The 288,358-nt window shown below is 45.9% G+C and overlaps 1 protein-coding gene across 3 annotated transcripts; it reads right to left on the reverse strand.

Annotated features, from left to right (window-relative positions):
- Nucleotides 1–34,228: 34,228 nt before the first annotated feature.
- Nucleotides 34,229–224,911, reverse strand: LZTS3 (leucine zipper tumor suppressor family member 3). Of its 3 annotated transcripts, XM_085642683.1 has the most exons (9): nt 224,787–224,911; nt 175,718–175,843; nt 65,421–65,519; nt 65,224–65,327; nt 65,014–65,101; nt 64,865–64,929; nt 48,721–49,209; nt 46,337–47,167; nt 34,237–37,597 (listed from the first exon to the last, which is right to left on the reverse strand). In XM_085642683.1, exons 7-9 carry the CDS (start codon nt 49,168–49,170, stop codon nt 36,893–36,895), a joined length of 1,986 nt encoding a protein of 661 aa, XP_085498809.1. In that variant the 5' UTR covers nt 49,171–49,209; nt 64,865–64,929; nt 65,014–65,101; nt 65,224–65,327; nt 65,421–65,519; nt 175,718–175,843; nt 224,787–224,911; the 3' UTR covers nt 34,237–36,892. The 3 variants fall into 3 exon arrangements, with proteins under 3 accessions (XP_085498808.1, XP_085498809.1, XP_085498810.1); XM_085642682.1 differs by lacking the exons at nt 64,865–64,929; nt 65,014–65,101; nt 65,224–65,327; nt 65,421–65,519 and having other exon boundaries at nt 34,229–37,597; XM_085642684.1 differs by lacking the exons at nt 64,865–64,929; nt 65,014–65,101; nt 65,224–65,327; ... (1 more) ...; nt 175,718–175,843; nt 224,787–224,911 and adding an exon at nt 53,852–53,964.
- Nucleotides 224,912–288,358: the final 63,447 nt, after the last annotated feature.

The following is a 288,358-nucleotide window of genomic DNA, read 5'->3' on the forward strand; positions in this document are numbered from 1 at the left end:
GAAAGGTACCTGAGACCCCCCTTCCACTCAAAGGGAACCTGAGCCACTTTGCAGTGGCTCTCTGTGTTGTCAGCGGGTAAAATGCTTTGGGGAACCACCTGCTCTTCAAACACCAGCCAACAACTGACAGCTGTCACACTGGCTCCGGTGTCTCTCAGAGCCTCCATCCTATGGCCATTGATGGTCACCCACTGCCTTCATTTCTTAGTGTTCTCAGGCAGTTGAGTCCTAGGAACCACCTCAGTATCTCCTAAAGAGACTAGGGACATCTCTGCGCGACCCCACCCACCTTGGGCACCCAACTCTTCCCCCAGGGCTACACTAGCCACCTGCCGGGGTGGTGCACCAGTGGGTGCAGTGGTAACTGTTTTGGTACACTTAGGATCTCCCCTGAAGTGGCCCTCCTGACCACAGCTATAACAGACTTTGGGACCCTTCTGCACAGTGTTAGCTGGCTGGGCCCATGGCCTTTTCTCAGTGGGAGGCTGGGAACCTTTCCCTTGGTTCCCTTGGGGATTACTTTGGGGCCCTTTCTGGAACTCCTTCTGATTACCCTTGTCCCCCCACTCTTCTGCTGGGGACCCTGCCCAGCCTTGGCAGAGTCTCCCACATGGCCCTTGTGGACCCTGGTACTGACCCAGCGGTCCGCCTCCTTAGCAAGCTTCCTGGGCTCAGTCAGCAAACTGTCAATCCAGTGTTGGCGTAGCTCTGGAAAACAATTACTGGACAAGTGCTCCCATGCAATAGAGCGCCTTAAAATCATTTATTTTGCTACCCTTCACCCAACCATCCAGGGCTCTGCAAAAGAAAGTCACATACTCCACCCAGGTACTAGACTCCAGCTTCCTGCAGTTTCTAAATGTCTGCCTATATAGCTCTGGGGTCAACCAATACCTTGTCATTAAGGCTTCCTTCATGAGGGCATAGGACGTCTGATCCTCCTTGGGCAGGTCATTGACAAAGCGGCTCCACAACCCCGCTCCCCAGTCTTTCTAAGGGACTCTATGGGCCATCATGGCCACCTCATAAGCCTTAAATCACTGCCAAATGTCTTCATGCTTCATGAACTCCTTGATGACATCCTTGGGAACATATACTCTACTTTCTACAGGCACTGACGGTGGGCTGCCACCAGAGGGACTGATCTCTAAACTTTTGGCTTTCAGATCCAACTCCCTCAACCCTCTTTCATGCTTTAAAAGCATCTTTTTCTCCTCTCGGGCTAATTTCTCTCTCTGAAATGCCAACTCCTTATCTTCCTTCCCCAGGTTGAGCTATGTGAGCTCCAATTCATGCACCCTAGTTCTCTCCCTGTCCTCCAGCTCTTCTGGAGACAGGCCCTTTGAAGATACACTGCTGCCTGCCCTGGAAGGTGCTTTCCCCCAGCCAGGCCCAATGGCCCCCCAAGCTGCCCATCCACATTCTCTACCTCCATTAGAGGCGCTTCAGGATGCTCAGTGGCATTCCTAGATTCCAACCAGGCCCTCGGTGCCTTTTGGTATTTCTCTTTCTTGGCGAGGCCTCTCCTGGGGATTTCGAATTGCTTAAAAACAGCTTTAAGGTGTGGCACAGTGTAGGTACCAATCCTCTCTTCTTCAAAGTCTAAATCCATAGATGCATCGGATGCTGGCTTACTCATGGTAAGTATTGGCAGTTATCAAAAATTAGTCCCAGAAAAATTCTACTAAATGTATGTGGTCGCGTTATGGTCTGCACTCACTAGTAGTGTACACCAATCACTGTATATGAGTCACAAATGCAAGTCCAAATCCTCACCGCTCACCACCAAAGTTAGAAATGGGGGTCTCTAGTTGGCAGAGGTAGGTACCTTTGTCCAAATAGGGAACCTTGCTTCTAGTCAGGGAAAGGGAGATACACTCCTGAATAACTCCTGCTCACCCCCTGGTAGCTTGGCACGAGCAGTCAGGCTTATCTCAGAGGCAGTGTGTAAAGCATTTGTGAACACATACAGTAACACAGTGAAAACACTACAAATGAACACCACACCAGGTTAGAAAAATAAGTAATCTTTACTAGACGTAACACAAGACCAAACGACAAAAACCCACAATACTGTAATGAAAATATGACTTTAAAATGGTAGAAATAGCTTAGTTCAATGTAGATGGTAAATGCGACACTTTACTCTCAAAGTACCTTGGATGCGTCACGCAATACAAACAAAAGGGTCTCAGGGAAGGTGATGCGTTGGTTCCTTGCTTCGGGGGAGGTGATGCGTTGGTTCCTTACTGCAGCGCAGGAGAGGTGATGCGTCGGTTCCTTACCGGAGAGGTGATGCATCGGTTTCTTACTGTGATCCGGTGCGATGCAACAAGATTTCGCCTCGATGCAAAGATCCGGTGCAATGCGACAAAATGGCATCTTTAAAGTGATGCGACAATGGGGATGCGATGTGTGCATGCCCGACAGCCGTGCGGCGAAATCGATGATCTTTGGAGACGCGACAGGCCCTGCGACACGCTTCTCCGGTGATGCGACGGCGACCTCTGCGGCGGCGGCACGCTTCTCCAGTGATGCAACACACTTCGTCGGTGATGCGATGGCGAACAGCTGTGACGTCGGCACGCTTTTTTGGCGATGCAATGGCAACTGCGGCGACACGCTTCTCCTCGTTGCATCGCGCTCCCAGCGACACGCAGTCTCTCAAAGGGCACAACAGCAGGCACCTCACTGCAGGTCAGGAAACCCAGCAAGGAAATGCAAGGGGAGCTGGTGGTGAAGTCTTTGTGTCCCTGAGACTTCAGACAGGACGCAAGCTCTGAATGCAGAGAGTGTCTGTACCTAGTCCAAACCAGTTCTGGGTGCATCCTGCCAGTGCACAACTTCTTCCTTTGTCAGTGTGGGCCAGGGTCATCAGACACACCACAAGAGGTGGAGCCAGCATTGTGGAAGGCAGGCATAGCCCTAATCAGGCCCAGGTGCTACTCCTCCCACCACTCCCAATGCAGATAGGTCTATTCAGCCTAGTGCTGACTCGCCCAATCTCCTGGAGCCACCCCAGCCCCTGTCACTCACAAACCAGACATACAAAACACAACCTAGCAGAGGCAGGCTGGATGGTTAGGCAAGAAAATACCTACTTTCTAAAAGTGGTATTTTCAAACACAGAAGTTAAAACCAACTTCACTAAAAGATGTATTTTTTCATTCTGAATTCAGGCATTCTAAATACGTTGTTCTACCAAGGTCCCCTGTCAGTTAGGATTATAAGATGTTATAATCAAACTGCTTATTCTGGCCTATGGGAACAGGTAGCCGTGCAATAGTGAAAAACGAAATTGGCTGTAATTCATTATCAGGACATGTCACACACATCAGGGCATGTCCTACCTTTTACATACAATGCACACTACCCTTGTGTCTATCTTAGGGGTGACTAATATGTAGAAAGGGGAAGGTTTAGGGGCTGGCAAGTGGGTGCACTTGCCAAGTCGACATGACAGTCCCAGACTGCACACAGGCTCTGCAATGGCAGGCCTGAGCCACATTTTACAAGCTGCTTCTGTGGGTAGCACAATCAGTGCTGCAAGCCCACCACCAGCATTTGATTTACAGGCCCTGGGCACACATGGTGCACTGTTTAAGGGTCTGACAAGTACATCAAATAACCAATCATGGAATCACTGATCCATTACATCATTTTACAATAGGGAGCACTTGCACTTTGGCACTGATCAGCAGTGGCAAAGTGCCCAAAGCATCTAGACCAACAAAAACAGATGAGGCAACATCAAAAAGTGGAAGGGAGACTCACGTCAATGGTGCCAAGTCTAACAATTGGCATATCTAATTTAGTTATAAATCCCTAGTAAAGTGCACTACCTGTGCCCAGGGCCTGTAAATACGTTACTAGTGGGCCCACAGCTCTGCTTGTGCCCTCTAACTATTTCTCAGGACTGTCATTGTAAGGCCTCTGTGTAGTTTACACTGCTATTTTGACCTGGCAAAATAAGCCTTTTGCCAGGCCCAAACCGTCCCTTTTTATGCATATAAGTCACCCCTAAGGTAGGACCTAGACATCCCAGAGGCAGGGTGCAGTGTATTTAAAAGGCAGGCCATGTACTTTAAAGTTTTACATATCCTCGTAGTGAAAACCTCTCAAATTCATTTTTCACTACTGCAAGGTGTATCTCTCCCATAGGATAACATTGGATTACCTTATTACATTTTATAAGTGTATTTACCGATTTGCGAGGACATAGACTTTTCAATGTTGTTGTCTCTGGAATTAAAATTTTAAATCCAAACTTATGGTGAAGTTGGATTTAGTATTGCAATTCTGAAAATGGCACTTTGAGAAAGCCGGCATTTTCTTACTTTAGACAATTGGTGAATGTTGCCTGACTCTGATACAGGGGAGGGTGACAGCTGGGCTTTGTGTATTCCCCTAGACAGTCAGACACAATGAGAGCTTAGGTGTGACATCCTGGCAGGACGGGTGAGAGAAGCTTGACCCAGCCTCACACCTGAATAGGCTGTGTCCTGTTCCCACACAAAGAGGTTCATACCCCCCTTTAGTGAGTCTGGAGCCACGACAGCAAGGGAGGGCCTCTGTGCACTTCAAATGTCTGTCTTTGAAATCTCCCCCACTCCAGCAGCTCAAGTGGGTATAAGTACTGGCCATCTGACCCCATCACTTCAGTATACTTCTTGACCTGTGACTACTCTGCCAGGAAGAAGAACTGCTGTGCTGCTGAAGGACAGCAACTCTGCTGGACGGCTGTTTGCTGGACTCCTGCCTTGCTGTGTTGCCCTGTTGCTCTCTCTGCCTGGGTGAGAAGGACTGGACCTGCATCACTTGTATTCAGAGTTACTCCTAGGCTAGCTGACTGGCCTCCTGATCTGAAGCCTGAGGGAAATAAAGGACTTCCAACAATCCTGCTCCTATACTTAGACTCTGCAATCTGTGAGTCGGCCCTGCCAAGTAGTGCCACCCCTGTGCTGGACCCTTGGAAGTGGGCCTAAGGTGTTTGCTCTAGTGAAACGATGCATCCTCTGTATGCTTTGCAGTTTGCAAGCGTCTCGGCAAGTGTAGCTGTAATATAAAATACAAATATGTGACCTACATGTTATAAACTGATTTGCAGAAGACAAATTAGCTCTCAGTGGTATTATATGACGAAGCGAACCTGTGACTAAATCGCACAAAGACCTCTCCAGCAAGTGCATCACTCTCCTGGTTCAGCCGCCGCCATTTTAACCCCAATTAATGTGATGTCGGGGTATTTTTATTTTTTTTTACAATTCCAGCACATCCTAAAAGTCAGAATAAATCTATAAAAGGTCCAGTTATTTTTGTGTATCCAGTAGCACTAGATAAAACGTAAGCCGACAAAGTGAAGTTCAGTAATAATTGCCAAATGTAATAATAATAATAATCCACATTTGTAAAGCGCGAACAATCACCCGTAAGGGTCTCTAGGCACTGGGGGCCCTTGGAAAGATTAAGCAAGCTATTGCCCAGAGTCACATGGTGCTGGGCTAATCTGCCGCCGGCACCGGGGATCGAACCGTGATCCCCAGATTCCGGAGTCAGTCGCCCTGGCCGTGGCGCCACACCCCTTCCCTCTAAATCTGAGATACCAAAGACATTGTTTTTATGTACCTATCAAAGAAAGAATCTTGGCTCAAAATTATAGTTCATCTTTTCAGCACTTGTTAAGTGCCAAGACGAGTCTATATTGCGTTGATGGAATTAGCATCAAGGCTCAAAAAGGCGTGCTGGCAGCCCTGTAACTGGGGTGTTTTTGTTGGGTCCATCTGTAACTGAAAATAAGAGGCCTTCCTCAACCCCTGCAGGTTGTTGTTGTTCTGAAGGTAGCGTACACAGAGTGCCGGTGCTGGTGAAAGGTGTCCAGGAGGTGTGGGGAACTTACACGGGAGAAGTTAGCATATTTTACTGAGGCCAGCCAGGATCAACCTCAGTAAAAAATAGCTGCGCCCCTTCTTTTCACCAGTAACAGGGGATGAATTGGGATTGGCGCCTCATGGACCTATGAGCCAGGTAAACTGCAATATTAAGAACCTGCCCCTGCCAAAAAAGTGTGCATGAGGCGATAAAACGAACAGAATATTGACGTGTGAGTTTGCCGGCCTAGGTTTAATATAGTTTGCTAAAGATTAAATCAGCGTAGGGAGAGACACAGGGAGACATAAATATGTTGGAATTTTTGTATTTGAAATACTTAAAACATATATACAGCGGTGGTGTAGGGCGCAACAAGGAATAAAGTGATACAGTAAGTTTTGCAAAATTAGGACATCCAGACAATCAATGGTAAGTAAATTACAAAGAACAATGAATTGGATGTCCATAGCTTGTTGCGCCCTACACCACCGCTGTATATACCACTTCACGTGTCACTTCTCACGACCACTTGTGCAGAGTATCCTATCAGTTACATTTCCAGTAATGTAACGCAGTGCTTTCTGTCCATGTGTTTGCACATATGATGTTTAATATGCCCAACATGTTTTAAGTATTTCAAATACAAAAATTCCAACATATTTATGTCTCCCTGTGTCTCTCCCTACGCTGATTTAATCTTTAGCGAACTCAATTTTTGCTTACTGTATTTGTTCCCCAAAATGAAATCCACATTGAAACATTGTCGTTTGATATAATGCACTGCCCCAGTCTCACTGAGGTTTACGGGCTCCCTCCTGTGGTCTGATATTGTTTAGGTTTAATTAAGCCCAACATTGACGTCTATTTATTGTCCTACAATTCCGCTCACCTTCTTGATATTGGATTTGGAAGCAGGGTGGAAATCCTTCTTGCACATGAAGTTAGCGAACGTCTTCCCCATGGCTGCGGCGGGAGGAAAGGTGGCTCTGCTTTTTTAAGTCACATATGCACGAGGTATACTAAAGTTAAGTGTGGTCCTGACAGCAGAGTTCAGCAAGAGGCAATCTTCCGGCAACATCCGAGCAAGTTATCGGCATAGAGAAAAGACTAGTCAAAAGACAGAAGACAGAGAAAAGGGAGAAGAGACGATAACCAACAGGATATGGTGGCGGCCAAATGAAAGTTGAAACATATTTCAATAGTATACTAACATGTAACGGAACCACTAAATCTATATTTCGAAAGAATAGAAAACCTTCAATCATAGTCTGATTTTAATGACGTTTCATCTATATTATTTTATATGTTTTCCAATAACTTAAAATATATTTTTAACATGCATTCAAAATAATGCCATTTGTCTTTATATAAAGCTTCAGCGATGCAACAAACCGCTGGACTAAATAAACGCAATTCCATAACGAGGGCTAAGTTATTGTGTTAAATGAGCGAAGATTCCCTTTCGGTAAAGGATTCTCAGGACCACTAGAAAGACTTCGATAGATAGCTCTGGCGTCACCTAGTGACTCTATTGGGGGTAATAATCCTATTAACTGTACAACAAATACAGCTTGTTAGCTCTCCGCCTCCGTCTGGAGGACATGGCTTTATCCTCACTCCCCGGCAGGTTTGGTACGTCCGTCCCCACGTGATACCTGATCCTGCCCTAAGTCATTACGTTTAAGGGAAAGTAGCTGCTGTCTTTTTTATGCACCAGGGGACAGTGGCTGACGTTGCAGACTCCTGGCTGGGCTTGGTAAGTAGCCCCTGCTTGGGGTGTGTTGAGCAGTATGTCTTTGATGGTAGGCTACTGTCCCTCAGGGTGAGAAGGGGAGGAGTATATATGCTGCCCGAGGTCACATGAAGATACCTCCAAGCACACACACAGGCGTTTCTCACACACCTCATAAGAGTAGGGTGTCCTCTGGTTTACTTCATTTAAATAGATGAGCGGAGCCCGGACGGGCGCTGTGAAGTTAGCGCTATAAGGTATGAGCTGGACTTCAGGAATGGGCACCGTCTTGCTCTCTTCAACCTGTTAACAAGTGGATGCTTGCATGTTTTTGCTGTCAGTTCCCCCGGGGCACAAACAGGCATCCACTTCTGTCAGGACAGCTGATCGCAGCAAAAAGACAGAAGTGGATGCCTGCTTGTGCCCCGGGGGGACTGACAGCAAAAATAAATGCAAAGCACACGCGAAGCCGCATTTTCGTTGCTATGTCAACGAGAGCTTCGCAAGATGGCGTTGGACTGTCCACAGTCCGAGGGACACGCGCATGCTGTCTGCTATGGACAAATGGCAAGAGCAGGCATGTTTGTCCATGCAGACGCGTGCACGCAAGCCCTTCGCAGAATCGATTCCAAAAGGTACTCGCAATAGCGAGAGCAGCACATGCGCTGCTTTCGCTAGGCGAGACCTAACAAGCACACTTGCAAGTCTAATGCAATCTCAAGCTGAAATAGCTTATTTTAGTAGTTTTATTGTTTGCTAGGAGCGGAACACACAATCTTTCCAGCTGCGGAATAGTTCACTCAGATTCAGCTATTGACACATGAAACCATTATATATTTATTTTTGTGAAATCTCCATATACAGGCGTCTTCTGCAGAAAACACGACCTCCGGACGAAACATTAGAGCAGAACGTGCAGCATACTTTGGCTCACTGATCGTAGCGTTTGTTTTTATTGTTTAGCATTCTTTATTATTTTTCAAATCCAGCACGACATCTGTCACCGTTTCATGTGTAGAAATATTCACAGCCGTAAAGTCGTTCAAGAGATGAAGGGTCGTAAAGTGAAAGCAGGCAAATATATATTATCCACCCTGCCAGCAAGCAGTAGACAGATCAGAGTTGAATTAATACAATTTTATTGTATCAATTAACAAAAATTGTTACAAAGGAGGTCAAGCAAAATGTCTCCAACTCCTACTTTCTTCAATTGTAGTTGATACATGTTTGATAGATCTGATATATGTCACTAAAGCATAAAAAATATATCTAAAAGCACAGCACTTAAGAAGTGCAAAACAAATAAAATCGGTATAAGAACAGATGTTAAACCCATAAATCAGTTCTAGTCCGTGACTAAGGCTTTGACTAAATTTTCTTTCGTCTTGTGTGCACATTTCGCTGATCTGTCCAGTTCCATTGGGATCTCCAGGTTAAAAAAGGTTTCAGTGCAAATACATATGCGATGTTTTAAGGGCAGTGGTTTCAGTAAAGTATGGCGTGCGTGACTGTGCCTAAAAGTTCTTTCACCTTGTGTGAAAATTTCATAAATCTGGCCAGTTCCATTGGGATCTCCAAATTAAAAAGAAATTTCATGGCATCCATGCAAGTGTGCGTTCCATATTTAGGTTTCAGTAAAGTGCGACGTGCATGGGTCAAGCTATGACATGTGCAAACCAGAGGAACCATGGATTACGCATACTGGTGACAAAGTCTACAAGTGGAGACCGTCTCTAAAGCTTTCCCGCGTGTGTTTATATCTTTTATTGGCGATACCATAAGTCTCACTGTTAAGATTTGCTTTAACCCCTTCCATGCTCATGACGGAACGGTTCCGTCATGAGCGTCGGTTGAGCTGTGCTCATGACGGAACCGTTCCGTCATGAGCCCGCCCGCGCAAGAAACGGTCAGCACCGCGGCGGAATTTGCGCCGCATGGAAGGGGCTAGAATTGACTTGTTTAGGGCGGGGTCAACATATGGCTGCCTTAGTCGATATTCGTAGGAGCGTGCTAATATCCCGATGTTACTGCTCGAGAGCTCCAGTTCCTTCATGTCATCTTCCTTGGATTGTAGTCTGACTTGTTTCTTTAATATAGATTTTAAAGTACCAGGCTGATGAATAAAATCCTGCCATTTCGTCATATCAAGGTGCAGTTCAGTGCAGGCAGTTTGCAGGCCTGTACTCCACGAGTTGTTTCCTTTCGTAAAAGTTACTTTTAGAATTGCGTTCATTGTGTGCGGAGGGGCCACACAGATCCCTCGATAAAACCGAATGATAGATGCTCAATGCTCATGACTTTGTTTCTTTAGCCCGAATTCTAATCGCACCAGGGCATTCCAGGCGTGGGCTGGAATCTGGAAGATCTGCTTGAATGCTCAACAGTTGACGTGTTCCATGATATTGATAAATGCTGCGGGGAATGCTAATTGGCCGTATGTAACTACGGGGAGAAGCTTGGCCCTTATGACCTTTCTAATGGGTCTGGTTGATGGGCTGCTTAGATTAGAATTAAATTTACATAGGGCATACGTCACTGCCTTGGCCTTTATTTCGATAGATGCAGTGTGTGCTGTAGGCTTCCCCTTGCTCATGAGCCATACCCCCAAGTAGTTATATTTGGTTGCTGTTGCTATTTTCAAGTTGCCCAATTTCCTTTGTTGTGTTAGTTTGTTCGCATACTTCCCAAATATTACTACCTTCGTCTTCCCTGCATTTGCTCTTAAATCATTATTGTCATTATAGATGCTTAGTGCTTCCAATGATCTTGCATGCCTGTTTTGGTATGGTCCAGTAGCACCATGTCGTCTGCGTACTGCATTAAAAATAGTCTGGTTGGACCAATTTTAGGGGGTAGAAAATTGGCATTAGATGTTGTTTTGCCCAAGTCCGCTGTGTATAAATTGAAAAGCAGAGGTGCCAATAAGCAGCCTTGTTTTAGCCCTCGTCTGTTTGGATCTTTTTGGTGGCCGAATTCGTTGCGAGTTTCACCCGTACCCAAGTTCCAATATAGAGACTAATTATTGCTTTTAGCAGCATCACCGGTATTCCCCAGTTTTGTAGTTTCCGCCAAAGCCGACTCCGATTAACGCCATCAAATGCCGCGGAGTAATCCACGAACCATGTAAAAAGTGGTGGCTGGTTTTTCTGAGTGGACTGTTCTACCTGGTAAGCGAGGGCTAAGATGTTGTCCACTGTTGATGCTCCTGGCCTGAAGCCGGATTGGTAGGCTGGTAGGATTTCATTATCGTTAACCCAATCCTGCAGGTCTTGCAAGAGGAGGCTTGCGTATCCTTTTGCCTCGATGTACAAGAGGTCAATCGGCCTATAATTCGGTGGGTCCCCAGTGTCGACCTTTTTGTGAATGGGTTGCAGCAGAGAACCTTTCCAGGTCTCCAGAATCGTTGAATTGTCCAGGCAATACTGATAGAGCGGCGTAAGTATGGTTCCCCAGAAGTCACAATTTTCTTTAAATAGATGTCTTGGTAAGCCGTTGGGGCCCGGTGCCCCGTCCTTTCTGATGTTTTTTAGAATTGTTGTCACATGATTCCCTGCGACCAGAGGTTCATATGTTGCCTCAATGCTTGGAGGAAAGGTATTGTGCAGATCAGTAGTGATGGAAAGGCATTGGTGGTGCAGTGGAGTCTGATTTGAAGCACAACAGTACAATGTAGTCACATAGGTGATCCATGTGTGGCTGGCGACCACGTTGCGCCGATCGTGCCCATGCCCTGAGAGCCTGTTGAAATATGACCAAAATTCTGCCTGTTTGCTTGGAGTCAACAGGTTGAAAATATACAGCCACTGGGAATCTTGCTGTTGTCTTTTGAAGTCCCATACATTTTTCTTATGTGTTTTCCTTGCTAAGAGTTGATTTTGGAGTGTTTTGTCTTTTCCCTCTCGCTTGTGGATGCAGGTGGCTGTTCCAAAGGCCCGTTTACTTTGTTCCACCTTTCCGCACCAGGGATGAAGTTGGCAACAAGCCCTTTCTCCAGAGGCTCGATGGTGTTTTGTTTGTTTGCCTATCAAAAGGTGGTACACCTCCGTCGCCAGTTTGATCCAATTCTCAGAAACATTGCCTGCTGTGAAGTTTGGGCAAATCTAGGCCAGTTGCTTTTCCACTTGCGTAGGTCTGATGTGTCTATTTTATTCCATTTTAGTCTCCTCAATAGGGCATGTAATTCCTCCCCATTGGTTTGACCCAAATGGGCGATGGGCGGAAGACAGGCCTTTTGTAGTGTAATGACTATGGCCAAGGGGAGATGGTCCCTAGTCTGGAGCAAAGGTTTTTGAGATTCTGACACTTGTCCGTACAAGCGATTGCACATGAAGACATAATCGTGGATTTGTTTTTCCCCTACAGTTCTTTATTCGAGGCTACCTTGGGCGGATGAGGTGTTTGTATTGATTTTAATCTGTAAGCTTTTAGAAAAGTATTCATTAGCGTTCCAGCCCTGTCCTTAGGCGATGCTTCATCTGGTGCAGTCCCTAGGTTTTGGGTGTTAAAGTCCCCAGTCATTATGATCCCTCAGTTTGGGTGACTGATTAATAGCTCTTCAAGTGTGTCCACTGGAGCCCTCATCTTGCTGTATCTAGGTTGAAATAGACGTTCAGGAGTACTATCTCTGTTGGCCAGCCTTTCGATTTCAGGCCTTGCAGAAGAATGGCTTGTACCATGTTCGTGATTAATAGAGATTTGGCTTTTATGTTGATGCTCATTTGTGCGTATATCGATAGGCCCCCAGAAGGTCTTCCGAATATGTTGTACTTTTTTGCCAGCTGCTGAAATTCAGTAAAGCCTGGTATGAATGCTGGGGCAAGCAACCAAGTTTCTTGTAGGCATAGCAGGTCCCCAGACGGTAGGAATTCAAATTCTTCTGTATTTTGTAATGTGGTTTTTAGCCCGTAAACATTTCATGAGATTACTTTCACAGTGTTATTTATTCCGCTGCTGGGGCTGCGGTTTCTTTTTGTGCAAGGAACAATTTAATCTTGGCGGTGTTCGGGTTATTGCTATTCCCTCTTTGGTGTTTCTATATTGATCCATTTTTTCTCTTTCTGTGATTGTGCGCCTTGTTTGAGTAGAGTTGGGCGAAAGGTATATTCTTAAATTAGGAAATACTGGGGTATGAGTAACGTGCTTTGTCCCTTTTAGGATGTATTTTTGCAGACTCTGTATCTGTTTGGTATTGGCTCCAATTTTTAGCATAAATGGGTATCTCTCCTGTTTAGGGATGTGTACCATGATCCCCCAGTTCGCGAATTGATCTTTCTGTCATAATTGTGTGGGGTATGTTTTCATTTTTCCATTTTAATATTGATGACTCTCTTATTGTGTTGCTACCCAATACCTTAAATTGTACTTGGATGAGGTCTGCGGTCGTGATGGAGGAGAGCTCTGGAATGTGTTGGAAGATTTGTAAGATGTTGGACCTGTTTAATATGTCGTAGCTTCCCCGTGATGAATATTCAGGTGTAAAAATTGTGATGTTATTCTCCGCCTCCCTATGCCCTTGTGCCCTTTGGTTGGCAGCGGGAGAGTATGTGGCCGGGCTTTGTGTGTTTATTGTGGTTGCTCCGATGTCTTTATGGGCAACTTTGATCCCCCAGGGCTCATTGTTGTTCAGTAATGGGTGGACTGTCATATCTCTATCCGAGTTGTAGGACTGAACTTCCAGCTTGTGGCTTTCTTGCTCCTGCTCCGCAGGGAGGCTACCTGTAACGTCTGTTTGTGATGGCACTTCAGGCACTTGCCGGGGCTGCTCTCCTCAATGAGCGGAATTGTGGTTGATTTGAGTGATGGTTTATTGTTTGGCTGGCCGTTTCCTGGCCTAACACTAGATCTTTCCTTTTGAAAAATCGGGCAGAGTTTCTGTGGCTCTTGTGTCAGAACCTTCTTTGAGTACATTTTTTGACTCCGAGTGCCATCTAGTTCTCTCAGGCCCAGCTGTAATTCCTTTGCCCGACTGCATTGTTTGATGTTTTTAGTCCGTTTTTTCAAGCATTTCTTTGCTCTCCTGGAGAGTGTTTTGATGGGTTCTATGGTGTGATAAATTGCCCCACTGATGTCACTATGCAGGGTCCCACCCGTTACAGTTTCCTCATACTTAGATGTGCTTTGGAACATCACTGATGCGAGCTGCGAAGATGATGGAGGTGTGTCTGTGCACAAAATTGGTTTGCTGACTTGAGTTTTAGTCTGCATGGAGATCCTTTCTGCTGGGCATGTGTTACCCGTGAAGTGATTTACACCCCTCGTTGCGGTTTGTGATGGCACGTTGAGGGTGCTTGTGACGCCCGCTGAGTCTTTGGTTCCATTTCGTTTTGCATCTTTTAAAGTTCTTTCAGGTGTTCTTTGGTAAGGCTGAACTATGGTGTCATGTTGTCTTTGCTTAAGTTCTGTAATAATGGATGTTAAAACTTCTGGTAGTGAACTAAGCTTCTCCACAATTGGGAGACACGAGCACCTGGCGGTTGGCAACGACTTCAGCATTTCTAGGTTTCCTGCTAAAGTGTCAATTTTGGCTTCGATATTGATCATCGCTATTGTGATTGCTTGCATTGTGTCTATTTGAATTTCCAATTTTTGTGTTTGCCAGCTAAGCGCATTGATGGCTGTTGTTAATGTAGAGTTAATTGAAGATAACAGAGAATTTTGGTTATGGCATCCGTTCTGAGGTGTGCACTTTGTTTCAGCAGTGGAGTGCAGGAGATTCTGCTCATCCGAGAGGCTATTCTCTCTCCCTTCCTCTCCCATCAAGGGTGAGCTTTGGTTAAAGGTGAAGACTTTAATTGCTGATCGACTCTGTAACTGGGACGGGGACAGGGACAGATCGTGCTGGTTGTTGCTGCCCTCTGCCTGCAAGATTGTTGGGTTCTCCCTGTACATATGTTGGTTGTCTTTCTTTAATGGCTCCAGAGCTGAGGATATTTCTAGAACTTCCAGAGTTCTCAGACCTGATGTGTCTTGCCTCTTTCCCTGGGATTCCAAATACTCCAATGCTGATGAGATTTCAAGAACTTCTAGGTCTCCTTGCCCTGGTGCATCTTGCTCTTTTTCTTGGGGTAGAATCAAGCCTGGTCCATCTTGCCTCCTCTCCTGGGGGTCTGGGTGCTCGGACGATGTTCAGATTTCGAAAACTTCTGAGTCTCCCTGCCCTAGGCCATCTTTCTTCTTGTCCTAGGGTTGGTTCAAGACTGCACCGATGTTCCTGGGGAGGGGGGGGGGCTGTGACTTGTCAGCCGGTTTCTCAATGCCCCAGCTTCTCATTTCCTGGTTCGGAGACTGGCTCTGGCTCGAGCCCTTTTTGGCTTGTTGCGTTGAGTGCATTAGTACCATGCTGTAGGGCTCACTCTTTCCCAGCGTTTCTTGTCCAGCTGTTGTTTTCATAAAATATTTGCAGATTGTCATGCTGTTTGATTTAAGGTTTGAATTTGAGTTTGTATATGATTGCGTCATGGGGGTGGACTCCAGCTGCACTTGACCCCTCGTTGAAGGCTTTGTTCTACTGCCGGTGCCTGTATTTGCACATTTTGGTATTAGGGTTACTCTTTGTCATTTGCCTCACTTGCTGTGAACAAGCTGGTTTGTGATTCAGTTTGTGAATGCCTTTCACAGCTCTATCCTCGAGTTTGTAGGGAAATTTGTATTTTAATTTATAAGTCAGTTTCCTATTCTGTGCCCAGGGTTTGTGCGCTGTATGACCGGTAGTGCTTCCTTCAGGGATTCTGTTCTCCCTGTTTTCCCTGTTATCCGAGGTGTTGTTTGATGTCATTAGGGTTAAATGAAGGATTGATTAAGGGGGGCAGGTAGACAAGTGAGGCCTGTATCGTTTTTTAACGCAGCCGGACCTGGTCCACAGCCCGCAGGGGGCTTGCTTGTAGAACCCTTCACTATGAATCCTGGAAGGAGTCGATGAGTCAATGAGGGGTGGTGGGGGGTGATTGGAGATAAAGGGTAGTAGGGTTTGCTAGGCGCTGCGGGAGGGACTCCACCTGAGAGGTTCCTCAGGTGTACATTGGCAGAGCCCCCTCCGCACCTAGACTACCCACACCCACGCTCTCGCTCACTCACTCACCGGGTGCCTTTGATGCCTTTGGTGCCCTAGGCGTCCTGACAGGGCTAGGCTATGGCGCTGCGAGACAGGGGCTGTAGGTAGCTGTAGGTAGCTGTAGACGATTGGCGCCTGCGACCTCCGGATTCTGCAGGTCCGCTCTGCACTGCTCTTCGCGCAATAATCAGTCCACGCCAGGTAAGTTAGCGTAAAAGGCCATTTATTAGGACAGGGTTGGACAATCATAACCAAACATAACACAAACCCCCCAACAATCCCCAACAACATAACTTCTCATTTTCCATACTCTCCCAGACTCCAATTACTCCATCCCCACTTCACACAGCACCTCCTCACTTATCCCATTCGCTTCCTCACTTCTCTTCCAAACTCCTCCATCATCTCCATTCGTCGTACACTGGTCTGACGCACCCCCACCTTTCACCAGTATCCCCCTCCCCGGAAGGGTGAGTATGCCCGTCATGGACTCCTCCCCCCTCCCCAATCCGCTCCGCACTCTCCCAACCCGTCCTAAACTGGCACGCTGATAAAACTTAACATCCCGAAATCGAGTCCCACGACTGTAGGGTGGGCGGGTGGCCAAAGCTCGACTAACTGGTCCACCCTGAGGCGCTGGGGAAAGGAAGAGGAAGGACTTCCTCTCCTAGCCCCCTTTAACCTCTTCCACTGACCCCACCCCTTATCCCACCCCTTCCTCCCCTGTCCTTCCTTTGCGCGAAATCCCCGGGGGAAGACTAGTCTGCTGACCTTTCTTCCCCCGGGGGCCGCATCGCGCAATAATCAGTCCACGCCAGGTAAGTTAGCGTAAAAGGCCATTTATTAGGACAGGGTTGGACAATCATAACCAAACATAACACAAACCCCCCAACAATCCCCAACAACATAACTTCTCATTTTCCATACTCTCCCAGACTCCAATTACTCCATCCCCACTTCACACAGCACCTCCTCACTTATCCCATTCGCTTCCTCACTTCTCTTCCAAACTCCTCCATCATCTCCATTCGTCGTACACTGGTCTGACGCACCCCCACCTTTCACCAATATCCCCCTCCCTGGAAGGGTGAGTATGCCCGTCATGGACTCCTCCCCCCTCCCCAATCCGCCAACCAGGGAACCCCCGGAGGGCGGTTACCTGCCCCACACCTCACCAGTGCACCTTTCGCCCTCACTCTCTCCGACACCAGATAGACTCATTCCACAAACCACTGATGAAATCCCTCAGCTCCATCATATAGTACGCGTTGCCTATGTGCAAAAGGTGCACTCCATCGTCCCTAAAAAGCAGGGGCTCTTCGAGCCGCAGTCCGGTGTGCGCCAGCACTTTGATCCCAATGTTCTCACAAAACACCCGCATTGCCCTATTCAGCTTCCTCCGGGCTCGTTCCACTGCTGCGGGCTTCAATGCCCCCCTCCAAATCCGTCGAGGAATGAACTCAGTCCACACAATACAGGCGCCAGCCAGATTGCGTTTCATCGCCTCCAAGTCCCGTTGCATCAAATAAAGCAGTGACACCCCCGATTGCCTCACCAGATCATTCTCCCCCAAATGGATGACGAGCAAATCCGGATAGCCTCTCTGTGAAACTTTCTTTGTCAGCCAGGGCAATAGCTCTCCCCAGCGCATCCCACTCCTGCCCCACCAAAATACCTCGTGACTGCTGCTTCTCAGGCCCAGGTTACGACCGTACACCTGCCTGTCGGAATACTTGGATGCCCAATGCACAAATGAATGTCCAACGATCCAGGTAACCGTCTTGGCTCCCGGACCCCCAACACAACCTATAAAGAAAAAAGGAAATTAGAACACGAAATAGAACAGACACGCTCCAACAGCCAACGCGCCCCTACGCCCTACTTCCTGACGTACCGCTCGCAACAGCGCGACCTCCATCTACCAATCCGCCTGATCTTGTCCCAGGACCACCCCAGCCGCGCCGCCGCCGTCGCCGCGCCGATCCGGAAGGAGTGCGTCCGAAACCCAGCCGGGTCCCTACCTAGGCGCCTCAATGCCATGCGCAAAACCGCCAGCAGCTGGAAAGCCGTGACCCTCTTCCCGGAGGCGTGACAGAAAATCTCACCCACACTCTGTCCGACCTGCCCACAAAAACTTGCCCCATTCTCGCACAGGGCAAACTCCCACCCCCCCCCCCCCCCCCGACTCGCACAACCACACCCATGTTCCTCTTCCAGCCTGGTCAGTTTTTGACCGTCCCAGCCAGATCCCCAGGCGCGTCCCATCCAAACGAACATCCTCAAACCTCATCCCCGCCGCCCTCCTACCCCCCAACAACTCCGAAACCCGGAAAGCCCAAAAGAACATCCAAGTCATGCATAACCGGAACAACGCTAACTCAGCCATGTCGTAACAACAAAAACTAAATTCCGCCAAGATGTCCACCAGCAACTCAAAGGTAATCGCCTCACGCACAGTCACACACCCCCGCCCCCCCAAGCTCCCTGCCCCAGCCCTTCAGCATCCTACTCAGCAACTCACTCCTGGCTGGATCAAAACCCAAATAAACCATCCCATAGAAAGAAATCCCCGCCAATTTCCCTGCAATCGTCACCGGCGACAAACCCCTGTCTATGCACTGCAACACATACCTCATCACACCCTCCTCACACTCCCCTTGAGACATACGCCAAGCATCCTTTGACCATCCCAGAAAAACACCCAGTTCCACCCAAGCCAAACGGTACGCCCGCCTTGTGGACTCTGCAACAGACTTCTCCACCAAATTCACCACCCTCACTCCCCCCAGCTCCAGATACCCTCCGGCACCTTGGTCTTGACAACCTCTGCTCCGGGCGCCAACCTTCGGAAACGCTGCCACTGCGAACGAGACATTGCATCCGCAATGTCATTGCTAGCGCCCGGCACATGCTTCGCGCGAAACAGCACATTGAAACGCAAGCACAGCAGCATGAAACTTCGCAGCAAGCGCAGCACCCGCAGGTCCCTTGCCCTCTGATGATTCACCAGGTCAACCACCGTTCGGTTATCCACATGGAACAGCACCGATCTGTTCTGGAATTCCTGTCCCCACACCCGCAGCGCCACCACCAGCGGAAAGAACTCCAAAAACGCAATACTCCTGCCCTGCGACAACCAGTGCGCCGGCCACTGCTCCGCACACCACCTCCCGTCCCAGAAAACTCCAAAGCCGCGAGCCCCAGCCGCATCCGAAAAGATCTGCACCTGCCACATCATGTTGTCATCCGCAAAATCCAAGGAGACCCCATTGAAGTCGCTCAAGAACCCCTGCCAGACCCGCAGATCCGCCCGGACACCCATGGAAATCCGCACCCTGTGGTGGGGCAGCACAGCCCCCGACATGGCCAACCCCAGGCGCCTGCAAAACGTCCTGCCAGCCTGCACCACGCGACACGCAAAATTCAGCAAACCCAACAACCGCTGGACGGATCTCAAATCAATCTTCTGCTGCAACACCACCTGGCCCAAAAAATCCTGCATTTCCTCCGCCTTCTGCTGGGGCAGGCGCGCCACCCACTTTACCGAGTCCAATTCGATCCCCAAGAAAGCCAGACAACTGCTTGGCCCAGCCGTCTTCTCCGGCGCCAAAAGAACCCCAAACTCCCCCGCCATCCGCTGAAACTGCCTCAAAGCCTCCCCGCACTCTCCCGACTGTCCGCGCCCGACGAACAAGAAATCATACAAGTAGTGGGACACCAGCCGGTGCCCCGCCCTGTCAGTGAAGGCCCATTGCAGGAAAGAACTGAAAGTCTCAAACAACGCACAGGATACCGCACAACCCATGGGCAAAACCTTATCCACAAAGATCGCCCCCCCAAACTGCATCCCCAGCAAAGGAGAGTCCGCCGGGTGAATGGGCAGGAGGCGAAACGCCGACTTGATGTCACACTTAGCCAGTTCCGCCCCCCGCCCACACCCCCTCACCAGCTCAATCGCATCATCCACCGACGCATACAGCACCCGGGAGTCCTCTTCCGCGATAAAATCATTCACCGACAACCCCTCGGGCCACGACAAGTGGTGAATCAAGCGAAATTCCCCTGGTTCCTTTTTTGGCACCACCCCCAAGGGGGATATGATGAGCTCAGGCAACGGCAACGTGTCAAACGGGCCGGCGATCCTCCCTTCCAGAACCTCCTTCCGCAACTTCGCCGCAACCACCCCGGCAAATCCTTCGCCGACCTCAAATTCTCTGCCCATCTGCACTCCCGCGGTCCCTGGTACCCCACCCGAAACCCCTCAGTGAACCCCCAGTACAGCTTCAATGCCGCCTCCCGATCAGGATAGCGGGAGAGCCAAGGACCCATGGCCTCCACACTAACCGGCGTAGGAGCCCTTTGGCCCAGCCTGTCCCCTGCCCTTGGTAATCCGCCACTGTTCGGAGGGAGTGGCCAGTGTAAAACATTGTGTGACCGGGTGCCGCCCTCCACACTTAGAACACTCGTGTTTGAACTTGCATGGGTGGCGGGTGCAGAAACCCTTGTTAAAGTTCCAACAGGCCCCTGTGGTGGCTCCCCCGCTCTTGGACGGCTGTCCTGTTGCGCCTGCAGCGGCAGCCTGCCCTCCTGCACCCCCAGCTCCACTGGGTCCTCCTCCCGCCCCCGTCGAGGCGGGACGGGACTGAAAAGGCCGATATGACACTGGAAGCCCGCTAGCCGTATGCGTGGACGCGGAGGATTGCGTCGAAGACATCCACTGTACCCACAACTCCTGGTCTACCTCACCCCAGGGCTTGTCAGGATTAACGCTGATCCGAGCCCGAAACTCCTCATCGTAACTGAGCCACGCAAAACCCCCAAAGTGCATCTGCGCCTTGCGGATGATATCCATATATTTGAACAACGCAATCGCCCTATCCTGATGTTTCTCACAATAGATGCTTGCGTAAATCAAAAAGGCCGACGTCCAATTCTCCATATTCACCGGCACCCGCGGCCGTCTCGTCAACTCCCACTCCTCTTCCTTAGACCCCTCCTTAGCCTGGATTTCCCGGTGCAACAGTTTGAACACATCCACATACTCATGCTTCCAGATCCTCGCCCTCGTTTTTTCAGACAAATGCGACCCCAAAGGCATCGCCAGGCCCATATAAGGCAACTTCTTCTTATGCTTCTCCCCCCTTCATCTCTCCCCTCTTTCTCCCCCTCCTTGTCAGTCTGAACACCGGCCCCCACGAGCCGTTTCTCGTCCCCCTCCAGGGCCGCCGCCTTAGCCGGAACCGTCAGCTTTGCCGCATCTCCCTCCACCCTCACTGACCCATCCCCCACCCCCACAGACCTGCAGGACTTCTGACGCCCCAACCTGTCCCCCCGTCCCACACCCCCCACCATGCCCGCGCACTTCTCCTCCCACCGGCGCTCCGTCTCCTCAATCAATCTACGCTGCTCCCAGATGCGCTCCTCCAACGACATCCCCTCCCACCGGTCCTCCCACCGGACCTCACCCCTGCCCGCCACCTTCGTCCTGCGGCCGCGCCCCGCACCCCCAGAGGTGCCTGGCGCCTCACGTCCCCCCCCGGACACACCCGCCGCCTTAGCCGGGCCCTTGCCCTTGCCCCCCCGCCCCCCAACCTTCCCCTTGCCCCCACCCAGGTCATCCGGAGGCTGGTCCCCACACCCCCCTCCCTCCCCCCCAGCCGACTCACTGCCAGATAGGTACAGGGAGAACTCCTCCCCCACCGGCTCCTCAAACTCCCCCTCCTGCTCACTGTCTTCGCTGTACTCCACCAGGACCGCCCCACTCCCCTGCCCAGTCGCCACTGTCCCCCCTCGGTCCCTCGGTCCCCCTGCCAAGGACACCCCCGGGGTACCCCCCGCCCCTCCCATGCCAACGCCCACGCCCCCCCCGCTCCCCCCTCACGCCCGCCCACCGCCCCCAGCGCAGGGAGGCTCAGACGCCGGTCCCCATGCTTGTCCCCAGAGCCTGCCTTCCTGGCCCCCCCCGCGCCACTGCCGCATGTTTCTTGGGAGGGGGTTCCTCCAGACATGCTGCCACTGCCGCCGCCACCCCCGCGGATGCCGCTCGCGGTGCCCTGGCCATGCCCACCCATGCCTGCTCTAAAACCCCCGGCCTCAGAAGGTCAGCCCTCCCCGCGCATCCAAGGAGCTGCAGCGCTGCGCGCACCGCAGCATCATCCGGTACCTGTCCCCCTCCTACCTCCATTGCCGCTCGACCGCCTCCGCTGACGCACGCTCCGCCTCCGCCGACACCCAAGCCGCTCCCAGGCCGCCACTCGTCGCCTGACAAGGCCGCCTCACGTCCGCTGCTCCGCTCCCGCAGACCCGATGCAATCCGCCAACGCTTACGACGATCGAGCCCCCCGCGCACGGGTCAACCAGGCTCAATAAATGCCCGCAACGCCACCACGGTCCCCCAAAAAGGCCCGCAAACAACTCCCAAAAAAACCCCACCTCCCAAAGCTCGACTAACTGGTCCACCCTGAGGCGCTTGGGAAAGGAAGAGGAAGGACTTCCTCTCCCAGGCCCCTTTAACCTCTTCCACTGACCCCACCCCTTATCCCACCCCTTCCTCCCCTGTCCTTCCTTTGCGCGAAATCCCCGGGGGAAGACTAGTCCGCTGACCGGGAGCAGTGCGGGAGCAGTAGTGTGCAAAGGTGGGGCTGAAAGGGTCCAGAGGCAAGAGGATGAAGCGTAAGGGGGGATCACTGGGGGGCCGCAAACCGCACTCAGACTGTCTGAGCCGTTTCTGCGAACCCCCTAGGGCCCACTCTCTCTCAGCAGCCTGCTGCAGCCACGGAACTTGCCAGGGTCCCCTTGTCTTTAGGATTTTAATGCCGGGCTGTCGGGTTGTGATCCGAGAGCAGAGGATTGGGAGTGGGGGGGCAGGCAAGCCCCCTCCGCGCTCGAAGGTCGCTGGCTGTCTCGGTTTTGAGACTCGGGTAGGAACCCGGCAGTTTCAACTCCTCTGCCTCGGCGCTCTGCTCTCGCTCCGGCTCTGGCATTCCGGTGATTTCGGTATGTGAAGTCCAGTGAAGACAGAACCTACCTAGCAGAAAACCTGCTCTCAAGATCAGAGATTTTAATCAGTGGTAGGACTAGGAGGGAGCTGAAATGTATTGCAGGACTACTTCCCAGCTATGTCAACAAATCTAGGGAAAGGCAACCCAGTCTCAAATGCAGCTGCATTCCTGTATCCTGGGCCAAGTCATATAAATACACTTTTCCACCACAAACTGCTTTCCTATCATCAGGAAGGAAAACAACACCTGAAGAGTTATAATTATGAGTATATGCGTTTTGGTTCTTTTTCCAAATAGAATGTGTGTGGATTTTGAGTCAGAAAGTTTCCAAATAGAGGTTATGCTCTTCTTGGGTTCTGAACTGCTCAATGCACTGTACACAATAACAAACAAGCATTAGCAATGCCATAGGTCTCGCATTGCTAAATGTTTGAGCTATTGCCATTGCTAATAATAATGCAACATAATAGCTTAAACTTTCAGTAATGCGAGACCTATTGCATTGTAAATGCTTGTGTACTTTGCCTGCGCCTCCCACTGCTCCACCCTGTGTCTTTCCTGGCTCATCGGGTGCTCTAGCCCACCCAGAAGTGCTGCCCATTCCACCTTGCCCACATGCATCCCCCTGCCAGTAATAGAACGGTGACAGTTTATTAGCACATACGTCAGATCTTTGAATTATAGTGCTTCCTACCTTATCTCTTCTATTGCCATGCACTGCAGCTAGGACAGAAATGCATCATTTGTCGCTGTTGCCTAACAAATATTGTACATTTTACAGTCCCAAAGAATAGAAAGTGCTTTGCTCATGAAGCCATCGTCCGGGTGTGAAAGTGTTTTTTTTTTGTGGGATCACGTCACATTGCGTGGGCGTGGTCACAGCCGCAGAGACCCACACCGTATTGGTCATACCGCGGGGCAGGACCCTTGAGGACTGTTTGACTACAGAGCTACCCCATACTATGTAAGGTTCCACGAGGAGTCTAGCCTCTCCCAAAACGGGATGGAGTGATCAAACGAAACCTAAGGTTGTGACAAATAAAGGAGCAGCTATCTGCCCTTTTCATACATAGTATAGGGAAATTTCCATCTTACTATCTTTCCAGGGGGGACAATGTTATCGCCCTGAAGAAAGTCCAGCACCATTTTTTGGTCAACAATTGGACTGAAACATGTTGGCCTTAGGGTCCTAGGACCATAATATCCCAATGACCCTATCATTTTCTATTTTAATATCCCTGACAGATCCAAGATTGAAGGGAAACTGGGATCTGTCTGTGGATTTTTAATCTTTATCCCCCTGGCTAAACTTTTCTTCAAGAGCTCCCTGAAACACGGTCGAGCCCACCCTGACTTATAGGTGTCGGGGTGTCCCGATGATGAAGCATGACACCACTAGGGTGTGTGAGGGAATATAAAATAAAAGAATTTGCCTCCTTTGCCACTTCAGAGTGGTTTAAAATCTCCAGCTTCATATAGGGATATTCCACCACTGGTTATTCAGTATCTATTGGTAGCGATAACCGAATTACACGGTTAGGACATCAGGGGAGTACTTTTTTGTGGATCAGTGTTGTAACACGGGAGGGTGTACTCCTCCTCCAGAGTTCCTCTCGGCCCTTCAAGTAGTGAAAGTATCCTCTTTCACTATATTTGTGAATCACAACGCGCAGCCTACATAGCACGCAATAATGATTCTGCTGTAAATGCACTTGGCGAACACTCTTGCTTCGCTGTAATGTCCTCCCGGGTGTTAGCTAGTGTTATCTTTCACTTATTGGACAGGTAAAAAGGCTAGGAAGGCACCTAAACACCCAGCAAGCAATTGTGTCTTAGATCGTATAGACACACTCATAGAGGAATGTGAGGATATACTAGTGAGGGGCCCAAATTTGCATGCAATGGATAAATCCCCGAATAGTATAGTGCACTCCTCTAGGGATAGGCCTAACAACTACCCTGTGATCCCCAACATGTTTCAAAAGCCCAAAAAGATTCCAACGGAGAGCATGGAAAAGAGTCAAATAAGTTCTGGCAAGGAGTCAATTCCCATTGCAATTGCCCCTAATCCCCAGGAAACTGGTAGCACCCAGGCTTTAATGATTGATCCCTTAGTTACCTGCACCAATAGATACACCATACTGCCTAACCTACAGGGAGAGGGAAGGGCACAGGGTATTGAAGCGTCAGTAGACAAAGGTGTAGAGCAGGCTGCTGATCCGGTTAGGAATAACACTCCAGACACACAAGGTTATCTGGGTAGTTCATTCACTTCAGTCTGAGTTAGGGTCTTTGAAGTGCGTGGTGGAGAATCTAACATCTATGCTTAAGCATCTGACATAAGGAAAATCTTTTAGTACTCAATGTTTAACCTGTAGAGCTAGCATTCCATGCAACCCACCACTAGTCCAGGTAAAACTACCAACCCTTCGAGCAAAGGAGATTGTAAGTAACGCGACCCCATTATGTAATGAAGTGGTCAAGCAGAACATTCCCTCTACAGAGATCCCTATTGGAAGCAATGGAAGTAATGCTCCGCCCAATATTAGACCCATCATTGGCTCTCTGTTTAATAACACAGCAAGTAAGCAGCCCCAGCCGGGTAGGATCATACATACTGGTCCACCCTTATCTAGGCAGCGTGCTAATCATGGTGAGAGGGGGGACTGTGAAATCACCAATTCACCTAAAACTCATAGAATTTTTATGGTGAATGTGCCGAAATTGGGACAAAATTTAAGAGAAAGAGCAGAATCATTGACCAATAAGGTCATACACTGGATTCGGCACATCAGGGGATGTCGTTCCGTAATTAGGGACGACATTGTGAAAGCGGGTAGGCTCACCTCTCTCACAAACCCTCTGGATTGTATTGAATTGACCTTCCGGAGTGAAGTCTTAGTGGAAAACTTACTGGCACTCGAATACAGAACCTGTTCCCCTGACCACTCATCTATGCAGTTTAGGCAGTCACTGCCAGCCAGCAAAACTAACAACTATCGCGAGCGACAGGCATCTAGAATAGGTAGTTCCACTCTTGAATGCAATGATTGACTCACTGCCGTGTTAACACCCCGTATTGGTAGTGGTGAAGAACTGTCATCATCTAGGGAAAATGATCCAATGATCCGGTCCTGTAGAGCTCATAACTGGCGGACAAAGTCTGTTCAAAATCCAACTTTACAGTTACCTGAATTTGCGGGATCAATAGGGTCCAGTAATCCCCTCGCTGAAAATCACATAGATTCAATATCTAGCATGCAAAATTTTAAAAGAGACACCCTGTTATCATGGAATATTGCAGGAATTGGCTCCAAATTAGTATCTCCAGACTGTTTAGCTTTTATTGACCTCTTTGATATTTGTTGTTTCCAAGAAACGTGGCTGCATAAAATCGGGTAGGTTTTTTAAATAACCATGTGCCGGCAGTAAAAGGGGCAAAAGGCCGTCCTTCTGGTGGTTTGACCATATGGGTCAGACAATCATTAGGCATTAGTATTAAGGAACTCCCCTCTAATAGCAACAATAAGACTGAACTTGGGTCTGCTGGGTAAAGTTGATATTTTCAAGATTTATGTGAGGGGGTAGGTCTCAAGTTTTAGCGGCTTTAGATGATCTCCTCGATTCCTACTCCCAAGGAAATAACTAAAATAAATATAATAGTTATAGCAGGTGATTTTAATACAACGTTTGAGCAACTTGCCAGTGAGGAATGGCTCCTCACTGAAGAGGAAGACGCTTCGTGGGGAATTCCGAAGCTGGAACTTGCTCCCATAAAGAAATGGACAGAGTCTGTGATACAGATAAACTCTGTCTGTCTAGAAAAGGGGCTCAGGGCACTAAACGGCAGGACTTCCCAAGACAAGCTAGGGTCCAACACATTCAATAATGGATCCAATAAGAGTAGGATAGATTACATACTTGTGAGCTTGAAACTCTGGCATACCATCGAGGATATGGAAGTGAGAGATCGACTTGAAAGTGACCACAATCCTCTGTGTGTTGCTTTAAAATGGTGGCAGTCTGAACAAGCACCTTGTAGTGAGGTCGAATTATATTCCCATGACGTTATCCCCACGAATAATATGAGGCGACTTAAGTGGGCAAGCATAGTTGAAAATTGTGGGTCCTTGGAACAAATCGCAAAGGAAGCTGACCATGCCCTAACAGTATATGTCTAAATAGGGTTGGAGAGTGTTACAAAGTCCCATGACAGTCTTTTCTTAAATTTAAGAATGCACTTTATTAAACCTCACAAGGCAAGGAAAGTACTACACCAGAAATACTGCCGCTGGTATACCAAAGATTGCCGGCAGGCAAGAGCTCTCCTTGGGAGTGCTATTAAAGGCGGCGATCCAGCCGCAGTACGTGCAGCCAGACAGGCATACAAAAATTCTATGGTCAGAGCAAAATGTTCTTGGGATCAAAAAAGGTGGCAGGATCTTAAGGAGGCCAGTAATAAGAGAGACAGCAAACATTTTTGGAATATCATTAAGTGGGACAGAGATAGTACTCCGGAATCTCCAACCAATCATGTCTCGCAGGAAGAGTGGGTCAAACACTTTGAACCGCAATATGCATGCAGCCCACTAGGGTTAACTGAGGGTGGGCCAAGCTATGTATTTTATGTAGATGAGGCCTTTAGGATCAAAGATGTTGAGAATGCCCTTGGTGCCGTTGTTGGAGGGAGAGCACCTGGCCCAGATGGCATCCCTGCTGATGTGTTCCTCCATGATAAAGCTAGATGGGGAAAGTACATTATGCTGTTGACTAATGCAATCGCGCGTGGAGCCCCAATACCAGACTCCTGGAAAGGAGCGGAAATAATCCCCGTGTATAAAAAAGGTGATAAATCATTGCCGGGGAACTACCGCCCTATCAGCCTGATCGACTCATTACAAAAAAAATTGGGGAGATTAATCCTTAACAAAATCCAAGACTGGGCTGATGAGTATAGTACATTGTTACCTTTGCAAGCCGGCTTCCATGCATACACAAGCACCATCGACCAGGTGTTCCGTTTTGTCCTTTTAAACTGGAAGGTGGTGGTTCTGGACCTAAAATCGGCTTTCGATCTTGTCCCCCGCTCTAAGCTATGGGTGACCCTACAAGAATTAGGACTGCCCATTCAACTTTTGACACTTTTAAAGAGATTGCACGAGGGTAATTATGCAAAAATACGCTGGGGCTCCCAGGGCCAAGTGACTGATTCTTTTCTCGTGGAGCGAGGGGTGAGCCAGGGATGTGTCATGGCCCGACTCTGTTTACTGTGTTTATTTATGGGATATTTGATTGCATGACTCGCGTGAACTCAGATGCTCCGATTTTAGCAGGGGTTAAAATAACGATTTTAATGTTCGCGGACAACACATTGATAATTTCGAAGACCCAGAGTGGCCTCCAATGAGCATTGACAGTATTTGAGGAATTTTGCTCTGCTCGTGGTTTCGAAGTCAATGTGTCCAAAACGACAGAGTTTTTAAAGGTGGCATTTTAAAGAATAACCATCCCCTGGAGCAAGTAAGGGAGTTTACATACCTAGGGGTGAACATACAGAATGATCTAAAGTGGAACCAACAGATTGATTTGGCCACACTGAAACATCGGCAATTGTCGGGGGCCCTACGTCCTGAGCATAATAGGTCGCTCACGAAACCCATAAAACCAGTGCTTCAAGTATATCACGCAAAGGTGGTCAGCTCCGCACTATATGGTGTAGAACTATGGGGGCTAGAGAACTTGTCTAGACTTAGCGTGTCTGAAAATATGTTTCTCCAGGGGACTACCAACCTCCCACAAAGTACACCATTGTGCCCGTTGTTCTATGACCTTGGGAGGAACCCACTTCTTGACAGTGCTAAGCTACGAACAGTGTTGTATTGGCGTAGATTGTGGACAGCACCGGAACTGGCACCATATGCTGAGGGTTTCATGGATATCATAAAAGCTGACATCTTCCACAAATTTAGTTGGCTGCGTGGCGTTAAAGATATCCTAGCTAAAATTGGAATGTCAGTGCTCTGGGATGAACCCACTACAGCCTGCTTTCCAACGAAGAAGGTTTTAAAAGAAAAGCACTGGGAGGTGGTCACACTTAATGCCCTTAATGTCAGCAATGCATTGTCATTAACAGGATCATTCTTGGAATCCAAACTCACTCCGTTTTAGGAACCATACTGGGACACTGTTACTAAACCAATAGACAGGAAGCTCTATTTTCAACTGAGAGCAGGCACGTTGCCCCTAAGGTCTTTTACATCAAGGTGGAAGAAAGGACATGAAAGCAAGTGTCCTAGTTGCTTGACCAGCGATGAATCAGTTGCGCATATGTTATTCGCCTGCCCAGCTTATGAAACCCACCGCAGGGTATGGTTGAGGCCCATATGTAAACTTATGGGGACAAGAAGCAGTTTGGCAGCTGAAAGAATCCTACGTACGAATACCTCATCTCCTATATTTTTGGCAGTTGCCAAATATTTGGGGTGGATGTGCATAATCAGCTTGAAATCTAATTGTACTTAAAATGTGTTGCACATTTGTGATAAAATATTTCTCTGGTTTCATGTTTTTAGATAACCGTATCCATCCCAATAACACAGTGATTCTTAGTACTATGAATTCATATTCATAGTGTTTTTTATGTACTAGATGTGTATTTGCCTCTTAGCCGAACAAGCTTATTATTTATAATTGTGTATTGTAAATATTATATATGTTTTTATGTGCTTTTATGACAATTTGTCGAATAAAGCTTGTTTGGATTGGATTGGATAATTGTTTACTCGTTTGTAATGATCCTATTTACATTGTGGTGTTCTGTCCTGGCCACTGTAGCTTTGCAAAATCCTAATATACATTCTCTGCACATAGAGTAAGTATCTGCATGTGTGACGGGTTTATATCTTAAACTGTTCCACAGCAACCATGCTTATGTACTGATAAAATTCCTATTTCACATTCGAGCCTGTTTCCAACCTCGTGGACGGTACTCAACTTTCCTCCACACAGCACAACTGCAAATAGAACCTTTTCACCCCGAAGGATGCTCAGGGAATCCTGGAATGGTTTTGTTGTTCTGCCTGGGTTTATTTACTTTGTACTACAGATATTATGCATTTGGAGAAGCAATTTACGCAGTTCTCCAGAAAGAGCTTCAGGCCTCGCAAGGGGTATGAACAGTAGCGGCCCGTGGTGGGAGTGCTGCTGGGCGCTGACGTGGGGCGGGGGGGTAGTAACCTACGGATTATGGCTGATTAGAGGTAAGTAAGCATATAAATAAATAAAATGAATTTTGTTGCGCATGCTGCATCACCAAATGCGATGCAGCGCACACAACAAACTTTGTTTTATTTATTTATATGTTTACTTACCTCTAATCAGCCATAATCCGTAGTTTACTACCCCCCCACCCTGCCCCTCCCCCGCCCCACGTCAGCGCCCAGCAGCACTCCCACCACGGGCCGCTACTGGGTATGAAAAGTGCTATATAAACAACAATACAATAAAATAATATGTGCAGCTGCTCCTTTCCCTCTTCTCATGTTGTATTTAAATGTCAGCAGTGGCATGGGGAGGGTATGGTGTGTCCTTTATTGGGTAGAGAGCCACATTTACGGTGTATTGGGCCACAGATAGTTAGTTATTTGACAACACCGCGCTTGAGACAGTCTGCCACAAGGTGACACTGTCTGTCCGATTGGGAGATGAGCACAACAACAGTTGATTATTAATTCTTTTTAGGTCAGCGAGACATTTAGTAGTTGAGTTTTCAAAGTGCTACTGGCTGGCCTAGCGCTAGCGTTCACGTGAGCGTGCACGCGCGCAGCCGGCCGCCAACTGTCTTTCACACTCGCGATCGCGTTCACTTTCGCAAAAGTAAAGAAATAGAAAAAAACATCTATTTCTTTACTTTTGCTATAATCGCGGCACCCGCGCTTTACTTTGAACATCAAAAGTAAAGCGCGGGTGCCGCGATTATAGCAAAAGTAAAGAAATAGAAATAAACATCTATTTCTTTACTTTTGCTATAATCGCGGCACCCGCGCTTTACTTTGAACATAAAAATAAAGCGCGTGTGCCGCGAATATAGCAAAAGTAAAGAAATAGAAAAAAACATCTATTTCTTTACTTTTGCTATAATCGCGGCACCCGCGCTTTACTTTTGATGTTCAAAGTAAAGCGCCGGTGCCGCGATGCTTGTGCTTTTATACCAGGCAAATCAGTCACAAGCACCCTCAGATTGTAGAAATGGGATGTGTGTAGTTATCCATACGCCATGGCAGTGTGACTGCAGCACTGCTACCTTCAAAGCCAACAGGAGACATCCTTATAAGGCATTCGTCTATTGAACTAACCTACCAGCACCATAAACTCATACTTACCCTTCAGGTTGCTCACTTTTGGGGTTGGAGCTGAATTGGGAGTCCTAATGTTAATTTTTAAGTACACTCACGCTTCACAGCAATCGGTCAATCTGGCACCTTACAAATCAAAAATAAGATACTTAGTAAGGCCCTTCACTCTTCTCTCCTCATTTCACCTTCTCGTGTCCTTGCTTAATTATTGGACCCATCCAAGCTTAAACGGTTGTGTCCCTCGAAATAACACTTCTCTGTGTCCTATAGAAGAGATACAGGCAGATACTACTTTACGCAACCATGCTACCCTCACCAGCAGTGGCTTACCAGCGCAGCCATGATGTCCAGCACAGAACCAGACTGTGTCCTTTGGATGTTTCGGTGCCCATCCATGACCACCTGCAGTGTGTGAGGCAAAAACAACGGTGCGACTTAGCTGTGTAAACGCCGAGTAACCTATTTTTTGTAATCTACTGCATTTTAAAAAACATTTTGAAAACCTCATTTGGTTTAAAGCTTCAAACGGAGTTTAATGGGTAAATGCTGTTCTGTGGCATTAAGAGAAACCTTTAGTTTAATTGCAAGTAACATTAACCATTTGGTGCTGCGTGCACCACATATTGAATTGTCATTGGTCTCTGAAAAAAGTTACTTTCAGAATTAAAGGTTCCTATAATAAACCTCTGATGGATTAGACTATGGGACTAGGTATTACACACTGATTTTAAAAGTAGACAGCTAACCCCATTGAGCTTGCTCAGTTCGGAAAAAGGAGCCCTAACATGGCAAAACATCATTTTTCCTAAGACTCCAAAAATCGTTGTACCGGTTCCATGGCCAGCACTTCCAAATGGCACATTAAGACAGTAGTTTTAAGCACAACATAACGACGGCATGAAATTATTGCAAAAGGGAAGAACAATGACAGTAGGCCTGGCTTATGATTGAAAGTGCCCTTTGAAGTCATTGATGGGTCTAGGAACTCAATAATTATTCTTATATGCACTCTGCCACTCATCTTCATACTCGTGCATCCATTCATCCATTTACTGACTCGTTCTTGCATTCGCCCTCTGACACAATTTCAGTAAAACACACAACGTTAACAACGTGTGCAAGATAAAATACAAGTAGAACAAGCATTGGCATAGCCAATAGGTTTCGCTTTTGGGACTGTACAAGTGTTGAGCCATGCAACAGTTGATGTTGATGTGACCTGTAGACTGCACATATTCTCAGCTTTGAAAATGTAACTCACTCAGCTGTGTTACCAGCCACCGTATGCGTGTTTCACTCACAGAGCCACCTTACCGGCCGATAACGAGGCTTATCTCACTGACCTACCTTATCCACTGAGTATCAAAGGTGAACGGTAGGATCCCTTTAAACAGTGATATGTTGGGTGAAAGGCCAGAAGGGCTGGGGATCAGTTCTACATCTGGGAAAGTGATCGCCCTTTATATGTTAAATGGCACAAAAACCCCAGTATCTTCCATCCCACCCATCTGTCCCTAACACTTGATCAACATAATCAACATGTCGAAAGAGGCTAGTCAATTTCACCACCTGGCCATTATACCGTAGGCATACCGACATGTGACTTGCTAAGAAACGGCTCTGTGTACAGGCTTAACAAATGACGCGATGCACAAAATGCATCTTAAATGGAACTAGGTTACAAGCTTGAGCCTCCTAAGAGAAAGCTTTCCAAATTATGGGCACATGTTCTTTTATATTCAGGTTTAGTGGTTTCCTGTTGATTTCAGACTTTTTCTGCCTTGATATTTTTTAGGGGTTGCTATCACATCCCTCTGTTTTATTGCCTTGTGCTACTTTCTTAAAGGAACTATTCCAGGCATGTTGTAGGACTGTCTTTTAGAAGAAGGAAGATAGACTCATCCTACTGTTTAATTTGGTATGCGGTACTTTTCACATAAGTAACACCTTGGCACCATATGAGAATCACTTGTGTCCTACTCAAGTGTTTGCTACCATTTAAATCGTGGCAAGGATGAATCTGCTTATCTTTGTTGCAGCTGGTGATGACATCATTTATTGCATGCCTTATGGAGAATCGTTTTTCCCCTACATTTTGATTGCCCAGAGTACTGTTAAATAATGACCTAGCCTCCATTTAACTGCAAAAACAGAGGGCCTGGTTCACAAAGGTAAACTTAGATCTGAAGTCTAAGTTTAGACCTGAAATTTAAGTTCAGACTTCAGGTTTAAACTTGGACTTCAGGTCTAAGATTAGACTTCAGGTTTAAACTTGGACTTCAGGTCTAAGATTCGACTTCAGGTTTAAACTTGGACTTCAGGTCTAAGATTAGACTTCAGGTTTAAACTTGGACTTCAGGTCTAAGATTCGACTTCAGGTTTAAACTTGGACTTCAGGTCTAAGATTCGACTTCAGGTTTAAACTTGGACTTCAGGTTTAAACTTGGACTTCAGGTCTAAGATTAGACTTCGGGTTTAAACTTGGACTTCATGTCTAAGATTAGACTTCAGGTTTAAACTTGGACTTCAGGTCTGAGGTTAGACTTCAGGTTTAAACTTGGACTTCAGGTCTGAGGTTAGACTTCAGGTTTAAACTTGGACTTCAGGTCTAAGATTAGACTTCAGGTTTAAACTTGGACTTCAGGTCTAAGATTAGACTTCAGGTTTAAACTTGGACTTCAGGTCTAAGTTTTCCATGTAATACTGTTTTTAGGTCTCGCCTGACCCAGCGCATGCGCTGGTCTGGCGAGACCTATTGAGAGGGCTCCAAAAAGTGCTACCAGGCCAGCCTAGAGCTACGTGCATGTGCGCGCGCACCGTGCTTTACCGAGATTACTTTCACTTTCGCGGCCGCCCGGCGGCTTTGATGTTTGATCGCGATCACTTTCGGGGCCGCAAGGCCGTGTGGCATAGCCAATAGGTCTCGCTTTTGGGACCTTATAAGTATTTAGTTATGCAACTGTTGCATGGCTAAACACTTATAAGGTCCCAAAGGCGAGACCTATTAGCTATGCCAATGCTTGTTACAAATTCTCACAACTTTAACAGATTAAACCCTGTACAAAAAAAGAACATTAACCCTATTCATTTGGCTCTGCCTGTTATTCAAGTTAAAAACACGCATCCACACTCTTCATATACAATGAAATAAAAACACATGCAGTGTTTTGGTGGGGCTAATGCAAGCTTGAGAAGGATGGGACAAATCTGGGCCACACATAGCCTGTGTTCTTAAAGTTTTATTTTTACATTATAGATTTATGTCAAAATATTCTGATAATCAGAGTCTCTGAAAAGCAATGCTCCGGTGACCCCTTAAAGATTTTTTAAATGGCATCAATAGAGAACACAAATTGTGAAAGTACTGTCTGCACCAACTGCAGACTGTGACAACTGACTTCATACAAGACACATATTCTTTTAATAATATATACAGAACTTTACTGTTATTTACATCCAAGTACACTTGAATCTGTAGAACTTAGCAGCATAAATAATATATTTCTGTTTCTAGGAAGGTAGATTAGCACTACATAAATGTTAAATTATCTCTGATTTTTTTCCCCTATAATGCATCATGTTCTTTTGGGATAAGTAACAATTTTGATGTTCTTCATACACTAGATAACCTGAAATTAGACAAAGATGGGAAAGTGGCAATGTGCATCTCTGTGAGTATAGTCACACACAATTCCATGTGTCTGTAAATCACACCTGCAAAAAATTCAATAAGTTCTTAACTCAGACACATTGACAACAAGAGAAGGTTTCCAAGCAGCAAAATACACAATCGTAAAAAAGTAACATCTGTTAATAGGCCAGCCTTTCAATGAACACACCTTATCCAACACACAGTTCTAAAATTTTAAATGATATCCTGGATTAGTAATTTGAGTAAAGCACAAGAAGACCCCCACAACCTTCCATTTTTCTTATTGCAGCCCCTCCGAGTAAGCTAACAAGCATCTCTGTGGAATCAAGCCCTGAAAAACAGACCAAAGACTATAGCAAAGGTCAGAACTTGCTGTGGTGGCCAATACTGCATGGCCAGTTACATAACACTCCCCCTTTGGTGCCGATGAAAGCTTCTTTTCAATACACAGTAGTTGCCATTGCTATAAGAATTTCAGATGATCTCCTGAATTAAAAATTTCTGCATACGTGCCACTTTTTATCCAACACTGCTCACTCTTACTCTTTTTGTGGCTGAATGAACACTCTAGCTGATCCTTTTGGCAATATGAGAACATCAGGATAAATGAACAACTGTCTAAGCAGAGCAGCCATTTTAACTTAGGAATTTGACAAGTAAAGTGCTGTATCCATATTCCAGTCTCTAGATTTTAGATCCACTTGCCATTACAATTGTTAAATATTTGGGTTCTATGAAAATATTTGAATTTATAAGCACATTTTGCAAACCTTTATATTTGCTTGAAATATTTTCAAATTTGTCTGAGAAATCTGTAGAGAAAATGGATCTATGTACGTGCATCTACTTTGAATTAATTCTCCTAGTTGTCATTAACATTATGTATTTAAGTACACCACAGCATGCAGTTTACCCATTAGGATGGTTCCATCCCTTTCCCTAAAATCTAGCCCCACCACCATGACTTGCATAGCTGCTGTCTGGGTAAGCAAATGTATCTGCTTTTTCGAACACAGAGTTTTCACGTGGGCAAACCCGCGCTTTTGTACTGCATATGCTGTGGACTCCAGGGCATGACCACAGGGGCTTTTTCACTGAGAAAGAAATTGTTAACTGTTAATAGCAATGACAACTACTGCAAATACAATACATGTATCATACATAGTCAAACTCCTGTTATGCTTACATACGAGACCTGATTCATAAAGGTAAACTTACATTTTGGTGTAAGTTTACTATTTTTCTGGTATTCACAAACTACAAGTTTAATTGTACTAGTAGGAATCTTATGAGTGTGGAGATTCTGCACATAAAAAGATATACCTCCACAGTTGTAAAATTACTGTTAGTAAAATGAGACTCGTACTTTGTGGACACCAAAAAAGAAATAGTAAATCTACACAAAAGTGTAAGTTTACCTTTGTAAATCAGGCCCACTTTTTCTTAATTCGATGAGATTTTATGCATTGTGTTCAACAACTCACATAAGTGGATGATTCAATTGTCAACCTAAAAATCAAGGAATTCATTGAGCAGTTTAACAGTCAGCAATGAGACCACTTTGCACGTGTGCTTGTGGCTCACATGGAATAGTAAAATACAGTACTTACACTTTAACACATGTTCAGCAAGCAGCATGTTCTGTGCCATACAAATAACACAGCAGTCCAGATGTTCAAGAGTAACATAGGTTTGTAGATTCATGCTTCATTTCAGTAACAAAACATAATTGTTTAGCTTCTTCTCTCGCTACTCATCCTCTGAGCAAGTTTTATTCATTTCTTTATTTAGTAAACAAAACACACATTTGGGATTATATCATTGCGTATGACAATCGCCTGTCTCTCGAATCCAAGACGCTGATGTATACACAATGTATATTCCAAGTCAGCTGTCACATCAATGCCCCATCTAATTAGCCAATATGGCTAAATGCCAAATATACCAATATTTACTTAATCTTTCTGTAGATCCCAATAAAAAGGATATTTAACAGTCACATCGGATTTAAAGTGCTGATGGGCCATAATCAGCGGAACTAGAAAAAAGACGTACCTGCGATATAACATAGTGTACATCAATTATATCACAGTTAAATAACCAACAAAGTAAGGGTCTGGGGTGCAAGCAGGTTCAGACCTCCGGCAATAACAGCATATTATGCTTAGGAAGAGCACTGGCTAAAGTAGTTAGCACATGCACAGTAATAAATACATTTCCTGAATCAAGTCCTTGTTATATCTCAGTTGATTCTATTCGCTCTAGCCTCGATGGAGTCCAGGATTTCTTGTCCTCAGATTGTGGCGACGACGCCTTGGTCGCCATTTCATTCATCTTATGCTCCAGAACCTGGTTCTTCTGGTACATCTCCACATAGTTCAGCTGTAGCTGCTTCTGGTACTGTATAACTTTCTCTTTCTCCTCCTGCCAGGTGCGGCGCTCCTCCTCAAAGTCCACAATTTGTTGATCTCTCTGCTGGCGCTCCATCTTGAGCTCAACCTGGAGCCGCTCAAAGTCTTGCTTTAGCACACCAACACTGTCCTCATTATGACGTTTCATTTTCGCCTCGTCACTTTCACAGGATAGAGTGTCTCTCAACTTTTCAGTGAGCTCGGCGCTGTATTGGCCATGGCCCAAACTAGAAAGAGCCTGTTTCAGTCCGGAGAGTTCAAGTTCGCACTGGTTCAACTGATCGTGCATGTGCTGCGCCTCATTCGTTTTCCTTTGCAGCTCAGTCTCGCAGATCTCCAAACTGACACTTTTGGTGCTGCATGTGTCCTTCAGTGATGCTATCTGTTCTTCTTTCTCCCGTAGGAAGGCTTTGGCCTCTTTTAGTTGTGACCTCAAACCAACTATGTCATTCAGTTTCTGAGTGACATCTGCCTGGGAGTCCTTCAGCTGCTGCTTGAGTAAGGAGATCTCACCAGCCTTTTGGCAAACCTAAATCAAAAAAGAAAAAACAACATTAACAGATAGGCCTTTTTACAAGAATAATTACCTTTCAATGACATTAAAGCATATTGAAGAGATTTGTCAATTCTAGATGAAGATGTGAAGAAGCCTTCCTTTCTCATACAAGTACTACAAAATGTTATTCACAAACCTGCGAGTGTTACTCTCCACCTCTCCTATGTAACAAAAACCAAAATAAAATTACTTGAGTTTCAATTAAATCTATATTTAATTAAATAAAAAACACATTTCTGAAGTTTAAATTAAAACACAAACCCTCCCCTAAAGTCAAAAAAATGATTTGTCTACACTGTCGGTGTAGGCTCCTTTGCTGTTCTCGTCTTCAGCATCTCCTCTGGCCTATCTATGTGAGCAGCAAGAAGTGCAACATGGTCCAGAAGAGGGCTTACAATGGATCATCATTTAAAACCTGTTATTCCCTTGCTAAAAAGGAACCACCAGAAGAAATCGACGCCCATTCTTAGAGAGCAAAATGATCAACCTCAACACTGGCCTGGGGAGTTCCTGTGGCAGAGGTTTGTTGCGTGGTGACATGGGCTTCCCTTCACACATTTGCAAAGCATTATTGCTTGCATTCAGAAGTGAGAAGGGATGGCCATTTCACTTGTTTTGTGCTGCAGGATTTCCAAGGCTAACCACTCCTTTAGGCCCACCACCTGGAAGAGGGTACTACTGTGGTATCTATTCAAAAGGTGAGGAATCTGGAGGTAGGAGTAGCTACCAGAAGGTAAAGTTACTTGCCTACAGTAATCATCCTTGTGTGGTGGATACTCAATCTAACTGCAGATTCCTCACCGATCCAGCACGCTAACCTGGTCTAAAGGCTGGTCATACACTTTTGAAACTAATAACTGTATATTCTAGGTTGATCTTATGCTGTTCTCGTCTCTTTCACCAAAGGTATAGAAAAAATGGATGGGGAACTGATGTCAGGGAGCCAGAGTTGTTCGACATTGATCTAGTGAGGTCTCATCCATGCTGCCACCGATGCTGAGCGAGAGCTAGTGCAATCTAAAAGTACAGGACAGGTATTGCAAAGTTTCCAGATCCAGGCTAGCATCTGGGAATGCTGAAAAGGGAAGGAATCTGCAGAAAGAGCATTAACAGAGGTAAGTAACTTCTTCTTTGAGACACATAGGGTATTAAGGTGTTAGCCTAGGCGGGGACGTGATTGCTTGTTGTTAGGTGAACTTTATATTACTAATGTGAATTTGCAGCTTATGAAATTGTCACAATTGAAAACTATTCAAACAACAGAATGTATTTATATTGAATGTAGTTAACTATAGTAATAAATACATAATATTTCAGAATAATCTTTGCATATGTTACATAGATTCTAATTGTATTAAAGTTCTTGGAAGACAGAGTTTCACCAGACTGTAGAGAGTCGGAAAGACAGAAATTGTTAAAATGCGACCCAAATGCAATATTAGGAATTAGTATTGGAGTCAGAACCATAAGATCACTAAAGACTTCCTCCTGTCTAGTTATCAATGATTCTGCAGTGCAGACTGAGTCCAGCTTTCAGACCAAGCAGAGTAATGTTATTCAGTGTGCATAATAAATAAGCGGACGCATGCGCGAGCGGCATCAGAGCCACCCGCGCGCCGACACAGCACCAATCATCCCGTGTCCTGTAATTATTTACGCGGCCTGAAGTGCGCATGAAAGCGGCCCGCCTCGTGGGCTGATTGCATCGAGTTCAGGGGTAAATACCACAGAGGGGACACACGAAAGAGGAGTGCACCAAAGAACACAACTGATGAAAGAAGAGTCCAAGCCCAACATTTTCATGCAGGGGGAAGGCCTAACAGAAACACACAGTACTCCCAGCTTTGGAGCCAGCCAATTAGCAGCAAATATGACCTTAAACCACCAATGAGACCCCTGAGCTGTGCCCAATCAGAAACTGTGTCGATTCTCATGCTTGCCGATGCCGAGATACTACGTTTTATAAACGAGCAGAGGGCGGGGTCTATTTAGTGTCCAAAGAAATATCGGAGGAGCCAATGAATAGTACCGGGTGACGGCCATAACATTCATGTGCACCTAGGCACGACTGGTGTTCCTACACTAGTGTTCGACCCACGGTGCTGTGGTAGGATAGGAAAAAATATTCACTGACCATGAAATAAAAATGTCTGGTATCAAAATAAAATCATCCCTGCTTCAACAACAAACATAAAAAAAAATGAAACTCACTACTCCAAACAGCCTTTCCTGCGAAAGAGGCATTTCTCGCAGCTACTTTGCAGGTACTCGATAATTTTTCAGTGAATGTTTAATCCCCACACTTGCTTCCCTCCTTCTGGGGTGAGACTTCATTAGGAATGTTGATTTTGTATTGTAAACTCACTCGATTTAACAACTTAATTTTCAATCAATCAACTGTAGAGCGCAGCTCATCACCCGCGAGGGTATCAAAGCGCTTTTTAAATTTTAATTTCTATAATTTATAAACGATCCGCGGTGCTGCTACTGGAAGGAGCTTTTCTATTTCCTGATTTGGAAATGCATCTACTGTTATTGAGCTCCCAGTAACTGCTGCTTCACGATACTTGAGCGCCACCGTGTGGAGTTTTAGGGGACTAAGCTAGACATAAATATGAGGCGATAAAGCAAGAAAACAAGCATTGTCAATGCTTTTGGATTTGCCAGAGTTTGTTTTGTCATTATTTTTGCACTTTGTTTTTGGGAAGCCAGGCCCTCGTCAATCAAAAAAATGGGTAAAAGCTTAAATACTTTGACTCGCAAAAAGCACACATTGCCCTAGTAGTTCCTGGCACTTATGTGAGACACTTTCTATGGCCGTGCTCCTTGTGAAAGGGCAGAATGCCATCGGTCCAAGTGAAGTTAGCCAATCACTCAAATTAGCTGAACGGCTGACCCATGCTTTATGCCATAGTGGGTAGAAGTAAAATGTGAATTACACAATAAAAGACTAATCGATGAAGAGAGCTGGTTGAACGTATCTACAGTAAGTATATTATACATATAATTTGAGCAAAATGATAAGGTCCTGGCTAACTCCAGACCTAAAATCAAAAATAACAGTTGCCAAAATGGTCTTTTTGTTCTTATTTTTAAGTATGACTAGATTACAATACATTACACGTTATGCCTAAAATGCAATATAAAACCTCTGTTACTGCTGATGTCAGGAACCAGAACCCTATTATAAATCTAAATCCCTACAGCGTTTCACATACATCTAGGTTATTCACATTAAAGCTGTTTCTTGATGCAGTTTGAAACTATTTATTATGCGTTTCATGTACGAGAAAGGTGAAAAATAGCTTGGCTTCTGGGACATCGACATATGATCTCGTAAACCTGCATTTCCCTAAAAAGAACTTGTCTTTGGTTTAAGTCTAACTTGAAAGCATACCTGACTGCATGACCTGTTTAACCAATTCTTTAAAATACATAGGGCCATATGTACGTAGCCTAATACCGGTCGGTAACGGCCGATTTTCGGTAATTATACCGTTACCGACCGGTATTTAGGCTGTTGACATGTAGGGGGCTCATTTCTGTATTCGGTAATTTACCGAATCGGTAAAATTACCGAATCGGTAATTTTACCGATTCGGTAAATACCGAATACAGAAATGAGATGTAGGGGGAGTGTGTGGTGGGTGTGGGGATTCGTTATTTACCACCAACTGTAAGTTGGTGGTAAATGACAAATGACTCAGTAAATGCATTTTTTAGCCCTTAGATGTGTGCAATGTGGCAGACACACATGCCCTCAGGGCATGTATGTGTGCCACATGTGCACACATGCAGAAATCAGGGGTGCAACAGGGTGTCAATGTGACACCCTGCCACCCTTAATTGAGCTCCCCCATTACCGATTCGGTATTTACCGATTCGGTAATGGTAACTGGCTTCCCATTGATTCCTATGGGCCTCCTGGCCCATAGGAATCAATGAGATACAGGTTGCCATTACCGAATCGGTAAATACCGACTCTAAAATACCGACACTTACCGAATCGGTATTTTTTTTACCCACATTACATTTACCGATTCATAAATACCGAATCGGTAACATTCGGTATTTATGAAGTGGTAAATGTAATTTACCTACATAAGGCCCATAGAGTGGACTTTAGCTCCACCTTGAGGAATCTTTCTCTTTCGCCTCATGCTAGAGGCTGTTAGGGGTATAATTTTTTTTCTTTTACGATATGCTTAAACTGGAATAATCAAGTGACTATTTTACATCCAAAAAGCACATCCAATCATCACTCTGTTTCTTACATTCAACTCTTTATCTCGTTTATGCAGTGTATACAGAAATCAGACCTTTTTCGCTACTTTTTCCATAGCACTGGCAAATGGATAAGTTTGGCTTTAACATGCCAAACAACATTTGCACCTTCAACACTGCAAACAGCCTTTGCAACGCATCATTTACCACGCAATGCCTTTACCACACATTGCCTTTACCGTGCAAGTCTTTACAGCGCATATACCTTTACCATACATGCCTTTGCAACATAACTGTACGTATATATCAGGTAAGTGAAACCATTTATTAAATATATATATACATATAGGCTTGTAACGATATTTTTTTCTGATGGAATAAATTTCACGTCCTGATTTTGAAGCCCCATAGAGTGCCAAACAGCCCGGTGATGCCGGTGCCTGCGACAGCCTCCGTTAAAATTCACAGGACAATCTAGATTCCCACCCATATAATACAGTGAAAAGGGAAGGCGGCAGAGCAATGCAGCACACTGATTTATTCGTATTGGAAGAGGCAACACATTCGGCTTTACAGAATCCTTGGCCAAGTTACATGAACACGCTCGGCTTCACATAGAAATAAGCATAATTTTCATAGAGTTGTAAAATATACTAATACATCACTGTGTACTGGGTAGCAAGGGTGTTTTTAGAGTTTAGGCGTGGATAGGGAAATTGGGTGATAAGGATGTTTTTAGGGTTATGGGGTGGGTAAGGTTATTGGGGGGTAAAGTTGTTTTAGGGGTGGATAGGGGTATAGGGTAGTAAGGGTATTTTTAGGGTTTAGGGGTGGGTAGGGATATTGGGGTGTTTTTATTGTAAAGGCATGTTTGGTAAAGACTTGCATGGTAAAGGCAATGCATGGTAAAGGCATCGCATGGTAAAGGAATGCATGATAAAGGCTTGCTTGGCAATGACACACATCTGTTCAACACATGCAAACTGAATTTGTGCATGTATGTGTTTGCATGCATTACAACTTTAAAGCCAGAACAATTCACTTTACCAGTGCATGTTATACTTAACACCTGGTGAGTATCTGAATTGTCCATTGTACCACAGTACCTGGGGCTACATAAATACCAACACGTTTAGGTTTTAAACACGCCTGTTTCCTTGCCATACCTATTCGAAGCCACCCCTCCAAAGAATGGAACTGACGGGGCTAATATAATTGGGTTACTACTCAATAATATACCAATACGTGACACTGGCCACTGTCAACATTAAGAGCTCTTCGCACATCACTCCATCTCTTGTCTGGGAAATTATGTGCTCTTACAAGGCCATAAATGTGAATGTGAGTGGGTCTTACACAGAGAGCTGCTGGCCCGGTGCAGGCTGAGTGTGTTAGTAATGGACGGTCAACAGCGGGTTGCTCATCAAACATTCCCAAGTAGCACTGGAAGGTAGTGAAAAAAACACATACCAGGCAGCACCTCGTCAGGGGTTTATTACAACCAGGCTTGTCAGAAGTTAGTGCGCGGCCTGGGACAAAAACTGGAGGCTTCTTGCCTTTTGGGCAGGGGTGCAAGCAGCACCTGTCTCTAAGCGTTAAAAAACACATGCACTTGAGAGAAAGAGAAAAGTGGCGTCCGGCGCCATCTAGTGGTCTGGCAACACAAGCTGCTTTGTCAGTAATTGAATATGGCAGCATGCTTGCAATTGAAATTCTAATTTAAAAATATGTTGCTGCGGTTAGCGTGTCCTGGAAACCCGGGTCTTGGGCCATAATGCCACCAGCGCCTGCCCCCATTATTTGTGATGGCCCTGAATGTAATCTCTCTGCCCCACACTAATATACAGTTAGGTATTGACCCAGTCGTGAGTCTCACATCGGTGATATATTGGAACCTGAAATAGAGAAGCAGGGTGGATGGTAAACAATGCCAAAGGAGGCACGTAGGGCGCCAGCCCTGACGCCCTCTGTACACTGATACATTTGGTACTACACTGACACGAAAAATGAAACCCGGGCCAGGGAAGGCGCAGCTGGACCCGTTAGGGGTCCGGGGCAAACGCTGCCCGGAGGCGGGAAGCCCTCCCCCTCCCGACGCGAAGCCCACAAAACAGGGGGTGACCAGGGTCGGTCGCCCCAAAGTAGCCCAATCAGAGGGCGAGGTGGCAAGCAGCTGGGGGCGTTAAGAAGGGGCGCTGGCTTGGAGTCAGCACGCAACCTCTCCACTGCAGGAGGAAGACGGTAGCAAGGTGAAGCCTGGAACCGCGGACACAAAGGCCCGGCAAAAGGGACAACTCGCAAAATTGACTGTCTGGGAGCATGCAACGAAAATTAATGTACAAGGACAATGAAGATAGACAATTACATGGACGTTTATGAATGACCAAGTGAAATTGCAAAATGTACAACCATGTTATATTTGAATAAACTGTGGCCTTTCAAGGCACCAAATCACGTTGTCAGTGGAATAATTAGAAGGTGAAAGGGACGCAGTTATGTGGGCAAGGAGGGGAGAGGATGGACTCGCCCCTGGGAGGGGTTTGTAACAAGTTACTGCTAATCAGGAAGGCTGTGGGAAGAAAAGCGCAAATTATATTGTCATAGATCAAATTTTATATACACAAGCAGACGAAGTTAGTGGAGCCACAAAGAAATGCATGACAGCACCATACATCATATACATGTTTATTTTGTCTTCATTAACCATTCTGTTCTGGAAAATCCCTGTCAGAACTGGGCGTGTGTGAATATTTCAAGTAAGCTCAGAATTACCAGATTTTTAGGGTGACTCGGATGTATTCAGATTTTTGTTGTTGTCGATTCTAAGTATTTGCTCAGAATATTTATATCTTCATTCTTTAACCCCTTCCATGCTCATGACGGAACGGTTCCGTCATGAGCATCGGTTGAGCTGTGCTCATGACGGAACCGTTCCGTCATGGCCCCGCCCGCGCTCGAACCCTTCAGCACCGCGGGGGAATCCGCGCAGCGCTGAAGGGGTTAAAGCCAGGAGGAGCTCGCAGGCACCTTTACATGGCAGCATATAGGGCCACATTTACAAAAAATGGGCGTAGGGCAGCACAGCAAGTTTATTTTTGTTGTGCTGCAAGTTTATTTTTGCTGTGCTGCCCTACGCCAATTTGAAAGGGCAGGACTGCACCGTATATATGAGATTCGGTGCATTCCTGTCCTGTCAGCCAGCGCCAGTGCACAATTTGGTGCCCAGTGCCAACGCAGGAACCCTTGCACCATGGTTCAAGGGTGTCTGCATTGTTGGCAGGATTGTTTTTGTGCAGGAAGGGGCACCTCCGGAGAGGTGTTTTCCTCGTGCTATGTGTGCTGCAGGATGCAGCACACATGTAAAGAGGAAAAAAGAGGAGAAATGAAAACATCTCTCCTCATTACGCGTGCTCTGGGGAGACGTAAGGTTTTGGCCCTGACCCTAGTTTAGATGATTTTGTAGATCTGGGGCAGCATCAAAATCCATGGGTGTTGTGTAGGAGCACCCACCGCAACGCCCATGGAACGCCTCTGTGACGCAGAGTAAGGCAACGCAGAGCTTTGTGTTGCCTTGCCTTATTCCATATCTATGAGGCCATTCAAAGCCACGCAGCGTGGCTTTGCATCGCCTCATAGATATGATTGAAAGGGCCTGCACCACCGAAGCGTCAAAAACAGTGATGCTCCAGCGGCGCAGGCCTTTTGTAAATAAGTACTGTAGTTTGTGAACACCAAACCTCTGCGGGCTCACGGACAGCCAGCTAAACCTGCTCTAGCTAGAAGTTCCAAGATACAATGTTTATTATTTTTAAAGCACATTTTGGCCTACCCCTCACCTGTGCTAGGAGGTCCGTCATCTGTTAATATAATGCTTAATGCTACATTTATGGTGAAGCAGAATCATAGTCAAGAATTCAAATCCCTGTTGCAGAATATGCAACTGTGTAATTAACTTTAAAGCAAACTACATATCACCTATATTATTCCTTCAACTAACTGTACTGTGCATACATCTGCTCCTTAAAATAATGTAAAAGTTGATTTGTGGTCTTACCTCGGGGATCTGCAGTTCTGATGTTAATTATACCAGGTAGCCCTAAACATTTGCTTATCTTTTGCTTTTGGTGTATCTGACTAGTGGCTGACTTCACAGCCTTGTAATTGTCCTTGAGTTGCAAATAATAGTCAGACATCCATTTGTAAAACTAATTCACCTATGATAACCTAATCTAAAGCCCTTAAGCATTTCTTCTATTATAACCTCTTAACTCATTAACCAGCCAGACCATTTTTGCACTGCTTACTAAGTGCAAAGGCAAATTTACCATTTGTTTATTTAATCTTTATTTTTGCTGAGTGGTGCCTTTATAATACCCGCGTTTATTGGGTGCCATTGTTATCCAGAGTATGGATTGAACCGTCTATGTTTTTAGAATCCCTCAATCAAAATTTCAACCTACCCTTGCAGAAAGTCAATTTCTGACTTACCTCCCACTTGGTTTCTTCTATCTTTGGCAGAAACTCTGACTGCTCTTTTTTGAACACCACACATTTCTTCTCAAGTTCTTCTCGCTGCTGAAGAAGCTGACCAACATCCTCTTGCAGCTTTTTCTTTTCCTGTTGTAGCTTAAAAATCTGCAGCTGCAACGCCTGTTGCGCCCGCTGCGCTTTCTTGGATACCTGTTGCAGTTTGTTTGCATAATTTTGTCGGAGGTCCTCCATTTCCCGTTCCCAGATCTTTTGCTTCTCTTCAAACACTTGGAAAATGGCCGCCTCGCTCTTGTCAAGGTTCCTTTTCATCTGGAGGACCTCTTGCTCCTTCTCCCAGAGCCTGTCCTCCAGGTCTTGGATGATGTCATCACTCGATGGCGAATGAAAGGGCATGGTTTCATTGAGATGGTTCAGCCGGGTGAAGGATGAAGCACTCTTGCTAGATGCTCGCCCACTATCTGAGGTAGATATACCATTGTATCCCACAATGTTCTTGTCTCCGTACGCCGTCCCAATGCGATTTATATGGCTGGTTGATGCACTCAAAGGGGCAACATGCTGGCTGTAGCCTGACCCGTAGGTGGGCAGGCTTGTTAGCGAGTTACGGCCAGAATCGGAAAGACCACCCACTTGGCTTGTAGTCCTGTTGTGGTTGGCCTTCTCAAGCCCACCTTTCACTGCTGATGGGCTATTGCTGTTGGCGTGGTTCCCGCCCTTTCTAGTTTCAGACGAGCTATTGTTTTGTGGTGGGCACAGATTCTGCATCGAATGGAAGTTTTTAGGAACTACAGGTTTAAATGCTGAAGGCCGAACTACGGGCTCGTTGCTCTGTAAAAAAAAAACCAAAGAGTCATGTACAATGACAAAGCGCAGATGAATTCACAACATGGTGTCTTGGCGCAGAATGTGAAAGGTTCACCGGAAACCACATTTAAACTGCAAGCCCTATGAAAACATACTGTTTCACGCCTTCATAGCACAGCAGGTAAAAGCAAAAGTAAAAATTTGCAAAGGTTCCTTTAACTTTCAAATTGCCCCTGAGCCTGCTTCCACAGATGCCCAGGTCAAACCATGGTGGTATTCTGTTTTTTAATATATACTCTTTCAGACCTGTACAGTCTATAATATGTTGCTTTTGAGAGCTGCATCCATAAATAAGCATTGACAAAATTAGAGAAACAGAGAAAAAGGGAGAAATAGAGTGAAATAGAGAAGAAGACAAGAAAGAAAAAGACCGAACGAAAGAGAAACTAAAGAAAGAGATGGAAATAAAAGAAAGGCAGGAAAGAAAGAGAAAGGAAAGAAAAAGGAAAGGAAGAAAGAAAAAAGAAAAGAAAGAAAAAGATATGAAAAAGGAAGGCCAGAAAGAAAAAGACAAGAAAGAGAAAGGGCAAGAATGAAAAAGAAAGAAACAAACAAGCAAAGAAAGAAGGCAAGAAAGAAAGGAAGATGAAGATCTGAAAGAAATAGGAAGACAAGAAAGAAAGATAAAGGAGAGAAAGAAAGGTAGCATTGGCAGGAGACAGGAACTGCTAAATCTGGAATGTGCCCTGTGCTCTAATCTGGTAGAATGTGTCCTGCTGTCTCATCAGGCTCTACAAACAAAGTCAACACTACAGTGATAATACAGAAAAGAAAAAAACACTGGCACTGAAGTAAAATACGTATGTGTGGATGTACACCTAGTGAAAGGGCTGAATGCAGTCACTCAAAGAGAGGCTAACCAGGGGATGAAGTAGGCTGTCCCACTGCTCCATGCTGTTTGCTGTGGTGGGCAGAAGCAAAATGTGAATGACACAAGAACAGACCAATGAATGAAGAGATGTAGCTGAAAGCCCCTAATTGTAAGCATATTTTACATATTTTTTTAGTAAAATGAAAAGGTCTTGGCTAACGCCAGACCTAAAAAGTTACAACTGAAACTTAACAGTGCTTCAACTAACTAAAATAATTAAATATTAATGAGAGGAAAATCACTATTTCGCTCCGCCCTTCTACCTTAAACAGTGCTGTAGCAGGATTGTTGAGAAGGTCCCAAGGGAACTTACTGTAGATTTCTCGTTTGTAGTTTGAGACATTTTTCCTACATGCATTGAAAACGACTGCATCATGTTGAAAGTAAATTTCTAAAGAACAGTGACTGACCCAATCTCTTAAAATTGAAAGTAACAGTAAAATCTGTTAAAAACACGAAGCTGGAACTACTGTGAGCTTTAAGCATTCCTGTTGAGGAGATTAGAGCACAACCTTCTAAAAGCAATGATCTGCTTTGTAAACAAAACTGGCTGTGAGCTCTTTACACAGAGTTCACATGAACCATGGAAAAAGTAAACACCATGTCTAAGAACACCACACACTGCAACATTCCTTCAGCGAGTTACCTGTTCCAACTTCCCGGAGACTGGTAATATCTTAGGTGGGTTGCTACCGTCTCTGTACTGGGGTGGGGCAGGCATGTTTTTCTCATTGTTTGCCGTCACATTTCCACTCAAGTCTGCCTTAGATTTTTCTGTTTTGTACGAGTCCCCATTTATATACATGGAGTTGGAGTTCTTCTCGGATTTGTAGGACTTCTCTTCGCCAGGGTACCGATTTGAGTTCTCCCGAGAGGCGTACCCGTTTCGCGACACCTCGGATTGTCTCAGGCTGTTCTGAGTCCTGGTGCCCACACTTTTCATAGCAAACTCTTGTTCGTTGGCGACTCCACTGCCAACGCTTCCCATGGTGTTCTGGGAGGTGGAGTCCGATGAACGGCTGGAGAACGAGTGGAAGGACTCCTGGCTCTGGTATCGCGAGTCGCTAAGAACAAACCGGTTGTCTAGTTTGGCCATGGCAATGCAAGGTTAACGATGAGGCATGGGTCACTGGTACTGAAAAGAGAATAAATGGAGGTTAGACACTGTCTCTGAGATATTTGGGCACTGCACTGAAAGACACTAGAAACTAGGTGGCACAATATAAGAGTGAAATAATAAATAAAACTTATGACACAAGAATTGATTTTCCAGAGCAAAGACAACTTATAATTTTTTTTAAATCCATGACTTGTGGGCATATTTACTAGAAACTGGCAGAGTGCAGTGTCACGCCAAAATTGGTAAGGCTGCGCTCCGTCAGTTTTTAAAATGCAGGGATGCGCCATATTTACAAGAATGCGGCGCACCCCTGCGTTTACCCTAGCGCTGGCACTATATAAGCTGCCTAGCACCAGCGCAGGCACCCTTGCGCCATGAGGCAAGGGTGCCTGCGCTATAGGGTTTTAGGGGTTTATGTGCGCATAGGGGTTTATGTGCAGTAAGGTGCCGCCTTACAGGCAATTTGCTGTTTCTATGTGTGCCGCAGAACGCAGCCCACATGGAAAGAGCAAAATACGAGGAGAAATGAAACATTTGTCTCCGTATCCCCAGCTTAAGACCAGGTATTCCGTGGCGATATTTTTGGCGCTCCCCCATACCTTGTAAATATGGGCAGCGTCAAAAAGCAATGGGTGTTGCGGCGGAATGCCCACAGCAACACCCATTGCATGCCCCTTTCACACGAAGTGCTGCGTGAATAGGGGCATTATTTACAAGGTGGCGGTAGGCCAAGTAAGTGGCTTACCACCGCCTTATAAATAAGACAAAGGACTTAACGCCACCAGAACGTCTGTAAAAGCGATATTGTAATGACGTTAAGTCCTTCTAAATATGCCCCTACATTTTTTACAAAACATTTTGAGGGAATTATAATCATTCAGCTGGACCCACTATAACTGTTAAAATATTTTATTTAAAAAAATAGATTGAGCTTGGGGTCATCAGTAAAGTATGTTAGATAAATTACCGCCAACCAAACATAACTTGGATATTGCAGCCTATCATGGTCGCCCTATAGTTAAAGAGGTCCTGGAACTTTGACCTTATTTGTCAAAAGGTGATGGTCTTTAGGGGTAGGGGGGATCATATATTTTATATAGTACATGGTTCCCTTCCATCAGAAATAAAACAACTGGTACCATGACCGCGATTGAAAGAAAACGCTGTGATATTGTGAGCATTGTCGTGCTGGGCTAGATTTTTAACAACTAACTGATTGCACAATTTCCAGAAATCATGATTAGCCAGGAACTGGGCTTCTTGGCGCTTGTGCTGGAAAGCACCTACTTTATTGGCTAATGGTGGCAGTCAAATAGGAAGAAGGTTGTGTTATGATGTGTAATATAATCAATAATTGTACTACAGCGGCTTGTCATTGTGTTATAGCAGAGTAATGAAGTATTAATTTAGTGACACAACAAAGATCGAGTTGTTACTTGGTAGAAGGTCTGGCATGTTAATGACCAGTGTGTAATCAACAATACAGCCAACTGTGTATAAAGAAGCCCAAAGCAGTGCCTGGAAGAGGCAGGGAACACCAAAGGTACTCGTGATACCCTAAACTTCACAATGATCCTTTAGCGCAATGCTGGCATTTGTGAAATGCAGGAATTTACATTGTCTGCCCTCGGCACATTTCTGCTGTTATTTTGATGGACACGAAAAACTATTTTTGCTACCTAGGAAGACTGCATTCTGTGAAACTATTGATCGAATTGAAACCACATTTGTGTACACTCATTGGAAGATGGGTGCACATTTCTGTCGAAATGGAAAGTGCAAATTTTGATAGCTTTTCTTTTTGGCCTAACAATTCCACTGAAATCACAGATGATGTTTCCACTGAAATTCTATAGAAATGCCTGTGAAAATTCCAGTGGAGTTTTCCTTGTAACTTTGTACACACTTCCTCAGTGTCAGTATTGTGCATAGATTTATAATCATAACGTTCTGACAAAATATCCATGGAAATATATGAAGAACTCTCTTGAGGTCCACAGTGGACATCAATTTCCCTGATTTAGAAAGGCTTGTTGTATAACATTTCCCCATAATTTCCAGTGCGATATCTATACATTCTTGTACAATAACTATAACTTCCCATATTTTATTCTCACCCTTTTCCCATTAAAAAATAACTTATGCACTAAACCCCCTTTCTCATTTTTGAAATCTTTGCCTGAATTGCTGGCCCTATAAGCTTTCGGTGGCTCACCGTTCCTGTGGAAGCTTTACCTGGCTCACTTGTCTTGTGGAAGCTTTCCTGACTCACAGGTCCTTTGGAAGCTTTCTCCAGTGCATTCATCCAGTGGAAGCTCTCCCAGGCTCTTTCACTCTATCCCGTGAAAGTTTTTCTCAGTTCATTAATCCTGTGAAAGCTTCTCTTGGCTCATAAGCCCTGTGGAAGGTTTGCATCAGCTCATTGGTTTTGAGGAATTTTCTCCAGCTCCCTGCTCCTATTAAAACTGCCTGTAGCTCACTGTGTCCTGTGGAATTTACCCACAGCTTACTTGTCGAATGGATGCTTTCACCAGCTCACTGGAGATAAAGTACCTTTCCTCGGTCCACTGGTCCTGTGAGATCTTTCCTCAGCTCACTGGTCCTGTGGGACCTTTCTTTCCCCGGTCACTGGTCCTGTGGGACCTTTCTTTCCCCAGCTCACTGGTCCTGTGGGACCTTTCTTTCCCCGGCTCACTGGGATTAATGAACCTTTCCTCGGTTCATTGGTCCTGTGTGATCTTTCTTACCCTGGCTCACTGGTCCTATGGGTCCTTTCTTTCCCCAGCTCTATGGTCCTGTGGTATATTTCTTTCCCTGGCTCACTGGTCCTATGGGTCCTTTCTTTCACTGGCTCACTGGTCCTGTGGGACCTTCCTTTCCCCGGCTCACTGGTCCTGTGAGATCTTTCTTTCCCCGGCTCACTGGTCCTGTGGGACCTTTCTTTCCCCAGCTCTATGGTCCTGTGGGACCCTTCTTTCCCCAGCTCTATGGTCCTGTGGGACCCTACTTTCCCCAGCTCTATGGTCCTGTGGGACCTTTCTTTCCCCGGCTCACTGGCCCAGTGGAACCTTTGCCCAGCTCACTAGTCCTGTAGAAGCTTTCCTCAACTCACTGGTCATGTGCAAGGTTGATGCCCAAAACAGCACTGGAAGCTCTGTTTCATAAGACCAGACGCCCTCATATCCAGAGCGCCACCATGAATACGGCTGAGGAATGGTCCTTGTGTTATGGAGCAATGTAATCTGGAATACCCAGGTGTTCTTATCAATTAGAAAGTTTGGGAAGCCAAATAACCAAAGGAATATTCAGCTTATGATTTGTGGTGAGTTCATTCATGTGTGAGCGGCTGAGGTGTGCGCGCAGTAGAGTTCTCGAGTTGCATGTGTGCACTGTCACCCGCATTATACTGAATACTCTAACCTCAAAGCTGTGCATTACAGGAACTAATTACAAAAATAACGCACCTGCTCCACACCCCCATGCACTTTTTCAACTAATACAAAACTGCTCGTAGAAAAAAAAACACTACTGCCAATGTCAAGCTGAAGGGCAGCCACCAAACAAGACACGCTGTGCACGATAAGAAGGTGTTCGGCTCTTTAAAAAGCCCGGAATTCAGGAGCCACGTCAGGCGCGCAACACCCATTGGACTCAAAGGGCTTCAGCCCCCCCTTCCCCGTCGCCTGTGGCAGCCCGGGATGAGACAGCTTCCCGGTGCACACATAGCCGCACCCGAGCACTTCACAGGTCTTTAAAAGACCATTTGCATGTTAATGAGGCCTTGCTGTTGTTTCACCCCTCCTAAGAACCCCTGCAGCCCCACTCTGCCTATTGCTTAAAGTTCAGCCCCCCCCGAAATTTTTTCTCAGCCCCCCCCCCCGAAATTTGGCTCTAGTTGCGCCTCTGAGCCACGTCCTTCGTGATGGAAACGTCACAGCTTGACATGGTGAAGTTAAAAGTTATAAAAGTTTTTTGTCACGGGGATAAAAGTAAATGGAAGTTCCAAGTGCTGTTCATAAAATAATACAGAACTTTACTAAAGGGGGGCGGGGGGGCTCATCAGAACATGCTGTGATGAGTGCAGTTTGGACATGGCGTGTGACAAGTGACATGAAACTCTTCTGTACTAAGACAGCAAGATAAGTGGCCCGGAAGAGAGCGCGCACTTGAGGCGTCGAAACCCGTGTCAGGAAGTAGGAAAGAATGATGTTTCAGGGGTGTTGGTGTGTTGGAATGGCAGCCTGAGGAGGCGGTGGCGGCAGCTCACAGGAATGCACTGATAACTAAGCTGCAGAGGGGTGAAAGGCAGGATGACGCATGCGCAGTGAGATACAAGTGGATGCACACTGGAGCCCTGTAAGCTCACCCACTGCCTGATAATCACCGACAAATCAATGCCATTTTTATCCAAACCTAGAAGCAGAGTGGTGGCTTCACACATGCCTGCCGTGGGCTGTGGACGCCTCCTCTCTGTCTTTTGTATCCACCGACGTGAACTCGGACGAGACTGCGCCCGCAGCAAACACACGAGCCATCGCTCTGTGTGGAAGAGGCCGCTTTCATGAGACGGGCGCAAATCACGCAGTCCAAACCCTGGCATCTAGCCATCCAAACGATCTAACCAGCTCCCTCCTCCCCTAAATAGCCCCTCACATACCCAATGTCAAACGCGAACTCTCCGGTCTCTCCTCACTCCGGGTTTCGCCCGGCCAAACCTCCTGCGTGTCCTTCAAACATTTCCTTCCTCTTTCGTTTCCACATGACCCCCCTACTCGAACACCCCCCCGCCCCTCCCCCGTCGGGTTTCTCAACTGGGTCCTAACCTGCCCAGTTTCCTTGGAAATAACTTTCAAACTGTTCAAATACCCGCCAAAGTTCAACGGGGACGCTACACAGCATAAACAAAATATGCGAAACGCACCCCCTCCCCCAAGCCCCCCCTGTCGCGCAGACGTAAAGTACAAGTCGTGATGGACAGACTGGTTCACTTTTTCCTCATACTCTCTCCATTTGCTCGACCTTTCTTTGGGTATACGTTAGTTGCTCAGATCGGTGTGAAAACCACAACCCTACACATTTCGAATTCCTCAACATACTTCTCTGTGGGCATTGACCTGGATACTGTTCTGAGAAGGCCTGGGCACACCTACTTCCCTCATCCAAGTCAAAATTTGCTCCTACATAAGGTATAAAGATATTGGGGCATATCATCAAGGCCAGGCGATAAAATGATTGCCGCTTTAGCGCCCGTTTTCGGACGGAAAGCGGTGATAATTTTCTCGCCTTATCAGCAAGGTCACGCTATCGCGGGAATCCTTGCCTTTTCGCCCTTTCCCCCAACGGCCATCTTCGCATATCTAATGAGATGCAAAGTGGGCGTTCCACCCCAAGATAACGGGAGAAATGTCGCTAAGCGACATTTCTCCTATTATCTAGCCACACGCTAACCTGCAGAGCGACAAGAAAAGTAGCGATAACCTCGGTTATCGCTACTTTCCTTACACCTGCTTTTCAACTGACTTAGCCATGATATCCTATGGAAGGTGGATATCATGGCTAAGTCTGCTTTGCCCTATCAGCAAGCTTTCGCCAAACGTGTGCGATTATCGCTGGATTTCCAGCGATAATCGCACATTTGGCAGCTTGCTCGCTAAATTTTATCGCTTTGGAGATAAGCATTGCTGATAGCACGCTATCCCAGCGATAAAATTCAGCATTGGCCGGTGATAATTATCCTCGCGTTAAGAGCGCTGAGCAATAATTATCACCTGGCCTTGATGGTATGTCCCGTAGAGTGGCATAGAATGGAGTAGTGTTGTGGAGTAGAGTAAAGTGCAATGGCATAAAAGTGGAGCAGAGAGGAGTGGTGTACAGTAGAGTTGAGAGACAGAGTAGAGTGGAGTGACGAACAGTATAGTAGATTGGAGTGGCATTGAGCGGAGTACTGCAGTAGAGCGTAGTGGAGTACAGTGGAGTGGCGTAGAGTGTTGTAGAGTGGAGTGGTATAGAGTGCAGTAGAGTGCCGTGGAGTAGAGTGCTGAAAAGTAGAGTTGAGTAGAGTGCCCTAGAGTGGAGTGGAGCAGAGTGGAGTAGAGGGGAGTGGCGTAGACTGGAATGGATTACAGTGGAGTAGCATAAAGTGGAGTGGAGTGTCACTGTAGAGAGAAAAACACACCAATTTAGAAACAAAGAGTAACATTTAAAAGACGAAAATGGCACCAAAATGACACAAATCTAATCAGTATAAATGGAGATACACAGTTTTAAAGATTTAGGTACAAAATTTGTGCCAAAAGGCACAAAGTGCCAACTGATGGTTTCTGGTCGTGCTGGACCGGGACGAAATTACAAGCACGGATGCATGTGTAGAAAGGGCACACATCTAATTTTGGCCTGCTGAGGATTGCACTTTATGTCCTGCGCTGCGTTGATTTGCGGGGTTTCACATCACTTTGCGTCGGATTTGGTGAAACTTTCAGTTAGGCTGGTACAGCACCTTCAACACCATTTTTCAGGGGTCCAAGACTGGTTGAGAACTACTTGGAGGGTCAGGAATTACTCAGGCTGGATCCAAGTGTAGGTCCAAGATGGTTGGAGCCTTTTCTGTCCCTGAGGGTCTGATCAGGAGGCCAGCGAGCTAGCCCTCTGAGCCCCTCTGGTAGTCCAGGGTACAAGCAGAAAAGCAGGTCTCAAGCAGCAGGGCAGCCCTCTGAGGGCAAAAGCAAAAAAGAACAATTGATTGCTGGAATGATGAACAATGTCAAACACTCAACCCCAGGCTCACCCCTCATCAGCCAGGATAGCTTGACTCCGGTGGCATGATGTTTCCAGTCCGGAGAAGGCCTGGCAGTTCGGGCTGGATTGTTCCCATGGGGAGCAGGGTCAAAGACTGATTTGTACATGGTTGGGTCCAATCTGGAATGGTGGAGTGAGCACAAAAAAAACCCAATGGATTTAGGCTCAAATCTCTGTATTGAGGGTGATTGTTTGACATTGTTCAGCATTCCGTACATCAATTGGTTTTTTTTGCCTCTGTGGGCAAAAGGCAGGCTTCAGACAGCAGGGCAGTTCTCTTGGTGCTGCAGGCCAGTCATGTGAAGCACACATCAGGCCACAGACAGCAGGGCAGTCCTCTACAAGGTCCTTCCACAGGTCCAGAAGTAAACTGAAGAGTTAGTCTGGGAGTCCTATTTTTATACCTGGTGCCTCCTTAGAAGGGGCAGAAACCTTTGGAGTTTACCCATACAGAAGTGTCTGGAATTTCCTGCCTCCCTGCTCTGGTCCCAATCTTTCTGGAGGCCCAATAGGTGAGTGTGATGTGCTTTGTGTGTGAGCTGAAGCAAAGGCTTTGAAGTGCAAGGGGGCTGTGCACAGCTCCGCCGGATGGATCATCCTGCCAAGACCCAGACTCTCTATTGTGTGGCAGTCTGGGGGGAAAACACAAAGCCTGACTGCCAACTACATCTAGTCATGTGACCTAGGAAACTGGCTGCAGGCAGCAAATGGTTAGGACAAGAACACGCCAACTTTCTAAAAGTGGTATTTTTTGTAGAATTATTACTTAAAATCCTACTTTAACAATAAAGAGGACTTTAAATTACACTTTCTTAGACACCAACCATGACACTGCTACCTGCTCCCAAACAAACGTTATCCCTTATTAAATGTAGCCAGATAATCCAACGTTATGCTATGGAAGACGGAGGCCTCATAGTAGTGAAAATAAATTGTGAGTTTTTCACTTCCAGGACAAACTTCCAGTAAAGTACATGTCCAACATTTCAAATACAATGCACCCTGCCATATGAGCAGTTTAGGGCTTATCTTAGGGGTGACTTACATGTTATAAAAATGCGAGTTTTCGGCCTGGCAAGGGGGTTATTTGGCCAAGACAAATTGGCTGCAATGGCAGGACTGGGACATGTTTTAAGTGGGTGGGACAATAAGTGCTGTTGGCCCACTAGTAGCATGCATGTTTAACAGGCCTGGGTATAAGGTATACAATTTTACTAGGGACTTATAAGCAAATTAAATACGATAAGCAAGTGTATGTCAATGTTACCATGTTTTAGGGAGTGACCACTGGTTAACAGTGGTAAAGTGCACAGTCATACAGCCAACACAAACAAATTCAGCAAAACAGGAGGAGTGAAGGCAAAAGGTTTGGGGGAAATACACCGCCAAGGATGTTTGGTCTAACAACTAAGATCTGTGTTGGTCATTCAGAGCTTCTGCACTCTACTGCAGGAGTGGTTGTTCAAATTCTGAACTTTGTTGAGACATTTCAGACTTAATCTTTTAATAAACGTTTCTCTTCTTTGGAGAACAGTGCGACAAGGACTCATGGTGGATGCTTATTTGGATGGGACGTGGTCACATACTGCTAAATGCCCCCACTGGTAAAGGAGCGCTATAACAACTTCTTCTAAAAATGTCTTTTTGTGCTTAGCTTCATCAGGTGCTTGTGTTTTTAGACAAGAATATTATACAAGTACTTAACAGATGTGATTAATGGAGTGATCCACTGAACCTCTGGAAGTTACTGAAAGTTTTTCTTGCAGCCAAGTTCTGTCGTGCCTGAGTAGCGCAGGTAACGAAGTAATGGAGAAAATGGGGTCCTGAATGGTTTTATTTCCAATTAATTATCATGGAAACCGTTTGTTGCAAAGTCATCCTGTGCCCTGGGCATCCACAACTTTTTTGCTGACTGATACTGGTGGTAATTGACTCTGACTGACCCTGGGCTCTGCCTCACCAGTGTCATGCTAAATACACACTTAGAATACAGTGAAAATACCTGCATACACTGGGTACATTATGGGTTAGGGTACCCCTATGATTGGCATGGCTCCCCTAAAAGGTCCTAGTACATAATAGGGCAGGGGGATTGAAACTATCTGTAATTCCCTAGTATATAATAGGGCATGGCAGTTTAGAGGCTAGCAGCCTTTTCTGCATTTGCATGTGTGCACTGCTGAAGCCTGAGGTCAGTTTTAAATCAACCCTGTATTGCAGGAGTGCTTTTAAAATGCACATTGTGCCCAAACTCGACTTTGGTGTTTGGGGCACTTACAAGTTCAATCAATCAATCAATAGTTCTTTATTCGGATGTTAAAAACACCATAAAAGCACATATGCACAATACAATCTCATTCCTTATCCATTTTAAAAAACAATTAAATCAATCAGAAAGAACATTTGATGAAGATGATACAAAATAAAACAATCGTGTCACCTGACGGGTGCACTACTTCTGGGCGGACACTATTTAGACTTGACCTTTGGTTAATCTTAGTCTCCAAGACACTTTGAGGAAGTTCAGAATGCAACACAGAGTCAGTGGGTCAGCTGCCCTTTGTAAGAACAGTATTGCTGAGTGTGCCTGGGTCAGTTTTGCCCTTTTCAAGATGTCAATTAAAAAACCTCGCCTGGGGGTGGAGTAATAAGAGCAAAATAATACAAAATGAAGGGTGTCCTGCGGAGACTGATTGTCGCAGCCGCAGGCACCCTTCTGCTCAATCGGGACTGAATACCCTTGTGGGTCCGCCAATAAATAGGGTAAAAGATTGAGCCTAAAACGGGTTATTAAAAATCTGTCTTGGGCGTTATGCAATAAACAAAGATAGGGTTCCATGCCCACTGTGGTCTCAGTGTGAGTATACAAGTTCACTGACCTTTTGGACCCTTCCTCCATAAGTCTAGTTGTATTCCTATGGTCCATAAACAGGCTTTTTACCATTGGTTTATCCTGGGCTCTAATCTCTGAAGGGTTAGTGAAAAGTTCTGTGTGGCCCAGCTTCTCTAGAGTGTCCCTGACATATTTGAACCAGGGTATCTTCATACATGTCTCTCTACCTAGACAGTCGCTCAGAATTAATCTGCTTAACTTAGCTTCTGTGTTTAACCAAATGTTGAGCCACGCCAGGATCGGCCTGAGCTTGGCCGTGTCTTCAATGTATGGCCTCCCTAGTTCTCTATGGGCAATAATAGCTGGGGTGCTCTGCGGGATTTTAAGTAAAGACCGCAATATTTTATTTTCCTCCCGCTGTAGTTGTGTAATGTTTGCAAAGCCCCATACTTCAGCTCCATACAGGGCTTTAGAACAGCAGATGGAATTGTACATGTGCAGTACTTGTTCAGGGGACCATCTACCTAGTCTACGCCCATAGTTCATCACTGCGCCATTTGAGGATATCAGTTTTCCACATCTTTCCTCTACCAGGGATACAAATTTTAATCTCTCGTCAAACAGTATCCCTAGGTAGGAGAAAAATTGTACTCTTTCCAATTTATGAGACCCAATTCTATGTGTGAATGTGGGCCATGACTTTTTCCCTGCCCTCATCACAAAAGATTTGCCCAGATTAACAGAGAGGTCCAAACATCCCATGAACTTCACAAAGCCGTCAATTAAAACCTGTAGACTTTTCGGGGTGCGGGCTAACAATACCGCATCATCGGCGTAAAGTAAGACTGGGATCTGGCGCGTTCCAATTTTCGGGCAATCAGTGTTTAAAGCAACCAGGGTCTGCTCAAGTTTATTAATGTAGAGGGAAAATAAAAAGGGCGCAAGAATGCACCCTTGTCTTACCCCGCTTGAACACCCAAAAGCTTCCGTGAGGCCCCCAGCATTGTTGTAGCGTACCCTAGCTGTGGTATCTCTGTGCAACTCCCTGAGAATGATGATCAATCCCTGGTCAATGCCAAGTTGGGTCATCATTTGCCACAATTTCTCCCTGTTTACATGATCAAAGGCGGCCGCCAAGTCCATGAATCCTAAATAAATGGCTTCATTACTTGTTATGGTGTATTTGGCGACTAGCATATATAAATTAAGACATTGATCACTAGTAGATCTCCCGGATCTAAAGCCATATTGGATGTCCGAGATTATATTGTTCTCCTCTGTCCATTCGATTAGTCGGTTAAGGATTACCCTTCCCAAGATCTTGGCAGAGACATCAATCAGAGAAATGGGCCGGTAGCACTGTGGGTTATCCCTATTACCCTTCTTAAAGATGGTAATAATAATAGCCATTGACCATGACCTTGGCAGACCGAACATAATTGCTGCATTTATTACCCTGGTCATTAGGGGAGCCCACAACTCCACATTACTAATGAACAAGTCGGGGGGAACCCCGTCGGGGCCAGGTGCTTTGTTTTTAGATAGACCCTCTATTCCTATGGTGATTTCTGCTAAGGTGAACTCTACCCTCTGGGTTTGTGATGTGATATCTTCCACGGGGGCAAGAGCCGTCTTTTCATGATTGTACAGGCTCTTGAAATGTGCGACCCACTGCTCCGGTAGGATATTTGCGCTAATTTCTGGTGTATGGCTTTCATGAAAGCAGGGTTTATTAATAATACTCCAGAATTTAGAAAGATCCCTGGATTCGGCCGCTTCCCTTAGGTCAGCCCACACTTCCCCCTGCAGAGCTAATTTCCTTCTTTTAGTGACAGCCTTGTATTTTGCTCTACACTTAGTAACCCTATCTTTGTTCCTGGGCTTTTGTTTTAAACAGCTTTTTAGCTCTCTAAGTGCCCGAGAGCAATCACTGTCGAACCATTTTGGTTGAATTATGGTTCTTTTAACGGATCGTGTAGTTAAAAGTTTATCCACCAGGCTTGCGATCTTCCCAAAGGCACACAATAATTGGGGACCCTCAGTTGCTAGATCAAGACAATCTTCGATAGGTTGTTTCCCTTTCTCTATCAGATCTCTATAAAATGCTGCGCCCTCAATCTTGGCCCACCTAATCCGCCTTCCTTGATCTGTTGCCCTCTCAAAAACCCCATCCATAGTGCCTATCTTGGCTACTACCTGGTACTGTAATTTCAATGTTAGGGGGTTATGATCACTGAATGGGTTCCACTCTATTCCAACCGCTATAACCGAGCGCTTGAGGGATCTAGATACCAAAAAATAATCAATAATTGACGAACACCCTCTACCTTTAAAGGTCGGGGGGAGGGAGCCATCACTTCCCATGGCCATCATATCCAGGGTATGTTCCATGTTGTGGCTATTCAAGAGGTTACTCAATTCTCTGCCTACTGTCGTGTGGGCAAAGTGAGGCCCCTTAACCAACGGGCAGCGCGACCATTCAGAGTTTGTGGGGAACAAGGAGGAGCATAGATGGATATTTAAATCGCCCATAATTATATAGTGTGGGTAAATTACTCCATTTACTTGTGTGTAGTTCTTGCTCAATAGGGTGTCCAGTGTTCTCACGAGGTCCTCCTCCTCTTTAGCTTCACCCGGGTTATATATATTGAGCAGTAACAGACCTAAACCCTGCCCCTCGAACCTTACGACCTGTATATTTCGCGATGGGCTTAATATGTTCGTCCACTTGCCTTTTATCCTTAGATCCACGTATAGGGATAAGCCCCCCATGGCCCTCCCCGAACTTGATTTCAGGGCTGGGATAAAAAAACATTTAAAGCCCTGTATGTGGTAATCGCCTCTCATACCACTCGATAATTTACAAATAAAAGAGGCAGGCGCCGGAGACTGGAAGGCAGGAAACAAAGTTTTATTCCGTCGGAGCAGAACACATCAGATCAGACAGCAAGGTATCGTCACGAGGTGCTCTAACTGCATCTCTGAGACCTGGTCTCTTATACACTGGTTTATTGCTTTATTACACATAGTATATTCTTGAGATTCCCTTGATGTGCGGGGAAATATCCCCTGAAGCCCCGGCTCAGATCCGATCCCACACATGGTTAGCTCAAATAATGGCAGATTTCCAATCAGTAGAGGTTCCCACCCTACCCGCAGTGGGAGATGGCTATCGCGCAGCAGGGAATTCCGCTAATTCCCGGGGGTGTGTGCAACCGGCCGGGTCTCAGGGGGTAGGGGCTTTGATTCTACTGTAATCCCTTTGATGTGGGGTGTTTCCCTTACAGTAGGGGCAATAAACTGCATCCGCAGGGCTAGGCGATGGCCTGGGACCAGTTCAGACAATGGGGCGCAGAGGAAGGGGGTTATCAAAGGAGAGGCATGACCATGTATGGGTTGTCGGTCGGAAGTGGTTCCGTAGCAGGGTCGCGCAGAAGGAGAGGTTTTATGGCCTGTATGAGAGAGCGGGGGTGGCCAGCGCGCGGGGGATGCTTGCAGCGCCAGGGGAAAGCGCTGGCGGTCGAGAGTGAGCGGGGAGAGAGTGGGGTGCCTAAAATGGCGGCCGTGCGTTCGCTTGTGCGTGGTGCTGGGGAGGGGCAAGATGGCGCAGATAATGTTCAGTTTGCGAGCTAAATTTCCACAGTCCTCCCTTTTAACATATCTCGCCAGCTTGTCCGGCCAATATTCGCCTTTGTTAGCCTTTCAGTTACAGTATCGTCAATGTTCGTCACACATTTAAAGATACAGAGTCTTTAGGGTAGGCAGGAGTAATCTGACACATTTGTACATTGTCTCATACAGTTTGATGAAGTAGGCGAGGAGGAAGTACATTCAAAGTTGCAGTATAGTCGTGTACATGGCTGGTGTTGTATGAATGTTACTATACAAAGTTACATTTTCTTAACTTCTCAGTGTACAGTCGGAAGTGATTGATGCAACATCATGAAAACTTGATAAGAAGATAGTTAATATAATAAGGTGGTTGGGAGAGGATTTTCAACTTTGACATGGGTTCTTCTTTCCAGTGTCCTTGTTTTATAAAGAGCTATCACTGGTAAGCTCTCATTGTGGTTCTTCTTTCGTTGGCACTGTTGAGCACCGGCGGTGGAACTAAGGTCCAGCTCAAATCCGATTTCTTCACGTGGCAGGGTGTGACCACTCACTGTTCTTTGATCACAGTCCTGTTCCTTAACACAGTTCACCACAGGTACTTTTGAGACAGGGTGCCGGCCTTGTGTTCCTCGGTAGTAGGTCAAAGTCATAGTCCAAATGAAAGAGGAAGAGAGAATGGGGTGGCATGGGGTCGGATCAAAAATGCGGACCAAAGGGGGGCAGAATCTTTTCAGCACTGGGCCCATCAATCGGGCCCGACGGGTTGAGATTTCAGGCACGCTGGTCAGTGAGCAGGGGCCTCGATGTAGCCCTTCGCGCTCATCGTTCTGATAATGGTGTCTCGTCTCACACCCTTGTTGCTTCGTCGCTTCCCCCTTGGTCGATGTCATAGATGCTTTATGATCCGCAGCCAGACTGTGCGTCACGTCCGACCCCTCTCTTCCGATGGCTGCAGGTTATCCTTGAATAGGTTATAAGAAACGAAAAGTCTTAGAGATCTTGGCAGGGAAGACATTTACATACTTCATTCTCTCTCCCAACCACTGAGTAGTTGCGGAAATGCTCTTATCTGTTACTACATGATTGGTGCCTGTTAATTCTGATGTTAATGTGCGTGTTACTAATCTATTAATTACTGCTGTTGTGCAGGGTTCTGTGGGTGTCCTTGTCCATCGTCTGGCCTTCTAGGTGTCGGTTTCTGCGCCTTATAATGCAAGGTTTGGTAATACCCGTAAGTGCGAGGTGCTATGGTCATGCGTTCACGAGTATCCTTTTCATACAGTAGGTGACCCTTTATCAGTTTAAAACAGGGGCCATCAGCTGTTTTGTTCGGGATACTCTGAGACGGCTAGTATAGGGCTGGAGTTATCTTTGGGAGCAAATATAACTTCCTAGGCAATTAACATGTTTTGTATATTGCTATTTAAAACGTGTCCAAGTAGTATAGCCAAAAACAGTATTTTTAAAAAGTATCACATAAATGTTTATTATTAATATGATTCTCACAGAATCACGAACAAAATCAATAAAAAAACAATTCAAAAATGCATTTATACATAGTATAGACATTCAATGTGTTCAACAACAATTAAAAGTAGAGACAAATCTGTGGCCATATGATCATCTTCTACGCGCGTTTCGGCGAAAAAGTACGCCTTCGTCAGGAAATGCCACAATTCCTGTTGGTTGGAGAAAATGTATTTAAAAAAAGATATTACATGACTAATTTTTTGTTTTTGTATCTTTTACATAAAATTGGCTATAAACTATACACGGACACTTCACATACAGCGAGAATCTGTTATTCTCACCCAAGGATAGAGAGAACAATGATATTAACAATTAAAATAATTGTACGTAAAGAATAATAATGAATATCTTTCTGAGATGTAAATGATGGAACGTCTAGCGAAGGAAAAGGAAAAAGGGGGGGGGGGGAAGAGAAGAAAAAAAGAAAAAAGGAGGTTGGGAAAAGGTTGTGAGATAAAGAAACAGAAGAAAGGAGCAAAATGAAAAAAAGGAAAAAAAGGAAGGAAAGAAAGGGGAGAAAGAAAGAGTTAGAACAGAAGAAGAGACAAGCAGAAAGAAAGAAAGCTAGAAGAAGAGAAGGAAAGAACGAAAGTTAAAGAACAAAAGGGAAGAAAGAAGAAAAATAAGAAAAGAGAGGAAGAAGAAAAAGAAAGGAGAAACAAGAAATAAAGGAAAGTCCAATTGATAAAGAAGGAAGACAAACGAAAAAAGAAGAAAGAAAAAGAGGAAGGACAGAAAAAACAGAAAAAAAAAAAAAAGAAAAAAAGGGGGGATGTGGAACTGGTTAATGAAGTGAGAGTGTGATGACTGATGTCAAATTAGTTAGTTATTGATGAACGTCATTTAACATAAGTACTAGCTCTACTCATGAGCCGTGGATGGATAAATAACAATGCTTACTTCAAGATGTAGTCTAGCGTGTAGATAGCAGGTGAAGGATTTATCTGGAGGTAGTGTTTGACGGTCTGAAATGACCAAGAGACAGGATATAAGGAACTCAGTAATGATGTCCGTTAAAAGCTGTGTCATTAGGAGGAGTCTTCCAGTACCTGATAATTGATGTAAAGCCTCTAACCATGGGATTTCACAGAAAATGAAAAGAGCGTTGCCGGGTGTTACAGGTGGTGGTCATGAAGCCTGTAAAAATAATAACATGCTGTTGTAGCGGTATAGAAGGAACTCTGTTGGCAACATCTAAAAGAGGGTTTTTCTTATTAATGATATATGGATGTGCTTTGTATTTAATATAGTAGAATTACCTGTTCTATCTGCTAGAATGGAATATCACATATGTCGGTCAAAAGGACTTGAATGAACGGAGTGTTCATTCATGGGTTCAAGATATATTCCTGATGCAGCAAAACTATGGAGCAAAAAATCCAAAAAATGTCATTAGAAATAATGCGTTCTTATGATGATCGGGCATTGTGAGAGTTGTAGCTGTTTCTTTATTTACCTGTTTTATCCCTGTGTGAACCTGGTGAAGGATTGCCGCAGATGATAATAAGAGTGGAGCCGTATGGATGACGGGCGTCTGATATTAGGGACAAATGTCCTGAAATGAAAGGGACAGGGGAGGGAAAAGGAAAGGGGGGGGGAGGAAAAGGGTAGAATGTAAAATGAGTATATATATGGGGAAGTGTGTATAACGATGGTTAAGTTAAGTTGGTGTTAAATATTGCGGTTTGACAATGACCACGTTGAAGCAAGGGATCATTATGTGCCAACTGCAAATGGGGGAGGTCAGGTAAAAAATGAAGGCTGCGGGATGGATGTACGCAGCTAGTAGATCGTATCAGCGAGTGCGGGGAATGATTACATACCCGTTGCAAAGGCTGAAGTCAGGTGAAAAATCAAGGCTGGGGGATGGATGTTATAGGCTAATATATTTTATCAGCGAATGCATATGGCATGTAAATAATTCAACAGGTTTCGAGAAATAAACGGATTGTTCGTTAAACTACAAAGCGCTGGAAAAGGTCTTTACCTGGTCTGCGGCGTGATGAGGTGCCGATTCCTTCTTTGTGGACGTTTGCTCAGCTGAGGATGATGCCGATAAGCGAGGATGGCGGGATTCGCGTTCGTTTAAATAGTGAAGGTAGGAGAATCTGATAGGACGTTGCTAACTAGGAGTGCTACGTGGGTCGTGAGTGGGTGGGGGAATAACTTGTTATCTTTGGGAGAACAGGGTGCTTTAGACATTCTATTTCGGGCTAATTGGTCAGGGGTAATTCTGGGTGGTGGAGATGGTGTCCTTTAAGAACAAAAACCACTGACATATAGTCCCCGTGTTGTGGGTCAGATTGGGAGACATCAGTCGTCTTACCTGTCCTTTCCTTCTCAGCCGATTAGGCTTAATGTTTGTAAAAAGGAGAGGTAGTAACGTGGTAAAGTATGGTCGTTTTTGTTTCTGTCAATTTGTTCGAACACCACTGTGTTCAGGCCAATTATACACTTACCAAAGGGGTGTATGTCGTTAATTTATTCAAGAAGAAAAGAGGGCAAGAGAGAGCCTTTTGCGAGGGAGGGGGAGAGAGAGAGAGAGAGAGAGAGAGAGAGAGAGAGAGAGAGAGAGAGAGAGAGAGAGAGAGAGAGAGAGAGAGAGAGAGAGAGAGAGACGTGTGCATCAAGTAGGCTATTTTGGCATACATACGACACAAAACGAGAGAGAGAGAGAGATGGGTAAGATAATAGGCCACTTGGTGCACACACAACATGGAGTAGCATGGGTCTGTTCCATGTAAGAAAACACAAGCGGGGAAAAGACATAAATTCGGTGATCACGTACACACAAATGCCGGATAGGGTGTGACAGTACATGCATCAAGACGGAGACTCAGGGCTGCGTCGAGCACGGGGACCTCTCCTTTCCTGTCCTCTATTCCTATGCATGCTGCGTACCTTCAGTATTTTGTAGTTCATCTTATGGGTTGTCTGACCCTTTATTCTCCTCCCTTTGATCGGTGGACGCACACTTCAATCATACAATGACGCTCTCTTCAAGTGATCCGAACATGAAATGCATACACATTCATATCGTATAATCGTAGTACACACGCACAATCGTATCATACAGTTTTTCATGTTCCCAATGGTGGTCTGTAATTTTACACACTATCTCACAACGTTTGTCTATGTTTTCCCTGATATTGAACTTGGTGCGGTCCATGTCCACTCCACTCTCCAGTCGGAACTTCGTCGTGACCTATAGAGGGGAAATAAGAGGGGAGGGGAGGTGCAGTATTCAAAATACCCCAGCGCGCGCAGACACGAAAGGTTCTACTTACCATGTACCAGGCTAGCCGCAGGGGTGGGTAATACCACGGACCCATTATTCTTTAGTTCGAGGCAAAGATGCTCTAGTTCATTCATCTCCTAAATTCGCGTTCCCTGGTCGTGCATGTATTTCTCAATTGGTCGTGTATTATGGTGCAGGATACCATACCTTGCATGCGACATATACCTTAAGTTATAGTTCATTATTGATTTGACAATTCTTGGAAAAAGGGCAGGCGTGATGGGTACAAATTCCGTTAAACAAAAAGATTTTTAGGCAAATTGTGTCTGTATTATCTGTATGCTTTCGCTTTAGGAGTAACAATCATTTATTCAAAAGAAAAACCTTCAACAACCTAGATGATTAGTCATGACACTGATTTCGTAATTCCTTTTTAAGAAGCCCTTTATTTAAAACAATGTCAGTATGGAAATACGGGCCTACAGCCGCCATAGACCGGCCACGGTGTGAGAGGCGTCGAGCAACATGAGCAACACTAGATTAACATAAAAATCGGTTCCCCCCTTTCCCCCACCATCATGTGTGAAAGCATCGCATACATATATATATATATATGTCTTTTTAACACAAATGTCACGTGGCTGGAACGCCACAAGGAGTTATAGGCCACTCCTACATCAGCGCCATCTTGGGGCGGGGTCGGGCCAGTGCACAGTCTAAGTCTTTCCATGAATTAGCAGTTGAACCAGAATTCCTTTCGGTAGTTCGAGAACTTTCGTTAGCGTCAACTTTGCGTCAGCATGGCGTCACTGCAACCTTGTAGCAAAGCCACGGTTTGTTCTTAGGGCGGGGCAGCAGGCGGGTTCTTCCGCCGACGCTTTACTTTCTCACTGCACCAAGCGGAGGCAAGGCGGCTGCCGCCCGGGGGCAAAAGAGCAATGGCGGTGGTTTTGTCCTTACCGGAAGTCCGCAGGAGTCGAATGTCAAATGACTCCAACCAATTCTGCAAGGCTGAGGGGAGCGTTCTGTCAAGGGTGGGGCCCATGCCCTAGCAAACAAGCTTTCGAGTCCAGAATTGTCTCACGGTGGGCCAGGCCTGGAACCGGAGGGGTCAACCGCCGGAGTTAAATGGCAGCAGTAGCAGCAGCTCTTCGGTACAGTCACCGGAGAGGAGCCAGCAGCAGTAACAGCGGCAGTTCGGATGGTACTGCCACCGGAGTGGTTCCAGTAGCAGCGACAACAGCAGTTCGGATGGTATCACCATCGGAGTGGGTCCCCGATTACCTTGCTGCGGGGGCCCACTCCTCACATCGGGTGCTAGCGGCAGTCCTGGTGAACCCGGTGCTTGGGTGGTTGCCTGGCGGCCGCGTGCAGGGGTGCCGGCTCAGCCGAACGGCGAATGAAGTGGCAGGGCGCAACTCAGCTGGCTGACGTGTGAAAGATGCGGTTGGGGTGCCCTCATCTGCTGGCGAGCCTCCACCTGGGGAGGTGGGGGAGGCCCGTCCGCGTCGCCTCCCCCCGCCAGGGCACCCTCCGTTATTGAAGGAAGAAGTGACTGGGAAGATCCGCACAGCGTGCCAGGGTGAAATTCAGCAGGCCGATGAAAAAGATGGCTGGGGCAGCTTAGCTGGCCGGCGAGTAAAAGACGGTTGGGGTGCCTGGCAAGCCTCCACCTGGGGAGGTGGGGGAGGTCCGTCCGCGGCGCCTCCCCCCGCCAGGGCATCAGCCCTTATTGAAGAAAGAAGAAGAGAAAGCGGAAAGGCCCGCACAGCGTGGCGGGCTCCGCCTTGGTGTTGCCAGAACTTCGGCGCTTCGTATAGCCTCCGGCCTATTCGCACAATCGCTCGCCACTGATGTCAATGGATTTTTGCATGGCTTTTATAGCCCAAAGTCAACTAAGAGGGACCGCCCAAAACAGGCCAATGTTGCAATTTCGAGGAAGGAGAGGCGAGGACGGTGTCACGTGGACGTTAAGGCTTTGGGATGGAGGTTGCAGCAGACTGTCATGTAAATAGTTGTTTTAAAACGTGTTTTATCCTGTTCATTTTGCCGGAATGTTGTTATACTTGTAATTTATTAAAAATGTTTGACCATACTATTTTGCTGGAGCGTTGTACGTATCAGCGATCTGGTTAGCGTATTCGGAAAAAATGGCGTTTGCTCGATTGCACGTGATCCTAATCAAGTGTGGTGGCGTTGATGGTGGGTATCAACAAACTTCCGGTTGTGTCTATTGGGGTCCCTATTTTTGTTCAGTTCCAAAAGGACCGGGCACTGGGATTTCCAGTGTCCGAACCCTCTACAGAACGCACATTGATTTCCATCTAAGTCTCTCCGTCCGTTGTAGGGTGTAGGTGTATGGTCTCTAGGGGGTAGTTTTCTAGGGGCGGTTGGTTGGTAATTCTCTTTTGGGGGTTCCCTTCCTATGGTCACCCCTTGTAACTGTGCTATCATCACCCTCTCCTTTAATTCCTTTTTCTTCTTCTCTGACGCCCTATCGTTCTCGTTCTTCTGGTTTTCGTAGTATTGGGCCATCTGGAGAATCGCTGCGGGTTTGGAGGCTGCCCAACTGCTCTCGCTGGTCTGTAGCTTCTGGGAAACTTCTTGAGACAGACCCTTTACATAATTCTGGACAAAGAGGTGGTGTCCGGTTGCGGTGGTCATGTCTTGGCCACTGTAATCGGAAAACACAGTCTCGAATCGGGAGAAGTATTCAGACACATCCTCCTGGGGTTTCTGGCGGCAAGCCGTCACTATCGGCCAGTCTACCTTTCTTTCTGGGATTAGAGTCTTCAGCTTTTGTACAATCTTGTCTGGGAGCTCTAAGATGGCTTTCGGGGGTTTCTGTCCAGGTTCTCGCTGTTTGTCTATGGTATCGAGTTGTACCCAGCTATATCCGAACGGCTCGGCGTGGTCAACTTTCCGGATTTGTTTCCACACATCAGCCGGCAGGCATAGCCCAAAGAACAAGTCGATATCTGCCAACGTCATTATCGTTGAGCCTAAGGCTGTACCCAATTCAGTGTAGAAGGCGGTCGGGTTCTTTCTCAAGTCGGGTAGAGTCTTTCTAAAGGTCAAAATATCTTGCCGGTCCCACGGCTGGTAGACCCAGTTATATACAACCCTTCCCTTCGCATCTTGGTGGTTGATGTCGTCGTGTGTTCCCTGACCCCGTGGGGGGACCCAGTAGGGGGCAGCTTCTTTAATGGGCATCATGGCATCGGCCCTTCCTCCCTGGGGCTTAGTTGCTATGGGGGTTTCTGTTTTGGTGGTCTGTCCATGTTCTTTAAGGTGTCGGTAGACCTCGAGTGTACGAGTGAAGAGGTTCGTTACATCGCCCTCTCCTTCTTCCCCAATGTCTACCTTCCTATATAGGGCCGCTAAGCCTTCGGGACCTTTATCGTGGTATCTGTCCTCATATGCATTCAGGGCGTGATAACAGAGCCGTACGACGAAGTGTCGTCTGCGGCTGTCGGCATACGAGCTATACACGTCTGTTATATACTCCTCACTTTCTGTTCGCTCCACCAGCGTCCCTACTATCCTATCGATTCCTGCTCGTTCATCCTTAGGTAATCGATTCATTCTGGTGGACTCTTTCTTTCCTATCTCATGGTCGTCTAGCGTTGTAGTCGGCGTTGGGTTCGGCACAAGAGGCTCAGCCGGCGCGGAGGCCGTGAGGGCCGAGGCCCCTGTACTGCTTTCGCTCGTGTTCGGGGGTTGTGGGTGTTGCACTATTGATTGGGAGGGTGCATACGGAGGGGGGCATGTAAATGATCGGGGGACCTAACAGTAACTCGTCATTCGTTCGCTGCTTGGAGGACAACTCAGGGTAGAGCAAAGAAGGGGTCCTAACAGCGTACTGGCCTGAGGTTTCGGGCTCCTGTCTTAGTTTAGTTTCCCTTCTCTCCTTTATGTCTTCTTCTAACTTTCTAGCGGCAAGGTGAGCTGCCTTTCGTAATTCCTTTTCTGCTTTTACTTCTTCCCTCTTTTTCCGTTGCGTCGCTTCTTTGCGCCACATGCCAATACTGTCAAGCATAGTAGGCGTCGTCTTATTGCTACGCAGAGCTACTTCTAGCGCTTCTATCTTGCGGTCGTCGAAGGATCCCATCAGTGGCCACTGACTTTCGGGGTCCTTCTTGGTATATTTATGCCACAGCTTGCTATAAGCTACGGCGACTAGTCCATATTTAGTGAACATGTCCTTATTAGGGGTGCCTTCCAGTGGAGCCGGGTGGTTCACCTCTAATAAGCGGTCCGGGCAGAACCAACTACCAATCAGTGGGGAGAAGATAGGCATGACGGGTTTCAACGGGGACAAAAGTCAGCACTACCTATCTTTTCACTGCTTGCAAAGACTAGACAGAATATCTCTATTCCTCGTTATTTGTAAGCAGAGAATACCTCCAAAGAACCAATATCGAACAACTAGTGTTCGGACAATCAATCAATCAATCAGTGGGGAGATAAAGATAGGCACGACGGGTTTCAACGGGGACAAAAGTCTGCGTTACCTACCCTTCACTATTTGCAAAGACTAGACAGAATATTCCTATTCTACGTTATTTGCAAACAGAGAATATCTCAAAAAGCACTATTCTTCAAAACAATCAATGTTCGGACAATCAATCAATGGGGAGATAAAGATAGGCACGACGGGTTTCAACGGGGACAAAAGTCTGCGTTACCTACCCTTCACTATCTGCAAAGGGAGAGAGAGAGAGAGTATTTCTACTCCTCCCCGTTTGTAGACAACGAATATCTCAAAGAGAACAATCAATGAGCAATACTAGTATTCAAACAATCAATCAATTATTTCGCACTTTTGTCGTATTTCACGACCTTACCCGGACCGCGTGGACAGTTTCTCGTCTTCCGCCTCCAGCGCCCGATCGTCCTCTATTCTCCGTATTTGCCGCGGCACTCCTGATGGTTCCCAGTCAGGACCGTAGATCACTCGAGAGAGGTCTGCTCGGAACCAGTGAAGTTCGGATGATCGGCTGCCAGACGAGGGTCTATTGGGCAGGAGCTCTCCCGATCGTTGCAGTCGTTCACTCTGTCGTCGGGACCTCTCCCACTGGATCCACGTGTCGCTGATGGGCCCCACGTTTGGGACGCCAATTGTTAAATGGTAGCGGCAGTTTCAGTCGATAATCTTTCAAGTATTTGCCCGGCGGTAATCGCCTCTCATACCACTCGATAATTTACCAATAAAAGAGGCAGGCGCCGGAGACTGGAAGGCGGGAAACAAAGTTTTATTCCGTCGGAGCAGAACACATCAGATCAGACAGCAAGGTATCGTCACGAGGTGCTCTAACTGCATCTCTGAGACCTGGTCTCTTATACACTGGTTTATTGCTTTATTACACATAGTATATTCTTGAGATTCCCTTGATGTGCGGGGAAATATCCCCTGAAGCCCCGGCTCAGATCCGATCCCACACATGGTTACAGTAGAGGTTCCCACCCTACCCGCAGTGGGAGATGGCTATCGCGCAGCAGGGAATTCCGCTAATTCCCGGGGGTGTGTGCAACCGGCCGGGTCTCAGGGGGTAGGGGCTTTGATTCTACTGTAATCCCTTTGATGTGGGGTGTTTCCCTTACAGTAGGGGCAATAAACTGCATCCGCAGGGCTAGGCGATGGCCTGGGACCAGTTCAGACAATGGGGCGCAGAGGAAGGGGGTTATCAAAGGAGAGGCATGACCATGTATGGGTTGTCGGTCGGAAGTGGTTCCGTAGCAGGGTCGCGCAGAAGGAGAGGTTTTATGGCCTGTATGAGAGAGCGGGGGTGGCCAGCGCGCGGGGGATGCTTGCAGCGCCAGGGGAAAGCGCTGGCGGTCGAGAGTGAGCGGGGAGAGAGTGGGGTGCCTAAAATGGCGGCCGTGCGTTCGCTTGTGCGTGGTGCTGGGGAGGGGCAAGATGGCGCAGATAATGTTCAGTTTGCGAGCTAAATTTCCACACTACGTGTTCCAGGGGTGGAGGGTCCTGTAGATATAGACAGGGTCCTTATAAAAGATTTATAAGCCATGGTGTCTGAGAAATTGCCCAGTTCATTTTTCCCATTGCAGATCCCCAGCCTCATAGGTTAATATGGCAAGAAGTTATTAAATCATAACTAATATTAGGGAGGTCATACAAATATAATTCAAGGACTTCCTGGAATGGTATTGATACATCCAACAATATGCTACAATGTACAGCCAAGAAGTTTTAAGACCTTCTTGTCTCTAAGCCAAAAATCAGCCTTCCAGTGATCTGCCCTGATTGGTCAGAGTTCAGTGGATTAGTCAGGCTACTTTGATGAGGTGATAAGTAGCCCCTGGGGTTAGAGAGCCATTCTGGGAGGGCAGGGTTCTGCTACATATGAATGCCAGAGCAGGGGAGGGGTTGTAAAAAATAATCTCCAACAGAAGAAGGAGACGGACAGGAGAGGCCAGTTTAATTTACACCCCTACTCTTTGAACCCAGCCAGATGGCAGGATTAAGGAAGGAATGAGCAGATGTGAGGTAAGGAGAAGGGAGACTTGGAGATGAACCATCCATCCTGAAGGTAGGCTTAGCCAGCTCTTGTCTCTTTGATGGAAAATCAGCCATGTTGAATTTTGGAGAAATTATGCTCTCTGGGAGACTGTGGTGCAACACTTTGGAGGATATGATTATACCCTCAGGTGAAGCCCTGCACCTCACTGGACTGGAGTGCCCTCCTGCTTGACCCAGAGAACATGGAATACATATCTGAGAGGTGCAGAGCCTCTCAGATCTGCTGCTTGAAACTAAAGTAAGAAGAAGGGTCCATGCAGAGATTTAGATTTGCCCCAACCAGGTCCTGCACTCTGAAGACTGCGCCTGCTGCACAATTTAGAACTACAGCCCTGTGGACTACCTTGCTTCAAAAGCACTAAAGAGGGAACTTCTTGCAAGCTACAGATTAACTGAGATCACCTGGACCATCACCACCAAGAACTCCCAGCCTGAAGTACTAGCAGTGGATTTGTAAGGGTTGTGACCGAGTGGATTGTGGGAACTGAAGTCCCAAACTTTCAAGGACGATCTTGGAGCTTCCAGATCCTTAGAAAACGTTTTGGACACTTTGGGGCCCTCTGAGGAACACCAGGAAGACATTCCAGAAGTTTGGACAACTTTGGTGCAACTTTGCAAAAAAGTTCCAGAAGTGGACCAACTCGACCTGGCCAACAAAGCAGATGACCTTCAACCGCGAGCCAGTCTGTAGTCCAGGTTTGTCCCGCTAGAAAAGCTCCGGAGGTTCAACTTCCAGAGTTTGACCAGGAGTTGGCTGAAACCCAAGTCGGAGAACCCTTACAGAAGCCGGCCTGGTGAAGAGCAGTGAGGGACCCCTTAAGAAAAAGCTCTGTAAAAGTAGGAGAGGTGACCGGAACCAACCGCGAGAGCCAAGTCGTCCATCTTCAACCGTGAGCAGGCCTGGATCCCTTGTTAGTCCTGCTGGGATGCTTCGGAGGTCTGACTTCCACAAGTTTGACCTGGAGCTCATTGCAAGGCAAGTAGGTGAACTTTCACCGATTCCAGACTGGCTGAGAGTTTCGAGGGACCCTGTGAAGAAAAGCTCCGAAAAGTTTCTAAGACAGAAGGTAAACTTTGGCCGAGACGTACTGCGAGGGGTAGCCAGGCAGGGCTCCTTCCCAGTCGGCCTGAAACTTTGCATTTGTACCTTTCTTGGGTGATCAGATGTCCCAATAGGCGCTATTGGTTTCTATGTGCTATATAGTGCTAAATCTTTAAAGATTTATATCTCCTCTTCCCTACATATTTGCTGTTTTGGTGTCATTTTAAAGATAAAAATATTCACGTTGTTTATAAATTAGTGTTGGATTTTTATTGTGAGATTTGTCTTCAATGTTTACTGAACTGGTGTTTTTAAATGCTTTACATACCTGTCTGTGAAGTTAAGCCTACCTGCTCACAGCCAAGCTACCAAGGGTTGAGCATGGGAATAATGTTTTGAGACCTATTCTGATCCCTAAACGGTGTTAGTGGCCTTACTGCCAGGGGCAGATATATATTTGCCACTACTAATAATCCCTTTTCCAACACTGTTGGACACTGATCCTTCAGCTGAGAGAAAGGTTAATGTGACCATACAGTCTATCAGAGTCAGTCCATGGGTGACATTGCCTCCCCCTGCAGACCTCTTACACCTCTTATGTTATCTTATGTGAACTGTGTCTTGTATAATCTTGTGATTACAAAAGGACCAGTGGTGCTAAGAGGAAGAACCTAACACAATAGGAGCAATTCCGCAATTAGTGTTGGTAAATAACAGTCTTAAAAAAAAGATTTTCATGAAGCTTGAGGACCTGTAATACAACAGTTCCAAAGAGAGGTTGCCACTACAAAGAAAGCAGTACTTCTTAAGAACTCTCCTTTGTTATGCTATAGTAGTGACGACAGTGGGAAGGGGGATCGTGGGGACCGCAGGGGTGCACTCTCAATCAGATTCTGAGTATGGAAGACTGGGTCAAGCAACATACGGCAAAAGGGGCAGCACAGAAGGGCTTAAAACTGGACCCTACAACTGGCCCGCCCTCAGTGACACAAATTAAGAATAGGTAAGATGGAACACTGATCAAACACAAAATCATGCAAACCACTGCAAGTCTTTGAAATATGTTAATTAATTATTAAGGAAGGCAAAGACAGCTGCTGTGCGCATAGTCAGATGTGGACTTAACCATTTCAGGATTCTAGCGTGTCTTGCTCGAATGAGAAGGAAGGTAAAAACTACGGGGCATATCAGCAACAACCGGCGATAATTATCGCTAAGCGCATTTAGCGCTAGGATAATTATCGCCGGCTAACGTGGATTTTTATCGCTGAGATAGCGTGCTATTAGCAACGCTTATCTCAAAAGCGATAAAGATCCTATCGCTAACTGCCAAACGTGAGATTATCGCTGGAAACCCAGCGATAATCTCATGAAGATTGGCGTTAGCTTGATGATAGGGCCTCACATACATAGCCATGATATCCACCTTCCATAGGATATCATGGCTAAGTCAGTCCTGGAGCAGGCGTAAGGAAAATAGCGATAACAGGGGTTATATCGCTACTTTTCTTGCCGCTATGCTTCATAGCGTGGGGCTTGATGACAGGAGAAATGTCGCTTAGCGACATTTCTCCAGTCATGTCAGGTCAGGAACGCCCACTTTGCATCTCATTAGAGATGCAAAGCTGGGCGTTAAGAATCTGGGCGCTAATGCAAGGTTTCACCCGATAGCATGACCTTGCTGATTAGGTGATAAAATGATTGCCGCTTTTCGCCGGAAAACGGACGCAAAAGCGGCGATAATTTTATATCGCCTCGTTGCTGATATGCCCCTGAATCTTGGCATCTTCACCTATTGAATTCACTGCAGAAATCTGCAGCACTGTGATGAATATGTACCTTCTCATCCATGATTACTGGATTGGACATGGCCTCACACTGGTTAGCGAAATTGAAATAGGCCAATCACTTAGACACCCTCTGAAGAGCATGATCTGTGTTTTAGATACAGGTGTATACAAGGCTCAGAACATATTACCGTGCCGGAGAAAGCTTTGTTGTCGTACTATCTCGTCGACCGTGACCAGCATATCACTGTCCAGCCATAATTGCTCTAATAACTTAGATATTGGCCTTTTGAACCTAATGATCGTACAGAAATTCCTAATACATTTGATTCGGTGAAGATATCTCCAAATGGAATTATGATATAGAGAATATCATTTCTCTTACAACTTCCTCCAATCACGAAGCCATCTTTGACCCTGTTATACAGTGCCCTGAAGAAGTACTGTATTAGGACGAAACGCGTCGGCTGTGTTGTGTTTCAATGTCCAATTTTACATGAATATGGAATAAAGAGACAAAATCAAGGAACTTTCATCTGTTTACTGATTGGAGTTGGACTTTATAACTGTTCCAATTGACTTGTTTGCTGTAGTGTGGTGCACCTGTGCTTTTGTTTTAAATGCTCAGAACATATTGTTTTGGGTCAAGGGCAATAAGTTTTAATGTTTATGTTGTCCTTGGGACAAGTAGGCCCAACCCCCTGCAGCACAAACCCTTTGGCTGCCGGATTACATCAATACTTTTTTGATCAGGAAAGGGCATTGTCTGCAGTTAAGGAAATAGTTGTCTCCACATGTTAATGCTCTTTGAACTTGTATTTATGGTTAATTAATACAAAGCCTTTATTATTAGGGTGAGCGCTTTTTAGGAAATGGTGTAAGAATGCACTACTGACAGTGGTTGCAGTATAGAAATGCGTACACACGTTTGCAAAGTTTAACAATATGAGGCTGAGGATATGTACATTGCTTCAAGGATGCTCTCTAATTAGATGCAAATGTATGCAAAACTTGAAAACAAGATTGTTGATTCTTTGCTTTCAAAATGAAATGTTCATAAAATAAATGCAACTGGGAAAAAACGTTTTTCTAAACTACTGTGAATTTTTTGTTGCAATTTCTTTGAAGCATCATTTAGTGAAATGTGTTTGCTATATGCAAGTATTTCCCAAAAATATTCATAAAGAAAAATCAGTGTAACCCGTTTGTACACCAATATATAGGAAACATGTGTGTCAGTGAGCTGTAGGTGGTGTCAGTACAATCTCCTTACACCACTTTCCTTCCTGGCAAGTTGGTGTTGAGAACGTGTAATCCCTTTGTGACAAAGGTTGTATTGCCCTTCCAGCTAAGTCACCCTACCTGTCTTTTTATCCCCGCCACATCCATTGGAGGGGATGAGAGGCTCCACCAGCTTGAACGGACCAGATAAAGAGACCTCCATTTTTATATAGAGTGCATAGAGGAATACCTCATGGACGACCATCTCTTTGTGGACTTTGTTGGTACCATGAACGGGAATGCGGTGCAGATATGGATCGTATCCTATGCATAAAGACATGCTATGCCATGGCCATGAGGAACCCCACTGAGGGCCTACCTCAAAGGTGTTAGTGTGGTGGGTTCCTGTTCTGGACAGACATCTGTCAGGCTGTGACACTGGCGTCTGTGCATACTCTCACCAAGCGCCACTGCTGCAACAGTGACATCTGCAGCGAAGGCTGTTTTGCCTGCTTGATTCTGCAGGTCTTTTTGGTGTGAACTCACTCCTCAGACCCTCCACCGTGTGCGAGGTACTGCTTGGGGATTTGCCGTTAGAAGTACTTAACTTCTGTAATGCTTTTTCTGATGCTAGCACAAGTAATCATTTGATCTGGACCCAGTCTGGCACCTGCGACAATTCTAAAGGTGATAACAATGAGGTTAGGTAAATTATCCCCCAGAAAGAGCATTACTGAATGTAAGTAAGTTCAGCTTCCGTTCCAAACGAAGCTGCTCAGTTCTCATAACTTCCACCAAGCATGGTAAAAATTTGAGAGCTGGAGTATTCAACGTGAAAATGTCAATTAGCTACTGGCACGTTCCAGAATATTCAAAAGGCACCAATTAGGAGATGAGATTAGGGTACGTGACAGAAAGGAGAGTGAAGAACCCTTCTGAGTTTGTCATAGACTAAATAACTTACCAAAACATTGGAATAAAGTGGCTTGGAAAGGAAAAGAACTCATGGTTTTCTCCTACAACTAAAATATGGCAAAGCATCCTTCATCAATCTACTGGGCTTCTTGATGTTACTCAGATTAGCTCGCTCAGCATGCCCTTCTTCATGTATGACAACAACGTCCAGATCACTATCTCACTAGGTGGGGGTCTTTCATTAGCTGAGCTTTTGCAACATTGAATGAGTCCAGTTTGGGAGGGAAGGGGTGGTGTTCGTCTTAAAGTCAACTCAGATAAAACTGAGACTCTTGTGGTTGATCACTGGTCTGGTCTGACTGCTCCTGGCCGACATGAGATAGGACCCTGTCTCCCACCCTTCCCACCACCCGAAAGAACTTAACTCCCTTTCTCTGGGTTCATATTAAGGACAGAATGGGTCATGGTCACATTTGTGCCTTCTTGCGGTGAAGGGGGAGTCTGTCTGTTCTTGCACCCACGCTAGAAACCCCCTCCCTCAGAGTCTTTGCATCATCTTTACTCCGACAACTTTTCCCAAAGCCCTGATGGCCCAACTCTACATCAGCCTACTACTGCATGGACCTCCCGTCTTAACTTCACCCTAGTGCCAGGAAATCTCTATACTTTACAAGAACATCACTAACATTCGCCCACATCAGCAAAAGGTTAGAAACACACCAACGATGGTCTGAACAACAGGATGGGGCATAAGTCTCTGACTGCGTAAGTTAACCACCATACATAACGACACACACCAAACCCCGTCAAAATGAAGAAAGGGATTCCAATACAGTTTTACTTAGAACATTAAGTGAAATTCTGTACAATCTAGGTAAAGCGACTCCCATGCAGGTGCCTATGGAGAAGGACTGAACAAAGATGCCTTAGTGTGTCCCAAATCCCAGTACAGATAACAACATAAGCGCTAAATCTCAGGAGTGTTATGCAGGCAGGTGGGCATCCAGCTGAGGGCCATTCCTGCCTGCAGCATCATGTGATCCTGACTGCCAGGTGCGGTATATGTGGGATATGTTTATCAATTTCAGAATCACATCCTCGCAGTTGCATTTCTGTAGTACTGCGCGTGCAGATTCCAAGAACACCCCGTCTTTAGTTGTCTGCACTTGGGGACAAAGAGAACCACTGAATGCCTGCAGTGCTGACAGCTGGTATGTTTACTTAGCTGTGGAGGTGAGAGTTTGTTTGAGAGCTTAGACAAGAGTTTGTGCATGGTGGAGTCCAGATGAAGCCCTTGCAGCTGTGAGGCTACTTTCTAAGAGCTCATTGGCTGCAGACACTGATTTCCTTTCGAATGTGTTTGCTTTTTGGTTAGTAAAAATGAGTTAAGTTAGGATGCAAACCTAGCCACCTGACTCGCCTAATGTACAGCCCGCATTTCCCCGGTGCTCGCACAATGCCATAAAGCAAAATAAACTTTAAAACACACACAATCCTCCTTTGAAAAGGCTTTTCTTCAAGAAAGACCCTGAAAAGAGGACTCTTTCCTTTCACACATCAATGTTTTGAACAGTAGCCAATCTGCTAAAAAATGCCCATTTGTTGTAGGTGTGACTCCTTTAATGATTGTTAGATAGTGTACGTCACAGGTTTCACATTTTGTTTCTGTAAAGTTATATTGAAGAATGAACTAAAACAAGCGTGGGCAAAGCCACTGAGTCTGTATTTAATGTGCTAACATATGGAAACTGCATTAATGCATGCCTGTATTTGAGTGTGTTCGCTTATAAAAGCCAGGCTTATTAACTTTGGCAAAGCTTTTGTGTGAAAATAGAGGACGAGAAACGGTGGATAAGAGACGGATAGAGTAAGCATCAGGGAAATTGGAAGAGAGGAAAAAACAACGGTAAATAAATAGAAAGTGAATAGGAAAGCCGTAGAGGAGAAAAACAATGAGCAAAACACACAAAGAAAATATGCACACTAGTCCGACTAAAACATTAAAAAAGTCTGTTGAAGAAAGAAAACAAAAAAAGGATTGATGCCTGGATGCAAATGCATGTATAGCATAAATAATTTCCTGTGTAATGACTCAGTGTGCAATGCAAGCACTCTATAGAAGAGGGAATGATCCACCCAACGGCCAGGAGCATGATGACCAATGCAAATACTTCTCTGGTTAGAGTCAAAGCCCACTCTATGTATATTTTAGATAACTGGTAACATTAGGTCATGCGTATAGCTGTGTTGTCCAGCCGGACCTAAAAAGAAGGGATGAGATGTTCCTGAACCTTGAGCCATAAAATGGTTTCATTCCCGAGGCTGAGGAAGACCACTGAAATAAAATGGACCAAGTTATCAAGATTTTGGTGACTGTAAATGCAACTTAAATGCTCAAAAACTGATCAGCGGGCAGAAAAGCGCTGATCCTAAATCATCGAGTCAGGATCAGCAGACTTTTGTTGGCTGCACATAAGAGTTTTTTCTCCAAACGATGTTTTCTGTTGGATTAATGACTGACAGGGAAAAGAATGGGTGCGCTGTAACAAAGTAGCAAGACGGTGGGGACCCATTACTGTTCTACATGCCCTTTAACATGACCAGAAACTTACTCCTACAAAGAACAGGATTCTGTACCCCAGGGTACAAGAAGGATGTAGTGCATGGGATTTCTTATGGGGATGGGGAGAAAAACAATTAAATGAAAAATGCACTAATGCACACGCTCACCAGGGGGTAAAAACCGAGGGGTGAAGTCTCGCTGGAGTACCACGTCTGGAAGGCGCCTATGAGGTGATGCGATTCTCCAAATCGCGGAAGTCTATGGTGCATAAATATATGTATTTTTTTGTCAACCAAGCCCATAAGGTTTACCGCACGCTTCATGAACCAGCATTACCCTCTCAATGTATGGGGGTTACAAATGTAGAGGATTAAAGGGGCTCACAGAACTGAGCAGGAGCGTCATCCACAGGGTGGACCATCCATAAAATACTGTAGTCTGTGCTTTTGACACGGGGATGGAGTGTTTGTCGCCCAGATAGAACACGCTGTGCAGACATTCTTCCTGAAGACCGGTGTGCTTGGAAAACACAGCTGGCAGAACATGAATGTTTCTGAACCATGCAGGCACCCGCCGTGCCAAAGCCACCTTTCTAAATGCCAGGCCAAAAAGGCAATGGCATTCCAGAGAGTCACAATGGTGAGAACTGGCAGCAGAGCCCTGAAGCACATCAAAGACTCTGCCCTCTCTGGAAAGGAATCAAGCAAAACATGCCTGTGGGGTGGGGTTTGTTGAAATGGTTGGATACACTCCAGAAAAGGGAAACTCCCACCGTCCAATTAGGAACGCAGCACATTAGGGCCTGAAATATCAAGGACTAGCAATCTCAAACAGAGCAGAAACAGGGAAGCCAGGTATTGACAAAGCCAATCATTCTGGCTTTTGTAAGAGGGAAAGGGTCTTGCCAAGCTTCACTATCGCATAGCACAGATACAGAATGGACAGCAGCAGTGCAAGGTTCCCTAGCACTATAAACAAGACCAAGACAGGTGGAAGCAGCATCAGTGCAGGGCATCACACACGCCCAGTGCATGATCACACACACGCACACACAAACCCTCCCCCAGTTACAACGTGTGGCAGTAGTGCAAGCGTCCTTTACATACCCAAAACTGTAATGCCAAAACCACGTAAGTGCATGCTTCCTCTCACACACACAATAGGCATACCATGTGTAGCATTCGTAGCATGTGTAACATGTGTACCATCAGGGCAAGCCTCTCTCACCTCTACACAACAGCAGCAGTAAACTCACTAGCAGTGCAAGCAGCTCTTGGAGTGAGTGAGGGTGTGCATTTGTTTTTGTGGTGGTGCTGCATGTGAGAAGGTCTCATGGGATGTGATCGTGTGATGTAGTAGTAGGTGCAACGGTGTGTTTTCAGATGTTGTTGTGATGGTTTGCACTCCAGGCTATTTAAATGGTATAATGTGTCACCCAGTTGTTTTTGAAGCTTGGATGCCTGTATAAAGGATTCAATTACACCTTTCTTCAGAGATCTTTATTGAATGAACAAAATGTAGTCCCTGGCATCACAAGAGGATTGCGCAGGTCAAGAGAGTAATTTGCATGTTTTTTTTTAAAAAAAACCACAGATTGTGGTAGTGCTCAAACAAATCAACACATTTTGCAGGTCTGTTAAAACTTTCTTTAGAATGGCTACACAGCAGTCGTTCATTTTTTATTCTTAGCTTTATTTTGTAGTAAAATACTGATCATTATTCAATGAAGTCATCTTCCTTCATTGATACTCAGAATAGGTCGATCTTCACTCAGATAATCCCCTGACATCAAGTTGTTTGTCTTCCAGCAGAGCTCCTTAGAGCAATATGACGTCATTGAGTGCGGCTGGCTTTGAATGCTGCACAACAATTCGAAGGGCAGCATGCCAGAGTACCAGGTTCAGCAAGGATGCCACACCTCCTGCACAGCATTGCCTCCTAAAGTCCAAACCCAAGTACCAGATACAGAAAGTGAGCAACACCTCGGTGCAGACCACTGCCCCCTTGAAACAAACAGACCACTGCCCCCTTGAAACAAATACCCAAGTATCAGTTCCAGCAACAGAGCAGCGCCTTGGTGCAGACCACTGCCCCTTGAAACAAACAGACCACTGCCCCCTTGAAACAAATACCCAAGTATCAGTTCCAGCAACAGAGCAGCGCCTCGGTGCAGACCACTGCCCCCTTGAAACAAACAGACCACTGCCCTCTTGAAACAAATACCCAAGTATCAGTTCCAGCAACAGAGCAGCGCCTCGGTGCAGACCACTTCCCCCTTGAAACAAACAGACCACTGCCCTCTTGAAGCAAATACCCAAGTATCAGTTCCAGCAACAGAGCAGCGCCTTGGTGCAGACCACTGCCCTCTTGAAACACACAGACCACTGCCCTCTTGAAACAAACAGACCACTGCCCTCTTGAAACAAACACCCAAGTATCAGTTCCAGCAACAGAGCAGCGCCTTGGTGCAGACCACTGCCCTCTTGAAACACACAGACCACTGCCCTCTTGAAACAAACAGACCCCTGCCCTCTTGAAACAAACAGACCACTGCCCTCTTGAAACAAATACCCAAGTATCAGTTCCAGCAACAGAGCAGCGCCTTGGTGCAGACCACTGCCCTCTTGAAACACACAGACCACTGCCCTCTTGAAACAAACAGACCACTGCCCTCTTGAAACAAACAGACCACTGCCCTCTTGAAACAAATACCCAAGTATCAGTTCCAGCAACAGAGCAGCGCCTCGGTGCAGACCACTGCCCCTTGAAACAAACAGACCACTGCCCTCTTGAAACAAACAGACCACTGCCCTCTTGAAACAAATACCCAAGTATCAGTTCCAGCAACAGAGCAGCGCCTCGGTGCAGACCACTGCCCCTTGAAACAAACAGACCACTGCCCTCTTGAAACAAACAGACCACTGCCCTCTTGAAACAAACACCCAAGTATCAGTTCCAGCAACAGAGCAGCGCCTCGGTGCAGACCACTGCCCCCTTGAAACAAACAGACCACTGCCCTCTTGAAACAAATACCCAAGTATCAGTTCCAGCAACAGAGCAGCGCCTTGGTGCAGACCACTGCCCCTTGAAACAAACAGACCACTGCCCTCTTGAAACAAACACCCAAGTATCAGTTCCAGCAACAGAGCAGCGCCTTGGTGCAGACCACTGCCCCTTGAAACAAACAGACCACTGCCCTCTTGAAACAAACACCCAAGTATCAGTTCCAGCAACAGAGCAGCGCCTTGGTGCAGACCACTGCCCCTGCAACCAATACCCAAGTACCAGTTCCAACAAAGGAGCAACATCCTGGTGCAGACCCATGCTCCAAGAAACCCGTTTCCAAGTATCCGTTCAAGCATGGTTGAGATATGGATTAAAACAGGGCTGTAAGTGGGTTGAAGAAACTGGGGGGTATCTCAAAGGGGTGTGTCCAATGTAATTACGGGCGTTGCTTAAAAACACGTACGCTAAAAATCTGTGCTTAGCATAGTGTGTTGCCCGCCTGGTATTTTGCTGCTTTTGTCATTGCCTCCAAGTATATAATACAACAATTAACATTACACCGACAAAAAGCCAGGACTATTGCCTTTGTCAATGGTTGTTAGTTGCATAAGATAAATAGGCAACAACTATGGCTTCATTGTATAGAATATTGAAAATGCCTAGGTTGATGTGGGAGAGATTGTGGCGCAATGTCTAAACCAGGTTGGAGACTCGGTGTGGGCTCAACATCCCGTGATTCAAAAAATGAATGTGTCCTTAGCTGGTGCTCATGTAAAGAGCTGCAATACCTTTGGGTCGAGTTCGTGCTATAAAAACTGCAACAACAAAAAAGTTCTGAAATGAAAAGACTGTAAAAAGCACTATAACGAGTGTGTTTCAAGTTACATCAAAAGCAGTGATGGGTGGCCCTGCTGCAGAGTGTAGATTTTGTTTTTCACCCTGAGGGTAAGGGCAGCGATGGAGAGCCCACTAGGGACCCGTCATCATCTGCTTTTTAGTGCTGTCGGGGCTGAGCACTGGCAAGACCCGGCACATTTAAAGTCATGGATAAAAATGACATAAGCACCGGAGAAACGCTTACACAGAGAAGACTTGGGGGCGGTTTACAAAGATGTCATGCAGTGCATAGCTGTATTGAACTGCGCGCTAGGGAGAGAGCACGAAAACATTATGTCTACCCAGACATGGCACTGTCCTGCTCTCTCCACAGAGCATGGCACACAACCAGGCGGCTTAGCACCACACACATCCCTTTGCACCATAGTGCATAGGTGTCTGAATCATGCCTAGTATAGGTCTTGTGCCCAAATGCAAGGGAGACTTCCTGAGATCGAGACTGCAGAAAAATAATTTACCTACCCTACTGATGGCCGTGGACTTCAAGCTTTTGCAATACTGTGGTATGGGTGAAGGTGCCAACAATAGGAATCCAGAAGAATCAATGCCATGCACCTTCATGCCAAACGCTGCAAAGACTGTGGTAACTACTGATCCTACTCTGTGGCCAGGACAGAGTCTTGAGCATGGAGAGGGGTTTTTTTTTGGACACATGCCTGTTGTTGAATGTTGACTGTCTCCTGGAGGAGTTGTGCCCGGTGAGGCAATTTACAAATGTGGCAAGTTAAGGATAGGGCTTCAGGTAATCTCCAAGGGACGGCTTATGGTTTCTTTGGGAAGATAATGGCAAGAGAATTTTACATTGTTAGGACCTTCACCGATGGTTACCTAGGAGTTCAGATACGCTACTTCAGAGCTACTTGTGTTCAATGAATATCATCCCGGGCTACTGTTAATACCATTGAGCATATCAGACACCCTATGCGACCACCCTATGCAAGATTAGCAGCAGTGATAACCTCAGTGCCACAGACAGGGTTGCCACCAGTAATCTAAACACACATTGGTAAATTCATTAGGTTTTGTCTTATGTGATTAATCATTTTTTTTTGTGTGTGCAAGTTTTAGCTTGGTGAGTTGTGCAATATAAGTTAAAGAAACCACGTAAAAGTGTTATGACTCCTTTTTTGGTGAAAGGTGATCTATTATACAGTAACTGGTGGTAATATAAAGCACTCCTGTACTTTCAGGTGATGTTGGCGCTATATAAAGACACTCCAAACATAAATTAAATAAAAAACATGAAACACACTGACCAACATTGATATTCATAATTAAGACACCAAAACCAGTTCCAAAATGTAGCCAGAAATACCAGCTCCTTCACTGCCTTTTAGTTTTAGCAGGGCTTCAGAATATTTGAGGCATGTGCAGTATTTGTTACCCAATGACTTTAGTATTCTTATCATCAACCTCAGAAGGATGAATGGCTGAGTAGACCCAAGCCTAGACTCAAACTCATGCTTGTACCAGTCTTCCTATATGTACTAAACAACTTCTTCATGGAAGTGCAGTAGATGGCTAAACAGACACATTGCAGAGACTAGTTCCAGTTAGAACCACTCTCAAAAGAACTTAGATTTTTTTTGGAGCACAGTTCAAATAAATTTGGCACTTGCCAGCTAGAAAACCCAACAAGTAACGGAGGACATGTCATGTCAGGCAACAACATCCATGAGTAAAAGGCTAGGCCCAGTGACTCCTACCGAGGTTGACGAAGCTCATGACCATGTCAGCATCGTTGAGGAAGTTGGCGTTGTGAAGGCATGCCAAACAGCGGCCCCAGAGCACCTGCCTAGCTGAGGCTGCAGAAAAGATGTTGGGGGCGGGAGGAGCTGAGGAGAGCTCACTGAGAAGAACGGTGATGGACCAGGAGGGGCTGGGAGCATTGGCCGAGGGTGCGGGGTGAGCCGGAGGGAGAGGGGATGAAGGGAAGGAGCCACTGGGAGGTCAAGCAAGACAGACAGGCCAGGAGGTGGGAGGGTACAGAACTGGAAACATAAGGACGCCACCAGCACAGCACGCCCTGTTTTTTAATTGCGGTATGGAAACCTGGGCATCGAAGCTAAGGAAAGTTTAGCAGACAAAGTAAAGACACAATTAAGTAATGAAGTGCATGCTGCCATGAAAATGATTATTCAAATGCATCGGCAAAAGTAGTTCCAGCCATCAAAACCGATGAGAAGCAGATGAGAATGAGTAATTAGGCCGCAGGATACTGATAAAAGAAAGACACATGGAACAACAGGAAATAGAACGCCTACAACCAATGAAAAGGAGAACAAGCATTTACAATGCAATGGTCTCGGCAACATTATAGGTAGAGCTATTGGTATTGCTCATTATTTTTTTATCATTTTTGTATCCCTAAATAAATGGCATTGTCATTTCTATTGGCATTAGCTTTTTTTTGCATATGTGATACCTATTGCATTAGCAGAGAGAGAGTGAGGTAGTGAGATAGAGAGAGAGTGAGGTATTGAAATAAAGAGTGAGGTAGTGAGAGAGAGTGAGGTAGATAGAGAGTGAGGTAGTGAGATAGAGAGAGTGAGGTAGTGAAAGAGTGAGGGAGAGGGATGTTGTGAGGTAGTGATATATAAGCATAGAGTGATGTTGTGATGTAGTGAGATAGAGGTAGTGAGTGCGAGAGACTGAAAGTGAGTTAGTGAGATAGAAAGAGTGAGTTAGTGAGATAGAGAGTGATTGAGGTAGTGTGTGCGAGAGAGTGAAGTTGTGAGGTTGTGAGCTAGAGAGTGAGGTAGTGATGTTTTGAGAGAGAGAAGTTGTGAGACAGGACTGTGAGGTGGGAGAGACTTGGGTGGATTCCTTAACAGAGAATGAGGCAGGGCAGTGAGTGAGAACAACCCTAAGAAAGACCTCTCCCCTGTCTGCGATAGTGGCAGGGGACATCCTTGGAGGGTGTGGTTCTTAACTAAAAGTGAGGTAGGGCAGTGATGTGGGAGACAGCCTCAAGGTAGATTCCTTTGCAGAGAAATAGACAAGAAAACAACACATGGAAGGACGCATTCCTTATTTGAGGTAGGAGAAATCACAGGAGGGTTTAGTCGTAACTCGAAGTGAGGCAGGGCAGTGAGTGAAGCAGATGCAATCAAAAAGGGTAGATGCTTTGATGCACAGTGAGGTAGGGCAGAGAGGTAGGAGTAATTCTGGGCTGGTATATCTCTTAACTGTGAAAGCAGCAGGACAGTGAGGTAAGAGAATTCCTGGAAGGCTGCATGAAAGATGTAACTGATAGTGAAAGAGAAGAGATTCTCACGTCTTTCGGTGGAGGAGATCTCGGACAAACAGAGTCCAAAGCCAGAGATGAAACGCCATTGATTAGAATGCGCCTTTTTAAATCTCCCTCACTGACACCCACAGCAGTGGTGAGGAGGAGGCGCCATGCGCGACAACACACACCGCACCTCTGCTACCACCCATAAACCGCTCCCGCACAACCTGCAACAGGGCTCCCCATCAGTCCGCTCACCGGCAGCAAACACCACAATCTCACACCGCCAGGAACAAAAAATATCCAGTGAGATGGTTGCCAAAACTGTGTTTACCACAGAATGGCATCTTCCGAAGTGTTATTTTGCTGCAATTAAAACAATTTTTTTCAAATACAAAAATAGTTTGACTACAAAGATTATACAATAAAGTAATCGTTCTCTGATTCGTGTACAACGGTCATCTCCTTGACAGTGGTTTGTTTGCATGTCCCATTAACCATAGCGGCGTGTCGTATTAAACGCTTCAACCCACCCAACTAAAACGTTTTGGAGAAAAAACACACAAAAAATGCTCCATTACATTTACATTCAACTGCTGCTGGGTAAAATAGCTCAGCAGATAAGATACAGTCAATGCTTAAGAGGTTTTTTACACAGCTCTAGTATTAAATATACAATCAGGTTGCGAACTATAATATTTACCCAGAACCTTTCATTTCCCACCACCACCAATAACTCCAAAGCGAGGGTTTCAAACGTCGGCGAGCAAAGATTAGAATAAAAATCGACCAAGCCACTGTTTGCCTTATAAAGAGGTCCCTGTATGAAATGTTACCACTGGAGACCAAGGATGAACATGACAAGAGGGGAGGCGTCAGACTTGTCAATCTGTCCCTGCCTTGGGAATTCTGATCTGCCTGCCCCATCACATCCCAGATGGGGCCCCCGAAAATGGGTCTAGAAGGGACAGGGAATCAGGCCTATCAAGCAAGTAACATATTTTCATCATTCACGTCACTTGAGTGACCCGTCAAGTAATCCAAAGAGGTAGAAACTAGTCGCACAATCGTTCGTAAGAACAATTACACCCTCTCCGCTTGACTACAAAGAGAACCTATTTCTTTACATCGTGAGACAAGATACATCGGTATGTTCGGTTTCCAAAAATCAACAGAGTGAGAGAAAACTCATGTACAGCATCTTCCAATACCCAAAGATCCCGCTCAGGTTCCCCGCTTGTTGCAGGTTTCGTTTTAGCGCTTGGTGGTACGCAGAGATTTCACAGCTCCGATTAGAGGACGCACCAGACGGGGTATGCCGCGTTGTCAGCCACAAATATCGTAGCATACAGTAACACCCAACCAACTAGGCCACCCGGCCACAGAACATAAGTGGGTGTTCGCAAACTCGAACAGAAACGGCCTCGTGGAGGCGAGGAGCGCTGCCAGAACCATTGTAGAAATCTAAGAATAACCGAAAACTCCACACCCAAGAACACCTCGGCTAAGTAAAATAAAGGGCACAGAAATCTCTGCAGAGCTGCGGAACGAGCCCTGCCCGCCCCGCCGGCCCTGCTATTGTCTACTCGGAAGCAGAACAGGTGAGGCAGGAGAGAGACGGAAAAGCAGGTCCGGATCCAGGTGGACCCGCCCTTGACGGTCCTGGCGCTCCAAAACACGGCCGTGCTCTGGCCACTCACCAGAGATTTAATGCGCTTCCACAAGGCCGCCGTCATCGGGAGCTGCTCGAAGGGGGTCGCCTCCCTTCACGTGGCTGCTGTCCGCGTTGGTTCCACACTCACTGATCGCTCACCGAACAAAGTTACTTTCCTTTCCTCGGGCTAGAAGGCGGGCCAGCCCCTCCCTGTGACAGGGAGGTAGGCAGGGAGGGCTCGTGTTTCAAAACTTCCTGTGGTTAACATTTTTCTTAGCTAAAATTACGTTTTGGGGAGACCCAGACAGCCTTATGAGGCGTTTTAAATCATGTTTGTCAGCTATATTTCTAGATTTGAAAATCCTTTCAAACCTTATGGTCAGAGCTGCTGACGCCGGGACACCACCGCCTTTCTCCGAGGCAGAGCAGAAATGCCTCGGAGAAACGCAGTGTCCTTTTCGGATTCGGGGGCGTGTTTTGCTGTTATCTCCTCTTGCCATTGGCTGGAGGAGATAATTAGACTTTCTGCAAAAAACACGCCCCCCGATCCGAAAAGGACGGAGCCTAATCGGAGTGACTGACCTCTTCTCCAATGGCTGGCCAGCATTCAAGAGGCCAGCCAATGGAGAACAGGGGAGAAGAGGGGCGGGTTCAAGCACCTCTTCTCCAAGTCATTAAATCTCGCGAGCGAGACTGCGCAAGCGCAGCCTTCGCTAGCCGAGACCTAAAAAGTGACATGCACACGGACCAATAAGAAAGGATTACTGTAAAAATTATCGCTCAAATATCGTTTTTACATATATTTTACATGTATCATTTTTCTCTAGGCATCAGCTTATGAGTTCTGAAAATACACACATTTTCATCCCGAATAAACTCTTTTCAATTTTGGTATACATATATTAATTCAACTTAGCAAACGCTTCTAATTTAGTAGAGTAGGCTAGCTGGAGAGCTACCAGTATATCACGAGCTACTCATTGGAGAACCCTGCACTAGAGAGCAGTACCAGAGAAAAAACAGGTTTTGAAAATATCTGCAGGGCAAACAACTTCTGATGACCCAGAAGCCTTATTTTAATGGCCAGAAGACCAAAGTGTTCTGGGTCAGAGGGTAAACAGAGGTTTTATTTACATGACGTGTTATCCACCTCAACCTCATGCAGGGAAAAGAGTGACTTTTAATTTAACTCTCTTTGTAGAGAAACTACATAGTCGTGTCCTTCGAATGACCTCCATCATCAGAGGTTTCTCTCCTTTGTCTCTTACTGGCATTTCTTTCTGTTATTTTTGATTATAATAACAATGTAGGCCACCCTACATAGAAATCATTTATTTAGAAATTAATTTATATAAGAGCATCTCTACCAAGGTACATATGCTTGCTTTAAGAAATCAATAAGTCAATCAACCCTCCTGTTGTTATTGATCAGTTTAGTTCATTCTTTCATAGGCGCTTTCAGAATGGCAAACCTATCCTGGTGACAGTAGATTGGCCCTGAATTATTTTCCAAAGGCATCACTGCCCTGTGTTTTAAAACGCCTTTTTAAGAGATTTTTCATAAACTACTTTTTTCATTTTCACTTTCAAATATGTATTGTTATAAAGCTAAAAACGGCATGAAAACAAGTAATAATGCACATTTTTATCCATACTTGGAAAATATCTTTTTAAATTGTTTTACCTCGGTGAAACCTAGTCTCTTTTGGGAAAAATGGACTCAGAATGTCTTCCAAATGCACAATTCAGCATCTGTTGTGTGGTATTTGGGAGGCATCGCCTCCAAACATCACCACTGTAATACCTAACACCCCTGTTGTTTTCTAACTCATGCGTCAGGCGGAATTATGATGATAGCAGGATGCAGAGGTGTTCTCTACCCAGTAGGAAGTCATCAACCAACTTGACGCATATCTTGGCAGCATTTAAATGTCACATTACCTCACCTGTCTAAAAACAATTACACCGAAAAAAAATCAAACTGTAATTGGATAAAACCTTACAACAGTTGTGATTATAATATGGAAAATATGGTTGTGAAATGCACAAAAAATATATATATGAATTAATAAATACATAAATAACAAGCATTGACAAAGCCATTATTTCTGGCCTTGGAAAATGTGCATTATTTATTTGTATTTATTTACAAACACGATAGACGCGAAAACAATGACAAAAATATAAATCTAAAGGAGTGACACACCAAAATAAACGTTTCCGCCCTGGGAGTTAAGTTCACTTCGTTACAAACAGCTGTGAACATGTTACCAGGAAAACTACCATCACTCACAGAGCAAGACAGCCAATGGATGAAGTGAGCTGACCCACTGGCCCATGCTGTATGCTGTGGTGGGCAGAAGCAAAATATGACTGGCACTTGGAAAGGCCAATGGAAGAAGAGGGCTGACCCAAAGTCACTGTGTATGTGTATAAAGGGACTTTGGGTAAACCCTCTTACAATATATGTATGCATTTTGGTATGAAATTGTTTGGAAAACATGAGGTTTACTAGACAGCTAAAGCTATCTGTAGGCCATAACCAAAAAAAAATGAAACAATGCCATAACCAAGATTAACACTCAACTTAAAACCAGTCGCGGCTCGCATGACTCGTGGTGGGGTGGGCAGGTGGGGGGGTCTTGCGGGTGTTCGTGTGGGAAGGGAGGGATTAATTTAAAAATAAATAAAAACTTACCTCACCGGGTCCCAATGCTGGCCGGGTGGGTCCCACGTTTTCCTGTTGCTTCAGGAGAAAAGGAAGCAGGAATCTTCCCTTACCTCAACCAATCACAACACTGCAACGGCAGCGTTGTAATTGGTCTGGACGGCACCCAGCCGGGCGTCTGTAGGGAGGCCATTTCCTCTATGTAGGTTGCATGCAGCCTACATGGAGAAAATGTAGAGTGCGCATGACTGGTTTGGTCGGCCCCATGATCTCCTATTTCATACGAACTTCTCAATCACTGGTACACCATTAATATGTGCAAATAAATGTCCTGGTCAAGCTGCCAGTGCCGGGACTGAAAAGTCTCCTGGTGTGCTCCTGTCGTCCCCAAATTTCTCAATAACCCTATTATTGATTCACACATATTAGTGGTGTACCAGTGATTGAGAAGTTCACATGAAATAGATCATCGTATTTGGTGCCACAGCTCCAGTGGCCATACCCAGACGGGTTTAAACAAAATGACAATAGGGAAGGTCCGTCCTTATCCCTACACACACATTTTTTTAATCTTGTGAAGTCAACAGAAAAAGACTTGCTAAATGTGAACACCCTTATCGCCAGTATATCGAAACATTTAAAGCCCAGATCCTCGGGGTGTCGGGCACCTGCTTCGGCATCCTTAGGATGCTGCGGAGGTTCCTTCCCCTGCTGTCTGAGGAGCATAGGAAACTGACAGTGCAGGCTCTGATCGGGTCCAGGTTGGATTATTCTAACATTCTTTACCTGGGCCTGCCAGAGTATTTGCTGCAGCGGCTCCAAGTGGTGCAGAACGCTGCTGCCAGAGCAATCTTTGGATTAAATAGACGGGCCAGTGCATCTGGCTTGTTGAGAACCTTGCATTGGCTCCCTATCCGGAAGCGGATCGCCTTCAAGGCTCTGACTCTGGCCTACAAAGCTCTCCACGCGGTGGGAGCTAAGTATCTTCAAAAGAGACTGGTCTTCTATCAGCCGACCCGGTCTTTGAGGTCGGAATCTTTGTTTTTGGCGGTTGTTCCGCGCGTGAAGAGAGCTCGCCTGGGTGGCCGCTCTTTTGGACTGCTGGCGCCACAGTTGTGGAACTCTCTGCCGCTCACTCTGCGGGGAGCTACCAGCCTATTAGCTTTTAGAAAAAGCCTTAAAACCTGGCTGTTTACTCAGTAGTTTGTTTTTCTTGCATGTATTTGTCTGGCATTCTGTTTTTTCTTTTAATGGTGTTATGTTATTGTGTTGCAGCCTTCCTTTTCCAAAAAAAAGCGCCGGGACACTCTTTTTGAGTAGCCGTGCGCTATACAAAAGAATAAATAACATAACATAACATAACATAACTGTGTGGCTAATGTGAGAAGGAAGACTCCACAGGGGAGGAGACAGATCCCCCCAATATTTTGTCCAATTATCTTTCTCGATGAATGTGTTGGGAGACACTAAACTGTATTTGTAAGCCTGAAGAAGGTGGTGGATCAAACCATACCACCGAAACGCATCGCTTTGTGTTGAAAACGCACCCAAGAAGTACTGGTTCCATCAGGAGAAAAGAATTTCACAAAATGTTGAACCAGGTCTATTAATTTCTGTTTCCTGTACTTGGTGTGCGTACTTGACTCATCGGGTTTTTATGCCATTATTGCTTGTTATATTCTCCCATGTTTTCTGAATGAGATGTTTTTCACTTATATGAATATTTGATGTGAATTGTTGATGAATATGTTTTTAAATCTTCTTTATATATTATGGATCCAAATAGGATCCTGCTCATAAAGCATTTTATATTATTTTTTCGGTTTCTATTCAACTGTTGGTGATTAGGTTTTGTGGGTATGAAAGTAGTGCGTATTTGTATGCTCAAAAGAAACCCAAAGGGATCTTGTTTTTGACAAAGCATTACACATATCTACAGCAGGAGCATTTTTGCCCATTTATACTGAGTAAAAGGTTTGAAAGATTTTTACTGTTATGAATTTGCTAAATGATGTCACATTATGTAAGATTTAAAAAGGGATTGATTTTAAGAAACTCTTTTATGTTAATGAGATAAAATGTTTCAAATTTCCTCCAGATGAAGGACAGGGGGTTTATACCTCGAAAAGCACAGAAGATAAATTGTTTGATTTTATGTCTTAGCAATTGAAAAAACAATAATAAATAATATGCTAAGATACAGCAAATTGTTTAAATGAATTTGATGAAATACGGATGAACTGAGGGTACTAATTACTATTCTAGAGCTTGGCGTGCCCCACGTGGAAGGATTTAGTGTTGGGGATGTTTTTACCGAGACCATTTGTCATACCCTTAGCCCTGCAACTACCTTCTATACGCTGCTCAACAGCTAGGGTAACAAATAGGTATTGAAACTACAGAAAGTGAAGCCATTACAGATCCGTCTACTCTGTTCTTGTTTCCTCCCTGCCTTCATGACCAATGAATCCAGGTGTAGCAATGGGAAGTTGTAGGTGTAGAGAGCTGACTCCTAGAGGAAATAATGTTGTCAAGATTTCAAGCAGAGCCTGCCTTATGTGGTCCATCTCCATGAGCACTTAATATGTAAAGTACATAAAAAGAGAAGCACCTCAAATGCATATTCACTTTTGTAGGCTGAGTTTCTGTTACTAAACAATACTTCTTGGTCACGGGCATCCTTCACTAGGTCATGTTTTCTCATTATTCTTTATGAGAGGAACAAAACAGTCTTTCAGAACTGCTCATTTTCTTAATTATTTTTCTTCCTTGTAGAGCTTAAAAATGCATAATGTACTATGTGTTCCTGTGGTGATGATGATGACTGAAGGGAAGAAGCAGCCAGTTCAGCATGTTCCTCCTTTTTACTCAAAATGTTCCTTTATTAAACGTGTCATTGTTAAAAGTTAGGTTAGGTTCTTACTGTGAGAGGCCCCAGGTCACTTCCAGGTAAAAAAGAATGAAAATGTCCCCTTAAGATCACAACAGGCTCTGCATGAGCTCCTACAGAATCTTGAAAGTAGAGTCCCAGCTCAAAGCCAGTAGCAACTTCCGTCTTCAAAGACTCGGGCAAGCATGTTGCCTTTCTCAAGAAAAGGATGCTCCCAAATATATTGACCTTCTAGTCAAACACCGGGGCAGGCTGTCATCCCTACAGGTTCTTCATTGTCTACAGATGGAGGGTTCAAGGCACAATTCTCCATTCTGGAAACAGATCTAACCTGCATATTAGACAGCCTCACATGTAATGGTACCAGATAGGTCCAGGCCATGAGACACCAATGGCAATCCAGTTTCTTATTCAAATTTGTTTAATTTTTCGAATTTGGGTGAAGGAGGACCACAACTCCAAGGTAATACATGTCCACTACCATAACACGGTGCGCCTTATGACACGGGGTCAGTAGTCGAAGTATATACACTGTGATCTTAGGTACAATGGAGTACAATGAAGGCATAGTCAAAGAGTGTAGTGAAGGGGTCAGAGAAGTGGCTGAAAAGAAGAAAATATTCTGTAACTTTTTTGTTGGCCTTCCACCTCCAGGTAACTTCATATAATATGAAATGCACACACCTTTTATGAAAAATAAATGCAACTTAAAATCGGTGGGAAATGCATTTTTCTGGTAGGACAGCTTGGTTGGTTAATGCAATCACTTCATGTGTCTGTGGGTATAACCGGATGCTCACTGATTTAAATCGAGGTTGGGGCACTAGGGAAACAATGACGTGTGATAAACAAAAGACAGGTTACACTCAGGGGCATATTCTGAAGAACGTGTGATAATGATCGCAAAATTAGCTTAACGCAACTTTGCCGTGGGAAAACGACGCTGTGTTAATGTAGTATTCTCAACCCTGCGGCACCATGCGATAGTCCCATGATAACGCGTCAAATGACCACGGTAAAATCAACGCGACGCTGCAAAACTGCGAAACACGAACGCGAAAAAAGTTGCAATGAGGCCAATCGCGATACAAAAATCTGCGATAACCAGCGAAAGGCCTGCAATTCCCACGCGTCATGCGGGAAAATGCACTATAAAAGCAGAAAAAGAAAAACACACCAAAAACAAAATAAACTGCGTAGCAACACAAATGCACCTGGGCCAAGTGCCCAGGTCAACGTGAACCCCACAAGCCCCACAGACCACCAGCAAGGAACCTCGGGGCCGGGGAAGGCCAAGGAGAAGAGGAAGAGGAAGACGCGGTTCAGTCCGCATGACAACCGGATCGCCGTCACGGAGGTGACAGAACATCAACAACTGTCCGTCACCTCCACCTTGTCATTGGCAACACAGACGCAAAAATGGCATTCCATCGTGAATGCAGTCGGAGTGTCGAGGAGGCCAAGATGCGCTGGCATGAGGAGCTGGAGCAAATGGAGGCCCCAGTCATGAATGTGGAGACGGTGCAAGGAGTCTGGAGTCTGGACACTGCTCGACATGACCTGACACAACATCAACAGGGTGAGTTACGAACAGGGACTGTGGGTACGGGGGGTGACGGGCACAATGGCACACATGCACAACAACGTGTAGCACACCGCACACCCACAATGACCCTAGGTCATGTCCCTGATCCCCGTGGCACACTGCAGCACACACACATAGCAATGACAGCACATCCACATGGACGACAATGTGGTACACAGTACAACACTTACACTGCAGAACAGAGGACACAACTGGGTCCGCTTGTGCGTAGAAAATGGCCAATCACATCTGACATAGCAGGAAACTGTGAGATGAAAATGTACGTGTAGAACCTCACCTACGTCATGTAGTCCAAATGTCCACTGTCCCACATCAAATAGTCCGCTCCTCCCAAACAGTCACAATGTACATAGTCATTCAGTCTGTATGTAGACTTGAACAATGCGTCAACATACATGCCAACACAATGTCAACAAGCATCTCCCCTTCACATTGCAGAGGGACAAACAACACCTCCAGCAGAGCAGACCAGACAACTCTACAGTGATGCTGAAGAGGACCTCCACACTTTCGACACCGATGCCCTACAACAGTTCATGGACATCTTAGGCAATCGACCTCCAGGAGCAGGGCAGCCCAGCTGCATCGAGGATACCCCACCCCCTGCACAGACCACACAGCTGGACGCACCCACCACCACGGTTGGCTCCCAGCAGCCCACCGAAGTACACATCGCATTCCAAGGCCAGGTGTCAGACTGCCAGAAGAGGGTGGCTGAATAGGTGCAGGTGGGTTTCTACCTCATGGAATCCGAACTAGATCACATACGTGGGTGTCAAAGTCCCATCAGGGACCACCTACACCCCCCAACGGAGTACTCCCCAACGGAGACCCACACTGCGACAGAGACACATGCCTTTGTACATTTTCAGTACTGAACCACACCCAGAGCCACGGGATAATCATCCACACCCCCATGCTGGACTGGCATACACCGGCCCAGTTCACTCCTCTCACGTATTGAGTGAGGGACGGCAAAGCTACATGTGCAAGGTCTCACCCACTGCCTGCGGTGACATGGCTGCGTCCGCTGTACATGGCACAATGTAATGTTGTAGGGCCCGGGGCCCTAATGCATACATCATGAGCACACAGAAACACTCAGATAGTTTGTGGAACTGGCTACGGGCACGTGCACTCAACACCTTTGTTGCCAGGGTCACATGTACAGTGACGCCTGTGCTGGATGTGAGTGGGGTGGGTGTAAGCCAGCCCTCATGGAGTTGTTGGTGCTGGCAACAACTTGAACAGTGATCACAATTAAAGCGGAAACAGAAAACACCAGCATAACAGAAACAACTGTGAAGCATCATGGCGGTAGCCGGAGAAAGCACAGTGTTCACCCAATATGCAACCAGAATGGCCCATGAGTTGTGGTGTACTGAGTTCGTAGCACCTGAAGAGCTGAGCAGGGAATCAAGCTGATGATGGCACCCACAACAGGTGTGAGCAACTCTGATAATCTGGAAGTAAGACACTTCCGACTCTGGCACCTTTTTTTTGGAGTTGGTCCTGGCAGTGGTGGCGTGTGCATCCTGTGGTGATGCGGCGTCCGGGCAGGTCAGGACTCAGTTTGATGTGTGAGCCCAGGTGGACCGCAGTTGAGGCGGAGGCAGCGGACAGCGCAGGGCCACAGACACATGGCCTTGATAACCCCCAGTTCATCGTCCCAGAGGCCATTCAATATGCTATCAGACAGGGTCCATGACTTGAGCTGCACAGAGTTAGTGGCCCGGATGCACTGCGACCGGCACAGGCACACCGCCACGGGATGGTGATTTGTGATGCAGTGAGATAGGGCCACTCGAGCTGAGCGGGGTCCTCGTCAATGTCGAAGGTGAATGTAGCGGAGGGTTGCGGGGGACAGTGGAAGGTGTCCTCTAGGGCATGATGCAGAGGGCAGAAGCCGGCCGGAAGCGGCAAATGGAGGAGTGGAATGCTACAGCCTCGTTTTTGCCACAAAGTCAGTATCACCGACATGATGATGAAGACAACCCCCAGTACATAGACTCAGTTACCCCCAAAGTTCAACCAGAAAGTGTCCATGGATGTCGGGGAACAGACTTAGTGGCACCGGAGCTGAAAGGGGATGCAGTCTGCGATGAGGCCGGTACAATGATATCAAGTCTGCCATAAATAAATCAAGACTGAGTTCCCAATGTGTGAACAACTCGATCGCAGTGTAGGCCCGAGGCAGCGGTCAGCAGGGGCCCACAGCCAAGTGTTGTTGGCTCGCGATGCACAGAGTTAGTGACACCAGAACAGTTGTTGGCAGTGTTCAATCACCTCCGTAACGATGATCCTTTTTTCCTCCGGACCCAAACGCGTCTTCCTCTTACACCTCTCCTTGCGTGCAATGATATGAACTCCGCCATACACAAATCAAGACTCAATTCACATGTGTGACCTACTTGACCGCTGTGTAGGCCGAAGGCATAGTCATCAAGGGCCCACAGACACATGTGGTTGGGATGCTATGCACAGACTTGGTGTCACCTCATTGAAGGGAGTATAGGGATTTAAACTCTGCATTGATATGTGTACTTGGCCATTGTATAATCAAGACTCAGTTCCAAATGTGTGACCTACTTGACCGTAGTGTAGGCCGGAGGCAGCGGTAGAGTACGTCAACGATAAAGGAGTACAGTGGGCCTGTGTCGCGGAGGCCGTGATGGTCTGAGGAGGCTGCCAAGGTCATGGGCCTCGGGCTTGGAGCTTGCGCCGGCACGTGGTGGGCCCTCTTTGACACACGCCAATGTCGGCAGGTGAGCAGTGAGACCTGGCTGCGCAGGGGCGGCCAAGACGGGTTTGGGGACCAGCAGGTGCACAGGATCACAGGCAACACTGCTCACGGCAACGGCCTCGTGGCGGGGTGGGAGGCACCGCCCTGGCAGACACGTTGGGCATTCCGGAAGAGAACCACGCCCAGAGCTGCTTGCTTTTTATTCACACCCTTACGCTGGTCTGGCATATGCCGGGCCAGCCCACTCCGCACACGCTTACAGGGGGGACGTCACAGCTACATTTCGAGATCTTCCCCAGTGGCTGGGGTGACATGGTTGCATCCACTGTCCACTAAACTCCAAACACCAGCAGTGCATGTAGACATGGATATGTCTGTGGTCTGCATACTGCAGTCTGTCCAGCACATCTCCGCCACACTTGGCATTGTGTACATTCTCATTCATGGGTCACTTGTCTCCTTCGCACATGCCTGGTTCCCACCTCTCCCCACATTCCGCTATTGTGTGGCTAAGGTGCCATGCTGTTGAAGGCTCATGTACATGGCTAGCCCATGTTGCGACAGTAAGTTGTGCTGTCGTGTCTGGTGGGTGGGCATGTTGTTTGGCAAGTTGTATGTGATTTTGTAACGTGTGCATTGCCAGAGTTGTGAGTTGCAAGATAGTGGAGTTGAGTTGTGTGGTGTGTTCATTTGGTACTTACCAACGAGCAGTGCCTTCCCATAGGTACCATCCTGGAAGCGCTGGTTGATGATGGACTGTCGGAAGATGAAGGAATCATGCACACCGCCTGGGAAATTGGCGACGACATTGGTGAAGAGTCCCCGGTGGTCCACTATTGCCTGCACATTGATGGAAAACGTGTGCTTTCTGTTGCGGTAATTGTGCGCAGTGTCGGCAGGGGGCACAAGTTGGACATGTGTGCTGTCGATTGCTCCCAACACGTGCGGGAATCCGGCTATGGCGAGTAGTCTTTGCTTGGTCTCCAGCTGTTCCTGCGCATTGTGGGGTACATATAGGAACTGGGGTATCAAGCTGATGATGGCATCCAGGACAGGTGTGAGGGATTTGGATGGGGATGGCTGTGAGACTCCTCTGACTCTGGCGGTTGTTGGCTGGGAGGTACCAGAGGCCAACAGGTGCAGCACAGCCAGCGGCTTTGTCTGAGGTGGGATGTTGGTTGTCCGCTGTGTTGGTACCGTCAGCCTGTGGGCAATGATGGTCAGGATGCAGAGTATGGTTGTCCTTTTGAGCCTGTAGTGGGCAATGAAATTGTCTGGTGTTAGGTCTGTGAGGCTGGTGCGTTTCCTGAAGGTCTGCTGTCTTTGTATGCGCTGCCTCTGTGGTGGTCCGGGGGAGGCGGGGCAGGGAAGGTCTGGGGGGGGATGGGCAGTCCTGGGGGGAAGGCAAGGGGTGTTGTGGCCCTGTTGGGGCTCTGAGCTGCAGGGTCAGTGGCTCCATGGCATCTGTTGGTCTTCAGGTGTGGCTGTGGGCTGGGCTCCTTTTACTGGTGCAGGTTGTCGTCCGACTTTGCACCAGGTCAGAGCAGGTGTTAATTTCCTACTGCTAACGCACCTTATCGAATGTTTTATGGTCTTATCGCTGATCTGGCTAGTCGTTGAGAATGTTGAGGTGTGGTGTTGTTGCGGTTTTTTTTATCGGGAAAGCCTACTCTGCATCTCATTAGCGATATTTGCCGGGGTCATCTGTGGCGATGTTTTTTGCGGATGCTATCTCAGGTAAACTGGTGGTATCGGCTGTTAGCACCAGCTTGTGAATGGGGTGATTCATTTATCGCACTTTGGCTGCGATAAAGTGCTGATAACTCGACGATAGATCCTTGAGAATATGCCCCTCAGTGTAAATAGGTTATCACAGAATGGGCAAAAAGATTTTGCTTAAATGTTCACAGTGCTAATTCCTGATTTCATCAATGAAAGACTAAACTGGCTCCCAAGCCTTTAGATTTGTCGATTAACCAATTACATACATTTACATTTTTTTCCAGATAGTAGGCACCTTGAAGAGAAGGCTTGTTTCTTATTTAGCTGCCTCACCTTTCCCTCACATCAATGTAGAGGAGTCCCTTCTTCTCCAATTTCAACCAGCGGAAATTCAACCATCCGGAGCTATTTTAAAAAAACATTAAAAGTCTGGGAACAGTTTTGATCAAATTAATAAAGCTTGGGAAAATCATTCCCCATTCCCCTATTGTTAGAAATGGGGATCTCTTATTGGACAATGGTTTCTCCTTGGCAAAGGTTCCTTTTGAATCCCAGAAGTAATCTAAAAGTCTGGGGTCTGGGCCCCACTTTTTTTTAGCACAAAATCCTTTATTCTCTGGTGTCAGAGAAGCTCTTTGCCCAGCCACAACCAGTTCTGTCCTCTCTGGTGCAGATTCCTGGCAGGAGGTAGAGACAGCATTGTCAAAGGCAGACCAGGCCCATTCAGGTGTAAATGAAATCTCCTCCCCCTACTCTGAATGCAGCCCAGGTCTATTCAGCCCAGCCCTGACTCATCCAGGAAAGGCAGGACAGACATCACCTTCCTTCCCGCACCACCCGGTGGCCGTCTGAGAGACTGCACATCCCCAGCCCCTATCATTCAAAAGCCAGAAAGTCAATCCACAAACCAGCAGAGGCACACTAGATGGCTAAGCAAGAAAATACCCACTTTCTAAAAGTGATATTTTCAAAAACACAATATAAAAATCATCTTTACTAAAATATGCATTTTTATATTCTGAGTTCAGGCATCTGAGTTCAGGCATACTAAACTCCATCTTTCCATCTTGTCCCAATGGGAAGTTATATTTATATGATGCTATAAATAAACTCCCATTCTATCCTATGGGACAGATAGCCTATCAGGACATGCCACACATATCGGGGCACTCCCTCCCAGGAACTCTGCGACAAGCTCAGCTCCTACTTCCATCTGAAGGTCAAGGCTCTCTACGGCAACTTCAGCAAACCAACGACTAACACCACCCCCCTACCCACCGCCGCCGACAAACCTACCATCACGTCCTGGGAACCCCCCACCGTCAAACTCATGACCGCGACCATGAAGAAAACACACTCTGGAGCCCCAACAGACCCCTGCCCAGCGCACATATTCCACAGGGCCGCCGCAGCCATCGCACCCGAACTGGAACGAACTATCAACTCCTCCCTGAGGCCAGGCATCTGCCCAGACGACTGGAAACGGGCAGAGGTAAAACCCCTCCTCAAGAAACCAACGGCCGACCCTATGAACCTGAAAAACTACCGGCCCATCTCTCTCCTCCCCTTTGCGGCCAAAGTCACCGAGAGAATCGTAAACACCCAGCTGACCGCCTTCATAGAAGAGAACTCCATCCTGGACGCCTCTCAGTCTGGATTCCGCAGCAACCACAGCACCGAGACCACCCTCCTCGCCGCCACCGACGACATCTGCATGCTACTGGATCAGGGACACACCGCGGACCTCATCCTTCTAGACCTCTTCGCAGCATTCGACACCATCTCACATCGCACGCTCGCTGCCAGACTTCACGACGCGGGAATACAAGGAGCCGCCCTTGACTGGATCCCGTCCTTCCTTTCCAACATAACACAGAGGATCCGACTCACACCCTTCCTCTCCAAACCCATGTAAATCAGCTGCGGAGAACCCAGGGATCATCTCTCAGCCCTACGCTCTGGAACATCTACATGGACCCCCTCGCCGCCATCGTCAGACAGCATGGACTCAACATCATATCCTATGCCGATGACACCCAACTCATCCACTCGCTCACGAAGAATCCCGAAGACACCAGACTCTGCTTCCAGGAAGGAATGAAGAACGTGGCCGCCTGGATGAAGGACAGCTGCCTGAAGCTTAACTCAGAGAAAACCGAGATCCTCATCCTCGAACCCTGCACAACCGCCTGAGACAACACCTGGTGGCCCCCAGCCCTCGGCAGCCCACCCATCCCTACAGATCATGCCCGGAACCTCTGCATCATCCTTGACTCCTCCCTCTCCATGAACCGCCAGATCAACGCCGTCGCCTCCACCAGTTTCAACTGCCTTCGCATCCTCCTTAAGACCTTCAAATGGATCCCCCAGACTGCAGAAGGACCATCACCCACGCACTCATAACCAGCAGGCTGGACTACGGCAGCGCCCTCTAAACCGGAACCAACAAAACTCTTCTACACAAACTACAAACCATCCAGAACGCCGCAGCCAGACTCGTCCTCGGGACACCGCGCCATGAGCACATGACTCACACCTACGAGGCTTCCACTGGCTCCCTGTCGAGAAGAGGGTCACCTTCAAACTCCTCACCCACGCCTACAAATCCCTCAACAATATCGGACCCGACTACCTCAACGAGAGACTATCCTTCCACGTACCCCAGAGGAACCTCCGCTGTGCTGACCTCGCCATGGCAGAGGTTCCCCGCATCCACAGAAAGAGAACCGGCGGAAGAGCTTTCTCCTACATTGCAGCGAAAGCCTGGAACGATCTCCCTGTGACCATCAGACGCTCCCCCACCCTGCACACGTTCAGGAAGGACCTCAGAACCTGGCTCTTCGACTGACCCGGAGCCATAAAACCAACAAAAACAGGTCAGAAACAGAAGGCAAACAGGCAAGAAGTCTGGGGATAAACCCTCTGGACAAGCCAGGTCTAACACCTACCCACTTCGATCTCTGCATGGAGTAAACCTTACTCACAAGGTGGTATAGTCAGCATCTGTAGGGCTTAAAGGTGAGTTTCCAATCTCTCGGAGCGATGTATGTGAATTAAAATAAAAATAAAAACTGAGAAACCACAATGGTGGAAACCAAATCATGGGAAACCAGTTTTAAAGAAAGATAATTTTAAGGTAATACAAATAAATCGAAAACTAAAAAAAACATTTTAAAGGAAAGATAATTTTTGGGAAAAATCTGAAATAATATTAAACTTGGGTAGAGTTTAGGACTAGTGAGGGGTTTTTCAACCCAGGGATGGGTAATGGATAGGGGTGATCATGGGATTTTAGGAGTCAGAAATGGGTGGTGTTTAGGACATAGAAAGGGGTTTTTAGGGTTCAGGAATGGATGGAGTTTGGGGCTGGAGAGGGTTTTTTAGGGTACAGAGATTAGTTGAATTTATGGGTGTGAGGTGTTCTGAGGGTTCCGGGATGGGTGGAGAGTGGAGGGTGTTGAGGGAGATTTTAGGATTCATGGATGGGTGGAGTTTAGTGTTGGTGAGGACTTTCAAGGTTCAGTGATAGGTAGACATTAGGGGTGGTGAATAGTTTTTAGGGTTTAGGATTGGGTGGAGGTTAGGGTGGTGAGGGGTTTTAAGGATTAAGAGATGGGTGAAGTTTAGATTTAGAAAGAGTTTTTAGAGTTCAAGGATAGGTAGAGCTTAGAAGTGAGGAGGGTTTTAGGGGTCATCATGGTTGGGTGGTGTTTAAGGGCGGTGAGGGTTTTCTAGGGTTCAGGGATGGGTGGAGTTTGGGTGTGGTGAAAGACTTTAGAGGTGGTGAGGGGTCAACATATTAAACGCATCCAAAGTAATTAATTGACAATATAAAAGATATTTATCTGAAATAATGTCCCCTAAAGTAAAGAACTGAAATAAATACCTCCTGACACAACTGTTTCTGAAAGTAACATCTGTAAACATTGTATTTACACCTTGAAAAATAAAGAATGCAAAAGCCAATTATAACTAAAAGGCATTCTATAAATTGGTTTCTATGAAATGGTAAATGCCGTTCATTCTGAAAATTTCCATTAAACAGTTTAGGTTAAATGGTTTCCCAGTACTGTTATTCTATGAAATTGTTTTTCTATGAAATCACATACAACTCCTCAGAGACCTCTCATATTTCCCAGCAAGACATGCACTAATTAGTTTTATAAGTAACCTAATTGCAAATTACCATAAGGTTATGGTAAGCATGTTCCCATCTCTTCTACAAGCTCCAAGATAGATCAGAGTGCTGTTTCGACAGCTGGCTTTTCAGGGTGGTGGCAAAAGGAAAAGTATAGCTTGAAGGCATAAAAACTGAACATCTCCTTTGGATTAACTAAGGATGTTTTTAAAACCAGCTCACCAGGTGCTTGATTATGTGCACTATCCCACTCTGCACAATGGTGCCTTCTTAAGTCTGTGCAATGGGTGCAGACTAGGACAGTGTGCTATACCATAAAAAATGTTCTGTTGTGAGTGCTTGTGCGAACCCGCACCTGCGGTGGCAACAGCACATTATTGGAAGATGGACTGGCTGTATGAAGCCGCCATTCAGCTTTTCACTGTGCAGATCACTGTTCTTGTCGCATGAGCTAGACCCAACCACACAAGTGAGGTACTCTTTTTATCGGGATAACCGTGGGAATGCTAGATGGTAGGAATTGTGTGAGTCTGTGCAGATTCCAGCAGTTTCCCTCACAGAAATGTGAGAAAAAAATCACATTTTCGCCAAAGTTTGAGGTTTGCAGAACATTCTGGGTACAAAATTGTAGCAGAGTGGGATCCATGCAAGTAACACCTCCCTGGAGTCCCGGGGTGTCTAGTTTTCAGAAATGTCTGGGTTTACCTGGGTGGTGTCCGAGCCTTGACCCGAATAATGCAGCCAATCATCATGGCAAGAGAGGAAACTTGGATTTATCCCCATTGTGCCAGCCGTATGTCAAAACTACGCCTAAAATAATCTAAATTTCCTCTCACTTGCCCTGGTGATAGTGATGCTAGTGTTGGGACTTTAGGGTTGGAGGGTAGGCCCTACATCAGGGACTCCCACCCACACCCCAATATATATATGTATAGTAGGCTTTCTGCCATTCTGAGGCAGTTTAGTGGTACCCCCCCCCAATATGACTGTAGGGCCCAGTTAGGATTTGGGGGCACAGCCCCATGCCTAGGGGAAGGATAAAGACTTTGACTCGCTCTGGGATGGCGGCACAGCCCGATGCCTGTGGGGGCCACTCCCATTTATACTTTTTTCTGACCATCTTTTCCAGGCATTTTTACCTGCCTGGGGGCAGATTAAAGAAAAACTCCTTCAATCTTCCCCCGAGGAGGGGTTGAAAGACTGTGGGGTATATTCTGGTGTGGGGCACAGCCGATGCCTGGACGGGCCAACCCCTACTTTTATTCTCTGACCATTTTTTTCCCTTGTGTCTACTGGACTTTCTGCACCCCTTGGATGATTGTTTGGGAGTAAACACTCCCCATCTGCCCCTAAAGGGCAGGAGAAATGTTGTACCTGGGGGTAAACTGGAGCATAGATATATACCTAGGTGGGCCGCTTCCACAAAACAGTAAATGTTTGCTGGGTGGGGCCAAGATAGATTGTTATGCCTGAGAAGTGGGGGTGCAGAGGGCCATGCTCAGGAGAGCTGCTCCCACTCAAACAGTATCCCTGCTGTCCAGTGGGGTGCCTCCCTGCTTGGCGACCATGTGCCCATTGCCCTCTCCAAGCAGGAATCCACTGGAGAGAGAAAGTCCTGGAAAAGGAACCCAAAGCTGCTTCTCCCATATTGATTGGTGCATGGGGCCGGAGCTATGCCCACCGGCACTGATCTAAAGTGAAACAGACCACAGTAATCACACTCATTTTACCATCACAGTCACACTCTGGAAACATAAACTTACTCCATGCACTCTGTGGTGACTGGAAGGAATTGACTGTGTAATGTGAATGTGTAATATGGGCTGTGATGAGGGAAGGTAGACGGGGGAATCAGTTGGCGTGTGGGTCTCGAAATGAGGGCATGGCTGGTAGCCTGTGCCATTTCTGTAGCGGTATCTTAAATAATTCTTCCCCTGTACTTTATATTCATTGTCTCTTCCTCCATTCGCCCATGTCTCGACACTCCTGTTAAATGCAGGAGTAAATGGCTCACAAAAGTGGTAAAGAGTAGACCACACAACCACAATAATAGAAGGTCCTGCAGGAAGAAAAGTGTTTTCCATGTTGAGAACAAGATACCTGGACCAATGCACATCCAATCACAAGTAACTCGTGCAGGAACTTCCCCTTGTTGAAAACTCGTGAGAATGGAAAGGGGGGGCTTTTGGCCCCCCCGCCTGCATGGCTGTGCGGCGACCTCCCCCCGGACTACTCGGTGGTGGGGCGCGTCACTGAGGGGGCGCGCCCTACCGCCGATTGGCTGCCTGTATGACCCGGATGTCGTTAATCGACATCCGGGTCGGAAGGGAGGGGGGCGGGCCACTGGGGGGGGGATAAAGCGGTGGGGAGCGCCCAGGTGACCCCCTTGTTCCCTGGACGCTCCCCCACATAGGACGTGCCCCGGCGCTCGGGGCGGATAACTTTTCTCTTTCTTTTCTTTCCTTCCAGGTTGGCCGGATCGCTTAGGGGAGGACTCGTCGGCGCTGCCTATCGAAGGAAGCTGCTTCGTGCCTTCGCTGCGGAGTCGTGCGATTAAGACATAATCGCGGTGAGGGAGCCTCCCGAGGATCGGGCGGCTCGGATTGCACGACAGAGGTACTGCGAGGGAGCGGGGGGGGGCGCGGATTTGCCGCCCATTCGCGACTGGTGCTACTTTATGTTGCTGGCATCAATCCGGGGTCATTTTTCTTCGTTTTTCCCGCCGGGGAAGTGAACGGACATCAGGCTGGGTCTGTTGCAGTGTACGGCGTCCAGTGTAGGATCGCGGGTTTAATACTGAGGTAACAGATTTAAATTTTTAATGTGTTAGCTGCGCATTTAACGCAACCAACGTTATCAAAACACTCACTACTGTTGAGGATATGTAAATCGGTTCTAGAGGCCAAAGTAGAAAGAATTGTTGTATTCATTATTAATAAACAGATCGTTAGTTGCTGAGGTAGGGGCAACAGCTGAGGTCAGTGGACTGGGCAGTTACAGGAAGTGGGGGCTGCTTGTTTCTTATGAGGAGTTCCAAGGGGGATACAGGGAAAGCACAGGGTGTCGGCTTGACTGCTGGAACTGTAGGGGTGGGGCTGTGCTCGAAACTGCTCAAAGGGTGGGAATAATTAGGGCGCCTGCATTGGCCTGGGGGCTGGTACACGTTCTTTTGTTGGTAGGATAGGGGCAACAGCCAAGGCCAGTGGACGGGGCAGTGACAGAACGTTAGAACTTGTACATACGTGTGTACCGTTGCATAACTCCTGGGATTTAATACATTTTCTATTTCAGGTGTTATTACTGCGTCCCTGCCATTTATTGTGGTAAGCCCAGATTGGTGGTCAGCAGTGGTGGTCGCAGGTCACTTCAACTCCGGCTGGGAGTGCGCAGGATTGGAACGGTAAGAGGAGAGCGGGGGGCTTGCATTACATTGCTTCTGGTAGCCGCCGGGTGGGTCTACGTTAGAGTTTACTCACCCCTGACAAACCGGATAAGCCGGGGCGTTGCGGTTACGGTTGCATGGTGCTTACAGCCCCCTGTAGATCCTCCATCTAGTGAAGGTAATAAGCGTACTGACGCCTGTATTAGGGTATTAGTGTAGGGCGGTGCACCCAAGTCATGGCGGGGCCAGTGGGTAGTGAAGGTGGGTCCAGGATGGAGGCCATGTTGCAGGCCATGATGCAGGAGATGAATAGCATCAATAAGAGATTGAGTAAAGTGGATGAATTGGAAGCCCGCTTGAATGAAAGGTTTACTGACCCCCCAGCGTCTGCAGGCAGGCCCGCGCGGCAGCGGAAGGCACCCTTGTCCAGGGGGGATTTTGTTAGCCCGCCCAAGTCATCCAAGGCTAAGAAGCGAAGGCGCAGTGCCCCAGCCCCAGTGGTACCGGTTTCAATCACACCCGTGGTTTCTGATTCAGTACCCTTGGTACCTGTCCCGGCACCCGTTACATTGGCTCCTGCCATGCCGCCGCCGCCACCTCCTGGGGGGCCTACCCCCCCGCCCGTGCTACCGATCCCAGTGCCGGGTCTGCCGGTACCGGTCTCTCCATCGCCTATCATGCCAGCCCCACCGGTTATGCCTCCCGGGGGGCCCATAGTCCCACCAGATAGCCCAGACTCGGTCCCGCCTGAATTGGCATCTCAGATAGCGGCTTTATTACCTTGGCTAAAAAAGGGGGGGGTTTTACCAGCGTCATCAAACCATGCAGCTGAAGCAGCACAGTTGGTAGAAAAGATTAAAGCAGCAGCGGCAGCGGATAGAGCTGCGGTTCCCCCTTCTTCTTCACTTACAGGTTCCAGCCCCGCCCAACCGACGGCAGATGGTGGTCAACCGGTCGCGGCGCAGGAAAAGGGTAAGGAGGTGGCACTGCCCCTCTTGGGCGATGGGTCATTGCCCTCTAGGAGTGAGAATTTGGCACAACATGTGTCCCAGGCAACGAAGGAATGCATTTGGGCGGGGAAATATGTTTACATTTTTTCATTACTACTGGATCACAGGGAGATGGACCAGGCAAAGACACTAAAGGAGTGGATGCTTCCAAGTGAGTGGAGGGCACAGTGTGCTAGGTTTAGGGTTGAAGAATCTTTGCTCAATTGGGTTAGGGCTTTCGCAGTGTTCACGACCATCATGGCCGAGCGGCCTCCTAATGTGCAGGCGTCATTGGCTTGCTACCAGAGTAGAATCGTGGGGTGGAGCGAGCAGTACCCGGGGGATGCCTGGAAGGAGTATGATGTCAATTTCAGGAAAGCTAGGGAATTTGACGCGTCATTGGCATGGGATAAGGTGGACTCTGTGTCATGGCATAGGCAGTTCTCTGGGAGCTCTGCCCCACTACAGTCTGCCACTGCGGGCAGGGGGTACTTCACCAGACCTCAGCACCCCTTTCGGGCGGCTCAGGGGAGTGAGGTCCCGGGTAGGGGTAGGGGGGGGGGGGGGTTTGAGAGAAAAGGGGTGTGTTGGGACTTTAATAAGCGTATCTGCACGAGGGCCCCGGGCACCTGTAAATTCAGACATGCATGTTCGATCTGCGGTCACCCCTCCCACCCCGAGTCAACTTGCAGGTCCAAGCAGGGCAACCACAGCCAGAGGGGGAGGGGGAAGCCAGTGTAGGGCCGATATTCGGGATATCGTGACCCCTATAGATGTTTTGGCAATGATCCCTTGGTTGAATAGGTACCCGATTCACACAGCGGCCACTCTACTGCAAGAAGGTTTTTCTCAAGGTTTTAGGATCCCGGCAGGGGGCTACACAGGTAGCACACATTGCAGGAACCAGCTGTCGGTGCAGCATAACCCCGCAGTGGTGGCTGCTAAGATTAGCAAGGAACTGGCCCTGGGTAGAATAGCTGGCCCTTTCCAGGAGGTGCCTGTCCCCGATTTTGTGTGTTCTCCACTAGGGGTGGTACCCAAAAAAGAGAAAGGGGAGTTCAGATTGATCCACAACCTGTCGGCTCCGAGAGGTGCGTCACTGAATGATGCGATTGATGAGGGAATTTGTAGCGTCAAGTATGCATCATTTGACCAGGCAGTGGATTTATTGCGGGCACTGGGGCCAGGGGCATTGATGGCAAAATCTGACATAGAATCTGCCTTCCGCCTCCTCCCAGTTCATCCTCTGGACCATCATCTTTTAGGTTTCACTTTCGATGGCAAGTTTTATATGGACAAATGTATGCCCATGGGCTGTTCTATCTCATGTGCGTACTTTGAGGCGTTTAGCTCATTTTTGGAATGGGTCATGAGGGAGGTGACAAGGCATCGGCAGGTGATGCATTATCTGGACGATTTCCTTTTCTTGGGTGCGGCGGGATCTCAGGAGTGTGCTTGGGCGTTGCAGGAATTTTGCGCGCTCATGCGGGCTTTTGGTGTCCCGCTAGCCCCGGGGAAGACGGTGGGCCCGTCCACCTGTTTGGAATTCCTCGGTATCGAAATTGATTCCGTGGAGGGATGCTTCAGGTTACCCAGGGCTAAGGTAGCAAGCTTCAGGGCAGCCCTACGGCAATGCCTACGCAAAGACAAGGTTACATTGCAACAGCTACAGGAGGTGGTGGGGCAATTGAATTTTGCGCTTCGGGTTATCCCAATGGCACGCCCTTTTTCACGCTCTATTGCCCAAGCAATGAGAGGATTACGGGAGAAACACCACCACACGAGGTTGTCATCTGAGGTTCGCCAGGATATGCTCATTTGGATGGCATTTCTGGAGGATTTTAATGGCAGAGTAGTGTGGCCGGGTCCTCCCTCCACATCGGCGGAATTGGGCCTATGGACGGACGCTGCTGGGAGTACCGGCTTCGGCGCCATTTTGGGTACCAGGTGGGTCGCCCAGCGGTGGCCAGCGGAATGGAGGACACAGGGTCTGACTACCAATATTGGCTTTCTGGAGCTTTTTCCGATATGGGTAGCGTTGATGGTCTGGCCGGAACACTTGCGTAACCAATCCGTGGTGTTCTGGTCGGATAACATGACGGTGGTGGAATGCATAAATCAGCAGGGGGCACGCTGTCCATTCATACTCCGCTTACTGAAGGAGATTGTGTTGCAATGCTTAAAATGGAATGTGGTTTTCAGAGCCAAGCATGTCCCTGGCGTCCTCAATAATGCAGCTGACTCCCTTTCTCGCTTTAAAATGCAGGTTTTCAGGGAACACCTTCCGGCGGCAGATCCCCAGCCGGCGCAATTCCCGGCAGTACTTTGGCAGATTGGTGCCCCAGATTACAGGACCTCGTGGTCGCTAGCTTAGCCCCCAGGACCAAGACAGCTTACGAAGGGGCGTTTTTGTCTTACCGGGCTTTCTTGGGGCGGGAATGGGAGGCTAGGTGGGCACAGGAGGACAGCTTTGCAGCTTACCTAGAATCAATGCTCAAGGAAGGGCGCTCAGTTGCGACTGCGAACAGACATAGGGCGGCAATCTCCTTCTTTGCGCAGAGTAGGGGTATGCGAGATCCCACTAACACCTTTCTGGTGCGCAAGGCGTTGAGGGGTTGGCGCCGTGTACAGGGTTACCGGGGCGATAGGAGAAGGCCCATCGGATTGGCACGGCTGACGGCCTTATTGGGGGCACTGCACACTGTTTGTAGCTCCCAGTGGGAGGTTATCTTGTTCAAGGCGGCATTTTCCCTGGCCTTTTATGGGGCTTTGAGGGTTGGGGAGTTAGTGGCTGGGTCAAAAACTGATAGAGTGGGGGGACTGCAGTGGGCCGGGGTTGAGATCAAGGAAGACGTTATGCGAATAACAATTCAGAAATCAAAAACCGATCAGGACTCTCGGGGTCACACCATAGTGCTCCATCGGGCGCGGGCCAACCCGTGCTGCCCGGTTTCTCACGTGGAGGCTTTCTGTAGGCAGCGGGAGTGCACGGCGGGGGACACACTGCTGTGTCACGCTGATGGTACACCATTGACTAGGTACCAGTTTAGGCGAGTCTTGGAGCTAACGGTCAGTCTGGCAGGGTTCGATCCAAAGGAATTCGGCACCCATTCATTTAGGATTGGGGCAGCAACCGAGGCAGTGGCGAGGGGTCTCTCAGTGGAGAGTGTGAAGACACTGGGAAGGTGGTCGTCTGAACGTTACAAGAGTTATGTACGAATTGACATGTTGTGACATGATGGTGCTCACGCCCTGTATGTTTCTTTTGTTTACAGTTTCTCAAACCTGTCACGCAGGGGAGGAACTCGTCACCGGGCGACAACGATCGACATCGGCACAGCACGGAGGACACAAGAAACTGGTGACTTGGATTGTGGGGCATTCTTATGTTAGGCGCGTGGAACATGTTTTTCTTTCAGGAGACCGTAGGACGAGCGCAGCGCAAAAGGGGTTGGATATATCATTTTTCGGGAGGGGGGGTTTATGCCTTAGCCAGTTTCGGAGTTTCTTCCAGGGAATCTTAGCTCAGCAGCGGCCCCCCCCGTCAGTGGTGATACTTCACCTGGGGGAGAATGATTTGGCAAAATTGGGGAGGCGTGTGCTCATTGAGGAGATCATTTCCACTGCGGGGTGGGTGGCCAGGGCTTGCCCGGGTTCCACAGTAGTTTGGTCGCAACTTATCCCTCGGTGGCAGTGGCGAGGGGGGGTCTCGGTCAGGGCGTTGAATCACTCGGTACGGAGGGTCAACACACAGTTGGACAAATTATTTCAGACCCCCCAGTTGCAGACGATTCCACATGGGTGTATCTGGGGCGAGCATTTTTACTTGAGGGACGGGGTGCACTTGACGGAGGCAGCTAATGTCCTGTGGTCTAATAATGTCTGGGCCTGGTTGGAGGGGTTTTTAAAAAAAATAGGCGCGCTCCTGGTTTAGGTCTGGGTAGAGGGGGAGGCCAGATCGTCGGTTAACAATGCTGGCCCGTGGCGGTAAGGTCATGACCGGTGAGCAACTATTTGAAGGTCTGAGGGGGCGGGCATCATCCTACGGAGGTGCCCGCCCAGGGGGAGGGGCCATTGGCCCCTCCTAGAACTTCAGGGGCAAGGTAACTGGTGCTTCAAAGGGGCGCGGGTTGGGGAGTCACGCTTTCCTTAGGCTGGTAGCCACCCCGCGCGCGCATACTCATGACGTCACCGGATGGCGCAGAATAAGGGCCCTCCTTTAGTGGGTAAATGAAGTTCACGGCGTGGACCGGGTAATTACCGGGCCCGGCTGCGCATGCGCACACCTGTAGGGGAGGCGCAGCTAGTAGGACCTGACACCGGTTAGCGACCTTGCCATATGGCCCAGAAATGTTAGTATACAAAATGCAGAGGAGGATGTTAGATTCGGTTAGGAAACTATCTGTATTAGAGTCTTTGTTAAGGATAGACACTCACACCTGTTGACAATTATGTATCTAATGTCCTGCTGAATTTTGTATAACCGTTTATCATGCAAATTTGAAATTTATTGTTTTTGTACTTAATAAATATGGCCGGGGGGTTTCGCGACCCCCCGCCTTCCAAAGATACCACGTCTGGGTGCTGTGTCCGGGGGTGGTGTGGTCATTGGGGGAGGGCGGTAGCCAGTCACTGACCATGTGGAAAGGGGGGGCTTTTGGCCCCCCCGCCTGCATGGCTGTGCGGCGACCTCCCCCCGGACTACTCGGTGGTGGGGCGCGTCTCTGAGGGGGCGCGCCCTACCGCCGATTGGCTGCCTGTATGACCCGGATGTCGTTAATCGACATCCGGGTCGGAAGGGAGGGGGGCGGGCCACTGGGGGGGGGATAAAGCGGTGGGGAGCGCCCAGGTGACCCCCTTGTTCCCTGGACGCTCCCCCACATAGGACGTGCCCCGGCGCTCGGGGCGGATAACTTTTCCCCACCCACCATCCCTGGAGTACGTGGTTGATGTGTTGCTAGCCCAATTAGCGGGCATTGGGCGCGGGAAATTGTCATGAGATGTTAGTTTCTGATGAGGTTTTTCTGTTAGGACTTTTTCTCCCATTGTAGTGATCAATATGGTATTGTGCAGTTATGTTCTTGACGATGCTTTTTTGTAGGCCTTTTTCTCCCAAGGTAGCGAATGATATTGGATTATGTGTAACTGTTGCAGTCGTGTTAGGTCTTTTCTTTCCCTTGTAGCTTTTTGATGTTATACATGACCTGTGATTTTAGTCAGTGTAGTTGTCCTTTAGAATTTTCTCCCTTAGGTCGTCGTATTTATTAGGTATGATGGGCATGCGGTAAGGTCATGACCGGTGAGCAACTATTTGAAGGTCTGAGGGGGCGGGCATCATCCTACGGAGGTGCCCGCCCAGGGGGAGGGGCCATTGGCCCCTCCTAGAACTTCAGGGGCAAGGTAACTGGTGCTTCAAAGGGGCGCGGGTTGGGGAGTCACGCTTTCCTTAGGCTGGTAGCCACCCCGCGCGCGCATACTCATGACGTCACCGGATGGCGCAGAGTAAGGGCCCTCCTTTAGTGGGTAAATGAAGTTCACGGCGTGGACCGGGTAATTACCGGGCCCGGCTGCGCATGCGCACACCTGTAGGGGAGGCGCAGCTAGTAGGACCTGACACCGGTTAGCGACCTTGCCATATGGCCCAGAAATGTTAGTATACAAAATGCAGAGGAGGATGTTAGATTCGGTTAGGAAACTATCTGTATTAGAGTCTTTGTTAAGGATAGACACTCACACCTGTTGACAATTATGTATCTAATGTCCTGCTGAATTTTGTATAACCGTTTATCATGCAAATTTGAAATTTATTGTTTTTGTACTTAATAAATACGGCCGGGGGGTTTCGCGACCCCCCGCCTTCCAAAGATACCACGTCTGGGTGCTGTGTCCGGGGGTGGTGTGGTCATTGGGGGAGGGCGGTAGCCAGTCACTGACCATGCATATCCGGTGCCGGGATGACGTCTACCAATCTACAACTGTGTTTCCAGGAGCAGAACTCGGATCCTTTGTGAATTCCCACAAGGTCAGTTATCCTTTCCAGGTGGAGGAGGAAACCCATGGGAGTAGATTTCTATTTTGCTACGGTGGTTTTTTTAGTATCTGGTCCCGAGAGTTTTCATATAAGTAACAACAAAAAACGTAATCCGACCATCTCTACTGTGGGTCGACCATGCCAGGGGGAAGGCAGGCACACCGACTGTGATGATATTAAATAATGCATGTTGCGTTCTCAGGTCTATGAACCCACCCAGCCCGGGGTGCATGCAGACTGCAGTGGCACCCATGGGACGCGCACCGAGCAGCCCGCACAGGTAAACACCGGTCGCACGTGAGGGAAGAAAGGCCCCATTGTGTGAGGCGGCCCTGTGGGCAGGTGCACCTGCTTGTTTGAGCTTGTGCAACGCTTCAATGCAGCACTCACACACACAGGCACTGCTATCCCAGGCGCCCCCACGCCCTCAACCAATGCCGCATCTCTTCCAAGAATAACAGCAATGCCACATAATGTGCAGTGCTTAGAACCCTGCTCCGGTGTGACCGTCGGCTAGCAGTGTGCACTGCGGCTTCAGCAAACCCTTCGCAGCACAAACTGGAACCAAAATGTATACTTTCTTCAAAGTTAAAGCCTGCCACTGCAGCAGGTCACAGTACTGTGAGACATTAGAGAAGAGCGCGCGTGCTTCGTTTCTTATATTCTTCAGAAAACAAATATCATATGCAGGCAGAAATGAGACGCTTGTGATACTAGGATTACGGTAAAGGAGCTGGAAAGGAAACACAGTGCAAGGTTTACTATCCTGTCCCTGCAGGTTTCAATGCAGAGCTTGGGAGTGGCGAAAATAACGTGTGCATGCACAAAAGCAACTACAGATAAATGCAAGACGTACAAATGCGCTACCTGGTGCTCAGCGATGGAGGCCTAACGCACTGATCACGCCCCACAGTCAGTGTTGTGGATAACCACCACTGCTCCACCTCCTACCAAAGACAACATGAGAATCATGCTCTGCAGGCGAGCCTGAAACAGGATCCCACCCCCAAAGGTGATGTGAACCCCAAGTCCAGCTTGAACCCCAGGCACACGGCGGCTATAACTGCATTGTCTAATTCGAGCCATGCAGGACATTCGAAGGTGTCAGGAGAGCAGTCACTTATTTCAATCTGCACAGTATATCCAAGTGCAACTCAGTGCATCTGCCATCTTACTGTCACCCATCCCCCCACTGAGGCACTGCCACAAGTAGTTTAATTGGAGCACCCTTCCAAATCACAGACACAACACCCAAACTCTTCGCTTCAGGCCACTCTACACCCCACACTATGTATACCAGACACAACCAATGCGCTTCAGGCCACTCTACACCCCACCCTATGTATACCAGACACAACCAATGCGCTTCAGGTCACTCTACACCCCACCCTATGTATACCAGACACAACCAATGCGCTTCAGGCCACTCTACACCCCACACTATGTATACCAGACACAACCAATGCGCTTCAGGCCACTCTACACCCCACACTATGTATACCAGGCACAACCAATGCGCTTCAGGCCACTCTACACCCCACCCTATGCATACCAGACACAACCAATGCGCTTCAGGCCACTCTACACCCCACCCTATGTATACCAGGCACAACCAATGCGCTTCAGGCCACTCTACACCCCACCCTATGCATACCAGGCACAACCAATGCGCTTCAGGCCACTCTACACCCCACCCTATGTATACCAGGCACAACCAATGCGCTTCAGGCCACTCTACACCCCACCCTATGCATACCAGACACAACCAATGCGCTTCAAGCCACTCTACACCCCACCCTATGCATACCAGACACAACCAATGCGCTTCAAGCCACTCTACACCCCACCCTATGCATACCAGACACAACCAATGCGCTTCAGGCCACTCTACACCCCACCCTATGTATACCAGACACAACCAATGCGCTTCAGGCCACTCTACACCCCACCCTATATATACCAGACACAACCAAAGCGCTTCAGGCCACTCTACACCCCACACTATGTATACCAGACACAACCAATGCGCTTCAGGCCACTCTACATCCCACACTATGTATACCAGACACAACCAATGCGCTTCAGGCCACTCTACACCCCACACTATGTATACCAGACACAACCAATGCGCTTCAAGCCACTCTACACCCCACCCTATGTATACCAGACACAACCAATGCGCTTCAGGCCACTCTACACCCCACACTATGTATACCAGACACAACCAAAGCGCTTCAGGCCACTCTACACCCCACACTATGTATACCAGACACAACCAATGCGCTTCAGGCCACTCTACATCCCACACTATGTATACCAGACACAACCAAAGCGCTTCAGGCCACTCTACACCCCACCCTATGTATACCAGACACAACCAATGCGCTTCAGGCCACTCTACATCCCACACTATGTATACCAGACACAACCAATGCGCTTCAGGCCACTCTACACCCCACCCTATGTATACCAGACACAACCAAAGCGCTTCAGGCCACTCTACACCCCACACTATGTATACCAGACACAACCAATGCGCTTCAGGCCACTCTACATCCCACACTATGTATACCAGACACAACCAATGCGCTTCAGGCCACTCTACACCCCACCCTATGTATACCAGACACAACCAAAGCGCTTCAGGCCACTCTACACCCCACCCTATGTATACCAGACACAACCAAAGCGCTTCAGGCCACTCTACACCCCACACAACCAATGCGCTTCAGGCCACTCTACACCCCACCCTATGTATACCAGACACAACCAATGTGCTTCAGGCCACTCTACACCCCACCCTATGTATACCAGACACAACCAATGCGCTTCAGGCCACTCTACACCCCACACTATGTATACCAGGCACAACCAATGCGCTTCAGGCCACTCTACACCCCACCCTATGTATACCAGACACAACCAAAGCGCTTCAGGCCACTCTACACCCCACCCTATTGTGGAAATTTAGCTCGCGAACTGAACATTATCTGCGCCATCTTGTCTCTCCCCAGCGCGACACACTGGAAAGTGCACGACAGCCATTTTAGGCACCCTGGTCTCTCCCTGCTCATTGCCGATCGCCAGCGCGTCCCCCTGGCGCTGCGAGCATTCCCCCGCGCGCCGGCCACCCCCGCTCTCTCATACACGGGCCATAAACCCTCTCCTTCTGCGCGACCCTGCCATGGAACCACATCCCACGCCTGACCGACATCCCATACATGGTCATGCATCTCTTTGATAACCCCCTTCCTCTGCGCCCAATTGTCCGAACCGATCCCAGGCCATCACCTAGCCCTGCGGATGCAGTTTATTGCCCCTACTGTAAGGGAAACACCCCACATCAAAGGGATTACAGTAGATCAAGGCCCCCCACCCCCTGAGACCCGACCGGTCGCACACACCCCCGGGAATTGGCGGAATGTCCAGCTGTGTGATAGCCATCTCCTACTGTGGGTGGGGTGGGGACTTCCACTGTAGACATGTGTGGGAACGAGCTTGAAGTGGGGATTCTGAGGATGTTCTTTCATGTATCAAAGCGATCTCAAGAATGTGCCATGTATGATAAACCTGCAATAAAGTCATAAACCTGTGTATAAGAGGCCAGGCCTCAGAGATGCAGAGAGAGCACCTTGTGACGATACCTCGCTGTCTGATCTGATGTGTTCCACTCCGACGGAATAAAACTTTGTTTCCTGCCTTCCAGTCTCCGGCGCCTGCCTCTTGGTTTAGCATCGAATGGTATAAGAGGCGATTACCGCCGGGCAATACTTGAAAGGTTATCGACTACGACTGCCGCTACCATTTAACAATTGGCGTCCCAAGCGTGGGGCCCATCAGCGACACGTGGATCCAGTGGGAGAGGTCCCGACGACAGAGTGAACGACTGCAACGATCGGTAGAGCTCCTGCCCGATAGACCCTCGTCTGGCAGCCGATCATCCGAACTTCACTGGTTCCGAGCAGACCTCTCTCGAGTGATCAACGGTCCTGACTGGGAACCATCAGGAGTGCCGCGGCAAATACGGAGAGTAGAGGACCTTCGGGCGCTGGAGACGGAAGACGAGAATCTGTCCACGCGGTCCGGGTAAGGTCGTGAAACACGACAAATTGCGAAAACGATCGATTGATTGATTGAAAATACTAGTATTGCTTATTGATTGTTCTCTTTGAGATATTCGCTGTCTACAAACGGGGAGGAGTAGAAATACTCTCTCTCTCCCTTTGCAGATAGTGAAGGGTAGGTAACGCAGACTTTTGTCCCCATTGTAACCCGTCGTGCCTATCTTTATCTCCCCACTGATTGATTGTCCGAACATTGATTGTTTTGAAGAATAGTGCTCTTTGAGATATTCTCTGTTTGCAAATAACGTAGAATAGAAATATTCTGTCTAGTCTTTGCAAATAGTGAAGGGTAGGTAACGCAGACTTTTGTCCCCATTGTAACCCGTCGTGCCTATCTTTATCTCCCCATTGATTGATTGATTGTCCGAACACTAGTTGTTCGATATTGGTTCTTTGGAGGTATTCTCTGCTTACAAATAACGAGGAATAGAGATATTCTATCTGGTCTTTGCAAGCAGTGAAAAGATAGGTAGTGCTGACTTTTGTCCCCGTTGTAACCCGTCATGCCTATCTTCTCCCCACTGATTGGTAGTTGGTTCTGCCCGGACCGCTTATTAGAGGTGGACCACCCGGCTCCACTGGAGGGCACCCCTAATAAGGACATGTTCACTAAATATGGACTAGTCGCCGTAGCTTATAGCAAGCTATGGCATAAATATACAAAGAAGGACCCCGAGAGTCAGTGGCCACTGATGGGATCCTTCGACGACCATAAAATAGAAATGCTAGAAATAGCTCTGCGTGGTAATAAAACGACGCCTACTATGCTTGACAGTATCGGCATGTGGCGCAAAGAAGCAACACAACGGAAAAAGAGGGAAGAAGTAAAAGCAGAAAAGGAATTACGAAAGGCAGCTCACCTTGCCGCTAGAAAGTTAGAGGAAGAAATAAAGGAGAGAAGGGAAGCTAAACTAAGACAAGAGCCTGAAACATCAGGCCAGTACCCTGTTAGGACCCCCTCTATGCTCTGCCCTGAGTTGTCTTCTAAGCAACGAACAAATGACGAATTGCTATTAGGTCCCCCGATCATTTACATGCCCCCTCCATACGCACCCTCCCAACCGGTAGTGCAACACCCACAACCCCCAAACACAAGCGAAAGCAGTACCGGGGCCTCGGTCCTCACGGCCTCCGCGCCGGCCGAGCCTCGTGTACTGAACACAACGTTGGCGATAACGTTGGATGACCCTGAGATGAGAAAGAAAGATTCCACCAGAATGAATCGACTAACAAAGGATGAACGAGCAGGAATCGACAAGATAGTAAGGAGACTGGTGGAGCGAAAGGAAAGTGAGGAGTATATAACAGACGTTTATAACTCGTATGCCGACAACCGTAGACGACACTTTGTCGTACGACTTTGTTATCACGCCCTGAATACATATGAGGATAGGTACCACGATAAAGGCCCCGAAGGCTTAGCGGCCCTATATAGGAAGGTAGACATTGGGGAAGAAGGAGAGGGCGATGTGACGGACCTCTTCACTCGTACACTCGAGGTCTACCGGCACCTTAAAGAGCACAGACAGACAACCAAAGCAGAAACCCCCATAGCGACTAAGCCCCAGCCAGGAAGGGCTGATACCATGATGCCCATCAAAGAGGCCGCCCCCTACTGGGTCCCCCCACGAGGTCAGGGAACACATGACGACATCAACCACCAAGATGCGAAGGGAAGGGTTGTATATAATTGGGTCTACCAGCCATGGGACCGACAAGACATTTTGACCTTTAGAAAAACCCTACCCGACTTGAGAAAGAACCCGACTGCCTTCTACACTGAACTAGGTACAGCCTTAGGTTCAACAATAATGACCTTAGCAGATATCGACTTGTTCTTCGGGTTATGTCTGCCGGCTGATGTGTGGAAGCAAATCCGGAAAGTTGACCACGCTGAGCCGTTCGGATATACTTGGGTACAACTTGATACCATAGACAAACAGCGAGAACCGGGACAGAAACCCCCGAAAGCCATATTGGAGCTCCCAGACAAGATTGTACAGAAGTTGAAGACCCTAATCCCAGAAAGAAAGGTAGACTGGTCGATAGTGACGGCTTGTCGCCAGAAACCCCAGGAGGATGTGTCTGAATACTTCTCTCGATTCAAGACCGTGTTTTCCGATTATAGTGGCCAGGACATGACCACTGCAACCGGACATCACCTCTTTGTCCAGAATTATGTGAAGGGTCTGTCACAAGAAGTCTCCCAGAAGCTACAGACCAGCGAGAGTAGTTGGGCAGCCTCCAAACCCGCAGCGATCCTCCAGATGGCCCAATACTACGAAAACCAAAAGAATGAGAACGATAGGGCGTCCGAGAGGAAGAAAAAGGAACTGAAGGAGAGGGTAATGATAGCACAGTTGCAAGGGGTGACCATAGGAAGGGAGCCCCCAAAAGGGAATTACCAACCCACCGCCTCTAGAAAGCTACCCCCTAGAGACCATACACCTGCACCCTACAACGGACGGAGAGATTTAGATGGGAACCAATGTGCGTTCTGTAGAGGGTTCGGACACTGGAAATCCCAGTGCCCGGTCCTTCTGGAAATGAACAAAAATAGGGACCCCAGAGACATAGCATATGACCCCACAAATAGAGGACAGGGACGAGGGTACGCGAACGACACCATCAACGACAGGCCAGGCAGACCAAACACCTTTGATCGCCCCCGACAAAACCAGTGTCAGCAGTCCGTCTACGAAAGCACCCATGACTTCACATAGGACCGCCAGGGGCAAGGGAGGGATCCAGTCGAACTCCGTGTTGACCAGCAAGGTCCTTACGTCACTGCTAAGGTCTTGGGCACAAAGTCTCCATTCCTGGTAGATACTGGGGCGACACGTAGTGCGTTATCTAAACGACTGATTCCTAGGGCACCCTTGTCTGGCTCACACGTAACCTCAATAGGCTTCGATGGAACGCCCTCCACTAACCCCTTATCAGCACCAATCTCCTTTGACTTAGAAGAGAACGCCACTGACACGACCTTTCTGCTCTCCTCCAACACCCCCGAAGCTATTATGGGACTCGATTTGCTAAAACACTTCCGAGCTACCATCAGATGTTCCCCAGACGGAGTTCGAGTCATCCTGCACGATAACCCAGATCTGTTCAGACCTTGTCACACACGACGTATGCTCTCTATAACTGATGCTGACCTGTCCCTACTCGACATGTTACCCTCACATCTATGGGCTAAAACCGACTCAGATGTAGGGCGCATGGTGATCGACCCAGTACACATAACCGTCCGACCGGACGCAGTGCTACCAAAGCTTCCACAGTATCGAATATCGCCCGAAGGTGAGAAGGCATTGGTGGAAATCATCCAGTCCCTAGTCAATGCAGGAGTAGTAGAAGAAGTAGTCAGTAATGTTTGCAACAGCCCTATCCTGCCCATTGTAAAGAAGCAAGGCGAGGGAGATGAGAAAGCATACCGCTTCATTGTTGACTTACGAGAAGTTAACAAAGTAGTCATACCTCAGTACCCCGTGGTCTCAGACATCACCACCATCCTCACCCTAATTCCGTCCACTGCCACCACCTTTACTGTTATTGATCTCAAGAACGCATTCTTCTCCATCCCCATCCACCCAGACAGCCGCTACCTGTTCGGCTTCACTTTAAAAGCCCGGTCGTACAGATTCTGTAGGGCACCCCAAGGCTACACTGAGAGTCCCAGCATTTATAGCCAAGCCCTCAAGAGACAACTAGATGCAGTCCAATTACCCGATGGAGTGGTGTTAATACAGTACGTCGACGACATTCTTTTGGCGGCCGACACCACCCCACTTGCTGTCACAGCCACCATTCACCTCCTCCACTTCCTCGCGGAGAACGGTCACAAGGTCTCCAGGAAGAAGTTACAGTTCTGCCAACCCCAAGTGACATACCTATGCCACCTCCTATCCAAGGACGGGAGGAAACTTACCCCTGACCGAATTCAGACCATCCTAGAAACGCCTGTTCCCAAAACTCAGAAGCAAGTGCGGTCTCTAGTAGGCCTCACCTCCTTTTGTCGACAGTGGTTGCCAAACTTCAGCCTTATTGTAAAACCTCTGCTCTCCCTGTTGGCTAAAGATGTCCCCTTCCCCCTCCCCTGGACACCCGAATGCCAATCCTCCTTCAAAGAATTACGAGACGCCCTCTGCTCGGCCCCAGTCCTAGGAACCCCAGACTACACTAAACCTTTCTCCCTCTTCACCCACGAAAGGGAGGGATGCGCATTGTCTGTCCTAACCCAGTCCATAGGTCCTAAACAACGCCCTTGTGCCTACTTCTCTGCCACTCTTGACCCTGTAGCCAGAGCTTTGCCCGCCTGCCTTCGAGCAGTAGCCGCTGCTGCTGTCTCTATCCGGCAAAGTGAGGGGATCGTGCTCTCGAACCCCCTCACTGTATTGGTACCCCATGCGGTTGACACCCTCCTGAACCAGACCAAGACTCAACACCTGACTAGCGCACGACTGACTGGCTATGAACTGACTCTGCTTGCACCCCACATCACATTGAAACGATGCACCACTCTGAATCCAGCCACTCTACTACCTCTCCCTGACACTGACCCCAATGCGCCCCCTATACATGACTGCGTGACTCTCACCGACGAACAGACCAAGAGTAGGGTTGACCTTCGAGATACTGCCTTCCCGGACCCTGACGGAGAACTATGGGTGGATGGCTCATGCATCAAGCTCCCCGATGGCACCACTTCAGCTGCCTATGCAGTCACCACAGCCCGAACAGTTGTTGAGACAGCCCGCATCACACAGCGATCCGCACAGGCGGCTGAACTGATTGCTCTCACACGAGCATGCATCCTGGCAGCAGGGACAACCACAAACATTTACACAGACAGCCAATACGCCTTCGGGGTAGTTCACCACTTTGGGCTCCTTTGGAAGGAGAGGGGATTCTTGACTTCCCATGGCACACCCATCCTGCATGGAGATCTAGTCTCTGCCCTGACCGAAGCAGTCCTCCTCCCCACACGGCTGGCTGTGATCAAATGCCAGGCACACAGGAAAGTGACAGACATTATAGGACAAGGAAATGCACTAGCTGACATTACTGCCCGAACCACAGTTGAGAATAGGTCCACGACACGTATGTACGTAACCAAGTCACAAACTGAGAAATGGAAGGATGCTAGGGAAACGATTAGTGACATCCAATTAGCTAGCTCACCACACGAATTAACTGAATGGGCACGGGTGGGATTGAGGGACGACGACGGTTGCTGGCGAACTAAAGACTCGAACAAATGGTTGCTACCTGACTCATACTTGATCCCCATGCTGACCATGGCACACTCCCCCGCACACATAGGGTCTGCTCCCATGATCGAACTCATCTCCAAAGTCTGGCACAACGACAAAATCTCAGACTCAGCCAAACGTCTGGTCCAACAATGCCTGGTCTGCCTCCAACACAACCCTGGGAAAGGAACTGCTGTACCCCGGGGAGGGTTTGGGGTTCCCAATCACCCCTTTGAAGTCCTACAAATGGACTACGTCCAGTTAGAAAGGTGCCAAGGTTTGAAGTACGTACTTGTCGTTGTGTGCGCCTTCAGCAAGTGGGTGGAAGCCTACCCAACCCGCGACAACACCGCTATGACTACCGCAAAAGTACTACTGAAAGAATTCTTCCCCCGGTATGGCCTTTGTCGAATTTTGTGGAGCGACAACGGCCCCCACTTTGTGGCCGAGGTTATCCAACTCATCTTAAAGGGGCTGGGTGTAAAACAGAAGTTCCATGCGGTCTTCCATCCCCAATCTGCAGGCTTGGTTGAGCGACATAATGCAACATTGAAGCTTAAGATAGCAAAAATAGTTGCCACCACAGGACTGAAATGGCCAGACGCTCTCCCGCTAGCATTGCTATCAATGCGTTCCACCCCCACCAAACACCACTTAACCCCCTACGAGGTCGTCTTCGGGCGGCCCATGAACCTTTGGACTGCACCGAAACCAACATCCATCCACGACGTCCCGGACGTCCTCATGTCTGACTATTTGTACAACCTAACTAAAACGTTGTCTGTTATCCATCAGCAGGTGCTGCAAGCCATTCCCGACGTTTCCAGGGGCCCCGGGCACGACATCCAACCGGGTGACTTTGTCTTAGTGCGTAACTTCCAGCGCACCAAGAGTCTGGAGCCCCGGTGGACGGGCCCTCTGCAAGTCCTGATCACCACCCGAACAGCTCTTCGAGTGGAGGGGAAGCGCAATTGGCTGCATGCACACCACTGCAAGAAGGTATCATCGACCCTGACGACCACGGACAACATCACCGCCCAAGAGGAACTTCTGGACAAAGACCGACCATCCCTGAGCCACTGCCCGGATACAGAGACACTAGAATTAACGAAATATCCCGATCCCACTGTGCCATCCAAAGAAGGGTATAACCTACGACGAAAGGAGGGAACTTCGGCTAAGCAGACCACAAACTAAGTTGAAATCTCAGAGCGGTTGCCTAGCCACCTCAAAGGCCACCAGGAGAGAAACTAAACAAAGTCTGTGGTTCTGCCCGCTACAGAGTCCCTTGAAGGTGATGGAAGCATCCGACATGAAGATGATGGAAGCAACCGGACGCCCAAAGATCCACTACAAAATCCCAAAGACTGACAAAATGCACAGCTCAAAGACTATTGCACTTTTCATTACCCTTCTCTTTTGCCTTCTCCTCATGGTCACCTTCTGGATCATGGAGGAGAGCGCACCTGCCCATAAGACATTGCTGACCACAGTTCCACCTACCACCATGAAAGAACACCATCTGATCTCACTTTCACCCCAACTCCGAGAAAGGCGTAAGGAGTTCTGGAATAACTCTTTTGTGCAGTTGCTCCACCAACACAATCTTGCCTCCAATGCCACTAATTGCTGGATCTGTGGATTGCTACCACATGCCACTGGACACTCTATCCCTTTCATCCCTTCACCTTTTTCGGTCCATGGTTCCTGCCTCGCCTGGCTAATCCTCCTGCAGGAAAGCTACAAGGACAATGCCACTTCCGGCAAAACTGTGTCACACTTCTACCATGGGTTCTGGCTGAACAAAACTGGAAAAACTTCTGCCCCCTTCTGTCCTCTGAGATCAAACACTTCCTTTCACATGGACATCCCTGCCAAAGAACGAGTTGAAATGCAGGTGTTTAACAACCCAGCCAGACCCACCTTCTCTTACCTCCGGAAACGAACGGCCGCCACCCTAACAGTGGCCCTATCCGTCATCAACATCACTGGACTCGTGTGCCTCAAAGGTCTGGGGGCGCAGCTGGTGGGCCACAGCTCCTGCCTCATCACCCGAACATTGGACTCAGTTGATCCACCCTCCTTTGTTGCCTCCCCAAATATGTACTTCGTCTGTGGTACTAAGGCCTACACCTGGCTTCCGAAAGGTTGGAGAGGCACCTGCTACATCGCTTTTGTCCTTCCTCCGACATATGTGGCACCAGCAAACCATCACCGACAGAAACGTGCCAAAGACATTGTGCAAGCCGACTCCACCGGAGCACAGTTCATGGACGCAGTAAAAGGACTTGTTCCACTCTGGGGTCCAATGGCAAACAGCCGTGCCATCCGCCACTTAACTCAGGCAGTCGAAACGGCGATGAACATTACGGCTGGCATCCTCGCCAACAACACCGCCGAGCTTCAGGCCGTCCGCCTGGTGGCTCTTCAGAACCGCCTCGTTCTAGATGTGGTTCTGGCTGATCGTGGAGGAGCATGCCGCATCATTGGGTCCAGCTGTTGTACCTACGTACCGGATAACTCACCCTCAGTCTACAAAGCAATTGAACACCTCCACAGACTTTCCGCAGAGGTTCATCAGGAGCAAGAAGAATGGTCACTGGGAAGTTGGTTTTGGGACACTATTAGAAGTTGGGGATGGAGGCTGTTTTCATTTCTCCTAATACCAATGGTGATACTATGTGGATGTTGCTTGGGGATTCAGTGTCTGCCACCTTTATGTTCGCTTTTTATGAACTGCATCTGCCCTAAGACTTTGAACTTTGAAGCGGAGCGAATGAAAGCTTTGTATGAGGTGAAAGTTCGTAGTATTATGGGGATAGATCCGAACTAAACAAGCTGGCGAGATATGTTAAAGGGAGGACTGTGGAAATTTAGCTCGCGAACTGAACATTATCTGCGCCATCTTGTCTCTCCCCAGCGCTACACACTGGAAAGCGCACGACAGCCATTTTAGGCACCCTGGTCTCTCCCTGCTCATTGCCGATCGCCAGCGCGTCCCCCTGGCGCTGCGAGCATTCCCCCGCGCGCCGGCCACCCCCGCTCTCTCATACACGGGCCATAAACCCTCTCCTTCTGCGCGACCCTGCCATGGAACCACATCCCACGCCTGACCGACATCCCATACATGGTCATGCATCTCTTTGATAACCCCCTTCCTCTGCGCCCAATTGTCCGAACCGATCCCAGGCCATCACCTAGCCCTGCGGATGCAGTTTATTGCCCCTACTGTAAGGGAAACACCCCACATCAAAGGGATTACAGTAGATCAAGGCCCCCCACCCCCTGAGACCCGACCGGTCGCACACACCCCCGGGAATTGGCGGAATATCCAGCTGTGTGATAGCCATCTCCTACTGTGGGTGGGGTGGGGACTTCCACTGTAGACATGTGTGGGAACGAGCTTGAAGTGGGGATTCTGAGGATGTTCTTTCATGTATCAAAGCGATCTCAAGAATGTGCCATGTATGATAAACCTGCAATAAAGTCATAAACCTGTGTATAAGAGGCCAGGCCTCAGAGATGCAGAGAGAGCACCTCGTGACGATACCTCGCTGTCTGATCTGATGTGTTCCACTCCGACGGAATAAAACTTTGTTTCCTGCCTTCCAGTCTCCGGCGCCTGCCTCTTTGTTGGTTTAGCATCGAATGGTATAAGAGGCGATTACCGCCGGGCAATACTTGAAAGGTTATCGACTACGACTGCCGCTACCATTTAACAATATGTATACCAGACACAACCAATGCGCTTCAGGCCACTCTACACCCCACCCTATATATACCAGACACAACCAAAGCGCTTCAGGCCACTCTACACCCCACACTATGTATACCAGACACAACCAATGCGCTTCAGGCCACTCTACACCCCACCCTATGTATACCAGACACAACCAAAGCGCTTCAGGCCACTCTACACCCCACACTATGTATACCAGACACAACCAATGCGCTTCAGGCCACTCTACATCCCACACTATGTATACCAGACACAACCAAAGCGCTTCAGGCCACTCTACACCCCACCCTATGTATACCAGACACAACCAATGCGCTTCAGGCCACTCTACATCCCACACTATGTATACCAGACACAACCAATGCGCTTCAGGCCACTCTACATCCCACACTATGTATACCAGACACAACCAAAGCGCTTCAGGCCACTCTACACCCCACCCTATGTATACCAGACACAACCAATGCGCTTCAGGCCACTCTACACCCCACACTATGTATACCAGACACAACCAATGCGCTTCAGGCCACTCTACACCCCACCCTATGTATACCAGACACAACCAAAGCGCTTCAGGCCATCGTGAGCAGTAAGCGGCACTATACAAATGTAATACAAACACATACACATCATTTTGGAAGGGGCCCAAAGTCATCCAACTACCAGCCCAGTAACACTGTTTCTAGTGACAATGAGTTCATTTAGTCCGGTGAGTAAATGTGAAAACGGCCGCCAATAATTTGCGTCTCTTGTGACACCTGTCGCCATTAGCAGCATCCTGCAAATTGTATTTGCACATTTTTGGCACAAGAACTCACCACTGAGATTGCATGTGGTCTTAAATGTTTGTAAATTTGTAAGATTGTATCTGGTCTTTAATGTTTGAACAGAACCATGGGCAAAATAGGTGCAAAAAAAGGCTGGTTCACCATCGTCATTACTGACTACCTAAACCATAATCAGATGCAAAAACACACCAGATTCCCAACTCTAATGGTGCTTGCACCAGAGTATTCTGGCACCTGTTATTACATCGTTGGCCTCATCTTATCAATGTTTTACATTTTATTCACAAGTTTTAGTTTTTAGGATTAGCTATGAGGCAGACATTGCATTACCAGCCGTGGCGATAGCCTGGAACACTCAAGTTCCCAGTGCTAGATAATCTAGTCCAAGCTTCTTTCATTGCACACTAGGATTTATGGTCCTGTTTAACCGATTATAAAACCAGGCCAACACCTCCAAGAAGGGCGACTCACACAAGGAACTGGGAAACTTGAGAGCTCCAACAGCCTCCATATGTAAACCATCACGGTGCAGACCACGCCGCTTCTCTTTGGACACAACTGGCCTGGTCCATCTGTAAACCATCACGGTGCAGACCACGCCGCTTCTCTTTGAACACAACTGGCCTGGTCTTGCCTGGTCCATCTGTAAACCATCACGGTGCAGACCACACCACTTCTCTTTGAACACAACTGGCCTGGACTGGTCCATCTGTAAACCATCACGGTGCAGACCACGCCGCTTCTCTTTGAACACAACTGGCCTGGACTGGTCCATTTGTAAACAATCACGGTGCAGACCATGCTGCTTCTCTTTGAACACAACTGGCCTGAACTGGTCCATTTGTAAACCATCACGGTGCAGACCACGCCACTTCTCTTTGAACACATCTGGCCTGGCCTTGCCTGGTCCATTAGTAAACCATCACGGTGCAGACCACGCTGCTTCTCTTTGAACACAACTGGCCTGAACTGGTCCATTTGTAAACCATCACGGTGCAGACCACGCCGCTTCTCTTTGAACACAACTGACCTGGCCTGGTCCATTTGTAAACCATCAAGGTGCAGACCGCGCCGCTTCTCTTTGAACACAAGTGGCCTGGACTGGTCCATCTGTAAACCATCACGGTGCAGACCATGCCACTCGTCTTTAAACACAACTGGCCGATACTGATATTTTGCGACGTAGAGTTGTTCTAATAATGGCAGCACCCCGGTATCCGAGGAGAGCTTTCTCCCATTCTTCCTACTGCTGCTCATCAAGCTCAGAAAACTGAATTCTTATTCTACTTGGTTTGCAAGTTTGGTTTACAGGCTGTTGTACTGGTAGTACGGATGTTGTTTCTACAGAACGTGTCGGAAGGAACCCTCGGTGATAAAAATAATCTAAGGAGCCTTACACGTTCCCCTCCAACTAGCCTTTTGGCACATATATACATACACTTAACATTACTACAGTTCTGCATTGAACACAAGAAAGATGATTCACCAAATGTGCTAGATGTGTAATATATGGACATGAATGGTCGCCAATTCAGGCCCCTACTTGGGCGGTGTCCTCGCATTGTGGAGAATGCTCATCAGCGGGATTTGGGAACCTATCAAGTCTGCTGTGGTTTTCTTTTAACACAAACATCCTACTGCATTTTGTGCTGAGCCTCATCCCTTTACAAAGTATCCTGTTCTCATGTTAACACACAGAGGCTGGACATCAACAAGGGATGGACGCCACCGGCTACTTCTGACCACCGCAGACATTCAACGGCAATGGGTGGTTTCTCGCGAGCTCCACTTCACACCTGTGGAGGTGAGAACATTAGTTACAGGGTCAGACTGGTGGGTGGCCACTCTGACAAGCGGGAGCTTTCAGTTTGAGGGGCAGTCAGGCGGCTGTTCACTGTGAGAGGTGGGGGGCCTCAAATGACAGGGTCAAACTGGTGGATGAGCCCTGTGGAGGGCTGGTCCTCAGTTACAGGGCACCTTGAGTGGCTGGCCAGTCTTGGAGGTGGGAGCCCCCCAGACATTCACCACTCTTCAGAAATGGAGCTCTTGGTTGCATAGTCAGTCTAGGGCCTACCCACTCTGAGAGCATGGAGCCCTCAGTTATAGGGTCAGTCTGTGGGCTTGCCACGCTCACTCGCTCACAGAGGTGGGAGCCCTCAGTTACAGGGTCAGTGTGGGGGCTCACCGTGCTCAAAGGCTTCAGCCATGAGTAACAGAGTGAGGCTAGTGGCTCGCTCACAGAGGTGGGAGCCCTCAGTTACAGGATCAGTCTGTGGGCTTGCCGCGCTCAAAGGCTTCAGCCATGTGTAACAGAGTGAGGCTGGTGGCTCGCTCACAGAGGTGGGAGCCCTCAGTTACAGGGTCAGTTTGTGGGCTTGCCCCGCTCAAAGGCTTCAGCCATGAGTAACAGAGTGAGGCTGGTGGCTCGCTCACAGAGGTGGGAGCCCTGAGTTACAGGGTCAGTGTGGGGGCTCACCGTGCTCAAAGGCTTTAGCCATGAGTAACAGAGTGAGGCTGGTGGCTCGCTGGCAGTGGTGGGAACCCTCAGTTACAGAGTCAGTGTGGGGGCTCCCCGTGCTCAAAGGCTTCAGCCATGTGTAACAGAGTGAGGCTGGTGGCTCGCTCACAGAGGTGGGAGCCCTCAGTTATAGGGTCAGTCTGTGGGCTTGCCCCGCTCAAAGGCTTCAGCCATGAGTAACAGAGTGAGGCTGGTGTGCTCGCTCACAGAGGTCGGAGCCCTGAGTTACAGGGTCAGTGTGGGGGCTCACCGTACTCAAAGGCTTCAGCCATTACTAACAGAGTGAGGCTGGTGGCTCGCTCACAGAGGTGGGAGCCCTGAGTTACAGGGTCAGTGTGGGGGCTCACCGTGCTCAAAGGCTTTAGCCATGAGTAACAGAGTGAGGCTGGTGGCTCGCTGGCAGTGGTGGGAACCCTCAGTTACAGAGTCAGTGTGGGGGCTCCCCGTGCTCAAAGGCTTCAGCCATGTGTAACAGAGTGAGGCTGGTGGCTCGCTCACAGAGGTGGGAGCCCTCAGTTATAGGGTCAGTCTGTGGGCTTGCCCCGCTCAAAGGCTTCAGCCATGAGTAACAGAGTGAGGCTGGTGTGCTCGCTCACAGAGATGGGAGCCCTGAGTTACAGGGTCAGTGTGGGGGCTCACCGTACTCAAAGGCTTCAGCCATTACTAACAGAGTGAGGCTGGTGGCTCGCTCACAGAGGTGGGAGCCCTCAGTTATAGGGTCAGTCTGTGGGCTCGCCCAGGAGCGTAGGTGCGGGGGGGGTTGTTACACCCAATAATAAATATATTCTGTCTTAAGTAGTTGTGTGCAGGTGCTTTAAGCCGAGTATAGTGAGGTGTTTGTCGGGTTTCACTTGGGAACACACCCACTCTCGTCACTGTTTTAAAGATCTTAAAAAATGGTTATTTGACAAAATATTGAGTTTAAGTACCCCTTACAACCTGCACTACCCTCCCTTCCTACTGCTCCTCAGCCCCCCTCCTGCCCTGCTCCTCATAGTACGCACTTTAGGGTGCACCTCTTCCTCTGTCTTAGCGCTCCCATCTTTTACAGACCCCAACACTTTAAGGCCTCTGCCGGCGACGGCACTCAATCACCCTCCCCTGGTCTCTGTCGAAAACACCCGATTCTCTGAACACCCCCCCTCCTCCCCCCGGGCCGACGAGATAGAGAGTTGGCATGTGGGGGACCGTGAGTCATTCAAAAACTTTCCGAGAAATTCGAGAAATGTAAATACAAAACGCTGTTAGAGTGCAAAGTGCCAGGCTTCAACACAGCAGGGCACACGATCAGCTCGTCTGTGTGCAAAGCTTATGTCTGCTCTGTGTATGGAAAAGTAAAAGAATTCCGACCATATATTCTGCAGGAAGCGAAAATAACATTTTTTTTTTAAAATGTTGTTAGCTTTTTAATGCAACTCTCCGTGTCCTCCTTCCCCACCGGGTCAATTTTTTATTTTATTTTATTCTTAACGACCATATTTTGGCCTCTAAAGAAATGCGTTGGCATGTGCCCATCTAATCGACATACCCCTTCCGTCTACCGTCTGGAATAATTGCGCTTTTCATTCCGAATGACGTCACTGTTAAGCCTCACAAAGGTGACATGGAAACCTGACACCCCCTCGGAATGGACGTGGAAACGCGCCTAGAAGCTGTCTAGCACAAAACCCATGTAGATGAGTGCGTGGCTAATTAAGAATCAAACATTTTGACCGGGCAGATAATTTCAGCAGCCACACTATGAACTAAAGCCGGCAATGTGAGAAGATTTCGGGGGTGCTAGAAGTGAACCCTCATGTACCTGCGCACGGCTCATCCTCCCAGGCTGCCCCGCGTCCGCGCCCACTACTCTGCTGCAGTCCCGGCAGTGAGGGAAGGGAGCGGATGTTTCCACCTCAGGCGGGCAGAGGTGGGTCTGGAGCGGTGCTTCAGCCTCACGCGCAGCGTGCCCTCCCGGCACAGCACGCCGTGGGAGGCTGGCCTTGTGCCAGCCGGCGCACCCCCCCCCCCCCCAGCCCACGAGTGAATGCCATCCCCTAGGCCGCGCTCCTGCACGCTGCCGCCTGGCGCTCACGTTTCACCACTGACACTGCAGCGCATGATAGCAAGAGACACGAGCGTTTCCTCAATTGTGCTCTAGGCACGCAGTATTAGGACTAAAGTTACTACAGACTGGTTGGAAAGCATGCCACTAACTCCCTGTTCTAGAGCTGCCTTAAGTGGCATATTCACAAGCGGTTGCGCCACGGCGCCACAGTAACTTATTCGCAATGCCCTGCTCCATATTTGCAAGGTGCTAGCCACTTTACGAGGCTAAACCATGCCTTGTCAATATCGTAGCCTTTCATGCAGTTTTCTACACCAAAGGGGCGTGCAATGGGGGTTGCTTCTGCATGAATAGCACCCATTGCTTTTTGACGCTGCCCCAGATTTACAACAAATGGTAAATCAGAGGCAGCGCCAAAAACTAACGCCAATGACAGGATGGCATTAGAATGGCGCAACAAGGAGAAACTCGTTTTTTTTGTTGGTCTTTCCACGTATGCTGCATTATGCAGCACCCACAGAAGCAAAGCACAGTTACAGATTGTTTATGTGCAGGAAGGTGTTCCTTCCTGCACATAAACAAAGCACCCTTGCACCATGGTACAATGGTGCCTGCGCTGTTGCTAGGCAACTTTTTTAGCGCTAGGGGAAAACATAGGGGTGCGGTGTATTTTTATAAATATGGCACATCCATGCGTTTTTTAAATGACGCAGCGCAGCTGAATTGCTTGCGGCGCTGCATCATTTCTTTGTACATATGCCCCTTAGTTTCTTGGGCTCAACAGAGGCGGACAGCCACTCAATTAATAGGGCGAGCCGAGCCAGTGGTCTGGCCTGGTTTAAAGAGCAGGAGCCGAGCCAGTGGTCTGCCTTGGTTTAAAGAGCAGGAGCCGAGCCAGCGAATAAGTTGTCATGTACATCGTGCAATAAACGCCCAGTGGAAATATTAAATTCAAAGAAGTGTATGTCTTTAATACGGGGGATCATTCCACTCGAGTATGTTTGATTATATCACTGCGTCATCTCTTAGATGTGATGGTTCCTAAAAATGAACTAAGAAACATTCCTGAATCTCCGCGCCCCGACAGAGAGGCGATGGGTTAACCAAGGCATGAGTCAGTTGTCATGTGCCCTTTGTATGTGGTCTATGTGTGCTCTCTGTGTCTGGCTTGTTATAAATGTAGCAACATTATTGGGCCTGATGCACAGTTCTCGGCCACAAACGAGGGATGTGCGGGTTGCACTGGGACTGCCTTCCAAATGGGAATGCAATTTGCAATCTGACCCATGTGCTAATAGACTGCACTGCAAATTATATATTTTCAGAGAGACTTAAAAGGACTTGCCTAATGAATATTATTAATTAGGCAGGTCGCAATGCGTGAATGCGTGATTCTCGGTGATTGGCTGCAAATGTGGGCATAGTGGCCTGCAAGGGACAGCAGACCGCTCTCCTTGCATTGCGGATGGTAAACATTTTTTTTAAGAAATCCATACCCATTTCAGGGACATTTACTGCTTTAAGAAAAAAAGTCTCCTTTTTGTGTACATATTGGTGCAGAGCAAGCAGTGGTCCCCTCCAGAGCTTGTTCCCCAGGACATTGCTGACATGATTCCCCTGTTGGGGGATTTAGGGTGGGGCCGGTAACTGATCCATGGTTTGTGACCGCAACTATGATCACACCTCAGTCATACAATCCATTTCGAATCTCAAACAGGAGTGAGCGGGGGAGGGGTTCGCCTCTCCTTTCCGATCTGTGATTCCTAATGGATCACAACAGCTCTTTACAAGCAGGAGAGAACGTTCCAACCTGCAAAAGAGCTGTGGTGCATTTGTAAAAGGTATTCTGTGGTCAAAAAGACTTTGTTTTTGTGAATTTGAGACTTGGCAACTGCTAAATATATTTGTACAAGAGGCCCAAAGTCTATTGAAGCATAGACAAGAGAGGTGCTTGTACAGCAGGTGCTCTGGACTGAATTATTTGAAGGTGCTTTCAAACGTCAATATCACAGAAAAGAAGCGCAGTGAGGTTATGCAAGGTGCTTGGATCACAATATTTGTTCAGGCAGGAAACCCGGGACTGAACTCAGCTTTTCTGGTTAAATACTCTGCAATTCAGACACTGGATGGATATCTCCTCCTTTCCACTGATTAACACTAGGGGTGGGCGGAATTTGCAAAATCCACTTTCGCAAATTATCGCGCAGTTGTTAAAAATTATCGCAAACATGCGGAAATATCGTGAAGATGCGGAAGTTTTTTTCCCGCATGTTCGCGAGATTTTCTGCATGGTTGCGGCTCGCCAACTTACCCATGTGGTTGCTCGCGGGCGCGGCCATCTTGTTTTCAGTTGTCTCGCGGTGCATGATTGCGAGAAGAAAGACGTGATCGCGCGACGCATGACGTCACTGCGGGCGCAAACTGTCGCGAGACAGCGCAAATGGCTAAAAACAATACAACATCTCATGGAGAACGCGACCGGATCAAGAAAACTTGTCGGCGAACGCAGGGATTCAGGTAAGGCGATCGCGCGCGCGCGAGAATGTATTATTTTACAGCGCAAGCAAGAAACAAATTATCGCCAAGCTGCGGAATGCGGAAATTTTGACATTTTTGCGCTCTCTGCGGAACGCGAAAATGTCAAATTATCGCAATTTACGCGAACGGAACGAAATTTTCGCCCAGGCCTAATTAACACCCAAATGCAGTTTTGTGTTTAATTTTTGAGGAGCTTCGCCAGTGCACTGTGTGAAATAATCACACCTTAATTTAAGCTGACCCATCAGTCTTTCTAAACATAAGTACAAAGTTAAGGGAAGGCAGGAACCTCAGTGGTGGCCGACAGACGACTTATTCGCGGGGGTGGTAGTGGTAGTCGACAGACACAACTTGCTCATGTCCGCTGCCCTCAAAAACAGTGCCCGCGCTATGCCACTGAGGAACCTGTATTTTGATGCTGACTTGATGGCTCCCATAGACTTTACAAAGAGAATGAGTGCAGCCTGAATGAGTGCCGTGTGCAGGAGCTGAAGGCAGTTACTTGAATCATTAGCAAAGCAACAAGCTCTCTAAGAGATCCCGAGCGAGAGGTCTTCACCTGGTCCAACGTGAATTGCTGAGTTCTCTACGGCCAGACTTCAACAAAGAGCTCACACTTTGCTTTTTTTGGTATGCGGTGAAAGCACGGGTTCGATATCGGGTCAGTGCAGATGGGCTAATCTTACAACGCCACTTTCCGAGCACTTTAACACCACTTTACGGTGGGCACAGGCTCGGCTCGTCTTCTGCTGGAGGGTTCTAAAGGGCCAGAGCGAGGCGTATGGCTCGAGCCTTCAGTGGCGCGCCCGCCTCTAGAAGTGGGTGCTTTACTTTGGAATACAATTAGTGGGTCTTTCCCCTGATCTCAAACATGTATTGTGGGTCTCATGGGAGAATTCTAGTGCTACAGCAGGACAGTAACCTTTAAAATTTTTTTTAAAAACAGGCGTTTTTAACACCCACATGTGACATTGCACTAAGTGCTTTGTGGGTAACCTCCTTTCAGAGAAAGTGGTGCATGTCAAAGCAGACACGCCCATCTAGCGCGGTCCATTTCTCTCCTTTCTTTAGTGCCCAGAAGGACTATTCACTTTCTAACTTTCCTCTATCCATGTCCCTGCTCTACCTGCCATTTGTGAATAGTAGAATTTTTCAAATTAAAAAGATAAAGTGTTTTAGATGATTGTTGGGTTAAAAACATGTTGTTTAGCACCAGGAGTTCCAAGTAGGGGCAACAGACAAGAGCAAGGTTCAACTAGTCTATGATGTCGTTTACAAGTTACAACCCTGACTTCCGAATCTCCAAGGTATTGGCATCTCCCCCCCTTCACACCCTGATTCCAAAGATACGCTATGTAATCGGAAGAGGAGTCATAGGGAGCCATGTACAACCAGCTCATACGTACCATCTGTCACCTCTATTAATCATATCACTCATTCTAAAAATGTAAAATGTCTTGGTGCACAGCCACCCTCAGCAACACATTTACCCTTTCCAAACCTGGCCTTGCTGCTATGGCTGGCTCCTCATTGAGAATCATGGCTTGCTGGCTTCAAATGTTCAGAGGCCAGATTCCTGCTCTGCTGCTGCCATGGAGCCTCAGGGGTGCCAGCAGAGGAAACAAGGTAAGTAAAAAAAATGTCCTTTCTCAGTGCACGTGTGTATGTGAGTGCTTATATGAGTGTTTGAGAGTGAATGAGACTGAGTGAAAGTTTGTGTGTGAGCGTTGTTTGACAGTGTTGATGAGAGCGAAAGTTAGTGACGAATCTCAGTTTGAGAGGGTGAATGAATAAGTGCGAGTGAGTCAGGGGGAGTGACCAAAGGAATGTGATTGCATTAGAAGGAGTGAGTGATTGGAGATTGTGAGAGGGAGTGGAAGTGAGTCTGGGGTGTAGCTATCAATGGTGCTATAATAGTAATCAAACTGGAGGGAGAAGGAAGATCTGCTGATCCACTCAGCTTCCTTGTCATAAGTATCTAGTAAATCAAAAGGGAGTGGATCACTAGTCCCAGAGAACCAGGGTGTGCAAGGACAGTAAAGGTACTGTTTTAAAAAACCCTCAATCACGTTATGAACGTTTCGGATGTTAGCGGTATATTTTCGTTCTCCGCTTCGTTATTAGTAACGTGACAGCATCATCATTGGGTTTGTTGTTATGCTTTCTCCACCTGGAGATCGTACCACTGGTTGTTTTGGTAGTGATCGTAAATAAAAAATGAGAGTGAGTTTGGTGAAGTGTTCAGTGGTGAGAAAATGAAGATAATTAAAAACCAACAGGGCTAGTAAAAAATCTTTAATTGTACTAGATGTTGGGGAGTTTAGTCAGTGTGCACTCAAGGGTGAGTTAAGACCCTGTGCATTCTAAGGTGCCATTAAAAAGGTCGACATGTTTCAGCCCTTGTTGTGCCCCGAAGGGTCACGTGGGCTTTCTTCAGGACCTAGGAGGTGAAACAAAGACCTGAATATTCACAGGATCTTTAGGGTGAAATGATTTATGGGTTAATTATTCCCAAAGGTAACTATGCAATTTGAGCCTGTAATAGTAGTTCCAAAAAGTAAGGTGGGGAAGGAAAGAAAAACAGACCTTGTTAGAGTAATTATTGGTGAGGATAAAAACAGATTGTCTTAACACATTTGTCAAAAACAGACAGCCAACAATACAACACTGGTTCCTTTAAGTCTATAAGGTTGTCTGCAGCAACTGGAAAATGGCAATTTTTAGAGTCAGGACACTAAATGTGTCCCGTATTTCGTATGGCAAAATTCGTCCCTCCTTCAGCAACTCGTAAGAGAATCCACATTCCATCTTGTCATATAAGGTGTACAGAGCGCTCATATGTGATTATATCAATAATGCAACTGAATGTATAAAGAGACTCATTATTGGATCAGGATGACAGTATTGACAGCCTTTGTTGTCCTAAACTCGCAAGCGCGTGTTAAAAAAGAGTCTACTTGAGGAAGTGCAAAGGCGCGTAATCATGGCAGTAGTTCTGTGTTCGTTAAAGACTGCGCTTAGGTATTCACAGATGTCTTAGCAGCGCTCATATATTTACGATTAGCTCAGAAGCGGTTAGTTTACATGGAAAATAGGAGGAGCAGCATAAAGTTTACGTTCTCATGGCAGCCTTTATATTTTTACGCAGAGTAGTTGAAGCTTACGTATGGTTTTTAGAAACTTACAGCAGCTTATAAATTAGATTAAGGAGTAGCGCTGCCTGATGTTGCATAGTGCGAATATATATATCAGGGATATACTGGTGAAAATATTAATAGCTGGTGCTCAAAATGGAGGCGGCGCGTGTGATTTAAAAGGGCTTCCGTACCTGTTTCCCGTTACTGTGGGTAACAGCGGGTGTGGAGTAGGGCGGTCGCTCGCGCTCTACAAGGATAATAGAGAAGAAACAAAGGAATTTGAACTGTCAAACTTTGACCAAGTAATACATTACGGTTCTGTTGTGAGGTTGAGTCCACCATCTCGCTAACCTCTTCGGCGCTGGACGCGGCTTCTGTGCTGGCTCTGCCCTAGTCGACCCGGTACTGCCGGTAGGACCTCAGAGCTCGCGTTATATCTGATATGGAGCGCGTAGAAATAGTCGAAAGACTACTAAGAGATGGGCCATGTAGAATTAGGAAACTGAACGGTATGGAGTGGTGATTACCGATTCTATGTAGATAAAAGAGCGGAGTTGATGACATTGATGCAAATTATTCAGAAATGTACACAAAGGTGGTTAAAAAAGGAAATGGTGTTATTGGAGAGACTCTTTATAGAGAAAGCGCTATGATCACGCCTGATGGTCACCTTTAAATCATTGTCAGCAGTGTGTGTCCTAAAACGGAATGACATATGCTCGATCAGGTACATCAACCCTTAAGCTTTTAAGAGGTTGATATATGTTTGGCCAGATTCTAAATTTTGGCAATGAAGTTTTGGAAGACAGGGGGTCAGAACATCATTTTCTCAATACACTCAACCATGGTATATTGTCATTCAAACCATGGGTATTCGTTGAAAGTCGATGGACCCATCTTTGTTCTTTTTCGAACAATACTTTCTCTGCTTGGTTGTTCTTGTTAGTAAGGGTTTCTAGGATTACCCAACGTAGGTCGTTGACAGTATGTCCTTGTTCCAGGAAGTGATTACTCATCTTCGTAGTGCTTCTCTTGCACTTGACGTTGCTGCGATGTTCGCAGAGTCGCTGTTTTACCTTCCTGCAGGTCATTCCAATGTAGCGCAAGCCGCATGGGCACGTGATCATGTAGATAGCGTGGGTGGTATTGCAGTTAGTGTGCGCTCTTATGGTCCAGTTTAGATTGGGTGATAACTGTAAATTTTTGGTTGCTGTTGTCAAGTGGCAAACTGAGCATGACCCGCATGGGAAGTGTCCTGTGACCGGCGTGTTGTGCCAGAGGCCTTGTTGTGTCTTCGTGGCTGGTTTTTCCAAAGGTCTTGTGTGTACGAGTATGTCTTTTAGGTTCCTTGTTCTTTTATTTGAGAATCTGGGTTTTGGCCATTTCAAGTTTCCCGAAGTCAGAGTTCGCCAGTTCTTGTTGACGATTTTCTTGATCTCGTTTGTCACAGTACTATAAGTGCTAACACATGTCAGCTGATCCAAGGTGGATTCTTTTACTGTGGTGTCTAGGAGGATCTCTCTTGGCTGGTTCCTGGCCCTTTTCTGGCATTTATTGATAATGTGTATGGGATAGTCTCTGGTTTGTAGTTTTTCACTTAGTTCCATTGCCTGGCTCTTGTAGTCTCTGATGTTGCTGCAATTTCTTCTGAGTCGTAGGAACTGTCCATACGGGAGGTTTTCCCTCAATGGACGTGGGTGAAAGCTGTTATATGATAACAGGCTGTTTTTAGCTGTGGGTTTGAAGTAGGTCTTAGTTTGTAATTTGTCCCCTTCGTTGAAGATGGTGACATCTAGGAAGTCAAGTTTGCTGGGATCTGCTGTGTATGTAAATTTCAAGCAGTCATCCCTGGTATTGAGCCATTGGTGGAATTCGTACAGATCTTCATTATTTCCTTCCCATATCAGAAGGACGTCATCTATATATCGCTTCCAGAACACGATTTGACTCAGGAAGGGATTGGAGGGGTCATGGATGTATGTGGTTTCAAAGTTGCTGACATAGAGCCCCGCTACACTCGGCGCAAAGGTACTGCCCATTGAAGTACCATGGCGCTGTTTATACATGATTTTATTGTATTCAAAATGGTTTTCTGTAAGTGCTAACCTACAGCACTCAAGTACGAAATGTCTCGGTGTCTTGTGTTCCCATTGTTGGCTGAAGAGAAGTGTCTCTAAGGTCTCCAGGGTTTTCTGTTGCGGGAGGCTCGTATACAAACTTTCGATGTCAAGTCCCACTAGTAACATTCTGTTCTGTGAGTATTGTAGATTCTGTAAGTGGTTGAGTAGATCTTTCGTGTCTTTCAAATAAGTGGGAGTTTTTTGTACCAATGGTCGCAAGTAGTGGTCAGCAAATTGTGACAACGGTTCTAAAATAGAACCGATTCCAGAGACAATCGGACGTCCGGGTGGCGGGCGTCGTTCTTTGTGGATTTTGGGTAAAGAATAGAAGTAAGGCATTCTTGGTGTCTTGGTTATCAGAAATTCTGCTTCAGTCTTGGAGACCCAGTTGTTGGTTTCTGCTTCATCGACCATGATGGCAATGGTGTTCTGTAAGCGTTGGGTTGGGTCTGTCCTGATGACTTCGTAGAATTTTTCGTCAGAGAGTAATTCGATGCACTGTTGATGATAGCCTTCTTTACTGAGAAGCACAATGCCACCTCCCTTATCCGCTGGTTTGATTATTAGCTCTTCGTCTTGTCGTAATGTATCTAGTGCTCTTTGTTCAGCATTAGATATATTCATGAAAGGTCTTCTGGTTTGGTCTTTAAGATCACCCACTTCTTTCATTATGGCCTGTTCAAAGGCTAGTACTTCTACTGGAACTTGGTGGTTAAGTGGGCAGAAGTTGGATTTACGGCGGAGTGTCGTATCGCCGTCCTTTGTTGTTTCTTCTTTTCCATTGAAGAAGGCTTTCAGCTTGATCTTCCTGCAGAATTCAGCCATTTCACACTGGAGTCTAAAGATGTCTACGGGTGGTGTGGGTACGTAACTAAGACCTTTGTTAAGAACATCCTCTTGTTCTTTGGTAAGTCTTACGTTGGTGAGGTTGAAAATCAGGTTGTTGTGCTTGTTCCCGCTTTTGCGCCCGTCATGCTCCTCGTGTGGACTTGGTGTTGCTGGTCTGACCAGGTGACCCCTTTGCGTCTTGTCCTGTGGGTTGTCTGGCCTCTCCCTAAAAAAGGCGGTCTATGCGTGTAGTTGGATCCCATGTCAGGCATTACTGGAGGGCCCATAGGTGGAGGACCTGGATAGAAAGGGTTTGCCCAGGCTGGAAGGTTGGGGTTGAAAGGTGTAAAGGGCATTTGAGGTGTCTGTGTGCCAAAGTAGGGATTGAACCAGGTGTTTGGTCTTCTTCTGTTTTGGCGTCTGTATTGACCTCTGTTCCTCCTCGGTGTGTAGGATTCTTCTCCACTCCAGTCAGAGCCATTATTCGTTGAACCTGTGCTCGAAATACTTGAGTTGTCAAAAGTGTCATCCGGGATCTTGTAATCATCTGCACTGTAAGGGTGCATCTTTTCCATAGAGAATTTTTTCAGATCCTTCCCTAATTTTTGGATCTTGTTCTGTGTAATGTAGTCCTTTGTTTCATTCATTTCTTTATTGATTTCTTCTAACCTTTTTTTATATACAGTTAGCTGCACCGTGCTCTTGATTTTCGTTTCTAGTATTTGTATTTTGATCGTCAGTTCTTCTGTGAGGCGTGTGGCGGTTTTTATTATAAGAACTAGGTAGTCTCGGGTGCACTTCCAAGAGATGGAAGACCAATCTTTTCGAAAGACTAGGTCTTGAAGGAAGATACGTGGGGCATTGTTTACCCAAAGTCCTCTTGGTGCTGCATTGGCGCGTAGATACTCTGTCATGATTACGCCATGGATGGCTGTGCGCACTTGTTCTTTCTTTGTTTCTGATAGCTCATCCCAGTCTGTAGTCTGGGCTAGGGTCTGTGTGATATCTCTGTCATGCAGTAGCGAAGGAAGGGACAGAATCGCATTAATTTCTTCCGTGGAGTAGCTCAAGCCTAGATTCTCGGACATGATGGCTTACCACAGGCAATGTCTTGGGGGAAGGACGGAAAGAAGGGGGGGGGAAACTCCCACAGCTGCACGCTGCTAAGTATTATAGTAATCAAACTGGAGGGAGAAGGAAGATCTGCTGATCCACTCAGCTTCCTTGTCATAAGTATCTAGTAAATCAAAAGGGAGTGGATCACTAGTCCCAGAGAACCAGGGTGTGCAAGGACAGTAAAGGTACTGTTTTAAAAAACCCTCAATCACGTTATGAACGTTTCAGATGTTAGCGGTATATTTTCGTTCTCCGCTTCGTTATTAGTAACGTGACAGCATCATCATTGGGTTTGTTGTTATGCTTTCTCCACCTGGAGATCGTACTGTGGAAATATGGATTTTTCTGATCAGTTATGTCCCCTATCTTGGACCCCAACGGTTCCATGTATGAATCACAAGTACATGTATGTCCCCTCCAGTTCCAGTTATGAAGACGCAAACACATGTGCGTCCACCGTCAACATGTCCTCTGTCAGATCCGCCATGAATAGGCCGGATATTCTATTCCTAAGTATGAAAGGCCACCGATTTTATATGGCTCAGTTACTCCATTTTTCAGTCCAGGCAAGTAGGCCCTGATTCTGTCATCGAACTCTTCTTGCCTTCTGCCTCTGAAAGCTCCAGTTTGAGCCTGCATCTGTAACCATGAACTTTGTCTCATTCTCTGCGCGGCTCACGAAGCCTGACATCAGCCCGCTGCCTGCCAAAAAACTGTATTTCACCTTCGAGTTATCTGCTTCGTTCCCTGCCCGATGCATTCCTGTCTAGCAGTTTAAGTAAACATTCTTCCAGCTACCGAGCAAAGGCCCGGCTTCTCTGTCTTTATGAAAGTAATTCATAGCCCTATTGCTAAGGAAGATTTCCGCCCTCGCATCTAGTGTAGACACTTAGACGCTTGTACACGTACTAACAGTCAGTATAGTCAGTATAGAATAAGATTCTACTCGAAGAGACCTCTCTTTTGGATAACATAGTTCTTTAAACATAGGATGTTAGATATGATTTGGGATTAGGTTGACTTGACCCCCCAGACTTCTTGTCTCCACATGTAGAGCTAAATGTCAAGTCCCCTTCACCCCCTAGTTGCACGTCAATCACACGTCATACTGCTGCGCGCGCAACTATGCCAAGTATAATCTTATAGATCCACCTATATATGACATCATAACCAATTATGTTTCTGTTTTACTCCTCATTACGCCCATTTTTGGTTACGCAGGTGAATCGTCATTTTCCTTATCAATTGTTACGCCTACCGCATTCGCTTCATTGTAATGTATGTTCTATAAAAGTCATTTCTTGTCAATAATGTATGTACTTCACTTCCTGAACCTCCGTGGTGATGGAACTTGGAGCAACCGATTATAATCGATTATTGGAATAAAGCCCATTCCGAACCTCTAATGCCACGGATTCTGCCTCTTATTTACTGAGCTATTTTATTATGTTTCCGTATCAAATTAAGTCCCGGTAATTAAATTATTTACCACATGAATGGCGCCCGAACAGGGACACTTTCTCATCTCACGCGCCGGCGGTGAGTTGCAGGCCCGGTCTCCTGCCACAGCTGGACGGACAATTACGCGTACCAGCAGGATTTCCTGTATCTCCCTCCGGTCAAGCGGGGGCGACTGAGGCTGCGATCAACACCCAGACGAGGCGGTGAGAAGTGCGAAGTATCCCGACCAGAGCCTAGCTGAGAGAGCAAGATCCGAGGTATACAGAGGCCCACCAGTTCCCGAAGTCCCGAGTCGAGTCCAGTTTCCGCAGTGTTCGAGTCGAGTCCAGTCCGGTTCAAGTTCAAGTTCAGTTTCCGAGGCCTTCCGTTTCCGAAGCTACCCGGTGAGTACCATTACTGGGGAGGCTTTCTGACGTGCACATAGGTTGTGCCGGTCAAGACGGGTTTGGGTACACAAATCCGGTCTGCACTGTTTCAGCAGTGTATCTGTACTGTTTAGCAGTATATCTAGTATATCAAGTATATAAATTCAGAATAATTCAGTTAATGTCGAGTATTATGTTTAGTGATTAAGTTTTCCTTAGACCGTCATTGTTATTGATTGTTCAGGTAAATGTTAAATGTTAAATGTTTCAGGTACGTTCTGCATATTGTGGTATGAATGACTGTTCATTATCGTGTTTACTGTATTAAGTCTGTTCAAAATCAAGTATCAGGTCAGTTGGTCAAAATCAAGTATAAGGTCAGTTCTCAATATGCCGCTCTTTTCGAAACTAAGACAGATCACAACAAGAAAAGGGGTACTCGAAGAAGCCGTTCCTATTCCTCCTAGGGACACTCCAGGGTACTTCATGTATCATAAACATGGCTTAGACGCTATATTATTTCTTGATTTATGGGTAGACTACACCAAGGAATTACCAGAAAGTCAGAGGTGGCCCACAGCGGGAACCTGGGATGCAGAGTGCATCATGAAAGTAGAGGAAGAGTTATGGAAAAGGAAAGTCAGACAGTCACAGAAAGACGCCGTTGAGTTATGGCGTAAAGAATCTCATAGACGTACAGAAAAAGCCCTCCGACAGGAAGAGAGAAATAGAGAGAATTCAAATAAAGTACGAGAAAACCTATTAATTGAAGAAGGTACAAGAGTAAAATCAGAACAAGTAGACAGACAAAGAAATGCCCTTATGAATGGTATGTATCCCCTTCTGGCCGAAGGATTACCTAAGGCTACTCCGGAGATACCGAAAGACTTGCCACCCCCATTATTCCCAATAAAGGTACATGCTAAGGGGCATCCTAGAACCGCAGAAGATGTTTTTCTTTCTTCATATTTAGATGACGCAGCTCCCGAGTATGCTAATTCCGCCCCACATAGACCGCCTGCCAGGGAGGTTCAACGCCAAGATCCAGTACCCGTATCTCTACAGCAACAAGTCCTGACACAAGTTCCGGCAAGCACATCTGTTTCTACATCTGTTCCTATAACCACTTCTATAGCTGTGTCCACACCTATAGTTGCTGTATCGCGTTCAACGAATCCTTTCACGCCCGATACCCCAGATAGGGCTACGGGAGGTGCTACCAACATTTTCTCTACGCCACCCAGAATAAATAAACTTACCTTTCAGGAGTCAGCACATTCACGTACCCCCAAACTCATAAACGCCCGTACGCTTAAGGAACTTCTTGTAGATTGTAGATATGACCCTGTGCCCGGCAAAGAGGACGAAATGATCATGGCATCATTACGTATCAGAAGAGCCGCGGTGTATTTAGGGAAGTTACCAGGAATGACTACGCATCTAGACAATATATATCATTTTGTTCAAACAGGGCGAGATTCTGAATGTATTAACAGAGCTATGGAATACCAGAAAGTGGAGATACAGGGGGAACTGTTACGTTTCCTCATAAATTGTGTGATCAGAAATCAAGACCGACCAGGGGTAGACCCGGAAGCAATGCAAATTCTTACCAGATGGAGTCAGAATATATCAGAAGGAAGACATGATAAGCAAAATTGTATAATAGCAATGTGCCGAAAGATCCGTAAAGAAATAGAACGCCTGCACGAAGAAAGATTAACGGTAGACCAGTTCGAACTAAACGAAGAAGAAGGATCAGGACTGCCCACAGGACAGTCAGACACCATAGCCTATGTAGGAAGAGGAAGATCTTGTAATAGTAATAGATGTCTTATTGACCCGATACGTCCGATATGTCCAGATAATAACAGGAATTTCCCAACACCCATAGTTCATATAAGGTCTAACGAGCATTCATTCCAAGCCGCTGACAAATTACTCCGAGAACGAAGGGGTTATCATTTCCTCGATTCTATGGATGAACAAGAATTAGCCAGGTCAGCCGTTCATTGGGTTGACAGTCCCGGAAAGTATGGTGATGATACAGTAGCACACACGTTTTTGAATCTCACCCCAGATGAACAGCGTTTAGCTGGGATTTATATGATTCAACAACTCCTTATACTATATCAGAGTCAACATTCGGACCCTGGTCCCTTACCTGATATATTGACTGAATTACTCATGAATAGATGGAGAGGTTCAGGTACTAAATTAATTAAAGAAATACTAGAATCAAGAAAGCAGTATATTCTTTCTGTATGTCCAGAACACGTCTCACTACCCATTAAGGAAAGAACCACGTATTACATGGACAGACAGAATCCTTTACGAGAAGTACACCCAATAAAGGGCGAGGACAATGAGTTTAAACGCGTATTTGTATACACGCCCATATCGAAAATAGAATTGTTAGAAATGAAGAAAGTGGTACCCAGTCATGACAAAGACCCAGCGGGTTTTCACCGAGAAATTAAAGACATGTTACTCATGGGAGAGTATACCTATCCCGACATTATGACAATACTGAAGGTATTGATGCCTGCTGGCATTTACGAAAAACTCAGGGAAAAAGAGTGGGAGGTAGGAGACCAAAAGATAGAATGGTCAGCATTAGAAGCAGAAGAAAGGGCCCGAACTGCAGGAGCAGGACTTGGGGATAAAACTAAAGCACTACCAGGTTTACTAGTACAGGTACTGCCACGTTTATTAACTACGAAAAAGGAAGATTGGGGTACTATTTCAGCCTGTAAACAGAAGCAAGATGAAGACACTAGTGATTACTATGCCCGATTTGAAAAATGTTTTGGTATAAATAGTGGCATAAAAGCAAGTAGCGAATCATACCCACATCTGTTTGTGACAAAATTAGTGGAAAATGCCTTGCCTCAAGTAAAGAACAGAGTATTAAAATTCGAGAGTACCTGGCAAAGTAACACCCCATCACAAATGTTACAAATGTTACAGTACCATCACAATAGAATTAGGGAGGAACAAGAACATGAACACAGACGCATGAAAGACACGAAAATGAAAATGCTAGTTTCTCAGACAGTTCCAGCTGAAGGACATAAAAAGGGTATGACACATTCCGGTGATTCAACAGGACCTGTAAAAGGGACATGCAATTATTGTAAAAAGCCAGGTCATTACGTACACGATTGTCCAGTTTTGAAACATAATATCGCCATAGGTAATACAAAAGAAAGACCACGGCCACCCAGACAGGATCAGAATGAACAAGGAGCTCCGCAGCATGCACAGTCCATGCCGGCTCCACCACAGTCTATACAGTTTGTGCCAGCTGCACCAGCGCTGCCTGTTGCTGCCACCCAAACCACGACACGACAACTGTACCAGACCGCACAGTATGACTATCCTGATTATCAACGATACGCATGAACTAGCCTAGAGAGGGAAGTTGACTTACCCCTTATCGAGGTCCCTGTAGACCAAGAAGGACCTTATGTACATAGTAAATTATTAGGCCAAGATAGAAAATTTTTACTCGATACAGGGGCAAGTCGAACAACTATAAAACGTAGTGAAGTTCCAGGGGCACCCCTCTCAGGCTCACAGAATATTTCCCTTGGTTTTTCAGGAAAACCTATTGTTAATGAAGTGTCACAACCTCTGCCACTTACGATAGGACCTTTGACCCGAACTACAGATTTATTGCTTACTAAATCATGTCCAGAAAACTTGTTAGGAATAAAAACACTGAAAGCTCTAGGAGCTATAATATGTTGTTCTCCGGAAGGAGTAAGATTGTTTTTGCGTGATTTTAAAGGTCACTATGTATCTAGAGACATGGATCCCCGACTGCAGATTTTACCTACACATCTATGGGCACAAGGCCCTACTGATGTTGGTTGCATGAATATTACACCATATCGAGTCACATTAAAGGCAGGAGTGGTGCTACCACGAATGCGACAATACAAGTTACCACCAGATGCTGTAGTGGCTTTGCTGCAAATCATTGACGAGCTCATTGCCCAAGGAGTAGTTGTGGAAACAGACTCCAATGTATGTAATTCACCGATAATTCCGATTCTTAAACGAACAGATCCGAAGGTCCCGCCAGTATATCGATTGGTTATTGATCTGCGCGAATTAAACAAGTGCATTGTGCCACAATTCCCTGTGGTCCCAGATATCTCGTCATTACTGACAGCCATTGATTCCGAAGCAACATTCTTTACTGTAATTGATCTCAAGAATGCTTTTTTCAGCGTCCCAATAGATCCGGAAAGCCAATATTTGTTCGGATTTAGTTTAAATGGACGTAGCTTTAAATTCTCACGCGCACCTCAAGGATTTACAGAAAGTCCCAGCATCTATAGCCAAGCACTGAAACGAGAACTTGACAATATCCACATGCCAGTTAACACTGCCTTGCTTCAATATGTCGATGATCTGCTGATCACCGCGAGAAGCGAACCCGAATGTGAGAAAGCATCACTGACAGTTTTACAATTTCTAGCCGAAAAGGGGCACAAGGTGTCCCCTTCTAAGCTGCAATTCTGTGTCCAGCGAGTTGTTTATCTTGGACACTCGCTGTCCAAGGAGGGAAGGCAGCTTACACCCGACCGCATTCAGTTAATAGCTAACATGCCAATACCCAAGACACAAAAGGAAGTACGAGCTTTCATAGGTCTCACTTCATACTGTAGGCAGTGGATCCCTCAGTATGCATTTCTAGCAAAATCACTCATTCAGTTGACAACACAGGAGGCAGACACATCGACTGTTCTCCCTTGGACTCAGGAACATACACAAGCTTTTGAAAGCTTAAAGAAAGCTTTATGTCAAGCACCTGTTTTAGCAACGCCATGTTACAGAAAACAGTTTACACTCTTTGTTACAGAACGCGAAGGTACTGCCTTGTCAGTACTCATACAGGAACAAGCAGGGGCACACAAACCATGTGCTTATTTTTCTAGTACATTAGATCCCGTAGCTCAGGCTTTGCCTGCATGCCTAAAATCAGTAGCAGCGACAGCTTTAGCAATCAGACAAAGCGATGCCATAGTGTTAGGACATCCTTTGACAGTTCAAGTGCCACACGCAGTAGAGGTTCTTGTAAATAGAACGCAAACACAACACTTGACTATAGCGCGACTTACAGGGTACGAACTTACATTGTTCCAGCCACATATAGAAATCAGACGCTGTAACACATTGAATCCTGCCACACTTTTGCCAGTAATCGGAACAGACCCACTAGCTCATGACTGTATTGAAGTTATTACAATCACGACGAAACCCAGACAAGACTTGACAGATGTTCCATTGTCAGATCCAGACCTGACGTTGTATGTAGATGGTTCATGTATGAGAACAAGTACAGGAGAATTAGTGGCCGCTTATGCAGTCACAACAGATACTGAAATCATTGAAACAAATCGCATAAATACCTTGTCAGCTCAAGCCGCAGAGCTCATCGCTCTGACACAAGCCTGTATTCAAGCCACAAATAAAAAAGTCAACATATACACTGATTCACGTTATGCATTCGGAGTTGTACATGACTTCGGCGTGCTGTGGCGAGAGAGAGGTTATTTAACTTCCCACGGTGCCCACATTCAGCACGGACCCCTCATTCATGCCTTATTAGATGCGATACATTTACCCACGGCAATATCAATTATGAAATGTAAAGCTCATACGAAAGTTACTGATATCATTTCTCAAGGCAATGATCTAGCCGACAGAACAGCTAAACAGACTGCTCAAACACAAACATCCGACATGACAAAGACAATAGTCCCGACGCCGACGCATTGTATGACAGTTAAAGATCCTACTCTTGACGTAATTGATATACAGACACATGCTACACCAGACGAAATAAAGAAGGAGGGATTCAAACGGATCAAGGATGGATGATGAAGGAAAAATCTGTGTGGTTCCTTCCTGAATCAATGGTCCAAGTTATAATTAACAGTATACATAGTCCAGCGCATCTAGGAGAAAAAGCTATGCTAGACAGCATTCAACACATTTGGTTCAATAAACATTTACGAGCAGCAGCCAAACAAAAAGTCCGTACCTGTATGATCTGTTGCCAGTTCAACCCAGGAAAAAGCGTTCCCGTAGAACAGGGTGGATTTCAGCCTCCTGATCACCCTTTTGAAGTCCTCCAGATGGATTATATCCAGATGGAACGATGTCGAGGATTCAAATATGTTCTCGTAGTTGTGTGTGCTCTTTCCCGGTGGACAGAGGCATACCCGGTTTCAGATTACACTGCCCCGACTACTGCCAAACAGTTGGTTCGAGAATTCTTCCCACGATACGGTTTACCACGTGTTGTCTACTCAGATAACGGCCAGCCGTTCTCATCCGAATTAATGAAACACGTTTCACTTTTGTTAGGTTATCAGTGGAGATTCCACTGTGTCCGACACCCCGAGGCAGCAGGTCTCGTAGAAAGACATAATCAGATCCTGAAAATCAGATTGTCCAAAATATGCAGAGAAAAAGGCGTCGACTGGGTAGTAGCATTACCAGTTGCACTCTTTTACATGAGAATGGTAGCACACTCTCGAACAGGGCTATCCCCGTATGAAGTGATCTTTGGCAGACCACCAAATATGTGGGGGACGCCCATACCACGCAAAATAACTGATATTGACTGTAATATGCTGACAGATTACTTGGCTTCCTTGATGTCTGCACTACAATCTTGTCGTTCACAGGTAGCTGCAGCTTTTCCTGACAACACTGAGGTGAAACCACATGACGTAGTCCCGGGGGACTTGGTCCTCGTAAGGAACTTTGACCGAAAGACTCAGCTGGAACCTAGGTGGAGGTCACCTCAGCTGGTGCTGCTAACCACAAGAACAGCCGTGAAGATCGAGGGCAGAAAGGGATGGATTCATTCAAGTCATATCAAGAAATTTCATGGACTACCAGCCGATGTGAATACCACACCTCGTGTGACTTCACCCATTGACTCAAAACCTCCTTTTGTTGAAAAAAGTAGTTCTGAACTTTATAAACTAAAGCTTAGGTCCAACCAGTCGAGCAATTTGATTGTTTAAGTCCTCTCCAAGGTGAAGCGGTTGAATTGTCTCTGACATATATCCCTTGGACCTAAATAGAGAAAGCACCCGGAAAATGTTGAAACGACAGGCGTACTGTAAATCACTGCGTAGCCATTGCATAATGACGTTATTAATTTTGTTTTTCTTGAGTCTTTTAATAATTACTGCAAGTTTATTGTTGCACATATATTATCCTATTTCTAGACATGTTTACAATGTTACTGCTGAACATTCTTTTAGTGAATTACCTCCGCTTGAGTTGTCTTATAGATTTGCGCTGCGCAATAACACGTTTATCAGTATGTTACATCATTTCCATCAGGTTAGCAATGCTACAAATTGTTGGATATGTGGCCGACTCCCTCCCTATCAGAATTATAAAGGAATTTTACCTCTCTTTCCATACCCGTTCACACACAACGGCTCCTGTGGAGCATGGTTTAGTTTAATTAATTCTCTCGATTCGAATTCTGCAGTTTATCAAGATAACTGGGTATGGGGAAATTTGAACTTAGTTTTGCTTGAGGTCTGCTACCCTAACAAGGAGGGACTTCCCCAGAGAACAGGAACTGATCTAGAAAATGAAGTGTATGGATTAGGTAATTTTACGCTTAATCTTATGATCCTAAATGTCGAATCCGAAGCTACTCCAATTTTGCCCGCTATGTCAATATTCCCAGTAAAGGGTGAACTGTGTGTAAGGAAAAATGGTTCCATACATATGGGCCATAGTAAATGCACCACTGTAGTAGAATTTAGTGATCAAGGCAAGTCCACATTTAGAGCTTCCCGCCATTCCTATTTCATATGTGGTCAGACGGCATATGTACGTTTGCCTCTAGATTGGGATGGTACTTGCTATATTGGATTCCTTTTGCCACCTGTTTTTTCTAGCTCCACCTGATTATCACAGAAACACTCATTTAGTACATAATAGAGTAAGGAGAGACCTCCCGATAGTCGATTACACTGAAACAGCATGGGAAAAATACACAGATTTCAATAAAGGTCTCTTTCCTTATATAGGTACTGTTACTAATAGTAAACTGATACGTAGATTAACTAGAACCCTTGAAGCAGTAGTAAATGAAACTATTTCCGCTTTAGGCAATTTAACAGAAGAGCAGTCTGCTATGCGGATTGTTGTGCTTCAAAATCGTCTTGTCCTTGACGTCATCCTGGCGGATAGGGGCGGAGCTTGTAGGGTCATCGGATCAAGCTGTTGCATTTTCATACCAGAAAATTCGCCATCTGTATATAAAGCCATAACCCGCCTTCATAAGATTGTAAGCCAGATACACCAGAACCCAGGCACTTGGACTTGGTCCGGTTGGTTTTGGAGTGTATTATCTACCTTTGGATGGAAGGTCCTATCTTTCCTAGGTATTGGCCTTCTCATACTATTCAGTTGCTGTCTATGTCTACAATGTGGACCAGCGATCTGTGGTCTGTGTGCCACATCGTGTATTCCACCACCAAGATTTCATTCATCACGGAAGAAGAAAGAAGAACAAATGATGCTATATGAACAAATCAATGAATTGATGAAGATTGATATCTCTTAACGGGCAAGTAGGGGACAAGGAGGGAATGTGGAAATATGGATTTTTCTGATCAGTTATGTCCCCTATCTTGGACCCCAACGGTTCCATGTATGAATCACAAGTACATGTATGTCCCCTCCAGTTCCAGTTATGAAGACGCAAACACATGTGCGTCCACCGTCAACATGTCCTCTGTCAGATCCGCCATGAATAGGCCGGATATTCTATTCCTAAGTATGAAAGGCCACCGATTTTATATGGCTCAGTTACTCCATTTTTCAGTCCAGGCAAGTAGGCCCTGATTCTGTCATCGAACTCTTCTTGCCTTCTGCCTCTGAAAGCTCCAGTTTGAGCCTGCATCTGTAACCATGAACTTTGTCTCATTCTCTGCGCGGCTCACGAAGCCTGACATCAGCCCGCTGCCTGCCAAAAAACTGTATTTCACCTTCGAGTTATCTGCTTCGTTCCCTGCCCGATGCATTCCTGTCTAGCAGTTTAAGTAAACATTCCTCCAGCTACCGAGCAAAGGCCCGGCTTCTCTGTCTTTATGAAAGTAATTCATAGCCCTATTGCTAAGGAAGATTTCCGCCCTCGCATCTAGTGTAGACACTTAGACGCTTGTACACGTACTAACAGTCAGTATAGTCAGTATAGAATAAGATTCTACTCGAAGAGACCTCTCTTTTGGATAACATAGTTCTTTAAACATAGGATGTTAGATATGATTTGGGATTAGGTTGACTTGACCCCCCAGACTTCTTGTCTCCACATGTAGAGCTAAATGTCAAGTCCCCTTCACCCCCTAGTTGCACGTCAATCACACGTCATACTGCTGCGCGCGCAACTATGCCAAGTATAATCTTATAGATCCACCTATATATGACATCATAACCAATTATGTTTCTGTTTTACTCCTCATTACGCCCATTTTTGGTTACGCAGGTGAATCGTCATTTTCCTTATCAATTGTTACGCCTACCGCATTCGCTTCATTGTAATGTATGTTCTATAAAAGTCATTTCTTGTCAATAATGTATGTACTTCACTTCCTGAACCTCCGTGGTGATGGAACTTGGAGCAACCGATTATAATCGATTATTGGAATAAAGCCCATTCCGAACCTCTAATGCCACGGATTCTGCCTCTTATTTACTGAGCTATTTTATTATGTTTCCGTATCAAATTAAGTCCCGGTAATTAAATTATTTACCACAGTACCACTGGTTGTTTTGGTAGTGATCGTAAATAAAAAATGAGAGTGAGTTTGGTGAAGTGTTCAGTGGTGAGAAAATGAAGATAATTAAAAACCAACAGGGCTAGTAAAAAATCTTTAATTGTACTAGATGTTGGGGAGTTTAGTCAGTGTGCACTCAAGGGTGAGTTAAGACCCTGTGCATTCTAAGGTGCCATTAAAAAGGTCGACATGTTTCAGCCCTTGTTGTGCCCCGAAGGGTCACGTGGGCTTTCTTCAGGACCTAGGAGGTGAAACAAAGACCTGAATATTCACAGGATCTTTAGGGTGAAATGATTTATGGGTTAATTATTCCCAAAGGTAACTATGCAATTTGAGCCTGTAATAGTAGTTCCAAAAAGTAAGGTGGGGAAGGAAAGAAAAACAGACCTTGTTAGAGTAATTATTGGTGAGGATAAAAACAGATTGTCTTAACACATTTGTCAAAAACAGACAGCCAACAATACAACACTGGTTCCTTTAAGTCTATAAGGTTGTCTGCAGCAACTGGAAAATGGCAATTTTTAGAGTCAGGACACTAAATGTGTCCCGTATTTCGTATGGCAAAATTCGTCCCTCCTTCAGCAACTCGTAAGAGAATCCACATTCCATCTTGTCATATAAGGTGTACAGAGCGCTCATATGTGATTATATCAATAATGCAACTGAATGTATAAAGAGACTCATTATTGGATCAGGATGACAGTATTGACAGCCTTTGTTGTCCTAAACTCGCAAGCGCGTGTTAAAAAAGAGTCTACTTGAGGAAGTGCAAAGGCGCGTAATCATGGCAGTAGTTCTGTGTTCGTTAAAGACTGCGCTTAGGTATTCACAGATGTCTTAGCAGCGCTCATATATTTACGATTAGCTCAGAAGCGGTTAGTTTACATGGAAAATAGGAGGAGCAGCATAAAGTTTACGTTCTCATGGCAGCCTTTATATTTTTACGCAGAGTAGTTGAAGCTTACGTATGGTTTTTAGAAACTTACAGCAGCTTATAAATTAGATTAAGGAGTAGCGCTGCCTGATGTTGCATAGTGCGAATATATATATCAGGGATATACTGGTGAAAATATTAATAGCTGGTGCTCAAAATGGAGGCGGCGCGTGTGATTTAAAAGGGCTTCCGTACCTGTTTCCCGTTACTGTGGGTAACAGCGGGTGTGGAGTAGGGCGGTCGCTCGCGCTCTACAAGGATAATAGAGAAGAAACAAAGGAATTTGAACTGTCAAACTTTGACCAAGTAATACATTACGGTTCTGTTGTGAGGTTGAGTCCACCATCTCGCTAACCTCTTCGGCGCTGGACGCGGCTTCTGTGCTGGCTCTGCCCTAGTCGACCCGGTACTGCCGGTAGGACCTCAGAGCTCGCGTTATATCTGATATGGAGCGCGTAGAAATAGTCGAAAGACTACTAAGAGATGGGCCATGTAGAATTAGGAAACTGAACGGTATGGAGTGGTGATTACCGATTCTATGTAGATAAAGCGGAGTTGATGACATTGATGCAAATTATTCAGAAATGTACACAAAGGTGGTTAAACAAGGAAATGGTGTTATTGGAGAGACTCTTTATAGAGAAAGCGCTATGATCATGCCTGATGGTCACCTTTAAATCATTGTCAGCAGTGTGTGTCCTAAAACGGAATGACATATGCTCGATCAGGTACATCAACCCTTAAGCTTTTAAGAGGTTGATATATGTTTGGCCAGATTCTAAATTTTGGCAATGAAGTTTTGGAAGACAGGGGGTCAGAACATCATTTTCTCAATACACTCAACCATGGTATATTGTCATTCAAACCATGGGTATTCGTTGAAAGTCGATGGACCCATCTTTGTTCTTTTTCGAACAATACTTTCTCTGCTTGGTTGTTCTTGTTAGTAAGGGTTTCTAGGATTACCCAACGTAGGTCGTTGACAGTATGTCCTTGTTCCAGGAAGTGATTACTCATCTTCGTAGTGCTTCTCTTGCACTTGACGTTGCTGCGATGTTCGCAGAGTCGCTGTTTTACCTTCCTGCAGGTCATTCCAATGTAGCGCAAGTCAGTCAGTAAGCAGTGGCGGCTGGTGATCTTTGAAAGTGGTGAGGGATAATACCTGCCAGGAGTTCCTCCCATTTTTTATCTCCAAAATTTGCTTTGAGTGTTCCCCAAATGTCATGAATTACCTTCATTATGCCAAAGCCAGTTTTTTCTTATGGGTAGCCCTTTATCACAAGACTTTCATACAATATTCCAGTGCTAGAATTTTTCCATTGATACTGTCCATATACGATGATGGCCCGTATGTCAGAAATTACTTCCAATATTCCAGGGCCAGCAATTTATCATGAGTTGCTTCCCCCAACTCGCTACCTTAGCCCCAAAATGTCACGGCTGGCCTCCCTCAGGCAACTAATTACCTCCAGTGTGCTAGTAATAGTATTTTGCTATAGGTGTCTCCTTATGTTCACTATTCCAGTATTTCTGGGCCTGCATTATGCCTTGAGTGCCTTCCCTTAAGCCAAGAATTACCTACAATGTCCCAGCTCCAGCTTTTTGTCACAGGTGCCCCCATGACAAGAATTTAGTATGCAAGTGCCTGAATTTTTCCACAGGGTGCCCTATGCCAAGAATTACTTCTAGTGTGTCAGGCCATGCATTTCCCCATGAGTGCCCATCCTTCTGCCAAGAACATTTTTGAATATTCTAGTTGTAGCTTGTTACGTGGGATGCCCAGAATTATATTGAGTATGTCATGGCCAGTGGGACAATTATAAAACATGCACTCTCTCCCTTTCACTCATACTCACTCCCTCTCACATTCACCCTAACTCACACATTCTCACTCATACACACTCCCTCTCACATTCACTATAACTCACACTTTCTCACTTACTCATTCTCACTCACTGTTACTCACACAAAACGCACTCCTACTCACTGGTTCGCACTCACACAAACACTGACAAACACTCACCCTTTCACACTCACTGACATGGGTTTCAGGGTGCAGCCCTGCTTCATGTGAGGCCCCAAATTCTGCCCTTGCCTCTCCCTACACTGCGCATTATTTAATTTAGCAGTGTTTGTGAAAGCTCAGCTTTTGTTTTTTCCTGAAAACTACCAGTGTGCAGGTCAGCCCTCTCGGCCTCGTCTCCAGGCTCGTTTCTCCTCCTAGATGCTTTTCTAGCTTCCTTGCGGACATGATATGGAATTCACCATTGGTACCAGATCTTATTCTTGTCCCCAATTCCTGTCTTGTCTACCTCCTCCCATCCCTGCTTCAAAGAGGGTGAAGACTAGGATTTTTGCCACTATCGGCAAATTGACTTTTTGCAATATTACAGGCACAGGGGCAAATATGTTGCTTTTATGATCAAACTAGCACTGCTGCAGCAAGTAGCCCGCAGCTGTATTTAGGATTGACCTTATGATGCTCGTTTTTGCTATCAGTAACTCCCGAGCCCGCACCGTGTTTGGACGAAATGTTAAGGAAAAAATATTGTGTGGGTAAAATATTGTGTCAAGAATATCGAGGACAAAAATATTGTGAAGGGAAAGCAAAGTTTTACTATAGCTAATACGACATATACTTACCTATATATATATCAGTAAATCGCCAGCACAAGAAGAAATTAATTCTTTCATTAAAGATTTGGAACCCAGATTAACGAAGTATGAAGACGGCATCAAAGCAAGAAAACGCTGGAAGTTTATCCGCGACAGGAACGACTATGCACAAGGTCGTATCCTTACTTTCAGCAGAAAATATGATGCCATACGCAAAGATTACAGGAAAATCGAAGCCATAAGGGCTCAAGAATCAGAAACTTCTGGATCTCGCTCAGCTGCGTCTTCTGACGATGATGACAGAAACATTTCATCGGATTTAAACAGAGGACCCTTCACATCACTTCAGGAATACCATTTTTTACAATTAAGTCTCAGTGCTTCCAAACAACCAACAAGGGGAAGAGGAAAACGAGGAGGCAAAGAACAAGGCCAAAAGGAAGGAGCAGGCGAGGGGGCAAAGGCCAACGACAATTCAACGCCACATTGGAGAGGCATCAGGCGTTCCAAGAGAAACAAATGATGGGTGAGCAATCAAATCTCTCTATTATTAATCTTTCCTCCCACACTATCACTCCTGAAGAAAGATCGGTCCTAGAACAGGGTCTATCCTTCTGTCCAACTTCTAATTTTGATTTTGCTAAAACACGTATTGATCTCTTCCTCTTCTCACGTAAACTAAAATTGCTAAAATTACATACTTGCAAAACAACTAGAGACCAATCTAAAACCAAAGTATCCACGAGTATTCCCACTAACCTAGATGAGATCTTATCTGTGGGTGACATCGAGACATTGGCTATTATGAGAGAATTCCAATTGGATGTACGAAATTGGGATTCAGATCGTGATTTATTGATCAGCATGGACATGGAGGTCAATAGAAAATCCAGGAATGATTTTAAACCAAGATCAAAATTTAATTCCATCACATTGCATGATGGTATTGATACTTTCCAAGAGGCAGTGCTGTATGACTTAATGATTCTGTGCAAAAAGAAAGAAACAATTCTGCCAAAAATTTATCGCAAGCACAAAAAACAGGCTTGCAATCTTTGAAAAAAGCTACCAATTTTGTGATAAAACCATCTGACAAAGGGGGCAATGTGGTCCTTTGGGATATCAATAAATATAGAACAGAGGCCAAGCGACAATTAGAACACTCAGGATGTTACCTGAGATCCAGCCAGGCCAGATATAACAATACGATACAAAAATATCATGAAATGTTACATAACTGGCATGAGAAGGACATGCTCAGTAAAAATGAATATTTGTTCTTTCTAACACGCAAACCTGCTACACCGGTCTTTTATATGCTTTCAAAGGCGCATAAACATCCAACTGATCCCCCTGGTAGGCCGATTATCTCAGCCAACCAAAGCCTCTTGGAAAATACTTCCATTTACCGGGATTACTTTCTATGCCCCTATGTTCTTAACCTTCCATCATATTGCAGAGACACCATGGATTTCCTGTCTAAAATATAGGAGATACCATGGAAAGAAACCTACATATTGGCAACGATTGACGTCATTTCCTTGTACACTTGTATAGAACATGATTTGGGTATACAAGCCTGTAAATACTTTCTGAGAGACAGAGCAATTAATATGTATGATCACACTACTATCTTGATGCATATGTTACATTTTTGTTTACATAACAATTGTTTCTTATTTGAGGAGGACTGGTATGGACAGTATACCGGTACTGCCATGGGAAATAGCTTTGCGCCGAGCTACGTCTGTTTATTTATGGGGTGGTGGGAGGCAGAACACCTATGGCATCAAAATAACATACAGTATACGAATAATTTGGTTATGTGGACTAGGTATATTGATGATATTTTTCTAATTTGGGATGGGCCACAAAATACCTTGTATCGTCATCATCCCACAAATCTCAAAAACAGTATCCCATATGGAGAACTGTTAAGAGCAAAACAAAACTGTAGTTCAGTTGCTTCCTATGAGAAGGAAGCCAAGAACATGAAAAGTCGTTTTAAAAACAGGGGCTACACATCTAAAAATATCAAGATAGCCTCAGATAAGGTAGATGGCAGAAATAGAAATAGTCTACTTATCCCAAAAGAAAAAAGAGATGACAAACATGAGGTAAGATTAATTACTACCTACAATCATGCTTCGAGTGAGTTACATCGTATCATACGCAAACATTGGCACATAGTCAGGAAAGATTTAATAATTGGAAAATTGGTCAGCCCATCACCACATGTTACATATAGGAAATGCCAGTCATTAAAAGACATATTAGTCCATAGTCATCTGGATATGAAAACTAAGGTGAAGGGGACATGGCTGCGCGAGCTACCAGGCTTTCACAAATGCGGGCGTTGTAAAGCATGTAATAATAGTACAAATGTAAAAAAATTCCAACTACCAAATGGCAAAATGGGTAAAATCAACGTCTTCACCAATTGTAATACCGACTTTGTTGTGTATGTGTTAATCTGTATCTGTGGCTTACGTTATGTAGGGAGTACGATCTTCCCAGTGAAGAAACGTATACTGGAGCACTTGCGCGCTATTAAGAATAAAGACTTGTCCTACGCCATTGCTAAACACTGCGATCTGATACATCCCAATATTCTTGACATCAGCTCTAAAATTTCTTATTTTGGCATTGACAGGGTGCAAGCGTCAACCAGAGGGGGAGATCGGGAACGTCACTTGCGACGCCTGGAATCTGAATATATAATAAAGCTACAGAGCAAGACCCCAGGTGGCCTGAATCATGAGGAAGGCCTCCACGTTCATTTAGGTTGATATAATGAGACTTTAATTCACCTTGCCATTGTCCTTCCACCTCTGCCACGCGCTCTTTAGGCGTCTGCGAATCGCTGTGTGGCCCCTGCCGGCCGCCTCGGCTATTGATGTTAATCTTTTGTTTGTTAAAGAATACCAGGAATTGATTTAATTCATAATTTTTCCCATTAAGATTATCAAGGTTATTGATAAAATAGTGAACCTTAGGCACTGGCCATTTTTCACTTATGTTCATTGTATTATGATGTCAAAAATGATTAATTTCAATTATATTCTATTCGGGAATTTCATTAATTAATTCAATATGAATTTCGTAAAAACAGTTCCAATGTTAACCCAGGGACAACAGTGATTATACGAACTGTTCACTTGTTGTTACATTTTTCTGTATTTTGAGTAAAGTTGTTGCAGTCTGTCTTCTAAAAACTAGGATGCACAGCAGCACTAAGCACCAATGTATATACTTATTTTATGTTTACTGTTATGCAACAGGAACTGCTTGTAATAATGAAACAACTTCCTGGTTCATTGTAATGACTCACTGACGAAGACCGTGGTGTCGAAACGCGTCTGAGTCACCAATTACTAAATTTCGCTAAAGAAAACTTGTGTGCGACTGTTTTTTCTCGCGCCAGGAAATTGCGCGAAAAATAAGCTGTTTAATATATATATACATATACATATACATATATATCCTTGTCTGAAACGCGTCTGCCTAGCGTTTCAGAGACCTTCTGCTTGCCTACGTAAATAAAGCTGTATTTTGCACCTCCGGAGCTGGTCACACTCTTTCATTTGTGGTGAAGAGATTGGTGTGATGTATCGCCAGTAAAGCAGGCACTGGCATTGTGAATGCCCTCTCGTTTTGGAGCTACGTATCTTACCTGCATCTTTGGTGTTTGCATGAACTGCAATTGCGTCGCCCATCCGGTGCTGGATTCCCACATGGAGATGAGAGGCACATGGGGAGAGAGGAGGCAGAATCGTTCTGCCTGAGAAGGAGGACAAAGGGCTGCTTTCACCTGCTGCGGGACAGCAGGAACGGCCTGGAATCACTGTTGGCAGCACTGGCTGTTTTTGATGACTCCATATTGTACGAGCTCAATCAGTGAACTACAGCGCCCAGCATGCAGCTGTGCAGCAGGAGTAGTGCGAGGTGCCTTACACCTGTGAGGCGAAGGAGGGGCGAGTGGTCACGTGACAAGGAGTGGCCAATGCTTTAAACATCAAGTAACGGACCCCCGTGAACAAAGAGGACACATCTGAGACGGGCACTGAAGAAAGACAATCTATGTCTGAAACGCGCCTGCCTAGCGTTTCAGAGACCTTCTGCTTGCCTACGTAAATAAAGCTGTCATTTTGCACCTCCGGAGCTGGTCACACTCTTTCATTTGTGGTGAAGAGATTGGTGTGATATATATATATATATATATATATATATATATATATACAAATTCACTGAAAAAACCATAGGTTTCACACAAGTTATAGTTAGCTGTACATTTCACTCGTAAAAAACCAATGAAAGTCCCCCGTTATAGTTAGTGCAGGCAACTATAACTCACGCGACCGCAATCCTCTGCTGATGACATATGTGTCTTTATGAAAAAAAAATATTTGTAATATATGTATAGCTAAAATTTAATGGAAGAAGACATGGGCAAATAAGTGTCTAAATACAGTATTAGCATCAGCAGAGGATTGCGGTCGCGTGAGTTATAGTTGCCTGCACTAACTATAACGGGGGAATTTCATTGGTTTTTTACGAGTGAAATGTACAGCTAACTATAACTTGTGTGAAACCTATGGTTTTTTCAGTGAATTTGCAAGGTTTTTTAAATGCTAATTCCTAACTATAACGTGTGTGAAACCTATGGTTTTTTCAGTGAATTTGTACGGTTTTTTAAATGCTAAGTTACTTTACGCCATTCGTGGCGTGCGCGCCCAGTTAACGCAGTTCGTTCCGTGCGTGCACGGTGCGCTTCGCGCACCGCGCGCCCACTTTACGCAGTTAGTGCCGTGCACGCACGGTGGTCACGCGGTGCGCTGTGCGCACCGCGTGCCCACGTTACGCGGGATGGGCCATGTACGCACGATGCGCACATGGGGGACATATTATGTGCTTCGTTGTGAAAGGTATTTATTTTTAGTTTCCGTGTACCGCCAGTAGGTAATATATATATATATTCGAGAACTCCTGTCTGCCACTCAATCTGGCAGAACCACCAGGCACGGACCTCAGACACCCCAAATGAACTTGTAGAATCCCACGCAAAGTTAGTGGATGAAGCAGTGAGATTTTATTTAATAAAAAGTCCACACAAAATTAAACAGGCATAATGCCTGCCATGACGCGTTTCGCTCCTAGAAGGGAGCTTGATCACTTGATATATATATATATATATATATATATATATATATATATATATATATTTAAACCAGTCCTGTGCTGCAGGCATACGAAGACAGGCGCTGACACCGTGGGATAATCAATCAAAGAAATATTTATTTCCAAAGGATGCCCTGACGCGTTTCGACGGATAAAACCGTCTTCTTCACTACATCAGGTCCCTCTATAGTGTCTATTTAAATACAAAAAGCAAGGCACCGTCCTCCATGGTTGTCACAGCAACACAATTCATAGACATAGAAAGGGTTTTTTCAGTTAAGTCTGTGTTGAATAGCGACATTAATGCAACAGTGAAAAAAATTTATAACAAAAGAACACTATGGTTTCAATTAGATAAGAAACAGTTGATACATTGTGGCATAATCACACCAAAACCTGCAAAAGCTAAATTGTTACACTAGTGTGTATACGTATATACGATTAAAGTTGTAACATACAGTTATGAAAATAATTACATTGCTGCAGGTTGACAATTAAATAGTTCGTCAAATAATATAAAATGCCATATTTGTAACATGTTCATAAATTGAGCCCAAGTGGGCCGACGTACAGAGTGTTCCAAAAAGATAGGAAGAAAAAATTAGCATTGTGGGTGCCTTGAAGATAAAAGAAGGTTATAACAGAAAGAAAGAACCAATGTGTCGGATCGGAGTACAGGAGCGAGATGTATACACAGCTGGTGGACATTCATAGTGATTATTCTAAAGATGTACATTTAACGCTTCGTCAGCGTTCATACCATTGGGGATCCTACTGTCCAGAAGTATGATATACCTGGATTCTAATCGTCTCAGACGTAATTGTCTGTTCCCTCCCCTTATGTTTTTAGGAATGCTGTCAATGACAAAATAGGATAGGTCATCTATTTTGCCATCGTGCTGTGAATTAATATGCCTCGCTACCGGATATGACTGGTCATCATTAGTGATGGCCCTTAGATGTTGCAATATCCGGATATGTACAGGATGTATGGTACTTCCTACATATGTTTTGTTGCAGGTACAGCGAAGAACATATACAGCAAAATCCGTTTTGCAAGAAAAACTGCCCCAAATTTCAAAAGGGGTTTTTCTGAAAGGAAGAGAGATAGATCTAGTGTTCACACCGTGTTTACAGGCTTTACATTTAGAACATTTCTGAAAGCCTCTCTGTGGTTTAAGCCACGTACCTCCCTTAGTGAGTGTGGGTGCATTGGTGACCAGTTCCTGTTGCATACTTTTAGCTCTTCTAAAAGTCAATTGGGGAAAGTTTAGGCACGTGGGGCCTATTGTAGGGTCATCACGAACTAGAGGCCAGTGTCTGTAAAGAATCTTTCGCAGATTCATGTGATAGGTGTTGTAACCAGTAATAAGTCGAGGGGTATCCTCAGCTATCTTGTGTGTGGGTTTTTCGCTGTCCTTGAAGATCAAATCTTCCCTTTTGAATTTGTCACACTTGTGTTTTGCTGAACTTAATATTGTGGTGCTGTAGCCCCTGTTTTTTAGGCGTTGGAACAGACTGTCTGTAGAATTCTTAAGGCTGTCTGGGGTACTACAGTTACGTTTCATCCTTAGGCATTCAGCGTAAGGGATGCTGTTGATAAGATTGCGTGGGTGGAAACTACTGGCATGAAGGATGGCATTGCCAGAGGTGGGTTTCCTGAATGTTCTTGATTGTATATGGTGATTTTCTATATACAATTCCAAGTCTAAAAAACAGATGGACTCCTTACTGGTGGCACTGGTAAACTTCAGGTTTAATGAGTTCTCATTAATGACAGACACAAAGTCAATGGCGCTCTGTTCGGTACCTTTCCATAAAATAAAAATGTCATCTATATATCTTTTGTATAGAATGACATTATTCGTGAAGATAGTTTCATGCCTTTTCCTGAGTACCTGCTCCTCCCACCAGCCCATATGCAAATTAGCATAGCTGGGGGCGAAGCAGGTACCCATGGCAGTTCCCTGTACTTGTTTGTATAGAAGCCTGTCGAAAATGAATATATTGTTGTCCAGACACCACTCAGCCATATGTAAAAGCATGAGTGTATGGTGGTGTAACCCTATGGGTCTGGTGCCTAAATAATGATTGAGTGCATTCAGGCCGTCTTTGTGTCTGATACTCGTGTACAAACTTTGTACATCGAGAGTCATAAGTATATAGTCATCATGCCAGGCTAGGTCGTAAATTTTTGCTAGGAAATCGCCCGTATCTTGAATATAGGCAGGAAGTTCTCTAACAAAAGGTTGCAAAAAATGGTCTATAAATCTGCTGGTGTTTTCGAATAGGCTGCCAATTGCAGATATAATCGGCCTGCCTGGGGGGGTCTGAGGATCCTTATGAATCTTGGGAAGGAGGTATAGTTGGGGCGTGACGGGATAATCATTTTAAAAAAAATCAAATTCCACTTTCGAAATGAGACCGCTACATCTCCAATCATACAAACACTTATGGTATTTCTCTTTTACACTAATTATACCTGTAGTACTAATACGAGTATAACATTCTTTATCAAGTAATTGAGATAATGCCTCCTTGTTGTACATTTCTATGGGCCAGAGAACCACGTTTCCCCCTTTATCGGAACAACGTACGACAATATCAGTTCTGTCTTTAATTTTCTTCATGACATTAGCGTATTCAATCCTGAAGTTGTGTTTCTTTTTGATAAAATCACTGCTGCTCATTAAAGCCAAATCTTTTAAATCTTTGATTACCCTCTCGGCAAAAATATCAATGCCATCCTTAGGCATGAGTGGCGTGAATACAGACTTGGGTTTAAAAGGTGTCGGAGCAGATTCGAAAATGTTTAAGTCAGAGCTGATTGCCACCTGTGTTGTGGTGATGGGGCAAGTTTCACGATCGGATGCCAGTTCTGTGATGTCTTTCAGAATAGTCATATCGGCTACATTCAGTCCTTCAGAACGTGAAGTGAAGGATGTCCCATTTAATACTTCAGTAGTGGTGTTAGAGCTGGTGAAGAAATATTTACGTAATTTTAATGACCGTGTAAAGTTGTATAGATCAATCCTGGTTTGTGTGTAATCAAAATTAGTGTCAGTACAAAATGATAAGCCAAGGGAAAGAATACTTTCTTCTTCTTTTGTTAGTGCCATATTAGTAAGATTGATGACTGTGCTACGATTGTCGCTATTCATGTCTATCTGCGTCTGTTCCTCCTGAATGACGGTTTGCTTGTTCTTTGCGGAGCGCTTGCCCCATCTCCTGTCTTTCCTTCGTCTCCTTTTTGGCTTTGCGTTCTCGGTATTTGATCTTGGCGCATAGGTCTTGGTCGTAGACTCATTATGCGCTCCATACGTAAAAAACCAAATTCCTCTACAGGTGTTGGCGCGTTACCGGTATTGGAGATGTTGCTCATAGCTTCAGTGTCCGACTCTAGTTCTGAGCTCAGTTCAGATTCACTGGGAACCACTGGTCTTGTTGTGCTAGTGCTGGCTGATGACATTTGTTGACGGCGAATATTATCAAACTTTCTCGAGAAAGTATAAATCCTTCCCTGCAGATAGTCATTTCTGTCGCGTTGAAACTTCACGGCTTTGCGCTCTTTAATGACTTGTTCATGTTTCATTACTCTTACTTTGATTTCTTCAAGATTTTTGTTGACTTCCTCCTGGTCCAATTTCTTCAGTTCATATATATATATATAGTTATCTTCAAAGCATGTAGTTGTGGAGTTAAGAATAGTAAATCTATATTATTTGCATTCTCAATATTTTCCGCCACAATATTCTGTCCGCGCAATATTTGTGTCATTGATATTCCATCAGACATCCTCCCACACACAAGCAGAGCGGAAACTTGGTGAGTGTCAGTTCCACTGATTTTTTGCAAAAACGGAAATATTGGCAAAAGGCGGGCCATCAAGTTTGCCAAAAGTACTTCTCATGCACCGGTGAGAGCAGCTTTCTCAAAATGATTCCCTGCATGGAGCTCTAAATGTGGCGAGCCATCCTGCATCATGGGTGTAGTCGATGGCCTCCGCGGAGGTCTTGCCGCTGTTGTTTTTTTGTGTTTTTAGTTGCTAGCTGTTTGTAAAGAGACTTCCACCTCGACATTTTTTTCATTGTGAATAACACTAATAGCTAGCTAGGTAAAGCTGAACATTATAACAATGTAAAATAACGAAATAAAATAATGTTTAGATTTCTTGTAACTATGGGCTTCCCTTAGGAAGGAACGCCTCCATAGATGAGGGCAGAGCCTCTGCAATAATTTGTGATAAAGCAACGACACACAGGGATTATTCACATGACTCAGGCAACATGGGTCCTGCCATTCCTGCGATTCTACTCAGACCGGACCTCAAACAGGATCCGCGGGATACCTTATACTGACTGCTCAAGCGGTAGCATCGCCAAGGGAAAGTGAGTAAGACGCGCTGGCGGCGTAATATCAGATCATATAACAGAGTATCCTCAGGGTACCCTCAAGACGATAACTCACACTGAACACAATTAACAGCAGCAGGTCAACTCCACCTACCCTGAACTATCCATGATATCTCTTCCAAGGAAGGAGGATTTATTTTGATGTGTAGTTATACAATAAGATATGTTCTAACTACAATGGCCTGGTAATCTGAGGGGCCGTTCCAAACTTTTGTTTCAGGCGCAAATCGGACTTGTGTCTATAAATGCAGAATGTACGTATGTATCAAGTATGCAAGATTCTGAAGCGGATGTAGATGACGAGCTACACATGTGCGATCCACAGGTGCAAGTGCAAGCTCTGCATGTGTCCTTTATGCTCACAAATCTCCTACCTCATGGGATGTGGACAAGCAAGGACAGGCAGCATACAGTTTGTAAAGAGCCATAAAATGGAAACTGTTTGGGGTTTGCTGCATTTACCTGAGCACCAGATGGATTTGCCCACAAATGAACGCGGTGCAAGGCTGGCAGAAATCGCAGTATTTGGCACCGATTCATGCAGAGTTTGCAAGATACATGTAGGAAGGTTTGTCATGTCAGGGAAGAGTAATACTTTCTAAGGAGAGAAATAAGCAAATAAATAAATACATAAGAATCCTTCTATGTTTCGGGTTGTTAAACGAACATGGCACTATGGAGTTGTCTGTAACACTTATACTAAACCAGGGCTTTGGGGAGCTCTGCAGGGTTGATCAGCTGGGGCATAGAGGCAGCAAGAGATTGCACATTATTCCAATTAAATGTGAGCTCTTAATCCCTTAGACTTTTGTTGATTTTGAAGGGGGTTGGACCACTTCTGGGTCCTCTGATAGTTCTCTGGATGGATTTAGACTCAATTAGAGTGATGTACAAGAAGGCATTTTCCTTAATCTCAGAGGCGGCGCCAGGTCTGGTGAGATGGTGGTACCCTGGTAGGAGTAGAAAGGCCAGACAGATTCTTGAACATAAGTGAGAGGCACAGTATGGCTGGAGTGCACTGTTCACTCTGGATGCCCTCTTCTGTTAAGACTAGAGTCTGTAATATGGTTCAAGAGAGACTTTGGAGAGTTTGAAGTGGATGGTTTTGCACTTCACACATGCTGTTTTGGAAACACAGAGGGAACCTCTGGGGAGCTAGTCTAATGAAATACGGTCACACCGTCTTGTACCTAACCGCAAGCGAAGCTAATACATGTTGTACAGTTCTAACTAAGACAAGGCAGCTTCTCAAGAGGCTCATTAATAAGATATATTCAGAGATTGCTTGCTATTTGTTGAGATCAAATAGTCTCCAAATTGTTCCAATATCTGTATGAATTGAAAAAATCCTCTGAATCAAAATTTGTCAGAGCTGTCAATGTATTCAGCAGCAATAGTTAGCGAAAAGGTGTTTCACATGGGCTGACAGTATGCCTAGTTACTTTTTCAAGGTGATAAGTCTTTTTAATGACCCATCTCTATTGAGTGATCATGTACGTCTACAGTTTATCTCTGGTAATAGATTAATATTGATAATGGTAAAGGAACAGGATAGGACTGCCCGTACCCCAGGACTGCCATACGCCTTAGAATTGAGTAACGCGGGGTTTAGAATTACCTGGTGAATGCAATGAAGCTAGGGCTGTGGTCATCATCAAACTGGCACCTCTTACACCAAAGAGACAAAAAAACAGTTTTATACAACAAGTGGTCTTAATGAGGAAAGACAACCTCTCAGAACAGCTGATTGCACTGGCGTCAAAACCCCCCAACGTGGCTCTTGAAACCGGGCAGAGTGAACTTAAAGTAAATTTACTCAACTCAAAACTGTCCCAGAGGTTGCAAAATAAATCAAGAACCCTGCCTTCCCACTTCAGAACAGCACAAATGAAGGCTGTGGAAAGTTCTCCAGTTGGCTCTCCCTCATGTGATCCAATAATGCCACTGATCATAATACCACATTCTTCAAATTGGTTATTTTTATAGTACTTATTTTGGTGGCTTTGAGTTTCTTCAGCCAATGTTTCTAGTTTGCATAAGGCTTTCTTATTTATTGTGATGCATTGTGTGATCTGGTTCGAAGTGTGTGCTTTTTATTGAGTCAGACCTAGAGGGTTTGAAAAATAGCCGCCCACCCAGAATCACCAATAGAATACCTCTTCACTCCTATAAAAACATGAGATATATCATTGTTTGTCATTAAAGAGGCCATGGCGGTCCTTGTAAGGAAAATGTTCAAATGCCCCTGACACACAGGGAGAAAACTCCCAGGAAGTAAGGGAAATGTATCTGCAGTAACAACCCCCAGCTTTGGGGATTAGTTCCTTCAATGCCAGAGTGCAGAGCGGGCGGCTCCAACATGGCGCCCGCCTCTCATTCAAGAGCAGATGCACTTTCATTATATTAATCCCTGCCAGCAGATGGTGATCTGTAAATACTGCAGGTTGTCCTTCACCAAGGGAACAGAGGCCAAAGTTTCCACTGGTCCATCAGACTGGCATGCACTTGCCATGTCCTAAATGAGCTAAAGAGAGAGAATTCCAACAGCAGATTTAGATGTAATGAAATCCACTTGAAAATACCCAATTCTTGTATTTTTTCTGCCTTGGACAAACAGACAACTTAGTCAACACCTTTAATCTGTGAAATGCATACTTCATGGAACGGAAATTCAGAGATCAAAAGTGGCAAGCTATTTAAGAACCTGCTTAAAAACAGGAGTCCTATGCACATCTCCCTGGAAGCTTAAATTTGAAATCCACTGTGGAGGTAATGTTTGCTTTACATTTCTGTCTTGCGACAGGGAAGGGTCCTATAATGCTGAAACGGCAAAGGGGTGTTGGCGCCTTCTCGCCCTCCTACTGAATCTTAGTGAAAACAAGGGAAATTAACCGAAACTCGTAGTTAAAGTAGTTACCACTCCATTAACAAGCCTTCATGTAGAGGATGTTTAGATGCTTCAACCCTGAACAGCCACATACATATTGTACACATCTCCCATAGGTTTTCAATGTTTACATGTGGTGCACAATCCTCGGCCCTCATTCCACAGGCTGAGGAAAATCCAAACCGGTAGAGCCAAAGAGTGCTCAAAATGTGCACTTTTTCCAGCACAAATATCACCAGATAATAAGTTGCAGAATCTGTGCACGGTAAGACAGCACGGTTCTGAGTTGTGTAGCTCGAAACAAGGAAAATGTGGGGAATTATCATTGTATCCCTTATTGTGAGATGCAGATGGGGAGGTAATACCGCACACGGTGGCATCAGTACTCGGGTGGTATTATCCCCTCACATAACAAACAACCTGTAATGAGTCATGCAGACATGCTCAAGCTGGCTAAGACATAATTCTATGGCGCACACTCAAGTGAGGTCGAGCCAGTGTGTAGAATGTTGTACAGTGATTTATAAATATGTGAGGTCATCATTACAAATAAATAACTTAAGATTATGCACATTGAACATCTGTAAAGACGTTTGTTGAACTTTGTGGAACTATATGAGAGATAAACTATCAAAGTCCAAACTACTCGATTCGATGAGTACACCTGCAGCAAGGCGGAGCGTAGGAAAAGAGACCGCTGCCATCCCTATGACAATACACAACGCTTTAACTACTCTCTACTATTCTTATGAAGAATGACTCCCATCCTTCGATAGAAGAATGAGAAGAGTGCACGAGAATTCCCCGGAACGACCACAGCCCATTCTCATTACTGGAAAACAAGTGGTCCAAGCCGAAGCCCATACAGCGAGACCTGGGAAGCTTGCGCCTAGATGTTCCAAGCTTCTCTCAGACAGGTGAATCCCTCATCAAGGGAGCAGAGCTGCAGAATCATCATGATTATCCTTGAGGATATCAGAGCTCATGAACCGGGCAAATGCATCTTCTGGACTGGGATGTTAGGTCATCGATCCTCAGATGCGTGTCACACGGGTCATTTCCTGTTTAAATTATTGATCCTGGGATACCCGACAACCATTTCAAGGTTTGTGCATGTGGTTTATGGCTCCATTACATGTACAAGACTTAGAGCACAGCCAATGGAAGCCCTTGTGCCGCAGAACAAGCATGAAGCAGGCGGTGCAAATTTCCAAACAAAGCCCTGCCTAGCCTTCAAGCCAACTTTGATGGACCCTCTCCAAAGAGCGATAGAGACTTCACCTTTTGGCCAGACCTCACCAGCACAGCATTGCCTGAGCATCTTGGCACTCAACTAAGGTGACCAGTGAAGGTAGTGACTGCTTCAAGGTCCCTGGATGAACAGATGAGTAAGTTGTGTTGGTAGTTCTCAACTCATTAAATATCACAAAACTTGCTCAACCGTTTAAACAACAGTAGCACCTATACACAGGTGGCGGAACATGCATCGCACCTGTGGTTACACACAGAGGTCAGAGGGCGTGGGTGAAGGCAGAGGCACGGGAGACCTTCTTCAGATACGTTGGGTCTCTCTCTGTTGGGCTGTCACCATGAGCCTTGTGCTAACAGCTATGAGCGACCCGACTGGTAATCTCCCAGAAACCCCAACCACACACGTGCAGCACACGCTGCAACAAAGGCAACAAGACACTCAAATATATTGAACTAGGTCAAACAACATCAAAAATGGTACTAGGTTAAAACTCTTGAAAATACACCGCGACGCAAGATTCAGGCGCCTTCCAAGCTGACTGCTGCGGTCCCTCTACAGCACAACCATAGTGCAAAAACAAGGAAGAGCAGCTGGAGAAGGAAAAAAAGATGCAGAAGAAACAGGAGTCTCATTACAGGACACACTTACTCTACCTTACCCCTAAAAACACGCACGCACACGCAATACTGCCCCCACCTTCCTCGCCATCCTACTAACACAGTAACCAAGAGCAGGCATTTGCCCCATTGGCATGACAAGATATTCAAAAAGTAGGTATACAATTTTGTTTTAGAAAGCTTGTCATAAGAAGCCCACTTAATTTAAATTCTGTGAAGGATTAAAAGGGGTCTGCGGATTAATATAATTTCCTGTTGAATTTGAATCCTGCTGTTTGAATACTGCCCCACTATATTCTCCAGGCTTTTGCCATGGATCTGTCTATACAATATGGTTATTGTGTGCTTAGGAGGTAATGTTGCTATTGCTTATTTACACAACTCTCATTAAATGAATTAATATTAAAACCATGATAAGTTCTCCTAATAGTCCTGTCCATGCTCTTGGCATCAGCCAGGTCATACCAGGAGACACATATTATCAGCATGCCTTGTTCTTTTCAGAGAGTACATCTAAGTAAGGATGTTTTCATAACACTCAAGAAACTAGGTTGAATACATCGCAGACTCTCCACCTGTGGGGAATGTAAAGAAATATCTATTTCATTGTGAGGTGTTATCAACACAAAACACTTAAGTTAACCATGGCTTTTTTAGGTCCTTAGTCCCGTTGGTTGCAACTCAGCTGCCTCTAGCGCCGGGACACCCCTATTTGGGGTAGCCGTGCGCTCTATAAATCGTATTAATAATAATAATTAATAATAATAACTATTTAAAAAAATGCCTTTCGGTACAGTGAATAAAATTCACATCACACTGTATGACAGAACTAGAATCCTCCCCCACTTCCCATACATACGTGATCTTTTTGTGCACGTCTCTACAGCGCGGATAAAGTCCTAATAGACGGCCAAAATAGCTGTAGTTTCGTATTGTAAAAAGACCGCTGCTCCTGCAAGGCGATGTACCTCCATGATGTAAAGTCAATTCTGCATGACCTGTCAGTTTGGGCAGCAGTGGGATCAGATAGGCTTGCATCTCTACCAATCCCAAAGCAGAAGGCTTCCAAGGGTAGCACAATATTCACATGATGATGCTGCCAGCCCCTCTGGTGTCAAACCTCAACACCAGGGCTCAGAACTACTGCAGCACTGAAATACAGGACACATGGGTTCTTTATTCATATTCTATTCCCAAGCACAGCATTATGTGCACTGCTATTTAATCTGCCTCTAGCAGCACTGCAGGCAGCAACTGCTGGCACAACTGCATGAAAATGTCCCAGAAGTTGGCACATTTGCTGACATGACAAGATGTCAATCAGCAGTGGCAACCACATAGCAGCTCAAACAAATACATACAATATACACCGAAACTTGAATGAACTGGGCCTTCTGCATCTTTTATAAAACTGATGTATTTTTCATTAGTTATTTTTGCACCCTTATTTATGATGGCTACTGATTTCTCACATGAACAAAACTAGCAAAGGTATTTGCAAAGAATCCTATTGGGTAGTCACATGACAGTCTATTAAAGTTCCTTTAAAGAATTAGTCTGTTTCACTAAGACAGTTGTTAGACATTGTATCATCAGAGACAAGACTAGGAGGTGTGCCTTTTAGAATGGTAGCCAAGAGGAGGGTAGCATAAAATCCCCTGAAATGACTACAAATCGTCTACATCTAGACCCAGGCATAGCTCAAGTGGCCCTACAATCTTACCTGTTCGAAGCAGACGGTGCACTCCACGAAGAGCGCGATGGCCCCAGCGGCACACTCTTCGTAAGATGGCTCCTGAGATGTAGGGCGCCGTACTCTACTAGACTCTCAGCAACTACCACCTGCACCCTGAAAGCAAACAAAAGTATTGTGAGAGAGGAAATGGGATCAGAAAAGTGATTTAATGCAATACCACAATTCATTATTTTGGCAACTGTACAACATGATATGATGCTGAACAGAAGGACTAATACAGAAAACAAAACCCGGTGGGTGATAATTACAATTCATCATTTGAAAGAGCTGCTGAGCGCAGATGATGATAGTGACAAAAACAGCCACATGTGGACCCCTGAAATTTCAGACTGTAAGCTAGTGTAAACACTGACACAGGGATTTGGGAAAGTGAAAGCAATTCGCAGATTTTGGCAAATACACATGGTTTTAGTATTCTGAAGACGATTCTATAAGAGGTGGAAATCTCACTAGAGCCTGATGGTACAATAATAGATTTTATACCTGAAAGCCCTTTTCGAAAATGAGAAACTAAACTAAAACTAAATTGTCATGGAGGGGCAACATGATAGTGTATGGTTAGTGTACAAGGATAATGGCGTGGGTGCCCATTTCTCTCTCTCTCTCTTTGCATCTTTGCGTCAGATGTCCAGCCTTTAGGATGGCTTCCTTGTCCCACAGCTGGACCTCACAAAAGGTTGTCCAATGGAATGGAGAGATAAACTACACAGATCTGGTTGACTTCAGAATTTCATCGGTGACCTTTTCTACAGAAACTGCCCTCTCCCATGTGTCCAACTTTACAGCTTCTTGCCATCACAATCCCCTCCCCTTTCATACTTCCTGATCTTTCTACTGTATTTGGCTCAGTTGATCACCCAACTCCATTAGTCCACAAGTAAGCAGTTAGTGTGCTCGGCGAGAGCTGCAGTTGCTACCTTTGCACCTCCCGCTACCCTTTACCCTGCTGCTGTGTTTTTATGCATTGTGTATTTTTATCACTCAGTGGTTTTAAACAGCCTTTATTAGCGTCTTTTACCCAAACTCAGGGATCTTTCAAAACTGCTCTTTTCGCTTACCGTTCTTTCCTCTCTCCTCGCTCCCCGGTCCACCGCAGCAGATAGTCTGCTGATTGTGTGGAGGGAGTTTCTTTTCCTGGTAGGAGGGCTTCCTGACTATCACTCACTTCCGGTGTGCCAGTACTTGCCACCATCTTGGAGGTGAGACGCTCTAGTCTCCCTCCCTCGAGTCTGGTTCCTGACTATTTGCAGGGCTAATGGCGCAGACGCGCAGCGGATGCGCACAGCGGGCGCGCCGGCGGTGCCCCAAAGGCAAGCCTGTCTGTGCCCGTCCGCGTCCATTTGGGCCACAGTTATGCTGCCCAAAATGCTGCTGCCTGCATACGTGGCTGGGACAGAGATGAGCTCCTAGCATTTAGACCCTCCACCTGCCCAGGCCAGGCGCCTGCGTTACTTAGAGACATAGATGGACCTTTTCATTGCCCCATCTGCAACTTTTCCCTTAATCCGGGCCGTGCTTCTCGGGTGGTTAAGGAGTCGCTTCCGACCCCTCCAAAGTCTACTATGCCCCCTGGCTTAAACGCCTGCCTCATTAATTGTAGGTCGCCTTGAAACATGTGTTCCTTCTCCCCATACTGATGAAACCCAATGCTGACCCTGAAGTCGCCAGTAATTTCAGGCCCATCTCTCTTCTCTCAGCCCCCGCAATAATCTTAGAGAAATTAGCGCATCAGCAGCTGGCTGCCTTCATTGAATCCAACGGGCTATTGCGTGACTCCCAGTCTGGCTTTCGCCCCGGCTACAGCACTGAATTGGCTCTGATTGAGATGGCTGATTCTATGCGCTGGGTGGTGGATGGGGGCTCTGCGACCATGCTGGTACGCCTCGACCTGTCAGCAGCGTTTGACACGGTGTCAACTCCATCTTGCTTGATCGCCATAAGCAAATTGGCATCCGTGGGACTGCACTGGACTCGCTTCTTACCTTCATGGCCGAGACCAACAAGTGTTTCTCCACCCTTTTACCTCTGCTACAAAACAACTAAGGTGGGGGGTGCCTCAGGGCTCGGCCCTAAGCCCAAAACTCTTTAATATCTATCTGCCACCACTGTCGGAGCTCATTGCTAATATGGGGATCAAGGTGATATAATATACGGATGACATCCAACTGATGTTCTCCTTCAGTGAGGTGTCGTCATCAGTCTTTGACTCCTTCAGAGCCTGTCTAAAAAGCATTCCGGCTGGATGAGCAAAACATTTTTCAAAGCTCAATGCCGATAAGATGGAGGTTCTGTTTTTTAATCAAGCAGTTCCTCCCCCGGCTGCTATGTGGTGGCGGCAGAAGTGGGAACTGCTCCTGTACCTAAGGACTCAGTCAAGAATCTGGGAGTCAGATGGGATAATGACTTATCCCTTTCTTCCCATGTCCAGCACGTACCTGCGGCCTGCTTTGGCAAGATGAAAACTATTCGAAAATTCATCGACTTCTTGCCAGAGATAGCCCGTAAAACTGTAGTGCATGCGTTAATCACCTCGCATCTTGACTACGCTAACGGACTCTATCTGGGTCTGCCTAGCGGCTTTGCCTGTAGGCTGCAGATAGTGCAAAACGCGGCCGCTAGACTGGTCTGCAAGGTTCCCCTCCATTAGCACATTTCCCCCCACCTCAGACAACTCTATTGGCTCCCGGTGGCCAAGAGAGTTAAATTCAAGGCCCTTATGTTTGCTTTCCGGGCCTACCAGGGCAGAGGCCCCAACTTTCTGAGGAAGAGACTCTGCCCTTACCAGCAGGGCAGATCGCTGAGGTCCAACCATAAACGCTACCTCACCATCCCCCGCTTTGCTAAAGCGAGAATGGGGGGCAGAACGTTCGAGGTGGGAACCTCCAAATGCTGGAATGACCTTCCTCTTCAACTATGTATTATGCACTCTGAACAGGAGTTTAGAAAGGCCTTGAAGACCTGGCTGTTCAGGCGTAGAGACTAGATCCATGCCGGCACTGCTCTTGTTGTTATCCGCCCTAGCGCCAGGACACCTCAGTCGAGGTAGCTGTGCGCTCTACAAATGTCTTTATTATTATTATTATTAGCAACACTAACCACACTTGGGGGCATATGTATCAACATCACCATTTGCGATTCTCAAATAGCGATTTTTAAAGAATCGCTATTTGAGAATTGCAAAACGGGATGTAGTTAAAAAATCACAAAACTTTTGCGATTACTTAAAATTCCTTAATTGCGATTAGCAAATTGCGAAATCGCAATTAAGGAATACCTTCCCATTCATTTCTATGGGCCAGGAGACCCATAGGAATGAATGGGAAGTAATTCTGAAATTGCGATTCGCAATTTGCTAATCGCAATTTGAGAATAATTTCAAAGGTGCAAGGGTGTCATGATGACACCCTGATGCACCCCTGAAATGAGCATGTGTGTGCATATGGCGCACATACATGCCCTAAGGGCATGTATGCGCGCCACGTGGCACTTTGTAAAATTCAAAAAAGTGCATTTTTAATAGAAATCGCAAATTACCACCAACTAGAAGTTGGTGGTAATTTGCGATTTCTTAAGGATATTTCGCAATGCTTTGGTGCGTGTTACATATCATTTAAGAAATCGCAATTTGCGATTTCTTAAATGCTTACGCAAAATTAAGAAATTGCTAAATTAGCGATTCCTTAATTTTGCGATGAGATTTTGCCTCATACATCCGGTTTTGCGAATTTTTAATCGCAAACGCTGTTTTTTGCGAATCGCAGCGTTTGCGATTAAAAATTCGGTTGATACATATGCCCCCAGGTCTCATAGGCTTAGCACTGAGGTGTTTTCATCCAATATCTTTTACCACTCATTCTGCAGCCTCTCGCTGCTCCTCGCTCTCCATCCACTGATGTCTATGAGTAAAAGTCTCACTTGGCTCTATCTCCCGCTACCCCTACCTCCCTTCAATATATCTTCCCTCAGCTTTGTCAGAATTTCCTTTGTCTTATTATTATCATTTCTATTTTGATGGTACACCCATCATTCTCTCCTGTCCCACATCCCAGTGTCACACAACTATCCATCAATGGATGGCCATCATATCATTGATGCTGAACTTATTAAAAACAGAAATATTCTACTTTTCAGTCACTTAGGCACCAGCTTTACTCTCCTAGCCTATCCTCTTCATTCCAATTCCCTACCTCCCAGGCCATCAGGCAGAAATCTTAGAGTACAATTCAACCATTCAATGAACGTGGAAACACTCAGAACTAAATCTGCCACAGCAGCTGGGGACATTGACACATTGCCTTCTGCACAACCAAGAAACTGATCTCCTCACTTGCATTAAGCAAACTTGACTATTGTGAAAGTCTTGTGGTGGGTTTTCCACTGGACTCTTTTACCCCATTAGCTGATGTCATAAAGTTTGCCACTATGCCACTGTATAATCGCCTAAAACCCATGCCTACCCCTACCATGCATCACCTAGTTTGCTGGCTGTTGGCTAGAAATGAAGCTTTCAGCAAGTTATTAATCCTGGTGTCCAAAGTCATAAATACCTCCTCCTGGGCCTTCCTACCTTCTATCCTAAGCGGGTATGCCCCTACTTGTAATATATGCTCAGTCAACCATAACCTCCTGGTCGCTCCCAAACCACTATGAGTGGCTTCAAAATGTCTGTCCTTTTACTGGCAGCACTGCCCACTCTTGGCTGAAACGTGAGCTAAATATCTCTACTCACATTCTTCAAGAACACTCTCAAGGAACAACTCAAGCAACAAGAAACTTAATGATTAACCACACTATAACCATAATTCCAGGCCAAATCTGGCACTGCACATCTGAATACATGTGATGTTTGTTTACTGTATTGTTATGCTTGTTAAACACCCACCACCCACCCGTTCCATAACATGCTCTATATGTTTCCATAGCAACTGAAACTGCTTAGGCACAGTGTAACTGCTACTAACTCAAGCATTTCTTAAGATGATCTTCCTCAAAGTGAATGCAGGAAAGTACAGTGAACAGAAACAATGCAGTTCAGAAAGCGTCAGGCAAGCGGCGTGCACCAGTGACTGCAAGGGACTGGTCAACTATACAAGATGCTATAAAAATACACCAGTTTGAATCATTCAGCACTCTCTGCCTTCTATTTAAATGTAACCACTTCCTTGGCAAAAGGAGCAACAAGGTTTTTGGTTTTTGCCAATAAAGAATTCCTGATGCTCACTCCCTTTACTCTTTCAGGCGTTCCTACATTCCCCATTGCAGAGTGAGCTGGGAGCAGGGTTAACGTTCATTTAATTTAAAAAAAGAGATGGTGTGAGGTTCAACATTCTGGATGACATAGAAGATTATTCTCTGCCATGCAAAACAGAGAAAGGTTTGGTCACTGGCCATAGGAAAAGTACACGTGCTTCAAGCTGCAGAGAAGAAAGTTCCAGTCTTGCTCGTGTGGAAAACAAAAGATACATTATGTGATTGTGATGAGGCCTTTCATGGAGCTATAACGCGCCTGAGCACACTCGTCTTTACACATTACATAACGTGTAATTACAATGTGTAAAGCACGCATTCACTGTGGGGAATCTAGGAGCCGGATTATAGATGCGTGTCACTTATTTTATCGACCACGGAAGGATGAAAGCTAGAGTGGACTCACTGGTGCCAAAGACAGATTCCTGCAGTGGGTGCATTAGTCCACTGAACCATGAGACCTTTCTGAGTGCCCAGACCTAGTCAAAGGATGAGGATTGCATCACTAGGACAAATGAGAACTTTGAAAAGCAAAACTGACCTATTTAGCTGACATCTGTGAAATGTACATTGTTTATGTATTTATTTATTTATTTTGTTGAAGGTTTTATATAGCGCGAACATGACCCTTGCGGGTATCAGAGCGCTTTACAAGAGAGGTAGTTAAACAAAGGAGACAATGTACAAGAGAAACATAGTATTTCGAAATAAAGTCTTATGTTCCAGCTGGTTGTTCTAAGAGTCCGCATCAATATTTAAGTAAATTTCGACATGAGAAGGGATTTGACTTCTTTTTTGAAGTCGACAGTTGAGGGGTTAAGTCTGGTTTCTGGGGGTAGTGCATTCCAAATCCTTGGAGCAATACCAGAGAAAGCGCGGTTCTATGTTTTCTTCTTGGCAAATCTTTGAGGCTTTAGAAGAAGGTTGCTGGCTCTCCTGGATGATCTGTTTCCACACGAAAGCTCCAGTTTCTGGGCCAGATAACTCGGTGTGTTGTGATGGATGGCTTTATGCGTCATGCAGGCAATTTTTGACTGAATTCTTGCTTCGAAGGGTAGCCAATTGAGCGCTTTGAAGTCAGGGGAGATGTGGCTATTTCTTTTGGAGCGTGTGATGAGCCTGGCCGCTGAGTTGAGTGATGCTCTTAGGGGGGCAGTTGTAGATCTAGGGAGTCCACAGAGAGTTGTACTACCATATTCTAGTCTGGAAATTACTAGTGCTTGGACTGCCAGCTTGAAGCCGTTTACTGGGAGGAAGGGTTTTAATTTTCTCAGAGTGCTCATCTGAAAGTTTGCTCCTTTTGCTGCGGCACTGATGTGTTTTTGCATGTTTAAGTTACTGACCAGAGTTACTCCCAGAGACTTTGCTGAATCTATTATAAGAGGTTGGCAGTTGAACGCTGTAAGCTGTTTAAGCCATTCGTGTATGTTGGATGTTTGATTAGGTGGGCTGATTAGTAAGAATTCCGTTTTCAGGACGTTTATTTTGAGGTGGTTTTCAGTCAACCATGACTGAGTATTTTGTAAAGTTAGATTGAGAGATTTGATGTCTGCTGGAGAATTTATCACGTGGTTGAGTAGATGCTCGTAGGATTATCCTAAAGTAGTAAAACCGATCACCCTCCCTCTTCTATTTTGCACTCCATCTTGACATATCGTAGTGATATGACCGGGGTTATACGGCGGTACAACGCAGGTAATTACTTTGCATGCCTTTGCCACGCATTTTTTAGCACGCACGTTTTTACCGCGAATATGCATTTACAACGCATGCCAATACCACGCATTGTTTTAGATTTAAAAACAATGTATTTGTGGGGGCAGAGCCCCCCCCAACTCACCTTAAATGTGTGGTATTGGCAAGCATTGTAAATGCATATTCGTGGTAAAAATATGCGTGCTTAAAAATGCTTGGTAAAGGCACAACGAGGTTTACACCTCCTTGTAAAGGCTGTTTCCCATGACCGGCAGCCACTCACTACTGCGCCGCATCTGTACTCACGCAAAGATCTCAGAGGTCCTGAAAACATCTGCGCATCTGTATGCAACTGCAGTGTAATGTTTGCATTATCCAAATAAATGGTATCATCATGCTCAACTCAACAAGCTGGTAATTAATCTTGATTACAAAGATGTCGTTGTGGTCGTGAGGCCGCTGAGCTAGCGAACTCCGCTTTTTATAATAATCTTGGGAGTACAAAAAGGTATACACTGTTGAATATCTCTAATCGTATTATAGAACTGTGCATTACAAAATGATCACATATATCATTGAAAAGTAAAAACAATTTATTCAAAATCTAACATCATTAAAAATATTTTTTTATATTAAAAACCAGTAACATACAGGCGTAACGGTAGTACACAGCATTAAAATATTGCATATAGTATCATTTTATTAAATTGTACAAACCATGTACTTCCTTTATCTGGTATATTGTACAAACCAAAAACAGCAATTAAACTAAGTGTAACAGAGATTTGTAACATTGTATGACACTCTGTGGTCAAATAGTATTCTAAAGGGGAGTTTGCTAATTGTGTTGTATTGTAGTGTCAAAAATATCAAGTGGAGAGTGAATCACTAGTCCTGAAAAACCAGGGTATGCAGTCCCAGTACTGTGTACTGTTAAGAAACCCTCATTCACGTTTTTGTAGGTGGATAGAAGCGGTATATTTCAATTCTTCGCTTAGTTGTTAACAACGTGACAGCATCATCATTGGGTTAATAAAATGCTTCCTCCGCCCGGAGGTCGTCCCACTGGTTATTTCAGTAGTGATCACAGAAAAAAGGGGGTGTAAGTGTTAAGTGAAGTGACGTATAGTGAGATATTTAAAAATCTCGTAAAAGAGGGGGAGGAGCCTAGCGCTTGACCAAGATGGCCGCGTGAGCTCTGAGCTCCCGAGACCCTCGCGCCCTCCGTCGACTATCCTGTCTCTAATCCTGTCGGTATGCATGGCATCGTGTGGATGACCTGTCAGGGAGGCGATTGATGCTACCCGCGGTCGGATCGCCCACCGGGAACCGGACTTATGCCTGGCGGAAGATTGCGGCCTATCTCCGAGGGATGCCAGGGGCTAGAGTTGGCAGGATGCCCGACTTCTAGTTGAACAACAACGGCCAGGCGAGGTGTGAACTGTCGGACGGAGGTCCCCGTCCTTTCACTTTCGCTTTCTCTCCCTTTGTCAGCCCTGCCCCTGGAGAGCTCTTGGTGGCTTTATTACCCTATGGACGCTCTGCAGGCTACTCTGGTGGCCCACTGCAGAACTGATCACTCCTGATTCCTTTCATTGAGAGGGACCCGTCTTACCTGAACCGACCTGCTTGGTATCAACCATGTCGGGCAAAGCAGAGGTGGATCGGCTGAAGGCTAAGTCTACCAGGCGGGGAGCCTATACCCAAGTCAATAGTATGGACCGCTATGCTCTGCAGAAGGGATCACCGAGTGGGTCGAGCCAGTCGCCGGATACCCAGAAGGCGGCCTCGCCTTTGGCCCCGGAGCTCTCACTACAGGATGTCATGGGCGCGCTCGAAGGGATGCAGACTTCGATTGGGAGACAGTTTGATGCCCTGGCGCATAAGGTGGATGCCATCTTGGTGGATGTTAACCTGATCCGTGCGGACTTGGGCAAAACGAATGAACGGGTTAGGACCCTGGACCTCAAGACCACGGGCCTCACCGATGATGTCACGGAACTGCAGATCGAGGTTCGTAAGCTGAGGACCGAGAGTGATCTCGCCGCCCGCCGGCTGGAGGACTTTGAGAGCCGGGCCAGGCGCAACAACGTGCGCGTCATAGGGGTCCCGGAGTCCTCGGATGAGGCTTCGGTTGACCTGCTTGTCGAGGACTTGGTGCTTAATCATCTGCAGCCTAAGGGTCTTGGAAAGTTCTTTGCGGTTGAAAGGGCCCATAGAGTGCCGGGTGGGAGGCCCAAGGTGGGTGCCCCACCGAGGCCGATCGTCGCTCGGCTCTTTCATTTTCGAGATTGGGACGCTATCCTGCAAGCATCGAGGGTGACGGGCCCGGTCCCCTTCCAGAACACGTCGGTGAATTTCTATCCGGACTTCACCCAGCAGGTGCAGAGGCAGAGACAGGGCTTTCTGGGGGTGAAGAGGCGGCTCCGGGAGAGGGATCTGAAGTATGCCATGCTCTTCCCTGCCAGATTACGTGTGGTGCACGAAGATCGGACATTCTTCTTTGACTCTCCTGGTATGGCCGATGAATGGCTGGACGCTTTGCCCCGGCGACGGACGGGGGAGGACATTGCCGAGGATGGGGACAGTGGCCGGGATGGGAAGGGCTGATTTTTCGGAGCCGGTCTGACTCGATTTGGCTATACTTGAAGACTTGAATAGAGTGCAGTCAATGCGGAGGGCTGCGGGAGGACGAGGGGTGCTCTTTTCCTCCCTTAGGGTACTTTTTGTAGATTTTGGGTTTTGTAGGGCGACAGGCACACTGCAAGTTGGGGGGGCTTTGTAAGCTGCAGCAGGGGTGCAGGGTGGGGGGGGGTTTCTGGGATTTTGGGTCTGTTGTTGGGGGGTTTATTTCTGCAAGGCATGGTGATTCTTTCCAGGACTGTTCCATGGTGGCTCTTCGGGTGTGGGGTGGGCCTCTTTACGTTTGAGGATGGGGGGTAGGGGTTTAAGTGTTATAAGCTGGAATGTTAATGGTTTGGGGGATCGCATTAAGCGTGGGATTGTTTTGCAATTCTTGAAACGGTCAATGCCGGATGTTGCCCTGCTGCAGGAGACGCATCTTATAGGTAATACGTGCTATGCTCTGAATAGGAAGGGTTATAAATTCATAGCACATTCGGGATTCTCCTCTGGGTCCAGGGGTGTGGGCATCCTAGTCAGAGCCTCGCTACCATTTGAGGTGGACTCCACCATTGTTGATGATAGGGGGAGGTTTGTGGCGGTGGCGGGGCGGTGGGAAGGAAGAACTTTGGTTTTAGTTTCGGTTTATGTCCCGCCGGCCCTGCAGGCCTCCACGTTCACAGATCTGGGTAGGGCCCTGCTGGATCTCCCGGGGGGTATGCTTGTGGTGGGAGGTGATTTCAACGCTGTTGGCTCTGGCCTGCTGGATAGATACCCGCCCAGAGACACAGGGGGGGCTCAAAAGTGGCTTCCAGACTTCCTAGACACGCTTGGCCTGATAGACTGCTGGAGGCTCCGGCACCCCACACAGAGCCAATACACGTTCCACTCCGGGGCACATGGTAGTCTTTCCAGGATTGATTACCTACTCACTCTGGCTGCGCATGCCTCATTGGTCTCCGAGGCGAGGCACATGGCGCGTGGTATATCTGACCATTCGCCAGTGTGGATCCGGCTGGATCTAGGTCGGGAGGGAGGAGGAAGGGTGGCCCCTATCAACCCGTGGTATTTCCGAGACCCCAAGATGCGCAGCGCGCTGGTAAAGAAAGTAAAAAAAATTTTCAAGGGCAATCAGGGATCCGTGGACTCGGCAGTGTCGCTGTGGGAAGCATTTAAGACCGTGCTCCGAGGGGAAGCCCTCTCCCTAGTAGTAGCTGCCAAGCGGCGGAGAGATGGCGAGGTTCTGCAGGTTGAGGAGGAGATCGCGGCTCTGGAGGGAGCGCTGGAGGAGGAGGTTACAGAGTCCTCACTGCATGAGCTTTGCTTGAAGCAAGCTGAGTATAAGGACCTGGTGACGAACGCCGCTAAGACCCTCAGTAGGGAACAGCAGGGCCGTTTGTATGATGTTGGTGACAAGGCAGGGAAACTCCTGGCTTGGCTGGACAAAAAAGAACGGGTCAATAGAGTTGTGCCAGAGTTGACGGGAGAGAGGGGAGAGGCGATTGTGGAACCTGAGAGGATTGTAAAGTGTTTCTCTGACTATTTCTGTAGGGTTTATGCCTCAGTGTCGGATAGGCCGCCCGAGGACTCGTGTGACCTCCTCCGTGATATCGAGTTGCCCTGTCTCTCTGATATAGATAGGGACGATCTAGATGGTGACATAACGGTTGACGAGGTGGCGGGGGCTATCCGCGCGTTAAACTCGGGCAAGGCCTCGGGACCGAACGGCTTGCCGGTCGACCTGTACAAGCTATTTCCAGATAGGGTCGCCCCTCACCTGCGCGCCATGTTTGTGGAGGCGCGGGGGAGTGGGACCCTCCCGTTGGACCAGCGACTGGCGACGATCGTGGTTATACACAAAGAGGGCAAACCCCGAGATAAGTGCGCCTCATATAGGCCTATCTCACTTCTTAACGCAGAGCCGAAAATTCTGGCTAAAATCCTAGCGACCCGATTGATTAGGGTACTCGGTGACTTGGTCCACCCGGATCAATCCGGCTTCATCCCGCACCGAAACACAGCGTTAAATCTTCGGCGCCTTCATGGTGTAATCGCCAGGGCGGGCACGCTGCGTGAACCAGCTATTGTGGCGTCTCTTGACGCCACGATGGCCTTTGACACGGTGGAATGGGCATATTTGTGGGCCGTGCTGACCAAGTTCGGCTTTGGCCACGGTTTTGTGAGCTGGGTGAGGTTGCTGTATGAGGGACCACTTGCGAGTGTGGTGGTGAATGGTCGGGCGTCGACTCCGTTTCAGCTTGGGAGGGGTACTCGGCAGGGTTGTCCCCTGTCGCCTTTGTTGTTCGCCCTCGCCCTTGAGCCGCTGGCTGCGTGGATACGTTGGCACCCGGATATACGGGGCCTTAGATGGTCGCCTGAACACGAGGACCGTATTTCGCTCTATGCCGATGATATCCTGCTGTATCTTGCCTCACCCAAGAAATCACTTATAGTGGTCTGTGACGTACTCACATCTTTTGGTAGGAACTCGGGTCTTGTTATCAACTGGAGCAAATCGTATTTGTATGTTCTTAGTGGCGAGGTTCCACCGATCCCTAGAACATGTTCGATACAGGTCGCTCAGCAGGGCTTCGTGTATTTGGGGATTTTTATCTCCATGGACTCTGCTGTGCGATATGAGAAGAACCTGCTCCCCCCCTGGCACGCCTGAGGCGGGATGTTGAAGGCTGGCGGAGGCTGCCGCTCTTCCTCGTTGGGCGTGCGGCCCTGTTCAAAATGATGTCTCTTCCCCGCTTCCTCTACGCACTGCAGAATACTTTGGACTGGGTTCCGGCCAAATACTTTCGGGAGGTCGAAGGCCTCCAACGAACGTTGCTTTGGGATGGGCGGCCGCGAATAGCTATTGCAAAGTTGACGCTTCCATGGTACGACGGGGGCATTGCGCTCCCAGACATCCGACGGTACTATTGGGCCACCCAGCTGAGCGCGATTAATCATGGGTTTTATGGCCCTGCCCTCAGCCCTGGGTATGCCATGGACAGGTGGTTGCTGCGTGGTGGTAACTACTACAGGGCGTTGTACTCGCGGTCCCTAGACTCGTCCCTCACGGGGCCCACTGGTGTGGCAGTGCGTGTGTGGAAGATGGCAACTGACTCACTGGGCTGGAAGGATAGGCTCACCCTCGCTACCCCGCTGTTTGAATCGGAGAGACTGGGAAGGCTTTGGCACACAAAAGGGTTTGATAAATGGGACCTGATCGGCATCTCCAGGGTGGGAGATGTGCTGAATAAGGGGAAGGTGAAGTCCTTTGAAGAGTTGCAGACGGAGTATGAGCTGGGGCCCTCCGAGTATTTCCGATATATTCAGGTGCGTCACGCCCTCCGATCAGTCCTCGTAGAGGGTGAGAAGGTGCCTGAGTCCTCTCCTTTGGAGGACCGGGTCCTTGATGGCCATATGCCCGAGAGCACGATCTCGCTCATCTATAAGAAACTGATCAACGTCCGGGCGGACATGCTTCTGGGGCTGAGGGACCAGTGGACTAGGGATGGCCTCGAGTTGGATGATGAGGATTGGCAGTCGGCTGTTTCCTCTCCTAAGGAGGTCGCGATCCCGTCGCGTCTGAGGCTGGTGCAGCTTAAAATACTGCATCGAGTGTATGTGACGGGGCCAAGGCTGGTTCACATGGGATTCTCGGAGGACGGCCTATGCAGGAGGGGCTGTGGTATGGTGGGTACTTTCCTGCACATCATTTGGGAATGTGGTGTCATTACGGAATTCTGGAGGAGAGTCCATGCAGTGATGGGGGAGGTGACGGGCATTGCTATGCAGCCGGAAGCGCGGTGTTGCCTCCTGAATGTCTGGGGGCCCACTGACCACGATGAGGCACAGACCCAATGGGTGACTCTGGGTAACATGGTCGCTAAGAGAGATATCGCGCGATTGTGGGGCTCCGCGGGGCCCCCCACATTGACCGCGTGGAAAGAAAATATGGACTGGAGTATGTTAAGGGAGAAGACAGTCTATTGCGCTAGAGGCCGCCCCCGGAAGTGGCACGCCATCTGGGGGCGGTGGAATCAATACAGGGGGGGAATATGTCTTGCCCCGGATCTGGATCCTCCCGAGGAACAGCTTTCCTCCTGACCTTCTTTCCAGCTCAGTATGGTTTATGGACTTTTTTGGCCTCTGCTGTCCCCCTTCTTCCTCTTTACACTGTACTGTAACTGGTAGATGAGTGGGGTCCGGCCTCCCCTGGGGGGCTTCACCATGGGCTTTCAGTGTTCTTGCCTTGCTGGGGTTTGTTGTGTGTTTTTGTGTTTACTTAAAATTGAACCTTTGCACTTCTCCTTTCACGGTACTGGGGACGCATCTCTGTTTCTATATATCGATGCTGCCGAACCTCCGGGCTGTCGGCTGAATAGCTGTGTCCTGACTTTTGAAAATAAAGGTTTTTTAAAAAAAAAAAATCTCGTAAAACCAGTATGTGCCTTTAATTAAACTGGGTTCGAGATCGTTTAAAAGATTGCTCTGTGTGCACAAATTAGACTAGTTACGGTCTAGTGCACTATAAAAAATGTCCATAAAAAGGTCAACGTGTTTCAGCCCTCTAAAATGCCCCTAAGGGTCAAGTGGGCTTTCTTCAGGACCTAGGAAAGTGAAGGGGACCCTAATCTTCAGGGGTCTCCGGTGAAAAAAGAGTGGAGATTGTATTCCATGTATCTTGTTCAATTTGAACCTTGTAATCCTGGTTGTGGGCTACATCGGGTAATTAAGGAGGTCGCTCACGCTCTCTTCGGCGTGGGTGCGTGACCAGTGCTGACTCTGCCTTCTTGATCAGTGTAGTGTAACATGTATATAGTGGTTACTACTCCGACGTGGGACGCTGAAGCTCTAGCCTACTGGAATAGCACACTACATCATATATAGTGTGGTTGGAAGTGTGTTGTCTTTATTTTGATCCTATGTGCAAAATGTTTCCATGTCGTGCGTGATGACCACTGAGGTGTGGGTTTTGTGTTATGGGACGCAGTGTTTAGCAGTGTGATGGGTGAAGAAGTGTGAGGGAGAGTTGTATAGTTTGTGGTTTTCAGTAAGCCGGCAGCTTAGAGCAGTTCTGCATGTCTTTTTACAATATTTATATGATCCCAGTCCACTTAGCTGGTTGCTTCACTGGGTTGTCCATTCTGAGATATTCTGTTTAAAGTTGATGGTCCTGAGCAGGTGTGGGGGGAATGGTGTGGAGACCTGCTCGGATAGCCTTTTTCTAATATCATCCCATATCTAAATGTCATTGTGAGTAGCCAAGAAGCGGGCACGGTATGTTGCTTGAGTGGTTTCATATACTAAGTCCCCTTTGGGGTAGAAAGGTGACTCTAATATTTCGAGACACTAGTGTATCTGGCCAGACGCGCCTTGCTGACACACTGATCATTCTACCCTTGCAAACGTTTTAAGTGACAACAAATGCTTTCTGGAATGTCTGCACTGTAACATTTCTTAAATGTGCTGTGGCTACGAAAGGGTGCTGCCCTCAACTGATATCTGTAGTGAACAGTTTCATGCCTGACTTGTGTATAGTGAACACTTACACCCAGACTCCGACCAGACTTAGTAATGTTCCCGTGCCTTGCACCATGAGGCCGGACACGAAGACACCAGTGGCAGTCAATGTTCCTTGTATGTTAGATCAGGAGGCAGATGTTCACATGACTGCTACTCTGTCCTACAGGTAGTAAAAGACACAGAGCTATCTGCAACTGTGCACTACAAGGTCCACCCAAGCCACGGGGCATCAGCATTGTGTGGTGCACCTTCTAGCCTGAGAGCTACTTCACACTGCTACACTCTCCTGCATAGTCTAGCTAGAAAAAGATCTACCCATCTCAGGTATTGTGTCCAATCCTTCCCTTGGGTCCTTTTGGTACATGCAATGGTAAAAAAAATTCCAAAATTTATAGCAAGGAACTGAGGGCCATATGTATGAACACATTTTCCCATAGACACAGAATGGGTAAAACCATTTGATACATATGGCCCTGAGAGACTTATTCAGCAAGCAACAGTATATTTACTACTGTACAATCTGAGGGCAGATCTAGTGATGCCAGCAACCTCAGGTCAAGGCACTGGAAATATTCCGGAAATGGCTTTTGCTTTGCAGCTCTCTTCCCATTTGAAACTCAACAACCAAAGTGATCACCAATCCGGTATCGATCCCCTCTGCAGGAACAAAGACAACAGACGAACAATAGGAAAGAGCTTCTTTATGCCGTGGTTGTGCTTGTGTACCGGTCTTCTGCAACCGAATCATGCACACCACTGTGGACTACGAGGATCAGCACGGACACTCCTCCAGGGGTTCAGGTAACCCTTGGCAGTCGGACACACTACCCCTTTATCAAAGGCACTGTTTGACAGAGCACGTCGCAGATGAGCATCACCAAATACTGTGCACATTTCTTACAAGGCTTGCTTGGTGAGCATCCATAGCAACAATTTTGGCTACTTAATGCACATAACAATGTACGACACGTTTTTGCATGCGCAAACGGGTTTGCGACCCGTTTGCGCATGCAAAAACCTCATGGGCCATGTACGAAGCCTACTTAGCAAGTCACAATTTACTTGCGAATCGCTAAATAGGTTTTGCAACTCACTATTAGGAAGGGGTGTTCCCTTCCTAATAGCGACCGCAAAGCCATGTACCAATGTTTTGTGACTGCAATTGCAGTCGAAAAACACTCGGAAATTACCACCCTCTTCAAGAGGGTGGTAAAGGAGTTGCAAATGAGAAGGGGTCCCCAGGGGACCCCCTCCCCTTTGTGCCTGGCTCTGAAAATATTTTTTAAGGGCAGGACCAATGCCTGCCCTTAAAAATGAAACAGAAACGTTTCTTTTTTTCTTTAATGCATCCCGTTTTCATTTAAGGAATATGGGCCGCATTTTTTAAAAAAACAGCTTTTTTTAAAAGCAGTCCCAGACATGGTGGTCTGCTGAGCCCAGCAGGCAACCATACCTAGGAGGGCCAGCCATTCCCAATGGGGTCGCAAATTGTGAGTGGCTCATTAATATTCATGAGCCTCCCATTTTGCGACCCCATTGAGAATCGCTAACAGTATCTCTGACAATGTTGTACATCCCAATTTGTGACTCGCAAATTGCGATTTGCAATTGCGACGCAATTTGCGAGTTGCAAATTGGGTGGTCGTACATCTGGCCCTATGTCTGCCTGGTATTATGTGGGCAGCAGCCCCATACTGCCTTATGGGAGAAGACCAGCCTCTCCTCCTAGAAGGGACATTCTGCCCCAACCTGGTTAGTTGTTATTTCAAACTGCCCAGATGTCTTGGCACTGGCTGGCAAGGGGCTCCGGCCCACCTGCCAAGCACTGAATTTAGACTGAAGCGCCAGTCCAGCCTTTTCAAAAACCTCAACTTAGCCCAGCATGGACCTCGCTGCCAACCTGAGATCCTTCCTGGATAGAAAGCTGCACCCTGCCCAGTTCCACCAGGCTAGGGCTAGGCTTGGTGCTCTGGGTAAACCCTGCTCAGTTGCCCTGCTGCTTCTGATGTCTGTGCCATGTGGCTGTCCCCAACCACCCCACGGAGCCAGAGACGCAGTCACAGAGCGCCAACAAACACTCTCTCTGCCACACAATGAGACCAGGTAAGAGCTGTCTAATAATGAGGTGAGTGATGTCCTGGTAGGCACATTCCCTCAATGTACCACTGTTTGCTAGCGCCTTGAATCTACAACCTGAGTGTGCTGCGTGCCTTAAGAGGTGTCCATGATCACTCGGGGATCCCCCGCCCTTGCGCTGCCTTGCAAAGTCTCAACACCCCAGTTGGTTATAGCACAAGCCGCCAGATAGCTCAAAGAGGGCCTGCTTGACACTAGTGCACGCTCTAGTGTCAACGTGTCACACACACCCTGGCTGCCACTGCGTCTTGTCTCCTCTCCTTTCAGTGTCAAGATCTGTCAACCCTAAATGTGTTGCTGGGCTCCAGTAAGGGAAATAGCCACCTTTCCAGGCACATGCAGAACTTAAACACGAACTGGGCAGAGGATGTGGCATAATGGTCAGAGGCTGAGCTGCCGACTTTGGGGCTGGGGAACCAGGTTCGAGTCTGGTGGGAGGCTCAAGCATCCTGTGATTCTGGGCAAATCACTCAATCTCCCCGTGCCTACCAAAAATGAATGTGTCCGTGTATAACGCAACTACCTTCGGGTCGAGTTCGCGCTATGTAAAACTGCAAAAAACAAATAAATAACAAACCCGGACTGAATGACCAGGCCAAGAGGAGAACAAGGGCGCCTGGAAATGGCCTTACTGCCTTAGCCGTATGCAGGGCTTGAAATGGCAAAGCCGAAGTGCAGGTACTCTGTACCGGAGAAACCTGCTTGTTTCTGAGAAGTGCCGTACTCTCCAATTAAAAAGCATTTTTCTTGAGAAGTGCGGGTACTCCCCCCTCTCAAAATGAAAAAAGTGCCGGTACTCCGTACCGGACAGTACCAGCCCGTTTAAAGTACCCAGTTCATGGTGGGTGCCACCCGGGGACCAGTATTCGCCACTCAAAGCTGCCCGTTCCCACTACTCTCCGTGCATTCTGCGGAAATAGCTGACTAAACTGAACTGCGCCGGGCTAGCCAAGAAAGGCGCGGTTTGGTTTGTTTGAAACATTAGAAACAAAAGGCCTTCTTTCTAAGGGCAGCCTCGCTGCGGCTCCCGAGTCATCCACTCCTCATTAAAACCTATGTTTACTGTCTGCCGTCACCGGGGCCAGAACTGGCTCGAGCTCAAGCCGGCCTCAAAGGATTGCTCGCGCTAATGACCTCACCCAGCACGCGGTGCCTTGTTGACGAGACTGGCGCAGTAGGAAGAGTGATAGCGCAAGGGTGCTCGCGCCCTAGTGCGAGCAGGGAAAATGCCCCCCACTCTCACCCCAACTGCTAGTTTTATAGCACAAAACTAAAACAGGTGTGAAGTGGGCTCCTTAGGTCTCTGATCCCCGGTGCCACTGCACCTGCTGCACCCTGTGTACTGAGAATATAGCGGTATTCAGTGCCTATGTGCTAACGTGCAGGTGGGTGGGTGGGCAACAAAGCACATAAAAGAACTGCGTCAAATTGGTTTAAGCTACACCCATTGGTCACAAAAAACAACATCCATTGGTCACAACGATGCTCCGTAGGATAGTGCTTTCAATGGATAAAGGACCTTTAAAAAAAAAAACTCTCTTAACGACGATTCACATCGCACTTCTGCCTTTTCTACGCGCTGTAAATAACAGGTCTTGCTTTTACCCAGTTTAATGGTACTGGTTTTAGATGTGGGAACACCCAGGCATTGTTGGAATTCAACTTGTGTTCTGCAACTCAGGGCAAAAGCCAGCAGCAAGCGTTATTGTATTGTAATTGCATTTATATAGCGCTTTCTACCCCTGACGAGGCGTCTAATCGCTTTTTTGGCAAGTAGCACGCTACTCCGGAACCCATAAAGGATAAGTGGTGAATTAGTATAGTGAAACATGCAAGTAATTTGAGTGGTGGGTAGGTTAGTCAGTTATTTGGATTGGGAAGGATAGCAGAGGGCTAGAAGAGGGAAAAAGATTTGCATTTCTATGGCGCTTGCTACCCTAATGAGGTGTTGAAGCTCTTTTTTTGCGAGTAGCACGAAACTCTGGAGCCAATAATAGTAGTTCCCCAGGAGGGAGGTTTGAGCGCTGGCATACAGGGAGTATGCGTCCTGGTGGAGCCATAGCATGACAGTACAACTCAATTGTTTTGTGTATGGCCACCTGAGAGTTCCCCAGGAGGGAATGCCATGATCTGATATGAGGGAGTGTTCAGGCAGCTGGCGCAACAGCATGTCAGTAGTAACACCTGCACCAACACCCCCTTCTTGTGTAGGGTGCCAGAGGGTTTCCTAAGAGGGATGTCTCTGACATAAGGGAGTAGGCAGGCTGGTGGTGGAATGGCATGCCAGTGTAAAGACTTGCATAGGTACCCTTATTCTTTTGCTTGAAGTGCTAGAGGGTCCCCGAGGAGGGAGAGTCTAACTCTGACATAGAAGGAGTGAGTGCGCCCAGCGGTGCAACAGCATACCAGCACAGACATCCTCATTCTTTTGTGTAGGGCGCCAGAGGGTTCCCTCGTTCTGACACAGAAGAAGTGTGCCAACGGTTCCATATACTCAGAGACTTAGCCACAATTTCACTTTCCAAGATCTTAAACGGATAAGTGATATCCGAGTTAGGTCTGTTGTAGGCCTTTGCTGACTACCTTCAAGAGTGGGCATGATGGTGGCATGTGTCATCAGTCCCATGAATCTACCCTTGAGGAGTGCTGTATTCTCTAACCTCTTGAGGTAAGGGGCAAGTGTTGATGTACACGGGTATGCATGAGTGAACCATCAGCTTTGATGATTTAATTCTGAGATGAATCCTGGTGATATCTGATTCTTTCAGGGCTCTAACATTGATACCGATGCCTGCAGGTTTGATGGACGCACCAATGAGTGTGTAAATGCTTCCAGATTGCTCCTCCGGCTTTCCCTATTTTGGTTGTTTTAAAGTTGAAGCATGCACGCCAGTCCTCACAATGGCATTGTGTTGCACATAGGGCATTCTTTGGTATCTCTGGATTGGTCGGCTTGCAGATGACATTAAAGAGTTCCCTTTGCAGCCTGAATGCCTGATCGCGTTGCTAGGGTGGTATGATTTTTTTTAGTCACTTACCCCCTCACTGTCCCCTCTCCCCAGGGGTGGAGGGGTGGGGGGGGGGGTGGAGGGGTAGGTGGAAACATTGGCCTCTTTGAGGAGCATTAAACTCTGAAAGATATAGCTTCCACTTAGGAAGGCCATACGCTCTGTCACTAGGTCTTTGCACTGTGTTTTGAGACCGAGGGTAGGGCTCTGTTCTTAGTGTTCTTGAGGGCGCCATCTTGGCTATTACAGTAGTGTTTTGCATACTGACTGTCCTTCTCAGTATGGCGTCTGGGACTTATATATGCCTGGCTTGGTGGTGTGTGGTTCCAATCTGGTTGGGTGGAAGACTATTGGGCACTGCTTGCAATGGCATGCATAGTGGGGTCTGGTGGCTCATTGGACTAAAGCAGCCCCTGCAGGGGCCTGTGTTTGACCTCATGGTCACAAGTACAAATCCTGGCGGGTCCACTCAGCCTTTCACTCATCTGAGGTCGATAAAATGAGTACCATTGAGTTGGGTGACAATAAACATCTGTTACTCAGCGCCAGGACACCTAAGGGTAATCGTGTGCTTTACAAATACACCTGTTATGTTATATGGTGCTCCACCTGGTTCGTGATTATTTCTTGTAGCTATGGGAGTTTTTTGAGTGCGGACTGCTTCCGTGTGATTTGTATGTTTGTGTGTGGGGGTCCAGGGTTTTGGGTCTGGTACTGTGGGTCTTGTCAGTGTAATGGACACTGTAGGTATCTGAGAGGGTCCTTTCATCACACGTGGATGATTTCACCCCTTCAGTCCTAGAGGTTGACTGTTGTGTTGGGGTGTAGCTACTACTGGGCCGTAGTGTCTGGGATGGGGGAGATTTATAGATGTGCGCTCTCCGAGGACTTGTGTTTGCGTCATGATTTCTTTGAACAAGCGATTTGTTTTCAAATGTAAGTGCAGGACATGTTTTGTAGTCTGTGTTTATGGCTCGGTGGTTTGACTTTCATCATCATAATAATGGTCGTCATTATAATAAAAATAACAACGATAATAACAGCAAAGAATACAAGTCAAATATTATTAATGCAAATATACTACTTATAATGATGATATAATAATAATTGGAACAACTCACGAGATGGTTTTCTTTCCGAGTCATCAAATAAATGGAGTCATTTTTATGGACCATTTTGCTGGCCAGGTTTGGTACAGTTTGCATGCACCGCTCTACAAAATCTTAACAGGCTTCTCTTTCTCCGCTCCTTACAACAAACCGTGCTATTTTCTCAGAAGAGCTAAACCTTTCATCATGTTTGTCCTGTTCCTCGGTACAAAACTCCAGCCAGAGAAGGATTTATCCACCATTAATAATTGACCAGGTTACAAATTAACCAGTTCAGGCGAATACTCCCTCCTGAGAGAAGGAAACCACCGAACCCTGTACAAAATATGCGCGCGTCTGATCCAAGTGCTTTTTAAGTTTAAACTGACCTCCTCTCGTAGCACAAGTCTTGGAAAGGCCATTGCACGTGGCATCTGTTTCCTGGCAGTCATGCACACAGGAACAGGCCCTGTGCAGCAGCATTGCGCTGTTTTGTATCAACCACAAAGCGATGCATGTATCATGGCCGCTCTTCATCAGGAATAAAATCACCACATACATTCAACAAAGGAACCTCCACTCTAGATTAGCACCTCGCCTCACAATCCCACCATACAAGGAAAAAACAAATATAGGTGGCACATCCTTCTCTGTTCAAGCAGCCCGTCTGCGCCTGGACCGCGCCAGAACCCCTGGCCCCCGCGAACGACACAACACCCGTCTACGCTACGATGCCAGCACCCTCCATGCACTCAACACAGGACGCCCACACACCTGCCTTCTGGCAGCCCCGAAGCGCACCCAAGGACCCTTCTCCTGCCGCAACTGTAGCTTCACCAGCATTCGACCTGCCAACCCAACCACCAGGAAAGAACCCAACTACCTCAGATGCATTCTTCTCAACACCCGCTCCGCCCGCAAACACGCCGTTGAACTCTGGGAACTACTCGACTCAACCTCCCCAGACGTTGCCTTCCTGACGGAGACCTGGCTGAACCCCTCCTCGGCACCCGACATCGCCATAGCCATCCCGGACGGCTACAAGATCACCCGCAGGGACTGCACCAACGGAGTAGGAGGAGGAATCGCCATCGTCCACAGGAACACGCTTAGAGTCTCGACCAACACCGAGGACACCCTCAGCACCGCCGAACACCTGCACTTCCAGATCCACACCGATCCCAACACCACCCTCAGAGGAACCCTCATCTACAGACCCCCCGGATCCCGACCACAGTTCAGCGACCCCATTGCTGACTTCGTCAGCACACACGCCCTCGCCTCCACAGACTACATCCTCCTCGGGGACCTGAACTTCCACCTCGAGAACAACAACGACACCAACTCCACCACCCTGATCGACAACCTCGCCAACCTTGGACTCAGACAACTCGTAACAACACCCACCCACTCCGCCGGCCACACGCTTGACCCCATCTTCTCTGCAAGCTCCCACGTCTCCTTCAACCACACCACCAAACTCCACTGGACCGACCATCGCTGCATCTACTTCACCTTCCGGAAACCCACCACGCACCACCGCACCCTACAGATTCCCCGCCGCTGCTGGAGCAAAGTCACCGAAGTTTTGTATGAAAACAACTAGTAGCAAGCTTCTATTTAATTAGAGCATAATCTAGGTGCAAATAAGTTAATAACCACATAGATAATATATAAAAGTAAAAGGATCAATACAATATATTTATTTTTAATTATCTATTAAGAAAAATATATTTTTAAATTAATGTCTTTTTTATATCTATAAATGACTTGATTTACATCATATTCAATAACTTCAAGCTGTACATATATACATCAACACAATTAAATTCATAGAACAATACAATTTATATATTTTCAATTTAAAACCTCAAAAATAGTGTTTTGGTTGAAACATGAGAGAGATGACATCTTGATGATAGAAAGCGGTATAATGGAGACTACGCGCGTTTCGGCACTGCTGCCTTCATCGGAAACTGTCTATTGCACAGAGACTTATTGTCGATATTTTGTACCACGATATTCTTGATGTCGATATTCTTGACATTTTCATGAGTCACTGTTGACATTTTACCGGATTTGGCAATAGGTAATCTTTCTTGTGCAAGCATGTGGAGTTCATTTGATGAAAATCTACAGCGAGTAAGCTGTGGTATCACCCGGCAGTATCGATGGACGTAAACACACAAAGTAGGGTGTGCTGCGAATATCTGGTACACAAAGTGTAATCCGTGTTACCTCAGAGGATACGCTGAGGTTGTTCCCAACGTTGACGAGGAGAGCACAGGCACTGACAGAGGCGTAATGTGAGCCTCGGATGGCACGGAGAGTCGTCTGTGTCTCTATCAGCCGGAGCGCTGTCGTGGTACACTGCCTTAGTGTGCAAAGTCACCGAAGACCAGCTAACCACCACCACCACCCTCGCCCGGAGCCCACCCGCCAACCCCACCGACCCCGACACCGCCGCCCGCAACCTCAGACAGTGGATCGACGACTGAACCAACACCGTCGCCCCGATCAAGAAACCATCCAACAGTCACACCGGCAAGAAAGCCAGCTGGTTCACTGAAGACCTCCAGGCCTCCAAACAATCCTGCCGAAAGCTAGAGAAGAAATGGCACCGTGAACGGACACCGGACAGCTACGCAGCCCACAAGAACGCCACCCGCAGACACAATCACCTCATCAGATCCGCCAAAAGAGCCTCCTTCAAAGACCGCCTATACAACAACGCAGAGAACAGCAAAGAGCTCTTCCGCATCGTGAAGGAACTCTCCAACCCCAGCTCCAACACCAACGACATCCCACCCTCACAGGACCTGTGAGACTCCCATGCCACCTTCTTCCATCGCAAGATTGCAGACATCCACGACAGCTTCAACGCCACGACTGCCCCGACAACCACGAAGACCTCCACCCCCACGACCACCACCCGCACCGACCGCCTGCTCTCCTGGACCAACATAAACGATGACAACACCATCAAAATCATGAACACCATCCACTTCGGATCTCCGTCAGACCCATGCCCACACCACATTTTCAACAAAGCCAGCACCACCATCGCACCCCATCTCCGGAAAGCCATCAACATCTCCTTCGAGACAGCGACCTTCCCGGAGAGCTGGAAGCACACCGAGATCAACGCCTTACTCAAAAAACCCAAGACGGACCCCAAGGACCTCAAGAACTTCCGGCCCATCTCCCTGCTCCCGTTCCCGGTGAAGGTCATTGAGAAGACCGTCAACAAACAACCGTCCCGCTACCTCAAGGAGAACAGCATCCTGGACTCGTCCCAGTCCGGGTTCCGCAGCAACCACAGCACCGAAACTGCCCTCATCGCCACCACCGATGACATCAGGGCCCTGCTAGACAACGGAGAAACCGCGGCCCTCATCCTCCTGGACCTATCTGCCGCCTTCGACACGGTCTGCCACTGCACCTAATGCACACGCCTCCACGATGCTGGGATCCAAGAGAAGGCCCTAGACTGGACCACCTCCTTCCTCTCCGGCAGAACCCAGAGTGTCCGCCTCCCCCCTTTCCGCTTCGAAGACACCAAGATCATCTGTGGCGTACCCCAGGGCTCATCCCTCAGCCCAACACTGTTTAACATCTACATGGCACCACTCGCCCACGTCGCCCGACTGCATGACCTCAACATCATCTCCTACGCCGACAACACCCAGCTAGCTGATCCTCTCCCTCACCAAGGACCCCCACACCGCCAAAATCAACCTCCACGAAGGAATGAAAGCCGTAGCTGAGTGGATGATGAACAGCCGACTGAAGCTAAACTCAGACAAGACGGAAGTCCTCATCCTCGGATCCACCCCCTCGGCCTGGGACGACTCCAGGTGGCCGACCGCACTGGGATCAGCTCCAACCCCACCGACCACGCACGCAACCTAGGGTTCATCCTTGACTCCACCCTCTCCATGATTAGCAGGTCAACGCCGTCTCATCCTCCTGCTTCAACACCCTCCGCATGCTCCGTAAGATCTACAAGTGGATCCCCACCGAAACAAGAAGAACGGTCACCCAGGCCCGTGTCAGCAGCAGGCTGGACTACGGTAACGCCCTCTACGCAGGAGCCTCGGCCAAACTCCTGAAACGAATTCAAGGCATTCAGAACGCCTCTGCACGCCTGATCTTCAACATCCCTTGCCGCAGCCACATCACACCCCACCTAAGAGACCTGCACTGGCTCCCCGTCAACAAGAGTTTACCCTTCAAGCTCCTCACCCATGCACAAAAGGCACTCTACAACACCAGACCAGCGTACCTCAACAGACGACTCAGCTTCTACACCCCCCACCCTCCAGCTTCGCTCCGCCGACCTCGCCACAGACCCCTGCATCCGAAGAGCGACCTCCGCTGGCAGATTGTTCTCCCACCTCGCCACCAAGACCTGGAACACTCTCCCCATCCCCCTACAGCAGACCCAAGACCTGCTGACCTTCAGAAGACTCCTCAAGACCTGGCTTTTCGAGCAGTAGCAGCATTCCCCACCTCCCCCCATCGCCTTAAGACCCTCACGGGTAAGTAGTGCGCTTTACAAATGTTTTGATTGATTGATTGAACTATGGAACTCTTTGCCCCAGAACATAAGATTCACAGATAACCACCTTATCTTCAGAAGACTACTCAAGAGTTGGCTCTTCCCCACATAACCACCATACGTAAACAGAAATGCAGCACATCCCTGTGTATATAAGCAGTTGTTTGGATTATATTTGTATATTCATTTGTATAAATGTGTATAATAATCATGTTTATAAATATATAGATATTCCTTGGTTCTGCTTAACAAATGTACATATTACTTTTGGTTACATTATTCTAGGTTTTACATGTATATAGGTCACTACATAAATAAGTACATTTTCATCATAACTATACATCTACAATTGCTTCAGTATTGAATAAAAAAAGTCAAAAAATTATAAAAACATATAAATTAACTTAAAGTACAGCAATACTTGAAAGTCTGAGTTTATTAAATATAACTTAAATCTAGATAAATTACCTTACTTATACGTGTATCCATGTACTTTTGCATCTTTAAATGTATTACTTTACTCCTAATCCTGCATCTCCAATGTAGTACCCTATATCTCATCATATACCTCTCTCAATATATCATCTACCGCCACTCTCTGACTCATCAAAAACCCCATTCTCCTACTATGATCTTCAAAATAACCCTTTCTAGACTCTTCCCTCCTCTACCCCTCCTTGTATTCTATCAAACCGCTTCTCCTATTTAGATCTCCCTAACAAGCCTTTCTAAACCCTTCCCTCTGACTCTTCTCTTCTCCCCTCCCCTCTCCTCATCCAAAACTTTCTCCTGCTGCTATGATCACCAAATAAATACTTTTTAGACCCTTATCTCTTCTATCCCTTCAATATCCTTTTCAATCCAACTAACAGACTCACATGTCCACCGCTCAAATTAATTTCATATTTCCCTATACTAATACACCAATAATCCTGTTTGGGTTCCGAAGTAGCCTGCTACTTGCCGAAAAGCGCTCTGATGACTCATCAGGGGTACCAAGCGCTATATAAATTCAAATCCTTTCCTCTTCTATCCCTCCACTATCCTTTTTCAATCCAAATAAGAGACTCACATTGCCACTTCTCAAATTAATTTCATATTTCTCTATACTAATTCATTACTAATCCTTTTTGGGTTCCGCTGTAGAATGCTACTCCCCAGGTAGCACTTCGACGCCTCGTCAGCAGTAGTAAGCACTATATAAATGCAATTACAATCCTCCACACAATCACCAGTGGTCTCAGCTCTAAAGGCAAGGAGCCATCACGGCGTGCCACAAGAACGTTACGATATCACGTACAGCTCAGCTCTACAGCTAAGGAGCCATCATGACGTGCCACAAGAACGTTACAATATCACGTATACGGAATCTATGTCTACTGATCAGTCAAATAAAACAAACCCCAAAACTAACCATGAGCTTAAACTCAAAAGCTGTTTGACCAATTTGTTCGATCCACAGTATAAATATTTCAGTTTCTGTCTTGTACATTTGATGAGATTCAAAGATGCTTTCATAGGGAAGTGGGCACATTTATGGTCAGTTTTATGTCTGAGCTAACAATGACATGTGGTAGAAATATATGGCAAACGGTGCCATGCTTTACTGCACTGTGCCAGAGCCAGCCAGGGCAAAGGTGTGCCTTCTCATGGCTGGCCAACATCTATGGAGCAGGATCTCTGTCGACAACATGTATTTAGAATTACCTGGGCAGATAGTGGAATTGCGGCAAAGTGCCCAGGAATTAACGGTGTGATCTGGTGTGGAAAATGATTGAAACCAGAGGTTTCCAGCTTCAAGAGTTTGCAGCGGATTCACCATGGGACCTCACCTCTTCCAGCGAGACATTATGTACATGGGAATCCATTTACCTCAACAGGGCACTTCTTTTGAAGATCTGAGAGAGTCAAATGATGAACAACCTCGTACCGCAAACCGGTACAGTGTGGTAACATCCCAGGGCGCCAGGACTAGGCACGCAGGGAGAGGGACCAGTTTTTCATAGACTGATACCGTGGATCCCTACTCTGGATTTCTAAATTTCTGATAAGGGGTCCAACCCTGGAAAGGATGGGTAAATGTTGGTTTGTCCAAGTTAGGCTCTCAGCCCAAGGTTTTATCTCTCAATATTCAGAATTCCTTATATCTCATTCAAACTGATTTCTAGAAAATCCAAAATATAGGAGGGCCATTGGAAATTGATTGAATAACATTTGGTTGGATAAAGAAGCCAAGACTGTGGATGGTGTCTACAGCTAGAGTGCTGAATAGGAATACTTTGTGCAGTTAAAGCTTTAACATGCACACGGCATCCAAAAAGGGTGAACACATGCATCCCACGGGGACGAAATCAGAATGTTCACAAGAGTATGTACCGCTTCCTAGATGTGTCAACACCATTAATACATTTTTGTCCTACTAGAATATACTTACTGGTATATCTTGGTATACAGCATAAGGACCAGAACAAACATAGTGATTGATGCTCAACATCCTGGGCCAATTCCATAACAGTGGCCTTCATACATGGCAGCTTAGCATAACTGGATATTCAGGCCTACAATTATAATCTTTAAACAAAACTACAATTCCCAGCATGCAGACCAGGACTTGCTAAATGTGCCTGCCCGAGACCGGCCTATAATGAAAGAGAACCAGAGGGGTATCTTACTTGTTTATCTATTTTATTACTTCTACAGATCAACAGCTCAACTATTAGTTACTTCTGCTCGGAAAGACTACAAGAAAAGCATCCTCATCGCCAAAGCTGCCCACTTCTCAAATCGTAATATCAAATCTAATAAAAATTCTAAAGAAATCTTTTCTATAATTGACGAATTATCCAATCCTGAGCGAATTCTTTTGAAGGCCATGCCCTCTCCAGCGCTGTGTAATTCGCTAAATGATTACTTCATTGATAAGATTATCACTATAAAGGCCAGCATCCCTAACCACCCTTCCTCACCAGACCCCCCTGTGGTACATTGTAACAACGGGACACTTAGCTGCTTTCCCACTATTAGTAACGAGATTTTTCAAGACCTGTTAGTGAAAATCAAATCAGGTGCCCCATCGGACTGCTGTCCTCCTCACATACTGAAAGACTGCCTCGCAATTCATTCTGGCCCTGCACTTGCATTACTGAATGAATCCATTTAATCTGGCATAGTCCCACTGGCTTTTAAGAAAGCAGTAGTGGTCCCCCTCTTAAAAAAACCTGGAGCTGACCCCGCGCTCCTATCCAATTATCGCTCGATCTCTCTGCTACCCTTCTTGGCTAAGGTCCTAGAGGGTCACGTAGCTAAATGCCTCTCCAATTTTTTAGAGGCATCGAAATACTTGGACCCTCATCAGGCTGGTTTTCGGCCAGCCCATTCTACCGAATCCATGATCCTTACGGTCGTGGACACCCTGCGGGATAACGCTGATAGAGGTTGTCCCGGGCCCTGGTCCTGTTAGATCTTTCCGCTGCCTTTGACACGGTCGACCATATTATACAGGCCGACCGTGGCAGAAAGGCTGGCGTCCAAGGGACTGCGGCTCGCTGGCTCACTTCCTTCCTGGAGGATCGTTCTCAGGCTGTTCGTCTGGGACAGTTCCTAGCGCCTCCACGTAATACCACCTGTGGGGTCCCACAGGGCTCAGCCCTTTCTCCTCATCTGTTCAACCTCTATATGGCGCCCCTGATCCAGTCTCTTTAAAGACAGGAACGTGTTGGTCCTCAACTATGCAGATGATCTTCAGCTCATTCTCAGGGTTGACAGTACACACAACTCTGTCATTGAATTCCAGGACACCATGTTATACATCCAAAGCTGGATGGATCTTAACCATCTCTAACTAAACCCTGGTAAGACAGAGATAGTTCTCACCGGGGATAGCCATAAGTACTGGGGCCCCCACTATTGGCCCCTTGAGCTTGGCTCTCCTCCCTCTCCGTCCACATCGGCCAAAACTTTAGGAGTCTCTCTGGACAGCGATCTCTCCCTGAAAACTCAGGTTGGAGCTGTGGTGTCCAAGTGCTTCTTTCAAATGCGCATAATCAGGAAAATACATCGCTTCCTCACTCATGACGCTTTGACTCAGGTCATGATATCCATGGTTCTATCTCATCTGGACTACTCCAATTCTGTATACTTAGGCATGCCACACTACTTGCTTAAACGCTTACAGATGGTCCAGAACCACGCAGCACGTCTGATATATCGCCAACCTGAACGGCATACAGCTACCCCCCTGTTGAGGAAACTACATTGGCTCCCCATTTCACAGCGCTGTGCCTTCAAAACGGGGTGTCTAATTTTGAAATCCTTGCACGGCACCAGTCCTGAGTTCATTAACAGCATGATACTTAGGCACACTCTCACACGCAATATAAGGTCAGCCCATCTCTCTATCCCGGGTTTCAAACGGGTACGCCAAGGAGGCCGCAGATTTGCCACTCTCGCTCCCAAATTGTGGAATTCCTTTCCACATGAAATACGATCCTGCACAGACCTTTTGCAGTTCAGGAAATCCTTGAAAACATGGCTATTTACACAGGGTTAGCTTTTGTCTTTTCTGACAGCCTTTTGAGCCTTACCGCCATGAAGCCACCCGGCGTATCAATTTCTATTAACATTAACAGTGCTGAGACCCAAAACACAAACAGATAATGCCTAAACAGAAGGAAGGGTAACAAGAGAGAAGCAATTACCTTAGGTGCCCGTCTGGTCAGCCAAACACCCGCTGGATTCTGGGAATAGACGTTTCAGCTTTCCCACTAGAACCACAAGTTAAGTGACAGTGCAGTACAGGCTGAAGACAACCTTCGTGACATGGGGCCATCAGTGGCGGGTATCGTGGCCACTTCCTTCCAGTTCATCACGGACACTGTTTAAAGTACTGGGCCTACATGTGATAATCGAATGCATTCTGGATCTTGTAGTTTGTTTCAATTGACCTAATTAGACAAACATACCTGAAAACAAGGATTTGTATATGAAAATGTCAGAACTGGAGACAGTGTCCATAATGACCTGGAGTGAGGTGGTCACCCTAGTGGCGGGAGCAGGGGCGGCTCCTCCATTTGAGCGGAGAAGCGTCGTCCCACAAGCCCCAGAGCTGAAAAACAAAATGGTAATAAAGTTTATTTATTACCATTTTACTTTTCAGCAACCTTTTGGTTTGCACTTTGGGACCCGTAATCCTCATTTTGTTATGAGGAAATGTCTCATGCAAGCTCCTAGAGGCAGACTTGGACAGTCAGTTGTAGCACTTTGCACTGTGTAACTTGCAGCTACAACTGTTCCTTTATAGGTTTGTCTAGACGTCCCAGCAGTCTAGTGTTCAAAAAGGCACCACTAGCTCAAGGCACCAGGCCTTGACGTGGGGCCGTTTCAGTTCTACTGCATGCTGTCCAGTGAATGGGATTTTCCAACATCTGTTCATTACTAACTGCATAATGTTGCCAGGGTGTTGATGTATGGGGAGCCCCTGAGAGTCATGTTTGAAAGCTGAACATACTAAGAGGTGGCAGAGATTTCTAACTAGTCGGGTTCTGAGAGTGCCCAACGAGTACATACTCAATGAAGATGGTTAAGAAAATGCTGGCGGATTGAACAAACATTGCAGACCATTAAGTGAGTGCATAACCATTACTTACTGAAAGCAAATATTGCAAAGAAAGTTCAAGAGACCTCCTTGATGTGCCAGTGAGTGCGGAAAAACTGCAGAGTTTTTAGAGAGCGCAATCCGGCTGTCTGTTGCTCATTGCTTACAAACTGGGACGGCTGCTCCTCAAGAGCGGAGGAGCCTCGCCCCACCTGCTGCGAGCGCAGCAGGCACACACAAATAAGTAAAATGGCCTGTCAATGCCATTTTACTTACAAACGCAGTGTGAGTGCAGGGAGCGGGCTGAATCCTGCGATTACAGGATTACAGCTGCCTCATCAGTGTGCATGTTGGGTTGGCCGGCTGGTGGCCAGCCCGACATGTACAGTGTGCCCCTAGCAATCCCCTGGTTGTAAAACAGCCAGGGGATTGCTGGCACAGGCCCCCGTCCTCAATACGAGCACTGGGTTAGCCTGCTCCCACCAATCCTGGAGCTGCTCTCATTCTGGGCGCAGCTGCAAGATTGGTTGTTGTGTTACTCTGAGCAGGAAGGAGGTCCTTCCCTTCCCATGCTCGAGGACGCAGATATGGGGAGAGAAGTGCCGCACCCGGGGGAGCATTAAATATGGTGGGTTTGGTGCAGTCACACCCCACCATATTTTTATGGTTGTAGCTGCCACTGCTTACAAAGCCACTGCAAAGCTATGATGGAAGACTCGGTGAGTTCAGAACTACCGTTGAGTGCTCAGGAGGTCCAGGGAGTGAAGAGCAACCATGTAATGCTCGGTGAGTGCACGGCCACTGTCGAATACGTAGTGATTGCACTTACTCTGCAAGAACAAATTCTGTGAGCAGAGTGGAAGGGTTAGTGAATCACTGCAGGGTGCTCAGTGCGATAAATAAAACCCAAGAGCTCGCTCAGGCAGTGCAGAAACAACACTGCTGAGGGCTCGGAGTGCACATAGGTGCAGTGAGAACAGAACTACAATGAGATTAGAACTAATGAAGGATGCTCAAAAAGGGCAGGACCGCTGTGATATTCTCTGGGAGTGGGAACCCCCGTTAGAGCCTAGACTGTGCGGATTGCTCAGTTTATGTGCCGATGCACTGCAAAGTTCTTGGTAAGTGGAACTATATTGCAGAGTGTGTGGCGAGTGTAGAATAACTTTGGTATGCTTGGTAAGTACAGAATCACTGTGGAGTTCTTGATGAATACAGAACCACCCTGGATTGTTTGCAGAGTACAGGACCACTGTGTAGTGCTAGGGGAGTAAAGAACCAACGTGGAGTGCTCAGTAAATGCAGATGGACTGTGAGGTGTTTGATGAGTCTAGAAGTGCTTTGAAGTTCTTGGTGAGTCTAGATGTACTCTGGAGTACTTGGTAAGTCTTGCGTTGTTTGTGATGCTTGGTGAGTCTTGGAGTACTGTATGTGTGTGGTTTCTGTATAGGTGGAACCTAGCACAAAGGCAACGGGGCACTGTACAGGGTCAAATGCAAGCACACGGTCAACGAGTGATAGGAGAGGTAGCTGGACCCTCGGATCCGAAGTGTGCTGTCGCTGCACGGTGATGCGGCGTTCTTTAAAAAGAAGCATCTTCAACTCTTTACCAAAAATGGAGCAGCCTTGGGGTGGTCCTGATGAGTACTGGGACGTGTTCTTGATACCGGATGCATCGGTGATAATGGCCTGATGTCAGTATCCATTCCATCAGAGCCTACTCTACCCCACCTTGTCAGTGTGTAGGATTCCCATAAGGGGATCCATGTGGAGTCTGGGAGGCCAGGCAGCACAGCATCACCAATATCCAAGTGTGAGAGTGCAGCGCTTGAACACAAGTTTTGGAGCTGCTTTCTGAAACAAACAGTTCCGCTTTCTCTAGAAGGGAGAGTTGGCACAACGTTGGCCTTGTTTTTTTGTTATCAATGTGTTACTTGATGGTGAGGCAGGTATCTAGGGTGAATCCAAGTACCATAGGCTGCTTGGTGAATCGACAACGACTTTGAGGTCATCGATGTGTCTATAAGCACTATGAGGGTTCCTGATCATTTTAGGTGTACAGAGGGGTGCTTGATGAGCCAAAGGACTACAAGAACTGTTTTTGTGGCAATGTGGGGTGCTCGGTAGGCGTTGTGCCTGCTACATCTAAGACGTCATGAGTTGCCAATAAGTGAAGAACATGGAGAGCGTGGTGGCAATGGTTTGAAAAGCACAAATTCACATAAATGATACATTTGTAGACAACGCAAATTAAACTTTATCAAGCATTTTGGTAAAACATACCATTTTGCTACAAAAAACCCCACTTACAAAATAAATAATGAATACACATATGTTAAAATAGATGCCAAAGCAATATGGTTAAAAGTAGATTTAAGACACAAACCATGACACTATGCAGTCACTGATTGTAGTTACTGCATAATGGGGCCTACAGTATGCAAAAACTAAAACGCTGTTAATCATCACCAGCATGACATGTGACTGCCTACATTCTAAATTGATGCTAACAATCAAAAGATGTTGATCTTAATATCTTGAATGATCTAACATGAATCAAACAACCTTGTCAGACCCTACAAGTATAAACATAATTAGAGAAAATTCTAGCTTTGCCCATCAACACAGTAAAGCTGGGCAAATGATATGTTAACAAAAGCACTGTTTCTTCTGGCAAGGCTTAAAGGTTTCTTGCCACAAGTGTGCACATCAATAAATGAGAAACTAAACAAAGTAGTGAATCTAGAACACTATGTTGATGTTAGGGAATAATTATACAATCACAGCTCATAAGTGGCACAGTGCTCAAGTGCTTGTGTGATCAAAGTGACATTCAATGACACAAATAATCATTGAGAATCAAAAAGAGGTTGGCCAAAAAAACAATTCCAACTGGGAACAATTGTTTTTGTTTTTCGGTCCCGCCTTTGTGATAATGCCCCATTAGTGGGATTGTAAAGTTTTTGTTGCCCACTGCAGGAAGTCGACATTTCAACCCATCAAGGTAAGACATCCACAGGTCACCATCAGGACTAGATAAACGTTATAAAGAAACTCTAGAAATAAAGAAATGAAAAAATATAATAAACTAGCCTAAACCCACTAAAATACACAAACAATTGTGTATGAGTGGTGGGAAAATGTGTCTTGTGAGTGGATTAGAAGTAGCCACTCTACTACAGACTTAAAAGATTTAATCTATTAAAGAATTGTAACAGGATATGCCAGTCATTAGATTAGATTAGAGAGAAAATAATATAGGCGCGCAAAGGAAAATGAAAAGTGACAAATAAAGGGTAAAAGGAATTGCCAATAGGTCTAGGTAGAGGTCATATTTTAAGGTGCAAAAGTTTACCAATCTGTGAAAAACACAAAAATGAGGGCTACGTATCATCAAAGAAATTGGTAAGCTAGACTAAATTACAAAACCCTTAAAGCATGTGTGGAGCATCCCATTTGCACATCTGTGCTCAGTGGACAGCAGATCAATTCTGGCATTGGAGCAGCAGGCCACCATTTTACGTTAAGATCACAAGCGTGTGCCAAGAACAATCCCCAGCACCTGTCTCTGAAAACAATACCTTTAAATAATAAAATTCCTTAAAGGTGAGTTTGACTGTATAAAGTGACGAAAATATTGTTTCTAACAAGATTTGCAGTATATATGTGATAAATGTATGTTTTCCATAGGAAAGGGAAGAAAGACTAAGAAGTGACCTGAGCATCACAGAAAATAGCACAACACGATCTCCATAAATATTTCATTTCAGAGATTAAAAAACACAATAACCTTCATAATGTAAACAATTTATTGTGCCATGGTTGGTAAATACAAAGAACAAGGGTACAACAACTACGTTTACACCGCTACACACCAATGGGAAAGAGTAAGAAGTACTCGAGATCAGAACCCATTTCTAATAATGTAACTAACCATCTAATGTGAAGGAAGGAAAAGAATGGTACAATGCAGGTAAATAATGGCAAATAAAGTGCAAATCTTCCTTGTACATTTGGAATTAAACCCTAGTAATGTGGCATTTAATCCTGCTTTTACATTGTAAGATTCTGCACTTGGCCTGCTGCATGGTTTGGACTTATATATATATATATATATTATCTACTGGCGGTCGCCAGTAGATAGTTATAGTTAGGACCCTGTTTCCATAGGAAATCCGCAACATTCTATTTGGAATAACTTTGGCGCCGGTCGATGAATCCTCGCGAAATTTTCAAAATAGGTGGGGCGCTACGCTCCACTCCTACCCTGAAAGTCTCGGGGGGATTCGTCAAGCAGGGGCTGAGAAAAAAGGGGGGTCCCAAAACGCGTTTTTCCCATGCATTTTTCCATAGGACCTTTAGACACAGCTACAGCCCGAACGGCTGAACAGAGTTACTTGAAATTTGGCAGAGAGGTAGTCCTCAGGTCAAGGAAGTGCCTTTTGTAGGTCTGGTGTAAATCTGTTCAGTAGTTCCTGAGAAAATAGCATTTAAATCAATATATATATGTGGGCGGAGCCTAACCACACATCTCATCCTGAGATCTGATTGGCTGTCAGCACTTCATCCAAGAAGTGTTGGCAGCCATCTTGGGACCAATATACATGATAGCACCTCATTAAAAAGCATTGCAGTTAATAGAAGATTTTAAGACTTTAGTTACATTATAAATCATTTGTTGATGGTACCATACTCATTTTAGGAATTGTGGTATGTTCTAAGGTGATTTCACCATGTGAAAAAGCCTTCTGCTGGGATTTCATGATTGAGAGAAAAATATTTTCTCATGCTTTTACCACAGAGGTTTGGAAGGTGATCTATAAGCTAAACTGAGAGCTTATTTTCTGTAAATTCACATTATCTTTCTCAGTCATGTGAGAATGAAGTCTGGCATTCTCAGTAAAACATGTACATCCAACAAGGGCAGAGACTGTCAGTTGATTCCTTTGTGTTCTACTGCAGCTTTCCAGAGTGTTCCAAAGAACTACTAGAGCGCTAACAGTCCTACTTATGATAAACGTATGGCACACCTGAAGCCATCTTGCTTGGATTAAAGTGGTAACTCTTAAAACATTTAATTTAAAAAGGAACAAAATGAGGTGGTTCATTTTTCCATAAAAAGTATGATTAGTGCTGCAGAAAGAAAAATTAGGGCACATTTTGAGTGACTTCTCAAATCCTGGCATGCAGACTGAAACATGCACTTTCAATACCAGCAGCAGTTTTCCCTGGTGAGCAGTAGCTTTACTACAGTGATCTAATGAGCAAAAAGAGTGCTAACATTCTGATTTTATGGCAAATGTGTGACACATTTGAATGCCTTCTTGATGGAATCAAAGTAAAAAACTGAAAGTATTTCCTACTGAGGAGACTGCAGTAAATGAGGAAATTAGGAAACTTCATAACAAATAAGTCTCCCAAGATGGCCACCAGAGACAAAAGAGCCCAAATGTAGCCCAAATATCACCCAGATGTAGCCCAAGTATAGCCCAATGACAGAATGTCCAAGAATGTTCTTAAAAACAACTAGAGCACTTACTGTCTTCATTATGACAAAAGTATGGCACACCTGAAGCCATCTTGATTGGAATAAACTGGTAACACTTAAAACATTTAATTTAAAAAGGAACACAATGAGGGGGTTCATTTTGCCATAGAAATTATGATTAATGCTGAAGAAAGAAAATGAGGGCACATTTTGAGTGACTTCTCAAATCCTCTTCTATTTCATTAAAAAATTCTGACATGCAGACTGAAACATGCACTTTTAATACCAGGAGCAGACTTCCATGGTGAACAGTAGTTTTACTACAGTGATCTAATGAGCAACTAGAGTGCTAACATTCAGAATTCATGGCAAATATGTGACATATCTGAATACCTTCATGATGGAATCAAAGTAAAAAACTGAAAGCATTTCCGACTGAGGAGACTGCAGTACATGAGGAAATTAGGAAACTTCATAACAAATAAATCTCCCAAGATGGCCACCGGAGACAAAAGAGCCCAAATGTAGCCCAAAATCACCCAGATATAGCCCAAATATAGCCCAATGACAGAAGTGTGCAAAACACTTATTATTTTGTGTTTTTGCAGTGTTATATAGTGCAGACTTGTCAGGTATTGGAGTGCTTTACATGAGCATTGGTTACATCACACAAGAACAAATTCATTTTGGTTGTAGACATGGGGAGACTAAGTGATTTGACCAGAATCACAGAATGTCGAGCTGAAGCAGAAACTTCAACCTGGTTCCCCAGTTGCAAAGTCTGCAGTTCTGGAAGTAACACCACATCCTCTCCCCTAAGTGCAACATTTAATCAAGTTGTCAACTAGATAAAAAAACATAAAGATAACAAATAATTTAAAAGTGCTTTGTCGCTATTTGAAAACTCAGAAAATATGTCCTTATTTTAGTCTTTTAGAGCACTAACCATAATTTTGATGCCAATAAGACCCTCTCATATATGTAATTTCTAAAGGAATGCTCTAGGTATTACAGTTTTGATGACATCAAGAGGATGTCAGGCGTTCCACACTTTTGTAATAAATATAGAATGTTAGCAATCTAGTTGTTCATTAGGATACTGTTGAGAGGCAGAGGCCAGGGGCACGGACTCTGAAAATTGAAGGCAGGTAGGAGGGTGCAAAGGCAACAATTTAACCACACTGAGCAGGCAGGAAGGGCCGTGGAAGCACAACAGACTATGGAGGGCAGTGGAAAGGGGGGCAGGGGCAACAAACCAACAATACAGGACTTGCAAGAGAGGCTGTTGGAGGGAAGATCTATTACGGGTCAAGGAAGCTAGGGGCGGTCCCCAGAGCCCCGGGAGCCACCACAGAACTGAGCAGGAGAGTGAGTCAGGGACAAAAGGGGCACCTTAATTTGAGCCGGGGTGCCTAGGAACGCTTGCTCCAAAAATGAAGAAAACAGACATATGAGACATGGAATTGGAGGCAGAATACAATGGCAGTTTAATGAGAAGATGCAACTTCAAAGAAACCGCAGAATAGAGACATAAAGTACAAAATACAGAATCCAGATAATCATACAGCTGTCATGATATTCTCTGTATCTCAATTAATGTACTGACAGAGAGAGAGAGAAAACACATCTATAAATGCATCATGAGAAACAAGTTACACCAAGGAAAATGTTACCTAGGGACACTCACATTTACTCTTAGAGCAAGCATTCCTGCAATTACAATACAACATCTTTTAAATGCAAAAGTAAAGAGAACAATGGTTAAACATAACATGACATTTCATATAGGTAAAATAGAATAAGATACTTCAAGCAAAGCCGAGCAAGACATTTTAAGCAAAGGAAGACAAGAGCTCCCAGTTCTTGGGGAAAACCTGCACAGCCTGTTAACCTACATACAGACGGCGAGGTTGTCCGTCGATATCTGTGGGTGCTCCCTTTTTTATCATTTTGTGGGCTCCTTTGCACGCTACATCTACCTACGTATGCTACCCAAAAGCTTCGTCTGCAGATTTTACCAGACATTTCGTCATTTACCCACTTAATGCTGACAATGGACTGGGTGAAAAGGTCAGTCTCTCAGGCCAATCGCTTATCGTAAGTTCCATAGAGCAAGCAGAAAATAATGGGTATTGTACAGGAATTCAATATATTCATGTATAAAATCTCCTCAGTTCTCCTAACTTGACGCTCTGCGGTTGCCACTTCCTTAAAAGCGGGAAACCTGCCCAGGAAGCAAGTACCAGTCCAGGATGCAGCCTACTGTATGTCGACAGCTTCAGGGGGATGTTGAACTTTGATACCGAGCACGGAGCACTCGGGTAGGGTGGGGGCTACTAGTTTGGAGCAGAAGGCCTCGCAGACCTGCCTTCAGACTGCTATACACTAAAATTGCAGAGCTATGGTCAATTTAACAAAGAGGCCTACATATTGAACAGAAGGGCCTACACAGGGGTTTTATGCTGGCTGAGTGGTAAGGATGTCTCAGGATAATTATATAGCAACACAGGACCCGCTGGTCAATTTAATACGGCCTACAAATGCGGCTGGCAGGGCAAGGACAAGGGTCTCATACTTCAGGTTTGGACAGAACGGGCCAGGGGCCCCCTGTGATACAAAATCTACCCTCCTTCAAGGCTGTGGCAATGTAATAGACCATTGTGGGCAGAAGGAAGAGGCAATGGTAGTACAACCATACATGCCAACAGACCCGATTCAGCCATGAAACGTCCAATGTTTTTAAGCTCAAATGGGCTTTATTTGATCTGTCTCCTGTCTACAATATCCTCTTTTTCAATGTAACTCAAAGGGGAAAATCAATACCCCAGTTTTTTTTCAAAATCTCCCTCTTACCAAGTTCAAAATGTTCGCAAGTATGGTACATTGGATCATGGAAGGAAATGGGATAGGGACATGGACTTGGATAACAGAGGACAGGAGAGACATGGAGAGGTGCACCAAACTGACCCTGCAGGGCAGGCATCAGGGTTTGCAGCAGCACAATACACCACACAGGGCATGCAGGACGGGAGTGCAGCACAACAATCCATAGAAAGCAAGAGGGAGGGGACAGGACCATGCACATGGACAACAGAGAACAGAGGGGCAAGAGGCAATGGTAGCTAGCTGACCATAATGGACAGACAAGAGAGAAGGCTGCAGCATAACAGACCATAAAGGGCAGGAGGGACGGATCAGGGGCATTACAATGGAACAGACAAGCCAGGAGGGAGGGAGTAGGGGTCTGCACATGTAAACAGAGGGCTGGGGGCAAGGGGGCAGGGCAGGAGCAGCAAGATGGCCATGGAGGTCAGGCAGGATGGGCACTAGAAGCAAGACACAACATGAAGAGCAACAGTGAGACTGTGATGGCATACACACAGACCATGGAGGGAAGGTGGGAGGGGGTCAGGGGCAGCTAACTGACCACACAGGGAAGGTGGGAGGGGCCATGGCAGCACAGAAGACCATGCATGGCAAGTGGGAGGGTTAGTGGCAGCACAATGGCTATGATGGGCAAGAAGGAGGGTGCAGGGGCATGCACAAAGGACGATGGAGGATAGAAGGGAGGGTCAGGACCTGTGCACAGACAAGAAAGTTCAGGGGAAGGGGCCTCACAACAGACCACACGGGGCAGGCAGGAGGAGCAGTTGCAGCACAACAGACCAGGGAGGGCAGAAGGGTGTGGCAGTACAATGGACCATGTAGGACAGGAGGAAGAGGATAGAGGCATGGCATGTGGACAGGCAGGGTGGAGGTGGCAGGGACAGGTTACAGTCATCTGACAATGCTAGGCAGGTGGGAGGGGAGTGGCAGCTCAACAGAACACTCAGAGTAGATAGGAGTGGCAGGTCCATGGGACATGGTGGGCAAAAAGGATGGAGCAGGGGCATGCACAAAGACATCGGAGGGCAGGGGGAAGGAGAATAGGGGCAGCAAGCTAAGCACAGAGTTTAAGCAGGAGGTCAATGATGGGGCATAGAATTGGGCAATGGAGGGCAGGAGGAGTGGACTGGTACATCATACTAAATTGAGGGCAGTGGCAGCACATCAGACCATGCATGGCAGGAGGGAGGAGGCTAGTCCATGGATTCACACAACAGAGGATAGGGAGGAGGGGGATGGGGCAGCAAGCTAACTGTTCAGAGAAGGCGGGTATTAGAAACTTTATTGTTTTTAAAACATTTTGTCTGTGCAAACTACTTAAAATATGAACAAGTATGCAGCATAATCTCAGTTTTATTCAGGAAGAAGAAGACGTTAGTGACTGTGACTCCGGGCTCACTTGGCAAAAACGCCCCCTGACCCTCCACCCCCTATCGCAAAATGTAATGCCCGTGAAAAGGGTAGGTGAACACAGTGTTATATAGAACATAGTCCTGAGAGCACGATTGAAAATGAAAACTAGATATAGTGTATGGTATAAACTATGCACCAAAAAGTGTGATATAAGATGAACCAGGCGTGAAATATAATATGCAATACATTGTGCGCAATGACAGATTCATTGGAGAGCGCGAGATAGCACAGGCACTAGCGCGTGCTATGCGATATGCGCCTTGGAGTGTAATATGCACAGGGCAGTGTTGTGTAACCTAACTAGTCTCTAAAGTTGTAATATAAAATATGTGCTGGGGAGTGTAACGTTGCATATGCACTGTGACAAAGATATGGATCCCAAATTGTAATATGTATGGCATAGCACTGTGCGTTATAACATAGGCATCGAGGAAGGCACGTTAGATGGGGCAATATAACCCGTGCGAAGACAAGTGTGGCATGACATTTTCACGGGGTGGTGTTACAGTGCACATGGGCTAGAGAGTGTCATAGCATATGCACTAGCTAGTGGAATACAATACAGAGGTGTGTGGCACTCGGCAGGCAATGGTGGGTGTAACAGAGCATTGGGCTCTGTCAGGAGCGCGCTGTGACTCGCAAGTGATGTTCGTCCCCTTTCCAGAGAGTAAAATAAAAAGTATTACACATCCGGCAGTGGATGTGTGTTTTATTAACTGTGAGGGGGGTTTCTTGCATAGTTTTGGTCGAATTTTTGTCGAATCCCCTTTGAATGGCTTGGTGTGCATGTGTATTAAATGTGCCCGTCAATAGCTACCCATGTTTGTATAAATAAACGACAAGGGTGTCTACCGGGATTAGGCACGGTAGAGCATCAGACATGTCAGAGCTTCACTAGTGGTGTAAATACATTCCACGTGGATTAATTGCATGCATAGTCGCCTTTTAATGAATATCACGCAAATCGTCATGGTGATAGGTACGTACGGTTTGTCCAGCATGTCCTAGGTGTGTCTATAAATATATATTTTTTAAAAATAATAAAAAACAGTGGCCGGCCCTGGGGATTGGGGTCAAAAAAATATAATTAGGAGACAGGCCCTGGGGGATGGGGTCATCAGGGCCAATAAATTAGAATAAGAAGGGGAACCACACAGCCCCCCTTCTTAAAAAAATAAAATAAATAAAAGACTGGCATCGTGCCGGAGGCCATGCCCCCTCCATGCAGCACTCTGCAAACGCGCCCCCAACAGGCATCTCCAGTATGCGCCAGGGAGCTGCGCTGCAGACAGGTGTTCTGAGGCCAAGCCCCTTTTTACACCTCTCTGCAACGCAGCTCTGTGGCGCTTACTGGAGGTACCTAGTGGTCTAGTGTGACCCTAGGGACCCTTAGGATTCAAGGGGACTTAATCTCTCAACTTAGAACAGCCACAGGGCGCGTTTACACAGTGGTGAAGGGAGGGGACGGGGCCTGAGGTGACGTGTGCAAACACGCACCATGGCACGTTTTAAATTGGGGATATAATTTCCCTTCAATACTGAGGGCCCCTGGGGGCTAACTAGCCCACCAAGTGCTTCCAGTAAGCGCCACTGAGCTGCATTGCAGAGAGGTGGTCCAGGCCGTGCCACTTTTTACACCTCTCTGCAACGCAGCTCTGTGGCACTTACTGGAGGTACCTAGTGGGCTAGTTGGACCCTAGGGAACCTCAGGACTCAAATGAACTTAATCTCCCAACTAAAAATGGACACAGGGCGTGTTTACACAATGGTGAAAGGAGGGGACGGGGCCTGAGTTAACGTGTGCAAAAACGCCCTGTGGCCTGTTTTAAGAGGTAGTTTTAATCCCCATGCCCTATTATATACTAGGGGCTTATAGAGGAGGTAAGGCTAATCACAGGGGGACCCCAACGCATAATGTTCCCTAGTGTATGTAGGTGTTTTCACTGTATTCTAAGTGTCTTTTAACATAGCACTGGCTCTAGGACTGGTTAGTCAGACTCAGTTACCACCAGTATCCGTCTGAAAAAGTTGAGGGTACAGGATGATTTTGCAACAAGGCTTCTTTCTGCTCTTCTTTTTGTTCTTTCTGCACGTTATCCTTCTTCCTGCACTTATCTTCGTATTTGAGGACTTCTGTTGCTTCTTTCTGCACTTCTTTTGTTTCTTTCTGTGCATTTTTTCTTCTTTCTTCACATGTCCTATCTCTGTAGGCATAGTTAGAAATTAGCATTTAAAAAACCTTTGAAATTAACAGAAAAAACCATAGGTTTCAGGCACGTTATAGTTAGGAATTAGCATTTAAAAAACCTCAGAAATTCACTGAAAAAACCATAGGTTTCAGGGGTGTTATAGTTAGCTGGACTTTTCACTTGTACAAAACCATTGAAATTCCCCCGTTATAGTTAGTTCAGCTAACTATAACTCGCGCGCCCGCAATGCACTGCTGATGACGTCACATATTACATCACTCATGACATGGTCAGTGACATCACTCATGACATCACTGATGACATCTCAAATGACATCACTGATGACATCACTGATGACATCATCCTTGTGATAGAGTGGCAGACCTCCTCTCACCCTAATATAACCTTTGATACACACATTCAAAAATAGAGACTAAAATTTTCAAAACAATGGACATACCAATACCAGTTACAACAACCTCTTCAGTAATTCTAAGATCCACATACACATCCACTCATTCACCAACAGTCCAATACAGTCACTCATACATGTACTCACTCATCATATGTACTCATACACCTATACATCCTGTTACACAATGCCACTCATCCATAGAGTTACTCACACACATAGTCACTCATGCTAATAAAGAATCAAACATACATTTACTTGCATATACAGTTATACACACACCACCACACTTACTTCTACGGAAACTTACACATACTTAGTCTTTTAAACAATCACTTATAGAAACACATACTTATTCATACAGGAACTCTTTCAATCGCTCACTCTCACATATACTCACATATATACACCAATAGTCACATATACTAGTTTAAAACATATGTAGTTACTCATAAAGACACTATTGAGACAGTCATTCACTCACTAACACACCCATACACACACTCATCCACCCATACAGTCCTGCACACATACTGTGTTCAACACATACAAACAGTGAGTCACTCATTCATGCACCTATGCACTACGTAATACCCCCACCGAACCATGCAGACACTCAGACTGATACTCAAAAAACCAACTAATAACCTATATAGACACCCATGTAGCTACTCACCAACCCATGCAGCCACTTATACACAAAGTGAGAGACTGATACAGATATTTACATATTTAAACATTACTCACTAAGCCATGTATTCACTATGATACACTTAATCAGTCAGTTACACAATCAATTTTTCAAAAACAAATCATCCATTTAGACACTTATATACCCATTTATTCTTCCATCGACCTTGAGATATACATATATAAAACATATTTAATTTTCAGAATAACACACATTCACTGGATGATGTCATCAGTGATGTCATCAGTGATGTCATTTGAGATGTCATCAGTGATGTCATGAGTGATGTCACTGACCATGTCATGAGTGATGTAATATGTGACGTCATCAGCAGTGCATTGCGGGCGCGCGAGTTATAGTTAGCTGAACTAACTATAACGGGGGAATTTCAATGGTTTTGTACAAGTGAAAAGTCCAGCTAACTATAACACCCCTGAAACCTATGTTTTTTTCAGTGAATATATATATATGTATATATGTATGTATGTATGTATGTATGTATGTATGTATGTATGTATATATATATTTTTTTTTCTTTTTTTTTTCTCCAGACAGGTACACCATTAACAACACATTTGCTGTTACAATTGTTACGTCACTTCAAACCAACGTTGAAGCCTTTGTATGCAAAACTCAAAACACATGCATTGCATTACTTTATTTGCAGTGGCCTGTAATTTACGCAGGCCCCACGCGGTGGTAATGGAGGGTTCTGAGGCCACAGCTGAGTTTTCCTTAACCATGTGATCTTGAATGCTAGGGGCCCTCTCGAAAGCGAACAATGCGCTCTGTTCATTCATCTGCGGTGACCGCATGCCAGTGTTATCACTATTTTCTGGTCCCTGTTGCTCTGGGAGTTCAGAGTGGAGACACACACTAATGCGTCAGCCTGCACCGGCCTTTGTCTAGGTATCAGTACATCCTCCCTGAGGGGGTTTGGCAGGAAGGTGGAGGGGGGTAGGGGGGTTATACCACGAACTTGTTAATGCCCTACAACTAACTTCTCTGGGTAACCCCTTGAGCGCACACTTTTAGTGAGAATGTTAACTTCTGGAAAATTATTTTCCTTGTATCTACAATTTCTGCGGATACGCAAAAAGTGTCCATTGGGCGCGTTGTCATCAAAGACCCCAGAGTGGTTACTTTGATGGAGAATTAGCAGATTTCTTTGTGTTGGTTTAATGTCTAATGTTGTGCATAATTTACTATCAACAATCTTAATAAGGAGAACCAAATAGATGATGTTTGCATTAGCGCAAAGTGAATTTAAATTCACTTCCTAAAGTGTTCATCTGGTTAAAGTGCAAATGAAGTTCTTCCTTACGGGCAAATCAAAACACCACCTGTGAAGCATTTCCAGATTTTTATCTGTGCTCTGAAGGCATCAGTGTCAAGAAATGTATCCTCAAATTGACCAACAAACACATTCTGCAAATCTGGGGCGAGGCAAGCAACCGCTGAAGTCTCCTTCACTTTAAGTTACAATCTCCTCAAATAATTTCCCCTAAGGGCTATCTCACTAAGGGCCACTATAAAGTCAGAGGGGCCCTGACCTGGGACAGGGTGTTGTTCAAGCACTGCTTAATTCTTGGTAGAGGAAGTCATGCTTTGTTAAAATAAGCATGGCAATAAAGCATCATCGCTGGATAACGTTTTCCTCAAATAACACAATATCTGTAGCCCTGGCCACAGGGTGACAAGGGGAAGCAAGGTTTCAGGATCTAAGTTACACAGCAACAACGCTACTTTTGGGTTCTTACCCGTTTCGCATTGATGTAATATCCAAAATGGCGAGTTGATTAAACCATATTCTCATACAGACTTCATCAAATATTTGGTTTTATTATAGGGCCAAATATTACATTTTACAACAAGGTATTGTTTTTTTAAAATCCCACCATACACACATGTTGCCTAACCGTTTTTTAAAAATTCTGTTTGTCATCAGCAATCCCCAAGTTGCTTCCAAGCATTAACTAGGCCTGGGACGGTGAACTCCTCTCCGTTCTCTGAGTTTTGCGCACTCCACGGAGCACGCGGAGTTCTGAAAAACTCCTCTCTGCTAAGCTGACGAGTGCGAGCGAGGCAAATGCAAAACTAGAGCACCTTCCCAGGGAGATTTTCTCAATGCAGGCGTCCCATATGGTCACAAGAGCTCTCATTGAAAAACCATCCGTTCGCGTTGAGGAAGCAGCTGCTCGAGTAGAAAATCTACTCGAGTGGCAAAAAGAAGCAGCACCCTCTTGCGCTGCGCACGGTGCCGTTTTGCACTGATTTTTCAGTACGGGACAAACACCCAGCTCTAAAAATCAGCGCGAACGTCGCAACATAATGCACTCCGTCGCTTGTAGAACTCTGCGTAGCATGGCAGAGTTTTTGGGTCACTTCGCGACAGTGGAACTCAGCGAATTCCGGTCAGGCCTAGCCATAACACAATAGACACTGACTAAATATAAAATTGCTCACTTCCGCTGTCATCCTATATTTCCATATTATTGTAGTCAAGGTATTATCCGGACTTTGACGGGTTAGTTTTAGGTAGTGCAACACCGCCAAGTCCATTCTGTTAGTGACAGATGCTATGTCCAGTTCCACTGTTGAGTAGAGGGAATCAACTTGCAGAGATCCCGAAGAACAGTCCATTCTATTTCGTCAAGGTAGGCCCCGATAAAGTATATTAGCTACTATTTCACCAACAGAGACCCTCAATAATTGTTCACATGGTGCATCTCCATATGCGCTGCTAAATCTACAAAGCCGAGTTTGGGATCTTATATTTCATAAGTGTACGTTATAGATATGGAATAGTTATGACGTCAAAAGTGGTATTTATACTTTGACATCACCTCACTCTATTCCCTTGCTGCATACTAGAAAGGTTTATCCAATCTATTAAAAATTATAAATGTAGTTTTTTGTGGTATTCATTATTAATTTATTAACAGCAATACTCTTCCCTAAGGAGTTTAAAATTCTTAGGAGACCTGCCACTGTCTGGTCCAAATGCATTAGATTATCCAAGCAGGCAAAGTTCAAAGTGGGGTAGGTACGACACCTAATTTAGGGGGATCAAAAAAGTGGAAAGGGAGCACAGAGTCTGGCATACCAGCACACCTCCCTCCAGGATGCACTGTGGCATCCCAGGACAAGACCACATCACCCAGCACCTACGAGACCTCCACTGGCTCTCTGTCGAAAAGAGAGTGACCTTCAAGCTGGTCACTCACGCCTACAAATCCCTCCACAACACTGGACCCCAATACCTCAATGAAAGACAATACGCACCCAAGAGAAACCTCCGCTGACCTTGCCCGGGCCGAAATGCCACGCATACGCAGAGCCAGAACTGGAGGAAGGGCCTTCTCCTACATCGCGGCCAAGACCTGGAATTAACTCCCCCTCAGCATCAGTCAAGCCTCCACACTGCAAGCATTCAGAAAAAGCCTCAAGACTTGGCTCTTGGGATGAGACAAAGCTGCTCAAACCCCACTCCCCCCCCCCCCGCGCCTTGAGACCCTCTGAGTAGTGCGCTTCACAAATCCCTGATTGATTGATTGCAAGTCTTTCCGGTATTCACCATTGCTCTAATTGTGCCTACTTCTGCCTAGCTACTGTGACGTCAGAGTCAGTTCCATTAGTGCCTACTCCAACTCATTACTGTGATTTCATTAGTTCCACCTCCTGCCTCACTACTATGATGTCAGTGCCGGTTCTATTGGCGTCTGCCTTCTGTGACGTCAGCACCCGCTCCAAGAGTGCCTCCTGTGACGTCAGTGTGCATTCATAACAGTCTACTCCTGCCTCACGTATGGGATGTCAGTATCAGTTCCATTAGTGCCCACGCCACCTCATTACTTACCCATTAGTTCCAATTCTTATCTCTAACTTTCCACTCCGTGTTTTTTTGTAGATCGTTCTCTACGTGTAGAGCGTAAACAAAAAACACATCGGATTATCCTAGCTAATATAAAAATACAAACTGTGCCACAATCATGCCAGTGTGTTCCAAAAACCAACTGTAAAGATTACCAAACTAGATCTAAAAACAGATCAAGATAGCAGCTGGAGCGAGTGCACACCATAACTAGTCATTTTACTAATGCATGAAATTCTAAACAAAAAGTGACATCTGGTAGTTCGGGTGATTATTTTCGTCTATGACTCCCTACAATTAAACGAGCAACAAACCGAGGTCCAAAATTCTGTAAAAACGCAAACCCTACTGTCAGATTTGACACTGTGGTGTGCACAAGTCCACTGGGTGCAAGGGCGTACTACTGTGAAACTGCGCAACTTCTTGTTACAATACAATGCGGTTGTCACTCGCTCAAATACAAAACCGACTCTAAGCGCTTCGAAGCTGTTTCCTCGCCGTAGTAAATTGGGCGCTGGCAAACTTTGAACAGGAAATTCGGGATAGTTTTTCTTACTGTAAGTTACAAATTCAAACAGAAGCTACGCCGCGCGTTATACAAGAAGTGGTTTACCTCCGAGCAGTCGCTCTCGTGCGCTTCGTTCCCCATAGTGTTTGGTTTCCGTAGCAAAGGAGGCAACCACCGAGCCGCGCGCCCGCAGAGGACTGCCCTGCAGCCAGGTACCCGCTGTAAACAACAGAGCACCTGTTGTCTCAGTGCGGGGACTAGCCGAGCCGAGCCCTCCTCTGATTGGTCAACGAAAGAATGCGTCTCACCGTGCGGCCCTCCACCGCGTTTAACCCTTCATCTCCTGGGTACTGAACCGAAAGTTGGAGGAGCTTATAGCGACTTTAGCAGGACTTCAGCTACTAAAAGCCGGCAACAGACATGGTTGGGTGAGCCAATAAATTAACAGAGAGCCGAGCGAAGGGTCTGGGTTGGCTCGAAGAGAAGGAATTAACAGCGAGAGCTGGCCAAAGGGTCCGGGTTGACTCGAAGAAAGGTGGGTGAGCCAAGAAATTAAAGAGAGAACTGAGCAAAGGGTCAGGGTTGGCTCGAAGAGAGGTGGGTGAGCCAAGAAATTAAAGAGAGAACGGAGCAAGGGTCTGGCTGGCTCGAAGAGAGGTGGGCAAGCCTAGAAATTAAAGAGAGAACTGGGCAAAGGGTCCGGGTTGACTCGAAGAAAGGTGGGTGAGCCAAGGAATTAAAGAGAGAGCGGAGCAAAGGGTCCGGGTTGGCTCGAAGAGAGGTGGGCAAGCCTAGAAATTAAAGAGAGAACTGGGCAAAGGGTCCGGGTTGACTCGAAGAAAGGTGGGTGAGCCAAGAAATTAAAGAGAGAGCGGAGCAAAGGGTCCGGGTTGGCTCGAAGAGAGGTGGGCAAGCCTAGAAATTAACAGAGAGAGCCCGACAAAGGGTCCGGATTGGCTTGAAAAGAGGAGGGCGAGCCAAGAAATGAATGAGAGAGCTGAGCAAAGGGTCCGGGTTGGCTCAAAGAGAGGTGGGCGAGCCAATAAATTAACAGAGAGCAGCGTGAAGGGTCTAGGTTGGATCGAAGAGAGGTGTGCGAGCCAAGAAATTAAAGAGAGAGGTGCGCGGAGGGTCCGGGTTGGCTCAAAGAGAGGTGGGAGAGTCAAGAAATTAACAGAGAGAGCTGAGCAAAGGGTCCGGGTTGGCTCCAAGAGAGGTGGGCAAGCCAAGAAATTGAAGAGAGAGCCGAGGAAATGGTCTGGGTTGGTTCGAAGAGAGGTGGGCGAGCCTAGAAATTAAAGAGAGAGCGGAGCAAAGGGTCTGGGTTGGCTCGAAGAGATGTGGGCGAACCAAGAAATTAAAGACAGAGCTGAGCAAAGAGTCTGGGTTGGTTCAAAGAGAGGTGGGCGAGCCAAGAAATTAACAGAGAGAGCCGTGCAAAGGGTCGGGTTGGTTCGAAGAGCAGTGGATGAGCCAAGAAATTAAAGACAGAGCTGAGCAAAGGGTCCGGGTTGACTCGAAGAGAGGTGGACGAGCCAAGAAATGAACAGAGAGAGCCTGGCAAAGGGTCCAGGTTGGCTCGAAAAGAGGCAGGCGAGCCAAGAAATTAAAGAGAGAGCTGAGCAAAGGGTCCGGGTTGGCTCGAAGAGAGGTGGGCGAGCCAAGTAATTAAAGAGAGAGCTGAACAAAGGGTCCGGGTTGGCTCAAAGAGAGGTGGGCGAGCCTTGACATTAAAGTGAGAGCGGAGCAAAGGGTCTGGGTTGGCTCAAAGAGAGGAGGGCGAGACAATAAATTAACAGAGAGCCGAGCGAAGGGTCTGGGTTGGATCGAAGGGAGATGGGTGAGCCCAGTTTTTGGTAAAGTAAACCCAAAAAAGCTGGCCAGCCTTAAGTGTGCATGTATGCATGCATGGGTGTCCATCTTACAAATCCATTTGACAAAGTATAACCAAGCCATTCAAAGATTGTTACCCATGCACCTGCACATTTGTGCACGTACAGGCAGCCATCTTGGAATGGTTTAGAAAGGCCATATCCGAGATGGCAGCCACTAGCCGTGCAGGCATGAGATGTGGCACACTCCAAGTGGCAGCAAAGGCCAGTAGCAGTGTGTGCAGATCTGCTGAAGACTTGCAAAAGAAAAAATAAAGTGGTAGAAAAGAGAATAATTTATATTTTAAAATAAAAATGACACATTAGATCACCAGTCCTTGGCATTCAAGGAACTACTTGTATGGCAAATGTGCACACACAAAACGCCATCAATCAAGCCATTGGCTGAATTCGGCTGATATTTTTCCCCATAATGGGTGGAAGCAAAATGTGAATGACACTACAGTAGGCAAATAGATGAAGACGGCTGAATGAAAGTCTATGTATGTATATCTATGTATTTTTAAGGATGTATTTAAAAAGTTCCTCTTCAATTCCAGACGTGGACATTTGTAACATAGTTCAGGCGGTTAGTGCTCCTTCTACAAAAACTGTGTATAACCTGCAGGTGAGAGTTTACAAAATCAATAAGGTAATACACTTGGTAAATAAATATACTACAGAGATCTGTAGGTAACATGTCACATAGTAAACTAGGTTAGAATACAACCTGTATAGATTCATGAGCAACATCCAGGACAGTGGGTTTAGTCCAAGTGAGGTATATCAAAAGGTCAATACACCTCCTGATGTGATGTGCGTGTATTGTTTGTGCTAGAATTCCATTAAGGTAACAGTAGTTCAAGAAGCAGAAACATAAAATGGTATTCATAACACCTTCTGCTTCTCACACTGTGAGAAAGCAGTGGGGCGACGATCTTCTGCCCACATGGAGGAGCCTCTCCTGCCCATAATGGGGTGGTCTGTCCAGTAGTTCATCAGTGGAGCCTACATTAGCCAATGCCGGCGAAGGGGTGAAAACAATGGGAACCGATTTTGGGAGTTTGGGTACTACTGGGCGTAACTGAGACATACTGGGCAGACATAAAATGGAAGCTCCAAAAGTGGTAATAGCAGTGCACCCCCTCAGTACTTGTGGGCTAGGTAGCCATGACGAAAATGGTAATCAATTTGGAAAAGAGCAAGGTGCTGAACTTTGCTAACTGTTATTAAAAGCAAGCAATGTGTTATTTAGATGGAAAGTTGGAAACAGTCACCAGATACACTTATTTAGGAGTTAAGTTTGATAATCGGGATCTTTTAATTTACACCTGCAAGGAGTAAAGCTGTAGTCTAAAACCTTGTTGTTTAGTTTTGCTAGGCTTCTAAAGAAATTAAGCTCCCCCTCTTCTGAACCTATTGTTAGACTTATTAAAGCCAAGCTTCTTTCACCTTTGACGTATGGATTTGAAATCTGTAAAGGGAAAGACAAACAATTGCTGGATTCTATACAAGTGTCTGTTTTAAGTATCTGTTTAGATTACCTAGGAACACCTTGCCAGCCCAAGTATGCCTGGAGTTCGGGCCTGTGTCTCAACAGTTAGCCCGGCGAGGTGCATATTTTAAGCTCTTCAAAATGGGGAAGGAGGCATCAGAATGTACATTGGACTATTGCATATGGCAGGAGATGGTGCATCCTAGACTGGACAACTCCTGGCGCAAATATTTTGTATCTTCATTAACTGAGTTGGGTCGGGATAAACTTTGGTCTACGGCTGCCTCCCTTGCCATTTTCCAATGGATGGTAAACAAAAGTGTAAAACGTTCCTCGCAACTATTTGATAAAGCTGTTTTAGCCAAAAAAGTTAATGGCTGGATTGTTTTAAATTCCTATACTTTATCTGTTTCACAACTATATCTAAAAATGAATTTTTCAATTAACTTTTAGCTAAAATTCTTCTAACTTAGAATGGGTATTTTCCAACAAAATATTTTATCCCTGCTTGGAAATGCACTTGGGTTGATGGAAAATGCAGACTTTGCAGTTGCATTGAAAAGTCTTTGCTGCACACTATATAGATATGCCCAGTGTTGCTTGATGTATGTAGGAAATGGTTAACTGGGAGCTTAGGTGTGCCTGGATGGGCCATCACTGGCAGGACGATAAGGAGGAGCTCGACACAGCCGCACTTGCACCTGAATAGGCTGTGTCCTGCTGCCACATAAAGGGCAGCATACACCCTGCAGTTAGTCTGGAGCCAGGGTCATGAAGGCGGGCATCTGTGAACTTCAAATGCATGCCTCTAGAAATTTCTCCCCACTTCAAAGGGACAACTTTGTATAAGTACTGAACCTCAAAACCCAACTCTTCAGTACACTTCTGGGCCTGTGAATACTCTGCTAGGAAAAGTACCAGTGTGCTGTTGCAAGGACTGCCACTCTGCTGGACTGCTACTCTAAATGAACTGCAGGCCTGCTGTACTGACCTGCTGCCTTCTGCCTTCTTGCCTGGGGGGAAAGAACTGAACCTCCTGATCTGAGCCTCAGGGATACAAAGCCAGCTCCTGGACCCAGCTGCAGCACGTTCCTGACCCCCAAGTGTTGCCTTCCAAGTCCTGGGCCCTTGTTGGTACTCAAAGGCTCTTAAAATCAAGCTTTGGGGCTCTTCTCAACTGTGAATGGCCCCGTTTGAACCGAGACGTGCCACTCGCACTGAAATTCAGTGCAAGCCACCACCAGCGCGTCTCTTCGCACAGCAAGCATCGATTGCCGCCGAAGGACCCGCCTGCCTGTCCATGATGCCCAGCCCGCCCTTCGCACCACACCGACCACCACCTGCGACGCTCTCCTTCCTCCTAGCAACCCTCCCCAACATGAACGGGACTCAAGGCAGAAACCCTTCAACAAGACTGACACGCTCCATTGTGGTCAGCTGAAAGTTTTGACTGTGACCCGGTACAGCACAACCAGATAGTCACAGTTAGCATTTCTGTTTTATTCTTTGAAAATTCATAACTCTGGTTCTACTGATTGGATTCTTGTCATTTCAGTCTTGTTTTATTTATTTAATTCTGTTCTATTTTAATTCTGTTCTATTTTTCTAACTGAGTGCAGGATCTTTTTGTGTGGTGTTTTTACTGTGTTACTGTTTGAAGTGTTGCACAAATGCTTTACACATTGCCTTTAAGTTAAGCCCGACTGCTCTGTGGTAAGCTACCATGGGGTTGAGCACAGGTTAATTTGGGGTTTGCTTGTGCGTTAACCTGACAAGGATTGTGATTGCTTCTTGACCAGGGTTCACACCCCAGTCAACCAGTAACCCAATTGCTAACAGAGATCTACATATGAAGATATCAAAAGGCCCAGGTGTTAGCACAACTATCCCACTGGTTACCTCCACCTTAGTTCAGAATTAACGACATTCATAATTATAACTAATTAAAAATGAAATCAGCATTTGAAACCACACCATAATGTGGAAGTCAAGACTGACAATATAATTATAATGTAGAACAGGCTTCTCCACCTGTAAGTAGCTCACCGGAGTCCAGTCCAACCTCTACTTTACAAGCTTTTCCTTGGTTGAATTAATATATGAAAATTGAAAAGTGTGTATTCGAGGCAAAGCAGTATGTATTTTCATAACTCATAAGATGATGTTTAAAAAGAAAAGGTTGCATTTACAAACCAACTTTAAAGCTTATATTTGAGTAATAAATATTATGGCCTTGGGGAGACTCAATACTAATATTATGACCTTTGTGTCAGTAACACTGCAACCATGGTTAATATGTATTCCACATTGAAAAAGCATATTTTATATTAATGCTTGCAATTGTGCCTGATGCACCTGGGTTATAACTGCTGGCAATCTTACATGTAGTGGCTACAAATGTAATTTTGTCTAATGTGGTCAAGGTGGTTTACATTGAACATAAGTAGATCTTATAACAGTAATGGTTGGAGACCTCTGTTTTAGAATAATTTGCGGTTTTGGCTTTACTATGATGCTCATGAAGTAATTATTTGGATTGAAATAAGTATGGCATAAAAGGACAGAGTTCTACCAACTTCCTGAGTTCTTAATATCGACCTCCACTTATATAGACATCCCAATATCGACTACTAATTTATCAAGGCAAGTAGATGTGAAATGTGGGTAGATATAATTGACCTCAATATCGTGACATACAACAGAAAAAATAAAACATTCCAATGGAATAGAATCTGATAATCAAAAAAGGGGGAAAACCTATGTTAAATCAACCAAACAAAGAAAGAGTGCTCAACCCTCTGCAAGCCTGCACTCGCAATTCGTATACGTGTCAATCAAAAATTATTTAGTTGAATGGGCTGGGGTGAGATTTGGGCTCAGAATTCCAAAATTCAGCCCTGGAGCCACAGCAAAGTGCCAAATCAGCAAAGTGTTTCTTCTTGTGGACATTCCAGTCCTTGGCAGAGCACCTGCCTGTTTTGTCTACCTTCAAGCTGCCCACCTGCCTGGCAAGCGCAACCCTTTTTGCCTGTCCCTCTAAAGAACTGTAGCCTGTAAGTTGTCTCTCTTTTTCTGTGTAGAACAATCAAAATCTGGCACCTCTGTGGGGTGGCTCCCTCTCTTCTGGTCATTACAGATATTGTTTTCAGTCCTGGACTGTTTATGTTATAACCTAAAGCATTCTGGGTATTGTAGTGTTCTTTTGCTTCCATTGAACTAATCATATTGACACACCTCTAAACAGTGATTTGGAGGTGAAAAGTTCAGGACTGTAGACCACGTCCGTAATGACCTGGAGTGAGGTGGTCACCTTACGTCTCTTGAAATATATAGCCATAGCCTTAAATTTATGACTGAATTACCTTAAGTCATAGTGGATATCACGCTCTGAAACATTTTCAGCTAACTCTCCTCCTGGGAACACCGTGTTAGCCAGGTCTTGACATGCCACTCCTGGGAAGACCTTTGTAACCTAATAACCTGTATAAGGCCCGGCTACTTAACTCTGCTTATATCTGGGCAATATTTTCTGTTTTTCTAACCTCTAGTGCCAAGAAGCACTCTCGGGGACAAAACTACATGTGATGGATTTTCCACTGCCATCCTATCAAATAAGTATATAAAAAAGACATTTATGGAATGCCTGAACTAATCTCAGGAACTTGTAATTAACTAGTACGCATCCCAGCCCATTGTTATTTTGCACACCATGCCACCTCAGTTTGGAACCAGCAAGTCACAAAAAACAAAGGACAAGTGTAGCAAATGAGACAGCAAGAGAGTAGTACGAGTGTGTTATGTAGTCAGTGGGACATTTTGGAACATACTTTTGCAAATATATTACTTAAGCATAGTGTGGTAGCCCAAGTACTCAAAATGTGGGCAGTGGGCCAAAAGATAATCGCAGCACCCAATCATTAGTCACCTATGTCATTTGTGACAAGATATAATGTCCCTGTGTGCAAATCTCCATATGCACCACCTGCCCAGCGATGCCTCACTTCAACAGGGAGTATAGAACAACAATACACAGTTGGAGCTGCACCACATGAGTTCAGTTCATAAAAAACATCAACCAATGTGTTTCGTCCATTTAAAATTAGACTTCTTCAGGGCAGTAAATGCCTCAAACGCCTATCGCAATTCAAAATGAATTGCACCAGAGTCCCTGGCGCAGTTCCAAATTGTATTCCGAAATGAGGCTTCTGCAAAGCACTGTGTTAATTGGCAGTCCTAAACATGAAGAATAAATATAGGCGAGTTCCCAATTGGTGACGAAATAAAACACAACATGTAGGCATTATTGTCCGATTGAAGCGAATGATATCGATATGCAAATCACAATCAGAGATGCACCAATTAGTGGAGATTATCCACCCATTCCGTATGCACTGCGAAAACAGTGCGTCCCGTTGCTATAGGAGCTCTCAGGTCAAAATTAGTACAGACATTTACTTTCACAGATAACACTATACAACGCACAAATGGTAATGTGAAGAAATCTGGTTTCAGTGGATATTTATCATTTGCGCATCACCAAGAAAAAATTTCTTGATTTGTTTTGATCCTGTCGAAATATTTGCTTCCATCACATGTTAGAATTCATTACAAAAGAACGTGCTTCATTTGTGCTTTCCTAACTGCTGATATATTTCCAAATATTTGTACAGTTTATGTTTTGTTGCGTGTTAGGAAAGAAATAAACATCCTACAGCCTTTCCTTTCACACTCAGCAAGATTATCACATAGTTCACATTACAAAATCATCTCACAATCCAGCCAGAGAAAGAAAAGTAAACACCAATCTCCATGTTAACCCCTTCGGTGCTCATGACGGAACGGTTCCGTCATGAGCCACGGTTGAGCTGTGCTCATGACGGAACCGTTCCGTCATGACCACGCCCGCGCAGGAAAAGATCAGCACAGCAGGGGAATCCGCCCAGCATGGAAGGGGTTAAAAGAATAAAAGCAATTTGTCAGAAGACAGAGCCTGACATTTGACCTTTGACAAGATAAAATGTAATGTCATTATAGCTCATTCACCTTCTGAAAACCAGAATGTCTATTTTGAGGGTGCTGCAGAATGCCCCACACTGTTGTTTTCAGCACGTATGTCATGTCTTGAAGAATCTGTGCAGGGCAGCGGTGCTGGAAAGTGGCGTAGCCATATGTCATTGGCATCAGTGCAAGGAAGAAGGTCTCCTACTGGCTGGTGTTTGACATGTGAAATATAGCAATAATCAGGGCACAGTGGGCCCCTAAAGCCCTTGTTTCCTGGTGCTACAGCACCTGCTGCACCAATGGAAGCTAGGCCCCTGATGTTGGATCGATCAGGTCAAAGTCACATTCCGAAGAATTAGCACGTGGAACAACACAAGTTTGCGTTAATTATCACATGCACCATGAGAAATGACAACAAACCATTACCCTTATGGCTCCACTCCAGACATTACAACATGTTTACTCAAAGTCATTTCCGAGAGGACCGAATGATGGCTGGCCAAAGGTTGTTTACGCTGGTGTGTCATGGACTTGCGCAGTACAACTGATCATGGTATACTTACATAGTACCCTTTACAAGCACTCGCTTGTTCTTCTTGGCAGGCAGGACGGCCTAGTGTATAGATTAAAAAAAAAAATTTGATTTGAAATATCTGATATAGTACGAACCTAAATCAAAAGAGCAGCGTTAGAGATAATTTTAAAGTCCAGAATCAAATGAATTTTTATAGGTCTCGCCTACGCAGCGCGCATGCGCTGCATAGGATAGCGACCTAATGCCATTGGCACAGCTTTGGGGGCAAAAACGTGCACGCGTTGCATTGCCTGCATTGGCAATGCATGCACGTCTGGCGATTTCTTTGTGGGAGCGCGTGGCGCCATATGGTGGCGCCATACGGTCGCACACTCCTGCAAGGGAATCTCGCAGGCCCCCTCCTCTGTGCGATTATAGCAAAAATAAACAAGCATTGGCATATCCAATAGGTCTCGCTTAGGGATCTTATAAGTATGTTTACTTTAGCTATAATCGCGGCACGTAAAGCGCGGGTGCCGCGATTATAGCAAAAGTAAAGAAATAGAAAAAAACATTTATTTCTTTACATTTGCTATAATCGCGGCACCTGCGCTTTACGTGCCGCGATTATAGCAAAAGTAAGTATACTTATAAGGTCCCAAAAGCGAGACCTATTGGCTATGCCAATGCGTGTTTATTAAGTGCCAAAGCCCCAATAAATGGTTCATGTTATGCTACCCAATCAGTTCGCTCAGAAAGAGGACATTGTTAGAGCAAGCATCGCAGTGGCCTATAACTGTCTGGCAACAGCTGAGCTGTTAAGTCAGACCATAAAAAGGGATTGCAGGTCGTGGTTGGCATGAGAATAATAGGGGAATGGGTGGAGATGGAAGGAAAAAAACAGCCATAAAGGCTATGGAGGAGAAGACAAGAGGGAGAGTACACTACAGAAGCCAATTAGCAAGAGAGAGCCAAATGGATCACGGGCTGAAGGGAGAGAAGCACACAGACCAGACAGAGTAGTGTGGGGGAGAGAAGCGAATGGACAAAAGAGAGCAACATCGAGCAGCAAGAAGGAGAGAAGCACACGGAGATAGATGGAAAACAGATGCACTTATGGAGTGCTTCATCAAAAAAAATGAGCGAGAACTCCATGGAGAGAGAAAGGCAGACGAACGAGAGAGAGAGAGCAACACAGCAGGAGGGAGAGAGAAAAGCACAGGAGGAAGGCTGAATACATGCATGCATGTGGAGTGCTTTAGTAAAAATAAAAAAGTAGTTCCCAAAAGGAGAGCAGTGGAAGGATACAAGTAAGGAGGTTATGCTCCAGGGGAGGGACATGCACAGGACGGACCAGGGAAGCCATTGAATAAGAAGGAAGCAAATGAAAGTGACAAAGCCAACCAATGGTACGCAGTGGGTGGGTTTTAAGCCTATGTAAGATCTTGGTTAGCTGGCGATGTCTTTTGCAACCAGACAGCTCGCCCTGTCTAACAGGCTCGAGCTAAGCAGTGGAATGGTACAAGTCATCCTCCAAAGGGGAGGAACAAGCAGAAGAAGAAGGAAAGGCAGCGAATAAGAATCAACAAATGCGATTGATGAGAAAGTCAACCAATCGTAAGCAGTGGAATGAAGTGTAGCCCATTGTAAATGTTGGTATTGTCCACAATTGGTTTTCAAACATATGTCCTTACCTATGTTTTCATGTGTTGTCACTTTAAAAATATGCCTATTTTACAGTGCTTGTTTTGTTTTAAGCAGCTGGGGTGTGCACCCTTATATGTGTGTGTTTGTGGCTGTGGCTAAACATATATGTGACTCTCACAAAATTCCTGAACAAAATATTTAAAAGACTGCTGCGGTGCAAAAAAAACACCAAAATAATTGTTTTATGTTATGTGTCAAATAACGATTACTATGTGTGATGATTCAGAGTACCTATGAGATGTAAAATAGTCTATCATGCGTTTCACTGTATAGCTGGCGGAAGGATACACCAAGTAGCCACAGCACGATATGAGCGAGTCATTCTTTACTGGCTGGACCCCACGTCATGTGCTAATGCACAGAATACAGACTGTATCTCTTACATATATACATGTGCATACATTATCACTGTTAAATGCTAATTCATGGCCATGGATGTTGGAATAATGTATGCACCAGCACAGGTGAGTTCAATATACTGCACACTTTCAGTGAGTGGAACATATTGTGCATGCTCTCAGCTGCAATGTCTGGCTGGATTGGCTCACTCTACCACACTTTAAGCCCTTCTTCGGGTGTGAGTTTGGTGCGAGAACTTAGTGCACTATTATATACTTGTGAGTACATCACCAGGTTGATTCTTGGACAAAAACTTGGTGTGCATGAGTTTTGCTGGCCAGTCCACGACTCTTCCATTTGGACGTACTTATTGTTATTTTTATTCTCCATTATATATATCTTGTAGCTCCATTCTTGTCCTGGAGAAGAACGGCTCGGCGTCCGTAGGCCCGGAACACGTGCCGAGGCACGACACCGACATCAGCAGTGACAGATGTTTACAGAAGCACCGTAGAGAACGTAGCGCGCGCTTACGCGAGGACGCTGCACGTCCACGCTCGCTTGTTAATCATGCCCGCTCGAGGCACGCACGCATTCTGAGCTTCTTCCAAATGGCAACCACACTTATGACTGGAAAACCCTTTGTGAATCGGCGAGACAATGTTAATGAGAAGCCAAACACTGTATTGAGATTAAAGCACTTCCAAGCCCCCTCTGCTTGTCCTCCTAGACACCACGCCCACCGGTGGGTGTCAGGGAAGACTGCTTTTGGCTTGTATATTTTTAAACTAATCAGCTCTATCTAACGATATTAAGTTCCCCTGCGTGAGATCTGTGTTTGGGATGTGTGTTTGGCATGTCCGGCGCCGGGCAGCAATGGGGCCTTTGTTTGTGAACCTTCCCATGTGTGTGAGGAGGAGTCTGCACCTCTCATGCCTTCAGACTGATGACTTCAATAAACATTATACAGGGAGGCTGCCAAGTGACAAACCCATCAAACCCTTTAATCCCTTCTAAACACAGTAATGGCTTCCCCCGCCATGCATTCCTGTTCAATTTTCCCAGAAGACATGCTTTCTTTTTAATAGCTGCCAACTCTTTTATATCTAACTTTTCACTTACTGTAAAAAATAAATAAATATGTGTGACTATCCAGTAAAGACACAAAAATTAAATTATAATCTTGTGGGTTATTTAATCATGCACCGCGTCTAGGCAACGGAACCACAATCTTGCCTCGAGGCACATATCACGATGCCAAGGAAAGCAGAGTTTAACAATGATACACAGTGTTAGTCTGGCCTCAAACCCTGGCGGCTCGCGACCTCCTGGTTACCTGGTGATCGCTCAGTGCCTGCATCTGGGAAGGACCGGTTCGACACCGTCCATACTATGAGCACTAAAGGGATTGGGCAAAGAAACCACACCACAAATATTTACTATAGTGAACAATAGTTCTTAGTTTAAAATGACAAGCTCACTAAAAAACAACAGAACCCACGGCAGTCTCATAGAAGAGCCCTACCTTTTCAGAATTGGTCTCAAATATCTGGTGAAAAAGTTAAATCACCGTATTCATTTATTTGGCGGTTTTATGTACCATCAACAAGTCCCGAATGGATAGCAGAGTGCCTAATGATGAAACAGCGCTTTAAATTACACATAATGTAAACATATCACATATAATGTAACTATAATGTAACCATATATATTCAACAACGTAAACTTTCATTTAACAAAGGGAAATAAACATGTTGATGTCACATAGTAAAACAATATATGTATGCTGTTATCAGTTTATCTTTGGTAACGTAGTAGATTTCATCGGAATCCTGAAGTTCTTCTATAGTGAAAATGACTTTGAAGGACAGCATTTCCTCTCTTTTTTCGAAGGCTTCTTAGAGGGCATGGCCCTGACTGCAGCTGGGGCAGGGTTCATAAAGACTTGGGGGCAGATTTACGTGTCCTGGCACATCCCTGCAAATCAGCAGGGATGCGCCAGGAAACTTGCGCCATGCATCCCAATCCTTGTGCCACCACGGATGCGCCGCATTTACAATGCGGTGCATCATGGCGCAAGGGAATGCAGATGCGTGTGGCATCTGCTGCCGTAAGGTTGGCGCAGTGCTGGAGTTGTGTTGCGGGCGCGACGCAACTCCAGCACTGTGCCAACCCTGCCTATGTCTAACATGGTGCGTCAAGCCTTACGCCTGCTTCAAGCAGGCGCAAGGTTTTGACGCAGGGGGGTCGGAAAAGTGACTGAGTGAAATCTTGTAGATTTCACTCAGCCACTTTTCCGAGGCGTTCCTGCGCCGGGACGCCCCCCCCTGCACCAAAACGCCCACATGAAACCTGACGCAGGTTTCATGTGGCGCAGGGCTTTACAACGTGACGCATCTCCCTAGATGCGTCACGTTGTAAATAACCCGCAGCATGGCACTGGCTTTACGCCGCCGCAGCGTCACAGAAATGACGTGACGGCGGCGCAAAAGTGGCATACGGGGCTTGTAAATCTGCCCCCTTGTGTGCACTCCTTGAGACACGATTATTTTAATGTCTTTGGGGCAGATTTACAAGCCCCTTGCGCCACTTTTGCGTCACTTTTAACATGGGAAAAATGACGCAAAAATGGCGCAAGAGGCTTGTAAATCTGCCCCTTTGTGTTTTTTCCTTGAGGCAAGTTCTCACCTGCTAATTTATCTTCATCGTCTCTCCATAGCTAACCCTAGTAGAGCGACGGCGAGCAGTCGTAGGACTGGACTTAACGGCTTAAGTCTCAATGGAGATACCTTAAAGTTTATTTATGGGAATGTATGATTAAATAACTACCACTTAAATAACGAGTGCCTAAACCACGAAGGCTAAACAACGACCAAAGCTAATCCACTATGGGGCAGATTTACAAGCCCCGTACGCCACTTTTGCGCCGCCGTTGCGTCATTTCTGTGACGCAGCGGCGGCGTAAAGCCAGTGCCATGCTGCAGGGTATTTACAACATGACGCATCTAGGGAGATGCGTCACGTTGTAAAGCCCTGCACCACATGAAACCTGCGTATGGTTTCATGTTGGCGTTTTGGCGCAGGGGGGGGCGTTCCGGCGCAGGAACGCCTCGGAAAAGTGGCTGAGTGAAATCTACAAGATTTCACTCAGTCACTTTTCCGACCCCCCTGCGTCAAAACCTTGCGCCTGCTTGAAGCAGGCGTAAGGCTTGACGCACCATGTTAGACATAGGCAGGGTTGGCACAGTGCTGGAGTTGCGTCGCACCCGCAACACAACTCCAGCACTGCGCCAACCTTACGGCAGCATCTGCATTTCCGTGCGCCATGATGCACCGCATTGTAAATGCGGCGCATCCGTGGTGGCGCAAGGATTGAGATGCATGTCGCAAGTTTCCTGGCGCATCCCTGCTGATTTGCAGGGATGCGCCAGGACACGTAAATCTGCCCCCAAGTTTTTAACCACGACATCCTGAACCACGAATATTTTTCCATTTACATGTATTCTGATTCTACCACTTCGTCAAACAACACTTCTAATTAAAACTATTTTTATTATTGAATCTTCAAGTGATACTTTTTTTTAAAATACCGACGAACTTACAGAGAGACAGTTATGGACGATTTAAACTTTGAAATGAAAGTCCATCATCTTTTTTTATAATATTTACACACTAGAATGCTAACTATAATGCTGGCATAACAAACGCAAAATTAACTCAAATTGCACTATTTAACGGGATTATATAAAATACACATTCTCACAGAAAATATCTTTTTTTTAAACGGATCCCATTACATATTTTCTTTTTTAAATGCAATAGTCTTGATTAAAACATTTACTTAAAAATGTCCAACCAACAGTTTGTGTCCTTTTGAAGTGTGGAAACCACACCGAACAGTCGCATTGAGAACAGGTCAGTATGCATCAGTCAAAAACAAGCATAGAGTGCCATCTACTGGCATCAAAAGGTAAATTTTAATTAAATCTTATCCAACGACTGCTTAATTATAATAGGTAAATGTACAGATCAAATAATAATATTTTACTTTTTTTTTTTAATTTAATTCAGACTGAGTTACTTATTCGGACAGGCTTAGTAAGCCAGGCACTTTATTGGTTAAGGAGGTCGTGGTTCAGGAGCAGGTCGTTGTTTAGGATTCGTTGTAATGTCCACTCGTTGTTAGAAATTCGTATTTATGGGTTTACAATCTTGCTACAGTCCTACCCATCACTATTAATGTTTCATTTGGGACTCACTGTTACGTTCAACGATCTAAAATCACAACTCTGTTTAATGTATCATTTCTTTGTCCAGTTTAGCAAGCGGTATGTTATGTTGAGGAAGACCACTGCAGGTGATGTCTTTGAGATGTATAATTGTTTATGCTTTTCCCACTCAAACAACCAACAGGTCGTCGCTGCACTGTTGCAAGGACCTTCCTTGGCACTGGGCCGCAAACATACTGCAGTTTGTGGTGTCTGCTCCCCGCGGCAGACATGTTCCATGACAGCAGCGGAGGGGAGAGTTTGCAACACACAGTTGCAATTAATATTAGGCTTAGGTGGAATTTTATTTATGCTGAAGTAATCTGAGTATTTTGGTAAATCTGGTAATCTTTCAGGCAGAATTACTGATAATAAAACAATTACACACGCTCACGTGATTAAGAGTAATTTTGGGGGAAACTCCTACAGCAAGAGCACATTTAGTAGCACGAGCATCTGCTCGCGCTGCTCTTTATTTTTTGTTGCATTTAGTACCATTTCCCGAGCTCAAAATGCATGCATGCGTCCATTTTGGACGCAAGGGTGCGTTTTGCGCTGGGAAACTAGTGCCACATGCTGGGAGTTTCGGGGAAAAATCCTACCCTGTTGGACTTGGCCCGTCTTGCAGGGTCATCCCAGAACTTTTTGCCTTCCTCCTGTTATTTTTTCTGACCTGGTGTTGGAGGTTTTAGGACTCTGGGCACTTTATCACTGCTGTTCAGTGTTAAAGTGCATGAGCTCTCTATGGTAAACTTGGTAAGATTGGTCTACACCTGTTTGATGTTTTTAATTTAACTATCAGTCCCTTGTAAAGTGGAATCTCATATACCCAGGACCAGTAAATTAAATGCTACTGATGGGCTTGCAGCGCTGCTTGCGCCACTCACCAAAGTAGCCTTTCCAACCTGTCTCAGGCCTCTGCCATTGCAGGGCCTGCATGTGCAATTTACTGCCGCTGTGAGTTGGCACATAAAGTGGTTGCCATGTCTGTGACTCCCCTTTTACTACATATCAGTGACCCCTAAGGTAGACCCTAGCTAGCCTTATGTGCAGGGTGCGGGGTATGTAAAAGGTAGGACATGTGCCTTAACTGTGTGGCATGTCCTGGTAGGGACAAACAGCCTATTTGGTTTCTCACTGCTGTGAGGCTGCCCTCTCATAGGAATGCATTGGGGATTCCCTGTTATGTGCTTCAGTGGTAATTCATGACATGAGAGGAGTAGAGTGATCACGTTTGGTATGTTTGGAATAGTGGCGATAAACTCTACGTAATAGTGTTCACATATTTATTATTACTACTTTCAAAATGTCACTTTTAGAAGTGGGCATTTCTGTGTGCTATGTGTCTTTGTGCCCGCCTGTTGTGTATTGACTGTCTGTCCTTAGAGTGGCAGGGGCTGGAGAGGAGCAGTGGCTACAGAGTGTCTGGGTGAGTCATCGCTAGGCTGAATAGGCCTGATCTGCATTTGGAGTAGTGGAAGTAGTAGTATCTGAACCTGAAATGGCTGTGCCTACCTTGCACAATGCTGGCCCTGCCCCCATGGCGTGTCTGGGGCCATAGCCTACACTTTCAATGGGAAGTGTTGTGCACTTGATAAGTGCCCCCCAGAACTGGTTTAGACTGGGCACAGAGCCCTGGGACGGGGGAAGAACAAACACACTGGGTGATATAAATATTGGGGCTGTGACCCCATGTGATGTGTACCTGCTTGGAACTGTGCTTGCTGAAGGACTGCTGGGTGCCAGGAGGAATCACCAAGAAGGACTTCCCCTCTGCTGGAGGGCCCTGTGAGCCGGCCTGCCTGTGCCCAGCTCTGCCCGTGGAACTTTGGGAACTTAACGCTGGGTTGAGCGCTCTGCCTTGATTGCCCAAGGACCTGGGCTGGGAGTGCTGCAGGATTCCTGTCCCGGTGTGCTTGAGCCCCCGGCGTGGGCTCGAGTTACCGTAGTGTGTGGAGAGCTCTTCGCTGAGGGATAACGCTCAAGGAGCACTGGACCACCTTCCTCTGGGGCTGGAGGAAAACCTGTGGTGAGTACCTTTCATCTACGGCCGCCTGGGGTGCACTGAAGAGGAACTGTGCCGGCGAGAGAAGTTGCTGCCGCACCTGTGAGGAGGGACTGTAAGAAGGAAAGGGCTCTGTGCAGTGGTACAGCCGGGGCTCTGCTGCATGGCACCGAGCTGCCCAACAGTGCGAGAAGGACAAGGATTCTCTGCATCGTAGAGGGAGCACCAACGTTATTTGGGGCAGGGCCGCCGGAAGTCAGACAAAGGTTGTAGCCTGGTTGTGGGCGTGGCTAGCAGCAAGCTCGAGCCGGAGCCTCGCGGGCTCCTTGTACATCCGAGGTGGGGCTCAGGGAAAGATACCTCAATGGAGGCCCCTGACCGGCCTTATTGTTTTCCTGGCATTATCACAGCTGCGCCGCTGGGTTGCGGGCAGCTGCAACATCGGGGGCATTCTCCAGTAGAAGAGACAGGGTGAGTTACCCCCGACCCCTTGCATTGTGTGTTTCGACCAATTCGGGGTAACCTCGACAGAGGCCCCTACTCCCTACTAAAGAGGAGGAGTACTGGTAGTCCCCAAGAGGGAAGGACCTATTCTGGACTACCGCGCAGTACTGACAGTGAGCGCAGAGGCGCTGGGACCGCCGATTGGGGGCCAGTGGGCTCTCAGGGACATGGTGGCAAATTGTGGATTATATTTATGCCTAAGAGGGGCATGATGTGTTGTGATGATGCACTGCACTACTTCTGATTATGTTTTGCATAATATGCTATACTAGGAAATACTATGATGATCATGCCTAAGGTGTTTTTACTAATTGTACCAGTGCATATATGTGATTAGGTTCTAATGTGTTTTATGGATAATACAAAGGCTATTTTTACATAACCTTCTGTGGAGTTTCTCTTGTGTTGTGCGTAGTGTGTTGCTGCTGTGTGAGTGTGTTGCGCAAATGCTTTACACATTGCCTCTGGGATAAGCCTGACTGCTCTGCCAAGCTACCAAGGGGATTAGTTGGGATTATCTGCAGTGTGTAACTCCCTTGCCCTGACTAGAGTGGTGGTTTCTGCCTGGCTTAGGCGCATGCCCTAGCCTACCAGAAATCACATTTCTAACATACCCCAAGTGCATATTTAGAGAGCGCGAGCTGCTTTTTGCCCACGCTATTCCTGTTCTGTTGTATTAAGTGTCATTTCTTAGTGGAAAATGCATCCTCGTGTCTATTTTGGATGTGAGGGGGCAATACTGGAAGAAGACAGAGCTAAATGGAGAATTACTTTTCTTGTGTAATCTCTCAGGATTTTTGGGTCATTCTGTGTGATTCTGCTACACGGAATTACGAACGTTACGGCAACCCCTGAATAATATCCCTAGTCTATCCAGTGGCAGGAAGTGGCCCATCCTGTTACTCTTCATGGGGTCAAAAGATTGGTATATTTGTAAGAACTGGGCCCAGTAGCGCAGAAAGAGAATCATGATGCAATGATTATTATTCAAGAAGCAAGTTTCTGAATAGAGAAATAGTTTCCAACCAATGTGAATGTGGTATCGGGACAATGAAAATTCTACGACACAGTCACAAAGACTCAGGTGCTCTGGGGTATGGGCCTCACGTGCAACTTCTCACTATGACTTTAGAACTTGATGGGACACTACATATGTTTCACGTGAATTTTAAAAGCACAGGGACACTTTCACAATGAAGCAATCCTAAATTTGATCAGACCACAACACTATCCAAACGTTTAGCTAATTGGGAGGATGTAGAAAGATGAGCAAATATATAAAATCATAGTTGAAAATATTAGATTTGTGAGGGTCAGATCCTTTTTTACAAACATATAAGGAATGGTTAGTTTTTTGGGAAAAGTTTGTAAATTGGAAATTATGTATATAAAAAATTCATTACAGAAAAGAATGACACAGTGAGGGTAATTCAGTTGTAGTGGAAGTGATTAGAATGTTGCAGTAGTAAGGTTTTGTGCATGAGCTACTAAATTTAAATAAAATTATTACTGAGAAAAATGAAACTTTGATTAACTTGTGTTTGTTAGGCTTTGGCATATGAAGCATGGGTCCATGAATCGACTTTTGAAGTATTATATCTTTTTTAATCGAGATTTGTGAAACATTTTTTGGAAAGAATTGTATATTGTACATATGCTTTAACCCATACAATAGCATACCTTAACAAAACACAACATAGGTATTTATAAAAATATATTCACACAGAGGGGCATTTGAGATTTAAGTGTCTATCATTACCCAGTACAATGGTAACATGCCAATGTTCGCGTACTCCGAAGGATGAAAGGCTGAGTTGACCTGCCAAAATCCCAAGATGTAGCCACGAGGTATAATACAGATTTTTGTAGGGGATGCATGAGTCCACTGAGCTACCAGACTCGGCACAATAGAAGTGTGGATGCGAGGGTGGAATTTTACGATAAGAAAATAGTACATTTAGCGAGCGAGAGCAGCTGGCCTCGCTTGCTATTCATGTTCTGCTGCATTTAGCACTATTTCTTACCACAAAATGTATTTTTGCACTAATTTTGAATGCCAGGGGTGATTTTTGCATGAAGAAATAGCGCTAAACACAGAAATATTCCTCTTGAGCAATTTTGGATCTTTTTTAGGTATTTCTGCATGATTACGCTAAACTAAATTATGTGACTTATGCCCACCGGTAAGGTAGATGGAGGTGTATCTTCCAGTAGGACATTCACGGTGGGGGTCAATTCTAAATAGGAAAGCTTCAATGTCTCAGGTATAGACTGTGATTATACAGTTTTTTGGCATTTTCTCTGTTACCATTCTCTTGTAATTTAATTAACAAATCTAAAAACCGAGGCCCAAGAGGTTTAAAAATTCATTGTGCATTAAGAGTGCACCAATTAAATGATCTTGTAACTGCATACCTCTTTCCTATTTTAATTAGACCGTAGACATGAAAATCCGGCTGCCTCTGTAACTTCTGGTACGTCCTTTCCCTCAAGTGATGTGACTGTCTGCTTTGAGAGAGGGAACATCTCATCCTGTCCAACAAATGGAATGTGTTTCAAGAAAGATTTACCCATCACGTTTCTTTCTTGCATCACAGGGTCTATCCTGACCACACCTGGTAGATTTCCCTTAGCTCTAAGAAAATGAAGGTATACCAATTTACTATTCAGAGCAGGGGAAAACAGATGTGTCCCATGAAACTGCAATAAATTTACCCAGAGGGAGTTTGAGTTAGGAACATAACGTTACCCGTTAGAGACAACGGCAGTTAAGTAGGTTCCCTTCCCTAGAGACACAAAGAACAGATTAGAAATCAAAACAAGCGTTTTATATGAAACCTTATAATTCAGACTCCTAATTTTCAATTTTGACTGAATTTTACATATAAATACAGACAGAAAAACATCTATTTTTCTATCTCTGTATTTATTTTTAAGTATAAAGAAGCAGACAAGTGACATTTGATGCTGTCAGTCGTGACTGCTAGGCCATTAGCTGTGCAGATTGACACCTGGGGGACAATTATTTCTTATGAAGCTTTAAACTGTTCAAGATGTGCATGCATATATACGAATGTTAATGTCACATGAGTGTACTATATATGAGTGATGTTTGTATATGGCTTCTTATAGCAGTAAAACCCATCATGCATCCGATTGCAAGTGCAACTTTATCGGTCAAAAAACGAGGAAATATAAAAGGTTAAGGTTAATTGTTTCACAAAATAAATATGGAAAAATACATATAAAAATAGCAAAACATAAATATGCATAATTACAGAGAGAAATGTCTAAACAGTAAATACAATAAAAATGGGGCCCCTAATTATAATAGGTATTAAAAGAAGCGTGTCGATTACAAATGAACAAAAAGTAAACAATATAAAAGTACACAGCATATTATATTATATACGTTCCCTATTTAACACAGTCTGGCTAGCAATTATTAGCACAGATAGGTCTGTCACTGCATAGGGCGCATTGCATTTGTTGCATACCTGAAAGCCAGTGGTACTTAGCTCCTGCAAGGACAACATCTGTTTTGACATCACCTAGCACTTGCCCATACTCCTCGCATCCACCTAAGCAGAAGCAGAGGACAATCCTTATACTATACAACACTAGGTCTTGTATGTCTATATGAATATTAACCCCTTCGGTGCCACGCCCTTTCCCCCTCCTGTGCCGGGCGTTTCCCACGCGGGTGGGTTTCATGACGAGATAGTCTCGTCATGGGCACAGCGCGACCGTGCTCCATGACGAGACTATCTCGTCACGGGCACAGAAGAGGTTAAGGCTAAAAGCACACTATCAGGTCTGTGAATGCCCACATTCATAGGGCAGCAACAGTGTTGCAAATAATCAACAGTCGATAATTGAATAACTAGCACTATAAAAACACTTGACAAGTTGATATCTTGGATAAACATGATGCAAATAGATATTTTTTTCCTAAATCTGTTTCTTCTTCGTCACTGCCCGCCTGTTAAGTTCAAGTTAAATGTATTGTATTACTGTCTGCTTGTAGCCACACGTTGAATGTTATTTCATAATGATCGAAGAGGAATCAGAGCATCAGAAGAGTTATTTCTAATAATAGAAAGAGTAAATAGACTAGGTAGTTGATAAAACAGAGCAGAGTCTCACTCCTTCTCTAGTGCTAATATCATGATTCTTTGCTGAAACACCACAACTAGTATGATTGCTGCTTGACTGTACTTAACTAAGCTATCATTGAATAGTTTGTAATAATTGGACATATATGGAACACTACACAGCCATTCTTAAAGGGCTGGAGACAGCCTTTCACGATTGCATGTTTGCACAGCTATTTGTAGACTGCAAACATTGCTAGAAGCAACAGAGCACTGAACGGCGGTGGAAGCCCTGAGTTATGATTCAGTATTGATTGCAATGAAGCAGGATGTTTGTGGGTAGTGTTACAATTGAAACGTAATATTGTCATATTACTCATATTTTACCCAATGTTATCTTAGCATTTATATAGCTAATACATTATATATGCATACTGTATGTAGACGCAACTAGCAAGTGCAGATGTTATGTAAGTTAGGTTGACATCTGTGCCACCATTTTAGTTCTCTAAGACGCCATTTTGTATCATAATCAAAACTGTTACTTGCTCATTTACGAGAAATGGTCCTTGGTAAGTTTCGTTTCGCCAATGTTAAAACTTGCTCATTAACGCATGCCTTTTCTGTTACATAGAGGCCTTCTCCCACCTGTCTAGTGGGGAGGATAAGCCAGACGACCTTGAGCAGTAGATAGCTCGTACCAGGCTGCCAAATTGAAACTTCTGTTCTGTACCTCCATTGTATTACGACAGCTACCAGTGTTTTTCCATAGTAGGCGGGTCTTTCTGGGCTCCGCAACATACATAATGTAACTTTATGCTTGTTAGACTCAGTCCCTCGTCAGCTATCATAGGAGGCTGGTCTGATTGGACACCACTAGAGTGTACTTAGTGAATAAACTATTCTGTTGGTATTCTCTATTGGGTCATCATTTCTTGGAAGTCTAGAGGAGGTTGAGAGTGACCCGGGTGGCCCTAATTGGGTCACTTCCTTCAGTAGAGAATGATATAGTGTGAGATCTCGCCTTCTTTGAAGAGTTGATTCTTCAGCTCCTTTCTGAAGAGTTTAGACTGTTCTGGAATTGATGGAGATTGTCATACGGCTCCTACTATTTCAGTAAGACTGTGCATTTTGGGCAACATAAGCCTTGATAGAGCACCATGGTGTTTTGAAAATTGTAGGGGTGCATCATAACCGAGAGTAGTCCGCACCCATATATAATCACGTTTGGTACTAAACTGATCATTAGAATTGGATAAGTAATAATGAAATATGTGATTTTCATGGTAGGAAATTAATCCATGCCACCTGGGAGAATAAAGTGGCATTTAAATGTGATAATGTAACTTTGTTGTTCATTGCAAATGCTTAATGGATTGCTCTTGTGTAATGTAATGCATTAGATTTAAACGTGCACAACATTAAAGTCTGCATGTGTAGGAATGATTTCTTATACACTTAATGTAATGAAATATAGTGTTTACAGATGCAACGTTTATTAATATGTACTTCTTGATGTATAAAGGCTGAATTGTGCAGGCCGAAGTATACTTTCCCTGGGAAGGCTTTCATTTGGAGGTAGTCAGCGAATTTCATGTGCAGGGAAGGATTTTCTGTTCTCAGGCTTCTGTTGCAGGTGCAAGGACACCGTCCTCATTTGCTAAGACTAACCCTTTTGTTTAAGGAGTTAGGTATGGAGGAGAATTGTTGCAAGAGTCTCCAGGAATGCTGATAATTGGAGGATGCTACTGTCTGCGCTGAGGGAGCCTGGGACTCAAGGACGTTTCAACCGTTATTGGACGAAATACAGGTTTCAATGGAAATTTACCTTCAGGAGGTGTCCAGCCAGAAGAGGTGCTACGAAGGCGTGTCTTCCATGTTGTGCATTTTGTATTAGGGACAGTGGCCTGAGGGATGAGCTTCAGAGAAGAGGCTGATGGGGGTAGATGGAGCAGAGAGCCGTTAGAGGGTAGAAGGAAGAGATCGATACTGAGGAAGGAGACTTGGAGATGAGGCAGTAGCTTTGGCTTCTGACCTTTTCAACGTGAGTGTACTTCTTAGGAAGTCTTCACGTGTTGACACCTTTTTCTGATCTTGCCTTGCGAAATGTTAAGTAGGGATGTCACTTTAGTGGTAGAGTAGGGACAGACTAATAAATTTCTTTGTAGGTATCCATGAAGCCTGATTTAGATATTGGAGCAGTTATCTTTTGTTTGATATTTTTGGAGTTCATTATCCTTTCTATGCTTCATCGAATTAGGTTGTTACGTAGATTAAACTTTGTATTACTGCCCATGTACTTTCTTAACCTCGTCATGAGGTGCTTGTATGTCCAGTTATTTTTGCCTTTGTAATAAATCCCCTAAAACGTAACTCAGAGTTAGTGATTCTTCAGCATCGGAATTGATTGGTTATTGATCTTATCTGAATGAGTTGGTACTCTCCCCTTTACACTTCACAGCAGGTAAAAAATTCCAGTCTGCCGAGGATTCTTAAGAGTGATAAGAGATGGTAAGGTAAGAATCTGGCGTTATCAGTTGGTAGCAGAGTAGGATGGTTATCTCTGCAGTAAGGGGAGAAGTAGAAAAAGGTAGATATTGATCCCATAGAGCCCGAGTGATGGTGATCCAGTGGATCGTGAGCAGAAGATGATGGCGTTGATGGAAGCGGGCGGAGAGTAACGGTGCGGCGGAAGCAGCAGTTCGTGGGAGAGTGAGTATGAAAAGGGTTGTTTGTCTGTTAGATTGCGGTGTTGTGTTGATTGTGTGATGTCTTGCGGAGTTGGCGTGAGAGTCAAGTGATTGTGCTTTCGGACTGTGAGCGCGCGCGGTCCATAAGATTTGATTTTGATATCCCGGGATAAGAGATTGTGGTGTAGAAGACACCCAGAGTTGAAATTGTCTGACCATTGATTGTGGGAGTCATGAGACGTCGTTGACTGACCCACTGGTGATAGGGAAACGCATGTGTGAGTGCGTGAGTAACCGACGCAGGTCGTGGGTTACTGTATGTGGAACATTGAGTGTTTGGATCCTATCGATTAAGTACATGACTGTCCGGCCGTTCGTGGGCAGATAGTCTGAGGCAGTTGTCTAGTCGTTTCGCGGACACGCGATCGCCGGAGTTGAGGTCGACAATTGTGTGGAACTGTCCGGTTGTTGGTGGACAGGCAGTCAGAGGAGTGACTGTTCGGTCGTTGGTGGACAAACAGTTATTTCATTGTATGAAAGAGACGTGTGAGAGTGCAAGAGACGAATTGTAAAGGAGGGGAACTGCTGCAATAGGTCGGTTGGTGGGAAGCAGCGCTGGTATTGGTGGATTGACATCAGGAAGTAGAATGAAACGCCATGTGTAAAAGAAGTTGATTTAAGTTGATTTCACCATGAAATGTTTTAAAGTTTTACGAGACATGTGTAGAGGAGATAGAGTGGTGGTTACTCGGCGAGGAGAAGAGGCTCCACCCGAAGATATCCCGGTTCATTACATGGCAACGAATGTGGGATTGCATACTATAATTTGGCTTGAGAATTGGCATAAAATGACTGAAAAAGAGGGATAATTGGCTTTTCCGAGATATGGTACTTTTAGATTGCAAGCATTGTATCAGTTGAAATTGGTGATGTCTTCATTGTGACCTCTGCCCAGACCAACACAGTTCGAAGAGCTACATGCATGGATTAGAGCAGCACATGATAGGATACAAGATCGAAGTCAGGAAAGAGTGAAAAATTCGATCGGGCATTTCAAGATGCGCGATGGGATGTATTGGAGAAAAGATGGAGGATGATAACCATTGAGGGAGATAGGCTATTCCCGTTGATGGTGAAGGTGGGTGACACGCAGAAGAAGAGCACAGAAGAAGATGATAGGGACACAGATGACAGCTTGCTGGAGAGGCTATTCAAGGAGAGACCACCCCCATATAACCCAGACTCAGAAGAGGGAAAGTCAGTACCGACAGAGGGGATTGGGGACTCGCAAACTCAACCTAATGCGAGAGTAGTTGGAAAAATCTCAGCAGGAACAGAAGGGATGAAGGCACAGACACCAGCAAGTGCTGAGGCTAACGGAACTGCAAGGTTACCGGATGCTCTTACAGTGCCGGTTACCATTGGACCCATTGTGTCAGTTTATGATCCATATCAGGCGAGGAATGGGTGTTTGGCACAGTCAGCAGTAGGAGAGGGGATTAGCTCTGGAGGAAATGGCACAGTGAGTGGAGTATCTCACCTTCCGAGACCCATAGAATCAAGTACGCCATTGCCAGCCACTGCAGACTCCTCTAGAGGACGGGTGGATGTGAGACCGGAAAGACCAAAGTCCTTGGCCAAGTCAAAATCAGATCTAAGGACGTGGAAGCCACTAGTAAGAAATCCGTGAGACAGAATGGCAGGAGATTGGGATCGAGAGGATCCAGGAGGTCGACCAGTCCTTAGGAATGTAGTAGAAAAGAACCGATGCGGAGATCAGAGCAGTGAGAACGAAGAGTCCAGTGGCGCATCGAGTCGAGGGACCCTGAAGGTTGCTATAAGAGCAAAGATGTTGAACGTGGTAAGGTTGAAAGCCAAAGTGGATGAGATAGTTACTGGGAACCTGCCATTGGAAAGGGTGGAACTGTATGAGCCAGATGAGTTACTGTTTGTAGCGAAGGATGTAACTTGCAAGGCAAGGTTAGCACACGAGAAATTGACTGAACTGGCAAAAAGGTATGAGGTGGATCTGTCCAAAACGAAGATGTTACAGGGAAGCCACAGGTTGCATTACAGTGATCAGGAATTGGAAGAGAAGAGAGTCATAGGGTTGAAAGCCCACATTTGGGAAGTGATTAAAGGGATACGTGCATGGAGCATGCTTGATAAGTGGGAAGAAAGATGGTCCAAAAAGAAAAGCACTAAAAGAAACTTAGGAGAGACGCCGCCTCCAGGCGTAGGAATGATAGGAGTGGAGAATTACCCTTTACGAGAGGTACAGAATGGAGGGTATGTGCATGTGCCTTGGAGTAGAGGTGATTTGGCAGCATTCACTAATGATTTTCCACAGCTGAGGGAGAAGCCCGTCGAATGGTACAAGCACGTTGATCGGTTTGTCAAAATCTCGAAGGTGTTGTGGGTCGATCTAAATACATTGTTTGACATTGTAGTACAGAGTGATTTGTGGCCAGCTTGTAAAGTTGCAGTTGATTGGCCAGCTTCTGAACCAGATAGGGATTCTGTTACAAATGGTCCTTCACCAATTGTCATGATAAAGTTTGAGCAGGTAATTACATGGCTGAAATCTAAAATCTCGCCACAAGATATTGATTGGGTTAAGATAGATCGAACTGTTCAGGAACCGAAATAATCCGTCCATGAATACTACGAAAGGCTCCTACAAGCCTTCAAGCAGTATAGTGGGTTAGATACCTTGGACCCCAAAGATATTGGACAGTTTGTCTCCAAGTTCGTTTTGGGTTTGAGACCGGAAATTAGCTTCATGATTCAGCAACATCTGATCTGCTGGCAGAACAAGTCAGTGGACGAAATACTGCGGTATGCCAGGTACTGTAGCGATGAGGTGGATTAGAAACACAAGAAACTTAAGGATAAGTTAATGCTAGTTCAAATGCAGACCGCTGACAGGGAACTCCAGACACAATCTAATGGAGGGACGCTAGGGAGAAGACAGGGAAGCAATCAGGGAGGGAATCAGAATGCGCAGGGTCAAGGGAAAGGGAAATTTATAGACCCCAAGACAGGGATGGATGTGGCAACACTGAAGAAAACCACTGTAGGTCACCTTTGTCACAAGATCGGGCAATGGAAGCGTTCTACTGTAAGATCTGCAGTAGTTCCCAACCTACCCCTCTTGGGAAAATCAATCCAAAATGTAGGAGTGGCAAACAAGAAAATGACAAACCCATTGACTGAGCCAATTCCTGTAAGAATAGGAACCTTTTGAGATCGACACCAGTTTGTGGTGTGCGACTCAAGTCCAGTCTGCCTGCTAGGACGAGATCTTTTGTGCAAGTTCAATTGCACTATATATTGCACGCCCAAGGGAGTAGAGGTACAGATGAAAGGCGATGATGCCACCTTTAAGGTTGCGAATCAGCATTTGTGCATAGAAATGTAGCCTGTGCTGACAGTGAAGGAGCTTCCACTTGATTTAAGAGACTCTGTTTCATTGGATGTGTGGGACTTCACGGAAGAAGAGATTGGGTTAATCAAAGGTGTCGAGCCACTTAAGATCCAGATTAAGCAGAATGCTGAGTTCCTGAGAACACCACAGTCCAATTTGTCACCAGAAACGATCGCAGGGATTAAACCTGTAATCGACTCCATGATTAAGCAGGGAATTCTGAAGGAGATAATGGGCAGTCCATGCAACTCACCCATTATGGTATTACAGAAACCAAGGAGGAAATTCAGAATCGTGCAAGACCTGCAAATGGTCAACAAGATTGTAATTCCCTGTTGTCCAGTGGTTCCGAATCCATCAGTGATACTATTCCAGATTCCATGCCAAGCCGAGTGTGATTGACTTGTGTCAAGCATTCTTTTCGATACCGCTCCACGAGGAAAGCCAATTTTTGTTTGCCTTTCGGCTGGAAGACCGTGTGTTAATGTGGTGTCGTATCCCTCAAGGGTATCCTGAGAGTCCATTGATCTTTAATCAGATATTGAAAAAGAATCTTGAAAGTCTTGTGTTGCCCTAGAACTCTGTTCTTGTGCAATACATTGATGACCTCCTTGTTGCGTTGGAAACTGAGGACGCTTGCAGGATTGATACAATTGCCCTACTGAACCATTTGGCAGAGAATGGACACAAGGTGTCACCGAATAAATTGCAGTACTGTATGAGTGAGGTACAGTATTTGGGTCATCGAATTGAGAATGGCAAAAGGAAGGTGTCCCCAGATCGGATTGAGGCGATCATGAACATGGCTGTACCTAACACTCAGAATGGAGGTCAGAATGTTCTTGGGGATCGTTGGCTATTGTCGCCAATGGATTCCCAATTTCTCGCTGAAGGCAAAGCCTCTACAGAAATTGACTCACAATGATGTAAGTGAACCGGTACCATGGGACCATGATTGTCTGGTTTCATTCTTGGAGTTGAGAGAGGGCATGTGTCGTGCGCTGGCTCTGGGAATGCCTGACTTCAACAAGCCTTTTTCATTGTTCTGTTGTGAGAGAGAATGTTGCGCATTATCAGTCCTGACTCAGAGTCATGGAAGTGTCCGTAGACCAGTTACCTATTTCTCAGCTACTTTAGATCCAGTAGCGTCAGAGTTGCCCGGATGTCTTAAATCCGTTGCTGCAACGGGTGTCAGCATTGAGAGATGTGAAAGCATTGTCATGGGTCACCCTTTGATTGTGTACATTCCGCATTCTGTTGAAATGTTGATGACGAGGACTAAAACACAGCACTTGACAAACAACAGACTTACATGCTACGAGCAAGTTATCCTTGTTGCGGAGAATGTGACTCTGAAAAGGTGTTCTGTTTTAAACCCTGCTACACTTATGACTTTGCAAAACACAGATGATGAAGATTGTGAGGACCATGACTGTCTTGATGTAACTGAACTTTGCACCAAGCCGAGATCTGACATTGTTGACGAACCCCTGCCTGACCCTGATGAAATTTTCTTTGTTGATGGTTCATGCTTAACCCGTTCCGTGCTCATGACGAGCTCAGCTCATCATGAGTCACAGTGGAGCTGTGCTCATGACGAGCTCAGCTCGTCATAAGTGCGGTGGGCCTCCCACGGGCGATTGATTCCCCGCCTGTGTGGGAGAATTAATCAGTGGACGGGGTCGTGACGAGCTCAGCTCGTCATGAGCACAGCTCCACTGTGAGTCCTGACGAGCTCAGTTCGTCACGGGCACGGCGCCCCCCCGCACCGCGGGGGAATTACCCCCGCAGGGAAGGGGTTAAGAGACAATGTTGGCCAGTTGAGAGCAGCATTTGCTCTATATACTGTTACAGGAGTGGTTGAAGCTGCTTGTTTAGAGGGAGTATACTCCGCACAAGTGGCAGAAATCATTGCTTTGACTCGCGCTTGTATGGCAGCAAATCAGATCCAAATCACCATTTACACCGATAGCCAGTATGGGTCTGGTGTGGTTCATGACTTTGGACAGCTATGGTCTCAGAGGGGATATATGACATCATCTGGTTCACCTATCAGGAATGGGGAATATGTGAGACAACTACTGGAAGCTTTGCAATGTCCAAAAGAAATCGCAAAAGAAATCGCTGTAGTTAAATGTGCAGCGCATGGAAAGGGAACTGATTTTGTTTCTCTAGGTAATAGATACGCAGATGAAGTTGCACGTTTTTGCGCTGAACAAGGGTGTATATTTACTGGAGACTACACAGGAGAGAGAGCCAAAAGAGAACCGAGCTCAACATGATGTTAGTCATGGCAGACACTTGGATTGAGCTCAAACTGTGGTAATGTGCTTTTCAATGAGCACACCGGTGCAGGGGTCACCCTTCTCTGTCCACAGGTCTTCAGACCAACCCAACAAAATAGAGATTGGCACTGAAGCTGGAATTCAAATAACAAGTTTATTAATCACTCATGAGTGGGACTACGTCCACACAGCACTCTCAAGTGCTGCCTGAGGTAGTACATTGAAGCCACAGAATACAGGCCTTATATACAGCTTTTTCTGCACTGGTAAGCATGTGGATACAAAAAGAAGGTACAGGCCTACACAGGAATAGTTACCGACATACATGGGCAGATGGGCATCACTTAGCAAAGTGGAAGGGGGAGCAGGAGTGCATATGGCAGCACTAAGAGATTGACAGTTGAGTCTGAGACCAGGTGTTCTGGCAGCTACAAACTCTTTAGCATGCATATTGCTTTTAGCTGAGTCAGGAAGTCAACTAAAATAGACAGCACAGGCAGAGAAAAAGACGAGCAGCAGAGGATGGGAGAATTACAAAGCCAACAAAATGGATGACACAACCAAGATGGCTTCAGTTTATGCTAACAGAAATTATTCTAGATTTCCACAAAGCGCCTGCAGGAAGAGGTTTCGGAACAGGAAAAGGAAGTATGGGTCAAAACAGGCTGTGAGAAGATAGACATTGACATTTGGGTTTCGAGTGATGGTCGAGCTGTATTACCAGATGACTTATTGAGCCCTATGGCGAGGCAGATTCACGGTGCTGTGTATCTTGGAAGGGATGCGATAGTGAGAGTGTTCAGACAGACGTGGTACAACCCACAGTTTCATATGGTTGCTGAAGCAGTGTGTCAGAGATGTGTTACTTGTCAATAGATGAATGCTGAAAAGAAGACTGGGGTTACACTGAGTCACATTGGGAGGTCCTTGCAATTAGACTTTAGCGAGATGCCTAAGTTCAACGGATTGAGGTACATTCTAGTGGTGGTGTGTGTTTTCTCACGGTGGGTGGAAGCTTACCCAACAAGAAGGTATGACACCCTCACAGTGGCAAAGCTGCTACTGAAGGAGCTGATACCGAGGTTCGGTTTTCCGACATCGTTGGAGTCGGATAGGGGGACGCACTTCCACACCGAGATCATGCATTTGCTTTGTGCCGCCCTAAATGTTGATCAGAGACTCCATTGTAGCTATCGACCAGAGCCTTCTGGAATAGTGAAGTAGATAAATGTAACTTTAAAGTCACGAATGGCAAAAGTGTTTTCGTCAACATCTTTGAAATGGCCTAATGCATTGCCTTTGGTGTTAATGAGTATTCGCAGTGTCCTAGATAGAAGGACGAGTCTTTCCCCGCATGAGATCCTGATGGGGACGGCGATGCGATTGCCAGCAGTACTGTCCACAGGTTTGATAAACATCACTGATGACTTAATCCTTGACTACTGCAAAGGACTAGCTGACGTGGTCCGTTCTGTGTCTCACCAGGTGCAGGCTGCCGCTGTTCCAGCTTCAAGTGATCTATGCCACGATTGGTGCCTGGGAGATTGGGTACTTGTCCGTAAGCACATGAGGAAGAGCTGCCTGGATGCTCGGTTGCGAGGCCCTTATCAGGTGATACTGGTGACAAATACAGCAGTGAAGTGTGGAGGATTGCCAAACTGGGTACATGCTTCCCACACCCGCAGAGTTTCAGCACCCTTGGAAGAAACAGCTCCTCTCACAAATGAAAATCCAGCTGTAGCGGCAGGCCCACAAGAGAGGACAAGTCAAGCTGTGAGGGTTGCTGGAGAAGCTGGTTGCTCACCAGACCAGACTGAAGAGGGTCACTTTAGCCATAACCCAGATATCGACTCAGAGGAGGAAAGTGACGTTGGGGGCATCGAGTCGGACGCAGCAGAAGGAAGTGGTGCGCAGAGTGACCGAGAAGAAAGCAGAAGAGCCAGAAGTGCAGAAGAAACCCGGACCACATCGGCCGTGGCTGAGAGAAACAGGACCAGATCGAGTGGCGGTTTCCATTACGGCAGGGACTGAGGCGAAGGAAAGGCCCATAACCTGAGGGAAACGATTGTCTGTGAAAGTATTGGGAGTACTTGAAGGTTTCTATACCCATCATGGAACTTTGAAACGTGGAGGGCGTAGACCCCACTGAAGTGGACTCGTGCTGACCCCGAGAGTTTGGAAAGTATTCCAGATATTGTGTACCCTTGTCCTGAGGAAGCCTGAAGAAATTGACGGCTGAAACGCGACCGCGTCGACAGCTATAATTGAGGAGTCCAATCAATTTAAGCATGGTTAAAGGTTATATGCGCACATAATTAAATGAAAGAGAGGTGTGATACCTCATGTGCGAAGAGGACTACCTCTTCGTGTACCACTCAGATTTATAAGTGTACATGAGTACATGTAATCGTTAGGATATTGTAGATATTGTGTATATGTACATTTGTATGTGATTTTGTGAAATTTATATATGTATGATTATTTGTATTGTTTTGATCAATTTATGTAATATCAATTGATGTGCCAGAGACCAGTCCAATGGTATGTGTATCTAATTGAATCATTAGTATTTGTAGCCATATACATTTTGAGAACGTCAGGGTAATTAATGGTGCCTTAGACGGAAATAAATGAGTGATTCATCCCTCCATACTCCTTTGTCTTTCATCCTTCAGATGTTCCATGCCCATGTTATTTGGGCATACCCCCCTGGTTGTACCTGGGAGACAGAGAAGGCTGAATCTGAGACTGGTTCCCGAGAGAGACCTTGCTCCTGTGTCTGAGGTCTCTGAGTCGGAAGAGAGTGAAGAAGAACAAACTCAAGGTCTGTGAAGATCAAAAAGGACAAGAGTACCTTGCCAGAGATACGCTGCCCAGGAGTGGACTTACACAGTAACCGATGCCGGGAGTAGTGAGTTCCCGGAGGCTGAGGTCCGTGAAAGTGATCAGCAGGAGTCCTCGAATGAAAATCGATGTGGAACTGCTAGTTCCAGGACTTGAAATCGAAGGTGTGTTGACCATCACTGTTCCAGAACCGCCAGTTTTGAGTAAGGTACGAATCCTGATCTTGCACAGATTGGTCTTTCCATCGTTTGGATTTGAATTGCCACCTCATCAAATGGTAGATTTTCATCTTTAAATTTTGCATCATGTTCTAGCTGCAATTGGATCTGAACTTATCATGGATTGTGAATGAACTGCTTTTTGTAAATAAGTGCTTAAAAGAAGATAACCTAGGACCGAGAGGAAGAAGAAGAAATTTAGGGACTTTCCATAGAAGAAGAAAGAGAGGTAAGGAAGTCTTTTTGGACTGTGTAAAAAGGAACTAAAAGTACTGTAAAGGGAATTTCCAGCACTTCCAGAGTGGTGTTTTGAACTGATTTGAACCGCAACTTGTGGTGGAGAAAGATACTCTAAGTGTTCGTTGCTGAACCCAAAACCAACAACAAATATAGAGGATGGAAATCCAAACCACATGTCCAAATGTATGATAGGTACACTCATAGGAGGAGTGATAGTTTCAATAGTTGTTATAGTGTCAGTTACTATTCCACATGAGGTAGAAGTCGTAGAGGTGAAGGGAACATCTACGCCCAGTACTTCAACCAAGAAACAGGGTATCATAGGAGCTGAAAAGGCTTTGCTAGATCAAAATAACAAACTTCAACCATTCTCTCTATGCTGCAGTTCTAGTGTGACAGTCACTGACATGTTTATTTTACCCTTGCAGAGTTGGTGCAGAACGGACAACAACAAACAACAACATTTTGCGGAGTGAACTTAGTCCTTTTACAGAACAATCAAGGGCCTGATATATGCCCTACGAAGTGTAAGTGTAAGCAAATGTATTTCGGAGAACATTATCCCATACGGGTGAGCAAGCAGCAAGCAAATGTGTGTCAAAAGTCATAGTTTAAGAAACGATGTCAGTTTTAAACGTGAACATGTAAAATGGAGGTGTTCTGTGCCCCGGGCCTATGTAACCTATTGACAGGCTGTTGCCTGGTGCTGTCATGGCTTCTGGATTTATGCATGTGAGCCTCCAGAGTCTTGCAGCTTTGCATTCTTAAAACAATTTGTATTATGATTACCTATCACTGCAGGTTGATCAGAATGTCCATCACCCGTAGGTTGTTTCACCTCTAAAGAGCTAAGATTTTCAGAAAATGTTGGTATGGAAGCATCATCAGCCACTATGACGCCGTCACTTTTCTGTCCCTCTAGGTCATCAGAGGTACCAATGGCCGTAAGGGGTATGTGTGACCTCTTCAGCCAGTCCTGACGTTACAGTCATCAGGATTGTAACTATGAGCTCAATCCCTACCAAGCTCAGTGGGGTTGAAAAGAAGCCAAGACTGGCTGAAAGTGGCACAGCTGACATCAACCCCCTTAGCAGCCTTGTGCTGTCCTCTGCCATCATCAGTACCATCTCACCTCCTGACACTCTCTTGACATACCTTCTACACTCATGAAGTTTACAGGCCATTTATGACTATACAAGATGCTCTTTCAATAAGCACTGGCAGTGGTCTCAGGTCCTGGCAGCCAGTTAGGATTTTAATCAAACAGTGAACGTTGGAGTCTCTATATGCTGCTGGCTTCTGTTTGGCTGTGACCACAGGGGACTGAGCTATCATGAATGCTTCAGTCATGAGGCTCTGGTGGCACTTTAGCGCCACTGGAACGTCGCTATTTTTACACTTCGTTGGCACAATGTGCTGCAGCATATTTACAAGGCCAAGCAAAGCCACTTTACGTGGCTTTCATGGCCTTGTGAATATGTGCCTGTTTCACGCAGAACACTGCGTGAAAGGGGCGTTCCATGGGTGTTGCTGTGGGTGCTCCTACGCAACACCCATGGAATCTGAAGGATTCCGAGATTTTGCCAGGATTATAAACCTGGGAATGGGTCCGATTCTAATGCCACCCCTGGGGCGCAACGAGGAGAAATATCCTTACTTCTCCTTGTTTTTCCTCTATCTATGTGTGCTACATTTGGCAACACACATAGAAGGAAGAAATCGCCTGCACTGATTGTTTTTGTGCAGAAAGGTGTCCCTTCCTGCACAAAATTAATCATCCCTGCAATGCAGGCACAATTGCAACATGGAGCAAGGGTGCTTGCGTTGGCGCTAGGCAGCACAGGGGTCAGTACAGGAATGCACCGTATTCTTCTAAATACGGCACATTCCTGCACTTTTAAAATGACGCGGCTGTAACAAATTGCTTTCGGCACCACGCTGCACTATTCTATTATAAACAAGCATTTGCAATGTGATAGGTCTCGCATTTCCGAGAGTTTAAGCTATTGTCATTGTAAATGACAATGCCTATCATTTATCCGATTTGAGAATGAACACATAAATAAAAGGCATTGTCATTCGAGACCTATTTCATTTCAAAGAAGCGGCGGTCATTGTCCCGGGCTGCTTGGAAAGTGAAAGCATGCATTCATGGTGCAGGAGCATTTTGTTACTGCAGTAGGAGAAACTCATTAAAGAAAATAGTGCTTACAGACTATATCAGACATAAAGTGTAACAACAGAAGTAAAATGGCCAGTCCTCATGGGAGGTTACAAATGAAGACAAGGTGGTACTAAGGAGAAACTAACAAGCCTATTAACGAATCAGAAGCCAGCATTTACGAAGGACAATGACACAAGCCAATGACAAATATGGGCGGAGAGTCGGAGGGGCTTCAAATCCATACTTGAAAACAGCGTGCCTCGTAGACCAGCACATGCGCTGTCCAGGCTCGACCTAAATATGGACCTAATAGTTGCAGGACTATGAGGAGGACTATGAGCAGTTCTCTAGCTGGTTTGTTCTTATAGAAGAGCAGTAGCATTTCTACAAATGAGCATCTGCAATGCAATGTTAAAGGTAGAGCTACTGCCGTTGTAAATGACCATGTTTTTTACTTACCTTTTTTTTGGAGAGACATCTTGTATTAATAATAGCAGGCAACAATATGGAAAAAGGGATGTTTTCTATAATACTCTTTTAAATAAGTAGTGTTTATTTGTTAGAATCACAATTAACTATGGCACTATTTAATCAGTTTGGAACAAGTGAGGGGTGTGGGGAAAGATTTTGAAGCAGCCTTTTGCAGGTAGAGTTTGGCTATAGAGGGTTGAAGGCATGATTGGATTGCAGTGAGAATGATTTTGCACCTGTGAGTAGTTTCTTGGCAGGGACTAGTAGCTTCAGAGAAATACATGGAAGCATTGTCAATAGAAGAGGGCGAGATGGCACAAAGAGTGAGTATTTTAATTGATCACTACACATGCTGGGAGTGAAACACCATTCTTAGTGACAGGTGTAAAACAAAACAAGCCACAAAAAATAAACAAGCGCAAAGTGCGTTGTTGAAGCAGCGGGCGCTGTGCCAATAAAAGGCGTGCGGGCGCACAAGTCCTCTGACATAAGAGCAACACCTCTGAGGTGATTTGCTGGCACTGCTGTGTCAACATAGGGATACTCCAACATGGATCCCCAGAGTGAGAGGATGTACCGCAGCACCAAAATTATGCATATGGAAGGAGTATACACATTACCTGTTCATCTAAACGAGAGAAGATAATGCCATCATTTCTCTTTTGGTTCTTATAAATTCATACAAAATAATTGTATTTAAAAACATACACCTACCCATAAGATGGTAAAGTGGATCAATGGGAGGTTGAGATCTTTTTTTGAGAATTTCAGGTCCCCACGTTAAAACATTAATAGTGTTGACTCAGCCTTTCATGCTTCTGAGATTTATGAAATGAGTGGCATTGAGTTGATTGTATCATCTGGCTTGTATTGTGCATTTAAGCAATTCCATGTTTTGCAATAAGAGTTTTTTACGAAAAGCTGTCATTAAGGCGGTCTTATTTTCTAGAGTTCTAAACGGCAGGCTAGACTTGCACTCTTTGGGCGCAGAATGTGGCATTTCATGGCTCCTAGTGACCCTGTTTGGAGGATCCAATTAGTATATTACAGTGCTCCAAAAAATACATCTCAGTGCAAAGTCCGATGAAGATGAGGATTTCAGGACCCCCAGTGCACTTGGCTCATAGGTATTGATGGCTCAACTAGCCCCATCAACCCAAACAACGTAATGCATAGTTTACATAATTCTATATATAATTTTCATTTCTACCACAGTCCTTGCCATACTCAGGGTCAGTGGCAACAGTGATCTGTGCTGCTGAGCCGGCGGCTGCTGAGCCGGCAGGCAAGTAACCTTAGATAGCGGGTGGATGAAAGGTACAACCTGCCCTCTTGGCAGCAACAGGTAAACTGCTCCGTCCGCTGAGGTTTTCAGTATTTATAACGGGCACAAGCACATAGAATGCCAGCTGAGTGGCTCAATTTTAGGAGGCGCTGCAGAAGACTAGCGTGTGAGAGGTACAGATGTGGACGTGCGTAAAATTGAACCACTCAGCTGGCATTCTATGCGCTTATATACGTTATAAATACTGAAAACCTCAGCAGACGGAGAAGTTTACCTGAGGGACAGACACGGACACACACGAGAGTTCCTTTCACATCCGCACTCTGCTGACAGCACTATAAATTCACAAACTGCTCACTTTCGCCCCGCAGACCTGTTCCGTTTGTATTTCTGCTTGAAGCAGATACTCAGAGGTACCGAGACTGTGCCCTACACAGCACCAGGTCAGACCCTCTGAACAAGAAGGACAAAGGAACGGGTTGCACCAAAAGCCCAAGTGGTCCTTTAACAAGAGAGCGAAAGAAGCTGCCCTAGCCCAAGGAAAAAACAAGCATTTGAATGCAATCGCGGCACTTGTGCTTTGGCTTGAGAAGTTTACAGCCAAAGCACCAGTGCCGCGACTGAAAGCAAAGAGAGGGTGGCTCTGCTTAATGACTGTTTTGAAGCACACTCGTGCTTGTGGCGGCATCCGCCTTGCGGGAGCGAGCAGCGGGCAATTAGCACGCGCGCCGCTGCTCGCTCCTGCAATGTGGATGCCGCCACAAGCACGAGTGTGCTTCAAAATGAGCAGACCGATGGCTAAGGGCCCTCCTAGAGCAGCGCATGCGCCCTGCCTAGGCAAGACCTAATGAGGCCCAAAGTGGCACTGAGAACCAATGGTGTGCATCAATATAAAAGCTTCCACCAAAAGGAAGGACGGGGGCATTTCTGTCCTTGCGTTAGGGCCAATGATATTTTACCCTATGTCACTGCATTCAAATGTATCAACTAGTATTTGTTGACGACTTAACTATACTCTGAATGCGGAATCTAATCACAGCACCAGTTAACGCCGTAGGACAGGAAGCCACACAGTTCTATGCTTAGAAGCTTTCAACTTTGTTCCATGTGTAAATAGTGCCCTGGACAAAAGTCTGGGTTTAAATGACACTGACTGAATACATCGTATCAGTCATTAGGTAGGCAAAGTGCCCGCCAGATTCCTCTTGCACACTGATTTTGAATTCTGGCATCAAATCTAAAGGCAGAGGGGCCAACTGGATACCGAAGAGGCCGACTCTAAGCAGAGGGAAAGGAGGCAGGGACTCAGGTGGACCTCAAAAGGAAATCAGGCTAGAGGTGACCTAGACACGGATGCGTCCAGTGCGCCAAACCTGGAAGGTATATTTTAGACACAATTCAAGAATATATGAGAGCCCTCGTCTTCCTTGTTCTCATTTATCGAGGTCTTCTGGCTTTTACTAAACGTAAAAACGTTTATTTAAGCTTTAACCGAATACTTTTAACTAAACGTTCTGCTTTGCTATAGGTTTCCTAAAATGAAGCTTGGACAATATCAGAATATATGAGCATGTGCTGCCATCTGCTGCTGTGTGTAGGTATCACCGGTACATATCCCAGTATGTGTAACTGCCGGACACTTCATGCACAAATCATGGTAATGTTTTGACAGAAGTAGGCCTTTAAGGTCGTACTGTGCCACCATTGAGTGTTTTGGACATCTATATCTGTGGGCCGGTGTATATGTTGGTAAGGCAGCTTCTAAGGCGAGGGCACATTCTTCAGAGTTCTAGGTGCACCCAGAGACTCTATTGCTATAATACTGGCTAGGTTAATGTCACTGCTGTAGTAATCTGTATATAAAGAGTTGGCCACAGTTTTGAAACATCAACTATATCCTAGAGCAGCGAGTCTGTACCTGTGGTCCTGGGACCAACTGGGGTCCGTGACGCCTACTCTGGACCTACTCTATTTTTTAAGCAGCTGTTAAAAACAGTTAATAATATTAAAAAAATAATTATGTAAAAAATAAAGAAGCAAAATTGAAAACTGAGTTTTTTTTAACTTTCTGTAAATGGGAAGGCATTTTAAAATGGAGGCTAAAAATGAAGTTGGTGCCCTCTGATTGATTAGTTGAAGCAGTGCACGTGCATCAAAAGGAATATAATATGCATTATGAATCGCCCCATTGAATTTAGAAAAGCTCCCACCTTCCCATGAAAAAGGTACCTTTTTTTAATATCTGTTGGTGAATTAAATACAATATTTAATCATTTATGTATTTATTTGAATGTGTCATTTTGTGTGTTGTTTTTCAGTTAAAATTTTCGAAATTACTTAGGCCAGGGTCCCTGGATTCCAATAATGCTGCAGTGGGCATGGGGAGGTTCCCAGATTCAAATGATTCAGTGGGGTCCCCAGATTCCAGTAATGAGTATGTGGGGGTCCACTGAAGTCAAAGGTTAAGAACCACTGTCCTAGAGGCTTTGCATGGCTTCTGATGAGCACCGCGTGTAATCTGAAAACCACACGTTCAAAATCCAAAAAGATTGCACAGTGGGTTCCAGCATTTTACCAGTGCTGGTTGTCTAGCGTGTTGGTCTCAAGTTTATATCTTGGTAAATAGTTCAGTGGGTTATGTACGTAAGGCAATAATCTGCGTGTAACCAACAAGGTATACGTGTGCATCTCTAGAATACAGGCTTAAACTTTATTGGGGTAGCATTGTTTGGGCATCTATAATTCAATCTCACCAATAATACATGTTATGCCTTTAGTCTGGTCAACATCTGGAAGTGTGGCAGTTCTAACTGGATTACCATGATCAGCACTGCACTATATTTTCACTCCCACCTTCTGCAAGCACCTCATTAACACCTCACAGCACCATACTACCACATCCAGCACTGCACTACAGTTATTAAAGGCACACTACCACCCTGACTATGCATTACACATAACCAACACTACTGCTGGCCTCCACAGGTAAACACTGGCCAGGCTGGTAGATACCAACCGAGGTGGCAACCCCACCTAAAAACCCACACTACCACACACAAATATGCTACACTACCATACAACATCACCAAACTATCTTCTTTGGTCACCCCAGACTCTGCACTACGGCTTAAAAACTGATTACCCCTCACAGTACTGAAGTACTGCCATCCTGCACCAGCACACAGCTACAACAAACACTACCATTGCCCTTGATGCACTACCAACTTACACCACTAATCACCAAATACACTGCACTGCCATGCTACTGCAACACCACCTACCAGCCCCTCGCAACTACTCAATCTGCACTACTACTGTCAGCACATTATTACAGTCACCCAACGCCTATGTTACCTCAATGACACCACAATATCTCTCTCCAATATGACTCTACCCTACTACTCAGCACCACACTATCACCACAAACACCACCGTCCCACAATGACCACAATCCTTCCACTATATTCCCAAAGTAAATTCCTACCACTTCACAGCAGCACACTGCTCCAGCCCACCTGGACAATACAACCCCGCAACACTACACAGTCATATTAGAACAATAAACCACAATCCCATTACTGCACTATCACCCTCAAAACCAAAGTACTTTGCACCAGCACTAAACTACACCTTCCCACTGCCATATTATATTCCCTGAGAGCACAATACACACAAACACACACACAGCACAGTAACACTACCATTCCAGTAGAACTTCACCTCCAGCCCAAAGTACCATATAACAGCACACACCACCATGCTATACGGACAGCACTGCTGGCATTATACTTCTATAAACCCAAAGCACCACACTAGGACCTCAGAGTACTACCAACTTCCACTACCACTCCCTACAATTCGATACTGTAATAAAATGGGTTATTAGATGGGGAGGATGTAAGTCCCACCCAGTAAATATGTCCCACAATCCTGTAAGGACAAACCCACAGTTTCCTTAATTTAAACCCGGGCTCAACCCCTAGTAGCTATGGCACAGAGTAGATAGGCTCAAATTAGGAAAACATGCAAAGTATTTAGAAACACTAAAAAAGTCAACAAATCAAAACACAACTCAATTAAAAGTCACATAACCTACTGAAAAATTAAGAAACATTAAATAAGAAAATGGACACCAAAACAAAAAAAATTCAATAAGTGGGACCTGTGATATGAATTTTTAAAGTTTATGGCAAAAAGCTCCAAGAAAAAATAAATCATCAACCAGAAATCACTGTCCGTGCTTGACCGGGAACTAGGCGCAATTTCAGACCGACTGCGACTGAGTGAAGGTTGGATGCACCAAGCGCGTTGGCCCAGTCAAAGTTTTTACCTTCTGGCTTAGTCTTTTTTACGGACTTCAAACTCATGCAGTGGGGCAAAGTTGAAGGCTGTATGCACTAGAATCCTTTTAGAGCCAGATAGCTGCTGGACGAGCTCACACTGAACCCACTGGTTTCAGCAGCAACAGCTAAGAGAAGAAGAATTTCAAATTTCACAGCATATGAAGTTCATGCGTCAGGCGGATACTTTTCACTCCTTCACCCGGTCAAAATGTCTGCCTTCTGACTTGGTCTTTTTTATAGAGTCTAGAATCCTCCAACAGGGCAAGCCTGAAGCTATAGCTGGCAACGTTGCATCAAAACCAGATATCTTTGGTGCTAGGTCATGCTGAAGCTCTGAAGATCTTGGTAGTCCAACATCTTCAGACTTTCTCAGGTTGTTCTGCTTAGCTCCTGCTAAGACTCCCAGGACCTCAGGGACAGCACTTAGGGACTCAGACACGCTCTAGTAGAGGCCACCAGCAAGGTCCTGGCCAGCTCTAGTTGTAACGGATCCATTAGGTGCTCCAGAAAAAAGGCCTCTTGCAGCTCATATCCCTGTAGCCATACAGAAGATCAGCCAACTGACCCTGCAAGTCGACTTCTTAGTCCTGGGGACAAGTGGGAGGTGGTCCAACCATTTGGGTCTCCTGACAGGTTACGGAGAGCAGGTCCAGTTCTATTTTGTATTGCCACAGGTCCACAAAGTGTCCTCTGGAGCTGGGGCGCTACTTTTGTTCAATTTACTTATTAGCCAGTGGATAGGATTGACTCTTAGACACTTCTTCACAAGGAAAACCCTTCCCACGCTTGCAGTAGATAACGTTTGAGTCACTGCAGACTCTCCCACAGTGCACCATTTTCAGTAAAATCTAACATGGCAAAATATTTCTGCCCATGGAAGGAGATTCTGGCACATCTAGGGGGTGTTTAACATAATGAGTCGTCCCCTTACACTCTAAGCTCTGAGGCGAGCTCCCTCCTCCGCTGAAACTAAATACAGGAGGCTAAAGTGTGTTTTGTATTTGTTTCACAAATTGTATATCAGCACGCGGAGTAGCTTTCTTCAGTGCCAGGACTACTTTAACAATGCGTGACCATCACATTTTTTGCTTTTGGTCAATGTTGTTTTCTTTAATATTGGCAAGGGCCTGGTAGCTACTCCAAAAATAATGTTTTACAAAAAAACATGATAAAACAACCAAGCCTGAAGGCTGTCAGCAGACCTTTTTGCTTTGCAAATGCTTATTAGCCTTGGTGCCATGAATGTGGAGGTTTCCTAAAGTGGGCGACTAAAGCCTGTCTGACCAGACTGTGAGGTATCTGCAAAGAATTCGAATTTTTCGTTTTCTCACTGTTAAGATTTAGGAAAGTCCGTCTAATCCTTGAATGGTGCAGACACATTCTCTGCATTCGGTGTTGTTGCTATCAGCATAAGAGAGTGCCGTAAAGCAAAAGCTCAGAATCAACTCTTTCAGTGGCTGAAAAAAGATAGTGAACAGAATGGGGGTGTGTGCCAACCCCCAGAGGAGCGAAATACACACAGGCATCTTAGCAAACTGAATAATCGAAGGACCATGCACCACATTCACCTTTTGTACGTGGTCTCTTCTGATTTTGTTTGTGGAGGTTTCCTGGTCTTTTCTGAGTCTCTTCTGATTTTTTTGGACACTAATGGATTCTATTTTTGGTGGTAATATGACCCTGTGCACTGTGACACTGTCATTAAGTGTCACAGTGTGTGTGCTTTGTCCCTAAAACAGTGCTGCAAAATTGAGTTCCTAGTTGATTTATTTTTTTACTTTCCAGTAAGACAAGTATGGTGGTGCATAAAAAAAAATGTGCCAGTGGTGTAAAAGTTGAGTGTCATATGTGTGCGGAAGTATATATTTACATCACCTCCTGTAAGAAATTGCATTATTTGTTTCAGGGGGCGAGAACCCACTTCCTAGATTAATCACAATCCTTGTAAGGGTAAACCAAAAAAATACCCTCAATAAACCTGTGTTTAATCCTCTGGAAGCTTGGCACAAAGCAGTCAGGCTTGAATTAGAGACAATATGTAAAGTATTTCTGCAGAACTCAAACAGTAATCAAGTGACAACACAAGAAGAATCCCAACCCAATTAAGAAACATAGATGAAATTAAATAATTAAATGACACCAAAATGACAAAAATCCAATCAGCAGAGCCAGAGTTGTGAGTTTTTAAAGTTTAAGGTAAAAATAGTGCCAACTTGCATGAAATGCCAACTACGGGAATCTGGTTGTGCGGAACCGGGACTAAGTTACAAGTTCAGGCTGGCCAGGATGGAGCACCGGCCACCTATGGGACCAGGGGCACAGGGGCATAGCTTAGCCAGTGAGAATCAGGGGGTGTGAATCTCAAATTTTCCAACTAATAAAACAGTGGACAGCAGAGTGGAGGGGTGAGATGGTTACGGTTCGGGATGGACTGTTTCCATGAGGAACAGGGTCAGTATTGATTTGCCTTAGTTGGGCCTCTGTCAAGAGTGGCACAGTGGGCAAAATGCAGCAAGTTGGAATGCTACCCAGAGCGATTGCCAGTGGATAAACTATGTGCATTCATTAAACCAATCAAGGTTTGGGTGATTAGTAGTATGCCTGGAAGCCTTAGACTGGCGCAGCTTTCCAAGCTTACTACTGCCGATGTTTGTGGATATCAAAAATTAGTACATTTCCATCTGTTCAAGGAGTACTTCTAAGAGTGCAGATTTACTACTTGTTTGGAGTACCGGTCACTATATATATATTTAAGACCCTCATCCAAAAATGAACAAGTTAACACCTCCTAGTGAAATGATAGTGACAAAGAACAGACATAGCAGATCTTACTAAGGGCCCTTAGACCCACCTACCAAACCAATAATTGAATTTGATGGGTGTCCAACCCCAAACATCCACACTGAAGCTATGCCCTTGCCCGTCCAACCAGGGCCTGGTATCTCTCTTTAGGAACCCATGACTATGGTGATGCCCAACACCATAGTCCATTTAAAATAAGTTATCCCAGGGCCTGTATGTCCCTGCCCTGGGGTAACTTATTTTAAATGGATTTTCTCTGTGAACACTTTTCTTCCTCTCTGCTGCAAGAAGCCTTGTTGGTAGTTATGTTAAGTTAGTTTGTATTTATAGAGCGCCAAATCACCAAGAGGTCTCTAAGCGCTAGCCGCATAGACCAAAAACCCGTGAATCTGTTATTCCTGCTGGGCTCAGCACAAATAGGGTGAGCTTTTCCAAATGCCTTAGTGAACAAAATGGTCTTGAGTTTCCTCCTGAACTTGGAGTAAGGTGGCTTCCCTGCGCATACTATCTGGTAGCTTGTTCCAAAGCTGGGGAATTACAACTGATAAAGCCCACCCCCACCACGGTAGCTCTATTGAAGAGCAGGCAGGCCAACAAGCTAGACTCAGATGACCGGAGACATCGTCCAGGCACATAAGGCTTCAAACGGTCTTTGATGTAGTTGGGCGCCACTCCATACTGTGCTTTATGTGCAATGCACAGGCCCTTGAACCTGACCCTCTGCTTGATAGGAAGCCAGTGTAGTTGTTGTAACAGGGAAGTGGCATGTGCTCTTCTAGGCAGTTTAAAAATCAACCTTGCCGCATCATTTAGAACCACTTAAGTTTCCCCAGAGGTTTGTCAGGAAGCCCTGTGTATACAGCGTTACCATAATCCAAGCGTGATTAGTGCCATCACGATGGTACGCATGGTGGAAAATGACAACAGGGTCCCCAGTTTCCGGAGTTGCTGCATCAGGCCCCCACAGCTCCACACTACAGCAGACACCTGATTGTTTAGAGTTAACTTGGTGTCCAGCTTGATACCCAAGCTCTTCACGGCTGGCACTGGTGTCGCGTTGGTGCCCAGCTCTTGTGGCCAGAAGAGGCTGGACCAGGGGGAAGCCCCAGTTGTAAGAGCAAGCACCTCTGTCATATCAGGGTTTACCTTAAGTGATGTAGTGTTGTCAAATCAGTACACTTGGGCAGGGCTCCACATTGCTAGTTCTTGCCTTTTACAAATCACTTTATCAACTAGCTGATTGCCCCATGTACTAAGTGCGAGTTGCAAATAGAGGATGGCGCGCAGGCAAATTAATGAAGCGAACCAAACCAATGCCGAGCAATTGGTCCGACTTAGCTCTTAGCGCCCATGTATAAACCGAGCCATGAAAACATTTGGCATGTATATTGTGCAGCAAACATAATTTAAAAATACAATGCAATCTGTTCAAAATTCAAAAAAGTGTATTTCTTTAACATATGGAAGTGTTTCACCTTAGTATATCACATTATATTACTGCATAGACAGACATATATTCAAAGTGATAGTTTTTGGAAACTTTCATGACTTGCCCCCAATGAAAATGCCATTAGTGAACTAAGAGGAACGCCAGTAGTTATGTAAGCTCTAAATGTGGCCTAGATTCTCATTATAGATGGAGAAGCATTACGGTCTATTAAACAAAATACAGAAGGTGCTTGTACAGCGCACATCCAAAACTCAGGTTTTTAAAAGAGTGCTCATGTGTGATAAGGAAGAACAGGGAGGCTCTGTGAAATAAAATGTGTGCCTAGGATCACACAATTTGGGGAAGCAGGGAAGCTGGTATTGATTCCAGGCTATCTGGGTTTCACATTTTGATATTCAGTCACTACATGGGTATATTTCACTCCCGTTTACATCAAAGGTCAATGATGTGTCTTTCATTTGTGGGTCATGACGAGAAAAACTGACTTAGAGATAGCAGACCTGAATCAGGGCCCTCAGACACAAGTACCAAGCCATGAATTAATTTATTTGGCAGGTGTTACACCCCCCTCGAAGTGACATCCCTGCAGGGGTGGTCCACTGGGAGTGGTACCTTTGGTTCTTGATGCAGGGTTGGACTGCACTGTGCTGCGAGGGTCTGCGTTGTGCCGCATCGGGATCATCGAGCTGCCGATCAGGACCTGCACGGTGCTGTGATGTGAGGCCTCTTAATCATCCTGCACTGGATCTGCTCAAGCCACCAATCAGTGGCTAAGTAATGCTGCGATGTGAGACACTGCATTGTCCTGTGCCGTTCAGCGTCAAATCCGGTGAAGCCACCGTTCAGGAGCTGTAAGGCGCTGCAATGCAAGGCCGTGTGTCGGGTTTTATCGCGCTGCATCGGATCTGGTGAATTGTTCAGCTGAAGAGGAAGAAGTAGACTCTGACTCCAGCCAAGGGTCCAGGACCTTGAGGGCAGCACTTGGGTGGTTAGGACGCACTCCCACAGAGGCCAGACGAGGGACCAGGTTAGGCCTGGTAAGCTGGAGAGGCCTCTGAAAGCTTGTTGTGTCCTGTATCTCAAACATGACGTACTCCAACTGACCCCTAAGGTCAATTCCGGGATACTGCGTTCAAGTTGAAACAGTTCAGTCTTCTTTCTTTGCACAGCAGGGCAGGGCTTCTTCTGAATCTTATCAGGTGTAGGAATATTCTGATTTCAGGTTCTGAGGGTGACACTTTTATACTCAGTGCCAGCCTGTAGGTGGGGGTCACCCCATTGTCTAACCCTCAAACTGGTTCTCGTCAATTCTTCCCTTTTACATAGGTTTGGCTCCAGTGTGTTTAGTGAAACATAGGGCAGACAGGCCCAGGTGTGAGCTGCATTTGTCAGTCAATAGTTCCAAAATGCTTTTTCTCACTGTGTAGGTAAAGCTATATATCCCATGAACAGGCCTAGTTAGGAATAAAAGACATTTTTATCATATTTTCGCCTTAGCTGCCTCTGCCCAGACTTAAAGCATTTTAGTTGTTGACAACTATGCAAACTACAGATGCCTTGAGCTCTCTGATTGTGTCCTCCGCTTCAGAGTCGTCCTTCGGCCTTGGTCACTCTGTCCATCACACTGCTCAAATCCTGCCGAACCAGAGCTATGTCCATTCCTACTTTGCAAATCTAGGGCAGAGTTTGAGGCTTGAATGGCATAAAGTAGGTTTGTTGTGGATGATATGTCCACTGTCTGTGGGTCTCTCTGGCAGGGATTTGGCCTATTTATTAATTCTGCTTTGCCCTTGGCCATAGGAGGCTTTGTCCTTTCCCTTTTCACCAGTGTTGTGTTAGGAAGGATCTTAGCTGAGGCACAACCACATTGTGACATTGTCATCAAGCTGGTCAGTGGAGAGCACAGCCGGCTTTGTGTGCGGATGCGTGGCAATGCAGTTCGAATTAGGTTGACTCAGCGAGCAGTAAGATCACTCTCAGTAGGCTTACTAGGCCCACATCATTTGTTGCCGTCTAAGGGTGTAGCAGATCAGGGACACGCAGTGGGTCCTGCAAGCTTATGCAACCAGGGTTTTGGGGGGAGTGGGCGGAGTAACTGTCTGATAAACAGTGCCCGTCTAGTTGTGCTGGGATGAGGCAGCTCTAATTCTGACAGTGACTTGTTGGCTGATTGATGGTGTGTGCAACAATGTTCATTAGGGAGCTGTTACAGCTGGTCTACACTGCAACCCCCATGTCTCTTACGTTTTATTGTAAACCACCAGACAGGCAGTGAGTCAGGCTAGGAGCACGAGGATCCAAAGGTGGTCTCTTCTGCCACAGGACCTCCTCTGCTACCATTTTGTCAGGCCCCATCATAGTAACCAAGTGGTTAATATGCCTGATAAAAGGCTGCCACACACACCCTCATAACTGCTATTGCCAAAAAGTGCAAACCCCTGTATGCTAGGCCTACCCAACCAGATGTGGTGTGCCCCACGCTCAATTGAGCAAAACATGCAGTTTCTATGGCCTTCGTGAGGACAACCGTGACAATCCACCACTCCACAGGCATCAACTGAGACAATCGATGGGCATTGCTCCTCCGCCCAGCCTGCCCCTCCATCGCCCCATTCAAAGTGAACTGTCTCCAATCCCAGGGCCTCGATGCAACCATTAGTCTTCCATGATGGCTGTCCTGTGGTGGAAAGATTAGAAAACAGCCATCATTTTGAACATGGATAGACATCAAGCATGCTTGGTCCCAGAGACTATGTTCTGTAATTGGCCCTTTCTAAATCAAAATTAAAGAAACACACACATTTGAAATGTTATTGATCTTAATTAAAAAGTCTTTTAATGTTTTTTATTTTTTTATTTTGCCTTTTCAGACTTTGCATGCTTTAAACCTTCTTGAATTGATGTCTATGTCTCCTAATGAGTATTTCATGGGTAACAATGACTATCATACAGTGAATTCCAGTGAGGCTTTGAATGCACCCACAATGAATATGTAAGAGAAATGTACATATCATGAATTTGAGGAGATTGTTTGAATATTTTTGGCTATTTGGAACACACGCCGGACTTTAGTACTCTTCTTACTTTCAGGAATTAAAGAGAAACTTGTATCTTGTAAATTAAACTCAGAAGAGCCTTCAGATATTTTGCAGAATTCCGGCCAAAGACAGAGTACTTACTTAAACTGTTTTTACGAAATTCTAGTAAAAGTTTTACAGCAAACACTGAGCTGGCAGTCAGCTCCCCCTAAAATGAGTTTATTTATAAATGTTTATGCTTCCAAGTAGGGACATATCTTGTTTTGAAATCCGCGACCTGACAGTAGCTCTGCACCCAGCATGCACCAACATTCCTAAATTTAATCCCACCACTGCCAAAAATGTGACATCATCATCAATTGTGAAGCTAAAGAAAGAAACATAGTCACTCACCTCCCATGGCGGATAGCTGCTGTATTCCTAAGAAGAAAAAATACAGAAGAAACATGTTTAGGTTTTGACATCTTCTCCACCTACATATTTTTACACAAATAACTGGATTGTCAACCGTTTTCTAGTGATGAGATCTAAGTTAATTTTAAAATACTGAAAATGTGTAGAGAACAAAGATTTATAACACACCGGTTGTAAAGTGCCACAACCTTTAGTTACTTTTTTAGCAGAAACACACGGCCACTATAGCACTTGAACACACATTTCTACATCTAAATCATGAAAGTGAAAAGGGTAAAGCTAGTCAACAAACTAGGTACATAATTATAAAACGCACTGACATAGTCGATATATCTAGCCATGGAAGGTCAGTGCAATGTTTAATTTATTTTTATTGGAAGCCACACACATGAAAATAACGAAAATGAAAACAAACCGCCGCATAAACTTGACAGCTGTGTGCTTGCAACAAACCAATATATATTTTACATATAAAAAAGCGCTGCACATAAATGTAATACAACCGTCTGGGTGATTCTTCCTGGCAAGGAGTACATAGAATAGGTTAAGGAAAACTGATAATGCATAGCACAGTATAATAAGATTCTTGCTGGCACTGATAAAAGGCCCTGTTGGCTTTCAATAAACGAAAGAATGGTTATAAAAATACAAATAACTAATGGAAACAAAAAAATAATTAATAAAGTAAAATATTGAACAAACAGCCATGGTACTAAAGATAAATTAATTTAATTTAAAGTGGATTTCCACATGAGGTCACACAATATGCTGTCACTCAATTTTAAGAAGCCTATGGCTGAAGTGTGCTGCCCACTGCCCCATGCTGTATGCTCTAGTGGGCGGAAGCAAAATGTGAATGGCAGTTTAAAAGGCCAATGGACAAAAAGAGCTGACCCAGGCACCCTTATGTACGTGCACATGTGTGTATTTTTAATATGTTTTTATTACATCAGGCAGACAAAACAACTAAAGCTGTATCTAAGCCAGACCTAAAAAACAGACAGATCCCATTTTAATATGATTGTAATGAATATGGCATTGCCATATTTGCTCTGGTCTGTTCAAAGGCCAAACTGGAGACTAAGATCCACGCTAGCAAAAATATTCAAAAGGACCCTACACTGCAGGAGATTGCCACCGAATTGGGCCATAAGGTCTTTTTTCAGTGAGTCTTTGCAGCCCCTCCACCTCTGAAACAGGACTTTGCTTGCAACCAGTGGTGGCTGGTGAAATTTGAAAGTGGCGGGGCTAACAGTTTGGTATGACATTTCTGTAGTGAGCGACGCAGGCAAGCTTAATGGACAAACGTGGGGTCCAGGCTGGATCCTCCGCCAGAGAAAAAATTTCAAAATAGTTTGGCATGTGGTGCATTTTAAAACCAATTAATTTAGAGATAAATCAAGGCCTATAAAGCAGTGGGAACGTATAGTTTTGAAATATTAAATACATACAAAACTGCATTTATATGTTCAACAGTTACTGTAATGTGCAAATTGTATAACACAAAAACTTCAGCCTTTTAAAGTGTGTGCTTGCCCAGTGTCTTGCACTGCATGCACCATTAACTTTGGAAGGAAATGCTCTAACCAGGCTTCGGGAAGGACCCATAGCTGCTTAATGCAATCAGTCATATAGAAATATGTGAAGGCAGGTCTTTAAGTGAGATGAAAAATGTGTTGACTCCCTAAAAAGGAACACCTAAAATATATTCTGTGATTTCCATGCTCTGTGAGATGTGATTGCATCCAGATATATAACACAACAACAGGCCTACACCTAAAACCTGTCAGTATGATTGGCTTTGTCAATGGTTGTTAGCTGTCTAACATAAATGAGTAACAACAAGGATTTGTTATAAATAATTAACCTTCGAAATGTTTCAATTCTGACATTTCAATAATATTGAGGCCTGTAGAAGGAGTTTTGGCTTTGAGTTATGTGCGCCTTATGCTATCTTGTCCATCTGCACATCTTCAACCACCTCTCTTTCCTCTTCAGCGCCCTCTTTTCACTCTCCTTCAAATGCACTTCCTTGCATCTCCCTCACTTCACCACTTCCAAACATACACTGCACTCACTCACATTTTAGCAATTTATTTCCTTTTCCTCTTGCCCTGTTAATATTTTGCCATCTGTGTACCCCTTCACACACATTTTCACAAAATTGCAATTACAACTGAAATACATGACCATTGTTCTGTGCGCTCTGCAGCGAGGCCAACCCACTGACAGGCATTGTGCTTTGGCTTCAGTGTCAGAGCTCTCAATCAAAGCCCCTCATAAACACCTGCACAGCTCAAAGTATGCATGGAAACAAAGTACAGAAAGAAACATAACATGATTAATTAGCTAACTCTTGGGGGAGGTAAGATTAACCCTTTCGCTGCTAGGCCTCCCCACCCTCCCTTGTGCTTAGCCTTTTTTGGATATTTGGGGTAGTTGGCGCTTAGGCCCCTGTAAATTTTGTCCACATACGGTATCTATGTCAAATTTCCAGCACCCTGAGGATTCTAAAGGTACCCAGGGTTTGTGTATTCCCCAGTAGGGGACCCAGAAACTTGCCAAAATACAGCTTCATTTTGGTTTGTTTTGAAAAAATGGGGAAAAGTGCTGCAGAACAAAGCATCCGTTTTTTTCCCCTTGCAAATGACATCAACAAAGGGTTTGTGGTGCTGAAATCACGATCTTCTCAGCTTTCAGGGACAGGCAGACTTTTGTCAGAAAACCAACATTTTCTACACAGTCTTTTTTTCAGAGACATAGTCTATTTTGACTATTTTTTGTGCTTTCAACCTCATTCCAGTTAGTGGTAGAAATGGATGTGAAAGCAATCATGGATCATGATAAGCTATACATCTCTGAAAAGAAGACAACATTCTGAATTCAGCAAGGGGTCATTTGTGTAGAAAATAAAAAATATTGAAATTGATTTGAAAGAAAACAGCCATTTGTGCCAATGTTTTCACCTGTAACTGCTTCTAAGTATGACAGATTTTGAAAGCAATGGACCTTTCTTGTTGTGGGGATATATAGGACTTGTAGGTTCACCAAGAACCTGAGGAACCCAGAGCCAATAACTGAGCTGTGTCTTGCAAAGGTTTTCATTGTGTACCGTGTATATAGCAAATCATTTGGTAAAATATCAAGAGTGAAAAACAGGTACCAAGGAACCTATATGTTTCTGGAATGGGAACAAAATATAGAGGTTAAAAGCAGTGGTTATTTGCACATCTCCAAAATTGCGGGTGCCCATACATCATGTGAATTAAAGGTCATTTTTCAAAAATCCTTATTTGTTCACAAATTGTGTTATATTTGGAAGGCAGAAATGCAAAGACAGTCGATTGGTAATAATGCCTTTTCTACTATTCTGTGTTCCCCTAAGTCTCCCAATACAAATGGTACCTCACTTGTGTGGGTAGGCCTAGTGCTCGCAATGGGAAACAGCCAAAAACGCAACGTGGACTCATTTTTCCAATGAAAACTGACCCTGTTTTTGCAATGTGCCTAGCTGTGGATTTCGAACATTAGCTCAGCTGGCACCTAGGGAAACCTAGTACACTGAAGTAATCAGCTCACAATGAAGAGTCAGGAACATCAGGAACACTTGAAGAGAAGTTTATTGGAGTAAGGAAATCCATATACACAGCAAGGACTGCAGCTCCTAACTGACACATAACCACAGTATGTCATAGACCCCAGATTACAAGGAGAGACATGACACATTAGCCAGAAGGGGAAAACAGACTAAGACACATTATAACACATCTCCCTTCTATCAAAAACACAACAACAAGGTGAACAATGCAAAAGAAAACCAGACACAGAAGGAAACCCCAAGACACGACACACCACCCACCCCCTCACAAACAAAACGATAAGGAAAAGAGAATGAATCAACGAGTTACAAAATCATTTAGCCATTTTGGAGAAGAGACAGATCTTTTCTTTCTCTCCAAGTTTCCATAGGAAATGACAGCATTCTTTTAAAAAAAAATATTTTTATTAGAGCAGGAGAAACAATAGAAACCGCTTTTTTACACATCATTTTACATATCACATAACCAGGCCAATAAACAATACAAACATGTTCAAAAACAAGATGAGAAAAAAAAGGTTAAAATTTTCATACAGCACTGGTAAAGAATCAGTCTCGCACCATCCTAATCTTATCTAAGCCAATTAGTTTAAAAAAAATAAAAACTTGTGGAATTAGCCACAGATAACAAGTAAAGTGACAAGTGCAATATACACAAATAAAGTGCCATGTGCAAATCATTTTCAGTCATATTTTACTCATATTTTACATTATCAGGCTTAGGTAGTGCAACTAACGGGGGCAAAGGAACACCAAATAGCTCTGAATCTTACTACCGCTCCTACTCGTTTGGCATAAGCCTCTTCAAGTTTATAAGTCTTAGTTAGCTTATTAAACCAATGCTCAATACTAGGTTGTATGCTGGTTCTCCAATTTTGCAAAACGAGTGATCTAGCAACTGCTATAACAATTAATATAAAATATTGCTGATATTTTGTGAAACATTTTGCTTCTGCTGAAGAGCCATATAACACCAGCATAGCTGACGGGCAAATTTCTAGGGTTAAGATCCGAGATATTTCCTCAAAAACCGTTTTCCCAAAATTTTGCAAGCCATTGCATTCAAAGAATATATGTAACCATCCCCCTTCCCCCTCTCTATTACAGCGGAAACATTTATTTAGGCAGGTTCTTAACATTTTGGACAGTTTCAGAGGAGTAAAGTATAATAGTCATCTGGATAAAAAATTCATTCTTTTAAAATTGGCGCCTGTAAGAGCTTTATTTGCTAAGTCATTTACCTTAGTCCACTCTTTAGTATTAAACTTGCAGCCTGTCTCTAAATGAATTTTCTGCAGCTCTTTTATCAGGACCTTTTCTGAATTGGCTTTCTGATGAAGTATCTGATACCAAGAGCCAACTCCTGCCAATTTATTTACTATCTGCCAAACAATTGATCTTGTTGTCTAATCTAAAGTTGCATAGTTATTCTTAAGAAAATTAGAAATGTGTGCAAAACTGAGGGCCAGTGGAGTATTCGGAGTATTGGCCTGGAGACAAATAGTTTCCCATGTAATTAAGGAATCTAGATTGTAAAAATCCCCCAACTGAAAGTATCCCTGTTCTTGCCATTTCTGACAAAGCCTACTAGAAAGATTAAAACCTCCAAATGCTCTGTCCTGTACAGCGGTATACGCATAAAATAGAGGGATATTCCGAGATTTAAAAAATAACTGCATTCTATCTGCAAGAGTACAAATGACCTTATAACGCGTTTTTTTGGGAAGTTTTGCCGAACGTAGAAAGGCCGGGAGTCCGATGGCACTTTCATTTAACATATGTATAAAAAAAAATTAATCAAAAAACAAATTTTCTTTGCCCAATTGAGAAAACAAATCAAGTAAAGATGCCTGGTAATATGTAGGGAAATGTGGGAGTGCGAGTCCTCCTGAAGTTACATCAAGTTGGAGCATTCTTGTTACAACATTTCTTTTCAGTAAGCATTTTATGAGAAGAAAACTTTGGCACCTGAGCTGACAGAGACAAATCCGAAACAGAAGATGAAGAGGTTTTACCACCCCTTTGAAACAAAGCAACTCTTCTTATATTCCAAACCTGCATACTGTCCAATTTTACCCAATTGTGACCCACCAGAATGACTTTGTAAGGACCACAATACTTTGAAAGACCAGCTTTGACACCACCAGGTTTCACTTTTACTAAGTCACCCACTTTTAAAGAAAGAAGCTTTAGGAGAAGCATCATTGTCCTTTGAAGAAGAAGGGACTTTCCACAAACAAGAAGGACACAACTTGGTGGAAGGTTTCCTACCGCTCATCAACTTGAAAGGAGTTTTTCCCGTAGCAGTGTTGGGTGTGATGCGGTATGCCTAGAGCATGTCTTTAACAGCAGACTGTACATTCTGCCCAGCTCTGTTGGCCAATTCCATGGTAACTTTGATTAATCTATTTATTCTTTCAACTTGCCCATTTCCTTGTGGGTTGTAAAGAGATGTACAAATGTTCTTCACCCCCAATTGAGTCAAAAATAATTCCATTTCAGAAGACACTAACTGTGTACCATTATCAGTAAGCAATTTACAAGGAATCCTTCTAAAAATGTCCTCCAAAAAAGCAATGGTGGATTTAGTGGAAATGTTTCTTACAAAGACCACTTCAAACCACTATGACTTTGCATCTACTAGGACAGCTGCAAAGCGTTCTTGTTCTGACAAAAACATGAAAGGACCAATAAAATCAAGGCGGACTTTCGCCCAAACAGAGTCATCCACAATCAAGTGGAAGGACATGAGTTTGATAGAACAACCACCCAGCTTCAACCTTTTCTCAGAGTTCTTGCAGGCAGTACAATTCTCAACCCACCTTATGGTATCAGCATCCATCCTCGACCACCCAAAATTTTCCTTAAACTTTATTAACGTGAAAGTTTGGCCCAATTGACCCTCATGAGCCAAGGCTATTCATTTAGACCTTAATGAGACTGGGGAAATAAAACGCTCGCCCCTGACTATAATGTTATCGGAATTCACAGACAATTCTTCAACAATTTTGGAGTAAGGTCTGACTTCATCAGGATACACACTTTCTCTCATAACACCTTGAATAATCATCTTATGCACAGCATTGAGTTCACAATCTTTGTCAGAAGCATCCAACCATTGGTGTTTAGAGATGGCAGCGTGTGCATCAAGAAAAATGTCATCTATACTTGCAACAACCTCCTCTGTGGACACCTCACCCCCTTCACACATTTCGTCAGGAAGTCTAGAAAGACAATCAGCTACCTTGTTTTTCCAACCAGGCAGATATTCAATAGAAAAGTCACACTCTTGCAATTTAACAGCAAGTCTGGCAAGACGAGCCGAGCAATTCTTGAAACCATTGGATGCAAGGGCTCTTAATAGAGGTTTGTGGTCAGTTCTCAAGATGACTCTAGAGCCCCAAATAATAAAAATTACATAAATAATAAATAAGAGGTAGCCCAAACAACTGCCAAAGCTTCCCGCTCTATGACAGAGTACTTCCTCTGTGTGCCAGAAAGAGAGCGGGAGGCAAAAGCCACCGCTTTTTCAGTGCCAGAATGTACTTGAGAAAGAACAGCACCGATGCCAACAGCGCTGGCATCTACAGTGAGGATAGTTTCCAAATTGCATTGAAAAAGGGCCAAAATATTTTCATTAGAAATTTTGTTCTTAATAGCACAAAATGCTTTTTCCTGAGAAACACCCCACACAAATGTCTGCCCCTTCCTAAGCAAAACCCGTAATGATTCGGATTTGGTGGCAAAATCTTTCACAAATTTATAATAATATTCGACCATTCCCATGAAGGAATGTAACATATCCTTGTCTGTGGGTGTTTGGGCATTAACTATGGCTCTGACATGGTCGAGTTTCGGTCTAACACCTTCACTAGAAATGCGGTAACCCAAATATTCAACTTCAGTAACCAAGAATTTACACTTTTCTTTGCGCAAAGTGAGACCAGCTTCTAACAATTTGCGAAGAACAGTACGTAGGGTGTCATTATGGGATTTAATGGTGTCACCAAAAATTAAAATGTCGTCTTGAAAGAAGATAACATTGTTGACTCCAGCCAGAACTTTAGAGATGAGCCTCTGAAAAACGCTGGCCACGGAGGACAAACCGAAGGGTAATCTGTTAAATTGGAACACCCTTTCAGCAGTAACAAAGACAGTGAGGTGTTTACAGTCAGGATATAGCATGACCTGATGATATGCACTTTTGAGGTCTAATTTAGAAAAGCATTTCCCTCCCGCCAAAAGGAACACTAACTCTGTGATGTTAGGGAGGGGGAAACGATCTATCACTACATTCTGATTAAGGCTGTGAAGGTCCACACAAAATCTGAAGGAACCATCAGCCTTTTTAGTGATTACCGCTGGAGATAACCCCTGAGTGGCTTCTACAGGTTCAATGACCTTATCTAATACCATTTGATCAATAATCTTCTTAACCTGTTCCCTCTTGGCAATAGGAACCTTCCTGGAAGAATGTCTCACGAGAATGGCATCTTTCTTTAAAATAATCTTATGTGTATAATCTTTGGCAAAACCTAACTTGCTATCGGAAACTGACGAAAATTGTAAGTACTTGGTTAACATCGTCTTCACTTACAACCATTACCTGTTCAGCAGACCGGGGGTTTACAACAATATGCAAATCATACTGATGAGACCACCCTAAAATGGGTGGACCCTCAGCAGCAACGTAAATGTTCCCTTTTGTATGACGTTCATGAAAGGAAATGTTAGCTTCAAAATATCCAATAACACCAATATTGGTGCCCTGATAACCTTTAAGTACAACATTAGTATCATACAATACTCTGCTAGGCCTAACAGTATCTAAAAGTTGTTTGGAAATGATAGTGTATAACGATCCAGAATCAACCATCAATGTAACTGAATTTCCATCAATAAGAAAGTCTGCTTTGGGACAAGAACGTCTTTTGAAGTCATCTGAATCCTCCTGTTCCAGTAGAGTTGCAGGTTCTGAATTAACCATCATCACTTTATGTTAACCAAACTCTCAACGAAGGCCACTTTTGCTTTGTTGGCATTGCACATGCGGGCATAGTATCCTTTTCTGCCACACAAATGACACATTTGTGCCAGTGCAAAACATAACTTTGAGTTCGCCAGGTGAAGATTGCTGCCACAACAAAAACACACACGAGTGTTGGAACTGATCTGAAAAGATACTGACGGTCTGGACACAGGATTTCGATTTGGCACAGAAATGGTAGGCTTGCGCTTAACGAAAATTCACCGAATCTGTATCAGCGTCAATCTCTGAAACTTCACTAGGCTCCTTAAGGCTCATTTTCTGCATCTCTTTCATGCACTTCTGCGATTCCTCCACCACTTTAGCCAATTTAATGGCTTCCTTTAAGTTAGGATCTGCTGCTGCCCATAGTCGCTCTTGATTTTTTTTGTTACCACATTGAACAATTAATTGATCAAGTATAAGTTCTTTTTTCATGGGACCAAATTTGCATTTAACTGCCAGTTCTCTCAGCTGTGCCACAAATTCATCTATAGTCTCGTTTAGTCTTTGAGGTTGAGTATAACATTTGTGACGTTGCATAACAATGTTCAAAGTTTTTGCAATTTAGCCTCTTTATAAACATCCTCCATAGCATCTCCATTGTCCTTCCATGCCCAGACATCAAATCAAAATAGCTTTCTTCATTATGGGAGAAAAAATAGAACCACCCAAAGCAATAATGTGATTTTCAAAGGTTTCAATCCAATCCTCCGATTCTATGGGCGGATCACCTGGCAACATTAGAAAAGATGGAGGAGGGACAAGAGCTTGGTCAATACTCATTAGTACAAGCAAAACAGTATGACAAGGTGTATAGTCAGCAACAGTCTCTAATAGTCACTGTAAAGCAGTACAAAAGAGAAAAAAAATGGAATGAGAAGTAATATCAGCGTAAAATAAACTGCAGAAATAAAAAGAAACTAAATAAAATGTTCTCCTGCTTGAGGGTGAATTACCAATAATGGCCACCAGATGGCAATGATGAAACTGAAGAGTGTCTGTAGTGAGCAATGTACACTCCATGATATTGCCGAAGTTGCAGCAAGGAGATCGGGAGGCACGAAGGAGATCAGCAGGTAAAGAAAGTTGAAATTGGCACAGTTGTTAAACGTTGCACTCGCTACAAAGGCAGAGGGATGTGATGCGATGCGAAGGAGACGCGCTCGTCACGAGAGACAAAGTCAGTGAGCGTGTGAGAGAGCACACGCTCCTCGTGACAATGGAGGGCACATACAATGACTGAGAGGCGCGTGGCAGGAGAGGAAGGGAGCTCGTGAAGGAGAGCGTGAGCTCAACAAGCGCGAGGCTTAATGAAGAATTGAAGGCGGGTGCTGTAGTGTCGCGGTCTAGTGGACGCGCGCACTACGGAATGACGTAGAGGCGCGTAGCGGACGTCGGACGCTACTGCGCATGCGCGAGGCATAGCGGCGCGAACGAGAGACGCGATCGGAGCGTGTTGCCCGGCGCTCTCTCCATAGGTGTTTTACTAAGTGTAATAAAGGTTCTAGTTGCAAGCAGAACGTCTCCAGAGAGTCTGTGGGGGAAGGTACTTACAGCCTGGCATCGTACTACATTACAGTGGCGACGAGACTGGGACAAGAAGAACCCCAGGTGCAACAGGCGGAAGGTGCCCCCCCCTAACCTGCATCAGAGAGAAGCCCACCAGGAGAGACACCACCATACGCGGTGAGCGACTGGAGAAGCTATACAGCAGACACCTACACACCGGGAGAGCGCGGCAGAGGCAGATAGAAGCCGGAGAGTGGCACGTGGGCAACGAGGAGCCAGCCACGTGGTAGGGGATATCGAGGACGGACGGCGGAACCGCAGAAGAGATCCTGGCGGAGACAAGGGACGACGGAGCAGCCGGCTCGAACGCAGTCCCAGGTACCCGAAGCAGGGGAGTGGGGACGGACGCACCAGGTAGCCCAAGGAAGCAAGTGGACGCAAAAATGAGTGCACAGTCAGCGACCCTGACGACGCCGATACCTTTCCTACCACGCCCGGGAGAACCCATAATGAAGTGGGAAGACTGGAGGGAGTACTTCAGAAACTACCTGGAAGCGCTAGAAGACGAGAACGAGGAGGCGTTCACCAGCGCCAGGAGGAAGAGGATACTCCTACACAACCTAGGACCAGAAGGGATACGAGTGTTCCAAAATCTCACACCGATCACCAGACCAGCAGGAGACACAGACGTGTTCACCCACGCCATAGAAGATTTAGACAACCACTACCGACCAGCAGTGTGCACCTCCATCGACCGCTATAACTTCCAGCAGAGGAAGCAAGAGGCGGGGGAATCTGTGGATGACTACGTGGCGGCGCTGCGGAAGCTGGCGATGACATGCAGGTACGGCGGACTGCAGGACGAGTTCATCAAGGACCAGATCGTCATGCACACGACGAGCAAGTCAGTACAGGACAAACTATGGGCGAATGGAGATGCAACGCTGAATGAAGTGATCGCCATAGTGAAGAGAGCGGAGCTAACGAAACGCTGTGCGGAAGCAGCCAAAAGAGAACAGGCCCCCAGACTCACAGTCAACAAAGTAGACGACGCGGACCACCAGGCGCGGGGGAAACAAACGACGGGAGAGTACAGAGGAGCGGCCACAGGGAAACCAAGACCCGGACCGACATGGAAACAGAGCAAAGGCGAGGCAATGAAATGCTACAGGTGCGGCAGCTCGAATCATGCAGCGCACGACAAACGGTGTCCCGCGTTCAGAGCCAAGTGCGCGTTCTGTGGCCTAGTCGGCCATTACGAAAAGGTTTGCCGCAGGAAAGGAAGACAGCAGGCGGTAAAGTTCGTGGCACAGGACGAGGGAGAAGAAGCAGAAGGCCGTGAAGAAGACGAGGAAGTCCTGTGTATTGAAGACCAGGTACTGGGCATAGAGGAGAGAAGATCGCGCAAACCCCAATGCGACATGATAGTAGGAGGCATACCCATCACCATCGTGGCGGACTCAGGATCTCCTTACACCATCATTCAACGTTCAGTATGGAGCGAGAAGTTCAGACCCACGTGGGGAGCACACCTAGAACCCCCCGACATTCGACCGGTCACATACACAGGGGACCCAATCCCGATGGTAGGGTTCAAGACTATGAAGTTCCAGTTCAAGGAGAGGAGTGCGATCTGCAAGCTGTACGTCGCGGAGAAAGGACCGTCAGTCCTGGGCTGGATGGACCAGGGAGTGTTGGGAATACAGCTGAACGCAGGAGGGGACACCCAAGTGCTGGCGACGCTGGACGGAGAGGAGTCGACAGCAGGAAAATGGCGGAGCGGGCACCCGAAAGTCTTCGGCGGGAAGATAGGGAGGCTGGAGAAGTTCTCCCACAAAATCGTTCTCAAAGACAATGCCCGGCCAGTTGCGCACAAGGTACGGAATATCCCGATTGCCGTTAGGGAAGCGGTGCAACAGGAGCTCCTCCGACTGGAAGAAGGAGGAATCATTGAGCCCATTGACAGTGCGGAGTGGTTGGCTCCCTTGGTGGTGGCCATGAAACCGTCAGGCAAAGTGCGCCTCTGTGTGGACCTCAGGGAGTTTAACAAGTGCATAGTGGTGGAGAGGTTCCCCTTGCCACGCATTGAGGAGATGTTGGCCCGCACGAAAGGAGTGAAATGGTTCTCCACCATAGACTTGCAATCAGCGTACCATCAAGTAGCACTACATCCGACAAGCAAAAAGTTGACATCGTTCATCACGCCGTTCGGCTGCTACCAATTCTGCCGCATGCCCTTCGGCCTTGCCTCAGCAGCGGCGGTGTTCCAGAAGCTGATGGCCCGTCTATTCAAGGACATTGAGGGAGTGCAATACTTTCAGGACGACATCTTAGTGATGGGGACGGAGCAGGAGGACCACGACAGGAAACTGTCGTCAGTACTGAAGATCCTGGAGGAGAAGGGCCTCACAGCAGAGTGGGAGAAGTGCCATTTTGGGATGACGTCTGTCACCTACCTGGGACACGAGATAGGGGCACAAGGAATAACGCCGAAGAGAGGGAACGTAATAGCCATCTGCGACGCACCACCACCCACGTCCAAGGAGGAAGTACGGTCGTTTCTAGGGATGGCAGAGTACTACAGTAAATTCGTCCACCACTTTGCCACGAAAACCCACCACATGAGGCAGCTCACGAGGGACAAGACGGCGTTCAGATGGACGGAGGAGACGCAAGAAGAGTTCGACACAGTGAAAAGGGAGATTGGCGGAGCGATCCCGCTGCAAGGATTCGATCCCCAGGGGCGGTCGATATTGATGACGGACGCGAGTGAAAAGGGGCTGGAAGCCGTGCTGATGCAGGAAAGACCAGAAGGCGGAACGGAGACGATCAGCTTCGCGTCCCGGACGCTGACAGCATCGGAACAAAAGTTCAGCGTGATAGAGAAAGAGATGCTAGCGGTAGTGTGGGCCATGGCGAAGTACCGTCAGTTCCTGTGGGGGACCAGATTCCAGGTGAAGACAGATCACAAGCCTCTCGTGAAAGTACTGACATCAGATGGCCATGCCAGCGCCACGCCCCGAATAGCGAAAATGACACTGAAACTCCTGGAGTACAGGTACGACGTGGAGTACATCCCGGGCTCCAGGAACAAAATAGCGGACTACCTCAGCAGGGCATCGGCGATGGACTGTGCTTCCAACGTCAGGGAAGACGACGACGAGATGGTGGCTCTGACGGACGATCCGGAAAAGGCCATCAGTAGGCAGGACTGGAAGGATGCATATGAGGTAGATGCCGACATGGAAGAAATCAAGGCGTGCATTGTGCGGGGATGGCCAGACAGGAGGAGACAAGGCCCAAAAATCAGGCAGTTTTACGAAGTCAGAGAAGAGCTGTCGGTGGGCAACGATGGAGTTTTCGTCTACAGGGGTGACAGGGTGGTGCCGCCGGAGAACATCGTACCTACCCTGCTAGCCATACTTCACGAAGGCCACCTGGGAATCGTGAAGACAAAGGCCAGAACAAAACAAACTTACTGGTGGCCGGGAATGGACACGCATGTCGAGAGACACGTGAAGGACTGCGCGCAATGCCAAGGGGCAGACAAGACTCTCAAACCGATGAGACCACCCCTAGGGACATTCACTAACCCCAGCAACCCGTGGGAAGAGGTAGCAGTAGATATCCTGGGACCAATACTGGACGACCAAGGCATCCCCAAATATCTATGTGTACTAGTGGATAAATACTCGAAATGGCCAGAAGTGCACATCAACGAGGTCATGGACACGGACGAGATCCTACGCTTCCTCAAGGCGATGTTCCTTCGGGAAGGCATACCCAGGAGCATTATCAGCGACAATGGCCCCCAATTCACCTCCGACAAGTGGGTCGCGTTTGCGAACAGGAACGGCATAATACTCAAACACACCTCGATTTACCACCCAGCCGGCAATGGACAAGTAGAGAGGTTTAACAGGGTGCTGATGGGCTCCATACAAGCGGCCATCACAAGAGGTAAAGACTGGGAAAAGGAGGTGCTCAGCACGATATGGGCATACCGCATCACCCCCACCGGAACGGGGTACAGTCCCTTCCAGATCTTACGGGGACGACAACCCTTTACCAA

The sequence above is a fragment of the Triturus cristatus genome, chromosome 2_2 (genome assembly GCF_964204655.1).
Source record: "Triturus cristatus chromosome 2_2, aTriCri1.1, whole genome shotgun sequence".
In the NCBI taxonomy this organism is placed as follows: Eukaryota; Metazoa; Chordata; class Amphibia; order Caudata; family Salamandridae; genus Triturus; species Triturus cristatus.

Coding starts and splice junctions, on each gene's coding strand:
- LZTS3 (XM_085642682.1), bottom strand. CDS start 49,170: ATGGCCAAACTAGACAACCGGTTTGTTCTTAGCGACTCGCGATACCAG. Junction 47,168..48,720: donor TCTCCGGGAAGTTGGAACAG/GTAACTCGCTGA, acceptor TTTTTTTTACAG/AGCAACGAGCCCGTAGTTCG. Junction 37,598..46,336: donor TAGAAGAAACCAAGTGGGAG/GTAAGTCAGAAA, acceptor TTTTTGATTTAG/GTTTGCCAAAAGGCTGGTGA.